The sequence below is a fragment of the Podarcis erhardii genome, assembly GCF_964252035.2.
Source record: "Podarcis erhardii genome assembly, chromosome: 10".
Taxonomy (NCBI): domain Eukaryota; kingdom Metazoa; phylum Chordata; class Lepidosauria; order Squamata; family Lacertidae; genus Podarcis; species Podarcis erhardii.
The window spans coordinates 2,027,998-2,270,220 of NC_138500.1; the positions used below are offsets into that span (position 1 = coordinate 2,027,998).

Here is a 242,223-nt window from a genome sequence, read left to right on the forward strand (position 1 = left end):
TACTTTCCCAAAAAAGCCTGAAGAACTACTGCTAGGTTTGATAGGAGAGGATATTAAGAAGATGGACCAAAGACTATATATGTACGCTACGACAGCAGCCAGAGTTTTGATAGCCCAAAAGTGGAAAACACAGGAGATACCGACTGTAAAGGAGTGGCAGACAAAGTTGGTCGAGGACGCGGAACTAGCAAAACTGACACATAGGATTCGCAGTCAGGAGGAAACAAAGTACCAAAAAGAATGGAGTAAATTTATGGTCTATATAAGTGAGAACTGTAGAAATTTGAAGATGTTAGCAGGACTGAAATAAATCTCATGTCATGGTTTAGTCTTTTACTAATGAAACTGTGAATTAAGGATTGGAATAAGAAAACCTGGGGAAGGGAAGGAGGGAAGTCAACTGGCTCTATGGAGCATAAAGTAAGATAGATGTAAAAAGACTTGATATATTTGTTTGTTGGTGTAGCAGGAACCCCCCCCCCCATCATTCAGTTTGTACAAACTTCACACACACTCACACTCACACACTACATACACTACGCTTCTGTTATAAGTTCATAGAAAATCAACCATACATCGGATTTGTACTGTTCCACTTTTATTTTACTCCATGAAGGAAGGACTACAAAATGGGGAAGGTTTGATACAGGGCAGCCATAATCCCTTCACCATCCCAGCACATCCACAGGAGCCCTGCCCAGTTGCTATGCCAACCCTGATGGTCCCAGACAGAAGACAATGAAGATCACAAAGAACTTGCATGTGGGAGTGGATTCAGCATGGACTGAAACAAAGGACAATGATCAGATCTTCCCTCAGGGGGCAGGAAACTGCAAACTCCCCTTTGTCTCCTGGAAGTGACTCATGGGGAGGGGGAGAGAAGGGAACCAGCCAGGTGACAGGACACTCAGGTGACCACCACAACTCCTCCCTCAACCCCTCCTTTCTGTAATGTATGCATGATGTTTCTGGGGGTGGGCTTGACCTAGAGGAGGGGAATTTCAAAAGTTTTTATAAGGTCTTGCACACCATTTTTCTGTGTCTTCCCTCTCACCTGCAAGTGAGGGGAGGACCCTGTTGCAACAGTTCAATAAAGGCCAAGCCTACAGGCTGCTGATTTGCTCCAATTTACTCTGGTTGGTGTCTTTACTTTTTGTCCAAGGGAGCCCTCAGATTTTTCCGGTAACATTGGTGTTGGTGTTGTATTTAAAATGAAAACTTAATAAAAAGCATATTTTTTTTTAAAAAAAGAGGCAGACAGGAATCAGTCTGGTGAAGAGACACAATTGTCTTCTGCTGCTGCTGTGACAAGCTCCCCTCCGGCTTGGTCTTCCAGAACCAGGAGAGGCATGAAGAGGGCGGAGGAGAGGTGGGCTCTCAGGAAGGCGTAGTCTCCAATTGCTTGGGGGAAATTGCCCTGGAGAGGAAGAGACTTGTGGGTAGACAGGGCTCTTCAGCCTCGGCAACTGACGACAGAGGGGGGAGAGGGGGCAGCTGGGGAAAAAACCAAACACATGTCAATTCCTGTTTGTTAATTTCACTCGCCACCAACAATAAAGAAACCTTTGTTAAAAAAAAAAACCCTTCCCCATCAATAAGCCTGCCAGAAATGCTGTGTAATTTATTTATTTTTTAATATAATTATTTATTATTTTTTTTATATAAATTTTTATTAAGATTTTAAAGGTTACAGAATACACACACACACACACACACCAATCAAAGAAGAAAAAGAAAAAAACCATACATATAGAAAAACATCATCAAAAAAGAAAAAAAGAAAAAACATAAGAAACAAGTCAAACCTTTAAACCACTTACTTACATTCACTTATTTCCTTGACCTCCTCACGCCTCCCATTTTTGTATTCTAATTCAATTAGATATTCCAGCAAATCCTTCCAACTTTGTTTTTATCCTAATAGTTTATCTTAATATACTATCATTTTACATTCTCTCTTTCACTAATTCATTTTTACTTAATCCTTTATACCTTTTCTGCTAAAACCACATAATTTTTCCCCCCAACATCTTTCTAACATTCCTTTATTTTGCAATATTTCTGAAGATAAACTTTAAATTTCTTCCACTCTTCTTCCGCCGACTCTTCTCCTTGGTCTCGGATTCTGCCAGTCATCTCAGCCAGTTCCATATAGTCCATCATTTTATTAGGTTTTTTTTTAACATATCATTTTCAACAGTAATTAAACATACTTTTACATCTTATTCAAAATTTTGACTTCCGTCAATCCTGTCTGAAAATTTTCCAATCTAATCTCTCAGTATGCATTTCTTATCTTCCCTATTACATTTCAAACTCATAACCAATATCTCCATCTTTTTCTACTTTGTAACACTTGGTATATTTCTCCTTACAAAACTAGCGTAATTTGTTGATTACAGTTGCTCTTCAAAGAATTCATATACTTCTCACAATCTTCTGTAAATCTCTGGTCCCTCAGGTTTCGATTCCTTCCTGTCATTTTGTTCAATTCTGCATAGTCCATTAATTTCGTCTGCAGTTCTTCTTTCGTTGGAATTTCTTCTTGTTTCCATTTCTGGGCTAATAATATTCTTGCCGCAGCGTAAAATGCTGTGCAATTTATTAGTTAATTGCTGTTAATTATTAACTGCCCTGGGACCCTGAAGGATGAAAGGTGATTTAAAGGTGAAGGTAATAAAAACAAAAGAATAATAATAAATCAACAGCAACAACAATTTATTTTGATATGAGGATAAGAAATTATTATTATTATTATTATTATTATTATTATCTAATTAATGGAATTTGAGTATAAATTTCACTTCAGAAATTGGCTCCTCGCAATTTCTTTTTAATTCTACCTCATTAATATTAAGCGCATAATAGTTAAACTGCAGGCCCTGACATATTAACATAAATTACCATATGCAAAACTATTTCCCCGCCCCTCGGAGGGGGCGTGGCTTCCTCGCGGGAAGTTTCCGGAGCGAAGCAGCGCCTGGAAAGACCGCCGCCGTCGGCCGCCCACCCTGATTGGCCTACAACTTCAGACCCGCCTCAGCATCTCGGCCGCTGATTGGTTCCCTGCGCCGGTGGAAGGGGGAGACCTCGCTTCCTGATTGGTTCCTTGCGTTTTGTTTTCGTGCGGCTCGCTTTGTGGGAAAGAGAGGGAGGAGGAGAAGAGAATCCCGCCCTGCTGATTGGCGGACGCGCAGGTGGCGCGACGCGGCTGCGCCGCCCGCGGCGTCACCCCGGCAACGGCCCAAGCCCTGCGCTACGGTTGGAGGGGCGCTGCGTCCGTCTAGGAGCTACCCGGGTTCTGATTGGACGAGAGGCGGGAGCTTGGAGGGAGCAACCCGGAAGCGCCGAGGGGGCAGAGACCAGGGCACTTCCGGTGCTGATGTGGCCGGAACCCGGAGAGGACGCGGGCCGAGGAGAAGAGCGGTGAGTCTGCTGCCGGGCCCGGCCAGGCAAGGCTAGGGAGCTCGGCCAGCCCTTGGGCTGCTCCTCCGGTGGGGGGGGGGAGGGAGGGAGGCGCGCAGGCAGAAGTTCCACCGGTGCAGCTCGACGGCCCTTGAACTTCGGCCTGCTGTGCGGCTGCTAAAATGGCATGGGGCGGCGGCGGCGGCGGCAGCTGCTTCTCCTCCTCCTCCTCTGTTGGAGGGAAGAAGGCAGAAGTCCAACAGGGTCAGCCTCAGGTCGTCAGCTGCTTCTCCTCCTCTGTTGGAGGGAAGAAGGCAGAAGTCCAACAGGGTCAGCCTCAGGTCGTCAGCTGCTTCTCCTCCTCCTCTGTTGAAGGGAAGGCGGCAGAAGTCCAACAGGGTCAGCCTCAGGTCGTCAGCTGCTTCTCCTCCTCCTCTTCTGTTGGAGGGAAGAAGGCAGAAGTCCAACAGGGTCAGCCTCAGGTCGTCAGCTGCTTCTCCTCCTCCTCTGTTGAAGGGAAGGCGGCAGAAGTCCAACAGGGTCAGCCTCAGGTCGTCAGCTGCTTCTCCTCCTCCTCTTCTGTTGGAGGGAAGAAGGCAGAAGTCCAACAGGGTCAGCCTCAGGTCGTCAGCTGCTTCTCCTCCTCCTCTGTTGAAGGGAAGGCGGCAGAAGTCCAACAGGGTCAGCCTCAGGTCGTCAGCTGATTCTCCTCCTCCTCTTCTGTTGGAGGGAAGAAGGCAGAAGTCCAACAGGGTCAGCCTCAGGTCGTCAGCTGCTTCTCCTCCTCCTCCTCTGTTGGAGGGAAGAAGGCAGAAGTCCAACAGGGTCAGCCTCAGGTCGTCAGCTGCTTCTCCTCCTCCTCCTCTGTTGGAGGGAAGAAGGCAGAAGTCCAACAGGGTCAGCCTCAGGTCGTCAGCTGCTTCTCCTCCTCCTCCTCTGTTGGAGGGAAGAAGGCAGAAGTCCAACAGGGTCAGCCTCAGGTCGTCAGCTGCTTCTCCTCCTCCTCCTCTGTTGGAGGGAAGAAGGCAGAAGTCCAACAGGGTCAGCCTCAGGTCGTCAGCTGCTTCTCCTCCTCTGTTGGAGGGAAGAAGGTAGAAGTCCAACAGGGTCAGCCTCAGGTCGTCAGCTGCTTCTCCTCCTCCTCCTCTGTTGGAGGGAAGAAGGCAGAAGTTCAACAGGGTCAGCCTCAGGTCGTCAGCTGCTTCTCCTCCTCCTCCTCTGTTGGAGGGAAGAAGGTAGAAGTCCAACAGGGTCAGCCTCAGGTCGTCAGCTGCTTCTCCTCCTCCTCTGTTGGAGGGAAGAAGGCAGAAGTCCAACAGGGTCAGCCTCAGGTCAGCCCAGGCATGGCTCAACCGGTAGAGCTCAAAAAACCGGGGTCGGAGTAGATGACCCTAGTGGTCCCTTCCAGCGCTACACTTCTGTAGACCTGTGGCATCCTCAGGCCAGCGTGGCTGCACCTGTTGAACCTCGGCTTGCTGAAGCTGGGAACGGAGGGGCAGGGCTGGGAAGCCGCTCTCTGGGGACCCCCCCACCCGGGAGCTGCCTTCTCAAAACGGCCCAGCCTGGCACGTCCCTTGCAGCAGATCCCTTCCTCTCTCCGGGCCAGGTTGCCATGAGCTCTGCATCCCTCTGCTCCTGTGTCTTTGACGGCGGCTTGATCACCCTTCTCTCTGCTCCGCTTGCAGGTGTCTGCCCATCAGGGCACAGGAGCGCCATTTGGGTCTCTGTTGCCTTGCAGGTGTTCTTTAAAGGCAGCCTCCTCTTCTCCGTCTCTGTCCCTTGGACTTCCCATAAGCCGGAAACTGTTGGCACCCTCCGCTTGCCTTGCAGCAAGGTTTACTACTACTACTACTAATAAAAAAAATATTATTTATAATCCTCTCATCTGGCTGGGTTTCCCCAGCCACTCTGGGCTGCTTCCAAGAAAATATTAAAATACAGTAGTCCATCAAACATTAAAAGCTTCCCTCAAGAGGGCTGCCTTCAGATGTCTTCTAAAAGTCTGGTAGTCGTTGTTCTAAGCAAGCTCTAGCTTAGGGCCCCACTCTCTTGGGGGCCCCCCCAAAATTAAAGAAAAACAACACCTGGATGTACATTTCCAAAATATAAGATAACAAATTAGTAAAATAACACCTACATACAGCAACAGTGTTTTGTGTTGTGTAGACTCCTATGATGCAAGTCATGGGCCCCGCCTGCTAGCCTGCTCCCCAAAATACCCCTGGTTTGCTCCTTTCTATATATAGGGTGCCTACATTCCGCATGGACTGGTTGCAGGGCCACATGTGCAAATGGCTTGAGACACCTACTGGGTCCATAAATGACCATATAGCACATATTCAACACAAAAAACAGCCACAATTTGTTGTGGACAACGGACAGCTGGATGTCTAAAGGGCCTCATTACCTTCAGTAGCTTAGGGCCTCATCAAACCAAAATCTGGCTCTGTCGCCACCCCTGCAGGTGCTCTTTAAAGGCAGCCTCCTCTTCTCAGGCTCTGCCCCTTCGAGTTCCCATAAGCTGGAAATTGTTGGTACCTCTGCTTGTCTTGCTGGTTCCAGTGCACCAATTCGACAGCTCTCATGTGACTTGGGGTTGCTTTCACACTGCATGGCATTAGCCTGGCTCTCAAGTAATGCACAAATGAGCAAATGTACTGGTTCCCTGAGAGCAGGTTACAGCATCCCTCCCTCACCTGGGGCTAAGCCAGGAGTGAAACTAGCCATGAGCTGTAACTGGGGTTTGCTCTTGGTTTACCACCCATGGTTCGTCTTAAGTCAAACCACAAAGCTGGGTTCACACATCATGCAGACCCAAACCACGGCTTAGCCTCTGATAGCGTTGCAGCAGCAGTACTAGGACCATCACTCCAGGAACCCGCACGTTTGCTTGCCTGCTCAAAGCCATGGCTTGGGTGAGCGTTATATGCAAACTGGGCAGCTACGTTTGAAACCAGGAAGTGGCTTAAATGTTCCTTAAGTTTGTAATCTTCCATTCTGTGCCAATGCAAACGAGGAGTGGGCTGTGGCCTCGGGTACTTTGGCAAGCTGGAATTAAGCAAGGCGTGTTTTGTTTTATTTACTTATAAAAATATAGAGCACTATTTCATTAAGAAAAAACTAAAAGCAGTTCACAACAGAAATAGCTAAAAACATGCGGTAAAAACGTACTAAAAAGTTAAAAACAGGCATCAGTTAACCAGTGTGGAAAGATGTATTCTTACTTATGCCATTTTTAAAAGGTGGGTTTTTGGGGGGAGGGTGGGTGTTATTGGGTTGTTTTTTTGATTATGTATATTGTGGTTTTATATTTTGATTTTATTCTGTGAACCACCCTGAGACCTCCGGGTATAGGACAGTGTATAAATTCAGTAGATAATAATAATACTTGCCTGCTGAATCTCTGTTAACAGAGTATTCCGCAATACTGGGTGGGTGACACTAAAAGGCATGATTTCTCATTATCAAGTGATCTTTCCTTGATAACAAGGCATAAACATTCTGGAAGAGCAGAAGCAGGTGCCTCGGGCTTATTACCTTAATTAACCTTCTGCAGAGGAGTTGCCCCAAGGAATCTGTTTGGGTTGCCACTCACCTGGCCTGATGAATCACCCTCGCTGCTTACTTGACTGAAGGGCTGCTTTGCAGAAGGCTCTGTGCTGGAAAACCACAGGTGTGCTGCCATGTGAGACAAAGAGGTATCTGATTCACCACCTCTAAGTGTAGCTTTCCTAGAGTGAAGTGCCGTAAAATGCAACATTTCCCAAGCATGCATTTGCTGTAATTCATACAACAGCCCAGTAAGGTTAGTCAGTATTATTATCCCCTTAATACAGGTAGCTGGGCAGTGATGTGGGGCAGAAAAGAAATCCCAGTGCTTGCTTTTTCTGTGGAAATTTTTCCAGTTTGTAAGTTCATTAGTAACAATCAATGGATGCTAATTTCAAATAAACATTAGACAAGTTTGGCAGTTTCAAGGTTTTGTAGTAAAAATGATGTGCTACGTTAGACCACTCTCTAGGGCAGGGGTAGGCAACCTAAGGCCCGGGGGTCAGATCTGGCCCAATCGCCTTCTAAATCCGGCCTGCGGACGGTCCGGGAATCAGCGTGTGTTTACATGAGTAGAATGTGTCCTTTTATTTAAAATGCATCTCTGGGTTATTTGTGGGGCATAGGAATTTGTTCATATTTCCCCCCCAAAATATAGTCTGGCGCACCACAAGGTCTGAGGGACAGTGGACTGGCCCATGGCTGAAAAAGGTTGCTGACCCCTGCTCTAGGGCTTCAGAACATTTCCTGGTGCAAATTTTACTCTATGCAAATCATTGTATTTTGCATAGGCAATTCTCTCCCTGCTTCCCGAAAACCCACATCAGGTTAGGTCCTGGGTTGCCCAAGGCGGCACTTGGTGAGTCATGGCAGACTTGGACCAGGGACCCGCTGATTCACAGCACAGTTTCTTGGCCACACTCATGCCAGTGAAGTCAAACAGAATTAACAGCTTCTGAGAAAGTGCTTGTTGCTCTCATGCTCAGCAGCCCCACCCAAAGCGCCCAAGGCAGTTGAGCAGGAAACTCTTATCGTCAATGTCCGGGTAGCCTTTTCTGACGTTCTGGCTGGTGTTTCAGTGTCCCCTCTGCTTCCAGCAAGTCAGTTGTGCGTATCTGACCTGGGCAAGAACACCATTTATTGGAAAGTCAGGAAACTGTTTTTATAAATAAAGGGTGAAGCAGCAGGAACAGGGAATCCCCTCCCTCCCACCGTTTAAAGGTACCTTGAAACGGCGGCGTTAGCTGGGGCCTTCCAATGCTGTTGGATTGCTGCTTCCATCACCCCTGGCCTTTCACAGTGGGTCTGATGGGAGTTAGATTCAGACAATGAAGGTTGTAAAACCTGTCAGGATGTTTGGTTTTGATTCTGCAGCACTTGAAATGTCCATGTTTTGACTGCTGTAGGGAAGCGGTGTGGGTGCTGAGAATGCAGGTGATGAGATCTGGGAATCTGTTCGCTCAGGGCCACTGCCTCTGCTCATCCTCCCTCTGCCTTGAGCAGTTTGGAGTTGCTATGGGGGTGCTTTCCCTTTCAGGGTTTCTTGGTTCTGGTGCAGCAAGTTCAGGCTTGAAAGTCCGTCTTTGGAACATCCCAAGCGTAGTGTGCATTCCTCACTCACACATTTCTGTTTTTAAAATAATTTGTGGCCCATGGTTTACCTGAAAGGATAAATAAAAGGATTTGATTCCTTTTTCAGCTTCTGCAAGCTTCCTAGCCTAGTTGCTTGGAGGTAACTCTGTAGGCTGCCAGGCAGGGGCCCATTTAGAAACCTGTGTGAAGAAAGGATCTAAGGAAATGTCCTTTACCCCATCTTCAGCTGTGAGGCACATTCCTGATTTCTGTAACCCAGTGAAGTGAATTTCCGGCTTCTGACCAAGGCAAACACTTGGCCTGAGGTGGGCGGGTTGTGTGTGTGTGTGTGTGTGTGTGTGTGTGTGTCATTCTGTTTCCACAGGGATGTTTCATCCTGGACAGCAGCAGATGGGGCTGTCCCTTATTCCATGCATGCTTGAGATGTCTGGAAGCTTGATTCTGTGCGTGGCCTTGGGCAATAAGCAAGTTCTTCCTTGCCTCTTTTGGCTTTTGCTACGACAGCATGGCGGAAGCACGTTCCCTGCGCAGCGACTAAACCTAGCCCCAAACCTTTCCCGTTTGTGTTTGTGCTGACATCCACTTTCTCCTCCTCCTTCTCTGTCCTGCAAGAGCTGGAGGCTCAAGATGCTGAGCCGCTTGTCGGGACTGGCCAACACTGTCCTGCAGGAGCTGTCAGGGGAAGGAGAGGCTGCGGAGGCTGCAGATCTGCCTGATGTAAGTAGCTTTTTCCCAGCCGAGGCCTGCTGCACAGTGGGTGTGGGGAAGGAAGGGTCTGCAGCATGCATGTGCTTCTCCCGAGTTGCCAGCTGGGCTAGGAGGTCCTGGCTGCACACAGGCAGCCGAAAACAAGGAGGGCATTTGTGCTCAAAGCCTGTGCCTTAAATTGTCTTGGAAACAGGCAGAAGACAGCATAAATACTGGTGATGAGATGCCTGCATTGTGGGGGATTGGACCAGATGACCCTTAAAGTCCCTTTCCATGCTACAGCTCTGTGATTCTATAATGACCTGCGCCATACACACTAATTCCGTGAGAAGATGAGCTGCCACCTTCTGCACTGGCTCCTGGCTCCTCCATAGAGACCGTGGGGCATTCATTAGTAGATAAGCCTCAGCTCCAAAGCCACCAGTCCGGAGGATCCCCACCCCCAGCTGTGTTTTCAGTCCTGCAGTCCAAGCAGTATCACACCATTTAGAGCAGCTTCACACATGCACGTTCACTGACTGCTTTCACACCCATTGTGTCCTTTAATTACCGATGGTCCACAGCTGAATACAGTGGTACCTCTGGATACGAACGGGATCCGTTCCGGAGCCCCGTTCGCATCCTGAAGTAAACGTAGCACGCGTCTGCGCATGTGCGGGTCATGTTTTGCCACTTCCGCGCATGCGCGTGATGTCATTTTTGAGTGTCTGCGCATGCGCGAGCAGCGAAACCCAGAAGTAACGTTCTCCATTACTTCTGGGTTGCCGCGGAGCGCAACCCGAAAATACTTAACCTGAAGCTACATCAGCCCGAGGTATGACTGTATGTGAATAGCGTCCTCTCAGAAGTGTGCCAATTGCGGCAGCCCACAAGTTCTGTCTGTGGTGCTTGGTTTGGGATGGCTCATTCATAGATGCCATCACCTGGCGACTGCTGCATGAAGTGGACATCTTTGTGTGAAGCAGCCCTTGATTTCTCAAAGCTGTTTCTGATTACTGCCCTCCGGGACTCTCAGGGCAAATCCACACCATACGTTTAAAACACGTCCAATGCACATTTAAGCCCATGACTACCTCCCCTCCCCACTGCCCAAAAATCCCAAGAACTGTAGTGTGTTAAGGGTGCTGGGCATCACAGCTTGGTGAGAGGGAACTATAATTCCCAGAGTTCTTTGGGGGAAGTCATGTGAAATGCCTATGGCAACATGAGAACAGGCCTTATCTGTGGTGGCTCCCCATTTGTGGAACGCTCTCCCCAGGAAGGCCCACCTGGCATCTTCATTACATATCCTTAAGTGCCAGGTGAAAACATTTCTCTTCAACCAGGCCTTTGGCTGATTAAAAGAGTGTATGGCTTTTTAAAAAATGTGTTTGGGTGGGGTTTTCTGGTATTATGTTATGTGTTTTGCGCTTTTATTCTGTAAACTGCCTTGTGATCTTTGGATGGAGGGCAGTATGTACATTTTATAAATAAAAAAAATAATAAGGTGCGGATCTTCCGCCGCCAGATGTTTAGTCCTAGGGATGAAGCCAGATGTTGGGTCCTTTGGCCATGGCGTTGTTACACAGAGTTCTTCTTGTTACCCCGCAGGGGCCGGTCCTGGAGCCCAGCCAGCAGAATGGGGAGGAGACGCCAGAGGACGTTCTGGAACGGCTGGGCCACATGGAGAGGCTGGTGGCGCAGCTGAAGGACCTGGTGCGTGAGAAGGATGCTCAGCTACAGCAGAAGGATGTCCTGCTACAGGTACCATTCCTCTGTGGGAGGCATCACTGCTCAACTCTTCCCTAACTGGGAACCTTTCGTCTGCTGCGACGCTTAAAATCGCAAAACCGAGATGGGGGTCAGGAGGCCATTGAGCCCAGCCTCTTGCCCCACTGCAGGGCCTTGGCTCATGTCAGCCTTTGAACATGCTGTCATTCCTGTATGTAAAAATTCCCTCCTCTAGGAAGAAAAGGAGGCTGCGGAAGCCAAGCTGCGGAAGCTGAAACTGCAGGCCAAAGCTAAGCTGGCATCTCAGAGCAAGCGCCTCGAGCAACTTTCAGAACAGGGAGCAGCATCTCTCGCAACGGACCCTCTTTCTTCCACAAAGGTGAGACTAGCCAGCCTCCTGGTCCAGAATGCTTATTCTGCTTTCTATATGGCACACCTTTTTATTTCTGGACCTCACCTGCCCTCTGTACTCTCAGAAGCCATTCTTTGCCCTGGGAAGTAGCTCAGCCACACAGCCGGTTGCTGAAACACTTTTGTCCCTATTCGCTGCTTGTGTCTCTTGTCTGCTAAGCCGCGGTGGACGCTAGTGAGCTGCATGGACCTGAGATCCTCCCACATTGCCATGAAGTCCTTGCTTAGGTCCCCTCTGGCTTCTGATGTGCCTCCCCAGGTACCTCTCAACAAACTCCTCTCCCCAGCAGTGAGAACTCGTAGCATGCCTCTTTTCACATCTAGAAAGCTTTAGCTACAAGATTAAATTACGAAGAGCCCAGGGAAAACCATGTTAGTGTCCTTTTTTAAAAAAATTTATATTATTAATTTTCCAATAAAAAACACCAAGTTAACATATCCAACTATAATCCAATTAAAACAAAAGCTAAAATAAAAAAAGGCCAAGTTATAATCCAAATTGTATTTGTTTATTTTTTGGGGCTCCGCATAGTCTGGACCTCTGAAGCACATCTTCAAATCTGCCTCTCCTCGTTGTTTCCATATCTTCCACATCCCGATTTTAACGCTTTAAAGTTCTCCGTCCCTGGCTCTACGATTCTCAATCATGTCAGATATCATATATCCTTTCAAAGCCATGTTTGTGTTCTAATGAAGCTAATGCGTTAAAAAATACTCAGAAGTGTTTGGCCAGTGGGTTGACCGAACCTCCTCTTTCCCAGTCAGAAGTATGCTGTTCACAGATCACTCCCTTTCAGTAACTTGCTGCCTCCTTTTCAGAGTGACCAAGGGATGCGTGATGAGCGGGAAGAGGAGACCAAGCTTCTGCAAAGGCGGTGTCAGGAGCTGCAGGAAGAGCTGGAGGCAAAAACAAGAAGTCTGGAGGAAGCACAGGCCCAGGTAGGGAGGAAACAACAACAACAACAACAATTATTTATACCCTGCCTATCTGGCTGGGTTTCCCTAGCAACTCTGGGTGGCTCCCAACAGAATATTAAAAACCACGATCAGACATCAAACATCAGGAGGAGATTGTGAAGGCTTTTTGTAATACAGTGGTACCTCAGGTTAAGAACTTAATTAGTTCCTGAGGTCCATTCTTAACCTGAAACTGCTCTTAACCTGAGGCACCACCTTAGCTAATGGGGCCTCCCGCTGCTGCTGCGCGATTTCTGTTCTCATCCTGAAGCAAAATTCTTAAGCAAAGGTACTATTTCTGGGTTAGCAGAGTCTGTAACCTGAAGCGTCTGTAACCTGAGGTACCACTGTATCTTAGTCGCTTCTTTTGGCATTCTGGGACTTGTTTGAGCAAGGGCAGAATTTGGAATTGCGGCATAGAGGTTAGAGAATTGGGCTAGGACCTAAGAGACCAGGGTTCAAATCCCATGAAGCTCACCGTGTTGCCTTGGGAGTCAGTCATTCCTCTCAGCCTAACCTACCTCACAGGGTTGTTGTGGTGGTTAAATGAGGAGGGAGAGAACCATGTACGCCACCTTGAGCTCCTTGCAGAAAAAGGTGAGATGTAAATGCAATAAATAAATAAATGGAACTCTCTGTACATTGAGTTGGGTCGTGGCCACCTCCTGCCACTGGCTTCTCGGCAGCTTATTCTGAGATGCGTTCAAAGGTAATGCCTCAGCGCATTGAACAGCACAGACATAAGGAGATACTTCTTCAAATGGCACATAGTTTAACTATTGAACTCCCATCTGCAGGAGGCGATGGTGGTCATCAACTTGGATGACTGTTGGAGAGGATTCGGCGATTCGAATCCCCGCGACGGGGTGAGCTCCTGTTGCTCGGTCCCTGCTCCTGCCAACCTAGCAGTTCAAAAGCATGTCAGAGTGCAAGTAGATAAATAGGTACCACTCCGGCGGGAAGGTAAATGGTGTTTCCATGCACTCTGGTTTCCATCACGGTGTCCCTTTGTGCCAGAAGTGGTTTAGTGATGCTGGCCACATGACCTGGAAAGCTGTCTGCGGACAAATGCCAGCTCCCTTGGCCTGAAAGCGGAAGAAGCACCACAACCCCAGAGTCATTCGCGACTGGACTTTACTGTCCAGGGGTCCTTTACCTTAACCTTAGGCCTCGTCAAAGTGCAAGTAGATAAATAGGTACCTCTCTGGCGGGAAGGTAAATGGCGTTTCCGTGCGCTGCTCTGGTTTGCCAGAAACGGCTTAGTCATGCTGGCCACATGACCAGCTCCCTCGGCCAATAAAGTGAGATGAGCGCTGCAACCCCAGAGTCGGCCACGACTGGGCCTAACGGTCAGGAGTCCCTTTACCTTTACTAGCTACAAAGGCTATGTTCACTATTGGAGGGAGTTAGCCTCTGAACGCCAGTTTCCGAGGGATCACAAGCGGGGAGGATAATTTTGTTGCCTGATAATTTTCAGGTCCTGTCTGTGGGCTTCCCATAGACAGGTTGCTGGACTCGATTTAAAATACTAATATGAGTTTCTTCGCTCCTTGAAAACCCTTTTTGATTCCCAAGGCACAGGGCATTCCTGCTAGCAGCTTTTAAACTTGTGTATTCTGTTGGCAGCTCAGCGCTCTGCAAGAGGAGGTTCAGAAGAAGGACTCTCTCCTCAAGGAACAGGCCCACCAGCACCAGGCTGAATTGCACCAGCTAGCCGCCCGTTCGGACCTGGAAGCGGAAATGCAGCAGGTGTGTTGGCAGAGGTTTGGGGGTGAGGGGTGAGATACGCGCTCCAATCTGGGCCAGTAAAAGGGATTGGAGGGCTCAGACAAGGAGAGCCAGAGACAAAGAAGTCCGCAGGTGAAAGGTCCGTGCTGTGATCTCTGGATTTGTGCCTCTGAGCCTGGCAAAACTCGTGTTCTCTCTGTCTCAGAACCTGCGGCTGTTGCAACGGAAGCTGGAGGAGCAGGAGGCAGCCTTGCTGGGGCGGACGCAGGTGGTGGAATTGTTGCAGCAGGAGCTGAACATTACTGAAGAGCAGAAACAGGTACTCACATTCAGGACGATAAGAGCTGGAAGGGGCCAGAAGCTTCCACTCCCTTTGCTGCAAAACAGGACTGACCCCCCATCAACTCTTCCCATCCTTTGGCTGTTGGCGGATGGTACCACTAAACCTGGAGCCCAGTGTGTGACAAGCTGTGTTGCAGCACGTTCTGGCCCAGGGGTCAGCAAACTTTTTCAGCAGAGGGCCGGTCCACTGTCCCTCAGACCTTGTGGGGGGGCCGGACTATTTTTTTTTGGGGGGGGGGAATGAACAAATTCCAATGCCCCACAAATAACCCAGAGATGCATTTTAAATAAAAGAAACACATTCTACGCATGTAAAAACACCAGGCAGGCCCCACGAATAACCCAGAGATGCATTTTAAATAAAAAGGCACATTCTACTCATGTAAAAACACCCTGATTCCCGGACCATCTGCGGGCCGGATTGAGAAGGCAATTGGGCCGGATCCGGCCCCCGGGCCTTAGTTTGTCTACCCATGTTCTAGCCAATTGTCCACAGAGCAAATACCGTATTTTCCGTGTATAACACTCCTATTTTTGGGGGAGGGGATTGAGCAGAGTTGTTGAGCTTTTTTGCAGGGGGGGGGGGACCGCCGCAACTCACTCTGCAGCCACCTCCATCGATCGTTTGAACGCACACCGCCAACAACCTGCATGCACACTAGATGCAACCGCAGCTGATTGCATACACACCTCGCCACAACCGTAAATAGAATGCACAATTACCACAGCCAATCATCAGCAGGCCTTGCCACAGCAACCAATCACACGCCCATTCGGCGCTGCCAGTCTCCTCCTCCTGGCTGCTGCCACCAATCGCACGTCCTCCCTCTGCTATCCGTGTATAAGACGGCCCACAATTTTTGCCTGTTGTTTCTAAGGAAAACCATCTTCTACACGGGAAAATACGGTAGTCACAGCATATCAGCATTTCAGGGAAGTCACATACATCAGCGTAAAGGAGGAGACTTCCCCCCTCCAGGGGGAGAATTCTCTATAGACTGTTCACAATGTCTCTGTGACATTCAATTCTGCAGTACAATACAATCGCATCTTACTACAGTGGTACCTCAGTTCTCAAACGTCTCCGTTGACGAATGTTTCGGAACCCGAATGCCAAAAACATGGTAGTAAATGCTTCCGTTTTTGAACGGCTTCTGCTGCGTGTTTTTCAATTTTCTCAGTGGAATTCGCCAGTTGCCCTTTGTGCCTCGGTTTTCGAACATTTCGGAAGTCGAACGGTCTTCTGAAATGGATAACGTTCTAGAACCGAGGTACCAATGTATTATTATTCAATTTGTATGCCACCCTCCGTCTGTAGGTCTCAGGGCAGTTCATAGCATAAAAATACAAGATGAAACACAAAATGCACAACAAGAAATTCACAAACCAATAACTCCCCTTCCACAAACATATTGAAAAGGATATAGGATGTCAAACAGCCAAAGGCCTGATTAAAGAGGAACTTCTTTGCCTGGAGCCTAAAGGTGCATAATGAAGGCAACAGCTGAACATCCTAGGGGAGAACATTCCACAAATGGGGAGCCATTGCAGAAAAGGCCCTGTTCTTGTGTTGCCAGCCTCCGGACCTCTCGAGGGGGAGGCACACGGAAAAGGTCTTCCCAGGGTTCTGTGCATGCACAAAAATCGCTTTGCACCCCTGAAAGGCGTGTGTTCTCCTTTTTTCTTCCCAAGGTCCTCTCGGAGAGACTCCAGAAGGTGGAGCAGGAGCTGGATTCCCTGCACAGCACCTCTGCTTCCGAGAGGCAGGAGTCCCAGAGCCTGGTGGAAAGGCTGGAACTGGAACTGGCAGAGCAGAAGCTGGCCTCCCACCACTCACAGGAAGAGGTGCAGCGACTCTCTCAGGAGCTCGCCCAAACGAGGGCGGACTGCGAGCGCCAGAGCCGAGATGCGGAGGAGAGACACGCGCGGGAAATGGCAGAGAAGAGCCAAGAGATTGCTGCGCTCCAAAGAGCAGAGCAGGATATGCGCTCCAGCTATGAGGCTCTGCAGTCGGAGAACGCCCACCTGCGGCAGAAGGCAGAGCGGCCACTGGAGCACTCCTCCAAGGATGGCTCTTTGGCACAGCAAGGTCAGGAAGCAGGCCTTTGTCTGCAGAGATCGAGGGGATTAATGGAAATAGGCCTGAATTCTTGAAAGGACAAATCCTGGAACCTTGGGAGGAGGGAGCAGTTTTTCCAGCTTTGCTTCTGTTCACTGTGTTGGAAAGATCAGTCCTAGATACAGTGGTACCTCTGGCTGCGAATGGGATCTGTTCCGGAGGCCCATTTGCAACATGAAAGGAATGCAAACCGCAGCAGTGCATCTGCGCATGCGAGGGTTGTGATTTACCGCTTCTGTGCATGCACATGATGTCATTTTGTGCGTCTGTGCGTGTGCAAGCAGCGAAACCCAGAAGTAACCCTTTCCGGTACTTCTGGGTCGCCATGGGGGCGTAACCTGAAAGAATGTAAAATGAGGTGGACGTAACATGAGATTTGACTGTATTTGTTCTTCTGTTGTTGTTTTTTTAAATTACATTTATAAACCACCTTTTCCTCTAAGGCGCTCAAGGTGGTGTACATGGTGCTAGGACCGTCCTACTCTCATGTAGGACCCTGGCAGAGACACATGCCCGACTGGCATGTTCTCTCCCTCCTGGTCGATCGGGAGCTTCAAAAGCCACCTTCAGCCTGAACATCACAGCGACCAAGAGGCATCAGCACACTTACAATCCTGCAGAGTATTTGCAGTTTGCGTAACAGAACTCAGTAGCACAGCATTTTGGCTAATCTGGGTTTATTTACATATAATACCCTCGGAGCATTCTGACTTAGCTCCTCCTCTTTCTCATCAGGCAGCAAAGAGAGAAAGAACAAAGGACAATAGTCCCACTTCACGGAACGCAGTAACATAAACGTCCTGTCTCCGTCACTTTCCACTATGTGGAATGAAAACGTACACCGTCATGTGATAGACAACAATCTCATGACTGCGAACACGGAGCAAGAATCCTAACACGTGGTTCACCTCCCCCCCCCCCATTTTATCCTAACAACAACCCTGTGAGGTGGGCCAGGTTGAGACACTGTGGCTGGCCCAAGGTCGCCAAGCAAATTTAATGGCCGAATGAGGATTCGAACCCTGGTCTCCCGGGACCTTGTCTGACAGTAGTTATGTTGTTCAAGGCTTGAGTTTGGCAGCATTTGGGGGGTTTGCTTGGGACGGCGGTGGTGCATTGGTTTGAGGAACAGGTCAGCTTGCAGACCCGCCATCCTGATTGCTGCGCCTTTTGGCAGCCTTTATTTCCAGGTTTTTGAAAGTGGGCCCAAGGGCAGCTCTCAGAATGGAAGCTTGTCCTCCTTTTACAGAGTGAAAGCTGAGTCCTAGTGACAACCACTCACTGACGGAAAAGCAAATTCCGCAAGTGTAGTGCAGGATGACACAGCCCTTTGTTGGTGCTGGCTCCGAAAAGGTGGCGCTGGCTCCAGATGTGGCTGGGAAACTAACCTTCCACGTTTGTTTCCCCAGGGGAGCTCCCAGAAAGGCCCAAGGAGTCTGACCATTCACAGCCCGAATCCAAATCACCTACAGCTCAGGAAGGAAAGCAGCTCTCTATGCCGAGCGAGGTAACTGCTTCCCCGAAGGCCCCAGTGAACCAGGGAGGGGGGCAGACCAGCCTGTTTCTGGCCCCCGCCAGCTGTGCATGTGTCCCTTCATCACTCCATTCCATCTATTTCCCACATCAATCTGTTAATTTGTGTTCTGTGTGTCTTTCTGCTCTCCAGCTGGCCACTGGAGAGGACGCAGCAGCTTTTGCAAGAAATGCCTGGCAAGATGAGCAGCACAAGACTCTAGAAGCTCTGCAAGCTGAAAATGGTACCTTTTGTCCTCTTCTTTCACCACTTTCCACCTTCTAAAACCTGTTTGTGATCTGCTTTCTCCAGCCAGGGCTGTGTGGCTTCCCCCCAGGAATCCCGTATAAATAGATTAAGATGAAGAGCAACTGCTAATGGTTCCAGGGGAAGGGAGAAGAGCTATGGGTTCAATGGGCTGGAGGAGGATGATACTGATAAATATACCACGCTTAATCCAAAGATCCCAGGGCGGTGTACAACATTAAGAACATACCTTACGTAGCAGAATAGTAAAAACATAGTACAGAGTAAAACAATACACAGCATATTAATAAAATAATCATCAAAACAGCTCCCCCCACCTATTCACAAGAAGACGAGTTTGGATTTGATATTCCGCCTTTCACTCCCTTTAAGGAGTCTCAAAGCGGCTCACATTCTCCTTTCCCTTCCTCCCCCACAACAAACACTCCATGAGGTGAGTGGGGCTGAGAGACTTCAGAGAAGTGTGACTGGCCCAAGGTCACCCAGCAGCTGCAGGTGGAGGAGCGGGGAAGCGAACCCGGTTCACCAGATTACGAGTCCACTGCTCTTAACCACTACACCACACTGGCTCCACAAGATACACCACAAGATAGATAGATAGATAGATAGATAGATAGATAGATAGATAGATAGATAAACTTTATTCGCATTAGCCAACAGCCATAGCAACATAAAACAAGCAATATATACAAATAAAAAGACCACAATGGGTAAAAAGGGCAATCAAATGACCAAGATTATCGTTCAGATAGTGGCCCTTAATCTCACTGCACCCTCGATAACCCTAGCAACCTTTGCTGTTGTCTGACCATTTTGATCTGATAAAAGAAAAAACAATGTGGCCGCAGATGGGCAGCCTGGGATCGTAAGTAAGAGTGAGGTGACGATCTCATTCCTCAGATCTTTGCAAAGGGGACAGGACAGGAGAACATGAGCCACTGTTTCCAGATGGGGCAGAGCCGTTTTTCAGTTGGAATCTTTTGGTATCTGCCCTCAAGTACGGCAGAGGGCATCACATCCAGTCTGGCCAGTGCGAAGGGATATTTTGGGATAGTTAATTTATACAAATATGGTGCCAGGGAATCAAAATGAGAAGGGGGGAAAAGGCATACCAAGGACAGCGTTTCTTTATAATCTCCCCCACCTTTAATAGGCAAGAGGTTATTTAAGGCCTGGGCAAAGAGGAATGTTTTTGCCTGACACCTAAAGACATGCAGTGACGGTGCCAGGCGAGCCTCCGTGGGAAGAGCATTCCACAACTGGGGAGCCACCACAGAAAAGGCCCCGTTCTTGTCTAACCCTCTCTTGGGAAGGTAGAAAATAGAGAAGGGCCTCGTATGATAAGACTGTGAGTTTTTGTCCAGCTTTCCAGCCCCTCTCCTTTCCAAGGGCCCAGGGTTGTGGGGTAGATGGCACCCTTAAAAAGAAACCAACCCCCAACAGTGTATTCAATGGAACACTCACTGAACCCAGTTAAAATTCCTGCCTGCTGGCTTGCGTGTGGCCAACCGAAAGCCGACCCAGTTCTTGAGTCCTGTGCTCCAACTTGGACTTCGCCTTTTGGATCAGGGCCTTCCAAGGTCTCTATGCACACACACATCTTTTGTGTGTGCTGATCTTGTACAGGGCTTGCACACAGCCGGGATAATTCAGAGTGTTCTTGGCAAAGATCTTGACACAGCTAGACTTCTGAGTGATTACGATAATCGTGTTTGTTGCAGCACAAGTGGGTGTTTGCGCTTGGAGGGGGCGGTACTGTTCTATTGTTAAGCTGGATGGGTTTTTAAGATTTCACATGCAGATGTGTGTGTTTTTAAGGCAACAGCTAAATAGACCCTTAACAACCTTGCAAGGGAGAGGCCCCCTGTTCTCCTGTGATCCGCCTCTTCAAAGCAAGTGGATTCTGCTAGTTGAGAATTCAGGAAGACAGGCTCAGCATCAGGCAGAGCACCCCAATTTGAGACTTTTTTATCTTCAGGGCCAAAGAGCAGATAATTTCATAGAAGTTTATGGAGTGATGTGTGGCATGGAGAGTACTAGGACTCAGGGACATCCTAGGAAGCTGAATTGGGACGTGGGTGGCGCTGTGGATTAAACCACAGAGCCTAGGACTTGCCGATCAGAAGGTCGGCGGTTCGAATCCCCACAACGGGGTGAGCTCCCGTTGCTCGGTCCCTGCTCCTGCCAACCCAGCAGTTCAAAAGCACGTCAAAGTGCAAGTAGATAGATAGGTACTGCTCCGGCAGGAAGGTGAATGGCGTTCCCGTGCGCTGCTCTGGTTCGCCAGAAGCGGCTTATTCCTGCTGGCCACATGACCTGGAAGCTGTACGCCGGCTCCCTCGGCCAATAAAGCGAGATGAGTGCTGCAACCCCAGAGTCGGCCACGACTGGACCTAACGGTCAGGGGTCCCTTTACCTTTAGGAAGCTGAATCTTTGAAGATTCGGGGCAGATAAAACCCCAACCCTTCTTCATAGTTAAACTATGGAACTTGTTCCAAAGTTGAAAGGGGATGGCCTCAACCTGGATGGCTTTAAACACAATGCAGACAAATTCATGAAGGCGATTATGCTAATAACCCAAGTCTCCTTTAAATTGCGCCATTTCCCTGAAATGCTCCCCTCCCAGTCTTCCCGTCCTCATCCTTTCCAGAGAGCCTCAATCCTGGTGAGATTTTACTTTCCCTTGAGAAATCGTCGCTCTTGAGAAGCGTGTCCCAGCGCCATCACCTCTTCCCGGACATCTTGTAACCCTCCTTTCTCTAGAGAGGATATGAGCTCTTGGCTTGGCCTGGCCTGGCCTGGCCTGATACCACTCCATTTACAGCTCTGACCCCAAACTCCGGCCTCCTTCCAGATCCCGCTTCCTCCTTGGCTGCTGCTTCTGATTAACACCTCTCCTCCCTCGTCTCCCTTTTCAGAGACCCTCCGCTCCAAAGTTGCCATGCTGGAAAAGAGGCTCGAATTCCCTGTGGTTTCGGCAGAGTCAAACCAGGTAACCTCCGAGCAAAAGTAGAATGGACGAAGAAGCCTTTCTAGTAGGCTAAGCACCTGGCCTTAGCTCCTACTAAGCTGCCCTCTTGGCTGCACCCAGCAATCCTCTTTGCTGGGTTATTATTAGGAGGCTTAATATGGGACACACAGAGAGAGAACGCTTAGGAATTTCACCTGGAGTTTTGCCCACCCTCTTAACTGGGCTTTCAGAGCACTGCTGTTGCGTCCTCAGAGGTGACCCTTCTCCCCTTACGTTTTATAATGATAATAAATAATAAATTTTTATTTATACCCCGCCCTTCCTGGTTCAGAAACCAGGCTCAGGGCGGCTAACAACAAATTTAAAACACTTAATTGATGCAACAAAAAACAGCATAAAATCCAGTATAAAATGTGAATAACAATAAATTCAGAATTCAGAAATCAATTTAGGGGGGAAATCCATCCAATAAACATTAGATGATCACCAGGGCTAGCTGGCTAAATTAGTCCTATTTGGGCCAGCGAAGAGACTGGGGAGAATTAGCTGTGGGATCCCAGAGCGGGTGATCTTCATAAAAAGGGGAGGGGAGGGAAGGAAGGGGAATAAAAGATCAGACTAAGATCAAATTGAAAGCCAGGCAGAATAGCTCTGTCTTACAGGCCCGATGGAAGGAGGTTAAATCCTGCACGGCCCTGGTCTCATGGGACAGAGCATTCCACCAGGTCGGAGCCATCACTGAGAAGGCCCTGGCCCTGGTGGAGGATAGTCTGACTTCCTTAGGGCCCAGGACCTCTAAACTATGGTTATTCATAGACCTTAAGGTCCTCTGCGGGGCAGACCAGGCATACATTTTGCATGTGCAGTGTATCTTTCATGCTCTCGGCTTTTTCTCTTGGCAAGCCGCTGCTGTTCCCTGGCCCCTCTGCAGCCAGACGGTTCTTCGGGAGAGCCAAAATGCACACCTGCTTCTAATTTCCACTGGCAAAGAACAGCTCTCCTTTTCACCTGTCGTGAACGAGAAACTCCTGTTGTATTCGCATTAACGACTTCTCATTTTTTTCTTGTAGCTCAGACATCATTTATATGTGTGTGTTTGTATATGTGTGTACACACCCACCCACCCACCCACCCACACCCCTATTTTTCCATATATACGACTAGGTTCTTTCCCTAAAAAATAATGTCAAAAATTAGTGGGCATCTTATACTCTGGGCCATCTGCCCCCATTTTCTTAAATCTGAGTCCCCCAAAATAGGGGGCGTCTTATACATGGGGGGGGGGTCTTATAGACGGAAAAATATGGTATGTTTATCATTGGCATTTGAAGGAACGCTAATCAAAATGACATCTTGGGGGTCTTTTTAGGAGCAAGTGTCCGACCAGTAGATTAAAGCGAACTATTATTATTTTGTTTCATAAAATTTATATTCCGCCTGATGGTTGGAAAAAACTCAAAGTGGTTTCCAAACAGACAATAGCCACAAATCTATGAAAGGAGTTCTGTAGAAATGACTGAGAGAGACGCAAAGATGTCTGAAAGTTATGCCAAGTGCGGCTTACTGTGCTGCAGTTGGGCTCCCCTGAACCCTGAATTCTGGCATCACAAACTTGCCTCTGCTGTCGGAGGAAGCCCAGCTCTTGAGGGTTACTTGCCTTGTGGAGGGGTCTGCTGAGGTTTCCCCCCAGCCTGGAGGGAAAATAAGTAGCCCTCTGCCCTGGGATTTTATTCCATTCATCTTTCCCTTCCTTCAAAGGCTTCAGGCTCAGCAGAGCAAAATATCCTCCTATCTGCAGGCGAGGGAGCCATGAGAGCGATGAGCCATTGGTCAGTGATGAGTCACAACAGTCCGGAAGGGCAGTACAAAGGCTTCTCGCGAGGAGCTTTGAGGGTGTGGCAAATGGTTGCTGCAGGAGGGGAACGAATCCACTAGGAAAAACAAAGCTGCGTTAAAAAGGGAGCACCAAGCTGAGGTTATGAGAATTCTTCATATACAGTCGGCTTGTCCCCTTGATGTGGGTTTTTCTGCAAGGGAGACAGTTTCTAGTGCTGAAGCCAGTCTGGTGGTTGGTAAAACTCGAGACCAGTTTACCTATGAGATCAGCTTACCCCACACATGCCTAGTCCTCTGCTTCAATCGGCAGAGCTGGCACTGTTACAAGTGCGACAAAAAACTCGATATTTTAGTAAGGCAGCACCTACACTTTGGAACTCCCTGCCGATTGATAGCCGGTAGCGCCGTCACCAAACTCTTTTTGGCGACTGCTAAAAGCATTGTTGTTTAGACAAGCCTGCTCAGATCTTTAGAAAGTAGATACGAATTTTAATCTGCTTTTAGTCCATGGTTATTTTGAAAGTTGAAATTTATTGTTCTTAATTTATTATTTCATTTTTTTTGTACAAGCTGCTTTGAGGTGTTTGGTAGTTGTTGTTTTTTTACAATCAAGCAGTATACAAATTTTATAAAATAAATAATAATAAAACGCTTCCCTTTCTCTTCTCTTTTTCCCCAGAAGGTCAGCTGTGCTGAAACAGGCGTTGAAATGCAATCTCAGGGGGCTTCGGGGCTGCCGTCTGGAGTTGATGACCCCTCCCCTGCGCCTGGCAGTAAGCATCTCGAAGCTGTGTGTTGCAGGCATTGAGGTGGGGAGGCACTTAGGGGACAGGTTGAGGGGCCTCGGGTGGCCTGCTCTCGCCTTCCCACAAGTGGGGAGCCACCGCAGAAAAGGCCTCGGGACCTCTCGCGGAGGGAGCACACGAAGAAGGGGATCAGAGGATGATGGCAGGGACTGAGTCAGTTCATATGGAGAGAGGGGATCCTTGACGTATTGCGGTCCTGAGCCGTTTAAGGCTTTGTAGGTCAAAACTGTCACTTTGAAAAATCAATAGCAATAATTTAAAACTTTCAAATAGTTGAAAGTGCCACAAAGCTGGCTTTTTCTGCAGCTGACTCTCTCCTGTGTTCTTTGGCTAGGTGTGCCTGACGGTCTGGGAAGCAACAGCGTTGAAGGCCTCTGCTCACCAGATGATCCTGTTGCCTTAGCTCAGGTAGGAACCAGAACCACCCCCCCGCCCCGCTTCCATCTCCTGGATTTGCTTTCTTGAATTATCTCTCTCTCTTTTTTTTTAACAAAAGCCCTGCAATACTTTCCCTCTCCCCTCCCTGTCCTTTTCCCCTTGTGTGTTGTGTTTGGTTAGCAAACCTGCAGGAAGGGACTGTCTTGTCTTGATTGTATGTAAGCCACCGTGGAAGCATTTCAGTCAACGAGCAGGGTACAAATGCTCAAAATATTATTATTATTGTTATTATTATTATTATTATTAATAATAATAAAGGCCCCCTGTCATCCCCGTGCTACAGTCATGGGGGGAGGTGGCAGAGATGGGAGCTCTGATTCCCTCTGCTGTGCTCATTCCTCAAACTTTGCCTTGCTGGAGAACTAAACTTCCCCTTTTCCTCATTTCAGCCCAGCCCAGAGGCCACGGACAACACCCCCCCTGGTGTCCTGGACTACCTTTCTTCAAAGAAACACAAAGATCTGTCCGTCTTGATGCTGGAGATGCAGGAGGCGCAGGAAGAGATTGCGTTCCTGAAGAGGCAGCTTCAGGTCCCTACCAGAGTTGAGCCTCCGCCACCAGGGGAGTCACAAGCCAGTGGCGGAGAAGAAGACGGGGTGGTCCTCATCCAGAGTGATTCGAGCAGCAGCTCGCTGGTCACTGTAGAAATTCAGGAGGAGTCCTCTCCTCTTCCGGAGACACTCTTGGGGGAGGACGACCTCTCCACAGAGGACAGAGAAGCAGCTAAGGAGCCTTCTCCAGCAAAGCAAGAACTGGAAAGGTTGCATCTTGAAATTGCCGGGCTGCATGCAAGCCAGCAGAAAGCAGAGGAGCTCCACAAGGGGGTCTTGGAAGAGAGAGACACAGAAATCAGGCTGCTCCAGCAGCTGGCAGAGGGTTCCTCTGGGGCCGTGGACACTCTCCGTGCCGAGAGGGATCAGCTCCTGTCCCAGCAGAAGGAGCTGGAGGAGCAGGTGAGGCGGCTGGAAGGGGACCTGGCTGACTCGGAGAAGCGGCAGCTCTCCAACCAGCAGAGCGGGGCGTCCCAGCTGGCCCTGCTGCAGGAGCAGCTCCAGAGCTTGCAGAACGAGGCCAAGTCCAAGGAGGTGAAAATTGCCGCTCTGCAGAAGGACCTGGATGAGACGCAGCGCCGTCTGGCGGAGCAGGACCTGCAGGGGAGGAGCCTGAGAGGCTGTCTTGAGGAGGGGGAGCAGGAAAGGCAGGCGCTGTCAGGACGGCTGCAGGAGGCCTCCACCAAGGTCGAGGAGCTGTCCCAGAGCCTCGCGTCGAAGGAGTCGGAGGCCGCCCGGCTGCAGGGGCTCCTCTTGGAGAGCGCTGCCGAGGTGGAGAGGCTGCGGCTGGACGTGGCGGAGCGGGAGCAGCGGATGGCGGAAATCAGCATGGGCATGTCAAGCCGGATGGTGCAGCTGAACGAGGAGAAGTTCATGCTGGGGAAGGAGCTGGCGAGCCTGACGGAACAGCTGAGTCTGGTGGCAGAAAGGAAGGAGATGAGAGAGCAGGGCGTGGGGACGGAGGACGAGGAGGAGAAGGTCCCTGAGCAGCTGGCGGAGAGATCTTCACCCACCAGTGAGGAGGTGGAAGCGTTGCGGAAGGAAAACGAGCTCGTCCGGAAGAAGCTGCAGGCGGCTCTTGTCAGCAGGAAGGAACTCCTGATGAAGGTCCACAAACTGGAGAAGGCACTGGAAGCGGGGAGCGGGGACCCTGCTGGATCTGGGGCCAGAGTCCCAGAGGCCCATAAGGATGGAGAGGAAGAGGAACCCCCCGAGAGCAGCGTAAGCACAGAAGGCAACGGGCGCCCTGCAAGGCGATGCAGGGCCGCTTCTCTGGGCCAGCTGGTTCCGGAAAAGGAGGCTGAGCTGCAGCGCATCTTGGGGGGAAAGGAGTCCGCTGTGCTTGCGCTGCAGGCTGTGGTCGGGGAGCTTCGGCAGAGTGTGCAGGAGAAGGACCTCCTCATCGGTGCGCTGCAAGCTGAGCTTGAGGGCCGCAGCTCAGCCCCCAAGAAACAGGCACCAGCCAGAGAGAGCATGGAGGTTTCCGCCATTCCTCCTGCTCTTCCTCCGTCAGACAGCGCTGCTGAACCCAGGCTGGAAGGATTGCCGAGGGGTGCTCTGGAGGAGAGGATCTGCGCTCTGGAGCAGGAGAGGGAGCAGCTGCAGAAGAAGCTCCAGGAAGCCCTGGCCTCCCGCAAAGACACCATCAAGAAGGCCCAGGAGAAGAACCGCCATCACCGCGAGCAGCTCAAGCAGCAGAAGGACGACTACGGTCTCCTGCAGGAGCAGTTTGAGCAGCAGAGCCGAGAGAAGGAGAAGCTGCAGGGTCAGCTCCAGGATCTGAGCCAGGCTCTGGAGAAGACCTCTCTCCCTCCTGAAGATCCGGCCCCTGGAAGCTCCATGGCGGCCGAAGATTTTGCAGCACTCAAGGCAGACCTTGAGAAGCTCAAGGCTGAGAAGGGGGAGCTGGAAGCCCAGGTCAGGCACCTGGAAGGGGAGCTCAGGAGCAAGTCTGAGGCAGCTCGGCAGCTCCAGGAGCAAGTCGGGCAGTTGGTAGCTGAGTTGGAAACAGTGAAGGAAGCCTGCCGCCAGGCCGAAAGCCGTGCAGCAAGCCTTGGGCGAGAGCTGGAGGAGAGCCAGGCCGAGGCTGCCAGGCAAGAGGGTCTGAGGCTCCACCAAGCAGCTTTAGAAGAGCAGAAGCAGCTGGCCAGCAAGGAAGAAATGGAACACCTCAATGCTCAGCTAGTGGACAAAAGCGAGTCTTTGCGTGGCCTGCAGGCGGTGCTGCAGGAGAGAGAGGAGGCCTTCAAGGCCCTGCAAGGACAGCTGGAGGAGGCCCAGAGCAAGGAGCGGTCCCAGCGCCTGGAGGCTGAAGCCCAGCAGAAGTCAGAAGCGGCGGCTGCCGAGGAGCAGTCCAAGAGCCAGCTGCAAAGGAAACTGCAGGCTGCACTCATCTCCAGGAAGGAGGTGCTGAAGGAGAGCAAGGCCCTGAAGGAGGAGCTGGCCGGCACCAAGGCTGCTCTGGAGAAGACGTCGCGCCTCCTCTCGGAGGCAGAGAGCCGAGCTTCCGAGCTGGAGAAGGAGAAGGAGGCCCTTGGGGAGAGGCTGGCAGCTCTCGGAGAGGAGCGGGAGAAGCTCATCACGGAAGTGGACAGAGCCCTGGTGGAGAACCAGAATGTCTCCAGCTCCTGCGAGAGCCTGAAGCTGGCCCTGGAGGGCCTGACCCAGGAGAAGGCCCGGCTGGAGGAGGAGGCGGACGCCTTGCGGCGCTCCCAAGCCCAGGAGCTCTCCGAGTGGCAGCGGAAGCACGCGGAGCTGCAGGCGGAATACGAGACCCTCCTGCAGTCGTACGAGAACGTCAGCGACGAGGCGGAGAGGATGCAGCGGGTGGTGGAGGGCGTCCGGCAGGAGAAGCAGGAACTCTTCCTCAAGCTGAAGGGAGTGGAGGCGGAGAAGAGGGAGGCGGATGCCCGCCTGCAGGGGGCTGAGCAGGAGATGGAGGGGATGCGGGAGAAGATGCGGAAGTTTGCCAAGTCCAAGCAGCAGAAGATCCTGGAGCTGGAGGAGGAGAACGAGCGGTTGAGGGCGGAGATCCATCCTGCGGACGGTTGCCCAGAAGGGGCAGGCAGCGACCTTCGAGAAGAGCTGGAGAGCTCCAGGCAGGACTGCAAATCCCTTTCCAGCCAGCTGGAGGTTCTCAAGGCTGAGAAGGACGCCCTGAACCAGCAGATCCAGGACTTGAGGCAGGCGCTGCAAAGCAAAGCACATGTGAAAGAGGAGGAGGTGGTGGCGGCAACGAAAAGTGAGGAAGTCACTTCCAGCTCCTTGGTGGAGCCCCTAGAGGCTCAGGTGGATTCAGGATCACGTTGGCAGCCTCCAGAAGCCACTCCCACACAGGAAGACGAAATCTGCAAAGCCAGCCCTCCTCGTGACGAAACAAACGGGTCCCTGCAGCAATTCACTGAACAAGTTGCAGACCTGGAGGAGAAGAGGCAGGTGACGGAGAAGGAGCTGAGCAGGGTCCGGAAGGATGTGGAGACCCTGAGCGAGGAGAAGAAAGTGCTGGAGGGACTGTTGGCTGCCAAAGGCCGGGAAGTGGAAGCTCTTCAGGAGAAGGTCCTCGAGATGGAGCAAGCTGGCCAGCAAACGGAGGAGCGGCTTGCCGGAGCCCTGAGGCTGAAGGAGGCCTTGGAGGCCGAGAAGGACGATCTGGAGGAGAGGCTCATGAACCAGCTGGCGGAGCTGAACGGGAGCATCGGGAACTACCAGCAGGACGTGGCGGACTTGCAGAGCAACAACCAGCAGCTCCTGAGCGAGGTGGAGAACCTTCGAGGGGCCTTGGACCGCTTGGAGGATGAGAAACGGCATCTCCTGCAGGAGAAGGCAGATGCAGAGAGGAAGAAAGAGCACGTGGAGAAGCTGAAAGGTGCCTGGAAGGGCGACAACGGCCGGGCACAGGTGAAGGAGCTCCAGGAGCTGCTGAGGGCGAAGCAGCAGGAGGTGAAGGAGCTGCAGAAAGGCTGCATTAAAAGCCAGGAGAAAAGCAGCAGCTTGGAGAAGACCATCAAGGCCCTGGAGTTCGTCCAGAGCGAGTTCCAGAAGGAGCTGGATGCCGCCAGGAAGAGCTTGGCCAAGGCCGAAGAGGACACCCAGAAGGCCCAAGCAGAGCTGGCCGCCTGCAGAGTCTCGCTGGATGATACCCAGAGCGAGGCGGCCAGAGTCTTGGCCGAGAGCCTGAAGGCCAGAGAGGAGCTCCAAGCGAGCAAAGCAGAGGTCCAAGCGCAGCTGAGGGCGAAGGAGAAGGCCCTCGAGAGGCGGCTGGAGCGGGAGAAGGACAAGCACTCGAAGGAGGCGAGGAACATGGAGGAGAGGCTGCAGGCCCTGCAGAGGGAGCAGGCCCGCTCGGAGGCGGCAGCGCGGGACCTGCGGGAATCCCTGCGCCAGAAGGACCAGGAGGCCAAGCAGCTGCAAGGCAACCTGAACCACACCTTGGCCCAGCTGGCTGCCTTCACCCGGAGCATGTCCTCCCTGCAGGACGACAGGGACCGCGTGATCGACGAGTCCAGGCAGTGGGAGAAGAAGTTCAGCGAGGCCATCGAGAAGAAGGAGCAGGAGGTGCGCGCCCGGGAGCAGGCCTGTGCCACCTTGGAAGAGCAGGTGAAGCAGATGGCAGCCCAGGTGGAGGACCTGCAGAGCCGCATCGCCAGGTAAAGAAGGGTGGCCCTGGGAGGAAGGGGGTGGCTGCCCCCTCCCCAAAAGACCCTGAGTGCACAGGGAAGGGTTGTGGTCCAGTGATTAGAGCTGTTCTTGGACCACAGCTCCCATCGTCCATAGCTAGCAGCACCACTGGTCAGAGATGATGGGAGTTGTAGTCCAACCACAGCTGTTACATTCATTGCCCCACATGTTGGCTTTATTCTAGGTCAGGGGTCGGCAACCTAAGGCCCAGGGGCCGGATCCGGCCTAATCACCTTCTCAATCCGGCCCGCGGACGGTCCGGGAATCAGCGTGTTTTTACATGAGCGGAATGTGTCCTTTTATTTAAAATGCATCTCTGGGTTATTTCTGGGGCATAGGAATTCGTTCATTTCCTCCCAAAATATAGTCCGGCCCCACACAAGGTCTGAGGGACAGTGGACCGGCCCCCTGCTGAAAAAGGTTGCTGACCCCTGCTCTAGTTTCATCCGGAGTTCATAGAGCAATAGCTGTAGAATTGGAAAGGACCCACAAGGGTAATCTAATTCCCTGCAACGCAGGAATATCAACTGAAGAATCCCTGACAGAAGGCCGTCCAAACTCTTTTTGAAAACCTCCAGGGAAGGAGAGCCCACCGCTTTTTGAGGGGGGGGGGATGTTTAGCTGGAATCTCCTTTCTTGTCACCTGAATCCATGGGTTCAGGTTCTACCTTCCGGGACAGCAGGAAACAAGCTTCCTCAAGCCCCTCTCTGTCTTCTCTTCTCCAGCCTAAACACCCCCAACTCCCTCAACCGTTCCTCATAAGGCTCAGTTTCCAGACCCTTCCATCTTCTGCACACCATCCAGCTTGGCCCCATGGAATTCGTTGGCTAGATTACTTTATGAATCTTCCGCTAGCCGTGGGATCCTGCCTGCTTTTGATGGGGAGTGAGGACAAAACAACAACAAACCTCTGGTTACGTGAAACATATTCAATAAACACGCAAGATGTAACCAGCTGTATGTTTGAAAAAATGATATATACTGTTTATTGTATTGAATTGTAGATTTCAACAGAAGTAGTTCATAAAGGTCAACGAAAAACATAGAAGACCCAGTGGATTAGTTCATTCTCTAATCAGTTATGCATATGTGAAAGTGTCTATTCCACCTGTCTGTTCATGGAGTCCAACGGTCCACACGAAAGGTTGTTGCAGTTCCACAGAATCCTTTCACAGAGTCTAAGACAAGGATTTTCGGAATATTAGTCTTGTTTTGCCGTCTTGGGCTTCATCAGTAGTACAGTGGTGCCCCGCAAGACGAATGCCTCGCAAGACGAAAAACCCGCTAGACGAAAGGGTTTCCCGTTTTTTGAGGCGCTTCGCAAGACGAATTTCCCTATTGGCTCGCTTCGCAAGACGAAAACGTCTTGCAAGTTTTTTCGCTTGCCCCCTCTTTTTCTAAGCCGCTAAGCCTTTAATAGCCGCTAGGCCGCTAATAGCGCTAATCCGCTAAGCCACTAATAGGGGTGCTTCGCAAGACGAAAAAACCGCAAGACGAAGAGACTCGCGGAATGAATTATTTTCGTCTCGCAAGGCACCACTGTACAAACTCTAGGTAATGCAAATACAATATCGTAATCTCACACATTTTTACAGCGAAAATAATATAAAAACCGTCAGCAACCGTACATACCATATATGATATCACAGGACAGTGGATCTTATAGCATAGTAGCAGCCGCTGTTGAAATCTACAATACAATGAATAGTATATATCATTTTTTCAAATGTACAGCTAGTTATGTCTTGTGTGTTTATTGATTAGGGAGTGAGGACAGGCAGAGGACTTTCCTGCTTTTTGTCTGATCCTGCCCTTCTCTGCTTTTGCAGCCTGGAACGCAGCAAATCGGCACAGGACTCCAGAGCCCAGAAGGAGCACCAGCGTCTCCTGGAGGAAGCCGAGTCGCTCCAGGAGGAGAAAAGGGGGCTGGTGATGCAGCTGGAGGAAGCCCAGCGGCTGCTCCGAGACTCCCAGGACCAGAGCCAGAAACAGGAAGCGCAGCTCCAGAGCCAGGGCGAGAAGCTGGCCGGCCTGCAGGACTCCTTCACGAAGTGCCTGGAGGAAGTGGACAGGCTGGCGGCCACGGCGAAAAGCCAAGAGGCCGACCTGCGAGAGAGCCGGCTGAGTCGGGAGCAGCTGGAGGCCGACCTACGGGCATCCAAGGACCTGACGGACAGGCTCCATGCGGAGATGAGCATCACGGACCAGAAGATCATCAGCCTGGTGGCCGCCAAGGAAGAGGCCGTTTCCTCCGCCGTGTCGGAGCTGCAGCGGCAGCACCAGGAGGAGCTGAAGGAGCTGGAGGCCAGGATCAGCCAGGCGGGAGAGGAGAGGGCAGCCTCGGAGGCCGAGAAGGTGAAAGCCCTGGAGAAGGTGGAGCAGCTGGGCAGGAATCTCCAGAGCACCCAGGAGGAGAGCAAGCGCCACAAGGCCCAGCTGGACTCCTTCACCAAGTCCATGTCCTCCCTGCAGGATGACCGGGAGCGGGTCCTGGGCGACTACCGCCAGCTGGAGCAGCGGCACCTGGCGGCCATCCTGGAGAAGGACCAGCTGATCCAAGAGGCGGCGGCTGAGAACAACCGGCTGAAGGGGGAACTGCGGAGCCTCCACAGCCGCGTGGACGACCTGCATGCCGAGAACGCCAAGCTGGACGCCGAGCTGGTGCGCTACCGCCAGGACCTGAACCAGCTGCTCTCCATCAAGGACAGCCAGCAGAAGCAGCTGCTGAAGACCCAGCTGGAGCGCATCCGGGCGCTGGAGGAACAGCTGCGGGATTCTGAGCGCGCGGCGGAGGCCCTGCGGCTGGAGAAGCGCAGCCTGGGGGAGCAGGCAGAGTTGCTTGCGGCCTCCCTCTCCCGGGCGCAGAGCGAGGTGGCGGCCCTGCGCGAGGACGGGCCCCTGCTGGAGCTGCAGGCGCAGCTGCTGGGCAAGGGGGAGGAAGCGGAGGAGCTGAACGGGCAGCTCTCGCTTGCCCGGAGGCAGGCGGCGGAGCTGGAGGAGGAGCTGGCCCTGCTCCGGCAGAGCACCAGCCGCAAGATGCAGGAGGCGGAAGCCCAGATGAAGGCAGAGCTCAAGAGCTTGCACCACAACGCCGGGCTGATGCGGAACGAGACGGAGACGGCGGAGGAGCGGGTGGCCGAGCTGGCCAAAGACCTCCTCGAGATGGAGCAGAGCCTCCTAGCTGTCACAGAGGAGAACCAGGACCTGAAGGCCCAAGTCCAGTCCTTTGGGAAAGCCATGAGCTCGCTCCAGGACAGCTGGGACGAGTGCAACGAAGAGCTCCGCACCATGGAGAAGAAGTATTTGGCAGACTTGGAAGAGCAGCGGTTGCTGGTTCAGAGCCTCCAGGAGGAGAAGGCTCGGTTCCAGGAGGAGCAGAAGAGCCTTGCGGAGCAGCGAGACACCTTGGCCTCTGAACTGGCCGCCCTCCGGAAGTTGACGGAAGAGAAAGGCCTCCTGGCACGACTAGAGAAGCTTGGCCACCAGCTCAAGGTCAAAGACGCCGAGGTGGTTCGCCTGGTCTCTGAGCTGGAGGGGGCCTCCGGCCAGGTCAAGTCCTTCTCCAAGGCCATGGCTAGCCTGCAGGGTGAGCGAGACCGACTGATGGGCGAGCTGGAGAAGGCCCGCAAAGTGGAGGAGGCCAAGCTGCAGTCGGCGAATGGCGGTTCTGTCAGCCTCGCCAAAGTGCCCAGCCTCAAGAAGGCCTTGTCTGCCCTGCAGGATGACCGGGACAGGCTGGTGAGTCCCTGGTTTTTGTCGCATGCTGCTCATTAACCCACCTTTCTCAAGGGTCTTCCTTGAAGCTGGGGATTCTCAGCACATCCCGCTGTCTAGAGTAAAGGTAAAGGGACCCCTGACCACTAGGTCCAGTCGTGGCCAGCATGACTAAGCCGCTTCTGGCGAACCAGAGCAGCGCACGGAAACGCCGTTTACCTTCCCACTGGAGTGGTACCTATTTATCTACTTGTACTTTGTGCTTTTGAACTGCTAGGTTGGCAGGAGCAGGGACCGAGCAACGGGAGCTCACCCCATCGTGGGGATTTGAACCGCTGACCTTCTGATCAGCAAGCCCTAGGCTCTGTGGTTTAGCTCACAGCGCCACCCAGCGCCAGAGTAGTGGATCCTAAAGTTTTTTGTTCCCCTTCTCCCTTGGTTCCGTAAACTCATCCCTAGTGCCACCCCCACCGTACCCTATAACATGCCTTATTCCGAATAGTGGTTTGCACCACCCACTAAGCAAAACAACAGAATAGAATTCAGAACAGTAACAGTTAATTGCACATTTATTATTATTTATGTCTTAACCTGGACGCGGGTGGCGCTGTGGGTAAAAGCCTCAGCGCCTAGGGCTTGCCGATCGAAAGGTCGGCGGTTCGAATCCCCGCGGAGGGGTGCGCTCCCGCTGCTCGGTCCCAGCGCCTGCCAACCTAGCAGTTCGAAAGCACCCCCGGGTGCAAGTAGATAAATAGGGACTGCTTACTTGCGGGAAGGTAAACGGCGTTTCTGTGTGCTGCGCTGGCTCGCCAGATGCAGCTTTGTCACGCTGGCCACGTGACCCGGAAGTGTCTGTGGACAGCGCTGGCCCCCGGCCTCTAGAGTGAGATGGGCGCACCAACCCCAGAGTCTGTCAAGACTGGCCCGCACGGGCAGGGGTACCTTTACCTTTACCTTATGTCTTAACCTGTATATTCAGGTACTTTTATAGCTCTGTTTAGAGTAGGTAATGTCTTGATAATATAAATGTTTTAAGTTTTTTGTATTAATCCAGCATATTTTCTTTTAGTTGTTGAATGATTCTGTGTACATTGTGGCAGCCTTTGGCTATGTGCAATAAAACTGACTGACTGACTGACTTTCCTTCTCTCCTGCCCAAGCTGGTGGAGCTGAAGAACCTCCAGCAGCAGTACCTGCAGGTTGGGGTGGACACAGCAGAGATCGCGCGCCTGAAGGCCCAGGTGGAAGAGCAGAAGCAAGAGTTGGAGCGTCTGAGGCAGGACGGGGCCTCTTGGCAGATGGAGCTCCACCAGCTCAGGTGAGTCCCTCCCTGTCACAGAGGCAGGGGGGAAGCTTAACGCTGGAAGTTTCAGCACAGAGCAAAGAAACGCCGCCTCCAAGCAGTGCATTCTTAAACTACGGAACTCCCTGCCGCTGGAGGCAGGGATGGCCACCAACCTGGTGTTGGGATGCATCCGGAGAGATGGGGGCATTTGGCAGGCCCCCAGCTGGCTCCAGCCACTGACCAGCAGCCGGGCAAACTCCGGAACAGCATCAATCAGCGACTTGAGCCTCCAATACAGTGGTGCCTCGCAAGACGAAAATAATCCGTTCCGTGAGTCTCTTCGTCTAGCGTTTTTTTTGTCTTGCGAAGCATCCCTATTAGCGGCTTAGCGGATTAGCGCTATTAGCAGCTTAGCGGCTTAGAAAAAGGGGGGGGGGGGGGGGAAAGACTAGCAAGACGTTTTCGTCTTGCAAAGCAAGCCCATAGGGAAATTCGTCTTGCGAAGCGCCTCAAAAAACGGAAAACCCTTTCGTCTAGCGGGTTTTTCGTCTTGCAAGGCATTCGTCTTGTGGGGCACCACTTTACATTCAGAAGCTGAGCACGCTCTTATCAGCAGAGTGAATAAATCTTCACAACGGAAGTGGCAGACAGAGACATGTGCAAGCATTATTTACAGGCGTTTATTCAGCATAGTCCAGGAACAAAGGAAAACATGCCTGCTTCCTTTCGTGTCCAACAAAAGAGCAATATAGCAAAAGCAATATACAATGGAAATTCCCAGCAGACTGTGCTGGAAGTAAACAGGCATGTGACACACAACAGGCATGCCTGTTCCTTTTAAGGTGGAACGGAACTATATCCCAACATCCTCCCCCTTTCCATGTAATTTGTAGTACCTGTGGTTCAACCCAATTGCAACCTCTGTACATAAACCTTAAGTTGTTTTCTGTTAACAACCGCAGACAATAGATCTGCAGGAATTTCATTTCCTGGCATGTAGAACACCTGAAGGAGTCCTTTCTGAATACACTCTCTTGCACGATGTAACGAGGTATAAAGCTTGGGTGCTGCCACGTTAAATGCCAGTTTCTTACAAAAGCAGAATGGGTATGATGTGGCCCTTTTTTATTTGTCCTGACTTTTGTCCAAATTGCACCCCGTGCTTCTCTCAGGTTGGTGCAGCAGGGGTTGCCATTATCCTCACAGCTGCCTTTGACTCGCGATCAAGCAGCGAGTTTCGGGGCTGGCCAAGGATTAGAATTCGGGCCTCTTCACATCCAACCCCAGCCTTCCACACCGGCTGCTGCGCACATTCATTTCTCTAGCAAATCTCCTCTGTCTGTAGCCTGGCCTTGGGGCGCCCTCCTTGACAGTTCCCCAGAGCTCTCTTGACTTCGGTGCAACAACTGCTGTGCCCAAACTCATCACGGCCTCACCAGGAAGCACCATGTGAGCTTTGGTGGGCAGGTCGCCCTTTCCCCCCACCTCACCATGTGCCGCCTCTGCAGTTCCTCTCTTGTGATGTCTTGCAGGGAGGAGAAAGCATCTTGGAAGCTGGAGGCCCCATCGGCCACGGGGCAGGAGCAGAGTTCCTTGCGGAGAGCAGTGCAGGAGGGAGAGAGAACTGGTGCACGAATCGTGGTGGAAGAGGAGCAGCGCCAGAGACAGGTGAGGCTGGGGGTGGTGTGGTGGGTGGGACTGACGTTGCAACGGGGCCCTTTGCCCAGGCCTTTTCCCAAACTGAGGTTACAAGAACATCAGGAAAAGCTTTCTTGAGAGTTGTTAGACAATCCTTCCTTGGAGGTTTATAAGCAGAGGTCGAATGACCACCTGTCATGTATGATCTAGTGGAGATTCCTGCATTTCAGGGGGTTGGACTTGGGTCCCTTCCAACATGACAATTTAACAACAACAACAACAACAACAATTTATTTATACCCTGCCTATCTGGCTGGGTTTCCCCAGCCACTCTGGGCAGCTCCCAATAGAATATTAAAAACACGATCAAACATTAAAAACTTCCCTAAACAGGGCTGCCTTCAGATGTCTTCTAAAAGTCAGATAGTGGTTCCTTGACATCTGATGTGAGGGCGTTCCTCAGTGTGGGTGCCACCACCGAGAAGACCCTCTACCTGGTTTTTATGCTTCCATGCCAGCCTGTTTCTTTCTTTTTAAAAAGATTTTATTGAAGTAAATCAAACAGGCAATAACCACACAAGGGTTACATTTGAGGGGTCCACATGCAAAGGCAAAATCAGGAAGACCCTCAAATGCTCCCCAAACACTGCTTGATTCTTCCTGCCTGCCCGGAGTGGGCTTTGCCTACTGGCCCTATAGGGAGGTTGTGAGAGTCCCGGGGCCCTCGTACGACCTTTCCGGAGCCTGGTAAGCCCTTCGGGTCCCTTCCAACACTCCACTTCCATCATTTCTGTACATCTAGGTCTTGGCCTAGGGACGTGGGTGGCGCTGTGGGTTAAACCACTGAGCCTAGGGCTTGCTGATCAGAAGGTCAGCGGTTTGAATCCCCACAACAGGGTGAGCTCCCATTGCTCGGTCTCTGCTCCTGCCAACCTAGAAGTTCGAAAGCATGTCAAAGTACAAGTAGATAAATAGGTACCACTGTGGCGGGAAGGTAGACGGCATTTCCATGCGCTGCTCTGGTTTGCCAGAAGCGGCTTAGTCATGCTGGCGACATGATCCGGAAGCTGTATGCCGGCTCCCTTGGCCAATAAAGTGAGATGAGCGCCGCAACCCCAGAGTTGGCCAATAAAGTGAGATGAGCGCCGCAACCCCAGAGTTGGCCACCTAATGGTCAGGGGTCCCTTTACCTTTACCTAGGTCTTGGCCGGGCTCTTGGGAGGCCCTGGCCCTTGGCTGTGCAGTTCCCCCAGGCCCAGCTGAGTGGCTGTGCACCAAGGGCTCAGGTGTTTGTCTCCCTGCAGGCTGCCCCAGGAGTCACCGGTTCCAGCAAGACTTTGCAGGGAGCTGTGTCTGGTCAAGAGGCTGATACCAACAGCCTCCAGGCCCAGCTGAGCAGCACTTTGAAGGAGCTGCACCAAAAAGAATTGCGGGTCCAGCAGCTGAACAGCAAGGTAAGAGGGAGGGCAAGGGGAGGGCAAGGGTCGGTGGGTGGGCTCCTCAGAATGTGCATATTATGCATCAGTGACGGTGAGGGAATTGTCCGTTGTTCAAAGTGGATCATCTCCAGTTCTTGTGCTTTCCCTCTCCTTACAGTTACCGCCTCTGCTCTCCCTGTGTCAAATGTGCTTCTTCCTCACAGAGGATTAAAGCCCTCTGGTTTGTTTCCACAGACAGGACAGCCAGAATAGAATAGAGTAGAGTAGAGTAGAATTTATTATTTATACCCCGCCCATCTGGCTGGGCCTCCCCAGCCACTCAGGGCGGCTTCCAGCAGAGCATTAAAATCCAGTGGTCTGTTAAACATTAAAAGCTTCCCTAAACAGGGCTGCCTTCAGATGTCTCCTAAAAGTCTGGTAGTTGTTCATCTCCTTGACATCTGGTGGGAGGGTGTTCCACAAGGCGGGCGCCACCACCGAGAAGGCCCTCTGTCTGGTTCCCTGTAACTTGGCTTCCCGCAGTGAGGGAGCCGCCAGAAGACCCTTGGCACTGGACCTCAGTGTCCTGGCTGAACGATGGGGGTGGAGATGCTCCTTCAGGTATACTGGCATAGCTGTCAACCTTCCCGTTTTTTTGCGGGAAATTCCCTTATTTCAGCGCCGTTTCCTGCTGCTTCCTGCTGCTATCCCAGATTGTTAGATATCCCACAGACTGTCCCCAGGACAGGTGAGGCTGCTGATCCCTTATTTTCAAATCTGAAAGCTGACAGCTATGTCTACTGGACTGAGGACCTTTAGGGCTTTAAAGCACCAACACTTTGAATTGTGCTCAGAAACGTCCTTGGAGAAATGATGGTCACTTGAGGAAGACATCTCAGCCCCTCTCTCCTCTCTCCAGCTCTCTCAGGTCTTCGAGGAGAAGAACTCTCTCTCTCTCCAGCTGCGGGGCAGCAGCCGCAATCTGCGCGAGAGCCACCAGCGCTACAACGAGGTCCTTGCCCGCTGCGAGGCCCTGGAGAATCAGCTGCGGGAGCTCCAGACCCCAGTGAAGGACTCGGTAAGGCTGAGACTCGCTGGGCTGCAGAGGCCGACTGAAACCGTGCCATTCTCAGCCTATGTGCAAATTCTGGTCCCCTCTCTCGGTTACATCTCCCTATCAGAGCACGTTTGTTTGCTTCAGGCCTGTAAGCCTGGCTGCCTCTGTCATGCAAGAATTGACTGAAACCTGGCCATGGTGGGGCGGCACTCTTCTGCGGGACCTGTGGCCTGTTCCGATCTGGCCTATGCCTTAATGTGTGCTTTCTGCCCTGCCCAGGGCTCCCTCCCAACAGACGCTGCTCCCGGAGCCCCCCAGGAAAGAAGTGAGCACCCCAGGGAGAGCTACACGCCCGAACTGCAGGAACTGCAGATGAGGTGAGTGCCAGTTTTGGAGCCGGGAGGTGGTGGTGGTGGTTGCTCACAACGACCCTGTGGGGTAGGTTAGGCTGAGAGCGGCAACGACTGCTGCCCCCAACACCCAAGGAGCTTCATGGTGGAGCAGGGATTCAAACCCTGGTCTCTTGGGCCCTAGTCCAGCTCTAACCACTGTGCCGCATGGCATAGGCCGTGCAGCTGTGATCAGGGAGAGCCTTGCTCCTCACCGCCCTTCTCTTTGCCGCAGGCTCTCAGAGGCCAGGCAGCAGCAGAGCAGTGCCAGGCAGGGCCTCTTACACCTGGAGGAGCTGCTGCAGGAGGAGCGGGACCAGCGCCTGGCAGCCGAGGAGGCCTTTGCCGCAGCCCAGGATCACATCCGCAGGTGAGTCACAGGCCTGGCTCCGGCTTCAATGACCAGGTTGTGTGTGTGTGTGTGTGTGTGTATCTATATATAGATATATAGATATATACATACATATACAGTGGACGCTGGGGTTGTGAACATGTTTCGTGTGGGATGCACGTTCACAACCCGCAGCGGCGTCTCGGCACACGTGTGGGCTGCGGTTCGGCGCTTCGGCGCATGCACAAAGCGCGATTTAGCGCTGCTGCGCATGCTCAACTGCCAAAACCCGGAGGTAACCCGTTCCAGTACTTCTGGGTTTTGGCGGGTCCGTAACCCGAAAAAACGCAACCTTTAGCATCTGTAACCCAAGGTATGACTGGTGTGTGCGCGCGTGTGTTTGTGTATACATATACATATACATATACATATACATATACATATACATATACATATACATATATACTATATTTTTCCATGTACAGTGGTGCCTTGCAAGACGAAAATAATCCGTTCCGCGAGTCTTCGTCTAGCGTTTTTTTTGTCTTGTGAAGCACCCCTATTAGCGGCTTAGCAGATTAGCGCTATTAGCGGCTTAGCGGCTATTAAAGGCTTAGCGGCTTAGAAAAAAGGGGGGGGAGCGAAAAAAAATCGCAAGACATTTTCTGATCTCCACCAATGAGCTGATTATACACACACACACACACACACACACACACACACACACACCCTCCCTCCCTCCCTTCCCGGTTCAAAAACTGAGCTCAGGGCGGCTAACAACAAATGTAAAACACTTAATTATAAAAGCAGCATAAAATATAGCATAAAAACATGAGTAACAATAAAATTCAAAAATCAATTTAGGGGAAATAAGTATTAACTAATTCCCAGGACTGGCTGGCTGAATTGGTCCTACTTGGGCCAGCGAGGAGGCCAGGGGAGAATTAGCTGTGGGGTCTCAGAGCGGGTGATCTTCATAATAGGGGAGGGGGAAGGAAGAGAAGGGAAATAAAAGATAAGGCTAAGTTCAAGTGGAAAGCCAGGTGGAATAGCTCTGTCTTACAGGCCCAACGGAAGGAGGTTAAATCCTGCCGGGCCCTGGTCTCATGGGACAGAGCATTCCACCAGGTCGGAGCCATCACTGAGAAGGCCCTGGCCCTCTTGGAGGATAGTCTGTCTTCCTTAGGGCCTGGGACCTCTAAACTATGGTTATTCATGGACCTTAAGGTCCTCTGCGGGGCAGACCAAGAGAGGTGGTCCCGTAGTTGGGGGGGCGGGGGCTGTGTGCAATTTTGGAGGCCACATTCACCGCTGAAGTAGCCCCAAGGAGTTGGCTCCTTTGGACTGAAAGAAGGTTAGCCACCCTTGGTCTGAGGGGTATAGCTGCTTGTTCAAGCATCTTGGCTGCCCATGGGCTGGCCTGCTGCCTGTTAACCATGGGGCACTAATCCACATCTCTCTCTCTCAATCTATCTCTCTCTCTCAATCTCTCTCTCTCTCTCTCTCTCCTCCCCCCCCCCAACCCTTGCAGGTTAGAATCGAGTGAGTGGGCCCACTCTTTGGACACCAGCATTGAAATACCCACCAGCCCTGAGCACGCCCTGCTTGTAGGTCCCAGAGACACCTCTTATAGCAAGGTAAGGCTCTTCCCAGCAGGTGAGGGCCCACCTGTCCTACAAGGGAGCCTCAGCTTCATACTCTCCCTCCACCCAGCCAGAGTGGCAAGCCAAGCTAGAATGATCTGCCATCAGTGGGCATCTTTAAGGCCAAGTCTGTCCACAATCCGCTTGGGTCATTTGAGCCTGAGAGTGTCCTTTCAACAGGCTGCCTTTCCAGTTACAAGCAGCATCTTCTGGTTCTCCCTGCTGCAGCAGACATCGCGTTACTGTTCATTTATATGCTGCCTTTAGCCGAAAAGCCTCCCGTCAAGAAATAAATGCATTCAAATACAGAATAATGCACACAATAGAAGTTCAACAGTAGTAAAACACGTCTACCAAAAGATGATGATGAATGTTCCCTACAAAAATGTTAAGACAAGAAGTGGCAAAAATGTTAAGACAAGAAGTGGCACCTTCGCTTTGTAAGGGTCCCATGCATCTGGGATAAGGCAGGGCAGGTGGGAAAACATTCCCACGATGACTCCAGCAGACTCTCCCCTGTAGCAATATACAGTCGTACCTTGGAAGTCGAAGGGAATTGTTAGGAGTCATTCTGCAAAGAAACAGAAAAGATGATTGTAACTTTAAGAACCTTTTCTGGGAGTTCTGGGTGTGGTTTTCTAGGCTGATTAGGTACAGCTGGTGATGAGTACAAAAGGAGGAGAAATTGCAGTTTGAATTTTGCCTGCAGAGAGAAAAACCCCCCACTAACAGGAAAACATTCCTGAAGTCCGTTCGACTTCCAAAACATTTGCAAACCAAAGTGCATCTTCCGATTGGCTGCAGGAAGCTCCTGCATAGAATAGAATAGAATTTATTATTTATACCCCACCCATCTGGCTGGGTTTCCCCAGCCACTCTGGGCAGCTTCTAACAAAGTATTAAAATACAGTGGTCTGTTAAACATTAAAAGCTTCCCTAAAAAGGGCTGCCTTCATATGTCTTCTAAAAGTCTGGTAGTTGTTTTTCTCTTTGACATCTGGTGGGAGGGCGTTCCACAGGGCGGTTGCTACTACCGAGAAGGCCCTCTGCCTGGTTCCCTGTAACTTGGCTTCTCAAAGTGAGGGAACCGCCAGAAGACCCTCGGTGCTGGACCTCAGTGTCCAGGCAGAAGGATGGAGGTGGAGACGCTCCTTCAGGTATACTTGATCGAGGCCGTTTAGGGCTTTAAAGGTCAGCACCAACACTTTGAATTGTGCCTGGAAACGTACTGCTGAAACCCTAGATGGGCCCATATTGCTGTCCTAGGCACCTGCCTCTCCTGTCGCCCTTCGCGATGGGACTTGCCTTGAGTTGAAGCCCCCCCTGCAGTAGACTTGCCCCATAACCTCTCCTCCCTCCTTGCTTTCTCCCCAGACTCGAGGGGGCGTGGGGCTGCGGCGCATCCTGCACTCGCTCTTCTGTTCCCGCCGGCGCCTGCCTCTCCTGGCAACTCTCTACCTCCTCACGGTCCACGTGCTCCTCCTCCTCTGCTTCACGGGCCACTTGTGAGAACAGCCCCCTGGAGCGGGGTGGGGCATGTGAGTTGTCCGGGTTGCTGCCGAGCCCCCGTCCCTGGAGGACCCTGCTGTCGGCGGATGAGAAGGCTGATTTGGGAGACTCCGGCACCTTGGGGAGGCTGGCTGGAGGCCGCAGGGAGTGTTGCAGAGAGCTCAGGGTGGCCCCCAGCCCGCGGAAGGGTGGGGCCAGCGGCCCTTGACTGGGCCACGCGTTGGTTTTGTTCGTGTTCTTCGAGGGAAGTGTTGGGGGGTGGCGGCGTTTACACGGTTCACTTTTGCACACTGAATTTGGGGTGAAGTCACTTCGCGTTTAACCTGGCGCCTTCCAGATCTGTTTTAGACTATGATTCTCACCAGCCCTCAGCAATGGAGGGGCTGAGACTTTGAAACATCTGGGGGGCACCAGGTTTCCAAAGTTCATTTGGGAGGGGAATACAAGCGGAAGTTGTGCATAAGGTTTCCCCCCCATTTTTAACAATGCTGCATTGGTTGTAATCTACAGGCGAAGGGAAGTCAGTCAGTGGAATCGCAGCCAACCGAGGGCCAGACCCGCTTTCTGTGCTGATTCCGCAGGTATTGGCAGAGCCTGATTCTGGGGAAGGGACCAAGGGGAACTCGATCAACTTCCAGATTGCCTTTTCTCTCTTTTATTTCTTCGTGCTCTGTGATTTTGGCACGGGGGGGGGGGGGCTGGAAAGGTGGCATCAAAAGGGACAGAAGCCCCAGGCGTAAATCTCTTTATCAGCTGCTCCACACCCAACAGAGGGAAAGAGAAGGGGGTGGAATGGCTTCAAGCTCACCAGTGAAGATAAATCAACTTGTCTGTGGCCGCCGAGCCCGTTTCCTACACCATGCAGAGGAGAGGAAATCAGGGTAGATGTGGGGGAGCAGAGTTATGAAACCCACCCCACAGCTTCCCGTTGGAGTGGGGCAGGATGTCCTAGCCCTGCTTGGTAGGGTGTTTTAACTGTTTCCATCGTGCACAGACATTTTGGGATAGATAGCTCTTCCCTTGCAGTTCAGGAGGCTGCTGGAAGCACCCTCTGTGGACCTCGAGCGGAGGCCCTGCCAGCCGTTTTTTGGGGATGCTCCCAGCGTGTGGTGTGTAGACTTCCCTTGTCTCTCTTCCTTTCAAATCCAGTCTTCTGATCCTCTTGGAATCCCATCCTTGTGCAATAAAGATTATTTTTTCGAGCGAGTCGTGTGAATGCTGTGATTTGGTCAGACTCTGTCCACTGTGGTTCTCGCATTCGACTCTGACACCCCTTTATTATAACTTTTCAACAGCAAGATTGGATGCACTCCAGAATTTGGCAGCTGAAGAGCAACAAAGATAAATTAGAAGTAATTTCATTGCGATACTTAATGTGAAATATACAATTGGCTCTAAATGCAAACATGGAAGCACATAAAAATTTTTGGGTGCGCTAGTATTAGAGAAAATGGGAATGTCGGGAAGAGCTGCTTTAGCTGAGCTTTCTAAGAATTTCAGGATAATAATAATAATAATAATAATAATAATAATAATAATAAATTATTTCATTTATACTCTGCCTTCCCCAGCCAAGACTGGGCTCAGGGCAGCTAACACCAAATATAAAAGCAATTACAATCTTTAAATACATCTTTAAAAAACAAGATTAAAATACAACATTAAAACATTAAAATGCAACCTCATTTCAGTAGAAACTCAATCAAAAACTCAATCAAAAACCCTGAGGACAGAAGCGTAAAGGGTATCAGAAGGCGAAACTAGGCACATCTCTAATGCGTTTGCTACATTTTATGAAAACATGCATATCTGATAACCCTGACCCTGAGAATATCGACAAATATTTTATTAAGACTCAAGATCACAGAGTGGTATTAAAAGAACCAATTTCAGCAATTGAAATAGAAGACGCTATTTTTAAAAAAAAACCAAAATTTGTGGGAGGAACCCCTGGCGTGGATGGATTGGGGGGTGAATTTTGTAAGTTCTTAAAAGAGCAACTTCTACCACAGCTGCATAAACCGTTGAACTTGGAGGGACTGTAATGGTTGTGCTGTTGAAGCCACACAAGACCGTGCTCGTTTGGGATCCTACCACCCCATAATTCTCATTAACACGGGACACGGAAGATTCGGGGCAGACAAATGAAAATCCTTCACAAAGCACGTAACCTGTGGAACTCCCTGCCACAGGAGGCAATGGCAACTACCAACCTAGATGGCTTTAGAAGAGAATTGGAGAAATTCAACAGCTTCTTGCCACGATGGCTGTGCTGTGTTCACTTGGAGGCAGCAATGCTTCTGAAAGCTAGTTGCTGGAAACCCCAGGAGAGGCGAGGGGTCTTGTGTTCGAATCCTGATTGCGGGCTTCCCCCAATGCATACCCTCCAATAGGCCCTAGAAGAAAACCAGGATGTGCATCTTTTGGGGCCGCGATCTCTCAGGGGCCAGGGGACTTGCGAGAGAGCACAGCCCCCCCAAAATGGGATGTCCCACTTCAATTGGGACAGCTGAGGGGTATGATAATGGGCATCTGGTAGACCACCGTGAGAACAAGATACTGGAATAGATGGCTAATTGGCCTGATTCAGCAGACTCTTGCGTTCCTGTTTACAGTCCTAACACTCGAGGGGGTCTGAAGATGATCTTTCTGGTGTTGAGGGCATTTCAGGTATTCTACATTGTGTGAGGAACTGTTCTCTTGGGTCTATTGCCATTCAGTTTTGCTGAGCTTTAACATGGGAAGAGGATGGGGAAACAACAACAATATTGTTATTGCTATTATTTACACTCCATCTGTCTGGCTGGGTTTCCCCAGCCACTCTGGGCGGCTCCCAACCGAATATTAAAAACACAATACAGTATTAAACATTAAAAACTTCCCTAAACAGGACTGCCTTCAGATGTCTTCCAAAAGTAAAATAGTTCTTTATCTCCTTGACATCTGATGGGAGGGCATTGATGATGATGATGATGATATATTATTTATATCCCGCTCATTGGCTGGGTTTCCCCAGCCACTCTGGGCGGCTTACAACAAAGTATTAAAATACAGTGGTCTGTTAAACATTAAAAGCTTCCATAAACAGGGCTGCCTTCAGATGTCTTCTAAAAGTCTGATAGTTTTTCTCTTTGACATCTGGTGGGAGGGTGTTCCACAGGGCGGGCGCCACCACTGAGAAGGCCCTCTGCCTGGTTCTCTGTAGCTTTGCTTCTCGCAGTGAGGGAACCGCCAGAAGGCCCTCGGCGCTGGACCTCAGTGTCTGGGCAGAACGATGGGGGTGGAGACGCTCCTTCAGGGATACTGGACCGAGGCCATTTAGGGCTTTCAAGGTCAGCACCAATACTTTGAATTGTGCTCGGAAACGTACTGGGAGCCAATGTAGGTCTTTCAAGACTGGTGTTGTGTGGTCTCAGCGGCCGCTCCCAGTCACCACAGGGCAGGCGCCACCACCGAAAAGGCCCTCTGCCTGGTTCCCTGTAACCTCACTTCTCGCAGGGAGGGAACCACCAGAAGGCCCTCGGAGCTGGACCTCAGTGTCCGGGCAGAACGATGGGTGAAAACGCACCCTCCCCGCTCTCCGTGATCTAAAAGCCTTGCGTTCAGAAGCCTTTCCTTCTATGGAAAGCAACGAGGCGCTTGCTTCCTCTCTGCACCCAGGGCTTGTGTTTGTGTGTGCGATGCAGCCCTGCTGGGGGTGGCCCTGCTGCGAAGCTTCTTCCTCCTGGCTCACAGGAAATGGAACAAGTTTTGTGCAGTTAAAACAGGAACTTGGGTGAGCTCAGCCTTGCAGCCGAAACCGAGGTCGAAGTCAGCGCAGAGGAGCAATCACAACGGGCTTCGGAAGTTATCTTTCCGAACCAAGGTACTGCTTTGGGGTGGGGGGAATTGTCAGGAAAGTTGCAATTGGGGGGGGGGGACTTGGGGAGGGAGGTGTCAGGCCCTGTTCTGGTCCCCCACCCCTCAATTCACACTGTGCATAGTTAGACTATGGAACTCTCTGCCACAGGAAGCAGCGGTGGCCACCAGCCCAGATGGCTTTGAAAGCGGATTTGACAAATTGATGGAGGGAGGGGAGGACTAGTGATGGCTACTGCCCACATGGCTCTGCTCTGGAAACCCCAAGAGGGGAGATCTGTTCTTGCGCACTGATCCTGCTTGCGAAGTTCCCCCTGGGACATCTGTTCAGCCACTGCAAGAACAGACGCTGGACCAAATAGGCCTGATCCAGCAGGATCTTCTTGGTAACTATTTCTCCCCTCCCCAGTGTGATAAGAAAAAACAACTGCTCCTTTTCCTTATGGGGTACCCAAGAGCCCGTATAGGGTCCTTATGTAGGTTCTCTATCGGTAGGAGAAAATAACAGGTCAAACAGAGAATATTGAGAAGCAAAGCAGCTGATCTTTATTAATCTGTTGCGACAGGGGCCCCCGCTCACCCCACGCAGGGAGGGAAAGGAGGAACCCAGAACACTGGTGTGCAAGCCCTTATATAGACTTTCGAAATTGCTTCCCCTGTAACTCAAGACCACCCCCCAAAAAACATCATATATGCATCACAGAAAGAGGTGGTCCCCAGCAGAAATTTGAGTGTGTTGCTTCTCTCTTGTCTGCCAGGATACCTGATAATTCCTTATTATCCGATTGCCTTTTCTGGGTAGCCTGGCCATTCCTTGGAGATGGTAAATACTTAGTTCCTGAATCTCTTACACACATTGAGAGAGTGTGCTCAGCTTAACAGATACTTGCCAGACCACATTTAAAGGGAGGTGTAAGCAGCCCCTACAGTCCAAAGACAATTGGAAAGCTTTTCCCATCTCCTTCCTCCTTGCAGAGAAATATTTGAGGTCAATTTGGGAGGGTCAAAATGGCTTCAGGATTGTTCTCCTGTACTATTTTAGAGACGTGGTTTATATACTTATGCATGTGTTTGCCTTGTACATTTATGAAGATTTCTCCCTTTACCTTTACTATATATATATATATATATATATATATATATATATATATATATATTAAAGGTAAAGGGGCCCCTGACCATTAGGTCCAGTCGTGGCCAACTTTGGGATTGCAGCGCTCATCTCGCTTTATTGGCCGAGGGAGCCGGCGTACAGCTTCCGGGTCATGTGGCCAGCATGACTAAGCCGCTTCTCGCGAACCAGAGCAGCGCACGGAAACGCTGTTTACCTTCCCGCTGGAGTGGTACCTATTTATCTACTTGCACTTTGACGTGCTTTTGAACTGCTAGGTGGGCAGGAGCAGGGACCGAGCAATGGGAGCTCACCCTGTCACGGGGATTCGAACTGCCAACCTTCTGATCGGCAAGTCCTAGGTTCTGTGGTTTAACCCACCCACCACCAGCGTCCATATATATATATATATATATATTTGCTTTCGTAGATTTTCACGGGTACAGGAATGCAGGTTTTGGTGTCCTCGGGTGTCTTCCCGTGTAAAAGTTGGGGTGTCTAGGTGTCTAGGAAACGTTTCGACGTTTCGAGACCTCGTCGAAACGTCGCCTAGACACCCCAACTTTTACACGGGAAGACACCCGAGGACACCAAAACCTGCATATATATATATATATATATATACACACTTTTTTATATATATATAAAATATATATATATAAAAGGTCTAAGGTCTTTTTTATATATATATAAAAAAGACCTTAGAATTCCTATAACACCAGATAGGGAGCTGCTGCCCAAGTTTGTAGCACCCAAATGGGCAGGATGAAGAAGCAACATCCTTTGCTCAGCTGGGTGTATTGGGAAGGAAATTTGCTCCACATTCTGGTGTGGCCAGAGATGGGGGACAGCCAAGCATTTTTGGTGCATTCCATTTTCTTTTCTTTTCACTTTTAATTTGTGTTCTGCCTCCTTTCCACATGACTATGCGCAAGGCCATTGACAAGCCGAAGGAACAACATGGACTGCACACCTTACAGCAACCTGATCTAATGTAATAATAATAATAATAATAATAATAATAATTTATACCCCGCCCATTGGCTGGGCTTCCCCAGCCACTCTGGACGGCTTCCAACAAAATTAAAATACTGTAATACATCAACCATTAAAAACTTCCCTAAGGGCCGCCTTCAGCCTTGTCATAATAAAAGTCACAATGATGTCATAATATCATGTCATAATAAAAGCATAACTTTAAACAACTTCCATCAAATAAATTAATAATCAATAATCCTTTAGAATATGAAAGTACACAATAAAATTAAATACCAGCAAATAAGAATTAAACAGGAATTCACTCTTAATGATTACTATAAACAATTTCTGAACTATGTCACCAGAATTTATGTAAAGGGGGAGGGTTGCCCCTCCAGTGGACATCATTCACACACACACACACACACACACACACACACAATCAACACAATCACTCCTGCTGCTTCTCAATATTCTCTGGTTGGCCTCTGTTATTTTTTCCTACCGATATGAAAAAGAAATAGACAAGAAGTTTAAAAGGCGGAAGAAAAATAAAGTTCAAAAGCTTAAGAACTTCCAATTCTTCATCTGACCTCTGTATATAAGCAATATTCACTTGATAGGGCAGAACTATTACTTATAATTTTTCTCCCTCTCTCCTCGAGATGTGGAAGTCTGTGGTGGGACACAATGTGTCCGTGAAGGTGGAGTCCCAAGGAGACGACTGGGACACAGACCCGGATTTTGTGGTGAGTTTCCTCCATTCCCCTGGGATTGCTGCTTTTGGGGGTTTCTTGGGCTCTGTCGCTTCTGCGTCTTCCGAAAAGAGCAGGCAGGAACCTGCAGAGCCTTGTGGGAGGGAGAGAAGTTCATCTCTCAGGAACTGACAGAGCATCAGGGCTCGGAGGAACTGACAAAAAATGGAAGGAACTGAGAAGGGGTTTCAGCTGCACCTGCCAGGGTTGGCGGCTCTATATCCATGTTAGGGGTGGAGAGAACCTCAGGCTTGGGGGATGAATGCACCCGATAGATCTCTCTACCTGCCTCCAGGACTTTCCTCCAGGTGACACCCCTTGCCAGCCCTGCTTAACCTGTTTGGAAAAGCATCCTTCAACTCTGATGGTGCTTCTTTCTTTCCTGGATGGAGGTTGTTTTATTTATTTATTTAAATATGTATGTTGTTGTTGTTTAGTCGTTTAGTCGTGTTCAACTCATTGTGACCCCCTGGGCCAGAGCACGCCAGGCACTCCTGTCTTCCACAGCCTCCTGCAGTTTGGTCAAACTCATGCTGGTAGCTTTGAGAACACTGTCCAACCATCTTGTCCTCTGTCGTCCCCTTCTCCTTGTGCCCTCCATCTTTTTGCTGACTGTATAAAGCTTCTCCCCCCTTCATGGATCACTGCCTTGCCATGGCGAAGGGGCTTGAATAACTCAGAGAAGCTATGAGCTATGCCGTGCAGGGCCACCCAAGATGGACAGGTCATAGTGGAGAGTTTTGACCAAACATGATCCACCTGGAGCAGGAACCGGCAAGCCACTCCAGTATCCCTGCCATGAAAACTCCATGGACAAAGACAACAGGCATATAAAAGTTATGACGGTGGAAGATGAGCCCCTCAGGTCGGAAGGTGTCCAACATGCTACTGAGGAAGAGCGGAGGACAAGTACAAGTAGATCCAGAGCTGATGAAGCGGCTGGGCCAACTCACTGAGCCCAGCTTCTGGCATCTCCTCTTTGTGGCATTCCCAAAGCAAAGGAAGGATTAGACTCTGATTAATAAAAGACACACAGAGGCTTGATCAGCAAGACTCTGGGAGGAGTGCATATAATAATAATTCCTGACCACCCTCCGGCCCAGGTCGTTTTATTCACAAAAGAACTTTTTACACAGTGTTCATAAGAACCAATCAAATTTCCTCTGAGCATTTCAAAACCCCCACATGGGACAAAGTTAAACTACAAAAACTCATTTAAACATGCATACTTCTGGGGTAATTAAAACAGGACTAAAAAGGAATACATTCAGCAACCCCGGAGGTCATAAACAAGGAATAAACATGATAGGAAGGATGGCAAGGAAAGATAGGTATCTTAATCACCTTCATGTGAAAAACTTATTTTCTGGCCCTAAGATTAACAAAATCAAGGAAGGGTACGTCAAAGAACTGCCTACTATCTTTTATGGCCTAGAATGCCTGGCAAGGCAACTGGCAACCGGCCTGAGTCCTAGAATGCTTATACGTGCTTGTCAGACAGAGAGAAATGGGCAGTAGAGGAAAAATGGCATAAATATAGAAGCTTGTGGGAACTGACCAGAAATTATTGTCAATGAATCAAACCCAGTCAGCACAATGAATTCATTGTGGACACAATGGCTTGATGCATATTTCATAGTTCCTCATAGTAATCCCATCTGTTGCCTTTGTCCATGGAGTTTCCTTGGCAGGGATACTGGAGTGGCTGGCCGGTTCCTGCACCAGGTGGATCACGTTTGGTCAAAACTCTCCACTATAACCTGTCCGTCTTGGGTGGCCCTGCACGGCATGGCTCATAGCTTCTCTGAGTTATTCAAGCCCCTTCGCCACGGCAAAGCAATGATCCATGAAGGATCTACCTTCTCAACAAAGGTCCGTATAGTTAAAGCCATGGTTTTCCCAGTAGTGATGTATGGAAGTGAGAGCTGGACCATAAAGAAGGCTGGTCGCCAAAGAATGGATACTTTTGAATTATGGTGCTGGAGGAGACTCTTGAGAGTCCCATGGACTGCAAGAAGATCAAACCTCTCCATTCTGAAGGAAATCAGCCCTGAGTGCTCACTGGAAGGACAGATCCTGAAGCTGAGGCTCCAATACTTTGGCCACCTCATGAGAAGAGAAGACTCCCTGGAAAAGACCCCGATGTTGGGAAAGATGGAGGGCACAAGGAGAAGGGGATGACAGAGGCGAGATGGATGGTTGGACAGCGTTCTTGAAGCTACCAGCATGAATTTGACCAAACTGCGGGAACAGTGAAAGACAGGAGTGCCTGGCGTGCTCTGGTCCAGGGGGTCACGAAGAGTCGGACACGACTAAATGACTAAACAACAACAACAAATCCCATCTGATCACTACACTCTTTCCAGTCTTCTCTCTCTTCTCCCTCTTCCTTGTCCCACACCCTGGGCTCTGAGCCTTCTTCCCCTGAGGGTTCACTGGCTGTTTCCTCCCCACATCCCTCTGCTTCCAACTAGTCTTGTGACACAGGATAACGCAGAAGGCTGTGGCAATAATGTCGATGGCAATTTAGATCCATGTGTGTCTCTCTTGCAGAACGACATCTCAGAGAAAGAGCAGAGGTGGGGGGCGAAAACCATTGAGGGGTCCGGCCGCGCAGAGCACATCGAGTGAGTTATTGTTTCCTTTTCTCCTGCCGGTTCAAACCTTGAGTAATGGCCCAGGTGGCTTGTTAAAGCCATGCGGGCACCAGAGAGAGCAGACCCAGCACTTTGCTGCTGGGGGGGGGGTGTTGGTGGGGGTGGCAGGCCTCGGAAGGAATGAAGGGAAGCAGCAAAGGCCTCGGGGGGGGGGGGGGTAATTCCAGCAATTATTTGTCTCCTAGTTCTGTGCATTGTTAAAAACGGGTGTTGAGGACATGAGATTTTGACATTTGTTGTTTTTTTTATTTTTTAAAATTAGTTTTACACAAAATTACACACAATAACTGTAACCATTCCAAAACATAAAAATAAAACAAGTTCTGTCGAACCTTCAGACCTCCTTCCCTCCCTCCATGAGTTCCAATTCTATTTTTAAAAAATCTTTTTTCTTTTTTCCTGCATCTTTTCCCTTTATCCATCTATTACAGGGGTCAGCAAACTTTTTCAGCAGGGGGCCGGTCCACTGTCCCTCAGACCTTGTGGGGGGCCGGACTATATTTTGCAAAAAAATTTTAAACAATGAATGAATTCCCATGCCCCACAAATAACCCAGAGATGCATTTTAAATAAAAGGACACAACACATTCTACTCATGTAAAAATATGCTGATTCCCGGACTGTCCGCGGGCCAGATTGAGAAGGCCCCTGAGCCTTAAGTTTCCCTACCCATGATCTGTTATATAAGCATAGTAACCAAAGTTCATTTCACTTTACAACTGTCATTGTATCCCAGCCAATGATTTTAACTGTCTACAGTGGTCCTTTATTATGAAGTTATTCCAATCTTTTAAAAATCTTTTAAAAATACTTGGTCTTCCTGTTTTCTGATCTTACTAGCCAGTCTTGCCATTTCTGCATATTCCATCAGCTTGGCATTTTGACATTTGAACAGAGTGGCTTCTTAAAAGCATCATGCACAGCCCTCCAAAAGGAGACGACAAAAAAAGGGGCATTGCATTGCTCTGTGTTGCTTCCAGCTGTATAATGCTGTGATTCTTAGGACACAGGTGGGCATAGAATTTGCAGATATTTATAAACCACAGAACCTAGGGTTTGCCGATCGGAAGGTCAGCGGTTCAAATCCCTGCGACGGGGTGAGCTCCCGTTGCTCGGTCCCTGTTCCTGCCAACCTAGCAGTTCGAAAGCACGTCAAAGTGCAAGTAGATAAATAGGTACCGCTCCGGCGGGAAGGTAAACGGCATTTCCGTGCACTGCTCTGGTTTTCCAGAAGCGGCTTAGTTGTGCTGGCCACATGACCTAGAAAAACTGTCTGTGGACAAACCCTGGCTCCCTCGGCCAGTAAAGCGAGATGAGCGCCACAACCCCAGAGTCATCCAGTCGCAGACAACTCTGGGCTTGCGGTGCTCATCTTGCTTTATTGGCCGAGGGAGCCGGCGTACAGCTTCTGGGTCATGTGGCCAGCAGGACTAAGCCGCTTCTGGCAAACCAGAGCAGCGCATGGAAATGCCGTCTACCTTCCCGCCACAGTGGTACCTATTTATCTACTTGTACTTTGACATGCTTTCGAACTGCTAGGTTGGCAGGAGCAGGGACCGAGCAACGGGAGCTCACCCCATCGTGGAGATTCAAACCGCCGACCTTCTGATAGGCAAGCCCTAGGCTCTGTGGTTTAGACCACAGCGTCACCCGCGTCGGGGTAACGAAGTGCAAAATCATGTCAGCTTTTGTTGACATGATTGGCAATAAGCATCAGAGACTGCATAGAGCTATCTAGGAAAAGCACGAGCTATGTGCACACAGACCTCGCCTTTTAAAACCAAAGTATTAAAAAGTCTATGATCGGAACTCATATTCCCTTTAACCATTTAACCCACAGCACAACCTGCGTCCCTTACCTTTACCTATATATTAAATATAAAATTAGATGCCAATTTAGAAATTATTGCTATTAACAGAACTACCATGCACTTCACCATAGTGAGGATTAGAATCATAGAATCATAGAATCATAGAATCCTAGAGTTGGAAGAGGCCACAAGGTCCATCCAGTCCAACCCCCTGCCAAGCAGGAAACACCATCAGAGCACTCCTGACATATGGTTGTCAAGCCTCTGCTTAAAGACCTGCAAAGAAGGAGACTCCACCACACTCCTTGGCAGCAAATTCCACTGTCGAACAGCTCTTACTGTCAGGAAGTTCTTCCTAATGTTTAGGTGGAATCTTTTTTAGATTAGATTAGACTCATGGTTGAAAGATCTGTCTTCCTGGCTCATGCTGCAAATTGATGATGGGCAACTTCCAGGCCCCTGAAGCAGCAGCAGCAGCAGCAGCAGCAAGAGTAGCTCTGGCTTTTGAGGGTTCTTCATCTTTCACATGGACAGAGACAAAACGGACAGCTGGGATTCCTGCATTGCAGGGGGTTGGACTAGATGACCCCTGTGGGTCCCTTCCAAGTCTACGATTCTATGATTCTGTGACTTTCAGTCAGAGTTTTCCTTCAGACAGAGGACTGTCCCCTGTCAAGATTGAGCAGACCCTCTGCAAACTGGGTCCCAGGAACCCAGGACCTCCCTGTTCTTGAACACGGGTGCAAGAATCTGCATGGGAGACTCTGCCCCCAGATGCAGCAGTGCCTCTGGGCTGTGATTTGAAGCGGTCCAGGAAGCGGCACCTTCTGCCCTCTCAGGGCCAGTTGCAGGAGCTGGGCTGGGGTTCCTGCCCTGCGTCACGTCACCTTCAGGGGTTGCCATGGCTGCGCCTGCTTCTTGCAGGAAAAGGAAGTGGTGTGCGTTCAGTGAGCAGCTTGCCAAATAAGGGCTTTTGCAGGTCAGCCACAAATAGAAGAGCCTCCCGGAGAAGAAGGGGACGCTAATAGATGCATTGGCTTGTTTGGGGTCCACCTGGCTGAAGAGATATCATTGACTTACGTTGCACCCAGCATCTATGTGCCAGTTTGGGGCAGTTTCTCCAACCATGTAGGAATGACATCTAACTCCTTGTGATTTGCAGTGACTGGTGGTTCCTTGTTCTGCCCTCAGAAATCTGACTGAGCAAATGGTTTCCTTCCTCTTTCTAAAAGATTTCTGTATTCTTAGTATTTACAGTGGACCCTCTGGATACGAACTTAATTCGTCCCGGTGGTCTGTACTGACCCCGAAAAGTCTGTATTCGGAGGCGCCGCTTCTGCGCATGCACACGGCGTGATAGAGCATTTCTGCGCGACTGCGAAGCACGCAGAGCGCTTCTGCGCATGCGCGAAGCACGCAGAGTGCTTTTGCGCATGCGTACGCGGCAAAACCCAGAGGTATACACAGCAGGTTAGGTCCCAGTTGCCACAAAGCTAATCCAGCTGTTTCTTTGGGGTTCAGTGCACCTGCTGCATGCTCAAAATTCTAGTGCCATTGCATGGAGCCAAGACGCAAGACCTTCCTTCAGTAGCATATATGAGGAACCTGTTGGACCAGGCCAGTGGCCCGTTTGTTCAGCATCCTGTCTCACAGTGGCTGACCGGATGCCCCAAGCAATGCCCACAAGCAGGATCTGAGCCCAAGTGCCCTCTGGTATTCAGAAGCATTGCTGCCTTCAAACATGGAGACAGAATAAAGCCATTGTGGTTAGGAGCCATGGATAGCCCTCTCCTCCTCCTCCTCTTTTATTTAATTTTTTTGGTATTTATTATTGATAACAATTTATTGATTTTCCAAAAATAACAATACAAAAAAAAGGGGGGGGGGGAGAGTTCAGAACCAAATTAAAGCATAAATTTTGATCGACTTCCCTCCACTCCCCCTCTTGGTTCCATTATAATATACTTGTTTATGCATGTCCATAAAACCTTATATACTTAACAATCCAATTTTAAAACAAAAAATTCCTTCCAGTAGCACCTTAAAGACCTTCCAGTAGCCTTAAAGACCTTCCAGCTAAAATTCCTTCCAGTAGCACCTTAAAGACCAACTAAGTTAGTTCTAGGTATGAGCTTTCGTGTGCATGCACACTTCTTCAGATACACACACAAAGTATCTGTGTATCTGAAGAAGTGTGCATGCACACAAAAGCTCATACCTAGAACTAACTTAGTTGGTCTTTAAGGTGCTACTGGAAGGAATTTTTTGTTTTTACTATGGCAGACCAACACGGCTACCTATCTGCAATTTTAAAACCTTCTTCATCTTATTACAAGTGACTTTAAAAAGTTTTACTAATGTCAAAGCTTTTAAAATATGCTTTAAACAATTGCCCTTTTTGTAATAATTGGTCCTGCATAGTTCCATATTTTTTTTTCTGGGTTTTGTCACGCCGTGCACATGTGCAGAAGTGGCACCTCTGGATACTGATTTTTTTGGGTTCACACAGAACCCTGGAATGAATGAAATTTGTATCCACAGGGTCCACTGTACTTTCTGTACCAAGAAATGCAAACTGACAAAGGGTCCTTTCCAACACGACAAATCTACGATTTTATAAATGCTTGTTAAATAGCCAACATCATTTAATCTCCCTGCTAACCTATCAGGGTGGAAGCTAGATAAATGGGCCACGCAGAAATGACCTCAGTTCTGCCTGCAGGTGGCTGCCCATTGAACGCAGTATTTCTAGAGATGGGAGGGGGGAGGAGTAGAGAAGGGAGCTGCCTTGAAATGGTCTCTGGGTTGGGGGCCATTCAGCCCTGCATCCTTTTTCAAACTCCGCCCTTTGTGCTTTGGCTCTGCAGCATCCACAAGCTCAGGAGCAAAGTGTCTGAGGAACATGAAGTTCTCAAGAAGAAGGAGTTGGAGGCAGCGCCCAAGGCGTCCTACGGTTACGGGGGCAAGTTTGGCACGGAGAAGGACCGCATGGACAAGGTGCAAAAGGGGGAGGGTGCTGTTCTTTGGATGCTGCCAAGGTTTCGGGTTTGTTTGTGTATTTTGTGTGTGTGTATCCAAGAAGCTAAGGGACGTGGGTGGCGCTGTGGTCTAAACTGCAGAGCCTAGGGCTTGCTGATCAGAAGGTCGGCGGTTTGAATCCCCGTGACGGGGTGAGCTCCCATTGCTTGGTCCCGGCTCCTGCCAACCTAGCTGTTCGAAAGCACACCAGTGCAAGTAGATAAATAGGTACCGCTCCAGCGGGAAGGTAAACGGCGTTTCCGTGCACTGCTCTGGTTCACCAGAAGTGGCTTAGTCATGCTGGCCACATGACCCAGAAGCTGTACGCCGGCTCCCTCAGCCAGTAAAGCGAGATGAGCGCCACAACCCCAGAGTCAGTCACGACTGGACCTAGCCGTCAGGGGTCCCTTTACCTTTATCCAAGAAGCAAGGGCCCATTTTTCACGGTAGTAAGCTGGACCCTCACCCTCACCTCTGTTTGATGTTTAAAATATTTATTTCTTAATTTGGGGCTCAAAAAATTAGGGGTCATCTTATACATAGAACAATATGGTATCTCCTCTTTGCAAGACAGCTTTGTCACGTCTGCAAGCGGGCAGTGTGGGGCTCGCTGACTGATGCTCACAACTCCCCCCTTTGGAGTTGTCATCATCATGACATCATCATGATGTCAGGTGATTAACATCGGGGGTCTCCTCCACCTGTCAAAGTAGTTTGCAGAGAGGGGTGGGGAGCTGACCAACCAAACAACCAGGGCACCCTTGGAATTATCTGCCCAGAATTATCTGGCAGGATTTGACACCACTCTTTCTTGATTTCCCAGAGTGCTCTGGGCCATGAGTATGTTGCGGAAGTGGGAATGCACTCGTCTCAGACAGATGCAGCCAAAGGCTTCGGAGGGAAGTATGGGGTGCAGAGGGACCGAGCAGACAAGGTGAGTGTTGAAGTCCCGTTGTGTTTACCTTTGATATCTGCTGCGAGGGCGTTCCACAGGGCGGGCACCACCACCAAGAAGGCGCGCTGCCTGGTTCCATGCAACTTGGCTTCTCGCAGTGAGGGAACCAGCAGAAGGCCCTCGGAGCTGGACCTCAGTGTCCGGGCAGAACAATGGGGGTGGAGACGCTCCTGCAGGTATACTGGACCAAGGCTGTGTAGGGCTTTCAAGGTCAGCACCAACACTTTGAATTGTGCTTGGAAATGTACTGGGAGCCAATTTAGGTCTTTCACGACTGGTGTTATGTGGTCTCGGCAGCCACTCCCAGTCCCCAGTCTAGCTGCCGCATTCTGGATTAGTTGCAGTTTCCGGGTCACCTTCAAAGGTAGCCCCACATAGAGCGCATTGCAGTAGTCCAAGCAGGAGATAACCAGAGCATGCACCACTCTGGCAAGACAGTCCGCGGGCAGGGAGGGTCTCATCCTGCATACCAGATGGAGCTGGCAAACAGCTGCCCTGGACACAGAATTGATCTGCACCTCCATAGACAGCTGTGAGTCCAAAATGACCCCCAGGCTGCACACTTGGTCCTTCAGGGGCACAGTTATCCCATTCAGGACCAGGGAGTCCCCCCCACCTGCCCAACCCTTGTCCCCCAACAACAACCCCAATCCATTAACCGTCATCTAACTGCGTCCAGACACTTTCCAGACATTTTATGATTCTTTGAATCTCATTCTGTGTCTCTGAAGCGCCCACCTCTAGGTTACTGCTAGGCTGAGTGATCGTGACACTGGCCTGCCCCACTCATAGCATGTTGATTGCAAGCTCTTGGGGGCAGAGAGCTTTCCTCTTCATTTCCTTGTGTTGTTCTCTGTGGGTCTTTATATGTAGCTATAACAACAACAACAACAACAACAGCTTTCCTCACCTTTGGTTCCCACAGTCGGCTCTCGGTTTTGAGTACAAGGGCGAAGTCGAGATGCACACCTCCCAGAAAGGTAAGATGGGAGAGATTCCTGCTGCTTCGTTTTATTCCCCCTTCCCCCCTTCATTTTTTCCCCCCAGAAAACATTGGAGAGCTGCATTATAAAATTTGGAGAAGTGTGATTTTCAAAAGGCGTTTGTGTTTTGGTTTGTTTGCTTCTTGGTTCAGGAGATGCGAACAGCCAAACAGATTCCTCCCCCCCCCCCCCAGCAGCCATCCCTCTGCCTCTCTCTCCATGTGCTCCAAGGCCTCTGGAGAGGGAAGGTGCATTTTGAGCATGTGGAGAAACACAGGGGACCACATTTGTCCATGGCTGTAGGGCAGGCTGGAGCATGACGATAGATGCACACAGAGCTATGCGCCAGAAGGCAGTGCAAAAGAATGTTGTCTCCTACTGGAGTTCAGCCCACCATGAAACGCAGAGAGCATTCTCTATTTTAAGCATTTGGTGCGCCACACTTTAGCCATAAAGACTTCCAGAACGTCTTACATACAGTCAGAACAAGACAGTCCCTACCTGCAGGCTCACAGTCTAAAAAAACACAACACATGAGGGGAAATGGTCACGGAGGGAAGAGGAAAACAAAAACCCAGTCACCAGTTTCCTTTTTTTCATTTTAAATTTTTATTACAAATTTCAACACAGTAATTTTAAAAAAATACATCCTCCACATTGTTTCCCCCCTCCATTTTCCCCTCCCCCTCCCCCCTAAACAGACCCCCCCCGACTTTCCTCAGCTCCCTTCTCTGGTTTCTCAACACATCTTTCTATCTGCATGTTATAAAATTGCAAAGATCCTCAAATTATCTATCTATGTTATATAATACAAAGTTTGTGAATGTTTATTCAAAACCTGATGGTTCAGTTCATTTTGTTGCTTCTTCAAATATTTCGTAAAAGGTTCCCTTTCATCTTTGAAGTCACAGTTATCCTTGTCACATAGGTTGTGTGTCAATTTTGCCAATTCCGCATAGTCCATCAGTTTTTCTTGCCAAAGTTCTTTCGTCGGGATTTCCTCATTCTTCCATCCTTGTGCTATTAAGACTCTTGCCGCCATTATCGCATACATAAAAATGTTTTTTAGTTTCTTTGGCAGGTCTTTTCCCACAATCCCTAATAAAAAAGCTTCAGGCTTTTTCACAAATGTTAAATGAAACATTTTCTTTAACTCATTATATATCATTTCCCAAAACATTTTAATTTTGCTACAATCAGCAAAATTTTGCTACAATTTTGCTACAATTTGCTACACATATGGTAAAAAGTCCCTTCTTTTTCCTTACATCTCCAACACACATTTGAGCCAGTTTTATACATTTTCCCTAATTGTACTGGTGCCCAGTCACCAGTTTCTAAACAGCTGTTCCTATAAGACGGTTGGACTGCGCCTTGCATGCCTCCTTCCAGCAACTCCTGGTGACGAACATATCACTCTGTTTTTCTTTTGACCACATCAACAAGGAGGAGAGGAGGGTCTTGTCATCTGGGGAGCCCAGGACTTGCCAACACAATGCCCAGGGTTGCACCTCAGGGAAGTGACTTTGGTCCTGCTAATGCAGCAGTTCGGCTTCACTCCCAGAGGTGCACTCCATTGCCTCTGGAGAGCTGAGCCTTCAGCAAAAGTGATGAAATGTGTTTTCTGCTTCCCATCTCTCTTCTTCTGAGGCATCCTGAGAGCCCCACGGTGGCCGCTGAGGGGAGAGGAGGCCTGATGGGGCTGGCCTGTTTCAGCAGAGCTGATGGAGGGAGTTCTGCTTCCCAGCTCCATCTCACTCATGCCACTTCCGCTGAGATGGCCCAGCTCTTGTGGGTTGGAGCTGTTTCTGTTGGATCAACCCATCACCATCTGATGGATGATTTAGAAGGATTGGATCCGGCACCGCTTTCGCTGTGCGTGTGTGCCAGTATCCGCACTTAGCAGTTACATCTCAACACAGATCCTTCCTTGGAAGCATCTTCTAGGTTGAAGGTACACACAGGAGGCAATTGTGCTGGGCCCGGGGGTTAACCCGAGCAACGTGGTCCAGGTCTGGTCCTGAATCCAAGGATTCCACGAGGAGTCAGTCCAACTGGGCCAAGGCAGGAAACCAGGATAGGTCAGGCACAGGGTAACAGACAGGTTGCAGCAATGTTGCTCCCGCAACCTGGGGCGGGGTCCGGCAGCCTTTTATCTCTGACAGGGTAATGGCTGGTCCTGATCCCCCGGCGACTCACCTCCCTGTTTCGCCCGAAGGTGAGCACTCCTCCTGCAAGTATTCAGGTCTCTCCTTCTCTCAGACCTCAGTCTCTGCAGCTCGGGAGACGTCGGTGGGTGACTAGACCCAGAGGCCGCCTCAGCCTCCCCTGACCCAACTGGTAGTGGAGCAGCTGTAAGTGATGGCCCAGCTGGAGGCAACGAGGTCATCCCCGCATCTGGAGCCAGGGCAGGTTTAGGCCCCTGACTCGGCCCAGCTGGTGCTTGTTGCAGGGGAACCTGTGCAGACTGGGGCTCTTCAGAATCAGGCCCCAGACTGGGTTCAGATGCCGCCTGAGGCAAAGGATCCGGTGCGGACTGAGACTCCTCTGGCTCCGAGTCTGGGCCCGAGTCCCAGGCCATCACAGCAATAAACACTCATGGATGCCATAAAGATTCAGTCAAGTGTAGAAGTTTACTTGACAGGCAAATATTGGTAGCAAATATATATAGTCATTCACCACTGCTGTGGTCAAGGCATGCTTAGAGTCCAACAAGAGTCTCTCTCTGCTTCTTTCACTGCAAGGAGCAAGCAAGAGACTCACAACAACTTACGACAAGTTACACAGAACCGTTGCTACCCTCTGTGCATGTCCAAAGAACAGTTCCCACAGAAAACGTCCTTGCATAGACAGAACAATCTCAGCCTTCTACTGCTTCTTAAAACTTCTTCTCTGTTTCTGGAACAAATGATTCACCCACACACAGAGAGAGAATATCCAACAGTGTCTGCAACTCTCTGAAATTCACCAGGTTTCACCTCCTTGCAGATTACGCTGTTGGCTTTGGGGGCAAGTATGGTGTGCAAAAGGACCGCCAAGACAAATCTGCCCTGAGCTGGTCGCACAAAGAGGAATCGAAACCCCACGAGTCCCAGACAGGTGGGTGTTGAATGCCTCCTGGTTCAGAGAATGATGTGGGTGGAGCCTTCACTGTGTTGTTTAGCCCAGCCTTCCCCAACTTGGTGAAGTCCAGGGATTGCTAAACTCCATCATCCCTGGCTCTTGGCCATGCAGGCTATGGGGAGTTGGGGTTGCAATTACATCTGGAGGACACCTGGCTGTGGAAGGCTGGAGTCCTGTGTTTGAGAAGGATATTGGCAAGCTGGAAGATGTCCAGAGGAGGGCGACCAGGATGGTTGAGGGTCTGGAAAGCCAGTCTGATGAGGAACGGTTGAGGGAGCTGGGTACATTTAGCCTGGAAAAGAGGAGGCTGAGAGATGGGAGTCAAAGATCTGAAGGGTTGTCCCATGGAAGATGGAGCAAGCTTGTTTTCTGCTGCTCCAGAGGACTCCCAAACCAATGCTTTCAAATGACAAGAAATGAGATTCTGTGGAACTTTAGGAAGAACTTTTTGACAGTAAGAGATTTTTGACAGTGGGACGGACCCTCCCTCAAAAGGTGGTGGATCATCCTACCTTGGAGGTTTTTAAACAGAGGTTGGATAGGTATCGGTCAAGACCACCTTAGCTGTGATTCCTGCATTGCAGGGGGTTGGAGATGACCCTTGAGAATAATAATAGTAATAATAGTAATAGTAATAATAATAATATTTATTATTATTATTATTATTATTATTTATACCCCACCCATATGGCTGGGTTTCCCCAGCCACCCTGGGCGGCTTCCAACCAAATATTAAAAACAATACAGCAATTAAAAACAATTTTATGATTCTCTGTTAACTATCCATAGCTCAGTTGTTGGGGAACAGAAGTTGCTAACCTCCAAACCACAGGCATGAAGTGCCCCCCCATGCACATTTCCTTCCCATCCCACTATTTTGGGCACCCCTTGAATCCCAGGTGAGGGAAACCGATGCTGTTGTGCCTTGGTGCTGCTTGTGAGCTTCCCAACTGGGGCCCCTGATTGGCCACCATGAGAACAATGGATCCAGCAGCCAAGATCTTCTGATGTGGTGCAGACCACGGAGCAATATGGGGTCAGCTCTTTCATCTTTCTGAAATTCACTCATCCCCCTTGCAGATTACGCCGTTGGCTTTGGGGGCAAGTACGGTGTGCAAAAAGACCGCCAAGACAAATCTGCCCTGAGCTGGTCACACAGGGAGGAATTGAAACCTCATGAGTCCCAGACAGGTGGGTGTTGAATGCCTCCCGGTTCAGAGAATGATGTGGGGTGGGGTGGGGTGGGGTGGGGTGGGGAGGGTGTTAAGCCCCTGGAAGAGGCTGTCAAATGTATAGAGCCCATCACGGAGATGGGCTTGCCTTTGCTGAAAGGCTCCTGTGGCTTGGTTTCTGGAGGGCCATTCATTTCCTCCCTTTCCCCCCTTCCCACATTGCAGATCATGCCAAGGGATTTGGGGGCCGCTATGGGGTGCAGAAGGACCGGGTGGACAAGGTAAGCAGAGCTCGCCCCTCCACTTTCCACCAAATGCCCTCTATGGGGCAAATAATCCATGCTGATAAGATCCTGTGAGCACCCATGATTGACCTTCTCAGAGTCTGGTTCTGGGAGGGAATGATGCGCAGCCTCTTACAGAAAGATCTCCCACATGGAGGTGAGGAACCTGTGTCATCTCTGTCCTGGCCAGCTGGGTGTACTGTGGACCTCTCTTTGCAGAGCGCTGCTGGTTTCAACGAGATGGAAGCTCCAACTTCTTCTTTTTTTAAAATAATATTTATTACTTTTAAAACTTACAAAAAAGAAAAAGGGAAGTGCTGGGTGAGATCCCATGGACAGTAATACTAAAAGGAAAGGGAGTTCATGATGGCTGGGAGTTTGTTAAGAGGGAGATAGTAAAAGCACAACTTCAGGCAATACCAATGAGACGGAAACATGGAAGGTGCCTAAAGAAGCCAGGGTGGCTATCTAAAGAACTTTTAACTGAGTTAAGATTAAAAAAGGATGTGTACAAAAAATGGAAAAGGGGGGAAACCACCAAAGAGGAATTCAAACAAATAGCCAGCACGTGTAGACACCAAGTCAGAAAAGCTAAAGCACAGAATGAACTCAGGCTTGCTAGAGAGGTTAAAAGCAACAAAAAAGGCTTTTATGGGTATGTTCGTAGCAAAAGGAAGAACAAAGAAACAGTGGGGTCACTCAGAGGAGAAGATGGTGAAATGCAAACAGGGGACACAGAAAGGGCTGAACTCCTCAATGCCTTCTTTGCCTCAGTCTTCTCCGATAAAGAAAACAATGCCCGACCTGAAGAATTTGGAGCAAATGATTCAGCAGAGGAAACACAGCCCAGAATAACTAAGGAGATAGTACAAGAATACTTGGCTAGTTTAGATGTATTCAAGTCTCCAGGGCCAGATGAACTGCATCCAAGAGTATTAAAAGAACTGGCAGATGTGATCTCAGAACCACTGGCAGTCATCTTCGAGAATTCCTGGAGAACAGGCGAAGTCCCGGCAGACTGGAGGAGGGCAAATGTTGTCCCTATTTTCAAAAAGGGGAAAAGAGAGGACCCAAATAATTACCGCCCAGTCAGTCTGACATCAATACCAGGGAAGATTCTGGAGCAGATCATTAAGCAAACAGTTTGTGAGCACCTAGAAAGGAATACTGTGATCACCAATAGTCAGCATGGATTTCTGAAAAATAAGTCGTGTCAGACTAACCTGATCTCGTTTTTTGACAGAATTACAAGCCTGGTAGATGGAGGGAACGCAGTGGATGTAGCCTACCTTGATTTCAGCAAGGCATTTGACAAGGTGCCCCATGATATTCTTGTAAAGAAGCTGGTAAAATGTGGTCTTGACTATGCTACCACTCAGTGGATTTGTAACTGGCTGACTGACCGAACCCAAAGGGTGCTCATCAATGGTTCCTCTTCATCCTGGAGAAGAGTGACTAGTGGGGTGCCACAGGGTTCTGTCTTGGGCCCGGTCTTATTCAACATCTTTATCAACGACTTGGATGATGGACTCAAGGGCATCCTGATCAAATTTGCAGATGACACCAAACTGGGAGGGGTGGCTAACACCCCAGAGGACAGGATCACACTTCAAAACGACCTTGACAGATTAGAGAACTGGGCCAAAACAAACAAGATGAATTTTAACAGGGAGAAATGTAAAGTATTGCACTTGGGCAAAAAAAATGAGAGGCACAAATACAAGATGGGTGACACCTGGCTTGAGAGCAGTACATGTGAAAAGGATCTAGGAGTCTTGGTTGACCACAAACTTGACATGAGCCAACAGTGTGACGCGGCAGCTAAAAAAGCCAATGCAATTCTGGGCTGCATCAATAGGAGTATTGCATCTAGATCAAGGGAAGTAATAGTGCCACTGTATTCTGCTCTGGTCAGACCTCACCTGGAGTACTGTGTCCAGTTCTGGGCACCACAGTTCAAGAAGGACACTGACAAACTGGAACATGTCCAGAGGAGGGCAACCAAAATGGTCAAAGGCCTGGAAACGATGCCTTATGAAGAACGGCTAAGGGAGCTGGGCATGTTTAGCCTGGAGAAGAGGAGGTTAAGGGGTGATATGATAGCCATGTTCAAATATATAAAAGGATGTCACATAGAAGAGGGAGAAAGGTTATTTTCTGCTGCTCCAGAGAAGCGGACACGGAGCAATGGTTCCAAACTACAAGAAAGAAGATTCCACCTAAACATTAGGAAGAACTTCCTGACAGTAAGAGCTGTTCGACAGTGGAATTTGCTGCCAAGGAGTGTGGTGGAGTCTCCTTCTTTGGAGGTCTTTAAGCGGAGGCTTGACAACCATATGTCAGGAGTGCTCTGATGGTGTTTCCTGCTTGGCAGGGGGTTGGACTCGATGGCCCTTGTGGTCTCTTCCAACTCTATGATTCTATGATTCTATGATTCTATGATTCTAAAAGACAAAAAAAAAAAAAAAACAAGAAAGGGAAAAAACAATACAATACAATATATAAGCAATACAAAACACAAGATTAACACATTGACCTAAACAAAACAAAACGAAAACAATTTAAAAACATACATCATGCCATTTCAGTACTCTATCTTTCATACCCTTGTTTCATCGACCTCCTCTCACCTCCCTTTTTGTATTCCCCTTCTATTAATTGTTTCAGCAATTCCTTTCCACCTTTCTCTATTTTCTGTCATATAAATATCTTTTTTATTTTACCCCTGTTTTCCATTAATACTATAATGCTTATTTATGCTTAACTCCTTATAACATTTCTACTAAAGCCATAAGATTTCATTCCAACATTTTTCTAACACTCAGTAATTTTACAATATTTCTATTTCTAAAAATAAACTTTAAACTTTTTCCAATCTTCTTCCACTATCTCTGTGGACCTCTCTTTGCAGAGCGCTGCTGGTTTCAACGAGATGGAAGCTCCAACTTCCTCGTATGAGAAGACAACGCCTGTGGAGGCCGGTAAGTCCTTTCCTAGGCCAACCTGTCAAGGTCAGTGAGTCGATGCCCACAATGATCCATGAGTGATGTTGGAAAAGCCCTAGGAATCGAGACCCCCTAGTTGCTGAAAGGAAGCTATTTGCACCAGAGCCTTAGCAAGCCTAGGGTAGGTGCCTCTAGGTGCCTCCTGCACTAAGGGCTCTAGACTGAGCCAGGGGGCTGGAGAAGGTGCCCCCCCAAGTCCCCCCAACTCCACAATCCACTATAAAGTCAAGTTGCATCATGCATGCATTTTGCTTCAGAGAATTCAGCCATACACGCTTGGCTGCAGCTCCGTTCTAGATCCATTCCAGCCTTTTTCTTCTGCCTTCATCTCTCTTTCTCTCTGCCTGCCTGCCTGCCTCCTCCTCCTCCTCCCATCGACAGGTTGCTCACATGTGGAAGAGTGAGGGGAGGCAGTGGAGACATTGTGGGGGGAGTTCCCCACGGGGCTTACACCCCCCCCCCACTTGCCAGCCAAGGTAAAGATAATTTTGGCTATGCTCGTGACCCTCAGAACCAACCCTCTGCATATGATGCAACTTGACGGCATATTTTGGAACGTTGTCGGTTGGTTCACTGTGCATTTATGCCCCCCCCCCAAGATAAAAAGGCAAAGGGGCCCCTGACCATTAGGTCCACTTGTGACCGACTCTGGGGTTGCAGCACTCATCTCGCTTTATTGGCCGAGGGAGCCGGCGTACAGCTTCCAGGTCATGTGGCCAGCATGACTAAGCCACTTCTGGCGAACCAGAGCAGCGCACGGAAACGCCGTTTACCTTCCTGCCAGAGCGGTACCTATTTATCTACTTGCACTTTGACAAGCTTTCGTACTGCTAGGTTGGCAGGAGCAGGGACCAAGCAACGGGAGCTCACCCTGTTGCGGGGATTCGAACCGCCGACCTTCTGATCGGCAAGTCCTAGGCTCTGTGGTTTAACCCACAGTGCCACCCGTGTCCCTGGTACAACTGTATAGCCTCATACAAAAGACAATACGCTTCGCTTTTGGAACCCCTAGATGGGCCCATGTTGCAGTCCTAGGCACCTGCCTCTCCTGTGGCCCTTCGCAACGGAAGTTGCCTTGAGTTGAAGCCACCCACAGCGCCACCCGCGTCCCTAGATATTGCATCCCCCAAGATATTGTAACCCAATTTTGCATGACGGTTCTTGAGATTAAGGAGCAGACTTGCTGCACTGACTTCAAAACTGCACTGATTTCTTGTGTCTCTTTGAATTCCTGTGCTGCGTTGGGTACCAGGCTGTTAGTTTTATAACAAACTGTGTTATGCAGTGGGTGGGTGGAGGGAGGCCCCCACAGCCAAGTCTTCACCCTGCCCCTTGTCATTGTCACCAGCTTCTGCTGGAGCAGGTAACCTGAGGCAGCGGTTCGAGAACATGGCCAAGTCAGCCGAGGAAGATAACCGGAAGAGGGCAGAGGAAGAGCGAGCGCGTCGCCAGGCCCGGGAGAAGCAGGAGCGCCAGGCAGCCCAGAAGCAGCTGCAGGAGCAGGAGGAACAACGAGAACAGGAACAGGAGGTGAGGCCGGAATTGGATAGATCTAAAGGATCTAATGATGTTTTCTTTAAGAGCGGGCGCACCACTGCCTCATTCAATTCCCCTGGGAATGTCCCGGTGCCAAGGGACAAATTGATGATATCCCCCAGGGGGGCCCGCACCTCGTCTGGACACGCTCTAATCAGCCAGGACGGGCACAGGTCAAGAGGACAGGTGGTGGGCTTTCCAGCTCGGAGGAGTCTGTCCACATCGGCTGGGGATATCAGATCAAAGTGGTTCAATACTGGACCCGAGGACATTCAAACTATATCCTTGTTCTTCCTGTGTATGGCAATTATTCTGTCCGTGTTGTTTCTTCCTGTCCTTGTGAAATATTATGTCTATCTTTTCCCAGTTGTTGCTGTTCTCCATCATGCCTTGGGCGGAGCTGTTATCCCATTTTAAACTCCTGCCTTTTATATGTTTCCAGCTTTTTGTATCTGACCTGATCTGTATAAGCTGCCTTGAGTCTACTCTCTGGGAAAAAGGCAGAAAAAACAGTATCATCATCATCATCATTATAGTTTTATTTTTATTTATTTTTATCCTTTCAGGAAACCCAGAGAACTGAGGAGCCAAGGAGCAAGGCTCCAGCCCCCAGACTCTCGCCAGGGCCCATGAAAGTGGGCAGAGAGGACATGGGCTTGCCCCCTGTGCCACCGCCAGCCCCTGAGCACCAGGTAAGGGCTCACTCGTGCCCAAGATGGCGATGCTTTGGGGAACACCAATGGAGAGGTGCCACCCAAGAGGTGTAGAGTGGCCAAGGGGGCTGGACAGTTCCTCTCAGCTTGTGGACTGACCTCCATGTCAGACGCTCGTCCTACACTCGAGTAGGACCCTAGCAGAGACACCTGCCCAATTGGCATGTTCTCTCCCTCCTGGTCAATTGTTCGGGAGCTTCAAAAGCTTTCTTCTGCCCGAACATCACAGCGACTAATGCCAACCGACACCGGCACACTTAGGGATCCGCAGAGTTTGCGCACCTTGCATGACAGACCTCAGCAACTCAGCATTTTGGCTAATCTACTTTATTTACATATAAACACACATGGCGCACTGCAACATGCAAACGAGATGAAATGTAAAGATGCAAAGTTTAATTTTGTAAACCATCAGATGGGAGGGAGGGAAGCCATTAGGCTCAGTTGATCCAAAGAGATAAAATAAGAGGGTATGATGTTACGTAATGTGATTATATGTAAAACCAATAAAAATCATAAAAAATACAGTGGTACCTCTGGATGTGAACAGGATCCGTTCCAGAGCCCCATTCACATCCAGAAGCGAATGCAACCCGCGTCCACGCGTTGCCGCTTCTGCGCATGCACGTGATGCCATTTTGAACAGCTCCCAACAAAATATTTAAAATACAAAAAACCCCAGACATTAAAAACTTAAACAGGGCTGCCTTCAGATGTCTTCTAAAAGTCTGGTAGTTGTTGTTCTCTTTGACATCTGATGGGAGGCTGTTCCACAGGGCAGGCGCCACCACCGAGAAGGCCCTCTGCCTGGTTCCCTGTAACCTCACTTCTTGGAGGGAGGGAACTGCCAGAAGGCCCTTGGAGCTGGACCTCCGTGTCCGGGCTGAACTATAGGGGTGGGCAGTGCTTTTTTCCTAAAAAAATGTTTAGCGGTCCTGTCATTTTCTTACTCATAATGAACTACTGCCCCTCAATAAGACCAAACTTAGACTGACAAAATGTTTAGGGTATGCATACCCCTGCATACCCCCAGGGAAAAGCACTGGGTGTGGGACTTCTGCATGCAGAGCATCTGTGCCTGCGCAAGTGGTGAAACCCAGAGGTAACGTGCTCCGTTACTTTCGGGTTGCCGCAGCGCGCAACCTGAAAATACTTATCCCGAAGCTGCTTCAACCCAGGGTATGACTGTAAACTTAGGTGAATCAGTTTGAACTGGCAGGGCTCTCATTTTGCTCTCCATATTCCCCATGCCCAGGCAGCGCCAGCGGAGGAAGAGGAAGAGGAACCGCCTCCAGCTCTTCCTCCACGGAGCCTGCTCTGGGGCGAGGGCCTTGCAGAGCCACCCAAGCCATCTTACGTGCCGCCACCACTGCCACCTGCAGACACGGAAAGCCAGGACTACGGCGGTGACTATGAGGAAGTGGGGGGGCCCTTGGACCACCAGGAGCCTCCCAGCTTGGATGAGGATTACGCCGATGGAGGAGACTACGAGGAGATGCCAGGTGGCCTTGATGGGGACGAAACCATCTACGACAATGCTCTGGACGCCGACCAGGAGGACTACGAGGAGATCCCAGATCAGGTTCCCAGCAACCGTGGAGGAGCGCCCTTGGCAGGTGAGAGAAAGGAAGGCATTCATAGCCCTACTGGGGGTGCCGCCATTGGGGATACTACTACTACTAGCAATAATAATAATAATAATAATAATAATAATAATAATAATAATGATGATGCAGTGGTACCTCTACTTACAAGGGACGTGGGTGGCACTGTGGGTTAAATCACAGAGCCTAGGGCTTGCCAGTCAGAAGGTCGATGGTTCGAATCCCTGCGACGGGGTGAGCTCCCGTTGCTCGGTCTCTGCTCCTGCCAACCTAGCAGTTTGAAAGCACAAAAGTGCAAGTAGATAAATAGGTACCGCTCTGGCGGGAAGGTAAACGGCGTTTCCATGTGCTGCTCTGGTTCGCCAGAAGCGGCTTAGTCCTGCTGGCCACATGACCCGGAAGCTGTACGCCGGCTCCCTCGGCCAGTAAAGAGAGATGAGCGCCGCAACCCCAGAGTCGGCCACGACTGGACCTAATGGTCAGGGGTCCCTTTACCTTTCCCTCTACTTACACACACACCTCTGTTTACGTATCCTTCAGGATACGCACATGACATTCCCAGAAGTATTTTTCTGGGTTTCTACCATGCCATGCGCATGCGCAGAACAGGCACTTTCGGTTGCGAAAACCTCAGGATCTGACTGGAGCTTTGGAACGGATCCTGTCTGCAACCGGAGGTACCACTGTAATAAATTATTTGTACCCTGCCATCTGGGTGGGTTTCCCCAGCCACTCTGGGCAGCTCCCAACAAAATATCAAAAATACAAAAAAAATCAGACATTAAAAACTTCCCTAAACAGGGCTGCCTTCAGGTGTCTTCTAAAAGTTATGCAGTTCTTTATCTCCCTAATATCTGGTGGGAGGGCGTTCCACAGGGTGGGCGCCACCACCGAGAAGGCCCTCTGCCTGGTTCCCTGTAACCTCACTTCTCGGAGGGAGGGAACCGCCAGAAGGCCCTCGGCGCTGGACCTCAGTGCTGAACGATGGGGGTGGGCAGTGCTTCCCCCACTAAAAAAAATGTTTAGCGGTCCTGTCCTTTTCCTACCATAATGAAATACTGCCCCTCAATAAGACCAAATATAGATTCACCAAATGTTAAGGAGTATGCGTACCCCTGCATACCCCCAGGGGAAAGCACTGGGGGTGGGACTTCTGCCAGCAGAGCAGGTGTTCTGCAGCTGAGCTATGGCTCTTCCCATGGATATTTGGTTGCTGCCCTTCATCCAAAGATCTCAGGGTGGTTGAACAAGGAAAAAAAGACAGAATAAAGCCTAAATCATAGAAAGAAGAACAAAACTAAACTATAACCTCACCTGTCCCACAAACACATTCAAAAGGCTGCAGAATATTAATCATTCAAAGGCTTGGTTGAAGAGGAACGTTATTTGCCTAGCATCTAAAGATAGGCAATGAAGGCGCCAGGCAACCCTCCCTGGGGAGAGCATTGCACAGATGGGGAGCCACTGAAGAGAAGGCCCCGTTCTCGTGTTGCCATCTCTGGACCTCTCGAGGAGGAGACACATGAAGGAGGCCCTCAGAAGATGATCTCAGGGAGATGAGCTTGATTTCTGTAGCTGGAGTCAGAGTGCTTCTGTTTAAAGGTTCATGTTTCAACTAAGAGTGAACGATACATACTTTTCACTTGCTCTCTCCTGCTTGTAAAGATTTTAAGATGCTTTTAAGGTGAAGGAGACAGAAGACTTATTTGTGAAATAACAGCTTTTTAGTAAGTTAGTGATGAAGTACAAAAGCCGTCTCTACAGATGGTGGGTTAAGGCATTCAAGTGCACTGTTGTAAAGGGTAAAGAAACTGCCTTTGTTATAGCTGCAATCTGCGCCTCCATGTAATATATGTTGCAATAATCTAACCTAGAGGATAGCAGTGCAGCTGAGGTGGACGGGAGGGCAAATGGAGGGCTGCCTTTGAATGCACCTGGCCAGGTAAGTGCCTGGGGTGTCCTTCCGTGCTTGTTGCAAGTTAACTTACCCCACCTTCTTCCCTTGCAGGAGCGAGCCAGGCAGGGCTGTGTGCTCGAGCCCTCTACGATTACCAGGGAGGTCAGTCAAATGTTTTGCATCCGTTTGGGGCTTGGGGTGTGAGGGTGTGAGGGTGGTGGGGATGGAGTTCTGGATAGATCACCCACAGCAGACACCATAGAATCACAGAATGGTAGAGTTGCAGGGGACCCCAGGGGCGTATCTAGTCCAGCCCCTTTTAATATTGTCATGGAGAGGTTGTTGAGAAGAGGAGATAAGTGGCTATATTATATTTGGGGAAGGGTTCCCTGGGGTTCAGAAAGGCAGGGGCAGGAGGAGTGGGGTCTCCCCCCCCCAATAAAATGTGCACACCACTTGATTGTCAGAAAACCTCAGAGCGGTTTGCAAATAAGGATACTAAACTTAACAGCTGACAGCAATAATTCCAGACATTCGAGATAACCATAGACTAAAAACAGGTTAAAACACACACCAACTTTCTAAGCAAAGGAGTCGGCTTGTCTGAACAGTTTTTAGCAGGCATACAGTGAAGGCACCTACCTGAGATCAATAGGCAGGGAGTTCCAAAGATAAATAAATGGGTATCATGCGATACCAGCAGCAGTGCCAGTTCTGCCAATCAACACAAGTGGTCATATGTGGGGCAAGGCGATCTCACAGGTAAACTGGGCTCTGTATATTAACAGTAACACCTTGAACCTGTCCTGATAGCAAATCGGCAACTCTGAGCGCAGGTGTTATATGCTGACAAGGCCTCGCGCCCATCAGCAATCGTGCTGCAGCATCCTGGATCAAGCGCAATGGAAGTCCCATGTGGAGCGCATTGCAGTAATCCAGCCTTGAAGTAAGCAAGGCACAAACTGCTGCAACCAGACTTTCCTGATGGAGGAATGGCTGCAGCTGCCAAGTGATGCATCACAGGCGTATATTATGGGTTGGCACCTGCAGGTCCTTGACCCCAAAAGAGCAAGCTTGGTGCATGTCCAGGAGCAAAACTACATGGGTTCTGGGTGGGCTTTGTACTTGGAAAGACTGGGGGGGAGGCGCCAGACTGATACAACGGAGAGACAATTGGTACAACCAAGACCCCCCCTTCTGTCTTCTTCTTCTCTGGCGGTCCCTCGTAGCCGAGTAAGATTGTCTTCCATAAACACGGTTTTAACAGTGAGTCCGTAAGTGACTGTGGAGCCCAATTCTGGATCCACACGTCCTTCCACAGTGGGGACATTGATTTCCAGGGGGGAGTTGATCACGCTGTGGATTTGCCAAGCGTGCCTTCCTCTTAGCACGTTTCTCCCTTGTGTCCTGAGTTCGAGTGTCTTCAAAGCTCATGACACCTTTGGTCAAGGCTGTATAATAATAATAATAATAATAATAATAATAATAATAATAATAATAATAATAATTTATTATTTATACTGCACCCATCTGGCTGGGCTTCCCCAGCCACTCTGGGCGGCTTCCAACAAAATATTAAAATACCGCAATACATCAAACATTAAACGCCTCCCTAAACAGAGCTGCCTTCAGATGTCTTCTAAAAGTCTGGTAGTTGTTCTTCTCTTTGACATCTGCTGGGAGGGTGTTCCACAGGGTGGGCGCCACCACCGAGAAGGCCCTCTGCCTGGTTCCCTCTAACCTCGCTTCTCGCAGGGAGGGAACTGGCAGAAGGCCCTCGGAGCTGGACCTCAGTGTCCGGGCAGAATGATGGAGGTGGAGACACTCCTTCAGGTCTACTGGGCCTTTGAGGCCATTTAGGGCTTTCAAGGTCAGCACCAACACTTTGAATTGTGCTCAGAAACGTATTGGGAGCCAATGTAGGTCTTTCAAGACCGGTGTTGTGTGGTATCGTCGGCTGCTCCCAGTCACCAGCACTCACGGGCTCCTGTTTCCCAATTGTTGGTATTTATACTACATTTTTAAAGATTTGCCTTGAGAGAGTCTTTATACCTCTTTTGTTGACCACCAGCATTACACTTTCCATTTTTAAGTTCAGTATAGAGTAGTTGCTTTGGAAGACGATTATCAGGCATCCGCACAACACGGCCAGTCCAACGAAGTTGATGTTGAAGAATCATTGCTTTGACACTTCTGTAACCCTGCTGTGGTACTCACACCGCTGCTCGGGAGAGGAGGGAATCCCAGCTGACTGACCCACCCTCTTTTCCCCTCCCCCTTTTTGTCAGATGGGGACGATGAGATTTCCTTCGACCCTGGAGACACCATCACGGACATCGAGCAAGTGGATGAGGGCTGGTGGCGTGGATCCTGCCGAGGCAGGCATGGCCTGTTCCCAGCCAATTATGTGGAGCTGCTGCCTTGAAGTTCTCTGTTGTAATGTGGAAACGCCGTGTGCCCCAGCCCCACTGTGCCCCCACCCCAGCATCCTTCTGTTTCACACCAATAGGCTCCAATCCAGCCCCGGAGTGGATAAGAGCGTGGCTTTCGCCTTGCAAGAATCTCCCAAATCATTGAAATATATATGTGCTTTTCCTTCCAAGTGCAGTTTCCGAATTTGCTCAGGCTGCCTCTGGGCTTGATGCATCCTTCCTGTTCTCTCTTTCTGAGGGAACCGCAGCTGCCTAATTCAGCTCTCCACCAAATCACAGGACTGTAGAGTTGGGAGGGACCCTGCGGTCATCTAGTCCAACCCCTTGCAGGAGGAATCATGGCTAAATAACCTCTTCTTGGAAACCTCTAGCAAAGGAGACCCCACCGCTAGATTGCTCGAAGCAATGCAATGATGCTCACATGAAAAGACGCAGCTGGAAGTTTGAAAATTCTGGGAGGGAGCCAGAGAAGTTCAAGGGCTGGAGAGGGTGTGCAAAACCTCAGATGCTGCATCACCGGATATTGTGTTAAAAAAATTAAAAAATTGTCCAGTAGCACCTCAGAGACCAACTAGGTTTGTTCTGGGTATAAGCTTTTGTGTGGATGCACACTTCTTCAGATACAAGAGGTCATGGAGAGGTTGTTGAGAAGAGGAGGTAAGTGGCTATATTATATTTGGGGGAGAGTTCCCTAGGGTTCAGAAAGGCAGGGGCAGGAGGAGTGGGGTCTTTTTAAAATTTTTATAAAATGTACATGCCACTTGATTGTCAGAAAACCTCAGAGCGGTTTGCAAAAAAGGATACTAAACTTATCAGTTGACAGCAATAATTCCAGACATTCGAGATAACCATAAACTAAAAATAGGTTAAAGCTCACACCAACTTTCTAAGCAAAGGGGTAGGCTTGTCTAAACAGTTTTTAGCAGGCATACAGTGAAGGCACCTACCTGAGATCAATAGGCAGGGAGTTCCAAAGATATATAAATGGGTATCATGCGATACCAGTAGCAGTGCCAGTTCTGCCAGTCTAACCTTCAGGTACCTGAAGAAGTCTCTATGCACACGAAAGCTTATACCCAGAACAAACTTAGTTGGTATCTTAAGGTGCTACTGGACAATTTTTTAAATTTTTTATTTCGACTGCATCAGACCAACACGGCTACCTACCTGCATCTGGATATTGTGTGTGTGCGATCGCACAGACACACACGCTTTGTAACGTAGGTGGAGGAGAAGCCCTTCTTATCTTTTTGTGTTGCTCATCTTGCAATGCTCTACCAGGGGGAAAACATGCATAACACATCATATGCAGTGTGCATAAAAGGATAAAAAATAGACTCTTGCATGTGGTGGATAGAATATGTCAGCCTTCCAGAGCTCTGCAGTCATTTCGGACTACAGTTCCATCAGCCCCATGCGGCTGTGATAGTTGGCACTAATGGGAGTTGTAGTTCAGAGCATCTGGAGGGCACGAGGTTGGGGGACGGGGGTGCTGTGAGTTGGCGCCTCTCCATTTCGGCAGGTACAGGCTTCAGAATTTGCCACAAAGCAGAATTAACTGCATGCTTTCAAAAGAGTCCTCAGGGTTCCTAAGAATACTCACCCACATTGATCCCTCAGCTATTAAAAATGAAGAGCTTCCATCACGCTCATTTCCGAAGGTCTCACGATCCCTACCTGGCTGTGGGCAGATGCACATTTTGCTTTTGGGTGGCCCTAAAACCTCCTTTAATTCTAGGGCATTGTTCATGTGCGACAGGCTTCCAAGAAGACCTGTTGCGTGGCTATTCCCTCCCCCCCACAAGTGTGATGAATAAAGACACAGGACACAAGTGTTTTAAGTTAATGGGCGAAAATGGCCACAACTTTATTGATTACAGGTAAGAGAGGTATTGGCTTTAGGCATTGGCCCCTAACTGACTATCCGGTCTAACCGGGAAGGGTTAAACACCAACAGGGGGAGCTACCCGAGATGCATATCCCTAGGCTCTCCCCGAGGGGTTACCGCTCGGGGGCGCGCTTTAGGCCCTAGCCTCCGTAGGTTTCGGACGAGGCGTCGCCCCTCGGAGTCCTTTAACAAACTACCCTTCAATCATTGGGGGAGGTGATGGCGCTCCTCCCCCCCGACCACATTTGCATGACAATACCCCGGCCAATGCCTACCGCCATAACCGAGGAAGTTGTGACAAATTGCTAAGAGGTAGGCGAAAAAACCAAGTGGCTCCCGAACCAGCCAATTAGCCAAATGGAAAAATTCCTACCTGGCCCCAAGCGGCGACCAGCCGAAGCCCAAAGCAAGGTCAATGGCAAACCTAAAGGGTGCGTGGGTGGGAAATCGCGCTCGCTGCAAGGAGAAAAGGGGCGAGCCGAGGGCTGCCCCGACCTTATGTGGCCTCTGGAAGGCCCGCCCCCGCCGCCAGCCGATTGGCTGGCGTGCAGGGGTGTGACTGAGGAAAATCCCTGATTCCCGCGAGGCTGACGCCAGCCCCGCGGGAGTGTGGGCGGGGTCGTGAGCCCGCAACCCCACCCTCTCTTGAAGATTGGTAGTGGCATTAGCCTGTAGGAAGGCAAGTTTTCTGATTCCATTAAACACACAAGCACACACGCACGCACACACATTGTTCACCATGCCTCCCCCTGGGGTCTCAGGGCCAGAAAGGAGATCTGGGGCAACCCAGTCAGATGGGCAGGGAATAAATAATGATCATCATCATAACCACCACCTCATCATAAAAGCCAAGCCAAAGAATCAAATCAAAGTTTACAGACACACCATATGTTTAAAGTGCATGGTTTGTCTCAAGGAATCCTGTAGTTTTTTAAGCTTGCTGGGGTGAGGGTCTGATATGTACAGTAAAAAACAACAACAATGGGTTGAGAAAGTTGTATTTCATGGGCTGTGGCTGGATGAGAGATGGCTAAGTGCCAGGGTGGTAGAGAGCAGTTGGGTAGAGACTAAACAACAAAGATGGCGTACATTTGGCTATTTAATGTATGAAAATGCTCTTGCAGACTCTTTGAAATAATTTTCATTTGATTTTGCAAGTGTAGAGTTATAACAATACCAAATACGTATCCATATTTAGAGATTTCTATGAATCTCCAGACTTTCCACCACTCCCTCCATAGGTCCTATTGTCAACATTTTCAACTGCATATTATTTCATCACCCTTATTTTATACCTCTCCATATTGTCCATAATATTAGTTGCATTGCAAGTATTATTAGAATCCTGCTAATGTTTTCATCTGCTTACAGTGGTCTCCTAAATAAATTATAAATTTCCCCAAAATTGAAGTTTTTATATTCTTGGTTCTTGAGCCTTCCCGTCAGTTTTGCCATTTTGGTGTACTCCAACAGCTTAGTTTGCCATTCTACTCTGGTAGGGAGTATAACTTCTTTCCATCTCTGGGCTAATAGCATCCGTGTGGCAGTCGTTGCATACATGAAAAGTCTTTTCTGCTCCTTTGGGATTTTGGTACAGACTCTGTCCAGTGATGCACTGCTAAGTAAAGTCGGATCGTTTGTGGTGTGAGCCTCCGTACTTGAACTCGCAAAGGGGAATTTCCCCAGGGGAGCTAGGCCCAAGAGGAATCCCTGTTAGTGAGGGAAACTAAAGCCCTTCTTCAAGCCCCCCCGAACCTTCCTCAGGGCTTCCTTCACCTCCTTGTTGCGGAGGCTGTAGATGACAGGATTCAACATGGGGATGATGATACAATAGAGAGTGGAGATCAGGGTGTCCACTTCCAAGGAGTAGCCTGCACTTGGGCGGTTGTAGTTCACATCGGCCATCCCAAAATAGATGATGACCACAACTATGTGGGCTGCACAAGTGGAGAAGGCCTTGTGCCTGCCGGTGTTAGAGCGGATCCGAAGGATGGCCGACAAAATGAAGATATAGGAGATGACCACCAGGAGGAAAGGGGCCATGCCCATAAAAACGTTTGCTATGTGAAGAGCCATCTCGTTGACATAGGTATCACTGCAGGCAATTTGCAGAAGAGGAGGGACATCGCAGAAGATGTGGTGGATCTGGTTGACCCCACAGAAGGCCAGGTTGGTGGAGAGCGCAGTGTGAATGGCAGAGTCTAAGAGTCCCCAGATCCAAGTAGCCGTGGCCAGAGGGACACACACTCTTCTGCTCATCAGGTGAGCATAGCGCAAGGGTTGACAAATGGCGGCATAGCGGTCGTAGGCCATGACGGCCAGCAGGGCACACTCGGACCCCGCAAAGGTCATCAGGAAGAACATCTGGGCCATGCATTGGTTGTAGGAAATGGTGTGCCTCTGGCGCAAGAAGTTTACCAGGATCTTGGGGACGGTGACGGACGAGTAGCAGACGTCCAAACAGGATAAATGGCTGAGGAAAAAGTACATGGGGCTGTGGAGGCGTGAATCCAGCTGGATCAGAGTGAAAATCATGGAGTTCCCCACCAGGGTGATGAGGTAGATGGTCAGAAAGAGGAGGAAGAAGAAGACCTGACCTTTGTGGACCCCAGAGAAACCCAGGAAGATGAATTCGGTCACCACCAGCGTCTGATTGCTGCTTCTCTCCATCAGGGTCAGCTCTGAGATGAGAACCAAGAAGGAAGTGAGATGAATGGGGGCAAAACCAGGATTCATAAATACATGCAGGTGGAATCTTTCCTTCTTTGTGGAGCAGCCAAGACCAAGAGCCCCAGCCCAGCTCTTAGGTTCTGGGCTTCCCAGTCAGAAAGGGCAGCTCCCAAAATGGTTGGGCAACACTTCTCTTCACTCCCACCCTGCATTTTTGATCCTAACAACTCACCTTGGCAGTAAGAGCAATTGGTGGTCAGGGTAACCTTGGAGGAGGTCTGGTCCTTGGGCAGGGGGCGGGGGATAACAGTTCCCTCAATGGAACACTCAGGATGAAACAGTGAAATCTGCTATGATTAAATGGGCACAAGATGTTGGACATAACATTATGATGGCTGACTGGGAACAGTTATGGACCACAGGTATGAAATTTACGGCATGTAATGCCTTAAGAGAGAATTTAATGAAAATGATCTACAGGTGGTACATGACACCATTCAAGCTTGCAAAAATATATCATTTGCCTGACAGTAAATGTTGGAAATGTAAAGAGACTGAAGGTACATTCTTTCACCTTTGGTGGACATGCCCAAGGATTAAGACCTTCTGGGAGATGATCTATAATGAAATGAAAAAGGTATTTAAATATACCTTCCTGAAGAAACCAGAGGCCTTTCTCCTGGGCATGGTCGGCCAATTGGTGCCAAAGAAGGATAGAACTTTATTTATGTATGCCACAACAGCAGCAAGAATACTTATTGCAAAGTACTGGAAGACACAAGATCTACCCACCCGGGAAGAATGGCAGATGAAGGTGATGGACTACATGGAACTGACAGAAATGACTGGCAGAATCCGAGACCAGGGAGAAGAGTCGGTGAAAGAAGATTGGAAGAAATTTAAAGTTTACTTACAGAAACATTGTAAAATTAAGGAATGTTAGAAGGATGCTGGAATGAAGTTATGTGGTTTTAGCAGAAATGTTATAAAGGATTAAGTAAAAATGGATTGTTAATTGGTGAAAGAAGAGAATGTAAAATTACAGTATATTAAGATAAATTATTAGGATAAAAACAAAGATGGAAAGGACTTGCTGAAATATCTAACTGAACTAGAATACAAAAAAAGGGAGGTGTGAGGAGGTCAAGGAAACAAGCAAATGAAAGATAAGCTATGGGAAGGTTTGATTTGTTTTTTAATTGTTTGTACTTTTCTGTGTTTTTTTGTTTTTACTCATTGTGATGTATTGTTTTGGGTTTTTTTGGCTTAATTTGGTGTTTTTTCTTTTTTCCTTTTGTAACCTTTAAAACTTGAATAAATATTATTTTTTTAAAAACAAACAGTTCCCTCAAGCCATTGGTTTACCATTTTTGCCATAAGTCCTCTGGGCAATGATGACCTCCCTCTGTACAGCATTGGGTGGGCACCAAGTCCTTTTTGCTGCTTGAACCTCCTGGCTGATGCAATGCAGGGCTCAGGTGTCCTGTGTTTACATACAAAGATTCTCCCTTTCTGTTACCATTTTCGGATCTGTTAGCATTTCTGTAGCAATCATTGAGCAGTCCGATAGGCTATGATTCTCAGAATTAAAGTACCGGTACTTAGCAAGAGCTTGTTCCGCTTTTTTTTTTTTTTTTTTTTTGTAGTAGTAGTAGAAATTGGGAGTTTCAAAAGATTCACTCCAGAAGCACCTCCATATAGAACAAAATCACTTGGTATACAAGAATGACTCCACAACTGTAATCGATCTTCTGAATGTACACACTGGGCACAGAAACACCACATGGCCTGAACCTAGATCAGTGGTTCCCAAAGTATTTTGGGGCTAGTACCCCCTTGGTTCCATAAACTCGTTCCTAGTTTATCCTACCCTATCGAAAGCAATATTCAGAATGGGACTTTGCATGATTTGCTAGAGAAGATAATAATGCAATAAGATTTGAAACAGTGACAACTACTTGCATGTTTATTCAAAATCCACTTAAAACTATTTAGTTTATTAAATTTAATTGACAAACTTGAACCAGTGATACCAGCTTCCCATAGTCTAATAGTCCTTTGCACCTGTAGTGAATGGTATGGTTTGCACTGGCCAAAAATATGGCTGAAAACACCACAAAATGGAAGCGATGTCTTTGAACTGTCAGTGAACTGATCACGAACTGTGTTGTATAAGTGCTAATGAAATGTGGAAAACATCTTGATGTTTGGGCAAAAACAGAGTGTGCTGGAACGGAACACCATAAGGAGGCTTGGTCCTGGGCTGTACACCTTTACAAAACATTCAGATAAGTTCAGAGTTGTGAGACGATACCAAGGACAAGGATGAGATGTCGTCAAGAGTAAGGATGTGAGATGCCAACAACAAGGAGTTGTGTAAGCATCAGGAGTTACCATGTATCAGATGAATAAACAAGGTGTATAACTATCAAAGCTCTCCAGCCTCAGGTGCGTGCCGGACATATGACAGCGCTGTCTTCTGCCACCGCGACTCTTACGGGATCTGATCAATCCAGTTGAAGAGTGGTGAGTATAGATGTGTGTGTGGTTGTGTGTGTGGTTGAGTGCATGTTCCCTGTCTTGTTATGTTTGTTAATCAATAAAACAATGCTGTAGAAAATCCAATATTCGTTGTCTGAGATTTACTTGTGCTTAGAGTGCAGTATTGGTCTCATTTATGCTAAACATCGAAACATTAAAAGGACCTATTGGTCACAACGCAACACAACGCAACGCAACACAACACAACACAACACAACACAACACAACACAACACAACACAACACAACACAACACAACAACACAACACAACACATCTCTGCTGCCCACTTGCCTCTTAGTGCCGCCTTTGGGAACCACTGACCATGATTGGAAGATGACCAAGAGAACCCTCTCACACCCCCTTCCCTTGTCCAAGTGCAACACAACAGCCCTGCAGTGCTGTCAGTGGGCCAGGCTCTTCAGTAGCTGCTGTTGCCAAGGTCTCACTTACTCCGGCAGTACTTTTTCGTGGTGGGGGAGTGGGGGTGTCTGTTGTAAATCTGCAGCCGATGAATAAGGCCGATGCATAAAACCACTCTGGACTAGGGATGGGCGCTGTGTGAATCTCAGGTTGCATTGAAAGGCAAACCTACCAAGAAACAGACACACTGCAAAATTCACTCCTCTCTGAATTTTGCAACCCAGTTCTCCAGTCAAGAAATGTATGTACTGGGTCTGAGTATGCATGCAAATACATACCTTAGTTCAGATAGCAAACCAACAGGCATTATGTTAGAGATGTGTATCTTGGGCAAAATCGCTATCAAATGTGAATATTAGGAGAACATTGCACTAAAATGCTGATGGACTCTCAAGAGGACATTAAAAAAGAAAGAAAAAAGATTCCCAAACTGATGTGGAAATGTATAGATCTGAATTTTAGATTGGAAAAATGAGAAATGGAGAGAAACCTGAAACTGACCCAAGGAAGGTGCTTAACACTGTGGGGAAAAAAGATGTCACAGGTTGGCTCTCCTGAATGTCAGCTGAACATTAGGCATCTTAGCTTATTTCTTCATTTTTCAAGTTGTTTTAAACATCATGCACTGTATTACACAGCAGCAGATAAGGAGTTTGCCTGGTTTTAAATGAACTGGTGCAGACAGACGAGTGATTCCTCCCCAGTCTACCCTCATGGCAAATAAAGAATTTCCTAAGTTTGGAGGTTATTTTGTGGGTCCCTTCATTTCTCTGCTCCTCACCTGGCAACTTCCTGCCGAATGAACTTGGATGACGGCTATGACAGCTGCTGCTCTGGGACAGGTGTGGAGACAGTTTCGGATGCTGGTGCTCCTTCCAGGTGAGCTGGTGAGGAGAGCCAGGCAGGAGGTAGTAGGTCAGAGAAGGTGAGGGGAATGAAGAGGATGGGTGGGTTGTAGGATCTCTACCTTTCCTCCTGTCAGAACGAGAGACACACCTGGCTGTCACTCATTTTCTGCCCAAAGAAAGGTCTCCATTTCCTGCTGGCCCAACCCACCGTCCTTCATGCATCCCCACATACCTTAAAACTTACCCAGTCTCCTGCCTGTGTCCTGTGGGCCCCAGTCTGGAAGGTAATATGGCTTTTATTGTTTGAGGAGCCCCTGGAGAACATGCATTTGCATCACAAGGAATGAAGATCAAGGAGTCCAGGGGGAAAAAATAATCTCCCCTTTTGCCCTGGGCTTCCTTTTTTCTGGCAGAAAACACTGGCATCAAGGGTATGGGGTGGAGCCCAAGGGGGTTGCAAACAGCCGTGTTCAAATGAAGCCCTTAGGGACAATTCAGTTTGCAATTAAGGCGATCCTTTCTAATTCACACTTTCTGGAACACAGGCTTTGAAATTTGCACTTGTCCAGATTTTGCAACAACAACAACAATATGCCACCTACCTAACTGGGTTGCCCCAGCCAATTTGGGCAGCTCCCAACAAAATATGAAAAACACAGTAAATGCAGTCAATTAATGTGTATAAAAATGCATGAAGTAGGAGAAAAGGTGTAGACAGAAAACCTAGACAGCATCTTAAAAAGCAGATCACCTTGCTGACAAAGGTCCGTATAGTTCAAGCTCCGGTTTTCCCAGTAGTGATGTATGGAAGTGAGAGCTGGACCATAAAGAAGGCTGATCGCCGAAGAATTGATGCTTTTGAATTCTGGTGCTGGAGGAGACTCTTGAGAGTCCCATGGACTGCAAGAAGATCAAACCTCTCCATTCTGAAGGAAATCAGCCCTGAGTGCTCATGGGAAGGACAGATCCTGAAGCTGAGATTCCAATACTTTGGCCACATCATGAGAAGAGAAGACTCCCTGGAAAAGACCCAGATGTTGGGAAAGATGGAGGGCACAAGGAGAAGGGGACGACAGAGGACGAGATGGTTGGTCAAGTGTTCTCGAAGCTACCAGCATGAGTTTGAGCAAACTGTGGGAGGCAGTGGAAGACATGAGGCATATTACTAATACTACTACGACTATTATTATTATTGCTGCAAAATCTGGACTAAATCTGGCGTGCTCCACTCCACAGGGTCACAAAGAGTCGGACACGACTAAATGATTAAACAGGAGAAAAGGTGTATTTATTGTTGTTGCTGCTGCTGCTGTTGAATTTATATACTGTCATATACCTGAAGGTCTGAGGAGGGTTCACAGAATATTTTAGGCGGAATCGTGTTGGGAAACGGCGTATATGAAACAAAATAACATTCAAAATTGACTTTACACTAAGATACCAGTGATTTTTCAAGAAGATTGAAAAACAACAACTACACAAACTAACGTGGAAACAAGGAGATCTGAAGTTAATAGCGAAAAATTGAAATATTTTCCATATTGTTCTCAAGGGACTAAACAGAAACAGGAGGACACAACAAGAACAGCCGTTATAGGATTTGGGGACAGTGTGAGGTTTGAGGCTATCTCCTTTTGTGACAGTGTGCCATGTTGAATTTGTCAGCTAAGCAGCTCTTCAGACTGGGAGACAATGCAGTTGCTGAACTGGGTGTTGGACACAAGACCCAGTGCAGAATCATGACCTAATTCTTTGGAATCTGTCTAGTAATGTATTGCTGAATTAAGTCTAACCAATGGGAATATGGTGTTAACCACTGTACTTTGACCCCCAAGGGAAATTTCCCCAAAGGCAGGAGACTCTGTTAGTGAGGGAGTTCAGAGCCCTTCTTCAAGCCCCCCAGAACCTTCCTCAGGGCTTCCTTCACCTCCTTGTTGCGGAGGCTGTAGATGACAGGATTCAACATGGGGATGATGATACAATAGAGAGTGGAGATCAGGGTGTCCACTTCCAAGGAGTAGCCTGCGCTCGGGCGGTTGTAGTTCACATTGGCCATCCCAAAATAGATGATGACCACAACTATGTGGGCAGCGCAAGTGGAGAAGGCTTTTCGCCTGCCGGTGTTAGAGCGGATCCGAAGGATGGCTGACAGAATGAAGATATAGGAGATGACCACCAGGAGGAAAGTCCCCAGGCTGACAAACACACTTGCTACATGAAGGGCCATCTCGTTGACGTAGGTGTCGCTGCAGGCGATTTGCAGAAGAGGAGGGGCATCGCAGAAGATGTGGTGGATCTGGTTGGCCCCACAGAAGGCCAGGTTGGTGGAGAGCACGGTGTGAATGGTGGAGGCCAGGAGGCCACAGGTCCAAGAAGCAGTAGCCAGAGGGACACAAACTCTTCTGCTCATCAGTTGAGCATAGCGCAAGGGTTGACAGATGGCGGCATAGCGGTCATAGGCCATGACAGCCAGTAGGGCGCACTCGGTTGCAGAAAATATCATCAGGAAGAACATCTGGACCATGCACTGGTTGTAGGAAATGGTGTGTCTCTGGTGCAAGAAGTTCACCAGGATCTTGGGGATGGTGACAGACGAGTAGCAGATATCTATGAAAGCTAAATGGCTGAGGAAAAAGTACATGGGGCTGTGGAGGCATGAATCCAGTTGGATCAGAATGAAGATCACCCCATTTCCCACCAGGGTGAAGAGGTAGATGGTTAGAAAGAGGAGGAAGAGGAAGGACTGACCCTTGTGGACCCCAGAGAAACCCAAGAAGATGAATTCGGTCACCACCAGCGTCCGATTGCTGCCTTCCATGGACTGCATCAAGGTCAACTCTGAGAAGAGAACCAGGAAGTGGGAGAGAGTTGGCAAAAGCTGTGTTGGTTATGTGGAATATTTCCTTACTTATGGAACAATCAAGACAAAAAGTCCCACACCAGTTCTTAGGGCAGGGCTTCCCAATCAGAAGGTGCAGCTGCCCAAATGGTTAGGTTACTCTGCACACACACGCAGAGAGAGCTCTCCCTTTTTGATGCTAACTACTATCCTTTGCAGTAGGAGCAATCGTTGATCCAGACATCACTGGAGGAGATTTGGTCTTAGGGGGCAGAAGTAATGCTGTACTGGGGAAACACTGAATGGAATACCCTGAACCGACCCCTTAAGCTATTCTTGTTGTAAGACAGTGGTGGCCAAACTTGGTCCTCCAGCTGTTTTGGGACTACAATTCCCATCATCCCTGACCACTGGCCCTGTTAGCTAGGGATGATGGGAGTTGTAGTCCCAAAACTGCTGGAAGGCCAAGTTTGGCCACCACTGTTGTAAGACCTCTGAGCAGTTGTGACCACACTCTGTAGAACTCTAGGGGGGCACCAAATACCTGTTTGCTGATTTGAACAAAGAATTTGCATCTCTCTCTCTCTCTCACACACACACACACACACACACACACACACACACACACACTGTATCTTTGCAGCGTTCATGCATCCAGCATGTGCATTTTGCTTCCAGAGTTGGATCTCTTAGCATCTTTGTAGCAATTATTGATCAGTCTGATAGGCTGCTATTCTCAGAATTAAAGTGCTTAGCTCAACTTGCTGCTGCTGTTGTATTTGGGAGATTTGGAAGAACACTTTCATATATAACGAAATCAACTGGACTGCAAAAATGACTCTACAACAGCCATTGATTTTCTGGATATATACATTAGACGCAGGAACAGCACATGGCCTGAACCTAGATCCATGTTTCCCAAAATTATTTGGGTCCCTGCTCCCTTGGTTCCATAACCACATCCCTGTTGTTGTTGTTGTTTAGTCATTTAGTCGTGTCTGACTCTTCGTGACCCCCTGGACCAGAGCACGCCAGGCAATCCTGTCTTCCACTGCCTCCCGCAGTTTGGTCAAACTCATTCTGATCCCCTAATAAAAAGCCTTATTCATAATAGCAGTCTGGATGAACTGCTAACCATGAAATTTGAACCAGTAACATTAGGATCGTGTGTCTAAATGTTCCATTGGACATTGTAGCACCACTTTTCTTTCTCAAACATTTATTCAAAATGTTTAATTCAGTTTATGAACTTGATCTGTCAGTGCCAGCTTTTCAATGTCTTTTTGTCGTTTACACCTACAGTGCCTTGCTGCTGGCCCTTGGCCTCTTAGCGCTCCTGGGAAATTCCCACCAGCCCTCTTGGAGAATCACTCACCTGGAGAATATCATCCTCCTCACTTAGCCATTCTGAGCACTGCAGCCTCAAAGATTCTAAGATCCTCAATTTGGCATCCACACAGACATTCCAGTTGTCACCTTAGGATAATTTATTAAAGAATAAAAAGTAGGGGGGAAGCAGGCAGAAGGTCAAAACAGAATGCAAAATAAACCAGTAGAAATAAAACCGGATGACTCCTAGCCTATCCACCACACTAGAGTCGTTCTAATTTACTCTCAAGTAAGCAGCAAGGATGGGCAGCTCCCCTGGCCATGGGGAGGGAGGAAAGCTGTAGGGGCATCTCAGCTTTTTAAAGTCTCCCCACACCCACACCCCGGGCCGGATTTAGGTTGGATGAGGCCCTAAGCAACTGAAGGTCATGGGGCCCTTGATATGTCCAGCTGTCCTTTGTCAACAACAAATGGTCCCTGTTTTTTGTGTTGAATATATGCTATATGGTAATTGATGGACCTAATAGGTATTTCAAGCCAATTGCACATAACAAAATATGTATTTTATGAAAGTAACTGTTGAACTGAAATACAATTCAGAAGAAGTATATTAATAGTGAAAGAAGAAGTATACTAATAGTGAAATAATCATTAAGCTCTAACTTAAAATGATTGGGGGCCCATGACTTACACCATAGGAGCCTACACAACACAAAACACTGTTGCTGTCTGTAGGTTTTATTTTATTTGTTTTTTATCTTCTATTTTGGAAATGTACATCCAACCCCTCTAAAAAATTTTTTGGGCCCCCAAGGGAGTGGGGCCCTAAGCCATAGCTTGTTTAGCTTATACATAAATCCAGCACTGTGGGATGCCAGAGCCAGTTGCTCAACACCCTCGTGTTGCTCAGTTAAGAATCTTAAGTTCCCCTTTTGCATTTGAAAAGAACAATGGAAAGATATGGGGGAGCTTGACTTAAAAGATGGGGGGGGAAGGCTTTCTTTGCGCAGGTGACCTCTGGCTAAAGTTCAGCTACCCTGGCCACTGATAGACTTCCCCTCCTCCTTTAATTTGTCTAAGCCCTATTAAAAGCTGATTAGGGCAAGGCTACCATGATATGTTGAGGCAGCTAAACCCTTCAGTGTTTTCTGCACTGTGAGACACACTACTTTTTGGTGGGCGGGGGAAATGTCTGTCCTGAATCTACAGCCCATGAGTAAGTCTGAAGCATAAAACCACTTTTGACTAGGGAGGGCATCAAATTCAGTTTACATTTAAAAACAGACTTAACTAATCTGCACTTTCTGAAACACTGGGGGGGGGGGAGGACCCTTCAAAATTTGCACTTCCACGAATTTTGCAATACAGTTCCACCCATTGGTTAGACTTAATTCAGGTCCCACAGTGGCTGAATGTGTGCGCAAATAGATACATTACTCAAACGCATGCATTATTTTAAGGGAAACTGATATGCAAATATCTGTATATTGCCTAAAATTGCCATCTGCTGGGTACTAAAATGCTGGTGAATTTTTTGTGAGTACTTGGGAAAATAAAATAAAATCCCCAAACTGATAATGGAGAACTAAGCTTAAGAGCGGAAAAAGGAGAAATCAAAACTGACACATCACCCAATCCTTACACTGGACACAATGATGTCAACTGAAGCAGTCTGCTTGCCACTTTGAGCATGTCAAAGCTCTGTCGTCTTGTATGGAACATTGAACAGCTTTGCGCCCAGCTGTCAATCAGCCAGCCCAGACGATTCCTTCATTTCCCTGCATGCTTTAACCATCATATACAATATTACGCAGTGGCGGATGTGACGTTTGCATGGTTTTAAGCAAACTGCTGCGTGCAGGTGAGCAATGCCTCCCTATCACCATTGCAAACCCAGCCTTTCCTGGGTTTGGAGGTGACTTTCCAGGTCCTTTAATTTCTCTGCTCCTCACCTGGCAACTTCTGGCCTGTGGAACTCAGCTGGCTGCTGCTGGGCTTGGAAGGATGTAGAGATACTTGGTTTCAGACGCTGACGTTTCTTCCATGTCCCCCATTTGAGGAGGACCAGGCAGGAGGACCTGGTGGCAAGAGAAGGGTGGATGGGTAGCAGAGTCTCCACCTTTTCTCTTGTCAGAACAAGGGATGGACCAGGCTGGGGCTCATCCTCAGCCCAAGGAGTGGTTCCAGTTTCTGGCTGACCCTCCTTGTCCTTCAGGCATCACCATACACCCTATAATTGGTCACAGTTCTGCCTGCGTCTTGTGACCCAAACTCCAGCAGGGAAGAGAGCTTTTATTGTGTGTTTGAGCAGCCCTTGAGGAGGGAAGGAATATCAGGGAGTGCAGGAAAAGACATCTCTTTCCCTTGGGTTTTCCCCTTGATAGAAAATGCTGGTGCCAAGGGTACAGATTAGATCTCAAGGGGATCAGGGAATAGCAGTGTTCAAATGAGGCTCTCAGGGAGGAGGGGCGGAGGAAATGAATTCAATCTGCATTTGATTCACACTTTCCAAAAAAACAGTACGAAGATCAAAACGCAGCCAGCATTTCAAATTTTTACTTCTCCAGATCATACAGGGCAGATATCCAGCACAAGTCATATTTGCAGAACTATACGGGCGAACGTAAAATATGGAGAAAAGGTTGCATTTAAAGGGGAAATGGTGTTTCAAAGAATGAATATATTAAGCAAGGCTGCATACAAGAATGTGTGTGTCAGGAGAACTTTGCACCAAGATGCTGATGAATTTTGGGGAAGACTTAACAAAATAAAGAAAACAGAAAAAGACATGGAAATGTGGATCCATGAAATTAAAAGAACTTAACTGTGGAAGAATGGGAATTTTTTGTTCTCAGAGGACTAAACTGAAAAAATAGGAAACAAGAACAACTGTTTCTGTCTTGGGTCCGGTCTTATTCAACATCTTTATCAACGACTTGGATGATGGACTCAAGGGCATCCTGATCAAATTTGCAGATGACACCAAACTGGGAGGGGTGGCTAACACCCCAGAGGACAGGATCACACTTCAAAACGACCTTGACAGATTAGAGAACTGGGCCAAAACAAACAAGATGAATTTTAACAGGGAGAAATGTATAAAAGATATTTATTAAAGTTTCAAAAAAAAAAAAAAAAAAAAGGTTACAGAATAAGAGAAAAAAGAAAAAGAAAAAGAAAAAATACAATGAAATAAAAACGGTTAAAAACAAATCAATCTTTTCATGTCTTGTCTTTCATTAACTTGTTTCCCTCACCTCCTCACACCTCCCTTTTTTTGTATTCCAGTTCAGTTAGTTAATTCAGCAAATCCTTTCCCTCCTTGTTTTTATCTTAATCCTTTACCTTGATGAATTATAACTTTGCATTCTCACCTAATAACAACCCATTTTTACATACTCCTTTATGACATTGCTGCTAAAACCACTTAACTTCATTCCGACATCATTCTAACATTCATTAATTTTGCAGTATTTATGTAAGTAGTCTTTAAATTTCCTGTAATTAATCTTAACATGTTCTAACCTTATTTTTTCTTCCCATTAACAATCTATCTGTACCTAATTCCTTATAACATTTCTGCCAAAGCCATATAACTTCATTCCACCATTTTTCTAAAGCTCATTAATTTTACAATATTTCTGTAAATAATCTTTAAATTTTTTCCAATCTTCTTCCACCGACTCTTCTCCCTCGTCTCGGATTCTGCCAGTCATTTCCGCCACTTCCATATAGTCCATGACCTTCACCTGCCATTCTTCCAGGGTGGGTAGATCTTGTGTCTTCCAATACTTTGCAATGAGTATTCTTGCTACTGTTGTAGCATACATAAAAAAAAGTTCTATCCTTCTTTAACACCAATTGGCCGACCATGCCCAAGAGAAAGGCCTCTGGTTTCTTCAGAAAGGTATATTTAAATACCTTTTTCGTTTCATTATAGATCATCTCCCAGAAAGCCTTAATCTTTGGGCATGTCCACCAGAGGTGAAAGAATGTACCTTCATTTTCTTTACATTTCCAACATTTATTATCGGGCAAATGATAGATTTTTGCAAGCTTGACTGGTGTCATGTACCACCTGTATATCATTTTCATTAACAGGGAGAAACGTAAAGCATCGCATTTGGGCAAAAAAAATGAGAGGCACAAATACAAGATGGGTGACACCTGGCTTGAGAGCAGTACATGTGAAAAGGATCTTGGTTGACCACAAACTTGACATGAGCCAACAGTGTGACGTGGTAGCTAAAAAAGCCAATGCAATTCTGGGCTGCATCAATAGGAGTATAGCATCTAGATCAAGGGAAGTAATAGTGCCACTGTATTCTGCTCTGGTCAGACCTCACCTGGAGTACTGTGTCCAGTTCTGGGCACCACAGTTCAAGAAGGACACTGACAAACTGGAACGTGTCCAGAGGAGGGCAACCAAAATGGTCAAAGGCCTGGAGACTTCCGGGTTGGCGCCATCGCCGAATGGCGGACTCCCTCCGAGCTCCGGAGGGAGCCTGCTCGGCAGGGGCTGGGTTCTACCGCGCCGGCGACGCGGGGACCCTCAAAAACCATGGGCGCTGAAACCCATGGGCATGGTGACTCGGCGGGCACCGTTTGCGCCCCCGACCCGCGAAGGAGCCTTTTTAAAGGCTACGGAGCGGGTGCCGGGGGGGTGTGGTGCTATGAGTCCTCTGCTTCCCCTACCGAGCGAAGCCGCATGCCATTTGGCGGAGAGCACTGGCTTCTTCCATTGAAAATTCGGATTAAAAAGAACAACCCGTGAGTAATTGGAAACTGGACTTAAAAAGGGGAAAAATTTTAAATTCGGAGCGAGCAGGGGAGGTGCAAAAAGGAAGTCAGTCTCCCCCCTGTCGTAGAGGATTTAAGGCAAAGGATTTAACAACTAAGATCGAGTGCTACCTTATTTTGATAAAGTCACTAATTTCACGGTGGAAAATTATAAGACTGGGCTGGAGGAGAAAAGTAGAACGTGAGCTAAAATGCACCCCCCCCGGGAACCGGGAGCGATCTACGCTGGGAGAGAAGAAACAGAGGCTTTGACAGCTGTCAAAGGAGCTGTCAAAGCTGAAGAATAAAAAGAGAACTTTGTTATGAGGACTTTGCCGGTTACATTTGTTACAAATTAGATATAAATTGTTTAAAACAAGGAATAACAAGTTACTTTGACTGTTGGGTGCGATCTGGGAGGAAACTGAGTTACTATAATCCCTCTAGAGAGGCTGTGGGACACTACAAGTATTGCTGGCATGGAATTTGAATTGGACTTTTTATCTCCTGGGAAACTGCAGAAATGGAACACTATTTTGTCTACAGAGGTCTCTACACTAAAGGAGACAATAGATTTATCTATTGAAGAATGGAAGGGACTTGACGTAAAGTTTTGTTCCTGAATAACAAAGCCTCTGTAGGGGATTTAGAAGCTTTTGGAATTGGAACATTTTTGCAGGAGAGCAGGAAAAGAAACTAGAGGAAAGTGAGGAGAGAGAATAATAAGAACAACATGAACAACAAGAATCGGACAAAGCTGGAAGTGGGAACATTCGGGACATCCAGATTTGAAAGGTCTAAAGAAACAAAATTGGAGTTTTTACTCTTAAATACAGAGATCTGGATGGAAAAAATGGACCTTTTTGAGATAGAGCTTTTCCAAGATTGGACGCTTGAAACTAAAGATGATCAAAAAGACGGCAAAGACTATTAAAAAGACGGCAAAGTGGACTTGTGAAGGATTTCGGCCTAGATGTGGGATCTCCAGGATGACGACAGGCATTGATGGACATTGGGGAACGCAACCGGGAAAGGGGGGAGGGAAATTTGGAATCCAAAGTGTGTTAAATTATATTTTATTCTTTGTTCTATTTTCTTTTATTTTAATCTGTTCTGCATATTAAAGAGGGGAACTCGTGGAAGGGAGCGGGGTCGATTTTAGGGGATGGAAAAACATTCTTAACATTGGGTTAACTATAATAAGTTTAAAATTTGGGGTAAGAACTTGCTGAATCTATTTGAAGGAATTGGAATACAAGAGGGGGTGGGGTGGGGAAGTCCTGGCAAGATGCTAATGAAAATAAGGTTATAAAATGGATGTTTTATTTCTTTTCTTTTTTCTGTTATATTTGAAAATGTTCAATAAATATTATTAAAAACAAAATGGTCAAAGGCCTGGAAACGATGCCTTATGAGGAACGGCTAAGGGAGCTGGGCATGTTTAGCCTGAAGAAGAGGAGGTTAAGGGGTGATATGATAGCCATGTTCAAATATATAAAAGGATGTCACATAGAGGGGGGAGAAAGGTTGTTTTCTGCTGCTCCAGAGAAGCGGACACGGAGCAATGGTTTCAAACTACAAGAAAGAAGATTCCACCTAAACATTAGGAAGGAGTGTGGTGGAGTCTCCTTCTTTGGAGGTCTTTAAGCAGAGGCTTGACAACCATATGTCAGGAGTGCTCTGATGGTGTTTCCTGCTTGGCAGGGGGTTGGACTCGATGGCCCTTGTGGTCTGTGGTTCAAGACAAACCCCCTTGTGACAGTGTGCCATGTTGAATTTGTCAGCTAAGCAGCTCTTCAGACTGGGAGACAATGCAGTTGCTGAACTGGGTGTTGGACACAAGACCCAGTGCAGAATCATGACCTAATTCTTTGGAATCTGTCTAGTAATGTATTGCTGAATTAAGTCTAACCAATGGGAATATGGTGTTAACCACTGTACTTTGACCCCCAAGGGAAATTTTCCCAAAGGCAGGAGACTCTGTTAGTGAGGGAGTTCAGAGCCCTTCTTCAAGCCCCCCAGAACCTTCCTCAGGGCTTCCTTCACCTCCTTGTTGCGGAGGCTGTAGATGACAGGATTCAACATGGGGATGATGATACAATAGAGAGTGGAGATCAGGGTGTCCACTTCCAAGGAGTAGCCTGCGCTCGGGCGGTTGTAGTTCACATTGGCCATCCCAAAATAGATGATGACCACAACTATGTGGGCAGCGCAAGTGGAGAAGGCTTTTCGCCTGCCGGTGTTAGAGCGGATCCGAAGGATGGCTGACAGAATGAAGATATAGGAGATGACCACCAGGAGGAAAGTCCCCAGGCTGACAAACACACTTGCTACATGAAGGGCCATCTCATTGACATAGGTGTCACTGCAGGCGATTTGCAGAAGAGGAGGGACATCACAGAAGATGTGGTGGATCTGGTTGGCCCCACAGAAGGTCAAGTTGGTGGAGAGCACGGTGTGTATAACAGAGTCCAAGAGGCCCCAGATCCAAGAAGTGGTAGCCAGAGGGACACACACTCTTCTGCTCATCAGGTGAGCATAGCGCAAGGGTTGACAAATGGCGGCATAGCGGTCGTAGGCCATGACGGCCAGCAGGGCACATTCAGTCCCTGCAAAGGTCATCAGGAGGAACATCTGGACCATGCATTGGTTGTAGGAAATGGTGTGTCTCTGGTGCCAGAAGTTTGCCAGAATCTTTGGGATGGTGACGGATGAGTAGCAGACGTCCAAGCAGGATAAATGGCTGAGGAAAAAGTACATGGGGCTGTGGAGGCGCGAATCCAGTTGGATCAAGGTGAAGATCACACCGTTTCCCACCAGGGTGAAGAGGTAGATGGTCAGAAAGAGCAGGGAGAGGAAGGACTGTCCCTCGTGGACCCCAGAGAAACCCAGGAAGATAAATTCGGTCACTTGTAGCGTCTGATTCCCGCTTTCCATGGCTCTGTTGTGGTCAGTTTTGAGTGGAGAACAAGAAAGAGAGAGAGAGAGAGAGAGAGAGAGAGAGAAAGAAAGAAAGAAAGAAAGAAAGAAAGAAAGAAAGAAAGGAAGGAAGGAAGGAAGGAAGGAAGGAAGGAAGGAAGGAAAGTGTGGGCAGGGAATGCAGATATGTGCATGGGACAGAGTATTTTTGTCCCTAAAGATCTCTCTGCTTTCATCATTTTCATAGCCTTAACAAGAGCACATTTATAAATTCATTTTATAAATTATGTGCACACACACACACAAAAAAAAGAGGATGTGTTACTGCCCCAGGCGGGGGCATATTTAACTTTTGGGGGTCTGCAACTGATGTAACAGCGAAGCATTTTGTCATAAGTTAAGCTGGCACAAAGAATCTGGTGCTAATAGAATTTAAGATACAGAAATAGGCAGCTGAGCCCGAACCTTGCTCTCTATTCCCTGCTTGGAGAGGGCGTCCCATTGATTTGGAAGACACATCAGTTTCTCTAGGAAGGAGGTCTTCTGCTTAACCTTTAGACCCATAAACTCATCTAATAGTTGAGTGGGAAGGGATTCTGAGGGTCATTTAGTTTAATGCAGGGATCTCGACTAAAGCATCCATAACTCTTCTATATTAAAACAAAACAAATTCCTTCCAGTAGCACCTTAAAGACCAACTAAGTCAGTTCTTGGTATGAGCTTTCGTGTGCATGCACACTTCTTCAGATACTTCTTCAGATACTTCTTCAGATGTGTATCTGAAGAAGTGTGCATGCACACGAAAGCTCATACCAAGAACTGACTTAGTTGGTCTTTAAGGTGCTACTGGAAGGAATTTGTTTTGTTTTGACTATGGCAGACCAACACGGCTACCTATCTGTAACTCTTCTATATTAGTTCATATTCTTTCTTAACAATAAAATTATATTATTTTGATCTCTTCCTGGTGGTTTTTTTTTGGGGGGTGTTGTTTTTATAGCTGGGATACCCTCCCACAAACTTACCTCTGTGAAGTAGGAAAGGTCTTCTTCAGAAAGAGGATTAAACCAGGAGCAGAGCAGTGAGAAAGATTGGGCACATCTACATTTATGTTCCTTCCATCAAACCACACCTGGAATACTCTGGGACCTTTCTAGTTGCCACACCTTTAAAAATAAGAGAGAGTTGGATTTCTAGAAAAGCAATTTAAGGGATTTCTGGAACTAGAGCAAGCATGGGAGGTAGGGATTGAAGCAGCACATGTTGGGATACTGCCAGGGAGACAAAGGCCATCACTGCCTCCACGTCGACTCCGGACGTCCATCGGCCTCCCGTAGATACAGTATCAGCAATTAGCGACACGAGCTCCAGAAAATAGCTTTCCACATTCCAGAACTGATGCACGCTCTACCAGCAGATAATGCACAGCGAAAGTTGCACTCAGGAGAGTATCATTTAGAATGTTTATTCAGCGTTGGTCAGAACAAAGAAAAAACATGACTGCCTGCTTCAGTCTGCTCAGGCACAGAGAGAGAGAGACAACAGCTCTATCAAAACAGAAACATCCTGTGAACAGGAAATACGCAGACTCTGTGACACAAACATCCTGCTCCCTTTTAAGGTGGAACGGAAATATCCTAACAGCACAGTGTATCAACTCAGCGCATGCCATTCAAAGAAAGATCTCACAAGGCATGCAGGTAAAATTTCTAAGGTTAAAAGGAAAAGATGCCATACGGGGGGGGGGGGGAGCTGATCAGGTATTCCATTTAAGATCAGAGTGAATAAAGCCAGACTTACCTCCTGGTACAATGATATCTTGGTTCTCAAACTTAATCCGTTCTGGAAGTCCATTCAAAAACCAAAGGATTCCAAAGCCAAGGCGCGCTTTCCCATACAAAGTAATGCAAAATGTTCCAGACTTTTAAAAACAACCCCTAAAACAGCAATTTAACATGATTTTTACTATTTAACGAGACCATGGATCCATAAAATGGAAGCAATAAACAATGTACTGCAGTCACGCAGTCCATCAGGAGCTGAACTGGGTTCCACATAGTCACAAAAACAAAACAAAAAAGAGCCACAAGAACATAAAATAAATAGCAAAAACAGACAGACTTCAGCGTAACACTCAAAACGGAAGTGTGGCAACTCTCATCTCTTGTGGGGGTGCAATTACTGCTAGTACCGTCCGTTAAGAGTTTGGGTGTAATCTTCGACACCTCCCTTTCCAAGGAGGCGCAGATTGCACCTACAACAAAGGTGGAATTTTTTCATCTCCACCAATCTAAGCCGTTGGCTCCTTACCTCTCTCACCCTGACCTAGCCACTGTGATCCACACGACGGTCACCTCCAGACTGGATTATTGTAACTCGCTCTACGTGGGGCTGCCCTTGAGACTGACCCAGAAACTCCAGCAGGTGCAGAATGCCGCGGCGAGACTCCTTACAGGGTCCTCATTGTGGGATCACATCCACTTGATGCTATACCAGCTGCACTGGCTCCTGGTAGGGTACAGGGTCAGGTTTAAGGTGCTGGTTTTAACCTTTAAAGTCCTATATGACCTGGGACCCTCGTACCTACGGTACCTCCTCTCCTGGTATGTCCCACGGAGGACCTTACGGTCTTCAAACAAAAACCTCTTGGAGGTCCCGGGCCACAACGAGGTTAGGCTGGCCTCAACCAGAGCCAGGGCTTTTTCAGCTGTGGCCCCGATCTGGTGGAACTCTCTGTCACAAGAGACTAGGGCCCTGCGGGACTTGACATCTTTCTGCAGGGCCTGCAAAACTGAGCTGTTCAATCAGGCCTTTGGCCAGGGCACAGCCTGACCCCCTCTTTCTGTAATCCTCATAGAACTCTAGCCCAATGGTTGCCACTAATTTGATTTGAACTGATTTTATAATGAATTGATTTTAGAATGCTGTATTATTTTACTGTTGTTAGCCGCTCTGAGCCCAGCTTCGGCTGGGGAGGGCGGGATATAAATAAAATTTATTATTATTATTAACGTGGCACTAAAGTCGAAACTGGAATCCCGGTATATGCTGACAGCTATGTTAGCATGGACAATCAGCAGACTGCAAAGCAACAAGTGCTGGCATTTGGAAAATGTTACATTAAAGAATGAAAATGTCACTTGGGACCTAGCAGACCTAGAGAACCTAGAGAATATTTCCATATCAATAATTCTGTAGAGTTGATGCAAACTACTATATGAAAGACTCTTGAGAGTCCCATGGACTGCAAGAAGATCCAACCTCTCCATTCTGAAGGAAATCAGCCCTGAGTGCTCACTGGAAGGACAGATCGTGAAGCTGAGGCTCCAAGACTTTGGCCACCTCATGAGAAGATAAGACTCCCTGGAAAAGACCCTGATGTTGGGAAAGATGGAGGGTGCAAGGAGAAGGGGAGGACAGAGGATGAGATGGTGGGACGGTGTTCTTGAAGCTACCAGCATGAGTTTGACCAAGCTGCGGGAGGCAGTGGAAGACAGGAGTGCCTGGCGTGCTCTGGTCCATGGGGTCACGAAGAGTCGGACACGACTAAATGACTAAACAACAACTATATGGGATGTTTCAAAGGCAGTAATGAGAGGTCAAATAATTTTAAAAGACTCATACTTGAAAAAATAAAACAAAGGGAGAAGGCATGCAACAATTAGAAAGAAAGGAAACACATAGCTATGTTCTTTACAAAAAATTATAGAAAGAAAATATGATCTCATAAACTGCACTCTAACAGAAAAAAGCTAAGATGTGTTAGACAGTGTATCTTCAATGAAAGAAACAAAGCTGGCAGATTGTGACCATATTTGTTTGTTTAAAAATAAATAGTAAAATAATTGGGTCCAACAACGAAAGACCAACGAGGATAACTCGATGGCCCTTGTGGTCTCTTCCAACTCTATGATTCTATGATTCTATGATTCTATGATAAACTGATAATAGGATCTGATAACGTCACAAGTGAATTTTAAAAATTGTATGAGAAATTGCATGCATCTGATTGTCCCAAAAATGATGCTATTGAAGCATTTAATGATGTCTAGCCCAATCTGATTCTGATAAGCACCAGCCTCCCATAATGATCTCTGAGCTCCACAGTATTGTCAGTGAGATTTTTTTAAAAATAGCCCCTGGACCAGAAGGCTTCACAGCCGATTATTGTAAGAAATTTGAACAAGTCTCCTGCCCATGTAGCTGTAATGTGTTCACTGTGTACATCCAGAAGTTCTCCCTTTTGCTAAGATTGTTCTGAGAACCGCAGCTGGTCAGACTACAGAGATGCCAAGAGATCCAGCAATAGTATAGAATAGAATCACAGAATCCTAGAGTTGGAAGAGACCACAAGGGCCATCGAGTCCAACCCCCTGCCAAGCAGGAAACACCATCAGAGCACTCCTGACATATGGTTGTCAAGCCTCTGCTTAAAGACCTCCAAAGAAGGAGACTCCACCACACTCCTTGGCAGCAAATTCCACTGTCAAACAGCTCTTACTGTCAGGAAGTTCTTCCTAATGTTTAGGTGGAATCTTCTTTCTTGTAGTTTGGATCCATTGCTCCGTGTCCGCTTCTCTGGAGCAGCAGAAAACAACCTTTCTCCCTCCTCTATGTGACATCCTTTTATATATTTGAACATGGCTATCATATCACCCCTTAACCTCCTCTTCTCCAGGCTAAACATGCCCAGCTCCCTTAGCCGTTCCTCATAAGGCATCGTTTCCAGGCCTTTGACCATTTTGGTTGCCCTCCTCTGGACACGTTCCAGTTTGTCCGTGTCCTTCTTGAACTGTGGTGCCCAGAACTGGACACAGTACTCCAGGTGAGGTCTGACCAGAGCAGAATACAGTGGCACTATTACTTCCCTTGATCTAGATGCTATACTCCTATTGATGCAGCCCAGAATTGCATTGGCTTTTTCTTTTTCTCATGACCCTCTCTCTGACCAGCCCTGCCGGATGAGATGTAAGGTCTGTCTAATTCAGAATCCTTCTCTTAGGGATGCCTAAAGAAGTCAGTCTTGGCCCATTGTTCCAAGAAATGGCCCGATGTGTTATGTACGTAGTTAAATATGTATTACGAGGGGGGTTTTTCTCTTTAAAGTTGCAGATTTCTGCAGAATGGGAGAGAATTATCAGTAGAAAATATGTGCAAATTGCAACCCCCTCCCTTTCACAAAGTGGTTCTCAGATTCTGCCAGAGAAGTTGACTATCAGAGCACATGAGCAGTAGCCCTCCAAAACAGATATTCCCCAGGGCCACATGACTAAAGTCTAGCTACCCTGGCTAATAGCCATTGATAGACTTTTGCTCCTCCCCATATCTGCCCAAGCCCAATTTAAAGCTTTTTAATGTAGGGGAATTACAGCATCTCCAAGCAGCCAAACCCAAAAATTTCTTATGCACCGTGAGAAGCTGTTATTTTGGAAGTGTGAAGCGTGGCGAGTGACTGTCCTGAATAAATAAATAAGGCTGATGCATAAAATCACTCTGGGCTTGGGATGGGGAGTGCATTAGATTTGCATTCAATGGCAAACACACCTCATTTGCACAGCTTCCAAGGTTCTGAAACAGCCACCCTTTGAAACCTGAATTTTGCAATACAGTTCTCCGGTCATGTAACACATGTAAAAATGCATTATACAGTGGTACCTTGGGTTAAGAACTTAATTCCTTCGGGAGGTCCGTTCTTAACCTGAAACCATTCTTAACCTGAGGTACCACTTTAGCTAATGGGCCCTCCGGCTGCCACTGCACCACCAACGCACGATTTCTATTCTCATCCTGAAGAAAAGTTCATAACCTGAGGTACTATTTCTGGGTTAGCGGAGTCTGTAACCTGAAGCGTCTGTAACCCGAGGTACCACTGTACTAGGAGAAATTGCTTTGCAAAATTGCAACAAACGAATACTCGTGTATATACTGTATTAGGAGAACTTTGCACTAAAATGCTGGTGAATTTTCGTGAGGCCTTAGCAAAGATTCCAAACTGCTGTTAAAATGTAGAAAAATGAACTTAAGAGTGGCGAAATGAGAAATGGAGCGGAACTGAAATTTGGAGATTTGCCCATCTTTGCTCTGGACAGAGCAAACCCAGCCCAAGCACATTGCTTAGGACTGTGAGAATTCCAAAGCTTTCCTGACCTGCACTGAAAAATGAATCATTTCGTTTTCAGTTTTAAACCAGCCAGCCTGGATTATTTCCCACTATGATTTCTGGTTTAAACCTCTGGAATGATGTTAGACAACCTCCAGTTAAAATTTTTTCCTGGTTTCAATCAAAGTGGTGCATGGAGACGAGCAATTCCTATCCTACCCCCATTGCAATTGAAACCTTTCCTGCGTCTGAGGGCTACTTCATGGGATCCCTTCATTTCCCTTCATTTCTCACCTGTCACCTTCCTGCTGCATAGATAATGGTGGGGCACCTGTTGCCCTTGGAAAGATGTGGAGAAAGTCAGTTTTAGATGCTGATGCTTCTTCCAGGTAACCCAGTGAGGAGAGTCAGGCAGGAGTTCTTCCCAAAAAAAGGTCCCCAGCTCTTCAAGCATCAATCACATGCCCTAAAACTAAGCTGCACCCTGCTTGTATTGTGTGGGTCCAACTCTGGCAGGAAATCAGGTTTATACTGAGTTCTTCAGCTGCCCCTGAAGAACACACATTTGCATCAGGAGAAAGAAAAATCAAGGAGTCCAGAAAAAGATTTCTCTTCTCTCTCTCCCCCCCCCCTCGGGTTTTTCTTTTAATTGGCAGAGAAGTTTGGAGTCGTGAGCGAAGGGTGGGGACCCAGGGGGTTGGGGAATACCAGTGTTCAAACCAGGCTCTTGGTTAGGGAAGGGGGAAGAAAATCTATTCAATCTCCATTTAATTTACACTTTCTGAAGCAATACGGGAATCAAAGCACAGCCCGCCTTTTCAATTTGCCCATCTCCAGATCTTGCAATGCAAATCTCCAGCCAAGTAAGGTGCAGAAAAAATGTCTGAAGTAGGGTAAAGCGTGGATAAAAGGGCATAAGTTGCTGAAAATAACATACAAAAAATGAGGAGCATTTTAGGGGGAATTGTGTGCGTGTTTTTAATAATGTTTTTAAAAGATACAGAGTATCAAAATAACTGTACAGGATAGCTTACAAAATACTAAAGGCACTTAATTTTAAAAAATAATATAATATAATACAGAATGATGCAATAAACAAACAAAAGGTCTGGATGGGGATGGGAAGGGTACTGATTAGGAGCTTAATTATACACACCTGAACAGTAAACAGAAAATCAAGAGTATTGTCTTGAGTTTATACGTTGGTGTACAATGCAGAAGTAAAGGTAAAGGTACCCCTGCCCGTACGGGCCAGTCTTGACAGACTCTAGGGTTGTGCGCCCATCTCACTCTAGAGGCCGGGGTCCAGCGCTGTCCGGAGACACTTCCGGGTCATGTGGCCAGCATGACATCGCTGCTCTGGCGAGCCAGAGCTGCGCACGGAAATGCCGTTTACCTTCCCTCTATAAAGCGGTCCCTATTTATCTACTTGCACTTGGGGGTGCTTTTGAACTGCTAGGTTGGCAGGCACTGGGACCGAACGACGGGAGCGCACCCCACCGCGGGGATTCGAACCGCTGACCTTTCGATCGGCAAGCCCTAGGCACTGAGGCTTTTACCCACAGCGCCACCCGCGTCCCTTTGTACAATGCAGAACATATAGTCAAATCTGCTTCGTTTAACGGTTAAAGTGTGTACGTAACTAAATAAAAATAAATAAATAAATAAATAAATAAATAAATAAATAAATAAATAAATAAATTTTTATTTATACCCCGCCCTTCCCGGTTCAGAAAACTGGGCTCAGGACGGCTAACAACAAATTTAAAACACTTAATTGATGCAACAAAAAACAGCATAAAATACAATATAAAACATGAGTAACAATAAATTCAGAATTCAAAAATCAATTTAGGGGGAAAATCCATCCAATAAACATTAGATGATCACCACGCTAGCTGGCTAAACTAGTCCTATGAGGATGAGGGAGGCATATGCTCGATTCATATTCTGTTTTAGCTGCAAGAACAAAGTTGTGCGAAAACATGTGTAACCACACACTGCAAGTAAAGTAAGATAACTGCTAGAAAAACTGATTCTAAAAGGGCAAACCTATTTTAATAACTGGTTGAAGTCTTCTTGTAATCTTTGTAATCTTTCAGTGTATCTGAGGAAGTGATTTGCATGCTACTTGCGTGTCAATAGTTTTGCACTTTGTACAACCCTCAGAGCACCTTTGGAACAGATGAGCAAAGAGGCCCTCTTGATAGAATAAGGAGCGGTGCTGCTAATGTACAGTTCAAATGATTATCTAGTGGTCTGATTTCCACACCATTTGTTAGTGAGGGGAATTATATCCCTTCTTCTGACCCCCCAAAACCTTCCTCAGGGCACCCTTCACCTCCTTGTTGCGGAGGCTGTAGATGAGGGGGTTCAGCATAGGGGTGATGATGCAGTAGAGTGTGGAGACCAGGGTGTCCACTTCCAAGGAGTAGCCTGCGCTTGGGCGGTTGTAGTTCACGTTGGCCATCCCAAAATAGATGATGACCACAACTATGTGGGCTGCGCAAGTGGAGAAGGCCTTGTGCCTGCCAGTGTTAGAGCGGATCCGAAGGATGGCCGACAAAATGAAGATATAGGAGATGACCACCAGGAGGAAAGGGCTGATCCCCACAAAAATGCTTGCTGCATGAAGGGCCATCTCGTTGACATAGGTGTTGCTGCAGGCGATTTTCAGCAGTGGTGGGACATCGCAGAAGATGTGGTGGATCTGGTTGGCCCCACAGAAGGCCAGGTTGGTGGAGAGCGCAGTGTGAATGGCAGAGTCCAAGAGGCCCCAGATCCAAGAAGTGGTAGCCAGAGGGACACACACTCTTCTGCTCATCAGGTGAGCATAGCGCAAGGGTTGACAAATGGCGGCATAGCGGTCGTAGGCCATGACGGCCAGCAGGGCGCACTCAGTCCCTGCAAAGGTCATCAGGAAGAACATCTGGGCCATGCACTGGTTGTAGGAAATGGTGTGTCTCTGGCGCAAGAAGTTTACCAGGATCTTGGGGATGGTGACAGATGAGTAGCAGACGTCCAAGCAGGATAAATGGCTGAGGAAAAAGTACATGGGGCTGTGGAGGCGTGAATCCAGCTGGATTAGGGTGAAGATCATGGAGTTTCCCACCAGGGTGAAGAGGTAGATGGTCAGAAAGAGCAGGAAGAAGAAGGACCGACCTTTTTGGACCCCAGAGAAACCCAGGAAGATGAATTCGGTCACCACCAGCGTCTGATTGCTGCCTTCCATGGTCTGCATCAAGGTCAACTCTGAGAAGAGAGCAGCAAGGAAGAGAGATAAATGCAGACAAAAGAAGCTTCCAGAACACACACATGTGAAATCATGGGCAGAGGTGGGTTTCTTTGTTTTTTAAAAGATTTTTGGCAGACGGTAACTGAAAGCATCAACATAACTGTATGGAACAACCTAACATTTGCAGAGCAAAACATCCTCTTGAATTATATACCCAGCACATGGAACCTTAGAAAAGGACAATTTGACTGGACTCTCTGTGCCCTTACCACAGCAAAAAGAGTGATGCTGATGAATTGGACTGGATTGAAGACTTGTACAAACTTAGAACATATGAACAACTTGCATATAAATGCAGAGTAAAGGGCTGAATGCCAGTACAGTCATACCTCATGTTACGTCTGCTTCATGTTACGTTCTTTCAGGTTACGTCCCACGGCAACCCGGAAGTACCGGAAAGGGTTACTTCTGGGTTTCGCCACTCACACATGCGCAGAAGCACAAAGTGACATCACGTGCATGTGCAGACGTGGCGAATCGCAACCCGCGTGTGCACAGATGCGCCGCTGCAGGTTGTGCTCTTTTCATGTTGGGAATAGACCTCTGGAATGGATTCCATTCGCAACCAGAGGTACCACTGTATTTACATTGTGAGGGAAAAGCAACCAAGTGGGGACCTCTTGAATCCACACATCTTCATCTTGACGTACAGCTCATATTTTCCTAGACAACTAGGATGCATTTGCAAACTGCAATCTTGGGAGAAAAGCAAACTGCATCTTGGGAGAAAAGCAATGCCAAACCTAGACAGCATCTTAAAAAACAGAGACATCACCTTGCCAACAAAGGTCCGTATAGTTAAAGCTATGGTTTTCCCAGTAGTGATGTATGGAAGTGAGAGCTAGACCATAAAGAAGGCTGATCGCCGAAGAATGGATGCTTTTGAATTATGGTGCTGGAGGAGACTCTTGAGAGTCCCGGTGGAAGAAGATTGGAAAAAAAAAAAAGTTTATTTACAGAAATATTGTAAAATTAAGGAATGTTAGAAGGATGTTGGAATGAAATAATGTGGTTTTAGCAGAAATGATATAAAGAATTAGATAAAAATTGATTTTTTAATTGGCGAAAGACGAGAATGTAAAATTACAGTATATTAAGATAGATTATTAGGGTAAAAACAAAGCTGGAAAGGATTTGCTGAAATATCTAATTGAACTAGAATACAAAAAAAGGGAGGTGTGAGGAGGTCAAGGAAGTAAGCAAAGGAAAGAAAGTTATGTAAAAGTTTGAGTTGGTTGTTTTTTTGTTTGTTTCCTGTCTGTATTTTTTCTGTATTTTTTGTTTGTTTTTTGTTCTTCTTTTGTGTGTGTCTTTTTTAACTTTCTTTTTGTAATCTTTTAAACTTAAAACCTGAATAAATATTATTAGTATTTTTTTTAAAAAAGAGAGAGTCCCATGGACTGCAAGAAGATCAAACCTCTCCATTCTGAAGGAAATCAGCCCTGAGTGCTCACTGGAAGGACAGATCCTGAAGCAGAGGCTCCAAGACTTTGGCCACCTCATGAGAAGAGAAGACTCCCTGGAAAAGACCCTGATGTTGGGAAAGATGGAGGGCACAAGGAGAAGGGGACGACAGAGGACGAGATGGTGGGACAGTGTTCTCGAAGCTACAAACATGAGTCTGACCAAACTGCGGGAGGCAGTGGAAGAAAGGAGTGCCTGGCGTGCTCTGCTCCAGGGGGTCACAAAGAGTCGGACACAACTAAACGACTAAACAACAACAACAGCATGATAGGTCTGTAGATGGGGGACTCTGCCTCCAACCACCTAACTGGGATTTACTATATAGGTTTCCTATATGAAAAAAGAACATTAATTGCAGGTTTGTTGAAAATCTTGTCTGAGACCACAATGGGGGAAACTTGGGGGAAACCTGTAAGGGTCATCATTTTAACGGAGGCCAAAAGAGACGGGTTTAGTAACTGCCTGAATTTGAAGTCTGATTTGAATTGGGAAATAAATATTTAGGATCCTCCATTCCAACCACATGGAATTCAGGAATCTCAGCTTAAACATCCCTGAACCATCCCTGAGGCCACCCAACCTCTGTTTAAAAGCCTCCAAAGTTGGAGAGTCCACTACCTTCTGAGAGAGTCCGTTCTGCTGTCTAACAGCTCTTGTCCTCATAGAGTTCTTCCTAATGTTAAGTCTGAATCTCTTGCCATTTGTCCTATCAAAAAATATTACTGAGCTATGTAGTTGGAGGGGGGGGGATTTGTTTAAATAAAAAGCAGATTACTGCAGAACAGAACAGAAATATTGGCAAAAAATATAGGAAATTAACAGATGGGCTCATCCCAAAGCAGTCAGCTGGATGACACCAAATAAGTTGAGCATTGGGACACTAAGGCAATAGTTCTGCCCAGCAGATGTTTTTCAGTGATATGTAACATTTCTCTAACTTTTAACTATCCTGGCTAATAGTCCCTGATATACTTTCCCTGCTTCTTTAATTGCATCTAAGCTCCTTTTTGCAGTTGTTTAAGGTAAAGCCATTCTGGCATTTTGAGGCAGCAAAGGCCATACATTGCTTATGCACTGTGAGAAGCAGCCCTTTGGGGGTGGGGGTGGCATCTGTTCTGAACCTACAGCTGATGAATAAGGCCGAACCATAAAACCACTCTGGGCTAGGGGTGCGGGAGATACTAAGATTCTGTTCCGCTCCCCCACTTTCCTTTTCCTTCTGTGATGGAACCCCTATTTGGGGACTTCCCTGGCTTTTTTCTGGCCCACGTAGGACCAGTCTGGATAGTTGGCCTTGGTGAAGATTTGACATTTGCTCCCCCCGAACAGTTTTTGATCTGGGCTTCCACTGAAATGAGGCTGCATTTTAAGTTGTACTTTAATCCTGTTTTTAAGTTGTATTTTAATCAATTGGTTTTATACCGGATGTTAGCCGCCCTGAGCCTGGTCTTGGCTGGGGAGGGTGGGGTATAAATACAATTTATTATTATTATTATTATTATTATTATTATTATTAGGCAAGCCTACTGAATCAGCTCTTTCTGAAACAGCATGCAAACTGAAATACAGCCACCCTTCACACTTCAATGCAGTTCCCCTGTCAAGTAATGTGTACAAAAATGTGTATACTGGGTCTGTGGACACGGGTACACACACACACACACACACACACACACACACACACACTGCAGATAACATGCAAACATGTGTTATACAGTGGTACCTCGGGTTACAGATGCTTCAGGTTACAGACTCTGCTAACCCAGAAATAGTGCTTCAGGTTAAGAACTTTGCTTCAGGATGAGAACAGAAATTGTGCTCCGGCAGTGCGGGGGCAGTGGGAGGCCCCATTAGCTAAAATGGTGCTTCAGGTTAAGAACAGTTTCAGGTTAAGAACGGACCTCTGGAATGAATTAAGTTCTTAACCAGAGGTACCACTGTATTGGGGAAAATTGCTTTGCAAAAAGGTGTACATTTGGCAAAACAAAACAAAAAAACCACACTAACTTTGCACTAAAATTGTTGTGGTTGTTAGAAATAGAATTTGTATACCACCACCCCCATATCTCAGGGTGGTTCACAGCATAAACGATTTGTCCATCCCTATTCTGGACACAGAGAATCCGACTCAAGCAGGTCGCTGAACACTCTGAACGCTTTGAAGCTTTCCTGTGCTGCGCAGAACATGGAATTGCTTTGTAGCCAGCTGTAAATCAGCCAGCCTGGATTATTTCCTCTTTTCCCATATTGATTCAAACATCCTGCCCAGTGTTAGACAATGCCCAGTTTGCATGCTTTTAAACAAACCAGTGCACGCAGACAAGCAATTCTTCCGCCGGACCCCATTGCAGATGGAACCTGCGCAGGTTCCCTTATGTTTCTGCTCCTCACCTGCCATCTTCCTGCTGAATGAACTCAAGTGATTGCTGCAGAGTCAGACAATTGGTGGGGAGAAAGTCAGATCCGGGTGCTGCTTCCAGGTGACCCAGGAGGAGAGCCAGACGGGAGGGACAGAGAAGGTGAAGAGCGACAGAAGGTGTTTGTGGATTTCAGGGTCCCCACCTTCCACCGTGCCAGGACTGGAGGCAAACCAGGCTCATGTTCTGCCTAAGAAAAGCTCTCCATTTCTGGCTGTGTTTCAGGCACCACCTCATCTCATAACACCTGGCTGTGTCTTGCCTATACAGTCTGTGGACCCAACTCTGGCAAGAAAGAAGGTTTTTATTGTTTGAGCAGCCCTGAAGAACATGCATTTGCAATGAAAGGAAGAGAGATCAAGAAGCCCAGGAAAAGACACCCCTCCCTCTGGGCTTTACGGTATTTTTCGCCTGGCAGAAAATGCTGATGGCAAGGGTATTGGGCAGCACCCAAGGGAGTCAGGGAATTGCAATGTTCAAATCAAAAAGGACTGGCTCTTATTTAAAAATGGGGAAGAAAGTCAGTTTAGCTTTCATTTAATTTCACCCTTTTCCATTTTTTTTTGGGGGGGTGTCAGATGGCAAAGGTGGTTGCTCACGAGTAACCAGGCAGAACTCCGACCTGTCTTTTACAGGTTTTATTTAGGTGCAAAACTATTTACAGTGCAGAACCCAAAGTTCATGTCTGCCTCAATCGCTAGCAGAATCCGGGAGTGCTTGTTTCCTGGACCTCCCCCAGCATAAAAGTCTCGTTATGCCCAGCCTTTTCCTTCCCTCTTTTTGCGCCTTAGACTTCTGCGCAGGGTGGGCGACGGAATGGGCGTGCTTCCCTCCTGGCCGGCTTGGCCAGGAGCGGTGCTGAGGCTCCCACCAGCATCCTCTGGTCCTTTCCCCTCTTCCCCAGTGGAGGTGGGGCTTTCCTCATCACTGGAAGAGGAACTGCTTTGCGAGATTTTCAGAGGCTCCCAGTAACACAACTGCCCCTCTGTTTCCTGCCCCTGTTCTGATGGCAGTTCCATGACAGGCGGGGATTCAGCTGTCCAGTCAGGGAATGCATACAAATATGCCTGGATAAGTAGGCATATGTTTCCAGAAAAGAGATGGAAAAAGCATTTCTTTAGTGAGAAGGAGAGCATAGGAGAAATTTGCATTAACATACTGGTGAATTTCCATGAAGACTTTAACAAAACAACAACCAACCACAATCTAATGTGGAAATGTGAAGAACTGAATTTAAGATTGAAAACTGAAACCAGAGGCCTTTCTCTTGGGTATGGTTAGCCATGTGGTGTTAAAGAAGGATAGAACTTTGTTTATGTATGCCACAACAGCAGCAAGGATCCTTATTGCAAAGTATTGGAAGACACCAGATCTACCCACCTTGGAAGAATGGCAGATGAAAATGACAGACTACATGGGACTGGCAGAGATGACGGGCAGAATCCGAGACCAGGAGAAAGAGACAGTGGAAGAAGAGTGGAAGAAATTTAAAGATTATCTTAAGAAATATTATAAAATTAATGAAGGCTAGAATGACATGGGTTGAAAAATAATATGGTGTTCAGAGATGTTGATTAAGAAAAGGAATGGAATTGATAAAAAAAAACTTTGGGAAATAAGGGAATGGATTTACTGATTGGATAATGAAAATAGAATACAGAACGGGGAGGTATGAGGAAGTCGGGGAAAATAGGTTGAAAAAATAAGGCTAGAAATTGTTGTTTTTTGTTTATGTATGTTTTTGTTGTTGTTGTTTGTATTTACATGTTGTTATTGGAAATCTTAATAAATATCATTTAAAAAAAATGAATTTAAGATTGAAAACTGAGAAACAGAGAGAAATCAAGAGTTTCTCTTGGGGAATAACTTTGTAGAGACTCCATCCAATGGCAGAGAAGGTTGTCTGTGCAGCAGCCAACCAGGGACCACGTGAGAAAAACCACTAGTCTTAATCTATTTATTTAAGAATTTTCCTACTGTGGTAGACTTTCAAAGCAGATTCTTACTCTATGAATCCCATTCAAGCAGAGAAGACCTTGGCAAGGAGATGTTGGCTGCCCAGAGGATCAGCTCAGGGAGGGCATGGACAGGCAGGTGGGCTCCTAGCAAGAGTGGAGAGGCACAATTTTTGTGCTCCCCTGGGCCTGGGCCTTTGGCGGAGACCAACCTGGGCAACCCTCAGGTACACCCCTGCGTTCAAGCATGGTACCCAAAACAGAAATAACCTGGCCTTCCTCCAGTGACGCTGGAGAGAGTTGCTTTCTTATGTTTTATCATGGGTGTTAGAATAAGTCAACAAATGGAAGAGTGCAGGGGCCACTTGTGCCTCCTCTCTTGTTGACCCACTGTTGATTGATTGATTGATTGATTGATTGATTGATCCCATCTTTTTATCCAAGGAGCTCAAGGCGGCCTACATGGGTGTCAGGCTTCAGGGAATTGGCTTCCTCCCCCGTGGCAGTAGATAAGCAGAACAAAGGAAAAGGAGTCTTCCTACCAGTGGGAAACTTTAATAACCACAGGGAGAGAACAAAGAACCCATCTCCTAGGAATGGCGGTGCTCCCAGTTAATGATCCCACCTCCTTACGTCCCTATTAATCTACATCACGTCTACGTCTTGTAATCTGAGTTTGTACCCTCTGTACTTTCTGTGCTTTCTGTTCTGACCCTTTCTGGGCTCTTCTTGACCTTGGGGAGAGCGGAGGAATGCTTTCCAGAGACAGTGAATCTGTTAACCCTCTCCCTCCCAGTGTTTTCTTCTCCTAGCTGTTCCCCATCCAGTATTTCCCAGCTTCTGCCTTCTGAACTATGCCACTTAATCTGCACATCCACCCCTGAAACGAGACACAACATGAAATGCAGATCCATACATTGAAATTTGCACCTCTACAAATGTTGCAATGCAGTTCTCCAGCCAATGAATGTGTGAAAAATGGATATACTAGAGTAAAATGTTCATAAAAATTCATGTACCAGTGAAAATAACACAGAAAGCATTAAGTTAGGGAAATCACAGAAATGTGCATATTAGGCAATCACATAGAGATATGTGTATATCTGCAAAGATTTGCACTAAATTCCTGATGAATTTTCAAGAAGACTTTTCACAAACTTGCAAACTGATGTGGAAATGTTGAGAACTGAAATTAAGATTGCCAAAGAAATGGAAACTCAGAGAATTGATCAAATTATTGCATAACAACTCTTTTAAGTCTTCAGCAAGACAGGTTGAGGGCACTAACTGCATGGTTAAATTCTAGTAACATGGAATACCCAGTTATCATCCAAGGCCGTTAGCCATCAAGGGTTTGACTATACAAGAAACCCCAAATATATTCACACATGACTAAACCAAAAAATAGATAAATAGCACTGTGGGTCTCAGTACTGGACCGGACTTGTTTGTTACTGATGCTGAGCACTGACATTTTTGAAAACATGAGTGTTTTAGACATGAGACCTGCAACAATAAAAATGTATATACTGATGGCAACTACATAGGGAAAATGAGCTCTTGTCAATTGATGGGCAAGAGATGTTGGTGATTTGTGCACCATATCAGGATTCCCAAGTTCCATTAAATATATATATATACATAAACTTTTCTGTGCCAGAGTTTGGAGTGTTATTTCTTTCTTTATTCATTCCTTCATTCACTCACTTACAAACAGTTCCACTCCCGCTGTTCCACCCAAAAGGCAAGATGGGGGAATTATTCAACACTTGTGCCACGAAGGGAGCAGGGCTGCCCTCTGTGGTGGCCATCATGGCCAGGCAAATGCCAGGGGTATGCCTTGGCTCTGGCAGGGCTACCCTGGCACCATCTGTGACGGATGGGTCTGCCTTGATCTCCATCCCACAGCTTGCTACCATGCAAGCATACCTGCAAGTCTTAAGAAGCCAGGAATCACTTCCTCCGGCTTTCCAGGAGCTTCCTCAGGGCTCCCTTGACCTCCTTGTTGCGGAGGCTGTAGATCAGGGGGTTCAGTGCAGGGGGGACAATGCAGTACATCGTGGAGATCAGAGTGTCTGTCTCTAAGGAGTAGCCCTGTCCAAATTGGTTGTAGTTAACCAACCCATTCCCAAAGTAAAGGGTGACCACGATCACGTGAGAGGCGCAAGTGGAAAGGGCTTTCTGCCTGCCAGCATTGGACGGGATCCGCAAGACAGAGGAGAGGATGTAGAAGTATGAGAGGCCAATAGCCAGGAAGGGGAGTAGTCCTATAAATACGCTGGCTACCTGAGTCGCCATGAAATTGATGTACAGGTCTTCACAGGCAATTTTCAACAACGGGGGGACGTCACAGAAAATGTGCCGGATCTGGTTGTGCCCACAGAAGTGCAAGTTGGAGCTCAGAGCAGTGTGAAAAGCGGAATGGAGGAAGCCCCAAACCCATGCGGTAGTGGCCAGCTGGGCGCAAGCCTTGGCGTTCATGAGGCCTGAGTAGTACAAAGGCCTGCAAATGGCGACGTAGCGATAATAAGCCATGGCAGCCAGCAGCACAGCTTCTGCCCCCGTGAAGGACATCAGGAAGAACATCTGGGCCATGCACTGATTGTAGGAGATGGTGTGTTGCTGGTATAAAAGATTCACCAGGATTTTGGGGACCGTGACAGATGAGAGGCAAATATCTAAGCATGACAGGTGGCTGAGGAAAAAGTACATGGGGCTGTGGAGATGGGAATCCAGCTGGATCAGGGTGAAGATCATGACATTACCAGTGATGGTCACCAAGTAGATGGCGAAATATGCCAAGAAGAGGTATCTCTGGCCATCTAGCATGCCGGAGAAACCCAGGAGGACAAATTCCATTACCTGCGTGGTCTGGTTGTTGGCTTCCATCGAGGATATGGAATTCACCTGCAAGGAAAGTAACCTGTACAAGAAATACATTTTGCCTATCCTTGGATTCAGCTGAGGATGCATAATCAGCAATGAGGAACACCAACTATCTTTTGCTGGTGCATTTCTGGGGATGGAGATAAATCTGATTCTGATTGCATTTAAAAGCTTGTCACTTTCCAGAACAGCACACAGACTGAAACACAGCCATTCTTTGCTCAAAATTCAACAGCCCTGCTCTCCAGCCAAGTAATGTGTACAAAAAATGAACAAATTCAGCATACAAATGCATATATTGGTGGAAACAGCATACAAAGGCAGGCTAAATGAAGGGAAATTGCATTGCAAAAGGTGTGCATTAGGCATAATGGCATACAAAAATATGTTTTAGGATAAATTCATTGTAAAATGTTGATAAATTCTCACAAGGACAATTTACAAACTGATGTGGGGAACTCAACTTAAGACTGGGAAGATGAGAAACTGAGAGACCCTGAATGTGACAGCGTCACCCATCCCTTTGCCGGTCCTTCAGGGGGAGCCTCCAGGCAGAGAGAGAGGGGCAGGTCAGCTGAAAGGCCACCGTCTTGCTTGTGGGTGTCTTTTCACATCTCAAATCAGCGGCACTTGCTAATGACTTCTGTTCTGTCAATAGGTTAAAAAACACACACACAGAGAGAGAACATGTAGAGGTTTGGCTTAATAAACTCTGAGAAAATGCATGAACCTCCTGATTTGATTTCAGTGCTCAAATATTTGAATTACTTAATGAATTGTCTAAAGGCAATAAAATAAAGAGTCGGGGAGAAAGAAACCACGAGATCCAACACACCTAAGTGTCAGAGACAATAACACAGTCTTGATGTCTGCCTGAATTCTAACCAGCTTGGCATGTTGCATGTTCATGTTTTTCCATCATCTGCAACTGAAAAAGCTGCAAGTATGGTAACTTACCTCCATCCTGTGTCCCACCACAGTTAGGGCTTTTAGCATGCCATTCATCCCTCCCTCAGTGAGGTCCAGCCACCCCACAGTATTCCTTAGGTTCAAACAAGTCTTTCACAACCCATTCCCACCCCCTTTGCAAAGCTTCGCCTCCTCACCAGGCCCCACAGGGAGACATCTCCTTTCTTGCCTTCTTGTTCCTTCCTTGAACCCAAGTCCTGTTGCTCCCTGTTAGGAAGGGCTAATGATGCCAAGACCAGTGGAGTGAAGACTTCTGACACTCATTTTCAGTGCAGAACATCTTCACTTAAGGTTGCTCAAGTACCTGCAGAGCTGCTCTGCCCTGGAGGAAGACCAGAGGTCTGACTCTGTAGAAGGTCGCTCTCAGCTCCAAACTTCCCCTACAGATCTTGCGCCTTCTCGTAATCTTCCTCAATGCCCACAGAACCTTCAGTAGTTCAGCATCATTGTCAGTCCATCTCAGGGCTTATTCCCAAGACTACCTGGCGAGGAGTTAACTAGGGGGCATTAGAAACGCCAGCTTTCCACCTAGCCCAGGTGAGCTGGTTGGGCACCTGCCACCACAAGCATCATCCCCATTTTCTGGAAGAAGGCTGCCAATGTTTCCTTTGGAGAGCCTGCAGCGGCTCCAAAGTTTCTGCAGTTGCGCGGGGACAGAAGTGTCTCGGCAGGTGAGGATATGTTGCGAGGCAGGGGCCCTGGGGATGCCCCTGCAGAGGAAATCTTCAGGGAGTGAGGCAGGAGAGGAAAACGCAAAGAACAGGTGCTACTGTGAGACTTTCAAGGAGGTGTGATGGAGCTGCAGAGAATGACATCAGAGGCAGAGAATGACATCATTCTCCCTATTTTCAAAGTCCAGTCCTGGGCTGCCCTGATTGTGTGGCCTAAATGACACCATCCACACGAGGGAGAGATCAGCACAGACTTTGGGGGAACTCAAGGTGTGCAGAAGTTAGTGGTGGAATCTCCTGCAAATCTCAAGCTTATCCACACTGGTTTTATTATTATATATATTACGATACACATAAAACACTCCAGGTTTCCAGTACATACAGCAATGCATATAACATTATGCATATAACATTTATGTATAACATACATAAAATTATGCAGCAGAAATATTGCATCACATGCTGTTGTTTAGTCATTTATTCGTGTCTGACTCTTCGTGACCCCCTGGACCAGAGCATGCCAGGCACTCCTGTCTTCCACTGCCTCCCTCATGCAGGTAGCTTTGAGAACACTATCCAACCATCTTGTCCTCCGTCGTCCCCTTCTCCTTGTGCCCTCCATCTTTCCCAACATCAGGGTCTTTTCCAGGGAGTCTTCTCTTCTCATGAGGTGGCCAAAGTATTGGCGCCTCAGCTTCAGGATCTGTCCTTCCACGGAGCACTCAGGGCTGATTTCCTTCAGAATGGAGAGGTCTGATCTTCTTGCAGTCCATGGGACTCTCAAGAGTCTCCTCCAGCACCAGAATTCAAAAGCATCCATTCTTTGGCGATCCGCCTTCTATTGCATCACATAGGATACTAAAATGCAGAGTTGGAGCAGACCCCATGGTCATCTAGTCCAGTCCCCTGCAATGCAGAAAGCATGGGGTTTATGGAACTCCTTTATACACATTTTACGTATATCCAGGGGTTGCTCCCCGCTCACTCCCTGCTCACCAATCGAAACCCCTGCCCTTGCCCCACTTCTGCCCAACACCCTAGTGCAGGGATTTCCAACAGGTCAATCCCCAGGAGGTTTTGGTAGATTGCTGCCGATCGCTGGGTCTTTTTCCTTGCCTTGGTAAAATTGAATCCAGCTCTGCCCCCTCACCCCACCCTCCATTGTTGCATGATCTGAAGAACTGCAGAACAGAAGACAGAGTTTATTCAGTGAGGCTGTTTGTTTCCCCAGCAACTTGTTAGTGAGTGGCTGATCCTTTTTCTCCCAAAAACCTTTTAAAATGGGGCTTTCCTCCTCCCTAAAAAAAGCTCAACATTTTTTTTAAAAAAAATTTTTTATTAACAATTTCAGCAAAACAAAATTTCAAAACATATCATATTCATTATTTGCCCCCCTTTCCCCCATCAAACCCTCCGCCCCAGAGACTTCCCTCAGCTCCTCTCTCTGATTTCTTAGCACATATTATTCTCTGCATGTTATACACTTGTACATATCCTTACATTATCTATCTATCATGTTATCAACTAATAAATTTGTGTATGTTTATTCAAACCCTGCCAGTCTTGATAGCACAAGGATGGAAGAATGAGGAAGTCCCAGCAAAAGAACAGAGGCAAGAAAAATTGATGACTTACGCAGAACTGGCTAAATTGACATACAAACTGCGAGACCAGGACAACTGCGACTTTAAGGAAGAAGGGGAGCTTTTTACAAATTATCTAAAAAGACAACAAAATGAACTGGACTCACTGGCAGAAAAAGCTCAACAACTTTGACCTGAACCTCTCTTGGGAGTTGGCCACCCCTGTCCTAGTGGATCCCCTCACAGCTTAGAGGCTCCTCTGAATAAAAGTTTGTAAAATAAAATGACTCCTCGTTGTCAATACCTGTTGTTGGACCCAGAAATATTACAGGTACTGCTCCCAAAATATTTGGGAACCACTGACATAGCAGTTTGGCATTCTCTCCACAAGAATGCAGTGAGTGCTCTGGTATCATGAACCTTCCATCTCTTGCTCAGCCTCTCTCCATATGCATAAAGCTGTAGAGAAAATGCACCCAGCCATATAGTGGAAGCAGAAAGTCCAGGGAAACCCTACTGTCTGAACCCAGCATGCCACACTCATCTGCATGTTGGAGAGATTTGGGCTTTTATGGGTTTTACTTTGGTGTTCTTTCATATTTCCATGTATTCACTTTTGACTTTGATAAACGTGCTTGGTAGATCAGGGGAATGCTGTGGACATAGTGTATCTTGATTTCAGTAAGGCTGAAGTCCCCCAAGAAGCAGGTAGAACGTGGGCTGGATGAGGTATCTGTTAGGTGGATTAGTAGCTGATTGCATGACCAAACCCAGAGAGTTCCTCGTCATCCCGGAGAAAAGTGATTAGTGGGGTACCGCAGGCTACTTTCCTGGGTCCACTGTTGTTCAAGGTCTTTATAAATGATTTGGATGAAGGAACTGAGAGGACGCTCATCCAATTTGCAGATGACACCAAGTTGGGAGGGGTAGCTAATGTCGCAGAGGACAGAACTGGATTTCAAGATGACCTTAGCAGATGGGGAACTGGGTCATAACTGAATGAAATTCAATAGGAGCAAATGCAAGGCAATTAAACAGGAAGAACCAGCTGCAAAAATACTCTATAGTCCTCTGGCCTTCTCCCTGTGATCATTCTCCCCCCATTCTGCACTCTGCTTGGGCTCATCCTTCTCCTGGCTCTGAGAGCCCCTGACCAGAAAGACTCTCCAATGATAACGTGTCAGCTGGTTCCCCTTCCACATTCCCCCCTTCTTCTAACACTCCCCAACTCTTCTGTTTACCTGTCTCTGAGCTGTAGCTTCCCTCAAACTCCTCAAAGCCCTGCTGAAATTCAATACTGCATTCCTCTCCTTCTGCAGCATCAGGAGAAGGGGTTGGTGGCCTCCACCATTCCATCTCCCCTAGCCCTCTTGAGTCCAATCCCTGATAGTGACTTTGTCTATAGTTTCTCCCTCTTCCTTAATTCCCACTCATCAATTTCACTGTTCCCAGCAGACATGTTCCAGTGCAGCCCTGCCCTACAGAGAACCAGAAATGAGATTCAAACTGTCCTCCGGCAGTTCAGAACCTTCCTCAGGGCATCCTTCACCTCCTTATTGCGGAGGCTGTAGATGAGGGGGTTCAGCATGGGGGTGACGACGCAATACATTGAAGAGAGCACTGTGTCTATCTCCAGAGAGTAGCCGGTGCTTGGGCGGTTGTAGTTTACGAATCCATTTCCGACGCAGAGGGTGACCACAACCAAGTGTGAGGCGCAGGTGGAGAAGGCTTTCTTCCTGCCAGTGTTGGAGTGAATCTTCAGAATGGAGGCCAAGATGTAGAAATAGGAGATGATGATGAAGAGGAAGGGAGCCAGGCCCACAAAGATGCTGGTGATGTGAGTGGCCAATTCATTGATGCTCGTATCACTGCAGGCGATTTTCAACAGTGGGGGCACATCGCAAAAGATTTGGGGAATCTGGTTGGCTCCACAGAAGCGAAGCTTGGAGGCCAGGGCAGCGTGAATCGCTGAGTCCAGGAAGCCCCAGACCCAGGAGGCCACAGCGAGATGGACGCACAGCCTGTTCCTCATGAGACGGCTGTAGTGCAATGGCTGGCAAATGGCGGCATAGCGGTCATAGGCCATGATGGCCAACAGGGCAGGCTCACTACCAAAAAAACCAATCAGAAAGAATGTTTGTGCCATGCACTGGTTGTAGGAAATGGTGTGACTCTGGCGCAGGAGGTTCGCCAGGATCTTTGGCACGACGACAGAAGAAACACAAATGTCCAAGCAAGACAGGTGACTGAGGAAAAAGTACATGGGGCTGTGAAGGCGCGAATCCAGCAGGACCACGATTAATATCATGAGGTTGCCCGTGACGATGGCCAAATAGGCAGCTAGGAAGACCAAGAAGAGGAAGACTTGGTCGCCTGGGGCTCTGGAGAGACCCAAGAAGATAAACTCCCCAACCTGTGTTTGATTCTCTGCGTCCATGAAGAAGGAAAGAGGGGGATCTGAGAAGAGAGAAAAGTGAAGTTGAGGGAAGCCCAGTAGCAGTCATCCTGTTATAAACAGATATCCGTCCCACCCAACGTTCTTTTTCATGTTTTCTAGGTAAATATAGAGCCATATCCATACCTTTAAAACACAGTTGGAGTGTTTTCTTGCTTTACAGAAACAATCTACAAAAATGCAAACGCAACATGCTGGCTAATCATTGTTAGTAAATATGGCAGAAGAAAGAATGGCAGAAGTTAAAGTGGAGTGGAGGGACAAAGGGACCAAAATTGTGGGTTTTAATAAAGGGAGAGGTTGAACAAAGCAGGCATGGAGAGACAATGAGGGGGATTTGTTTTTCAAAAGCAAACAAGTCTACAAGCAGAAATAGAGACTGGTAGAACACAGAACTGAACACCAGAAAACTCACACTACAGAGCCTTTTGAAGCTCCCTTTTCTCTGTACTCAACGCTTCTTTTGAATTGCCACCTCCCTTGGCAGGATTTAAAGAAAAAATTGCAATACAATTATAAAAGATAGAACTGGATACAATAAGTTTAATACTATTACACAAACATAATGGAAGCACGGGAAAGGGCAGAGGGGAGTAAGGGATTTGAGAAATCCCACATTTGGACGTTTTATTGAATTTGTAAACAGTATTGTAAGGTTTAATGTTTACTTTATTTGATGTGATATTTCTTATACTGAAAATTAATTTTAAAATTATAATAAATAAATTGCCACCTTTCCCCACATCACCCCCTGTTCACTCTACTCAAACTTTTGCCCTTGTTTGAAATCAACCCCCCCCACCCCCTCTGCTTTCCTCCATTCCTGTATTATTCTAACTTCTGGAATTATTTGAAAACACAATTCTGCATCCATGCATCCTTGATTTACTCAAACTTCTGCCATTGTTCAAAACAGTCACCTTTTCCCTGTTCAGCGCCTGTCTCTTCTCGGTGTACTCAGACGTCTCCCTCTCCCACTCCACAGCTGCCTCTTGTGAAAAAGGCGATGTGTGTGAGCCCAGCAAGTCTTCTTCAGTGCTCTGAGACCTCTGGCTAAAGTTTAGCTACCTTGGCCAGTAGCCATGGATAGACTTGTCCGCTTGCAATTTTAGTCGCAGTAAGTATTGATCTTTCCTATTCTAATTCCAGAGGGTTCTGGAAGCTTCTCTGTGTGAAAAAAACTGGTGTAAGCTGGAAGTTTCTAGCCGACATGTAAATTTCTATTTTGCCTACAGACAAGCAGAAGGTTCCTGATGTTTGGCCTTTTCCTTCAGAAAACTAGGAGTTCAGAACACTACTAGGATTTCTGAATACAACCAATTGTGAGGAGGCAGTTTGGGCAAAATCTCTTCTCCAAGATCTCTTCTTGAAGATCTCATGGTGACACCAGGGCCCATGTGAGCAAACTTCTCTGCTGCCTGCCTTGTGGGTTGCTGGCTGCCTTTCCTTGTAGGGGAGCAATTGTTACCTTGTGTGTTGACCATGGGGATATCTGTGCACAGAGAATCCTCAGAGAGGAAGGCTGCAGCTGCAGTGAATCAAAATGTCCCATGGGAGTAGGATTTTTTTGCAGGTATGCTAGAGCCAAGCACAATGGATGGTGTCCTTTAATTGGGGCACCCTTAATTGCTAATAGGGAGGGGACAGGAAGCCAGCAGTAACCTCAGAGCTATTAAGTCATGTTACGGAAAGTGTGTCCTCCTGGCGAGATTGAAATTCCCTTTGAGACTCCTTTTCAGAGCTCCTGTGTGGATGTTGTTAAGCCAGGTGAGAAAGCAAGGAAGGAAGAGCTATGGGGAAATTAAAATTCTGTCTCTCACCTGCCAGCCACCAGCGTTGTAGGCAGTTAGGACAAAGAGGAGGAGATCATCCTTGGTGAGAGACTCTAGTGACTGTGGCTAGTAAGAAGGTGGAAGCAGTAGCCAACGCAGGAGATGTGGAAGGGCACAGCTTTTGGGAGGCTGCCAGCTTCCTGGGCTGTGCCTGGACCAGAGAGGAAGAGAGTCTTCTTCCATGGAGGCAAACTCCCACTAGCAAGGAGCACTTTGTCCAAGGCCACATTATCCCTTATAGTCCCGGGAGGTCACTATGTTCTGCAGGAAAGGCTATCCTTGAAGTCCCTAAAATATCCAAAGCCTAGTCCATGGCAGTTTGGAGCAGTGCCTTCAGAGTGGCTGTCCCTGTTTTGTATAATAATAATAATAATAATAATAATAATAATAATAATAATAAAATTTATTATTTATACCCCAGCCATTCTGAGCAGTTCCCAACAGAATATTAAAATCACGATAAAACACCAAACATTATATACTTCCCTAAACAGGGCTACCTTCAGGTGTCTTCTAAAAGTCGTATAGTCGTTTATTTCCTTGACATCTGATGGAAGGGAGTTCCACAGAGTGGATGCCACTGCTGAGAAGGCCCTGCTGCTGGTTCAACATCCATGTTGAGATAGGGCAGATGCCCATTATTTGTATTTTCTGGAAACAACTGAAGATACTCTTATTCTGGCAAGCTTTTTCATGCAGTTGGCGTGAAATATTGCTCAGGGTGAAGGTTCGGTAGGCTTCCGTCGTGCATCTCTGCTCCTTTGGACCTCTGAGCACAGCACAGTAAAACACAGTGAATTGGCCTTCTGCCTTCTGTGTGTGCATAGTATGCATAAATCAAGATTCCACTCAGCTTCTTTATACGCTAGAAGCTTTATTTACAGCAGCAATAAATTCAGCCAGTGTCCGGAGAGAAAGACATCCTCCATCCCGGACAAAAACGAAAGTACAGACAGAACAAAGAAACAGATCCCGGATGTAGATCTCTCTGCCCCTCAGAGGTAGGACGATGGAACTGAGCTGGTTAACCCTGTAAGCTCTGGTTCCCCTCACACCCCCTCTCGTCCTGTGCTGCGGGGGACTTGTAAGTATCACCACTTACCCCAAAACCAAACCTTCACACAACTCCCCACAACGCTAGAAGCGCAAAGGTTTTGTGAACCCATCTGCTAAGTTCCTTTGGCTTGGACGGTACTGCAACTTCACCAAGCCTGTTTGAACACTCTGACACACATTCTGGAAACGTATGTCCCGGTGTTTGGTTCTGGCCTTAGACTGCCCAGACTCTGCCAACTTCAGACAGGGTTGATTGTCCTCCCAAACAGTGATGGGCAAGCAACACTCCCGGCAGATTTCCTGAACCAGACACCTGTAGAACTCCGGTTTCTGGCACAACATTGACAGTGAGCTGAGCACAGCTTCAGTAGAGGACAGTGCAATGAGACTCTGCTTCTGGGACTTCCACCCAACTGAATATTCCCCAAACTTTATTACCATTCCAGATACAGACTTCCTGTCGTCCAGATTCGCCCAGTCGCTATCTGTCCAACACATGAGCTTGGTGTCACCTGTAGCTGACAGTTTGAGCAGGACGTCTTTGGTATCCTGCAGGTATCTTAGCACCCGCTTAATACCATTCCAGGCATTTACACTGGGTTTTGTAGCTTCCTGGCTAAGCAGATTGGTAGCAAAAGCAATGTCCAGCCTGCTCCACTGGGAAAGATACAACAGACTACCCAGAGCTGACTGAAAGATCTCAGCATTCTCAAACTCAACGCGTTCTCCTAGCTGACTGTCTTTCACGTAGCTTGTCTCCATGGGTGTCCTAACCCCTGCACAATCAGACATTCTTAAATTCTTGAGCAACTGCTTAATCTTGCCTTTCTGACTGAGCAAGAAGCTTCCATCTTCAGACCTGTCTATCTGTACCCCTAGGTAGACCTTCACTGCACCCAGGTTCTTGAGTTGAAAACGTTTTCCAAGCTCTTTGGCAAACTTCTGACCTGTTTGTCTGCCCTTGAGACATGAATTATGTCATCTACAAACACCAAGACCAGTTCTTGTGACTCTCCTGACCCTTTTGGGTACAGGCAGCTGTCAGCAAGACTCTTCTTGAAACCTAACTACTCTAAGGCTTCATTCAGACGCAAGTTCCAAGTCCTGGCTGACTGTTTCAGCCTGTAAATTGACTTGTGAAATTTCCACACAGCATCCAGCCTTCAAACCCTGGAGGAGGAAGCATGTACCCTCCTGGAGGTCTGAGTTCAAATAGGCCACATCCACATCAAAGTGATGCACCTGAAAACCTCTTTGTGCAGCAATAACTAAAAGCATGCACAGAGTTTCACTCCTGGAAGTGGGAGCATATACCTCAGTGTAATGCAGCCCCTTCCGTTGTGTGAAACCTCTGGCTACTAGCCTAGCCTTGTATTGTGGTTCCCCTGTTGCTGTGGGTTTAAGACAATAAACCCAGTGACCGCTCATGGCCTGCTTGCCCGCCGGCAGCATCTTGAGGGAGAACACACCCAGAGACTCCATTGAGCCTATCTCCTTCATTGCCTCATGCCATTTCCTGGCTTCTTCCTGAGGCAGTTTCTGAACATCCTTAAAACTCTCAGGTTCACATCGAGCCATACTGACCCACACGTTTGTGACTGCAAACCTGTCTGGAGGTTTACCTTTAGTTGTGTGAGCGGAACATCTCAGCACTACTTCAGGTACCCCCTCTGACCCGCTAGGGCCAGTCAGAACTCCTTGCTGTCAGAGAATTCCCCCTCTGACTTACTGTGCCTTCTGGACTTCTCAGCTGGACCTGTAGGTGAGGAAGGAGCACTTCTCTGTTCAAGCTTCACAGCTTTAGGAGAAGCTCTTCCCTGTTCCTGCTCTGGGTCAGGACTCTGTGTCTCAGCAGCAGGTTCAGCCTCTACCTCTTCTTCATCAGCAAAATCAAGCTGTGCTGGACCCGGGGGAAAGGTACCGTGAGCGTAGTCTGAGTCCACACGAGGAGGGGCGAGGTCCGAGGCGGAGAGCCGGGCGGGGAACAGGAACGCTGGAACAGGAGGCCGAGCAGGGAACAGGAACACCGGAAGGTCAGGAACAGGAGGCCGAGCAGGGAACAGGAGCACCGGATGGTCAGGAACAGGAGGCCAAGCAGGGATCAGGAACACAGGAAGGTCCAAAGCCAACAACGACGTTGCTCCCGCAACCTGGGACCGGGCTGCCTGACCTTTATCTTCTTCTAAGGCCGGGGGCGGTCCCGGCCCCCAGAAGCCCCGCCTCTCTTGGCCTTAAGGCGAGCACTCCTCCTGGGAGACACCAGTTCCCTTCGCCTCTCTGCCCTAAGCCTCTGCAGATCAGGAGAGGCCGAAGGGTTACTGGGCCCCGGGGGAGGCTCACCTGTAGCCACTGAGTCTTCCAGCACCTCTGGGGCCTGAATGATTTCACCTGGTGCCTGCTCTTGAGTTTCCTCAGCAACTATGCCTTGCCCCAGTTCAGCCGGCCCTGAAGGCGGGGACTCCTGCGCCGGCTGGGATTCCTCCGGATCACTCTCAGACTCGGAATCCCAGGCCATCACACCATCCCCCCTCCCAGGCCCCCCCTCACTTGAGGGCCCGGACCCGGCTTGCTGGGGTACGCTGCATGAAACTCCCGGATGCAGGCAGGTGCGTGGACGTTGACCGCTGGTTCCCAGGAACGGTCCTCTGGCCCATACCCCTTCCAGTCAATGAGATACTGCAGCCGTCCCCTGTGGTATCGGGAGTCCAGAATGCGTTCCACCTCGTACTCAGGCTCTCCCTGCACCAAGACTGGCTGCGGTCGGGGACGGTCCGGGTGGAACTCGTCGGGTGGGGCCATCGGACTCAGAAGGGACCTGTGGAATACCGGGTGAACCTTCAGGTTTGCTGGCAACCGGAGACGGAATGCCACAGGCGAGACCTGGTCCACGATACGAAACGGGCCGGTGAACCGGGCGTCCAGCTTCCGCGAAGGTCGAGAAGGGTGGAGGTGGCGAGTGGAAAGCCATACCAAGTCACCGATGTGAAGTTCCGGCCCCACCTGGCGGTGGCGGTCGGCCTGGACCTTGTACGCCTCCTTGGCCTGGTGCAGCTGCTCCATCAACAGCTGTTGCTGGGACTGGAGCTCCTGAAGCCACTCTGTCACCGCAGGGACCGTAGATGCCGGCAGCACATCCGGAAACAACCGTGGATGAAGGCCATAACTGGCTTGGAACGGGGTCTGCTGGGTGGACGCATTCACCGCGTTGTTATAAGCGAACTCCGCCAATGCTAGGTGGTCGACCCAGTCGTCCTGCTGGTAGCTGCAGTAACACCGGAGGTACTGTTCCAGTACCGCGTTCGCCCGTTCCGTCTGGCCATCAGTCTGTGGGTGGTAAGCAGATGAGAGACAGACCTCTGTTCCGAGGGCCTGGTGCAAAGCACGCCAAAACCGGGACGTGAACTGAACGCCGCGGTCGGATACTACACGCTCAGGTAGGCCATGCAGGCGGAAGACATGCTGAAGGTACAGCTGCGCGGTTTCCTTAGCTGAGGGTATGGATGGGCAGGGGGCACAGTGCACCATCTTCGTGAAGTGGTCGGAGAAAACTAGAAGGCAGGTGCAGCCACGAGACGGGGGTAACTCCACTACAAAGTCTAGAGAAACTGTGTGCCAAGGACGTGGTGGAACCGGCAACGGCTGAAGGAGGCCGGGGGGTCGCCCGGTAGGCCCCTTGGCCCGCCTGCAGACGTCACAACCAGCGACGTAGCGAGCCACGTCAGCCTTCAAACGGGGCCACCAAAACTCACGGCTTACCAGATGGGTGGTCCGATACCGCCCAAAGTGCCCCGCCGCTGGAGCGTCATGGGTCATCCGGAGAACCTCAGCCCGCAGCGGCCCTGGTGGGATGTATAGGCGCCCGTAGTGCAGCAGAAGACCCTGATGCGAGACCAGCCCTGGATACTGAGGGCATGATCCTTCGGCCAGTTCCCGGAGTCGTTCCTGGGCCCAAGCGTCGACCCGCTGCTGTTCCCGCACCCGAGCCTGCAGTGGCTCGACCTCCTGGGTGGCCAGGAACGCAGCTGGTGGTAGGATCGTGGTGGGTGCTGCTTGCTGAACCGTGTCTGCGTTGTCTTCAGGTTTCCGGGACAGGGCATCCGCCTTCTGGTTTTGGGAGCTAGGGATGTAGCGGATCCGGAACTGGAACCGGGAAAAGAACAACGCCCACCGGATCTGCCTTTGGTTCAGCTTACGGGTGGTCTGGAGGTATTCCAGGTTCCGGTGGTCGGTTCTCACCTCCACCGGGTGTCTTGCTCCTTCAAGATGGTGGCGCCAAACCTCAAAGGCCACCTTGATGGCCAGCAGTTCCCGCTCCCACACGGTATAGTTACGCTCCGCTGGAAGGAGCTGGCGGGAATAGAAGGCGCAGGGTAAGAGTGGCGCTTCCGGTCCGTGCTGCTGAGACAAGACGGCACCGAGAGCCGTACTGGAGGCGTCAGTCTCTACCACAAAGGGTCGAGAAGGATCCGGATGTTGCAAGATTGGCGCTCTCTGGAAACAGGCCTTCAACCCTTGAAATGCCTCCTCCGCCTCCTTGTCCCAGGAAAACGGCGTCTTGGGCCGCAGAAGCCGGGTCAACGGGGTGGTGCGGTGAGCATAATCCGCAATGAAGGTCCGGTAATAGTTGGCGAACCCCAGGAAACGCTGTAGGTCCTTGCGGTTCCGAGGTGCCGCCCATTCTCGAACCGCTGCCACCTTCCCAGGATCCATTTGCACCCCACCTGGTGAGAGTCGATGACCCAGGAAGTCCACTGACTGCTGATGGAACTCGCACTTGCTGAGCTTTGCATACAGACGATGCTCGCGCAAGCGCTGCAGCACGGTCCGGACATGGCCCTCGTGGCACGCCGGGTCACGGGAGTAAACCAGAATGTCATCCAAGTACACCACCACGTACTTGTCTAGCAAGTCCTGGAACACGTGGTTGATGTACCGTTGGAACACAGCAGGCGCGTTGCACAAACCAAAGGGCATAACCAGGTATTCAAACTGTCCGTACCGGGTCCCGAATGCTGTCTTCCACTCATCCCCGGCGCGGATCCGAATCAAATTGTAGGCTCCCCGGAGGTCTAGCTTGGTGAACACCTGCGCCCCTTGCACCCGCTCCAGTAACTCCGAAATAAGGGGCAAGGGGTACCGGTCCGGGATGGTAATTTTGTTCAGGGCCCGGTAATCATGGCAAAGGCGGAGCTCCCCACATTTCTTTTTAACAAAGAGCACTGGCGCAGCAGTGGGCGAGGTAGAGGGTCTAATGAACCCACGCTCCAGGTTCTTGCGCAAGAAGTCCTGCAAAGCCTCGCGCTCTGGCTCTGTTAACGAGTATAAGCGACTCACCGGTAGAGGCGCTCCGGGCTGGAGGTCTATGCCGCAGTCAAAGGACCGATGCGGCGGCAGCTGGTCTGCCCCCCGTTCCTCGAACACGTCGTGATAGTCCCGGTACTCAGCGGGGAGCGTCGCAGCCGCCTCCTCAGTGGGCGCAGCTGCTAGCATCTCAGTCTCAGCAGGAGAATTGGGGTCTGGGAAGTGTACAGTCCGTTTGACCCAGTCAATCTGCACATTGTGAGCCTCTAGCCAGTCCATCCCAAGCACTAGGGGAAACCGGGGCATGGAGGCAATATCCAGAGTTCGCATCTCACGGTGCTGCTGGAGGCACAGGACCAGGGGCTGGGTCTCTTGAGTGACGGAGCCCGAACGCAGTGGCCGTCCGTCGATTGCCTCCACCTGTACCGGTTCTGGCTTGTTCCGAAGTGGCACCCGATGCTGGGCAGCAAAAGCAGCGTCCATATAAGAGCGGGTTGCCCCTGAATCCACCAGAGCATGGGTAAGAATCCATGGCCCTCCTGGAGGGTATAGATGTACCGGAACCATAAGGTGTTGTAATTCAATTGGTGCGGCCCCATTCTGTGCTGTTTGGGACCCCCGGTAGCTAGGGCCATCAGCTACTGGGGTTGGCGGTTTCCCTGCGGCTGGCGTTTCTCTGGACAAGACCGAGCGAAGTGTCCACTTCCGCCACAGTAAAGACAGAGATTTCCCTCCCGACGCCGCGCCTTCTCTGCAGGGGAAAGGCGTGGCCGCACTGCCCCGAGCTGCATAGGCTCCTCCGTTAAATCAGTTGTGACCGTGGGGCTGCTGGAAAAAGCTGGTGCCGTGAACTGGAAGTGTCGGCGACCCCGGGCCTGACGACGATCCTCCAACCGATCGTCTATTTGTAGACACCGTTGAATGAGAGTGTCTAGCGTGGTGGGGCGTTCCATTGTGGCCAACTGGTCCAGTACCTCATCTGAAAGCCCCTCGAGATACTGGTCCCGCAGTGCCGAATCATTCCAGGTCAAGTCCTGTGCCAGCAGCCGAAACTCCGTGGTATATGCGGCCACCGTGGACTTGCCCTGTTTCAAACGCCGAATCGCCCGGTTGGCTTGACTCCCTTTCTGGGGATTGCCGAACGCGGCCTCCAAATGATTGCAAAACCCCGTATAGTCTGCCAGCAAGGGGGAGTCTTGCCTGAGTAGCGGCAACGCCCACTTGGCCGCCTGGTCCTTTAACAAACTAATCAAAAAGTGCACCTTGGTGCGGTCGTCAGGAAAGTTCCGGGCTCGCCCCTGAATATACAGCTTGGCCTGGGCCAGGAACATGGGAAAGCTGGCCGGGGCTCCATCAAATTTCTCAGGCAAAGCCACTGGGTACTTGCCAGGAGCCGGGGCGTCGGCCCCAGGAGCCAGTAGGGCTTCCAAGCGTTGCTGAAGTGCTACAACCGCGTCACTGAGCTGCTGCACGGTGTGAGTCAAGGTCTGGTTCCTCTGGGCCAAATCCACCAGTGCCGCCGCCTGGTCAGCCATGGCCTCTGGCTCTTCCCGAACGCACCCCTACGAAGGGGGAGTGCGGGTGTCGGCGGGAGCAAACTGTGCTGGACCCGGGGGAAAGGTACCGTGAGCGTAGTCTGAGTCCACACGAGGAGGGGCGAGGTCCGAGGCGGAGAGCCGGGCGGGGAACAGGAACGCTGGAACAGGAGGCCGAGCAGGGAACAGGAACACCGGAAGGTCAGGAACAGGAGGCCGAGCAGGGAACAGGAACACCGGAAGGTCAGGAACAGGAGGCCGAGCAGGGAACAGGAGCACCGGATGGTCAGGAACAGGAGGCCAAGCAGGGATCAGGAACACAGGAAGGTCCAAAGCCAACAACGACGTTGCTCCCGCAACCTGGGACCGGGCTGCCTGACCTTTATCTTCTTCTAAGGCCGGGGGCAGTCCCGGCCCCCAGAAGCCCCGCCTCTCTTGGCCTTAAGGCGAGCACTCCTCCTGGGAGACACCAGTTCCCTTCGCCTCTCTGCCCTAAGCCTCTGCAGATCAGGAGAGGCCGAAGGGTTACTGGGCCCCGGGGGAGGCTCACCTGTAGCCACTGAGTCTTCCAGCACCTCTGGGGCCTGAATGATTTCACCTGGTGCCTGCTCTTGAGTTTCCTCAGCAACTATGCCTTGCCCCAGTTCAGCCGGCCCTGAAGGCGGGGACTCCTGCGCCGGCTGGGATTCCTCCGGATCACTCTCAGACTCGGAATCCCAGGCCATCACACAAGCAGACTCCCTGAAAGAATGTCAGGGTTCCCATGTATACGGGTCCACCTGCTCTGTTCACAGAACTCAGCGCCTCTGCTGATTAGAACCCTGGACTGATTGTCATTTGGATAGGCAAATCTCCACCCCTTGATCTCTGGCTCATACCCACAGAAAATCATCTTTTGGGACCTAGGGCCACCTTTTCTGCGCTTGGCCTTTGGCACAAGGACCCAAGCCTTGCAGCCAAACACATGGAAGAAATGAACCTTGGGCTTCTTGCTGTGGAGCAGAAAATAGGGTGTGTCCCCTACAATAGAACAGAAAGAATGATTCAAAGTGAACGAAGCATTCCGCCATGCTTCCCCCCAAAACCTCTGGGGGAGCCCAGCATCAAAAAGCAAAGTTGCAGACATCTCCTGAAGCATTCTGTTCCTGCATTCTGCAACACCATTCTGTTGGGGACTGTGCACGACAGTCAACCTATGGCGTTTCCCCTTCTGGCAGAAGAAACTCTGGTGAACTCCCCACCATGATCAGTCTGAAAGCTCTTAACACGCAATGAGTATTGCAACTCAACTGCTGTTATTCTGTCTCTCACTATCGATGCAGCCTCACTCTTGTGTTTGATTGTAAAAAAACAGCCATTTCGTGAAAAATCATCCACCTGAGAAAGAGCAAAATTGATGAACATGATGCAACCCTCTCTTTATGGGAATTACAGAGAAAGGAGAAGAATTTAAAACTTAGATTGGTTCCTGAGAGTGAGGGCGACAACCTTGTGGGATTCCTTAAAAACAACTTTGCAGAATTTTGGCATGAGGAATGGGGAGAAGGAGAAGGAGTTGAGATTGAAATAACAACAGCCTTTCGGCTAGGTAGGAGGCAGACAAAGAAACCAAGGGACTGTTTAATCACATTGGGATCCAAGGAACAGAGAGATAAAATATTGAATCTACACTACCAAAAAGCCTTGGTGATCCAAAATTCTCAGGTACAGATTTTTAAAGATATCCCTAAATACATTTTGGAGGTGAGAACCCTCTTTAAAGAATTGGTTGATCTGCTCAAGAAAAACGCCATTCCTTTTAGATGGGAATTTCCACAGGGTTTGTCCTTTAACTTCAAAGGAAAGAAGATCAAAATAAGAACAATCCAAGATAAAGAACAGTTTTTGGGGAGAAGACTTGCAGAAAGACCGGGAAGACTTGCAGAAAGGAACTGTAGACGAGGAAGAACCAACTGATATTGCTAATCTGTCATTTGGACTTTTGTTACCACCATCAGAAGAAGAACAGAAACTTGGAGCAGTTGGAGGAACAGGTACTTAATAACAAAATGTCTCTGCAACTTCTTAGCTGGAACTGTAACGGTTTGAACCTTCCCCGAAAAAGACGCCAAGTCTTTCATATTTTGAAGAGAGAGCAGTTAGACTTAATATGCTTACAAGAAACCCATATTGTCAGGACACACAGGAAATTATTGATAAATAAGAGACTGGGACAGGAATTTATCTCATCAGACAAAGTGAAGAAAAGAGGAGTGGTGATCTATGCAAAAGAAAAATTGGCTCCAAAAATGATATTTAAAGATGAACAAGGAAGATACCTGGCAATTGAAATACAAATTCAAGGAGAAAAAATTCTGATAGTCGGAGTTTATGCACCAAATGAAGGGAAGGCTGAATTTTTTAAGAAGTTGCATGAGACCTTAATGGACTTTCTGGATTATAAAAAATCGTATTGATGGGAGATATGAATGGAGTCGTCTCCACAAACATGGATAAAGCACAGAGACAAGTGATTTCAAAGGAGGGGAGACTACCAAAGACTTTTTTTGAAATGACTGAAACTATGGACTTGATTGATATCTGGAGAACAAGGAACCCTCTTGAAAGAGAGGGAACCTTCTTTTCTGAAGCAAAAATGACATGGACAAGAATTGACCAAATTTGGATTACTAGCAGCCTGGCGCCAAGAACCAAAAAAATAGAAATCTGCCCAAAAACCTGCTCCGACCATAACGCTGTAAAGATGGAGATGAAATTAACAACAACTGGATCCTTCAGATGGAGAATGAATGACACCCTATTTAAAGATGAAGAGATTTATAAAAAGGCCCAAAAAACATTGAAAGATTATTTTGAGATAAATTTGAGAACAGACGTGGAGAAAAGAACAATTTGGGACGCTAGCAAAGCCGTGATGCGAGGTTTCCTAATTCAACAGAACTCTATAAAAAGGAAAAGACAAAATGAGAGGAAAGGAAAAATTTTAGGAAAAATGAAAGAAGGAGAAAAGAAATTGAGGTCCAAACCAAAGTCCCAAGAGATCTTGAGAGAGATAAAGTATTATCAGACGCAATACATGGAATTGATGAATCAAGAAATAGAATGGAAAATAAAGCAAATGAGACAAAAAACATTTGAATCTGCAGATAAATGTCATGGCAATTAAAAAAGAGGCAGAAACTGAATACAGTGACCAGCTTAGAGATGGAGGGAAAGACCATCTACAAACCCAATGAGATAAGTAATTGTTTTCAAAGCTTTTTTAGGAAATTATATGCACAAGGGCCAGTAAACGAACAGGAAATTGAAGAATTCCTTAGAAACTACGGATTACCAAAAATTTCAGAACAGAATAAAAGGATCCTGAATGAGAAAATAACAGAACAAGAGATAGAGGGGGCCATCCAGAATATGCAACTGGGAAAATCACCAGGACCAGACGGCTTGACCGCCAGTTACTACAAGAAGCTGAAGGATTGGTTAATACAACCTCTAAAGGAAGTTTGCAATGAAATTATGGAGGGGGCAAAGGCACCTGAATCGTGGAAAGAGGCTTTCATCTCACTTATACCGAAATCAGAGACTGAAAAAAACCAGGTTAAAAACTACCGCCCTATATCTTTACTCAATGTGGATTATAAAATTTTTGCAGACATTTTGGCAAAAAGATTGAAGCAAGTGTTACTAGGGGAGATTCATAAGGACCAAACTGGCTTTCTCCCAGGGAGACATATGTCAGACAATGTGAGGAACATTATCAATATTTTGGAGCTGTTAGAAGTTGACATTAATAGAAAGGCTGTTTTGATTTTTGTGGATGCGGAGAAAGCCTTTGACAACATTTGTTGGAGCTTTATGAAAAATAATCTCCAAGGGATGGGGGTAGGCCAAGGTTTTGAAAACGGTATAGGTGCAATATATTCGGAACAAAAAGCAAAGTTAATTGTAAATAATGTGGTAACGGAAGAAATACCTATAGAAAAAGGTACACGACAGGGTTGCCCAATATCTCCTCTACTTTTTATATCAGTCCTGGAGGTTTTGTTAAATATGATTAGAAGGGACCAGTTGGTTAAAGGAGTTCAGGTCGGAGCCAGACATTATAAACTAAGAGTATTTGCAGATGACCTAGTTTTGACTTTACAACAGCCAAACATTAGTACCAAAAGAGTGTTGGAATTAATTGAAATATTTGGTCAAGTAGCAGGATTTAAATTGAATAAACAGAAAACAAAGGTTTTGGAGAAAAATTTAACAATGGAAGAAAGAGAGAGGTTTCAGAGTGAAACAGGTTTGGAAATAACGAAAAAAGTGAAATACCTGGGGGTAAATTTAACATCTAAGAATCTGAATTTATTTAAAGACAATTATGAAAAATGTTGGTCAGAAGTAAAGAAAGATCTAGAAACATGGTCAAGGTTGAAATTGTCCTTGTTAGGTCGAATTGCTACTATTAAGATGAATGTATTGCCTAGAATGCTTTTTTTGTTTCAGAACTTACAAATTCTGGACAAGATGGATTGTTTCAAGAGGTGGCAGAAAGATATTACCATTGATTCAGGACTTTGGTCGGGTGGCGGGATTTAAATTAAACAAACAGAAAACCAAGGTGCTGGGAAAAAATTTGACAGACATAGAGTCAGAACGGTTTCAGAGAGAAACAGAACTAACTATGGTTAAAAAGGTAAAGTACCTAGGGGTAAACATAACAGCAAAAAACCTGAGTCTATTCAAGGATAACTATGAAAAATGTTGGTCTGAAATTAAGAGAGACTTGGATAGTTGGACAAAATTGAAGCTTTCTTTGTTAGGCCGAATTGCTGCTATTAAGATGAATGTATTGCCAAAAATGTTGTTTTTGTTTCAAACATTACAGATTGTGGACAAAACGGAGTGCTTCCGGAAGTGGCAGAAAGATATATCTAAATTTGTCTGGCAGGGCAAAAAGCCCAGAATTAAGTTTAAGATATTAACAGATGCGAAAGAAAGAGGGGGCTTTGCCCTGCCGGACTTAAAGTTGTATTATGAAGCCGCAGCTTTCTGCTGGCTAAAAGACTGGCTACTTCTCGAAGACACTGACGTACTGGACCTGGAAGGTTTTAACAATGCTTTTGGTTGGCATGCATATTTATGGTATGACAAAGTTAAGATCAATAAGGCCTTTAAGAACCATATTGTCAGGAAAGCAGTGTTTAATGTCTGGACAAAATATAAAGACTTATTGGAAAATAAAACCCCAAGGTGGCTTTCACCTCTGGAGGCTAAGGCCCGAAAAAGACCCAATATGGAGGCCAAATGGCCAAAATATTGGGAAATATTAGAAAAAGATGGAGACAATTGGAAATTGCAGAGTTTGGAGAAAATGAAGGATAAGGTGCGAGACTGGTTACATTATGCTCAGATTAAAGAAGTTTTTAAAAATGACAAAAAGTTAGGGTTCCAGGTGGAGAAATCGAAGTTAGAAACAGAATTGTTAGAACCAAAGACCAAGGTACTATCTAGAATGTATAACTTGCTGCTAAAATGGAATACACAAGACGAAATGGTTAAATCGGCTATGATAAAATGGGCACAGGACATTGGGCATAACATTATGTTTGAGGACTGGGAAAGGTTGTGGACCACTGGGCTGAACTTCACCGCATGTAATGCTCTGAAGGAAAATGTAATGAAAATGATATATAGATGGTACATGACCCCAGTTAAACTTGCCAAAATATACCATTCGTCTGATAATAAATGTTGGAAATGTAAAGAAAATGAAGGAACATTCTTTCACCTCTGGTGGACATGCCCTAAGGTGAAGGTCTTCTGGGAAATGATATATAATGAGCTGAAAAAGGTATTTAAGTATACCTTCACTAAGAAACCAGAGGCCTTCCTTCTGGGTATTGTCGGCCAGAAGGTGTTAAAGAAGGACCGAACATTTTTTATGTATGCAACAACGGCAGCAAGGATTCTCATCGCAAAAAATTGGAAAACTCAAGATCTACCCACACTGGAAGAGTGGCAGATGCAGCTGATGGACGAGATGACTGGCAGAATCCGTGATCTGGGAGAAGAGAAGATGGAGGAAGACTGGGAGAAATTCAAGATGTATTTACAAAAACATTGTAATTTGGTTGAATGTTAAGAAGGATGCTAGATTATAAAAAATTGGCCACCACTAAATTAGATTTAAATTTGATGATAAGTGAGACTAAAGAAAATATAAAATTTTTTGGAAGAAGTGCTAGATTATATTTGAATGAGTGGACATGAGATTGTAAATAAGTTGATAATTTGTTTGGAAAAAATTTTTAACGATGTAAATGGGAGCGGGAGACGTGAGGGAGTCCAAAGAAGTGATGAAATTGTTGTGATAGAAGTAAGATCGTTTATTATTTGTGCATTTATATTTAAAAACTTTAATAAATATTTTTTTTTAAAAAAAGAAAGATATATCAAAATTTGTCTGGCAGGGCAAAAAGCCCAGAATTAAGTTTAAGATTTTAACTGATGCAAAGGATAGAGGGGGATTTGCCCTGCCGGACTTAAGATTATACTATGAAGCAGCAGCTTTCTGCTGGCTGAAAGACTGGCTACTTCTTGAGAACACAGACATCTTAGATTTGGAAGGATATGACAATTGTTTTGGTTGGCATGCATACTTATGGTATAACAAGGCAATGGTGTACAAAGGTTTTAAAAACCATACTGTTAGAAAAGCATTATATAATGTTTGGAGCAGATACAAAGATCTACTGGAAACTAAAACTCCCAGGTGGTTGTCACCAATGGAAGCCAAGGGGGTGAAAAAACTTAATATGGATTCTAAATGGCCAAAATATTGTGAAATCTTAGAATATGAAGGTGAAAGGGTAAAGCTTCAGAGTTACGAAAAACTAAAGTCCAAAGTTCGAGATTGGCTGCATTACTATCAGATAAATGAGACATTTAAAGAGGACAGGAAAATAGGATTTCAGAAGGAGAGGTCAAAGTTAGAAACAGAACTGTTAGAACCCAATACTAAGAATCTGTCAAGAATGTATAATTTGCTGCTTAAATGGAATACACAGGAGGAAACGGTGAAATCAGCTATGATTAAATGGGCACAGGATATCGGTCATGACATTATGTTTGCTGACTGGGAACAGTTATGGACCACTGGTGTTAAGTTTACGGCATGTAATGCCTTAAAAGAAAATATAATGAAAATGATCTACAGGTGGTACATGACCCCAGTCAAGCTTGCAAAAATTTACCATTTGCCCAATAATAAATGTTGGAAATGTAATGAGAATGAAGGTACCTTTTATCACCTATGGTGGACCTGCCCGAGGGTGAAAGCATTCTGGGAAATGATCTATAATGAAATTAAGAAAGTCCTTAAATGGACATTTACTAAGAAACCAGAGGTTTTTCTCCTGGGCATGGTTGGCCAATTGGTGCCAAAGAAGGATAGGACTTTCTTTATGTATGCTACTACTGCAGCAAGAATTCTTCTGGCAAAGTATTGGAAGATGCAAGAACTACCTACTCTTGAAGAATGGCAGACAAAGGTGATTGACTTCATGGGACTGGCAGAGATGACCGGCAGAATTCGTGACCAGGGGAAAGAGGCAGTGGAAGAAGACTGGAAGAAATTTAAAATATATCTTAAAAACTGTTGTAAAATTGAGGAGTGTTAAGATGTCAAGGGGTAAGAAGCAGAGAATTACAGCTGTAATTAACAAATTTATGGGAATTTAATGAAGGGAACTAAATGGATAAATTGACTAAAGGGTTGCTAAAAATTTTTAAAATAAGGATGCAGCGAAAGGGAGGTAAGGGGAAGTCGATTGAAAGAAGTTACAAGAGAATAAGATTATGAATTTATTTATGTTTGATTTGTTTATGTTTGTTTGTATTTTGTGATGTGTTTGTTTTTTAATTATGTGTTTTAAAAACTGAATAAAAATTATTATAAAAAAAAAGAGAAAGAGCAAAATTGGCCCCACCCAGACTGGCCACTGGCATAGGGCCACACAAATCTGCGTGCACCAGTTCAAAGGGTTTGGGGGTTACCCTGTCAGACCTAGGATAAGAACACTTTTTCACTTTTGCCTGTTTACAGGCCCTGCAATCAAGAAATTTGGCACATGACTTCATTTTGCACCCCTCAGTGCACTCTGAGATCTTCTTCATGTATCCCCAGTTCATGTGACCCATTCTTCTGTGCCAAAGATGGTGGCACGCATCATGGACTGGAATGTTGGCACATTGAGCTTGTGCTGCCTCAGTGGCACTCGGACCCACAAGAGAGGTTTGTAGCGCAAACAGCCTATCTTTGCATTCCACACTGATCAGCTGTCACCCACCCCTGGAAATGAGACATGTTATTCTCAAAACAAACTCTGAAACCATCAACAACAAGAGCAGAAATAGATAACAAACAGCAGGACAATTTGGGGAAAACGTAAGCCTCAATCGACTCCTGTAAGAAAGAACAAGACAGTGAGCCAGACATAGTCAAAGCACATTTGCTTCCATCTGCAAGGCAAACTCCCCCCCAGATTTTACAGAGGTGTAGTTACACAAAAAACCACCAGAGAGCACTAGGTGGTGTGATGCTCCACTGTCAATCACAAAGGTCAGCACGTTGCCCTGGTCACAGTCATTGATTGTTGCCATGGAAGCTGCCAAGTGCCTTTGCTCCAAACCATCTCTGCCAGTTCCCCTTTTTCTCGGCTTCCCATGCTTTGCAGATGTGCTAGTCTGGTGGTTGCCATGGGAGATGACCTTGAATCCTTCTGGTGCCTCTACCGGACAGTCTCTCACAAGATGGGAGGGGGACCTGCATCTGTAGCAACGTCTCGAAGCAAAAGCTTTCACAGTGTCTCCACTCCTCCCTGCATCCCCACTCTTGGATGCAGGACAGCCTGGGCCTGCTCGAACCCCTGCTCTCTGTCTACGGGCCTCTTCATCACATAGCCTCCCCGAGACAAAGAAGCAGCTCCCAGAAATGTGGCCCTCAGCTCCCGCTGTCGTTTCACAAATCCTCTCCGGCACCTGCCAAGCAGGCTGAGCCATCTTGAGACCCTCAAGGTGGTGCAACAGCAAAGTGTCCACGTTAGCCCTCAGCATACACAGCACCCACTGATCTCTCTTCAGAGCAGCCTCCACGTCTGCTGCAGCAGCTCCGTTTGCAGCCTGGATCAGTGGGGCTTGTGTGCAGTGCCAGAGCCCTTTGGCCAGAAGCCATGCCCTCATTCTTCTGGACCAGTACTCCCAATTCTGCCCATTGAGCCTTTCAAATGGGACATTAAAGGTCTCCTGAAGCTCTGCCATCTCCTCCCCCGGACATTAGTACTCACGCTAGCCGGCTTCAAGGGGATGCTTCCTTCAGCAAGATCCTTTCTTCCCAGTGAGCACTCTGCCTTGCCTTAAAAGGCACGCAACATAGCAGAAGCTCCAGCTGGATTTCTCTGTGGCTCTTTAAGGACACAGGCACAGCGCAGGCTTCGCAGAAAGCTCTCTTGCCTTTGGAGCGTGACTAGTCCATAACCTGTAAATATTGCTCAGGGTGAAGGTTCGGTAGGCTTCCGTCGTGTATCTCTGCTCCTTTGGACCTCTGAGCACAGCACAGTAAAACACAGTGAATTGGCCTTCTGCCTTCTGTGTGTGCATAGTATGCATAAATCAAGATTCCACTCAGTTTCTTTATACGCTAGAAGCTTTATTTACAGCAGCAATAAATTCAGGCAGTTTCCAGAGAGACAGGCATCCTCCGTCCCAGACAAAAATGGAAGTACTGACAGAACAAAGAAACAAATCCCGGATGTAGATCTCTCCGCCCCTCAAAGACAGGACGATGGAACTGAGCTGTTTAACCCTGTAAGCTCTGGTTCCCTGCACAGTTGGGGAAGGGTCCCACAGATTTACACTTGCTCATGAACCTACCAATCCCATCTCTTCCCACCCACACAACTCACCACAACAGAGTTCAAGATTTGGCTTAACTCAGCATCCAAGCACAATGCACAAGCACTGGTGGTTTTGTTCATGTATTTGTTTTTTATTGACAATATTTATTTGCCACCCAACAACAACATTTTCTGGGTCACTTACATATTTATTATTTATACCCCAGCCATTCTGGGCAGCGCCCAAAAGAATAATAAAAGCATGATAAAACATCAAACATTATAAACTTCCCTAAATAGGGCTACCTTCAAGTGTCTTCTAAAAGTCAGATAGTCGTTTATTTCCTTGACATCTAATGGGAGGGCATTCCACAGGATGGGTGCCACTACTAAGAAGGCCCTGCTGCTGGTACAACATCCATGTTGAGATAGGGCAGATGCCCACTATTTGTATTTTCTGGAAACAACTGAAGATACTCTTCTTCTGGCAAGTTTCTTCACGAACTTGGGGAAGGGTCCCACAGATTTATACGTGTTCATGAACCTACCAATCCCACCTCTTTCCACCCACCCAACTCACCGCAACAGAGTACAGTGGTAGCTCGCAAGACGAATGCCTCGAAAGACGAAAAACTCACAAAACGAAAGAGTTTTTCGTTTTTTGAGTTGCTTCACAAGACGGATTTCCCTATGGGCTAGCTTCGCAAGATGAAAATGTCTTGCAAGTTTGTTTCCTTTGTCTTGCAAGTTTGTTTCCTTTTTCTTAAAACCGTGCATTCACTTCGAGGAGCAACTCATAGCACGCGGTGTGGTAGCCTTTTTTGAGGTTTTTGAAGACTTTGGTGATCTTTGAAGCTTTCCCAAAGTCCGTGCTTCGCAAGACAAAAAAATCGCAAGATGAAAAAACTCGTGGAACGAATTAATTTTGTCTTGCGAGGCACCACTGTACAAGATTTGGCTTAACTCAGCATCCAAGCACAATGCACAAGCACTTTTTTTGTTTGTGTATTTGTGTATTTGTTTTTTATTGACAATATTTATTTGCCACCTAACAGCAACATTTTCTTGGTCACTTACATTAAAAAGAAACACAGATGTGAGCAAAAAAATATAAAGCGTTAGTCATAACAAAAGCTGTCAGCGGCAACAGAAAATAAATGAAGATTTTAAAATGTATTTTCCAAGTTTCTCTGGGGGAACAAAATGGCTTTATATATTTATATTAGCTGGCCCCAAAGGCCACATGGTGGAGATGAGGGTGTCAACCTCCAAGGAGTAGCCTGCTCTGGGGTGGTTGTAGTTCACCAATTCACTTCCAAAGTAGAGGACGACCACTATCATGTGGGAGAAGGTCTTGCGCTGCCCCGGTGTTGCAGCAGATCCGCGAGATGGAAGCCAAGATGTAGACATAGGAGATGACGACTACCAGGAATGGGCCCCGGCCCATAAAGATGGTGGTTATGTGAACGGCAATTTTGCTGATGCGCTTGTTCCAGCAGGCAATTTTCAGCCGTGGTGGGAGGTTGCAGAAGATGTGGTGGATCTGGAAGGCCCCATAGAAGTGTAAATTGGAGGCCAAGGCTATGTGGACCACTGAGTCCGGGAAGACCACGACCCAGACGATGGTGGCTAGCTGCATGCACACACCCGTGCTCATGAGGTATGTGTAATGCAAAGGCTGGCAAATGGCGGCATAGCGATTGTATGCCATGGTGGCAAACAGCCAGCACTCAGAACCCAAGAAAGCCAACAGGAAGAACCAGGCACGGGTGGTAGGAGATGGTGTGGTGGTGTGGCGGAGGAGGTTGGCCAAAATGCTGGGGACTGTGATGGAGGAGTAGCAAACGTCCATGCAAGACAAATGGCTGTGGAAGAAGTACATGGGGCTATGAAGGTGGGGATCCAGGAGGATCAAGCCGACTATGGTGAGGTTCCCCAACAGGGTAGATCACCAAGCAGATCACCAAGAACACCAGGAACAGGTAGGTCTGACCATGCATGATCCCGGAGAAACCCAGAAGAACAAACTCCGTCACCTGGGTCCAGTTGCTGCTGCCAGCCATGGGAAATGTGGAGATTATCTGTAGAGAAAGAAGGATGGCGTTTGAGGGAAAGGCTGCCAGGCAGAAAAGGGAAACCGAGGAAGTTCCTGAATTGTGGGGAGGTGAAGTAGAAGACCCTTTGGGTCCCTTACAACTCGACAGTTCTGTGATTCTATGATTGTAAGTGGTCTTCTAAGACCATTGATCCATTTAATTCAGTGTTGTTGTTGTTGATTAAACTTCTTAGTCTCTTGTCACCCAAATGTCTCCAAGTGACTTATGGCAAAGGAAAATTATACAATACATAATACCATGTGGAGAAGGGGGGGGAGTCATATTATATATTGATATTTCACTTAAAATTCTATTGGAGGGGAGGGGAAACCAGCCATATAAACAGGACGAGCATCTCCACCTCCATCGTTCCACCCAGACACTGAGGTCCAGCGCTGAGGGCCTTATGGTGGTTCTCTCTCTGTGAGAAGCCAAATTACAGGGAACCAGGCAGAGGACCTTCTCGGTAGTGGCACCTGCCCTGTGGAATGCCCTCCCACCAGACGTCAGAGAAAATAGCTACCAGACTTTTAGAAGACACTGTGGTATAGAGCAGCAGAAATGAGAGTCAAACTATCTTCCGGCAGTTCAGAACCTTCCTCAGTGCTTCCTTCACCTCCTTATTGCGGAGGCTGTAGATGAGGGGGTTCAGCATGGGGGTGACGATGCAGAACATCGCTGAGATCAGTGTGTCTATCTCCAGAGAGTAGCCGGTGCTGGGGCGGTTGTAGTTCACCAATTCATTTCCGACGCAGAGGGTGACCACAACCAAGTGTGAGGCACAAGTGGAGAAGGCTTTCTTCCTGCCAGTGTTGGAGTGAATCCTCAGAATGGAGGCCAAGATGTAGAAATAAGAGAAGATGATGAAGAGAAAGGGAGCCAGGCCCACAAAGATGCTGGTGATGTGAGTGGCCAATTCATTGATGCTCGTATCACTGCAGGCAATTTTCAACAGTGGGGGCACATCGCAAAAGATTTGGGGAATCTGGTTGGCTCCACAGAAGCGAAGCTTGGAGGCCAGGGCAGCGTGAATCGCTGAGTCCAGGAAGCCCCAGACCCAGGAGGCCACAGCGAGATGGACGCACAGCCTGTGCCTCATGAGACGGCTGTAGTGCAATGGCTGGCAAATGGCAGCATAGCGGTCATAGGCCATGATGGCTAACAGGGCAGGCTCACATCCAAAAAACCCGACCAGAAAGAATGTTTGTGCCATGCACTGGTTGTAGGAAATGGTGTGACTCTGGTGCAGGAGGTTCATCAGGATCTTTGGCATGACGACAGATGAACCACAAATGTCCAAGCAAGACAGGTGACTGAGGAAAAAGTACATGGGGCTGTGAAGGCGCGAATCCATCAGGACCACGATTAATATCATGAGGTTGCCCGTGACGATGGCCAGATAGGCAGCTAGGAACACCAAGAAGAGGGGAGCTTGGTTGCGTGGGGCTCTGGAGAGGCCCAAGAGGATAAACTCTTCTACCTGTGTTTGATTTTCTGCATCTATGAGGAAGGAAAGAGGAGGGTCTGAGAAGAGAGAAAAGTGACATTGAAGGAAGCCTAATAGTAGTCATCCTGTTATAAACAGATATCTGTCCCACCAACATTCTTTTTCATGTTTTCTAGGTAAATATAGAGCCAGATCCATACCTTTAAAACACAGTTGGGAGACTTCCGGTTGGTCGCCCGGTAATGGCAGTCAGGAGCTCTTTCGGCTGAAAGAGCCCCAGCACATTGAAGCAAGGGGAGACCACGAGAGCATTGTGGTTTCCCAAAAAAAACCTCAGGTCGGGCATTCTGAGGACCTGGAGATCCAGCGGGTGCCTTTTTGTGACTCCCCTGCTCCCCAGTAAACTCGTAAGAGCTCCGAGAGCGAGCGGGGTCGGAGACGCGGCACAGCGGAAAAGACTGCTTCCTTCACTGTACGAAGCTCCGAGACTGGCAATTGTGAGCAGCCAATTTCTTCTTTTAAAAAAGGACTTAAAATTCAAAACTGTTAGTAAAGCGAAAGTCTTAATTTGAATATTTGATCAGTGAAAAAAGGGGCTTAAAAATGGAGGTCGGTCCCTTTTGTTGGAAGAAACTGGAATCGGTGTGCAAAGACAGAAGCCTAAACAGAAAAAAGAACTTTGAAACTTTGCAGGCTTTTCTTCAAATGAAGGAAAAGGAATCCCACTTAAGATTGAGGGGGATCTGGATGAAGAGAAACTCAGGGAATCTTTGACGGATTTTTTCATGGCATGGTGGGACTTGAAAAAGGGAGAATTTGAATCATGGATAGAAAAAGCCTATAGATTTGGGGCTAAAAAGGACACAAAAATAACTTATGACTGCATTTAAGACCAAGGAACAAAGAGATATTATTCTGGGACACCACTATAAAAAAGGCCTTAAAATACAGGACAAATCTATTGTGCTCTTCAAAGAAGTTCCTCGGCAATTCCTCAGCTTGAGATCGAATTACACAGAATTGACAAACGTCCTGAGAAAGAAAAGCATCTTTTTTAGGTGGGAATTCCCAGAGGGCCTGTCTTTCAGATTTGAAGGAAGAAAGCAAAGGATTAAGACTGTGGGAGAGAAGGACAGATTTCTGCAGAAGTACGCTGTGGAATTGGGACTGCAAAGCCCACAGGTGTCAGGGGCAGAAATGGCATCCCCTTAATTCAACATTATGGCTTTGAGAATTTATTCTTGGAACGTAAATGGTTTAAACTCTCCTCAAAGAAGGAGACAGGTTTATCATGAGCTGGAAAAACAGAATTTGGATATAATTTGTTTACAGGAAACACACATCACAAGATTACATAGAAAAATTCTAATAAATAAAAGATCTGGACAAGAATTTATTTCTTCGGATAAAGATAAAAAAAGAGGAGTGGTTTTCTATATAAAAGAAAAATGGAATCCAAAATTGATTTTTAAAGATGAGGAGGGAAGACACATAGCAGTGGAAATTACCACACAGGGCGAAAAATATTTGTTATTAGGAATCTATGGACCTAATGATGGCAAAGCAGAATTCTTTAAGAATTTGGAAACAAGCCTTCTGGAATACTTGGACTATAAACTAATTTTAATGGGTGATTTGAATGGAGTGGCATCTACTTTGATGGATAGGACTCAGAGACAAAAGATTTCGAACAAGACTACCCAAGACTTTCTTTGATATAACTGATAAATTTGATCTGTCAGACATATGGAGAGTCAGAAATCCAACTGAAAAAGACTTCACTTTTTTCTCAGATGCAAACTAATCATTTTTGAGACTTGACTACCTATGGTTATCCAGAGACTTGGTTCCCAAGGTACTAAAAACTGAAATTTGCCCTAAAACTTGCTCTGACCACAGTGCAGTTTCTGTGCAACTGAAGATGTTTGTAGAGGGCTCCTTCAGATGGAGAATGAATGATGATTTGTTGAGAAGTACTTTGATTGTAACTAAAGCCCAAAAACCCCTAAAGGATTATGTAATGGTTGTAAGGGGGTTACTTGTGCGTAAATTGCCTTCGGTTTAGTTTGATTGCTTGCCCAACCATGCTTAGGCTCACAGCTCGCCCTCCGTGACCTGTTAGTCACTTGCAGAATCCGTCAGTGGGCGTTTCTTGAACCTCTTCCAGCATAAAAGCTGTTTGACGCCAAGTCTCCGCCTATGTTCCCTGTGCGGAACTCGTCTGCGCAAGTAAGGGGAAGGCTGGGGCGTGCCAGCGCTCTCTCCACTAGTTTCTGGTGAAGGGTCTCGGAGCCCTGTCACCAATTCCTCCATCTCCCTCTCTTCTCTACCTCTCCGGCATCGCTCTGGAGCCCTGCCTCCGCCTCTCGCTCTGATGTCAGTTCCCTGACAGATTATTTTGAACTTAATATGAACCAAGGAACGGAAACAAGGGTTATTTGGGATGCCAGCAAAGCAGTAATGACAGGATTCCTTATCCGGCAAAATTCAATTAGGAAAAAGATACAAAATGAGCAAAAAGATAAAATTTTGGATCAACTAAAAGAGAAAGAGAAGAAGCTCAGAGGAAATCCAAAAAAATTGCAGCTACAAAAGGAAATTAAAGCTCTTCAGATTCAATATTCACAGATTATAAACCAAGAAATGAATGGAAATTAAAGAGGATGAGACAAAGGAACTTTGAATTGGCAAACAAATGTGGGAAACTTTTAGCCTGGCAAATGAAACAAATGAAAAGAGGCAAAAGCAAAGTACTATCACAAATATCGTAACAGAAGGAAAATTTGTGGAGAACCCTGCTGGCATAAGAAAATGTTTTTATAAATACTACAAGAAACTGTACAAAAAGGATAAAGAGGACCAGGTGAAAATTGAGCAATTTATTCAAATTAATGGTTTGCAGAAGATTGCAGAGGATAAAAAGATCCTACTAAATGGGTCAATTACAAGACAGGAAGTGGAACATGCAATAAATTTAATGCAATTTGGCAAGGCACCAGGACCAGATGGTCTATCAGCAAAATATTATAAGACACTGAAGGACTGGCTTATCCAACCCATGGTAGAAATATGTAATCTGATTCTATGAGGGGGCAAAGCACCTGAAACCTGGAACGAAGCTTATATTACTCTGATTCCCAAACAGGACTAAGATAGATCCAGTGCCAAGAACTATAGACCAATCTCCTTACTCCTTACTTAATGTGGATTATAAAATTTTTGCAAATATATTAGCTAACAGGCTTAAGAAGGTTTTATCTGAATATATACACAAGGACCAGGCAGGATTTCTGCCTGGAAGACATATGAAAGATAATATTAGGAATTAGGTATCTGAAGAAGTGTGCATGCACACGAAAGCTCATACCAAGAACTGACTTAGTTGGTCTTTAAGGTGCTACTGGAAGGAATTTGTTTTGTTTTGATTAGGAATGTGGTTGACATTCTGGAAAAGTTGGAAGCAAGAAAGAATTGTAAAGCAATGTTAATGTTTATTGATGCAGAGAAAGCCTTTGACAACGTATCTTGGAGTTGTATGTTAAATAAGTTAGAAAGTATGGGGGTTGGCCAATATTTTTAAAATGGTATTAAAGCGATCTATCAGGAACAAAAAAGCTAAAATCATTGTGAATAATGTGGTATCGGAGGAAATGAGAATTGAAAAGGGAACCAGGCCAGGGTGGTTCCACTTTCCCCTCTGCTGTTTATTTCAGTCCTGGAGGTCCTGCTAAGTATGATTAGAAAAGATGAACAAATTAAGGGTATAACAGTAGGCTCCAAACAATATAAATTAAAAGCCTTTGCGGATGATCTAGTACTGACATTACAAGATTCAGACTCCAGTGCAGTAAAAGCACTGGAGTTGATACAGAAATTTGGGCAGGTAGCGTGATTTAAGTTAAATAAGAGCAAAACCAAAGTATTGGAGGAAAAACTAGGTAATGATGAAAGAAAACTACCAGAAGAAATGACGGGCCTGGATTTTGTTAGAAAAATTTAGTATCTGGATATAAACCTGTCTGGGAAAAAAATGAATTTATACAAAGATAATTATGAGAAATTATGGAATGAGATAAAATGGGATTGAAAGATTTGGTCAAATTTGAAACTGTCACTAATGGGCCGAATTTCAGTGGTTAAGATGAATGTATTGCCAAAGATGTTATTTTTGTTTCAAGCCCTCCCAATCATAGACAATGTGAAATATTTTAAAGAATGGCAGAAAGCTTTATCTAGATTTATCTGGCAGGGAGAAAATCCCAGAATCAAATATAAACTACCGTATTTTTCGCTCTATAACACGCACCCGACCATAACACGCACATAGTTTTTAGAGGAGGCATGCCACCCATAGGCATTCCCTCCATAACACGCACAGACATTTCCCCTTACTTTCTAGGAGGAAAAAAGTGAGTGTTATGGTACAAAAAATACGGTACTTTCAGACTCCAAAGAAAGAGGGGGATTCTCCCTGCCAGATCTGAAAATTTATTTTGAGGCAGCTGCTTTTTGCGAGATTAAAGACTGGATAAAATTAGAAGACACTGATGTTTTATATTTAGAGGGTTTCGATAACTTGTTTGGATGGCATGCATATTTATGGTATGATAAAGTAAAGGCCCATAATGCTTTCAAAAATCATGCAATTAGGAAATCTCTGTATAATGTGTGGATAAAATATAAATATCTTTTAGAAAGGAAGACGCCCAGATGGCTTTCACCGATGGAGGTGAAGGCCCAGAAAAAAATAAATATGGATATCAAGTGGTTGAGGTATTCAGATTTACTATTAGAGGAGAAAGAGAGTTATAAATTAAAACCATTTGATCAAGTTAAGGACAAGATAAATTGGTTACATTACCATCAGATTAATGAATTGTATAAATTAGATAAGAAAATGGTTTTGCTTCTGAAAAATCTAAGTTGGAGTTGTTGGATTCCAAAGTAAAAAAATTGTCTAATATGTATAATTTACTGCTGGAGTGGCATACAAAAGACGAACAAGTTAAATCAATAATGATAGATTGGGCAAGAGATGTAGGACATAATATAATGTTTGAAGACTGGGAAAGATTGTGGAAGAAAGGGGTCAGGTTCACTGCATGAACAATATTAAAGGAAAATATTAGGAAAATCATGTATAGATGGTACTTAACTCCTGTAAAATTAGCCAAGATGTATCATAATAGTGATAATCTCTGTTGGAAATGTAAAGAAAAAGAAGGTACCTTTTTCATATGTGGTGGACCTGCCCCAAGGTGAAAGACTTCTGGGAGAAGATTTATAATGAACTGAAAAAAATGTTGAAATATACATTTATTAAGAAACCAGAGGCCTTTCTTCTTGGAATAACAGGTTTGGAACTGCCCAAGAAAGGTGTTAAATTATTTTTGTATGCCACAACTGCTGCTCAAATTTTATTAGCTAAGAACTGGAAAACACAAGAAGTACCAAGAGTGGAAGATTGGCAGATGAAGATGATGGACTTTACGGAGCTAGCTGACTTGACTGGAAGAGTCTGCGACCAGAAGGAGGAGGACTACCAGGAAGAATGGATGAAATCGCTCAGATTCAGAAGGAGGTAGACTCCACCGTGGGAGCAGGGCCAGGGCGGGAGAGTGCTAGAGTTCTGTCTGGTCCTGTTACATGGGATCAATTCCAATCTGTTACCTCCGAGGATGTGGACAGGCTGCTTGGACGAGTGAAACCGACCACCTGTCTCCTTGATCCTTGCCCATCCTGGCTGATAAAAGCGAGCCGGGAAGGGCTGGGCGATGGGCTCTGCGGGGTGGTGAACGCTTCCCTCTGTGAGGGAGCCTTCCCAGACCCGCTGAAAGAGGCGGTCATTAAACCGCTTCTTAAAAAAACATCTTTAGACCCGGCCAATTTGGCCAACTATCGCCCAGTCTCAAATCTGCCATTCTTGGGCAAGGTGATTGAGCGGGTGGTTGCTGAACAACTCCAAGCACGCCTGGAGGAAACGGACCATTTGGATCCCTTCCAATCGGGATTCAGGCCTCACCATGGGACTGAAACTGCCTTGGTCGCGCTGGTTGATGATCTCCGGCGGGCTAGGGACAAAGGTGAGAGCTGTTTCCTAGTTCTGCTGGATCTCTCAGCGGCCTTTGACACCATCGACCATAACATCCTTCTGGACCGTCTAGAGGGGCTGGGAGCTGGGGGCACTGTCATACAGTGGTTCCGCTCCTTCCTCCTGGGCCGTGTCCAGAAGGTGGTGGTGGGGGGTGAGTGTTCAGACCCCTGGGCTCTCACTTGTGGGGTGCCTCAGGGTTCTGTCCTCTCCCCCATGCTTTTTAATATCTATATGAAGCCGCTGGGAGAGATCATCAGGGGGTTTGGACTGGGTGTTCATCAGTATGCAGATGACACCCAGCTCTACCTCTCCTTTAAATCAGAACCAGTGAAGGCGGTGAAGGTCCTGTGTGAGTGCCTGGAAGCGGTTGGAGGTTGGATGGCGGCTAACAGATTGAGGTTGAATCCTGACAAGACAGAAGTACTGTTTTTGGGGGACAGGAGGCGGGCAGGTGTGGAGGATTCCCTGGTCCTGAATGGGGTAACTGTGCCCCTGAAGGACCAGGTGCGCAGCCTGGGAGTCATTTTGGACTCACAGCTGTCCATGGAGGCGCAGATTAACTCTGTGTCCAGGGCAGCTATCTACCAGCTCCACCTGGTACGCAGGCTAAGACCCTACCTCCCCGCGGACTGTCTCGCCAGAGTGGTGCATGCTCTAGTTATCTCACGCTTGGACTACTGCAATGCGCTCTACGTGGGGCTACCTTTGAAGGTGACCCGGAAACTGCAATTAATCCAGAATGCGGCAGCTAGACTGGTGACTGGGAGTGGCCACCGGGACCACATAACACCGGTTCTGAGAGATCTGCATTGGCTCCCAGTACGTTTCCGAGCACAATTCAAAGTGTTGGTGCTGACCTTTAAAGCCCTAAACGGCCTCGGTCCTGTATACCTGAAGGAGCGTCTCCACCCCCATCGTTCAGCCCGGACACTGAGATCCAGCGCCGAGGGCCTTCTGGCGGTTCCCTCATTGCGAGAAGTGAGGTTACAGGGAACCAGACAGAGGGCCTTCTCGGTAGTGGCGCCCGCCCTGTGGAACGCCCTCCCATCAGATGTCAAAGAGATAAAGAATTACCTGACGTTCAGAAGACATCTTAAGGCAGCCCTGTTCAGGGATGTTTTTAATATGTAATGCTGTATTGTTTTTAATACTGATTGGGAGCCGCCCAGAGTGGCTGGGGAAACTCAGCCAGATGGGCGGGGTATAAATAATAAATTATTATTATTATTATTATTATTAAATTTAAAGACTATTTAGTTAAACATGTTAAATATACTTAATTGGAAAGCTTGCAATTACCAGATAGGCTTAGGATTTAAATATGTAATGTGATGAACTAATATGTTTAAAGTTGAATGGTTAAGAAAGAAAGATGTTAAGTGATTAAGTTAAATTTTTAAGAATTTAGGTTTTGGAAAACCGTTAAAATGATATACACTGAAATTCAACCAGGGGGATACGAGGAAGTCACTTAACAATGTTATGAAGTTTGGTTTACTTATGGTGGAGATGCATGTTTTGTCTGTCTGTCTGTCTGTCTGTTTGTTTGTTTTTTAAAACAAATTCTGCAAAAATTAATAATTTTTTTTGAAAAAAATAAAAATAAAACACAGTTGGAGTGCATGGTTTCTTGCTTTACAGAAACAATCTACAAAAATGCAAACACAACCCACTGGCTAATAACTGTTAGTAAATAAGGCAGAAGAAAGAATGGCAGAAGTTAAAGAGGAGTGGAGAGAGAAAGGGACCAAAATTGTGGGTTTTAATAATGGCAGAGGTTTGAAGAAAGCACGCATGGAGAGACACTGAGGGGGTTTTGTTTTTCAAAAGCAAACAAGTCAATTTCTACAAGCAGAAATAGAGACTGGTAGAACACAGAACTGAACACCAAGAAACATTTGCAATATGATTATAAAAGATACAATTGGATACAATAAGATTAATACCATTAGCCTGACATGCATGAATTTATGATGAAATAATGGAACCCTGGGAAGGGGCAGAGGCAAGTAAGGGATTTGAGAAATCCCACATTTGGATGTTTTATTGAATGTGTAAACAGTATTGTAAGGTTTTTAATTTCTTTTATTTTTTTAATGTTTACTTTATCTGAGGTGATATTTCTTATATTGAAAATTTATAAATAAATGAATGAATAAATAAATTGTGACCTCTCCCCACATCACCCCCTGTTCACTCTACTCAAACTTTTGCCCTTGTTTGAAATCACCACCCCACCCCCTCTGCTTTCCTCCATTCCTGTATTATTCTAACTTCTGGAATTATTTGAAAACACAATTCTGCATCCGTGCATCCTTGATTTACTCAAACTTCTGCCATTGTTCAAAACGGTCACCTTTTCCCTGTTCAGCGCCTGTCTCTTCTCGGTGTACTCAGACGTCTCCCTCTCCCACTCCACAGCTGCCTCTTGTGAAAAAGGCAATGTGTGTGAGCCCAGCAAGTCTTCTTCAGTGCTCTGAGACCTCTGGCTAAAGTTTAGCTACCTCGGCCAGTAGCCATGGATAGACTTGTCCGCTTGCAATTTTAGTCGCAGTAAGTATTGATCTTTCCTATTCTAATTCCAGAGGGTTCTGGAAGCTTCTCTGTGTGATGCAAGCTGGTGCAAGCTGGAAGTTTCTAGCCAACAAGTAAGTTTCTATTCTGCCTGGAAACAAGCAGAACGTTCCTGATGTTTGGCCTTTTCCTTCAGAAAACTAGGAGTTCAGAACACTACTAGGATTTCTGAATACAACCAGTTGTGAGGAGGCAGCTTGGGCAAAATCTCTTCTCCAAGATCTCTTCTTGAAGATTTCATGGTGACACCAGGGCCCATGTGAGCAAACTTCTCTGCTGCCTGCCTTGTGGGTTGCTGGCTGCCTTTCCTTGTAGGGGAGCAATTGTTACCTTGTGTGTTGACCATGGGGATATCTGTGCACAGAGAATCCACAGAGAGGAAGGCTGCAGCTGCAGTGAATCAAAATGTCCCATGGGAGTAGGATTTTTTTGCAGGTATGCTAGAGCCAAGCACAATGGATGGTGTCCTTTAATTGGGGCACCCTTAATTGCTAATAGGGAGGGGACAGGAAGCCAGCAGTAACCTCAGAGCTATTAAGTCATGTTACGGAAAGTGTGTCCTCCTGGCGAGATTGAAATTCCCTTTGAGACTCCTTTTCAGAGCTCCTGTGTGGATGTTGTTAAGCCAGGTGAGAAAGCAAGGAAGGAAGAGCTATGGGGAAATTAAAATTCTGTCTCTCACCTGCCAGCCACCAGCGTTGTAGGCAGTTAGGACAAAGAGGAGGAGATCATCCTTGGTGAGAGACTCTAGTGACTGTGGCTAGTAAGAAGGTGGAAGCAGTAGCCAACGCAGGAGATGTGGAAGGGCACAGCTTTTGGGAGGCTGCCAGCTTCCTGGGCTGTGCCTGGACCAGAGAGGAAGAGAGTCTTCTTCCATGGAGGCAAACTCCCACTAGCAAGGAGCACTTTGTCCAAGGCCACATTATCCCTTATGTCCCGGGAGGTCACTATGTTCTGCAGGAAAGGCTATCCTTGAAGTCCCTAAAATATCCAAAGCCTAGTCCATGGCAGTTTGGAGCAGTGCCTTCAGAGTGGCTGTTTTGTATAATAATAATAATAATAATAATAATAATAATAATAATAATAAATTTATTATTTATACCCCAGCCATTCTGAGCAGTTCCCAACAGAATATTAAAATCACGATAAAACATCAAACATTATAAACTTCCCTAAACAGGGCTACCTTCAGGTGTCTTCTAAAAGTCGTATAGTCGTTTATTTCCTTGACATCTGATGGAAGGGAGTTCCACAGAGTGGATGCCACTGCTGAGAAGGCCCTGCTGCTGGTTCAACATCCATGTTGAGATAGGGCAGATGCCCATTATTTGTATTTTCTGGAAACAACTGAAGATACTCTTATTCTGGCAAGCTTTTTCATGCAGTTGGCGTGAAATATTGCTCAGGGTGAAGGTTCGGTAGGCTTCCGTCGTGCATCTCTGCTCCTTTGGACCTCTGAGCACAGCACAGTAAAACACAGTGAATTGGCCTTCTGCCTTCTGTGTGTGCATCGTATGCATAAATCAAGATTCCACTCAGCTTCTTTATACGCTAGAAGCTTTATTTACAGCAGCAATAAATTCAGCCAGTGTCCAGAGAGAAAGACATCCTCCATCCCGGACAAAAACGAAAGTACAGACAGAACAAAGAAACAGATCCCGGATGTAGATCTCTCCGCCCCTCAGAGGTAGGACGATGGAACTGAGCTGGTTAACCCTGTAAGCTCTGGTTCCCCTCACACCCCCTCTCGTCCTGTGCTGCGGGGGACTTGTAAGTATCACCACTTACCCCAAAACCAAACCTTCACACAACTCCCCACAACGCTAGAAGCGCAAAGGTTTTGTGAACCCATCTGCTAAGTTCCTTTGGCTTGGACGGTACTGCAACTTCACCAAGCCTGTTTGAACACTCTGACACACATTCTGGAAACGTATGTCCCGTGTTTGGTTCTGGCCTTAGACTGCCCAGACTCTGCCAACTTCAGACAGGGTTGATTGTCCTCCCAAACAGTGATGGGCAAGCAACACTCCCGGCAGATTTCCTGAACCAGACACCTGTAGAACTCCGGTTTCTGGCACAACTCTGACAGTGAGCTGAGCACAGCTTCAGTAGAGGACAGTGCAATGAGACTCTGCTTCTGGGACTTCCACCCAACTGAATATTCCCCAAACTTTATTACCATTCCAGATACAGACTTCCTGTCGTCCAGATTCGCCCAGTCGCTATCTGTCCAACACATGAGCTTGGTGTCACCTGTAGCTGACAGTTTGAGCAGGACGTCTTTGGTATCCTGCAGGTATCTTAGCACCCGCTTAATACCATTCCAGGCATTTACACTGGGTTTTGTAGCTTCCTGGCTAAGCAGATTGGTAGCAAAAGCAATGTCCAGCCTGCTCCACTGGGAAAGATACAACAGACTACCCAGAGCTGACTGAAAGATCTCAGCATTCTCAAACTCAACGCGTTCTCCTAGCTGACTGTCTTTCACGTAGCTTGTCTCCATGGGTGTCCTAACCCCTGCACAATCAGACATTCTTAAATTCTTGAGCAACTGCTTAATCTTGCCTTTCTGACTGAGCAAGAAGCTTCCATCTTCAGACCTGTCTATCTGTACCCCTAGGTAGACCTTCACTGCACCCAGGTTCTTGAGTTGAAAACGTTTTCCAAGCTCTTTGGCAAACTTCTGACCTGTTTGTCTGCCCTTGAGACATGAATTATGTCATCTACAAACACCAAGACCAGTTCTTGTGACTCTCCTGACCCTTTTGGGTACAGGCAGCTGTCAGCAAGACTCTTCTTGAAACCTAACTACTCTAAGGCTTCATTCAGACGCAAGTTCCAAGTCCTGGCTGACTGTTTCAGCCTGTAAATTGACTTGTGAAATTTCCACACAGCATCCAGCCTTCAAACCCTGGAGGAGGAAGCATGTACAGATCCTCCTGGAGGTCTGAGTTCAAATAGGCCACATCCACATCAAAGTGATGCACCTGAAAACCTCTTTGTGCAGCAATAACTAAAAGCATGCACAGAGTTTCACTCCTGGAAGTGGGAGCATATACCTCAGTGTAATGCAGCCCCTTCCACTGTGTGAAACCTCTGGCTACTAGCCTAGCCTTGTATTGTGGTTCCCCTGTTGCTGTGGGTTTAAGACGATAAACCCAGTAACTGCTCACGGCCTGCTTGCCCGCCGGCAGCATCTTGAGGGAGAACACACCCAGAGACTCCATTGAGCCTATCTCCTGCATTGCCTCATGCCATTTCCTGGCTTCTTCCTGAGGCAGTTTCTGAACATCCTTAAAACTCTCAGGTTCACATCGAGCCATACTGACCCACACGTTTGTGACTGCAAACCTGTCTGGAGGTTTACCTTTAGTTGTGTGAGCGGAACATCTCAGCACTACTTCAGGTACCCCCTCTGACCCGCTAGGGCCAGTCAGAACTCCTTGCTGTCAGAGAATTCCCCCTCTGACTTACTGTGCCTTCTGGACTTCTCAGCTGGACCTGTAGGTGAGGAAGGAGCACTTCTCTGTTCAAGCTTCACAGCTTTAGGAGAAGCTCTTCCCTGTTCCTGCTCTGGGTCAGGACTCTGTGTCTCAGCAGCAGGTTCAGCCTCTACCTCTTCTTCATCAGCAAAATCAAGCAGACTCCCTGAAAGAATGTCAGGGTTCCCATGTATACGGGTCCACCTGCTCTGTTCACAGAACTCAGCACCTCTGCTGATTAGAACCCTGGACTGATTGTCATTTGGATAGGCAAATCTCCACCCCTTGATCTCTGGCTCATACCCACAGAAAATCATCTTTTGGGACCTAGGGCCACCTTTTCTGCGCTTGGCCTTTGGCACAAGGACCCAAGCCTTGCAGCCAAACACATGGAAGAAATGAACCTTGGGCTTCTTGCTGTGGAGCAGAAAATAGGGTGTGTCCCCTACAATAGAACAGAAAGAATGATTCAAAGTGAACGAAGCATTCCGCCATGCTTCCCCCCAAAACCTCTGGGGGAGCCCAGCACCAAAAAGCAAAGTTGCAGACATCTCCTGAAGCATTCTGTTCCTGCATTCTGCAACACCATTCTGTTGGGGACTGTGCACGACAGTCAACCTATGGCGTTTCCCCTTCTGGCAGAAGAAACTCTGGTGAACTCCCCACCGTGATCAGTCTGAAAGCTCTTAACACGCAATGAGTATTGCAACTCAACTGCTGTTATTCAGTCTCTCACTATCGATGCAGCCTCACTCTTGTGTTTGATTGTAAAAAAACAGCCATTTCGTGAAAAATCATCCACCTGAGAAAGAGCAAAATTGATGAACATGATGCAACCCTCTCTTTATGGGAATTACAGAGAAAGGAGAAGAATTTAAAACTTAGATTGGTTCCTGAGAGTGAGGGCGACAACCTTGTGGGATTCCTTAAAAACAACTTTGCAGAATTTTGGCATGAGGAATGGGGAGAAGGAGAAGGAGTTGAGATTGAAATAACAACAGCCTTTCGGCTAGGTAGGAGGCAGACAAAGAAACCAAGGGACTGTTTAATCACATTGGGATCCAAGGAACAGAGAGATAAAATATTGAATCTACACTACCAAAAAGCCTTGGTGATCCAAAATTCTCAGGTACAGATTTTTAAAGATATCCCTAAATACATTTTGGAGGTGAGAACCCTCTTTAAAGAATTGGTTGATCTGCTCAAGAAAAACGCCATTCCTTTTAGATGGGAATTTCCACAGGGTTTGTCCTTTAACTTCAAAGGAAAGAAGATCAAAATAAGAACAATCCAAGATAAAGAACAGTTTTTGGGGAGAAGACTTGCAGAAAGACCGGGAAGACTTGCAGAAAGGAACTGTAGACGAGGAAGAACCAACTGATATTGCTAATCTGTCATTTGGACTTTTGTTACCACCATCAGAAGAAGAACAGAAACTTGGAGCAGTTGGAGGAACAGGTACTTAATAACAAAATGTCTCTGCAACTTCTTAGCTGGAACTGTAACGGTTTGAACCTTCCCCGAAAAAGACGCCAAGTCTTTCATATTTTGAAGAGAGAGCAGTTAGACTTAATATGCTTACAAGAAACCCATATTGTCAGGACACACAGGAAATTATTGATAAATAAGAGACTGGGACAGGAATTTATCTCATCAGACAAAGTGAAGAAAAGAGGAGTGGTGATCTATGCAAAAGAAAAATTGGCTCCAAAAATGATATTTAAAGATGAACAAGGAAGATACCTGGCAATTGAAATACAAATTCAAGGAGAAAAAATTCTGATAGTCGGAGTTTATGCACCAAATGAAGGGAAGGCTGAATTTTTTAAGAAGTTGCATGAGACCTTAATGGACTTTCTGGATTATAAAATCGTATTGATGGGAGATATGAATGGAGTCGTCTCCACAAACATGGATAAAGCACAGAGACAAGTGATTTCAAAGGAGGGGAGACTACCAAAGACTTTTTTTGAAATGACTGAAACTATGGACTTGATTGATATCTGGAGAACAAGGAACCCTCTTGAAAGAGAGGGAACCTTCTTTTCTGAAGCAAAAATGACATGGACAAGAATTGACCAAATTTGGATTACTAGCAGCCTGGCGCCAAGAACCAAAAAAATAGAAATCTGCCCAAAAACCTGCTCCGACCATAACGCTGTAAAGATGGAGATGAAATTAACAACAACTGGATCCTTCAGATGGAGAATGAATGACACCCTATTTAAAGATGAAGAGATTTATAAAAAGGCCCAAAAAACATTGAAAGATTATTTTGAGATAAATTTGAGAACAGACGTGGAGAAAAGAACAATTTGGGACGCTAGCAAAGCCGTGATGCGAGGTTTCCTAATTCAACAGAACTCTATAAAAAGGAAAAGACAAAATGAGAGGAAAGGAAAAATTTTAGGAAAAATGAAAGAAGGAGAAAAGAAATTGAGGTCCAAACCAAAGTCCCAAGAGATCTTGAGAGAGATAAAGTATTATCAGACGCAATACATGGAATTGATGAATCAAGAAATAGAATGGAAAATAAAGCAAATGAGACAAAAAACATTTGAATCTGCAGATAAATGTCATGGCAATTAAAAAAGAGGCAGAAACTGAATACAGTGACCAGCTTAGAGATGGAGGGAAAGACCATCTACAAACCCAATGAGATAAGTAATTGTTTTCAAAGCTTTTTTAGGAAATTATATGCACAAGGGCCAGTAAACGAACAGGAAATTGAAGAATTCCTTAGAAACTACGGATTACCAAAAATTTCAGAACAGAATAAAAGGATCCTGAATGAGAAAATAACAGAACAAGAGATAGAGGGGGCCATCCAGAATATGCAACTGGGAAAATCACCAGGACCAGACGGCTTGACCGCCAGTTACTACAAGAAGCTGAAGGATTGGTTAATACAACCTCTAAAGGAAGTTTGCAATGAAATTATGGAGGGGGCAAAGGCACCTGAATCGTGGAAAGAGGCTTTCATCTCACTTATACCGAAATCAGAGACTGAAAAAAACCAGGTTAAAAACTACCGCCCTATATCTTTACTCAATGTGGATTATAAAATTTTTGCAGACATTTTGGCAAAAAGATTGAAGCGAGTGTTACTAGGGGAGATTCATAAGGATCAAACTGGCTTTCTCCCAGGGAGACATATGTCAGACAATGTGAGGAACATTATCGATATTTTGGAGCTGTTAGAAGTTGACATTAATAGAAAGGCTGTTTTGATTTTTGTGGATGCGGAGAAAGCCTTTGACAACATTTGTTGGAGCTTTATGAAAAAGAATCTCCAAGGGATGGGGGTAGGCCAAGGTTTTGAAAACGGTATAGGTGCAATATATTCGGAACAAAAAGCAAAGTTAATTGTAAATAATGTGGTAACGGAAGAAATACCTATAGAAAAAGGTACACGACAGGGTTGCCCAATATCTCCTCTACTTTTTATATCAGTCCTGGAGGTTTTGTTAAATATGATTAGAAAGGACCAGTTGGTTAAAGGAGTTCAGGTTGGAGCCAGACATTATAAACTAAGAGTATTTGCAGATGACCTAGTTTTGACTTTACAACAGCCAAACATTAGTACCAAAAGAGTGTTGGAATTAATTGAAATATTTGGTCAAGTAGCAGGATTTAAATTGAATAAACAGAAAACAAAGGTTTTGGAGAAAAATTTAACAATGGAAGAAAGAGAGAGGTTTCAGAGTGAAACAGGTTTGGAAATAACGAAAAAAGTGAAATACCTGGGGGTAAATTTAACATCTAAGAATCTGAATTTATTTAAAGACAATTATGAAAAATGTTGGTCAGAAGTAAAGAAAGATCTAGAAACATGGTCAAGGTTGAAATTGTCCTTGTTAGGTCGAATTGCTACTATTAAGATGAATGTATTGCCTAGAATGCTTTTTTTGTTTCAGAACTTACAAATTCTGGACAAGATGGATTGTTTCAAGAGGTGGCAGAAAGATATATCAAAATTTGTCTGGCAGGGCAAAAAGCCCAGAATTAAGTTTAAGATTTTAACTGATGCAAAGGATAGAGGGGGATTTGCCCTGCCGGACTTAAGATTATACTATGAAGCAGCAGCTTTCTGCTGGCTGAAAGACTGGCTACTTCTTGAGAACACAGACATCTTAGATTTGGAAGGATATGACAATTGTTTTGGTTGGCATGCATACTTATGGTATAACAAGGCAATGGTGTACAAAGGTTTTAAAAACCATACTGTTAGAAAAGCATTATATAATGTTTGGAGCAGATACAAAGATCTACTGGAAACTAAAACTCCCAGGTGGTTGTCACCAATGGAAGCCAAGGGGGTGAAAAAACTTAATATGGATTCTAAATGGCCAAAATATTGTGAAATCTTAGAATATGAAGGTGAAAGGGTAAAGCTTCAGAGTTACGAAAAACTAAAGTCCAAAGTTCGAGATTGGCTGCATTACTATCAGATAAATGAGACATTTAAAGAGGACAGGAAAATAGGATTTCAGAAGGAGAGGTCAAAGTTAGAAACGGAACTGTTAGAACCCAATACTAAGAATCTGTCAAGAATGTATAATTTGCTGCTTAAATGGAATACACAGGAGGAAACGGTGAAATCAGCTATGATTAAATGGGCACAGGATATCGGTCATGACATTATGTTTGCTGACTGGGAACAGTTATGGACCACTGGTGTTAAGTTTACGGCATGTAATGCCTTAAAAGAAAATATAATGAAAATGATCTACAGGTGGTACATGACCCCCAGTCAAGCTTGCAAAAATTTACCATTTGCCCAATAATAAATGTTGGAAATGTAATGAGAATGAAGGTACCTTTTATCACCTATGGTGGACCTGCCCGAGGGTGAAAGCATTCTGGGAAATGATCTATAATGAAATTAAGAAAGTCCTTAAATGGACATTTACTAAGAAACCAGAGGTTTTTCTCCTGGGCATGGTTGGCCAATTGGTGCCAAAGAAGGATAGGACTTTCTTTATGTATGCTACTACTGCAGCAAGAATTCTTCTGGCAAAGTATTGGAAGATGCAAGAACTACCTACTCTTGAAGAATGGCAGACAAAGGTGATTGACTTCATGGGACTGGCAGAGATGACCGGCAGAATTCGTGACCAGGGGAAAGAGGCAGTGGAAGAAGACTGGAAGAAATTTAAAATATATCTTAAAAACTGTTGTAAAATTGAGGAGTGTTAAGATGTCAAGGGGTAAGAAGCAGAGAATTACAGCTGTAATTAACAAATTTATGGGAATTTAATGAAGGGAACTAAATGGATAAATTGACTAAAGGGTTGCTAAAAATTTTTAAAATAAGGATGCAGCGAAAGGGAGGTAAGGGGAAGTCGATTGAAAGAAGTTACAAGAAAATAAGATTATGAATTTATTTATGTTTGATTTGTTTATGTTTGTTTGTATTTTGTGATGTGCTTGTTTTTTAATTATGTGTTTTAAAAACTGAATAAAAATTATTATAAAAAAAAGAGAGAGAAAGAGCAAAATTGGCCCCACCCAGACTGGCCACTGGCATAGGGCCACACAAATCTGCGTGCACCAGTTCAAAGGGTTTGGGGGTTACCCTGTCAGACCTAGGATAAGAACACTTTTTCACTTTTGCCTGTTTACAGGCCCTGCAATCAAGAATTTTGGCACATGACTTCATTTTGCACCCCTCAGTGCACTCTGGGATCTTCTTCATGTATCTCCAGTTCATGTGACCCATTCTTCTGTGCCAAAGATGGTGGCACGCATCATGGACTGGAATGTTGGCACATTGAACTTGTGCTGCCTCAGTGGCACTCGGACCCACAAGAGAGGTTTGTAGCGCAAACAGCCTATCTTTGCATTCCACACTGATCAGCTGTCACCCACCCCTGGAAATGAGACATGTTATTCTCAAAACAAACTCTGAAACCATCAACAACAAGAGCAGAAATAGATAACAAACAGCAGGACAATTTGGGGAAAACGTAAGCCTCAATCGACTCCTGTAAGAAAGAACAAGACAGTGAGCCAGACATAGTCAAAGCACATTTGCTTCCATCTGCAAGGCAAACTCCCCCCCAGATTTTACAGAGGTGTAGTTACACAAAAAACCACCAGAGAGCACTAGGTGGTGTGATGCTCCACTGTCAATCACAAAGGTCAGCACATTGCCCTGGTCACAGTCCTTGATTGTTGCCATGGAAGCTGCCAAGTGCCTTTGCTCCAAACCATCTCTGCCAGTTCCCCTTTTTCTCGGCTTCCCATGCTTTGCAGATGTGCTAATCTGGTGGTTGCCATGGGAGATGACCTTGAATCCTTCTGGTGCCTCTACCGGACAGTCTCTCACAAGATGGGAGGGGGACCTGCATCTGTAGCAACGTCTCGAAGCAAAAGCTTTCACAGTGTCTCCACTCCTCCCTGCATCCCCACTCTTGGATGCAGGACAGCCTGGGCCTGCTCGAACCCCTGCTCTCTGTCTACGGGCCTCTTCATCACATAGCCTCCCCGAGACAAAGAAGCAGCTCCCAGAAATGTGGCCCTCAGCTCCCGCTGTCGTTTCACAAATCCTCTCCGGCACCTGCCAAGCAGGCTGAGCCATCTTGAGACCCTCAAGGTGGTGCAACAGCAAAGTGTCCACGTTAGCCCTCAGCATACACAGCACCCACTGATCTCTCTTCAGAGCAGCCTCCACGTCTGCTGCAGCAGCTCCGTTTGCAGCCTGGATCAGTGGGGCTTGTGTGCAGTGCCAGAGCCCTTTGGCCAGAAGCCATGCCCTCATTCTTCTGGACCAGTACTCCCAATTCTGCCCATTGAGCCTTTCAAATGGGACATTAAAGGTCTCCTGAAGCTCTGCCATCTCCTCCCCCGGACATTAGTACTCACGCTAGCCGGCTTCAAGGGGATGCTTCCTTCAGCAAGATCCTTTCTTCCCAGTGAGCACTCTGCCTTGCCTTAAAAGGCACGCAGCATAGCAGAAGCTCCAGCTGGATTTCTCTGTGGCTCTTTAAGGACACAGGCACAGCGCAGGCTTCGCAGAAAGCTCTCTTGCCTTTGGAGCGTGACTAGTCCATAACCTGTAAATATTGCTCAGGGTGAAGGTCCGGCAGGCTTCCGTCGTGTATCTCTGCTCCTTTGGACCTCTGAGCACAGCACAGTAAAACACAGTGAATTGGCCTTCTGCCTTCTGTGTGTGCATAGTATGCATAAATCAAGATTCCACTCAGTTTCTTTATACGCTAGAAGCTTTATTTACAGCAGCAATAAATTCAGGCAGTTTCCAGAGAGACAGGCATCCTCCGTCCCAGACAAAAATGGAAGTACTGACAGAACAAAGAAACAAATCCCGGATGTAGATCTCTCCGCCCCTCAAAGACAGGACGATGGAACTGAGCTGTTTAACCCTGTAAGCTCTGGTTCCCTGCACAGTTGGGGAAGGGTCCCACAGATTTACACTTGCTCATGAACCTACCAATCCCATCTCTTCCCACCCACACAACTCACCGCAACAGAGTTCAAGATTTGGCTTAACTCAGCATCCAAGCACAATGCACAAGCACTGGTGGTTTTGTTCATGTATTTGTTTTTTATTGACAATATTTATTTGCCACCCAACAACAACATTTTCTGGGTCACTTACATATTTATTATTTATACCCCAGCCATTCTGGGCAGCGCCCAAAAGAATAATAAAAGCATGATAAAACATCAAACATTATAAACTTCCCTAAATAGGGCTACCTTCAAGTGTCTTCTAAAAGTCAGATAGTCGTTTATTTCCTTGACATCTAATGGGAGGGCATTCCACAGGATGGGTGCCACTACTAAGAAGGCCCTGCTGCTGGTACAACATCCATGTTGAGATAGGGCAGATGCCCACTATTTGTATTTTCTGGAAACAACTGAAGATACTCTTCTTCTGGCAAGTTTCTTCACGAACTTGGGGAAGGGTCCCACAGATTTATACGTGTTCATGAACCTACCAATCCCACCTCTTTCCACCCACCCAACTCACCGCAACAGAGTACAGTGGTAGCTCGCAAGACGAATGCCTCGAAAGATGAAAAACTCACAAAACGAAATAGTTTTTTGTTTTTTGAGTTGCTTCACAAGACGGATTTCCCTATGGGCTAGCTTCGCAAGACGAAAATGTCTTGCAAGTTTGTTTCCTTTGTCTTGCAAGTTTGTTTCCTTTTTCTTAAAACCGTGCATTCACTTCGAGGAGCAACTCATAGCACGCGGTGTGGTAGCCTTTTTTGAGGTTTTTGAAGACTTTGGTGATCTTTGAAGCTTTCCCAAAGTCCGTGCTTCGCAAGACAAAAAAATCGCAAGATGAAAAAACTCGTGGAACGAATTAATTTTGTCTTGCGAGGCACCACTGTACAAGATTTGGCTTAACTCAGCATCCAAGCACAATGCACAAGCACTTTTTTTGTTTGTGTATTTGTGTATTTGTTTTTTATTGACAATATTTATTTGCCACCCAACAGCAACATTTTCTGGGTCACTTACATTAAAAAGAAACACAGATGTGAGCAACAAAATATAAAGCTTTAGTCATAACAAAAGCTGTCAGCGGCAACAGAAAATAAATGAAGATTTTAAAATGTATTTTCCAAGTTTCTCTGGGGGAACAAAATGGCTTTATATATTTATATTAGCTGGCCCCAAAGGCCACATGGTGGAGATGAGGGTGTCAACCTCCAAGGAGTAGCCTGCTCTGGGGTGGTTGTAGTTCACCAATTCACTTCCAAAGTAGAGGACGACCACTATCATGTGGGAGAAGGTCTTGCGCTGCCCCGGTGTTGCAGCAGATCCGCGAGATGGAAGCCAAGATGTAGACATAGGAGATGACGACTACCAGGAATGGGCCCCGGCCCATAAAGATGGTGGTTATGTGAACGGCAATTTTGCTGATGCGCTTGTTCCAGCAGGCAATTTTCAGCCGTGGTGGGAGGTTGCAGAAGATGTGGTGGATCTGGAAGGCCCCATAGAAGTGTAAATTGGAGGCCAAGGCTATGTGGACCACTGAGTCCGGGAAGACCACGACCCAGACGATGGTGGCTAGCTGCACGCACACACGCGGGCTCATGAGGTATGAGAAATGCAAAGGCTGGAAAATGGCGGCATAGCGATTGTATGCCATGGTGGCAAACAGCCAGCACTCAGAACCCAAGAAAGCCAACAGGAAGAACCAGGCACGGGTGGTAGGAGATGGTGTGGTGGTGGCGGCGGAGGAGGTTGGCCAAAATGCTGGGGACTGTGATGGAGGAGTAGCAAACGTCCATGCAAGACAAATGGCTGTGGAAGAAGTACATGGGGCTATGAAGGTGGGGATGCAGCAGGATCAAGCCGACTATGGTGAGGTTCCCCAACAGGGTAGATCACCAAGCAGATCACCAAGAACACCAGGAACAGGTAGGTCTGACCATGCATGATCCCGGAGAAACCCAGAAGAACAAACTCCGTCACCTGGGTCCAGTTGCTGCTGCCAGCCATGGGAAATGTGGAGATTATCTGTAGAGAAAGAAGGATGGCGTTTGAGGGAAAGGCTGCCAGGCAGAAAAGGGAAACCGAGGAAGTTCCTGAATTGTGGGGAGGTGAAGTAGAAGACCCTTTGGGTCCCTTACAACTCGACAGTTCTGTGATTCTATGATTGTAAGTGGTCTTCTAAGACCATTGATCCATTTAATTCAGTGTTGTTGTTGTTGATTAAACTTCTTAGTCTCTTGTCACCCAAATGTCTCCAAGTGACTTATGGCAAAGGAAAATTATACAATACATAATACCATGTGGAGAAGGGGGGGGGAGTCATATTATATATTGATATTTCACTTAAAATTCTATTGGAGGGGAGGGGAAACCAGCCATATAAACAGGACGAGCATCTCCACCTCCATCGTTCCACCCAGACACTGAGGTCCAGCGCTGAGGGCCTTATGGTGGTTCTCTCTCTGTGAGAAGCCAAATTACAGGGAACCAGGCAGAGGACCTTCTCGGTAGTGGCACCTGCCCTGTGGAATGCCCTCCCACCAGACGTCAGAGAAAATAGCTACCAGACTTTTAGAAGACACTGTGGTATAGAGCAGCAGAAATGAGATTCAAACTATCTTCCGGCAGTTCAGAACCTTCCTCAGTGCTTCCTTCACCTCCTTATTGCGGAGGCTGTAGATGAGGGGGTTCAGCATGGGGGTGACGATGCAGAACATCGCTGAGATCAGTGTGTCTATCTCCAGAGAGTAGCCGGTGCTGGGGCGGTTGTAGTTCACCAATTCATTTCCGACGCAGAGGGTGACCACAACCAAGTGTGAGGCACAAGTGGAGAAGGCTTTCTTCCTGCCAGTGTTGGAGTGAATCCTCAGAATGGAGGCCAAGATGTAGAAATAAGAGAAGATGATGAAGAGAAAGGGAGCCAGGCCCACAAAGATGCTGGTGATGTGAGTGGCCAATTCATTGATGCTCGTATCACTGCAGGCGATTTTCAACAGTGGGGGCACATCGCAAAAGATTTGGGGAATCTGGTTGGCTCCACAGAAGCGAAGCTTGGAGGCCAGGGCAGCGTGAATCGCTGAGTCCAGGAAGCCCCAGACCCAGGAGGCCACAGCGAGATGGACGCACAGCCTGTGCCTCATGAGACGGCTGTAGTGCAATGGCTGGCAAATGGCAGCATAGCGGTCATAGGCCATGATGGCTAACAGGGCAGGCTCACATCCAAAAAACCCGACCAGAAAGAATGTTTGTGCCATGCACTGGTTGTAGGAAATGGTGTGACTCTGGTGCAGGAGGTTCATCAGGATCTTTGGCATGACGACAGATGAACCACAAATGTCCAAGCAAGACAGGTGACTGAGGAAAAAGTACATGGGGCTGTGAAGGCGCGAATCCATCAGGACCACGATTAATATCATGAGGTTGCCCGTGACGATGGCCAGATAGGCAGCTAGGAACACCAAGAAGAGGGGAGCTTGGTTGCGTGGGGCTCTGGAGAGGCCCAAGAGGATAAACTCTTCTACCTGTGTTTGATTTTCTGCATCTATGAGGAAGGAAAGAGGAGGGTCTGAGAAGAGAGAAAAGTGACATTGAAGGAAGCCTAATAGTAGTCATCCTGTTATAAACAGATATCTGTCCCACCAACATTCTTTTTCATGTTTTCTAGGTAAATATAGAGCCAGATCCATACCTTTAAAACACAGTTGGGAGACTTCCGGTTGGTCGCCCGGTAATGGCAGTCAGGAGCTCTTTCGGCTGAAAGAGCCCCAGCACATTGAAGCAAGGGGAGACCACGAGAGCATTGTGGTTTCCCAAAAAAAACCTCAGGTCGGGCATTCTGAGGACCTGGAGATCCAGCGGGTGCCTTTTTGTGACTCCCCTGCTCCCCAGTAAACTCGTAAGAGCTCCGAGAGCGAGCAGGGTCGGAGACGCGGCACAGCGGAAAAGACTGCTTCCTTCACTGTACGAAGCTCCGAGACTGGCAATTGTGAGCAGCCAATTTCTTCTTTTAAAAAAGGACTTAAAATTCAAAACTGTTAGTAAAGCGAAAGTCTTAATTTGAATATTTGATCAGTGAAAAAAGGGGCTTAAAAATGGAGGTCGGTCCCTTTTGTTGGAAGAAACTGGAATCGGTGTGCAAAGACAGAAGCCTAAACAGAAAAAAGAACTTTGAAACTTTGCAGGCTTTTCTTCAAATGAAGGAAAAGGAATCCCACTTAAGATTGAGGGGGATCTGGATGAAGAGAAACTCAGGGAATCTTTGACGGATTTTTTCATGGCATGGTGGGACTTGAAAAAGGGAGAATTTGAATCATGGATAGAAAAAGCCTATAGATTTGGGGCTAAAAAGGACACAAAAATAACTTATGACTGCATTTAAGACCAAGGAACAAAGAGATATTATTCTGGGACACCACTATAAAAAAGGCCTTAAAATACAGGACAAATCTATTGTGCTCTTCAAAGAAGTTCCTCGGCAATTCCTCAGCTTGAGATCGAATTACACAGAATTGACAAACGTCCTGAGAAGGAAAAGCATCTTTTTTAGGTGGGAATTCCCAGAGGGCCTGTCTTTCAGATTTGAAGGAAGAAAGCAAAGGATTAAGACTGTGGGAGAGAAGGACAGATTTCTGCAGAAGTACGCTGTGGAATTGGGACTGCAAAGCCCACAGGTGTCAGGGGCAGAAATGGCATCCCCTTAATTCAACATTATGGCTTTGAGAATTTATTCTTGGAACGTAAATGGTTTAAACTCTCCTCAAAGAAGGAGACAGGTTTATCATGAGCTGGAAAAACAGAATTTGGATATAATTTGTTTACAGGAAACACACATCACAAGATTACATAGAAAAATTCTAATAAATAAAAGATCTGGACAAGAATTTATTTCTTCGGATAAAGATAAAAAAAGAGGAGTGGTTTTCTATATAAAAGAAAAATGGAATCCAAAATTGATTTTTAAAGATGAGGAGGGAAGACACATAGCAGTGGAAATTACCACACAGGGCGAAAAATATTTGTTATTAGGAATCTATGGACCTAATGATGGCAAAGCAGAATTCTTTAAGAATTTGGAAACAAGCCTTCTGGAATACTTGGACTATAAACTAATTTTAATGGGTGATTTGAATGGAGTGGCATCTACTTTGATGGATAGGACTCAGAGACAAAAGATTTCGAACAAGACTACCCAAGACTTTCTTTGATATAACTGATAAATTTGATCTGTCAGACATATGGAGAGTCAGAAATCCAACTGAAAAAGACTTCACTTTTTTCTCAGATGCAAACTAATCATTTTTGAGACTTGACTACCTATGGTTATCCAGAGACTTGGTTCCCAAGGTACTAAAAACTGAAATTTGCCCTAAAACTTGCTCTGACCACAGTGCAGTTTCTGTGCAACTGAAGATGTTTGTAGAGGGCTCCTTCAGATGGAGAATGAATGATGATTTGTTGAGAAGTACTTTGATTGTAACTAAAGCCCAAAAACCCCTAAAGGATTATGTAATGGTTGTAAGGGGGTTACTTGTGCGTAAATTGCCTTCGGTTTAGTTTGATTGCTTGCCCAACCATGCTTAGGCTCACAGCTCGCCCTCCGTGACCTGTTAGTCACTTGCAGAATCCGTCAGTGGGCGTTTCTTGAACCTCTTCCAGCATAAAAGCTGTTTGACGCCAAGTCTCCGCCTATGTTCCCTGTGCGGAACTCGTCTGCGCAAGTAAGGGGAAGGCTGGGGCGTGCCAGCGCTCTCTCCACTAGTTTCTGGTGAAGGGTCTCGGAGCCCTGTCACCAATTCCTCCATCTCCCTCTCTTGTCTACCTCTCCGGCATCGCTCTGGAGCCCTGCCTCTGCCTCTCGCTCTGATGTCAGTTCCCTGACAGATTATTTTGAACTTAATATGAACCAAGGAACGGAAACAAGGGTTATTTGGGATGCCAGCAAAGCAGTAATGACAGGATTCCTTATCCGGCAAAATTCAATTAGGAAAAAGATACAAAATGAGCAAAAAGATAAAATTTTGGATCAACTAAAAGAGAAAGAGAAGAAGCTCAGAGGAAATCCAAAAAAATTGCAGCTACAAAAGGAAATTAAAGCTCTTCAGATTCAATATTCACAGATTATAAACCAAGAAATGAATGGAAATTAAAGAGGATGAGACAAAGGAACTTTGAATTGGCAAACAAATGTGGGAAACTTTTAGCCTGGCAAATGAAACAAATGAAAAGAGGCAAAAGCAAAGTACTATCACAAATATCGTAACAGAAGGAAAATTTGTGGAGAACCCTGCTGGCATAAGAAAATGTTTTTATAAATACTACAAGAAACTGTACAAAAAGGATAAAGAGGACCAGGTGAAAATTGAGCAATTTATTCAAATTAATGGTTTGCAGAAGATTGCAGAGGATAAAAAGATCCTACTAAATGGGTCAATTACAAGACAGGAAGTGGAACATGCAATAAATTTAATGCAATTTGGCAAGGCACCAGGACCAGATGGTCTATCAGCAAAATATTATAAGACACTGAAGGACTGGCTTATCCAACCCATGGTAGAAATATGTAATCTGATTCTATGAGGGGGCAAAGCACCTGAAACCTGGAAGGAAGCTTATATTACTCTGATTCCCAAACAGGACTAAGATAGATCCAGTGCCAAGAACTATAGACCAATCTCCTTACTCCTTACTTAATGTGGATTATAAAATTTTTGCAAATATATTAGCTAACAGGCTTAAGAAGGTTTTATCTGAATATATACACAAGGACCAGGCAGGATTTCTGCCTGGAAGACATATGAAAGATAATATTAGGAATTAGGTATCTGAAGAAGTGTGCATGCACACGAAAGCTCATACCAAGAACTGACTTAGTTGGTCTTTAAGGTGCTACTGGAAGGAATTTGTTTTGTTTTGATTAGGAATGTGGTTGACATTCTGGAAAAGTTGGAAGCAAGAAAGAATTGTAAAGCAATGTTAATGTTTATTGATGCAGAGAAAGCCTTTGACAACGTATCTTGGAGTTGTATGTTAAATAAGTTAGAAAGTATGGGGGTTGGCCAATATTTTTAAAATGGTATTAAAGCGATCTATCAGGAACAAAAAAGCTAAAATCATTGTGAATAATGTGGTATCGGAGGAAATGAGAATTGAAAAGGGAACCAGGCCAGGGTGGTTCCACTTTCCCCTCTGCTGTTTATTTCAGTCCTGGAGGTCCTGCTAAGTATGATTAGAAAAGATGAACAAATTAAGGGTATAACAGTAGGCTCCAAACAATATAAATTAAAAGCCTTTGCGGATGATCTAGTACTGACATTACAAGATTCAGACTCCAGTGCAGTAAAAGCACTGGAGTTGATACAGAAATTTGGGCAGGTAGCGTGATTTAAGTTAAATAAGAGCAAAACCAAAGTATTGGAGGAAAAACTAGGTAATGATGAAAGAAAACTACCAGAAGAAATGACGGGCCTGGATTTTGTTAGAAAAATTTAGTATCTGGATATAAACCTGTCTGGGAAAAAATTGAATTTATACAAAGATAATTATGAGAAATTATGGAATGAGATAAAATGGGATTGAAAGATTTGGTCAAATTTGAAACTGTCACTAATGGGCCGAATTTCAGTGGTTAAGATGAATGTATTGCCAAAGATGTTATTTTTGTTTCAAGCCCTCCCAATCATAGACAATGTGAAATATTTTAAAGAATGGCAGAAAGCTTTATCTAGATTTATCTGGCAGGGAGAAAATCCCAGAATCAAATATAAACTACCGTATTTTTCGCTCTATAACACGCACCCGACCATAACACGCACATAGTTTTTAGAGGAGGAAAATCCGTAGGCATGCCACCCATAGGCATTCCCTCCATAACACGCACAGACATTTCCCCTTACTTTCTAGGAGGAAAAAAGTGAGTGTTATGGTGCAAAAAATACGGTACTTTCAGACTCCAAAGAAAGAGGGGGATTCTCCCTGCCAGATCTGAAAATTTATTTTGAGGCAGCTGCTTTTTGCGAGATTAAAGACTGGATAAAATTAGAAGACACTGATGTTTTATATTTAGAGGGTTTCGATAACTTGTTTGGATGGCATGCATATTTATGGTATGATAAAGTAAAGGCCCATAATGCTTTCAAAAATCATGCAATTAGGAAATCTCTGTATAATGTGTGGATAAAATATAAATATCTTTTAGAAAGGAAGACGCCCAGATGGCTTTCACCGATGGAGGTGAAGGCCCAGAAAAAAATAAATATGGATATCAAGTGGTTGAGGTATTCAGATTTACTATTAGAGGAGAAAGAGAGTTATAAATTAAAACCATTTGATCAAGTTAAGGACAAGATAAATTGGTTACATTACCATCAGATTAATGAATTGTATAAATTAGATAAGAAAATGGTTTTGCTTCTGAAAAATCTAAGTTGGAGTTGTTGGATTCCAAAGTAAAAAAATTGTCTAATATGTATAATTTACTGCTGGAGTGGCATACAAAAGACGAACAAGTTAAATCAATAATGATAGATTGGGCAAGAGATGTAGGACATAATATAATGTTTGAAGACTGGGAAAGATTGTGGAAGAAAGGGGTCAGGTTCACTGCATGAACAATATTAAAGGAAAATATTAGGAAAATCATGTATAGATGGTACTTAACTCCTGTAAAATTAGCCAAGATGTATCATAATAGTGATAATCTCTGTTGGAAATGTAAAGAAAAAGAAGGTACCTTTTTCATATGTGGTGGACCTGCCCCAAGGTGAAAGACTTCTGGGAGAAGATTTATAATGAACTGAAAAAAATGTTGAAATATACATTTATTAAGAAACCAGAGGCCTTTCTTCTTGGAATAACAGGTTTGGAACTGCCCAAGAAAGGTGTTAAATTATTTTTGTATGCCACAACTGCTGCTCAAATTTTATTAGCTAAGAACTGGAAAACACAAGAAGTACCAAGAGTGGAAGATTGGCAGATGAAGATGATGGACTTTACGGAGCTAGCTGACTTGACTGGAAGAGTCTGCGACCAGAAGGAGGAGGACTACCAGGAAGAATGGATGAAATCGCTCAGATTCAGAAGGAGGTAGACTCCACCGTGGGAGCAGGGCCAGGGCGGGAGAGTGCTAGAGTTCTGTCTGGTCCTGTTACATGGGATCAATTCCAATCTGTTACCTCCGAGGATGTGGACAGGCTGCTTGGACGAGTGAAACCGACCACCTGTCTCCTTGATCCTTGCCCATCCTGGCTGATAAAAGCGAGCCGGGAAGGGCTGGGCGATGGGCTCTGCGGGGTGGTGAACGCTTCCCTCTGTGAGGGAGCCTTCCCAGACCCGCTGAAAGAGGCGGTCATTAAACCGCTTCTTAAAAAAACATCTTTAGACCCGGCCAATTTGGCCAACTATCGCCCAGTCTCAAATCTGCCATTCTTGGGCAAGGTGATTGAGCGGGTGGTTGCTGAACAACTCCAAGCACGCCTGGAGGAAACGGACCATTTGGATCCCTTCCAATCGGGATTCAGGCCTCACCATGGGACTGAAACTGCCTTGGTCGCGCTGGTTGATGATCTCCGGCGGGCTAGGGACAAAGGTGAGAGCTGTTTCCTAGTTCTGCTGGATCTCTCAGCGGCCTTTGACACCATCGACCATAACATCCTTCTGGACCGTCTAGAGGGGCTGGGAGCTGGGGGCACTGTTATACAGTGGTTCCGCTCCTTCCTCCTGGGCCGTGTCCAGAAGGTGGTGGTGGGGGGTGAGTGTTCAGACCCCTGGGCTCTCACTTGTGGGGTGCCTCAGGGTTCTGTCCTCTCCCCCATGCTTTTTAATATCTATATGAAGCCGCTGGGAGAGATCATCAGGGGGTTTGGACTGGGTGTTCATCAGTATGCAGATGACACCCAGCTCTACCTCTCCTTTAAATCAGAACCAGTGAAGGCGGTGAAGGTCCTGTGTGAGTGCCTGGAAGCGGTTGGAGGTTGGATGGCGGCTAACAGATTGAGGTTGAATCCTGACAAGACAGAAGTACTGTTTTTGGGGGACAGGAGGCGGGCAGGTGTGGAGGATTCCCTGGTCCTGAATGGGGTAACTGTGCCCCTGAAGGACCAGGTGCGCAGCCTGGGAGTCATTTTGGACTCACAGCTGTCCATGGAGGCGCAGATTAACTCTGTGTCCAGGGCAGCTATCTACCAGCTCCACCTGGTACGCAGGCTAAGACCCTACCTCCCCGCGGACTGTCTCGCCAGAGTGGTGCATGCTCTAGTTATCTCACGCTTGGACTACTGCAATGCGCTCTACGTGGGGCTACCTTTGAAGGTGACCCGGAAACTGCAATTAATCCAGAATGCGGCAGCTAGACTGGTGACTGGGAGTGGCCACCGGGACCACATAACACCGGTTCTGAGAGATCTGCATTGGCTCCCAGTACGTTTCCGAGCACAATTCAAAGTGTTGGTGCTGACCTTTAAAGCCCTAAACGGCCTCGGTCCTGTATACCTGAAGGAGCGTCTCCACCCCCATCGTTCAGCCCGGACACTGAGATCCAGCGCCGAGGGCCTTCTGGCGGTTCCCTCATTGCGAGAAGTGAGGTTACAGGGAACCAGGCAGAGGGCCTTCTCGGTAGTGGCGCCCGCCCTGTGGAACGCCCTCCCATCAGATGTCAAAGAGATAAAGAATTACCTGACGTTCAGAAGACATCTTAAGGCAGCCCTGTTCAGGGATGTTTTTAATATGTAATGCTGTATTGTTTTTAATACTGATTGGGAGCCGCCCAGAGTGGCTGGGGAAACTCAGCCAGATGGGCGGGGTATAAATAATAAATTATTATTATTATTATTATTAAATTTAAAGACTATTTAGTTAAACATGTTTATTTAAACATGTTAAATATACTTAATTGGAAAGCTTGCAATTACCAGATAGGCTTAGGATTTAAATATGTAATGTGATGAACTAATATGTTTAAAGTTGAATGGTTAAGAAAGAAAGATGTTAAGTGATTAAGTTAAATTTTTAAGAATTTAGGTTTTGGAAAACCGTTAAAATGATATACACTGAAATTCAACCAGGGGGATACGAGGAAGTCACTTAACAATGTTATGAAGTTTGGTTTACTTATGGTGGAGATGCATGTTTTGTCTGTCTGTCTGTCTGTCTGTTTGTTTGTTTTTTAAAACAAATTCTGCAAAAATTAATAATTTTTTTTGAAAAAAATAAAAATAAAACACAGTTGGAGTGCATGGTTTCTTGCTTTACAGAAACAATCTACAAAAATGCAAACACAACCCACTGGCTAATAACTGTTAGTAAATAAGGCAGAAGAAAGAATGGCAGAAGTTAAAGAGGAGTGGAGAGAGAAAGGGACCAAAATTGTGGGTTTTAATAATGGCAGAGGTTTGAAGAAAGCACGCATGGAGAGACACTGAGGGGGTTTTGTTTTTCAAAATCAAACAAGTCAATTTCTACAAGCAGAAATAGAGACTGGTAGAACACAGAACTTAACACCAAGAAACATTTGCAATATCATTATAAAAGATACAATTGGATACAATAAGATTAATACCATTAGCCTGACATGCATGAATTTATGATGAAATAATGGAACCCTGGGAAGGGGCAGAGGCAAGTAAGGGATTTGAGAAATCCCACATTTGGATGTTTTATTGAATGTGTAAACAGTATTGTAAGGTTTTTAATTTCTTTTATTTTTTTAATGTTTACTTTATCTGAGGTGATATTTCTTATATTGAAAATTTATAAATAAATGAATGAATAAATAAATTGTGACCTCTCCCCACATCACCCCCTGTTCACTCTACTCAAACTTTTGCCCTTGTTTGAAATCACCACCCCACCCCCTCTGCTTTCCTCCATTCCTGTATTATTCTAACTTCTGGAATTATTTGAAAACACAATCCTTGATTTACTCAAACTTCTGCCATTGTTCAAAACAGTCACCTTTTCCCTGTTCAGCGCCTGTCTCTTCTCGGTGTACTCAGACGTCTCCCTCTCCCACTCCACAGCTGCCTCTTGTGAGAAAGGCGATGTGTGTGAGCCCAGCAAGTCTTCTTCAGTGCTCTGAGACCTCTGGCTAAAGTTTAGCTACCTCGGCCAGTAGCCATGGATAGACTTGTCCGCTTGCATTCTTGGGTGCAGTAAGTATTGATCTTTCCTATTCTAATTCCAGAGGGTTCTGGAAGCTTCTCTGTGTGATGCAAGCTGGTGCAAGCTGGAAGTTTCTAGCTGACATGTAAGTTTCTATTCAAGTTTCTATTTTGCCTAGAGACAAGCAGAAGGTTCATGATGTTTGGGTTATTCCTTCAGAGAAGCTGAGTACAGCTGGCTTAAACTGGTCCTCTTATCTCTTCCTGTCAAGGTCATGCTGACTAGAAAGAGCCTGGGTTTCACTTCTATCTCTCTTTCCTTTTGGTGTGGTGTTCTGTACATAGTATGCTTAGTGTTAAGGTTTTTGTCTTATAAATTATTGTAAATTTAAGTTAAGTCTGCTGCAAGTGGATTTCTTATGGACAGTGTAATCCTGATTGTATTGGATTTGTGACCATTATCCTCATTTTCCTTCAATAGCAGTAAAGCTCTGCTGGATGAAATATTAATTGGATCTGGTCTATTTTTTGGGAATCCTGCAAAGTGTTTAAGTTTTTACTCAGCTAACTATTGATCTGTTCTGGACTAATATGAATAGAATTCATGACAGTCTTCTCCCTTCATTGTCTAAGTGCCTTATCAAGCTCTTTGAAGGAGACCCATCTGCACCGCCAGAAAACTCATTTCACACCTTGAATGTTCCTGCATTCTCCTGTGAGGGGCATGACTTTCCTACAGTTCTGCTGGCATCTCTCATGTAGCCTTGTCTTGGGTGTGGTGCTGTGGTCTAAACCACTGAGCCTCGTGGGCTTGCCGATCAGAAGGTTGGCGGTTTGAATCCTCGTGATGGAGTGAGCTCCCATTGCTCTGTCCCAGTTCCTGCCAACCTAGCAGTTTGAAAGCACACCAGTGCAACCAGATAAAATAGGTACCACTGTGGCAGGAAGGTAAACGGCTTTTCTGTGCACTCTGGTTTCCGTCATGGTGTCCCATTGCACCAGAAGTGGTTTAGTCCTGCTGGCCACATGACCCAGAAAACTGTCTGTGGACAAACACCATCTCCCTTGGCCTGAAAGTGAGATGAGTGACTCAATCCCATATTCACCTTTGACTGGACTCAACCATCCAGGGGTCCTTTACCTTTACCTTTTTTTACCTGCCTCTACACCTTACTTGTATTTAAGCATGCCACATTCTCCTTGCCCCTCCAGGCATCATTGTCTATATGTTCCTTTTGCTGCTTATTTCCAGGGCTCTCAGTCTCTCCTGCCTCTTGCCCTGGGGAATTATCCACAACTCAGTGTAACTTCCTCCTTAGTAGGAGTGCCAGACTGAGTTTTCAGGAGTGGAGGGGTGAGGGTTCTGAATGTACAGCCAATGAATAAGGTTGAGACATAAAATCACTCTGGGCTAGGGTTGGGCGGTATGGTATTCAATTCAGCTCACATTTAAAGGGAAACCTACCCAATTTGCACTTGCTGAAACAATATGGAAATCAAAACTCAGGCACTGGTTGAAATTCACACTTCTCTGAATTTTGCAATGTAGTTCTCCATTCAAGTAGCGTGTACAAAATGCATATCCTGGGGTTAAGTGAGCATATAAATACACATCATGGTGCAAATAACATAGAGAGAGAGGGGGTATATTGCAGGGAATTTCTTTGCAAAAACAAAAATGTATATATTGGGAGAACTTTGCACAAAAATGCTGATGAGTCTTCATGTGGGGTTGAAGGAAATGATTCTTAAACTGCTGTGCAAAAATGAGAAATTTAGAGATTTGCCCAGCCCTACTCTGGACAGAGTGAATCCAACCAAAGCAGGTTGCTTAACACCGTGAGCATTTCTAAGTTTTGCTTTCCTGCATGGAAGATTGCATCGCTTTGTGGCCAGCTCTAAATCAGACAGCGTGCACAATTAACCCATTTCCCAGATTGCTTTCTCCCTTTCTTTTTTCTTTGATTCATTAAACCACCCTGCACTGTGTTAGACAACAGCAGGTTAAAATCTGCATGGTTTTCAACAAACTGGTACCTACAGATGAGCGATTCCTCCTTCAATCCCCATTGCAAATGAAACCTTTCTTGGGTCTGGGGGCCAATTCATGGGTCCCTTCCTTTCTCTGCTCCTCACCTGGCATCTTCCTGCCGAATGAACTCAGAGGGAAGCTGTGGCTGCTCCTGGAAGGCTGTAGTGTAGAGAGCGTTGGTTTCAGATGCTGCTTCCAGGTCACCCAGCGAGGAGAGCCAGGCAGAAGGATCCTTGGGCCAGAGATGGAAGAAGGAGAGAGGGAGAATAGGAGGGTTTTAAGGTCTCCACCTTTCCCCCCTCAGGAGAGGAGGGAGGCAAGGCTTGGACTCATCTTCTGCCCAAAGAAAGGTCCCAAGTTACGGCTGGCCTCCCCACCAGAGACCCTCAAACATGGCTGTGTCCTCCTGCATCCTGTGGGTCCAGCTCTGTTAGGAAAGAGGGCTGTTCTTGAGTGTTTGAGGAGCCCCTGAACGATGTGAATTTGCGTCACAAGGAAGAAAGATGAAGCAGCCCAGGGAAAGACATCTCTCCCCCGGGTTTTTTTTTTGTCTTGGTAGAAAACCTTGGTGCCAAGGGTGCAGGGTGGGACCCGAGGGGGTCAGGGAATAGCTACCATATTTTTCACTCCATAAGGTGCACCTGACAAAAAGACACACCTAGTTTTGAGAGGAGAAAAACAAGAAAAAAAAATATTCTGATCAAAACAGTGGATGTATGATTTTTGTGGTTCATGCTGTGGCCACAGACATGTGATCTGACTGTGAGTTTGGGGTAGCCCAATGCAAAAATCCTGAGAATCCACATGGATCCATGCTTTGTAACCACGTTTTTGAGCCATTGCGGCCCCAGGCAACAGTGGGTGCGTGATTTTTTTGGTGCAGGCTGTAGTGATGGACATGCTATGTGATCTGATGGTGAGCTTGGGGTGACCCAATGCAAAAATCCTGAGGATCCATGTGGATCCGTGCTTTGTAACCACGTTTTAAGTGGGGAGGGAAGGAAAAACACTGAAGGGACAAGGAGCACGCGTGGACTGTGTGGAGAAGGAGCTTTTCAGCTCGCTGAGCCGGGGAGGGAGAGAGGGAAAGAGAGCATGGTTGCTTTAAAGGAGCCAACTGGACAGGAGCCGCTTACACTCGTATAAGCGTCTCCTCTCCTGCTTGGTTGCTTCAAAGTGAGTGATGGAGGAGGGAAGGAAGGGGAACCATGGATCCTCTGCTGGCGACTGCAGCAGATTCCCCCGCCATTGGAAGGCATTTGCTCCATAAGACGCACAGACATTTCCCTTACTTTTTAGGAGAAAAAAAAGTGCGTCCTATGGAGCGAAAAATACGGCATATTCAAAGCAGAAAAGGGTGAATCTTAGAGCAGGGGAGAAATTCAAGTCAGCTTGCATTTAAATCCACACCTCCCCAATTTTGCAATGCAGCTTTCCCACCAAATCATGTGTGCAGAAAATGAAGGGACTGGGGCAAAGGATGGAATGTGTTGCCCAAAATGACATACAAGAAAAGTGCTATTTTAGGGAATACGGTCTTGCAAAAATGGGCATATTAAGCAAAACCGCACACCATACTGTGTATATTAGGTGTACTGAAATAATGGTGAATTGGGGGGGGGGACTTTTTTAAGAGTCACAACGTGATTAAAGAGTCATTACAGGGTGTGTGAGAGAACGTAGACGAGCCGCTTTAGAACTTTGGTTGCTTCCAGACTGCTGCTACTTTGGGGAGAGGAGATCGAGTGACGCATCAGCATATTCAGGTTGTACGTTTAAACTTTGTTTGAGAAACACCCCAGGAATCAATTTTTGGGAATGAGGTAAGGGATAAGGAAATGAGCTGGGAAATGTGGGATAGCCGTTTCTTGAGACAACATCAGTTAGCAATTTTTGAATGCTTTACATAGGTTCTGATTTTATTTTTAATTGTATTTTTTCATCACAGAACAATTTGTTGGGAGGGAAGGGCAGGATATGCACTTAATAAAATATATAAATGCCATATCACTGCAAACCAACCCAAAGGAACGTTCGATCCATAGCCAGTGTCAGCCAATCTCCCCACAGTGTTTTGTGCAAATAAATCAGGATCAGGGCTCAGAAAAGGGGAATGGAAATGCCCCAAGTTCGAAAAAGGCACAGAACAGTGAGTCCCAAAGTGGGTGATATTGAGCCTTGTGGAGGGTCAGTGGGATTTCCTAGGGGGCTGACAAAAGGCAAGGGAGGGGCGGGCGGACCTGGAGGTGTAAACAGCTATCAGACTTTGAAAAACTGGCATCACTACATCAGATCCAGCAATTCTGTTGAATTACTTAAATAACCTTAATTGACTTGGGAATAAATTTAACTAGCCAAGGAAGACTAACCCAACAGGTCAAAGAGTGCTGGAATAGATGTTTGTATAATGAAGAGTAGGCTGTAAATCTTAAATAATCTAAAGCGGGGGGGGGGGGATTCCATGCAAAATTATATATGGAAACAAATACATATATCTTGCCAGATACATGAACATGTTAAGAGGTCATCAACCTCCACAGGCTGTGTGTGTATATATATAATTTTTATTGGTTTTACATATAATCACATTACGTAACAAGGTACCCTCTTATTTTATCTCTTTGGCTTAACTGAGCCTAATGACTTCCTCCCGTCTGATGGTTTACAAACTTTAAACTTTGCATCTTTACATTTCACTTCATTTCCTATCCTAGTTATATCATTACCTAAAATATTATATTACTCAACCTGAATAGGCAGCAATTTCATCTTACAAATCTTTAGATAATCCTGCCAGTGATGCTAATTGCTTACAGTTGTCTTTCAAATATAATATAAATTTATTCCAGTTTTTTTTTTTTTTTTTTTTTTGAATGCTTGGTCTCGCTGGTTCCGGATTCTCCCTCCCAGTTTTGCCAGTTGCACAAAGTCCATCTTTTTCATCTGCCACTCTTCTTTTGTTGCTAACTCCTGTTGTTTCCATCTTTGGGCTAACAAAATCCATACCGCAGTTGTTGCACATAAGAACAATTTTTTTGTTGCATATAAGAACAAATTTTTTATCTTGTCTCGATAGCTCTCTACCCACTATACCCAATAAGAAAGCTTCTGGTTTTTTAACAAAAGTGTTTTTAAACATTTTCTTTAGCTCATTATATATCAAGCTCCACAGTTGGCATGGCCCCCTATTGGCAGCCACGTCAACTGCAGCAAGGTCTTTCATCTCTCAAAGAATTTATAAAGGAGTGGAGTCAGTTATAAAAACTTCATGGTTTTAAGATGTCACCATCCAAACACTTTGCTTGGAGGCATGTTGGATGAGCCTTGGATTAGGAGAAAGCAAGGCCTTCTTGGTAGTGGCACCCACCCTGTGGAACGCCCTCCCATCAGATCTCAAACAGAAAAACAACTACCTGACATTTAGAAGACACTGTGGTATAGAGCAGCAGAAATGAGATTCAAACTGTCCTCCGGCAGTTCAGAACCTTCCTCAGGGCTTCCTTCACTTCCTTGTTGCGGAGGCTGTAGATGAGGGGGTTCAGCATGGGGGTGACGATGCAGTACATTGTGGAGATCAGGGTGTCTATCTCTAGAGAGTAGCCGGTGCTGGGGCGGTTGTAGTTCACCAATTCATTTCTGACGCAGAGGGTGACCACAACCAAGTGTGAGGCGCAAGTGGAGAAGGCTTTCTTCCTGCCAGTGCTGGAGCGAATCTTCAGAATGGAGGCCAAGATGTAGAAATAGGAGAAGATGATGAAGAGCAAGGGACCCAGGCCTACAAACATGCTGGTGATGTGAGTGGCCAATTCATTGATGCTCGTATCACTGCAGGCGATTTTCAACAGTGGGGGCACATCACAAAAGATTTGGGGAATCTGGTTGGCTCCACAGAAGCGAAGCTTGGAGGCCAAGGCAGTGTGAATCGCTGAGTCCAGGAAGCCCCAGACCCAGGAGGCCAAAGCGAGATGGATGCACAGCCTGTTCCTCATGAGACGGCTGTAGTGCAATGGCTGGCAAATGGCGGCATAGCGGTCATAGGCCATGATGGCCAACAGGGCAGGCTCACAGCCAGCAAAGCCAATCAGAAAGAAAGCTTGTGCCAGGCACTGGTTGTAGGAGATGGTGTGACTCTGGCGCAGGAAGTTCACCAGGATCTTTGGCACAACAACAGAAGAAACACAAATGTCCAAGCAAGACAGGTGACTGAGGAAAAAGTACATGGGGCTGTGAAGGCGCGAATCCATCAGGACCACAATTAATATCATGAGGTTGCCTGTGAGAATGGCCAAATAGGCAGCTAGGAAGACCAAGAAGAGGGGAGCTTGGTCGCTCGGGGCTCTGGAGAGGCCCAAGAAGATAAACTCTTGTACCTGCGTTTGATTCTCTGTGTCCATGAAGAAGGAAAGAGGAGGATCTGAGAAGAGAGAACAAAACAAATTCCTTCCAGTAGCACCTTAAAGACCAACTAAGTCAGTTCTTGGTATGAGCTTTCGTGTGCATGCACACTTCTTCAGATACACTGAGAAGAGAGGAAAGATCTGAGAAGAGAGGAAAGTGAAGTTGAGGGAAGCCCTGCTATAAACAGATATCTGTCCCACCAGGAGTCTTTTGCATGCTTTCTAGGTAAATACAGAACCAGATCCATACCTTTAAAAGACAGTTGGAGTGCGTGGTTTCTTGCTTTACAGAAACAATGGCAGAAGTTAAAGTGGAGTGGAGGGAGAAAGGTACCAAAATTGTTTTTTTTTAATAATGGCAGAGGTTTGAAAAAAGCAGGCATGGAGAGACACTGAGGGGGTTTCTTTTAACAAAAGCAAGCCAGCAAATTTCTACAAGCAGAAATAGAGACTGGTAGAACACAGAACTTAACACCAGAAAACTCGCAGCACAGAACATTTCAAAGCTCCCTTTTCTCTGTACTCAACCTGTCATTTTAATTGCCACCTCCCTTGGCAGGATTTTAAGAAGCATAATATCACTCTGGGCTAGGATTGGGGGGGGGCATGGTATTAGATCTGGCTCACATTTAAGGGAAAACCCACCTAATTTGCACTTGCTGAAACAATATGGAAATCAAAACTCAGGCACTAGTTGAAATTCACACTTCTCTGAATTTTGCAATGTAGTTCTCCATTCCAGTAACGTGTACAAAATGCATATCCTGGGGTTAAGTGAGCATATAAATACACATCACGGTGCAAATAACATAGAGAGAGGGGGGTTATATTGCAGGGAATTTCTTTGTAAAAACCTGCATATTAGGTAAAATTGCAAAACAAAAATGTATATATTGGGAGAACTTTGCACCAAAATGCTGATGAATCTTCATGTGGCATTGAAGGAAATGATTCTCAAACTGCTGTGCAAATATGAGAAATCGAGAGATTTTCCCATCCTTACTATGGACAGAGTGAATCCAACCCAAGCAGGTTGCTCAGCACCGTGAATATTTCGAAGCTTTGCTGTCCAGCATGGAAGATTGCATGGCTTTGTGGCCAGCTGTAAATCAGACAGCCTGCACAATTAACCCATTTCCCAGATTGCTTTCTCCCTTTTTCTTTGATTCATTAAACCACCCTGCACAATGTTAGACTACAGCCAGTTTAAAATCTGCATGGTTTTCAACAAACTGGTGCCTACAGATGAGCGATTCCTGCCTCAATCCCCATTGCAAACGAAACCTTTCTTGGGTCTGGGGGCCAATTCAGGGGTCCCTTCTTTTCTCCGCTCCTCACCTGGCATCTTCCTGCCGAATGAACTCAGAGGGAAGCTGTGGCTGCTCCTGGAAGGCTGTAGAGAGCGTTGGTTTCAGATGCTGCTCCTGCTTCCAGGTCACCCAGCGAGGAGAGCCAGGCAGAAGGATCCCCGGGCCAGAGATGGAAGAAGGAGAGAGAGAGAGAATAGGAGGGTTTTAAGGTCTCCACCTTTCCCCCCTCAGGAGAGGAGGGAGGCAAGGCTTGGACTCATCTTCTGCCCAAAGAAAGGTCCCAAGTTACGGCTGGCCTCCCCACCAGGGACCCTCAAACATGGCTGTGTCCTCCTGCAGCCTGAGGGTCCAGCTCTATCAGGAAGGAGGGCTGTTCTTGAGTGTTTGAGGAGCCCCTGAACGATGTGAATTTGCGTCACAAGGAGGAAAGATGAAGCAGCCTAGGGAAAGACATCTCTCCCCCGGGTTTTTTTTTGTCTTGGTAGAAAACCTTGGTGCCAAGGGTGCAGGGTGGGACCCGAGGGGGTCAGGGAATAGCTATGTTCAAAGTAGAAATGGTTGAATCTTAGAGCAGGGGAGAAATTCACGTCAGCTTACATTTAAATCCACACCTCCCCAAATTTTGCAATGCAGCTTTCCAGCCAAATCATGAGATCCAGCAATTCTGTTGGATTACTTAAATAATTGACTTGGGAATAAATTTAACCAGCTGAGACAGGGTAACCCAACAGGTCAAAGAGTGCTGGAATAGATGTTTGAATAATGAAGAGTAGGCTGTAAATCTTAAATAATCTAAAGGGGGGGCGGGGAATTCCATGCAAAATTATATATGGAAATAAATACAGTGGTACCTTGGGTTAAGTACTTAACCCAATTTGTTCCGGAGGTCTGTTCTGAACCTGAAACTGTTCTTAACCTGAAGCATCACTTTAGCTAATGGGGCCTCCTGCTGCAACCGTGCCGCCGGAGCACAATTTCTGTTCTCATCCTGAAGGAGAGTTCTGAACCCAAGGTACTATTTCTGGGTTAGCGGAGTCTGTAACCTGAAGTGTATGTAACCTGAAGCGTATGTAACCTGAGGTACCAGTGTACATATATCTTGCCATATACATGAACATGTAAGAGGCCATCAAGCGCCACAGTTGGCATGGTCCTCTATTGGCAGCCACGCTAACTGCAGCAAGGTGTTTTATCTCTCAAAGAATTTATAAAAGAGTGAATCCAGTTCAGTTATAAAAACTTCATGGTTTTAAGATGTCACCATTCAAACACCTTGCTTGGAGGCATGTTGGATGAGCCTCGGATTAGGAGAAAGCAAGTTTTCTACATTCCTACATTGACTCCCAGGACGTTTCCGAGCACAATTCAAAGTGTTGGTGCTGACCTTTAAAGCCCTAAACGGGCTCGGTCCAGTATACCTGAAGGAGCGTCTCCACCCCCATCGTTCTGCCCGGGCGCTGAGGTCCAGCGCCGAGGGCCTTCTGTTTTTTTTTTTTTTAAATAATTTTTATTAATTTTCATAGAACAAAAAAACAACAACACACAAATAAACAAACAATACATGACTTCCCCATGCCTCCCCTTCACTGCACCCCTGTTTCAAAATTTTTTTAGCAATCCTTCATTCCTTTTCAAAATTTGATTTCCCTCCATATTTTCTTAACTTGAATATTTACAGCTATAGTTCTCTGTTTCTTAACCCTTAACATTTTATCAGTCCGAAATTTTGCAACAGTTCTTAAGATATAATTTAAATTTTTTCCAGTCCTCTTCCACTGTCTCCCTCCTCTGATCACGGATTCTGCCGGTCATCTCTGCCAGTCCCATGAATTCAGTCACCTTCGTCTGCCATTCTTCCAGAGTAGGTAATTCTTGCATCTTCCAATACTTTGCCAGGAGAATTCTTGCTGCTGTAGTTGCGTACATAAAAAAGGTCTTATCTTTCTTTGGTACCAATTGGCCGACCATGCCCAAGAGAAAAGCCTCCGGTTTCTTTACAAATGTCCACTTAAGGACTTTCTTAATTTCATTATAGATCATTTCCCAGTAGGCTTTAACCTTTGGGCAGGTCCACCAAAGATGATAAAAAGTTCCTTCACATTCGTTACATTTCCAGCATTTATTACTGGGCAAATGATATATCTTTGCAAGCTTGACTGGAGTCATGTACCATCTATAGATCATTTTCATTATGTTTTCTTTCAAGGCACTACATGCCGTAAATTTAAGGCCTGTGGTCCATAACTGTTCCCAGTCAGCAAACATGATTTCATGACCTAAATCTTGTGCCCATTTAATCATAGCTGATTTAACTGTTTCATCCTGTGTATTCCATTTCAGCAACAAGTTATACATTTTAGACAAGTTCTTAGTATTGGTCTCTAACAATTCTGTTTCCAATTTTGACCTCTCTTTCTGAAATCCTAGTTTCTTGTCCTGCTTAAAAGTCTCATTTATCTGATAGTAATGTAACCAGTCTCGAACTTTGGATTTTAATTTCTCAAAGCTCTGTAATTTAACTTTTTCACCATCATATTCTATAATTTCACTGTATTTTGGCCAATTAGAATCCATGTTAAGTTTTTTTACCGCTCTAGCTTCCATTGGTGACAACCATCTGGGTGTTTTATTTTCCAACAAATCCTTATATCGAATCCAAACATTATATAAAGCTTTCCTGACAATGTGATTTTTAAAGCCTTTATAGATCTTTGCCTTGTCATACCATAAGTATGCATGCCAGCCAAAATTGTTATCATACCCTTCCAAATCTAAAATATCTGTGTCTTCAAGAAGTAGCCATTGCTTCAACCAGCAAAAAGCTGCTGCTTCATAATAAAGTCTTAAGTCCGGCAGCGCAAAACCCCCCCTATCTTTTGCATCAGTTAAAATCTTAAATTTTATTCTGGGTTTTTTGCCCTGCCAGACAAATTTAGATATATCTTTCTGCCACTTCTTGAAACAATCCATCTTATCTATAATTTGCAGTGTCTGGAACAAAAACAACAATCTCGGCAATACATTCATCTTAATAACAGCAATTCGGCCTAACAAGGATAATCTCAATCTAGACCATATGTCAAAATCTTTCTTCACTTCCAACCAGCATTTCTCATAATTGTCTTTAAACAGATTCATATTTTTAGATGTTAGATTCACCCCTAGATATTTCACCTTTTTTGTTATCTCCAAACCAGTTTCCCTTTGGAAACTATCTTTTTCCCCCATCGTTAGATTTTTTTCCAATACCTTTGTCTTTTGTTTATTTAATTTAAAACCAGCCACCTGACCAAATATTTCAATTAACTCTAAAACTCTTTTTGTGCTGCCTTCTGGCTGTTGTAAAGTCAAAACTAGGTCGTCTGCAAATGCTCTTAACTTATATTGTTTAGCTCCAAGGTGTATTCCTTCAACCAGCTGGTCCCTTCTAATCATATTCAACAACACCTCCAGGACCGATATAAACAATAGAGGGGATATTGGGCAACCCTGTCGTGTCCCTTTTTCTATTGGGATTTCATCCATGACTACACCATTCACAATTAATTTAGCTTTTTACTCTGAATATATTGCACCTATACCGTTTTCAAAGTTTTGGCCTACCCCCATCCCATGGAGATTCCTCTTCATAAAACTCCAAGAGATATTGTCAAAGGCTTTCTCCGCGTCCACGAAAATTAAGACTGCTTTTCTATTTATATCAGTCTCCAGTAGTTCCAAAATATCTATAATATTCCTTACATTATCTGACATATGTCTCCCTGGGAGAAAGCCTGTTTGATCTTTATGAATCTCCTCTAACAACACTTTTTTAAATCTTTTTGCTAAAATGTCTGCAAAAATTTTGTAATCCACATTTAAGAGTGATATAGGGCAGTAGTTCTTAACTTGATGTTTCTCAGTTTCTGTCTTCGGTATAAGTGAGATGAATGCTTCTTTCCACGATTCGGGAGCCTTTTTCCCCTCCAAAATTTGGTTACACACTTCTTTCAATGGTTGTGTTAGCCATTCCTTCATTGCTTTATAATATCTCGCCGTCAGTCCATCTGCCCTGGTGATTTTCCTAATTGCATATTCTGGATGGCACCCTCAATTTCCTGGTTCGTAATTTTTTCATTTAAACTCCTTTTATTTTTTTCCGAGATCTTTGATAGTCCAAATTTTTTAGTAAATTCTTCTATCTCTTGTTCATCTTTCGGCCCTTGTGCATATAATTTCTTAAAGAAACTTTGAAAACAATTACTGATTTCATTTGGTTTATTTATAAATTTTCCCTCTACTTCAAGGGACGTCACAGTGTTCAGCTTTTGTCTCTTTTTCAGTTGCCATGACAGCAATTTCCCACATTTGTCAGCTGATTCAAAAGTTTTTTGTCTCATTTGTTTTATTTTCCATTCTATTTCTTGATTCATCAGTTCCATGTATTGGGTCTGGTAGTATTTTATTTCTCTTAAAATCTCCTGAGATTTTGGTTTTGACCTCAGTTTCTTCTCTCCTTCTTTCATCTGATTCCAAATTTTTTCTTTCTTCTCATTCTGTTGTTTCCTTTTTATCGAGTTTTGTTGAGTTAGAAAACCACGCATGACAGCCTTACTTGCGTCCCATATTCTTCTTCTTTCCAGATCTGTTCCTAGATTTATTTCAAAGCAATCTTTCAAAGTCTTTTGGGCCTTTTTTAAGATTGCTTCATCTCTGAAAAGGGTGTCATTCATTCTCCATCTAAAAGTTCCAGCTGTTGTCAATTTCATTTCCATCTTTACTGCATTATGATCAGAGCAAGTTTTTGGGCAGATTTCTGTATTTTTAACCCTTGGTGCCAGATTGCTAGAAATCCATATTTGGTCAATCCTGGTCCATGTCATTTTTGCTTCAGAGAAGAAGGTCCCCTCTCTTTCCAGAGGGTTCCTTGTTCTCCAAATGTCAATCAGGTCCATTGTGTCAGTCAGTTCAAAAAAAGTCTTTGGTAGTCTCCCATCCTTAGAGATTACTTGTCTTTGAGCTTTATCCATGTTTGTGGAGACGACTCCATTCATATCGCCCATCATTATAATTTTATAGTCCATAAAATCCGTTAATGTCTCATGCAACTTCTTGAAAAACTCAGCCTTCCCCTCATTAGGTGCATAAATACCTACGATCAAAATTTTTTCTCCTTGCATTTGAATTTCCACTGCCAGAAATCTTCCTTGTTCATCCTTAAAAATCATTTTTGGTTCCCATTTTTCCTTGACATAGATCACCACTCCTCTTTTCTTAACTTTATCTGAGGAAATAAATTCCAGTCCTAATCTTTTGTTTGTCAAAAGTTTTCTATGTATTCTGGCAATATGAGTTTCTTGCAAACATATTATGTCTAATTGCTCTTTCTTTAATATATGAAACACTTGAGTCCTTTTTCGGGGATGGTTAAGACCATTGCAGTTCCAACTCAGAAGTTGCAGAGACATTTTTGTTACTGGGTGTCTTTTCCACCAACCGCTCCAAGTTCTTGTTCCTGATCAGTCGGTGCTGGAGTCAGTCCAAATGATAAGTTTGCAATATCCGGTATTTCCCTCTCACTCACGGTTCCTTTCTGAAAGTCCTCAAAATTTCTCTCCAGAAAATGTTCCTTGTCTTGGATTGTTTTTATTTTAATTTTCTTCCCTTTAAAGTTAAAGGACAACCCTTGTGGGAACTCCCATCTGAATGGAGTGTTGTTTTGTTTCAGCAAATCCACTAAATCTTTAAATTGAGTCCTCACCTCCAAAAAATATTTAGGAATATCTTTGTAAATCTGTATTTGAGAATTCTTAATAATCAATGCCTTCTGGAAATGTAGGTTCAATATTTTATCTCTTTCTTCCTTGGATCTTAAGGTGATTAAACAATCCCTTGGTTTCTTGCCTTGCTTCCTGCCAATCCGGAAGGCTGTAGTTATTACAAATTCATCTTCTTCTCCTTCTAATTCATCAGTCCAAAATTCTTGAAATTTATCTGTGAGAAATTCCCCAAGGTTGCCCTCTTCCTCCTCTGGTACCAGTCTCAATTTCAGATTCTTACCTTTCCTCTCCAATTCCATAAGAGCTAAAGTTGCATCATGTTCATGTACCTTCTTTGCAATAGGTACAAATTTTCCCTTGGTTTCCTCGGCAGTAATTTTAGCAGTCTCAGCTATTTTCCTTGTTTCCGTGCTTTCTTGTATTAAACGATTTATAGACTCTGTGTTAGACGATATTGTCGTTGTGTTCAAGTCCAGTCTTGTTGTTAATTCTGTCAATTTCTTGGAGTTCTCTGTAGATTGCTTAGTGAGTACTTCTAAAGATTGGTTTATTTTGAGCAGTGCCTGTGTCATAGAATCCATTGATGCTGTTGTTACTTTTTCTTGTCCAGCTGCTGCTCCTGATATAGAGCTTCTTTTCTGAGCCTGCTTTTGAGCTTGCTTTGTTTTGCTTCTTGTTGATATTTCATCCAGTGGCGTGCTCATAACTCAAGGTCGTTCTCACAGGAAAGTTGCAAGTGGAAAATCCCAGTACTTTGCCTCAGTACTGCAGTCTCTCTTTTAATCCTCTAGAGGGGGAAATTGTATCCAAGCAGGAATAACAAAGAAACAGGGAAGCAAGTAGCCATACAATGTCCCAAAGGAAATAAAATCCAACCCAAAGTCCTACTTTGTTGCCATTTAAAAATCTGGGTCTGCCAAGTAAAGTCCCGTTATTATGTTTCAAATATAGTCTTACTTTGTATCCATAGTCCTCTCTTTTTGACAGTTCGTTTCTAGGCGCTCACCGCTCAGGCAGCCTGATCAAAGGTATCGGCAGCGGAGAGTTTCCCGTTCACAGCTTACTTCTTCTAGCGGGTTAAATTGAGCCAATTTTTCCTTCCCCCCTACTCCCGCTCCGTGGGGGGAAGGTCCTTTCAATGTCGGGGTTTAGCAAAGTTCAAACAAAACGTTCCGTTTAAATACAGCTAGCTCTTTTCATTGCTGCGTTGATCGTGCAGTTCCGGGAGGCTGACTTCCTTAATTTTTGCCTTTCCCGTTTTCAGCCGAATCTTCTTAAAAATAGTCCCTTTCAAATATTTTGTAATTCCTACTCACAGGTTTTGTTGCCAATCGGTAATTTCAGGAAGGAATCGGCGCTCTCCGTCAATGGCGACGCGGCTTCGCTCCGCGAGCTGGGTTACGATCCTCAGCACCGCACTCACACCCGATGCCGCTCCGGAGCCTTTAAAAAGACTCCTTCGCAATACCGGGGGGTGCAAAGGTGCCCACCGAATCTCCTTGTTCACAGGCTTCAGCGCCTGTGATTTTAGGGGTCCCCCGCTCGCCGTAGCGGGTCAGACCCGAACTCGTGGAGCAGTCCTGCCTCGGAGCTCGAGGCAAAGACCGCCATTAAGACGCTGGCGCCGACCGGAAGTCCTCTTCTGAAGGTTCCCTCATTGCGAGAAGCAAAGCTACAGGGAACCAGGCAGAGGGCCTTCTCGGTAGTGGCGCCCGCCCTGTGGAACGCCCTCCCATGAGATGTCAAAGCGATAAACAACTATCTGACATTCAGAAGACATCTTAAGGCAGCCCTGTTCAGGGAAGTTTTTAACGTGTGATATTTTACTGTATTTTTGGTTTCCATGGAAGCCGCCCAGAGTGGCTGGGGAGGCCCAGCCAGATGGGCGGGGTATAAATAATAAATTATTATTATTATTATTATTATTATTATTATTATTATTATTATTATTATTTCTCACTAAGCAAACCCCACCTCTCCTTCTTCCCCACTCTCTCCAACCTGAAATGTTTGCTTTGGTAGGAGTGAACTTCAATGATTGATGTAGCAGCTACAATGTGGACCCTGACAGCTGGTGCGGGGACATTCAATTGGGGAATCTGCTGTTGCTTCCAGGAGATCCCGTGAGGAAAGCCAGGTGGGAGGATCCCAGGGCCAGAGTGTCGGCATGCAGAGGGCCGGATGGCCAGCTGGCTAGCCCCGGCTGGGCCGTCTTCTTCCAGCTATCCCGCTGCGGAGACCATCACCTCTGCCCCGACATAAATCAGCGACCCGGGCTTCTGAGCCAGGGCACACTATCAGCAGATCGAACTGCGCACACAGAATAGGCCTGAGGCTTGTGGAAGCATACTACAACTACAGATTTATTAAGCGTAAATCAGGACAAAGAAACGTATCGTCTCTCTCTCATGTTGTCTCAGAGAGAACAGCTAAAAGCAAAAGCTATACACACAACGGAAGTTCCCAGCGAGCTGTGCTGAAATGTAAACAGACATGTGACACCCAACAATTCCACACGTCTGCTCCTTAAGGTGGAATGGAAATGTCAACTGCTGCTTCCAGGTGGTGGGAGAATCCCAGGGCCAGAGAAGGTGGGCGGGGAGTAGAGAGGGTGGTTGTGTTGCAAGGCCCACCTTGTCAGGAGAAAATACAGACCGGTCCTGGCACTCATGTTGCAAGGGGTTGCACTAGATGATTCTTGCAGCGCCTTCCCACTCTATGAGTCTGCCCAAAGAAAGGTCCCAGGTTATGGCTGCCCCTCTGTGCTAAAAGTATTGTCATATCCCCTAAGGAAAAAAGATGAAAAAGCCCAGAAAAAGTCATCTCCCCCCCCCCAAGCAGAAGAGGTTGGAGGCAAGGTTGTAGGGTGGGGCCTGTTAAGTATAACTGGTTTAATTGACACAGAAATGGGAAATACCTGTGTTTTAATGAAGGTTTAAAATGGCTAAATGGCTAAATATGTCTTGCTAACATGGGGTTTCTCCACAGTAGTTTTTTAAGGGACTCTAAGCTCCTAAATGTGCTAATAATTACCTGTTGGTTGTTTTACTCTAAACTGTGTGTAACCTTTGATCATGTGATGAGGCTATGGAGTTGCAAATCCGCCATCTTGAAAGCACGTGGTTGTTTCTATGACTGCCACAGAGAATTAAAAGGACATAAATGGGTCTCCAAGAGCTGCACAGTCTAACGCCAATGGAGGCTGGAATGCAGGCTGCAGGGGAGAAACACAGTTTGGATTTTTGGAATCATGTTGTATCTCTAAGATGTTTCATGGGACAAAGCATTGCTGGCTGAAATCACTATTGCTGAAATTTACATAGAAAGGGAAGCCTAGAGCAACCCTAGCAATTCCTATTGGCTTGACGCCACAGAGCCATCAAAGCTGCCCTCTGCTGCCACCTGCTGGAGTCTCCAAAAACACACCTTTTTCCTATCATCTCCCTATGTTCTATCTCTCAAAGAACTAACAAAAGAATGGAGCCAGTGGAAAAAATGTTCCTGGTTTCAAGATGCTACCATTGCCCCACTCCAAACACTGTAACCGGAGAAATGTTAGATGAGATTTCTTAGCCTTGGGCTGGAAGCAAATGAGTTGTCTCCCTAAGCAAAGCCCACCTCTCCTTCCTCTCTCTCTTACCACCCTGACATTCCAGTCATGCCTTGGAAGGTGTTATCCACCCATAATAATAAGGAAAGTCTATCTCATTGGCTTTGTCAGTGTCTATACTTTCTCCCTCTTCATTAATTCCCACTCATCAATTTCGCTGTTCCAAGCAGACATGTTCCAACGAGACCCTGCAATATAGACAGCCAGAAATGAGATTCAAACTGTCCCCCTGCAATTCAGAACCTTCCTCAGGGCTTCCTTCACCTCCTTATTGCGGAGGCTGTAGATGAGGGGGTTCAGCATGGGGGTGACGATGCAGAACATCGCGGAGATCAGTGTGTCTATCTCCAGAGAGTAGCCGGTGCTTGGGCGGTTGTAGTTTAGGAACCCGTTTCCGACGCAGAGGGTGACCACAACCAAGTGTGAGGCGCAAGTGGAGAAGGCTTTCTTCCTGCCAGTGTTGGAGTGAATCCTCAGAATGGAGGCCAAGATGTAGAAATAGGAGAAGATGATGAAGAGGAAGGGACCCAGGCCCACAAAGATGCTGGTGATGTGAGTGGCCAATTCATTGATGCTCGTATCACTGCAGGTGATCTTCAACAGCGGCGGCACATCGCAAAAGATTTGGGGAATCTGGTTGGCTCCACAGAAGCGAAGCTTGGAGGCCAAGGCAGCGTGAATCCCTGAGTCCAGGAAGCCCCAGACCCAGGAGGCCAAAGCGAGATGGATGCACAGCCTGTTCCTCATGAGACGGCTGTAGTGCAATGGCTGGCAAATGGCGGCATAGCGGTCATAGGCCATGACGGCTAACAGGGCAGGCTCACACCCAGCAAAGCCAATAAGAAAGAAAGCTTGTGCCAGGCACTGGTTGTAGGAGATGGTGTGACTCTGGCGCAGGAGGTTCACCAGGATCTTTGGCACAACAACAGAAGAAACACAAATGTCCAAGCAAGACAGGTGACTGAGGAAGAAGTACATGGGGCTGTGAAGGCGCGAATCCATCAGGACCACGATTAATATCATGAGGTTGCCCGTGATGATGGCCAAATAGGCAGCTAGGAAGACCAAGAAGAGGAAGACTTGGTCGCCTGGGGCTCTGGAGAGACCCAAGAAGATAAACTCCCCAACCTGTGTTTGATTCTCTGTGTCCATGAAGAAGGAAAGAGGGGGATCTGAGGAGAGATAAATGCGGCGTTGAGGGAAGTTAAAAGGCTTCAGGGGTCGCTCTGCTATAGAAAGATATCTGTACTATCAAGTTCAATTCAGAATAAGATTCCCCCCCCCCATTCTCATTTGCTTTCCCCAGAGTTTATTTCATTTTTTATTATTATTAATTTTTATTGATTTTCAACACAAGTTAAAAACAAAATACAAAACGACGCACACATATGAACCAACAGAAACAAAAAAGAAACAAAAAGAATAAAAAAAAGAAAAAAGAAAACACAAATAAACGCATACATATATCAAATTACATTAAGGACTTCCCTCCATCACGGTTTGAGCTCTATTTTAACCTTATCTCCCTGCGGTTTCTTTTTACCGTCTGTATCAATACCTCTCAGGCTTTATATTGTACCTACTGTAATTTTAATATTTCCTATATTTTTTTCTATATATGTAAAGAATTTATTCCAATCAGTAATAAATTTAACATTTTTCTGATGCCTGATCTTCTGTGTCATCCTTGCTAGCTCTATATACTCAAATAATTTGGATTGCCATTCTCTAGTAGTTGGGATATTGGGGGTTTTCCAGTTTTGCGCTAAAAGTAACCTGGCCGCTGCCGTTGCGTATTGGAACATGGTTTGGTCTTCTCGTCTTATCTCCTCCCCGACCATTCCTAAGAGGAAAGCTTCAGGTTTTTTAGGGAAGGTGTATTTCAATATTTTTTTAGTTCATCATAAATAAGTCCCCAAAACCTTTTCACTTCTCCACAGGTCCACCACATGAGAAAGAGGGCGACCCCAGAGTTTATTTCAAAAATAATACCAAGAGGCAACTATACATTCTTTTCCCCTTATCTCCTCAAATGCACCATTTTGGTAAAACCCTAAATCCACATGTCTCTTATCTCCAACCAAAACAAGGAGGTGCATTCGGGTTGCCTTGAACTATCCCGGTGTCCTTTACGAAGTCTAAAACTTAGGGGTGAGGATGGGGGGAAAGAGGGGTGACTCTGATATTGTCCTGGGCCAGGAGTCAGCTTCACCTGCTGAACAGCAGCCTGGAGGGGGAGATGGAAGAGTGACTCCACCAGCACCTGATCAGCCTTCCAGGTCACAGAGGAGAAGGCACTGATGAGAACCAGCCGGCTTCAGCCTTCTTAGGTAGAACTTCCAGCAGCACTTAGATCTGGCATAGGCAAACTCCTGCCCTCCAGATGTCTGGGATTACAATTCCCATCATCCCTGACCACTGGTCCTGTTAGCTAGGGATGATGGGAATTGTAGTCCCAAACATCTGGAGGGCCGGAGTTTGTCTATGCCTGACGTAGATGCTGGAAGCAGTGCCTTTGGTTCCTGGCCATACTTTGCTGCTTCTTGCTCTCTGTCTGGACTCTTGGCTTCATGGTCATCCCTGACCTCTGGCTCACCTGACTATGTTGATTGCTGTTTGCCCGACCCTCAGAACAGACTTGACTTTGTATGCCAAGCATAACTCAGAGACTCTTCTGGTTTTATTTTTTATTTTTGGCCACACACTCCACCAAGCTCTACATGCCGTTGTCTGGCAACAGGAGTATGACAGATATCAATTAGACAATTTCAACTCCCACTGATTTCAGTGGAATAATTAAACATGCCAATCTTTCACTAGAAAGTTCAGTACGATCCCCTGTGTGAATGGACTCAGTGGCAAAACTCAATAAAAAAGATTTTTTTTAAAAAAAAAATACCACATTGACACCGGTGGCTTAAAGCTCTATTATACTTGTTTTGTTAATGAGTAGTTGCATATGCTTAGCTGCTAACTATGAATTTAAAAAGAGCAAATAGATGGAAGGATGCTGCAGGGACCAGGAGGGGCTTGTTTGCTGGTGCCCCCACCAACTACCACTCTCTGGGTGGTCATCTGGGAGTCCCCATGGCTCCAAAGTCCAGCCCGAGCTGCACATCTGACTCTGGCTGGCAGCAGCTCTCAGGGATGGGCACAGAGGCGAGCACTTTCCCCCTGCCTGGTACCCAAGATGCTTTAAATTGGAGATGTGCAAAAGGTTGACCCAAGGACCTTCTGCTTGCAATGCAGCTGCTCTGGCAATGATCTCCAGTCCCTCTTCCACTTCTCTCTCCCTTCTCATTTCATGGTAACACATTCCTTGCATTGCCCTCAATCAAAAAAGACTCCAGTCTTTTGGAAGGTGGGTAAATGACAACCAGGCAACTCACCGTTTCTTGCTAACTAGTTAGCTGCTGACGGCTGGCCAACTCTGGATTCCTTCTCCTCCTCACCTTGGGAAATGGAGACCTTGAACTTCAGTTTACCGTGGGAAGAAGATACGTTAAGGCCCTAATTTCCCACCACTAGGAGTTCTGAATACAACCAGTTGTGAGGAGGCCACTTGGGCAAAATCTCTTCTCCAAATGCGACACCAGGAAAGGGCCTTGAAGATCTCATGGTGACACCAGGGCCCGTGTGAGCAAACTTCTCTGCTGCCTGCCTTGTGGGTTGCTGGCTGCCTTTCCTTGTAGGGGAGCAATTGTTACCTTGTGTGTTGACCATGGGGATATCTGTGCACAGAGAATCCACAGAGAGGAAGGCTGCAGCTGCAGTGAATCAAAATGTCCCATGGGGGTAGGATTTTTTTGCAGGTATGCTAGAGCCAAGCACAATGGATGGTGTCCTTTAATTGGGGCACCCTTAACTGCTAATAGAGAGGGGGCAGGAGGCCAGCAGTAACCTCAGAGCTATTAAGTCATGTTACGGAAAGTGTGTCCTCCTGGCGAGATTGAAATTCCCTTTGAGACTCATTTTCACCATTGGAGCTCCTGTGTGGATGCTGTTAATCCAGGTGAGAAAGCAAGGAAGGAAGAGCTATGGGGAAATTAAAATTCTGTCTCTCACCTGCCAGCCACCAACGTTGTAGGCAGATAGGACAAAGAGTGGGAGACCCTGACATGCACTCTAGGGACCATGGCTAGTAAGAAGGTGGAAGCAGTAGCCAACGCAGGACGTGTGGAAGGGCACAGCTTTTGGGCGGCTGCCAGCTTCCTGGACTATGCCTGGACCAGAGAGGAAGAGAGTCTTCTTCCATGGAGGACGTCCAGACATTAAGGGCTCTGCCAGACATTAAGGGCTCTGCCAAGTTTGTTTACTCCTTCACTGGAGGGTAGGACTAAACCCATGGCTTCAAGTTGCAAGAAAGGAGATTCTGACTCAACATCAGGAAGAGCTTTCTGATGACAAGAACTGCTTAACAGTGGAACGGTCTCCCTTGGGAGGTGGTGGGCTCTCCTTCCTTGGAGGTTTCTAAGCAGAGGTTGGATGGCCATCTGTCATGGATGCTTTCGCTGAGATTCCTGCATTGCAGAGGGGTGGACTAGAGGACCCTTGGGGTCCCTTCCAACTCTATGGTTCTGTGCTTCTGTGTGAGGCTACTCTCAAGGCTGCTCTGGAGGCTGCCGGTTGCAGCAGCTAAGCAGCTTGTGGGGGCAAACTCCCACCAGCAAGGAACACTTTGTCTGAGGCCACCTTATCCCTGATAGTCCCAGAGGCTATCATTGAAGTCCCTGAAATATCCAAAGCTTAGTCCATGGCAGTTTGGAGCAGTCCTTCAGAGTGGCTGCTCCTGTTTTGTGTAGTAAGAATTGTTGTTGTTGTTGTTGTTGTTGTTATTTACACCCCAGCCATTCTGGGCAGCTCCCAACAGAATATTAAAAGCACAATAAAACATCAAACATTATAAACTACCCTAAACAGGGCTACCTTCAGGTGTCTTCTAAAAGTCAGATAGTCATTTATTTTCTTGACCTCTGATGGGAGGGTGTTCCACAGGGCGGGCGCCACCACTGACAAGGCCCTGCTGCTGGTACAACATCCGTGTTCATTTGGGGCAGATGCCCCTTATTTGTATTTTTTGGAAACAGCTGGAGATACTCTTCTTCTGGCAAGCTTCTTCACGCAGTTGGGGAAGGGTCCCACAGATTTACACTTGCTCATGAACCTACCAATCCTACCTCTTCCCACCCACCCAACTCACCACAACAGAGTTCAAGATTTGGCTTAACTCAGCATCCAAGCACAATGCACAAGCACTGGTGGTTTTGTTCGTGTATTTGTTTTTTATTGACAATATTTATTTGCCACCCAACAGCAACATTTTCTGGGTCACTTACATTAAAAAGAAACACAGCTGTGAGCAACAAAATATAAAGCTTTAGTCATAACAAAAGTTGTCAGCGGCAACGGAAAATAAATGAAGATTTTAAAATGAAGAGTATTTTCCAAGACTCTCTGGGGAAATAAAATGGGTTTATCTATTTATATTAGCTGGCCCCAAAGGCCTGATGAGTATCTTTTGTCTAGAACAATTTCAAATAAAACCCAAGTTTTCTTGGACTAACTCCCTCTCTGCCCACACGCTTCTCTCTCCCCTGCTGCCCTTCCTGTTTGTCTCCTTCCACTAAGGAGTTAACCAAGGAGTCTGGAAGGCTGGTAGCCTAGTGAGAACCACAGACTGAGAGAATCCAGCCCCTCCTTTCATGACCTGTTTTGGGGCCACTGGGCTTTGCCGGGAAGACGGCTGGCGCCATCTCCTCCCCCCCCCCCCGACCTGCGTTCTCACTGCTTGCGAGAGGAAGTGCAGAACTTCCTCTGGCTTTCCAGAACCTTCCTCAGGGCGCCCTTCACCTCCTTGTTTCGGAGGCTGTAGATGAGGGGGTTCAGCATAGGGGTGATGATGCAATACATTGTGGAAAGTAGGGTGTCTATCTCCAGAGAGTAACCTGCGCTGGGGCGGTAGTAGTTCACCAGTCCATTTCCGAAGTAGAGGACAACCACTATCATGTGGGAGGTGCAGGTGGAGAAGGCCTTGCGCCGCCCGGTGTTGGAGCGGATCCGCAAGATGGAAGCCAAGATGTAGATGTAGGAGATGACAACTACCAGGAATGGGCTCAGGCCCACAAAGATGGTGGCTACCTGAATGACAATTTCGTTGAGGCTCTTGTTCCCGCAGGCGATTTTCAGCAGCGGCGGGAGGTCACAGAAGATGTGGTGGATCTGGAAGGCCCCGCAGAAGTGTAAATTGGAGGCCAAGGCTGCATGGACCACTGAGTCCAAGAACCCTGAGACCCAGATGGTGGTGGCTAGCTGCACGCACACACGCGGGCTCATGAGATGTGAGTAACGCAAAGGCTGGCAAATGGCGGCATAGCGATCGTATGCCATGGCGGCCAACAGCCAGCACTCAGAACCTGAGAAAGCCATCAGGAAGAACATTTGGACCAGGCACGGGTGGTAGGAGATGGTGTGGCGGCGGCGGAGGAGGTTGGCTAAAATACTGGGGACTGTGACGGAGGAGTAGCAAACATCCATGCAAGACAAATGGCTGAGGAAGAAGTACATGGGGCTATGAAGGTGGGGATCCAGGAGGATCAAGCTGACTATGGTGAGGTTCCCCAACAGGGTGACCAAGTAGATCACCAAGAACACCAGGAACAGGTACGTCTGACCATGCGTGATCCCGGAGAAGCCAAGAAGAACAAACTCCGCCACCTGGGTCCAGTTGCTGCTGCCAGCCATGGGAAATGCGGAGATTATCTGTAGAGAAAGAAGGATGGCGTTTGAGGGAAAGGCTGCCAGGCAGAAAAGGGAAACCGAGGAAGTTCCTGAATTGTGGGGAGGTGAAGTAGAAGACCCTTGGAGGACCCTATACAATGCTGCAGTTCTGTGATTCTATGATTGTAAGTGGTCTTCTACCCACTCAGACCATTGATCCATTAAATTCAGTGTTGTTGTTGATTAAACTTCTTAGTCTCTTGTCACCCGAAGGTCTCCAAGTGGCTTATGGCAAAGGAAAATTATACAATACATAATACCATGTGGAGAAGGGGGGGGGAGTCATATTATATATTGATATTTCACTTAAAATTCTATTGGAGGGGAGGGGAAACCAGCCATATAAACAGGAGGAGCGTCTCCACCCCCATCGTTCAGCGCGGACACTGGGGTCCAGCTCCAAGGGCCTTCTGGCAGTTCCCTTCCTGCAAGAAGCAAAGTTACAGGGAACCACGCAGAGGACTTTCTCGGTAGTGGCGCCCTCCCTGTGGAATGCCCTCCCAACAGATGCCAAAGAGAAGAACAACTACCAGACTTTTAGAAGACATCTGAAGGCAGCCCTGTTTAAGGAAGCTTTTAATGTTTGATGCACTATTGTGTTTTAATTTTTTGTTGGAGGCTGCCCAGAGTGGCTGGGGAAACCCAGCCAGATGGGCGGGGTATAAATAAATTATTATTATTATTATTATTATTATTATTATTATTATTATTATTTCCCTGACCACATGCAAATAATAAACTAAGTAACACTCTGACCCACTAATAAGCAAATGAACCTCCATCTCCCCATAGTCCAAAAATCATTCACATCAAACTAATGGTTTTTCTCCTTTAACCTCCCCACCCAATAGTCTGGTGTCAAGGCCAGCTGTTACAAATCAGTGGTGGGTGGGTTAGGGTTCTCCAGGGATGGTTGGACGTCTCTCTCCTCTCCCTTCAAGGGGGAACGGGAACAACCCTGCTTGGGTGAATCAGGGGTGCTGTTGGAGACATCCCCAACTGGCTGGTGGCCGTGACATTTCCTCTCCACTCCCAGAATTCTCATCTCTATTCTTCAGCACCTGCCTTGGTCAGGAAAGGAAGGAGGAGAGGAGCCTGGAATGACAAGCACCACAAGCAAGCTGATGTCTCCTCCTCTTTCTTGGAAGAGGCAACACAATGAACCTTTTGTTCTGCTTTGAGGATGTGGGGAAGCCAATGGGATATGGTGGTTAGAGTGTTCTGACTAGGACTGAAGACATAATCATAGAATTGGGGAGTTGAAATGGACCTCAAGGGAGAGAGCAGGGAATCTGTGTCCTGGAGAACGGAGGACTGGGAGGAGGTCTGAGAGCCTTGGAAGGTGGAGCAAACTTGTTTTCTGCTGCTCCAGAGGGGAGGATCCAAATTACAGTAAGCCCACAACTTATGGGCATTTAACTTGTGCGCATTAGGCTTTATGCACATGACCCAAAATCACAAAAATAAATGGAAAGGGTATGGAAAGGAGGGGGTAGGTGCCCAGGGAACAAATGACTTTGGCAATTCCACTAGCTATTGGTCGCAGTGTGTTTTGACCATATGCAATTTTGGCTTCTGGTGCAATTCCCAGACTGTAAGCTCCCTCACATGGGCTCTGAGCTTTCTGTAGAAGAAAGGAGATTCGAAATAAACATTGTGAATAATTATTTGACAGTAAAAGCCATTCAATAGTGGAAGGGAACTCTCTCAGAAGGTGGTGGACTCCCCTTCCTTGGAGGTTTTTAAGCAGAGGTTGGATGGCCATCTGTCATGGATGCTTTAGCTGAGAGTCCTGCATTGCAGGGGGCTAGACTAGATGACTTTTGCAGGGCTGTTCCATGATGCTGTGACACTTCTAGTTGGAAGAGACTGGAAATCAGGTGGGGGCAGCAAGATGATCTCTTGAGGTGTGCTGTCTGCTGAAGAAAGAGGGCTTGTTCGCCTCCACTATATTTGCTGATAAAGCAAATGTTTCAGAGACCAGAGCACAGGTCTGAGTCAGTGTAAGGCAGCTTCATGTAGTCTTATATGTTCCACAGCTACTATGTTATGGCATGGAGATGGTAACTCCATGGTAGTTTCTCTCTCCAGTAACCTCCCATTCCAAGGAAAGTCAACCGTAAGTGAACATTGCACTCCAAAATATCTCACTGCTCAGGGATTGGGATGGGAAGCACAGAATTATAAACTCCTTTGTGCATTGAAAAGTGTGGATTGGATAAGATTTGGGGGAGGGGCGGTGGTGGTGGGGAGAAGCCTCTTGCTGTGTCAGCTCCATATATAGGTAAAGGGTAAAGGGACCCTCACCGTTAGGTTCAGTCGTGGGGTTGCGGCGCTCATCTCGCTTTACTGGCCAAGGGAGCCAGCGTACAGCTTCTGGGTCATGTGGCCAGCATGACTAAGCCGTTTCTGGCGAACCAGAGCAGGGCACGGAAATGCTGTTTACCTTTCCGCCGGAGCGGTACCTATTTATCTACTTGCACTGGCGTGCTTTCAAACTGCTAGGTTGGCAGGAGCAGGGACCGAGCAACAGGAGCTCACCCTGTCGCGGGGATTGGAACCGCCGACCTTCTGATCAGCAAGTCCTAGGCTCTGTGGTTTAACTCACAGCACCACCCACATCCCTAGCCCAATATATATTGTCCCATAAATGAATTTATTATTTATTGCATTTATAACCCACCTTTTTCTGCAACATTCAGAGAAGTGCAAATTTCGGCGGCTAGCAGAGTTCTTGTTCTCGTATCATTTCAGCAAGTGTGAATGGGGCAGATTCGCGTTCAAATGCAGACCAGACTGAATTGCTTCCCCATCCCCAGTCCTCTCTGTGTCCTGTGAAGCTACTAACCTGGAGCCCCCCCCAATGGGAGCCCAGTGAGGCTGGGCGCTTGCTCCTGCCCTCGTCAGGATGCTCAGCTCCAGGTCGTCCTTCCCCTTCAACCTCGGGCTTCTTCTGCACCAGCCTTTCCCTGCACCTGCCTGCTCCACCTTCACAGGGCCAGAGCACACTGGCATCTGAGTGGCAAGAGAGGGCCTGCCATCGGGGCTCTGGAAGGGAGATCCCTGCTTCCCACGAATGAGCCAGGTGTCTCCCTCTGCATTGCATACAACTAGCGGAGCCCTGGCAGGGAGAGAGGAGTTATGCCCAGGCGGGACCCAGGGGATGCTCTTGTTGCAACTGCAACACGCAAGTTAACAAGGAGGGTTGGGAAAAGAAAGCCACTCTCCCCGGGGATTTTCTGGAAGCCAAGAGGAATGGAGCAATGGGAGTCCCATTGGAAGAATTGCTCAGTGGCTAGATGTTGATTTACACACTTGATGTATTCCTACCCCACCTTTTAATTCAAAGAATGCATAAAGGGTATATGGAATGTTGGATGTGTCATTGAAAATTCTACTCAATACTGATCCAGGGTAGATTCCAATGTATAGTTAGCCGAGTAAAAACTTGAACACGTTGCAGGATTCCCCGAAAATAGACCAGAGGCCATTAATATTTCATTCAGAAGAGCTTTACTGCTACTGAAGGTAAATGAGCATCATGGTCACAAAGCCCAAACATTCAGGATTGGCACTGACCATAAGGAATCCAGTTGCAGCAGACTTAACTTAAACTTAGAACAACTTAGAATAAGTCTAAACCTTAACAATATGTACAGAACACCACACCATACAGAAAGAGAGACCGAAAGAGAGAAAAGTGAAACCCAGGCTCCTTCTGGCCTTATTATTATAGTCGGCATGATAAGACTTTGGCCACCTCATGAGAAGAGAAGACTCCCTGGAAAAGACCCTGATGTTGGGAAAGATGGAGGGCACAAGGAGAAGGGGACGAGAGAGGACGAGATGGTTGGACAGTGTTCTCGAAGCTGCAAACATGAGTTTGACCAAACTGCGGGAGGCAGTGGAAGACAGAAATGCCTGGCGTGCTCTGGTCCAGGGGGTCATGAAGAGTCGGACATGACTAAACGACTAAACAACAAATAAACCTGAAAAGCATAAATAAAATTTTAAAACAAAAACAACAAATATATTTACATGGGGCTGAAATCTAAACAAGTGGACACTCACTGTAAAGACCCATTTATCCAGCTACCAGAAGAAAAATGTCTTTGTTTCCCCCCCGCTCCGGAAATGCAGATAGCGGGCTCCTATCTTGACAGAAACGCTGTTCCACAGAACAGGGGCAGCCCCACTACAACCCCTTCACCTTTGAGTTCCTGTTCTTAGGTCTCCCAAAGTTTGTTTCTACTTCTCTGTCACGACTGCTGTGGCCCAAGCTGTGAAAAGAAACAGGCCTATGAAAACAGGAGAACATGTAAGGAAATTAGCATATATTGGCTCCTACAGAGCCAATTGTTCATGAAGAACCCTTCAATGTAAATAAATACAGCAATCTACAGTTTAGAGTCTCTGGTTGGAATAATGAGTTTTGACGGGTCTCACCAGTTGCCTGCAGTTCTCTGAATATGGGAACTATAGGCACTTGTGGTGGGCATGCCCAAAGGTGGCATATTTGGGGGGAACAAGTGCTTAATGATGTAAGTAAAATTAACCATCAGCATGTCAGCAAGTCTTCAGAACTTGTGTTACTCAATCCGTATTTCAGGAAGTGGGTTTCTCTGTGGTCTTAGAGGATTACAGTGGTGCCTCGCAAGACGAAATTAATTCGTTCCGCGAGTCTCTTCGTCTTGCGGTTTTTTCGTCTTGCGAAGCACGGCTATTAGCGGCTTAGTGGCTATTAGCGGCTTAGCGGCTTAGAAAAAGGGGGGGAAAGGGGGGGAAACTCACAAGAACTCGCCCGATGTTTCGTCTTGCAAAGCAAGCCCATAGGGAAATTCGTCTTGCGAAGCACCTCAAAAGAGGGAAAACTCTTTCGTCTAGCGAGTTTTTCGTCTTGCGAGGCATTCGTCATGCGGGGCACCACTGTACCTTGAACTCACTAAGGGCAATGGCAGGGTCAGAGGAGAACAGAGATGCCTTGGTCAAAGTCCACCTCTCACTTCCTCTGTGTAGAAGCGTATTCGTTCTTCTGCCCCCCCAGAACCTTCTTCAGGGCTTCTTTCACCTCCTTGTTGCGGAGGCTGTAGATGAGGGGGTTCAGCATAGGGGTGATGATGCAGTAGAGTGTGGAGATCAGGGTGTCAACCTCCAAGGAGTAGCCTGAGCTCGGGCGGTTGTAGTTCACGTTGGCCATGCCAAAGTAGAGGGTGACAACGATCATGTGAGCAGCGCAGGTGGAGAAGGCCTTGTGCCTGCCAGTATTCGAGCGAATCTGCAAGATGGCGGAGAGGATGTAGACATACGAGAGGAGGATGAGCAAGAAGGGACTCAGGCCCATGAAGATGCTGGCCAAATGGAGCGTGATCTCGTTGACGTAGGTGTCGCTGCAGGCAATCTTCAGGAGAGGCGGGACATCACAGAAGATGTGGTCAATCTGGTTGGCCCCACAGAAGGACAAGTGGGTGGCCAGAGTGGTGTGGATGGCCGAGTCCAGGAAGCCCCAGATCCAAGAAGCAATGGCCAGCGGGATTCGCACCTGGCTGCTCATCAGGCTGCTGTAATGCAGAGGCTGGCAAATGGCGGCATAGCGGTCGTAGGCCATGACGGCCAGCAGGGCACACTCGGAGCCTGCAAAGGTCATCAGGAAGAACATCTGGGTCATGCACTGGTTGTAGGAAATGGTGTGCCTCTGGCGCAGAAAGTTGGTCAGGATCTTGGGGACGGTGACGGTTGAGTAGCAGACGTCCAAGCAGGATAAATGGCAAAGGAAAAAGTACATGGGGCTGTGGAGGCGTGAATCCAGCTGGATCAAGGTGACTATTGTGGTATTTCCAAGAACAGTGACCAAGTAAATTGCTAGGAACAAGACAAAGAGGTAAATCTGGCCATGTGGGACGCCTGAGAAGCCCAGGAAGATGAACTCCTTCACCTGGGTCTGATTCCTGACCTCCATGGGAAAGTTAATCTGTGTAGAGAAGGAGAAACAAGAAGTGTGGAAGCAACAGGATGGAGGTTTCTTGCTCACAAAGAGGTAGGGATTGAGTGTCACCTCCTGCACTTGCTCTTATCATGGCAATTATTTTGTATTTATTGGATTTCTTATTCATCCATCACCAGGAGAAGTAAAAAGACAACATGGAGGGTTGCCTGTTTAGTGCTGTCCCAACGTCTAATGGAGAAAAGCAAGGGTTTTTTTTGTTGTTGTTGTTTTCAGGAGGCTTATTATTTATTCAAGATTTTCTTGTTGTACAGAAGTATGTGTAATGTCTCTCGTATTTTTTCCATGTAACATTTTTGCAAATCAGTTTCATTTGTTGAGACATTAAGGGGGGAAAGGGCTGAAGGGGGGGAAGATGGGTAGGGGTGGGGTCGGGTGGCGATGTTTCCATTTTGCTTAATATATGTAGGGTTTGGTGTCAGAGTTGCTCATGCTGTTCGCTTGTGTTCCTTTGGTGGTGAGAGAGGTTGGGGTTGGCCTAGGGTGTGGTTGTTTGTTTGTGATTGGCTGTGGTGATCTTTGTTTTCGTGTGTGAGTGGGGTGGGTGGGTGTTTTGGATCAGGTTAGCCATATTGATTTGTATGCTGTTGGTGGATTATTGTCGTTGTCTTGTTGGGCTGTGTATGTGATAAAGGGGAGCCATACCGGTGTAAAGGCGTCTTCTTCTGTTTGTCCCCGTGTCAGTTTCAGTTTATTGGTTAATTTTTCTAGTAGGGATGTTTCCCATACTATTTGGTACCATTGGTCCATGCTTAATCCTGACAGGTCTCTCTAGTGTCTGGTTATGGTGTTTCTGGCGAGAAAAGCAAGGTTGTACATACAACTCCCTTGTTACAACAGCTCTGTTGCCTAGCACTCTGTTTCTGGGCACAATCCAAAGTGCCGGTAATGATTCATAAACCCCCAAACATCTTAGCCCTAGACTATCTGAAGGGCTGCAATGTCCCATATGAACCTGCCCAGGCTCTGAGATCTTTGGGGTATTCCCTTGGTCAGACACACTTGGTAGGGACATGGAGAGTGCGGCATAGTCCAAAGTTAGTGGAAGTACAACCACTGCTGTCCCGCAACCCACCTCACAACCCCACACTTCCCAGAGATGTCCTGCTGGTCCCAGATATGAAGATCAGACATATCTGATCTTCAGAATCCTGCTTTTCCCCACGAATCAGAATCCTGCTTTTCCCCACGAATACAACAATGCAGTTGTTGACTAATAGCAATGGGGGGTGATCCCCAGGGAAAATATACAAGGCGGTCATGTTACACAAAGCATAGCTATATCCCTCTCTCAATTAACATGCACACTACTTCAGCAAACCTTCCTTTCAGAAAGGCCCATAGGTTGGACATCTGCCACAAGCTCCACTGGGCTGGCAGGCAGCAATAGCTTGAATCTGCAGGAATACCCCAGTGTCTCCTTCCTTTGTTCCTCATTCTTCTTCTTCTTTTAAGTACATAAGAATCTAAGAAGAGCCTGCTGGATGAAGCCAACAGCCCATCCAGTCCAGTATGCTGTCTTCACAGTGGTCCACCAGATGCCCCAATGGGAAACCACAAGCAAGATCCAAGCAGAATAGCAACACCCCACTTCTTGTGGTTTCCAGCAACTGAGATTCAGCAGCATTGCTGCCTCTGACTGTGGAGGCAGAACATAGCCATGGTGGCTAGCAGCCTTCCAAGAGCCCTCTCCTCCATCAATTTGACAAGGATATTGAAAAGCTAGGAGGTTTGCAGAGGAGGGCGACCAAGACGATCAAGGGTCTGGAAACTGAGCCGTGTGCAGAACTGTTGAGGGAGTTGGGGGTGTTTAGCCTGGAGGAGAGGTGCTATGGAACCCATCTTCAAATATCTGAAGAGGCGTCTCATGGAGGATGGAGCAAACTTGTTTCCACCTGCTCCAGAAGAACCAATGGATTCATACAGCAAGAAAGAAGATTCCAACTAAATATTAGGAAGACTCTTTGGGCAGTGAGAGCTGCGTGAGAGTGGAATGGACTCTCTCAAAATAATGAGAATAATAATAATAATTATTTTTTACTTATACCCCGCCCATCTGGCTGGGCGTCCCCAGCCACTTTAGGCGGCTTCCAACAGGAGATTAAAAATACGTTAAAACATCAGTCATTTAAAAACTTCCCTGAACAGGGCTGCCTTCAGATGTCTTCTAAACATCAGATAGTTGTTTATTCCTTTGACATCTGGTGGGAGGGCGTTCCACAGGGTGGGCGCCACCACCAAGAAAGCCCTCTGCCTGGTTCCCTGTAACCTCACTTCTTGCAGGGAGGGAACCGCCAGAAGGCCCTCGGAGCTGGACCTCAGTGTCCGGATTGAACAATGGGGGTGGAGACCCTCCTTCAGGTCTACTGGACCGAGGTCATTTAGGGCTTTAAAGGTCAGCAGCAACACTTTGAATTGTGCCCAGAAATGTACTGGGAGCCAATGTAGTCTTTCAGGACCAGTGTTATGTGGTCTCGGCAGCCACTCCCAGTCCCCAGTCTAGCTGCCGCATTCAGAAGGTGGTGGACTCTCCTTTGCTGGAGATTTTCCAACAGAGGTTGGTCATGGACATTTTAGCTGTGATTCCTGTATTTCAGGGGGTTGGACTAGATGACCCTTGGATCCCTTCTAACCCTTAAATCTTCTTCCACATCAGCCTGCTTGCTCCCTTAGAGCTGCTGGAAGAAAGGGGGGGGGCTCTTCCTCATGTCCCACCTGCATTTGAACATGGAAGGATGTGAGGGAGGGGCCTTCTCTGCAATCACAACTTGATTGTGGGACATCTTGCGCAGAAGAGTCAGTCATCCCAACCCCCTTATCCTTTTCATAGCTTAACATCTATTTATGTCAGCAAGGATTTGCCTAGACTGGTTAAAGCTCTTATGCTGGAGAACGCTTCTTTGAGCTCTTTTCATCTACTGTGCCTGTCTGTACTTTTCATTTTGCTGTTTTAGCTGACATTTTGTTATTGTTGCCTTTGTGGGATGTGGAATGAATGGGGGACTGGACCGGACACAATTTTAGAAAAGAATAAATAACGAATTGCATAAAGCAAATGATGTACACAACTTTTGGAACTCCTCTCAAATGCAAATATTTTGGAAACCTGTTGAGGCTAGTATTTCTGATATGTTAGGACATCATATCCCATTAGAAGCCAAAATATTTCTACTGCGTTACCCCAGGATGTTACCCCAGAAAATGATCGAGAAATAGTAATCAGCATTATAACAGCTGCAAAGATTGTGATGGCTAAAAATGAGGGGCATGGGAATGGTTTAGGGGGAAACCTAGCATATAGTAACAATGATTAAATTAGCATAAATCAACCTAATAGATTTTTGGGGAAATTGATATGTTTTGGAATGTTTTGGAACAGTAAGTTTACTGATAAAAGCCTTATGCTGCTTTCAACCTATTTTAATGGTGTGAATATTTCTTTATGGATATATTGGTTTGCTTTACTGAATCTTAATTAAAAAATAAAAAAGAAGAAAGAGGAAATAGTCAAATAGTGTTTCTGTTCAAGATAAGATGTTATTTGCAATGAACAATACATTTACCATGTCACGACTAGAGGCAGAGGTAAGAAAAACGTGGACTGGAAAAAGGTTCAGATGCAGGATGTATTTCTAAGGCAGGGTCTCCAGCTGTTGTTGGACTACAATTCCCATCATCCCTAGCTAGCTGGAGCAGTGGTCAGGGATGATGGGAGTTGTAGTCAAAAAAATGGCTGGAGACCTAAGTTTGGGAAACCTTGCTCCGAGGCAGCCTTCATCCACTTCCATCATTGCCTCCATCACTTCCATGTTGTTTCCTAGTTCTGCTGGATCTCTCAGCGGCGTTTGATACCATCGACCATAACATCCTTCTGGACCGTCTAGAGGGGCTGGGAGCTGGGAGCACTGTTATACAGTGATTTCGCTCCTTCCTCCTGGGCCGTGTTCAGAAAGTGGTGGTGGGGGATGAGTGTTCAGACCCCTGGGCCCTCACTTGTGGGGTGCCTCAGGGTTCTGTCCTCTCCCCCATGCTTTTTAACACCTATATGAAGCCGCTGGGAGAGATCATCAGGGGGTTTGGACTGGGTGTCCATCAATATGCGGATGATACCCAGCTCTACCTCTCTTTCAAATCAGAACCAGTGAAGGCGGTGAAGGTCCTGTGTGAGTGTCTGGAAGCTGTTGGAGGGTGGATGGTGGCTAATGGATTGAGGTTGAATCCTGACAAGACAGAAGTACTGTTTTTGGGGGACAGGGGGCGGGCTGGTGTGGAGGACTCCCTGGTCCTGAATAGGGTAACTGTGCCCCTGAAGGACCAGGTGCGCAGCCTGGGAGTCATTTTGGACTCACAGCTGTCCATGGAGGCGCAGGTCAATTCTGTATCCAGGGCAGCTGTCTACCAACTCCACCTGGTACGCAGGCTGAGACCCTACCTGCCCACAGACTGTCTCGCCAGAGTGGTGCATGCTCTAGTTATCTCCCGCTTGGACTACTGCAATGCACTCTACGTGGGGCTACCTTTGAAGGTGACTCGGAAACTACAACTAATCCAGAATGCAGCAGCTAGACTGGTGACTGGGGGCGGCTGCCGGGACCACATAACACCGGTCTTGAAAGACCTACATTGGCTCCCAGTACGTTTCCGAGCACAATTCAAAGTGCTGGTGTTGACCTTTAAAGCCCTAAACGGCCTCGGTCCAGTATACCTGAAGGAGCGTCTCCACCCCCATCGTTCTGCCCGGACGCTGAGGTCCAGCGCCGAGGGCCTTCTGGCGGTTCCCTCATTGCGAGAAGTAAGGTTACAGGGAACCAGGCAGAGGGCCTTCTCGGTAGTGGCGCCTGCCCTGTGGAATGCCCTCCCATCAGATGTCAAAGCGATAAATAACTACCTGACATTCAGAAGACATCTTAAGGCAGCCCTGTTCAGGGAAGTTTTTAATCTGTGATATTTTAGTGTATTTTTGGTTTTTATGGAAGCCGCCCAGAGTGGCTGGGGAAACCCAGCCAGATGGGCAGGGTACAAATAATAAATTATTATTATTATTATTATTATTATTATTATTATTATTATTACATCATCCCTAGCTAACAGGACCAGTAGTCAGGGATGATGTGAGTTGTAGTCCCAAACATCTGGAGGGTGCTAAATGGATGAAGGCTGCTTCCAGGGCATCTCCAGACTATTGCTCTTTTGCAGGAGGGATTAAAGCACCGACCCTGAATTTAAATCTGTGCAATTAAAGTGGATTAAAGCACTTGATTGCCCCAGCACAACTCATCCACTTTAAGGAAGATTATAAAGAAATTCTATCCTTGGTATGCCCCCCCCCCAGTTTGATTTCCTGGCACCATATTTGTATAAATTAACCATCCCAAAATATAGACGTGCCTTCACACTGGCCAGATTGGATGTGATGCCCTCTGCCGTACTTGAGGGCAGATACCAAAAGATTCCAACTGAAAAACGGCTCTGCCCCATCTGGAAACAGTGGCTCATGTTCTCCTGTCCTGTCCCCTTTGCAAAGATCTGAGGAATGAGATCGTCACCTCACTCTTACTTACGATCCCAGGCTGCCCATCTGCGGCCACATTGTTCTTTCTTTTATCAGATCAAAATGATCAGACAACAGCAAAGGTTGCTAGGTTTATCAAGGGTGCAGCGAGATTAAGGGCCACTATCTAAACGATAATCTTGGTCATTTGATTGCCCTTTTTACCCATTGTGGTCTTTTTATTTGTATATATTGCTTGTTTTATGTTGCAGTAAAGGTAAAGGGACCCCTGACCAATAGGTCCAGTCATGGCCAACTCAGCGGTTTCAACGCTCATCTCGCTTTATTGGCCGAGGGAGCCGGCGTACAGCTTCCGGGTCATGTGGCCAGCATGACTAAGCCGCTTCTGGCGAGCCAGAGCAGCACACGGAAATGCCGTTTACCTTCCCGCCGGAGCGGTACCTATTTATCTACTTGCACTTTTGACATGCTTTTGAACTGCTAGGTTGGCAGGAGCAGGGACCGAGCAAAGGGAGCTCACCCCATCGTGGGGATTCTAACTGCTGACCTTCTGATCGGCAGGTCCTAGGCTCTGTGGCTTAACCCACAGCGCCACCCGTGTCCCTTATGTTGCCATGGCCGTTGGCTAAAGCGAATAAAGTTTATCTTATCTTTAAAGAAGAAGCTGAGGTTTGGAAACCGATAGGGCAGTACAGAGCGGGGGAAAGGAGGGGAATGAGTGTCTAACAGGAAGATGCATAAACACTCAGCAGGGAAGTCAGGGCGAATGAGCATTGCCATGCCAACGCCCTGCTAAAGCAAACCAGAACAAACGCTCCATAAAGACCAGCATATAATCTGACCTCTGCATATGCTTTTCTGCAGCCAAAGTAGGATGAACACACAATAAACAGCTTGTCTGGAGAAAACCCTTGATCAAAGATGTGCCCTCCGGGTGTTGCTGGACTATAAACTCCCATCAGAAGGGACGGCTGGATCAGGCCAATGGCGTTCAGAAGCACTGCTCCCTGCAACTGTGGAGGCAGCGCTTAGGCATCCTGGCTAGCAATCATTAGGAACCCTCTCCTCCCTGAATTTGTCTAATCCTCTTTGAAAGCCATCCAAGGATCCGCTTAGATCAGTGCCAGATTTACATATAAGCTAAACAAGCTATAGCTTAGGCGCCCCCTCTCTTAAAAAAATTTAAAGGAAAAAAACACCTGGATGTACATTTCCAAAATATAAAGGCAAATAAAATAAAACCTACATACAGCAACAGTGTTTTGTGTTGTGTAGGCTCCTATGATGTAAGTCATGGGCCCGGCCTGCTAGCCTGCTCCCTAAAATATCACACATTTCAATATATATATATAGGGTGCCTACATTCTGCATGGACTGCAAGAAGATCAAACGTATCCATTCTGAAGGAAATCAGCCCTGAGTGCTCACAGGAAGGACAGATCCTGAAGCTGAGGCTCCAAGATTTTGGCCACCTCATGAGAAGAGAAGACTCCCTGAAAAAGACCCTGATGTTGGGAAAGATGGAGGGCACAAGGAGAAGGGGACGACAGAGGACGAGATGGTTGGATAGTGTTCTCGAAGCGACCAGCATGAGTTTGACCAAACTGTGGGATGCAGTGGAAGACAGGAGTGCCTGGCGTGCTCTGGTCCAGGGGGGCATAAAGAGTCGGACAGGACAAAACAACTAAACAACAACAAAATTCTGCATGGACTTGTTGCATGGCCACATGTGCAAATGGCTTTAGATACCTATTAGGTCCATCAATTACCATATAGCATACATTCATCACAAAAAACTGTGACCATTTGTTGTTGACAAAGGATAGCTGGAGATATCAAGGGCCCCAGTACCTTCAGTAGCTTAGGGTCTCATCAAACCTAAATCCGGCCCTGGCTTAGATCCTTCAGTTGTGTGCGCACAAAGACTTCCCCATTGCAAATGACACTTAAGAGGTGAGAACAGCATCCCAGCTTTCCCTAAGACTCCTGGCCAGAAGTTCACCTCAGCAGCCCCCTATCGCTGCCCTCGTCTTACCTGCACAAGGTCAGGAATCGGGTCCTGTGCTCCCTGAGCTGTGAAGCTGCTAAGAGCTGGAGCAGATATTTCATGCTTTGTGTGGCCCAGGGGAAACATGCTCCCATTGCCAGCGGAGGTGAGAAATCTGGGGAAACGCACACAGCCCAGTGGAATTGATGTCAGCGGGACCCATCACAAAGTAGACGAAGTTCTCCAGAAGATTTCATCATCCCTTATCCTCCTTAACAGATTTATTACCCAGCCTTCTCCAGAAGGCCCCAGTGAGGGCTTCAGCAATATAAAATACAGCATTAAGAACAGTTCAAAATAAATTAAAGCAAATAGGAACATAGGAAGAGCCAACTGGATCAGGCCAATGGCCCATCTAGTCCAGCATTCTATTCTCACAATGACCAGCCAGATGCCTCTTCTGGAAAATCAGGGAGCAGAACATGAGTACATGAGCACTGTCTTCTCCTCTGGTTTCCAGAAACTGGTGTTCAGAAGTAGTACGGCCTCCAACTTGTATGACAACCAGCCTCATATAACCAACATGCTTAAGTCTAATTAGTGCATGAAGGGGTTAATACCATAGAGTAAGCTGTCCTGCCAGGCTTAGCTCTGTCCACTTCCCCTCATCTGGGGAGGAACCTGGTAATCAAGTTGTTGTTCTCCTTCAGTGTATCTGAGAAGCTCAATGTGTGAGGAGGTCTGAGCTGGTTCCTCCAGTTTACATCTCTCTCTCTCTCCAACCACTCTTGAGTTCCTATGCTCATCATTTAGGAACTGCCATCATTTTGTAGAAAAACCATTTTTTTACTGCCTGTGTGACTTTTCTGGCTGATGTATGTAAAAGCACAGGAACCTGACCTTTTAAGAGTTAGTAAGTAAATCATTTTTTAAACATACCAAACGTGTGCTCTTTTCCTATGCTGGGGGAAGAGGGAAGTTGTGGAACTCACTTGGCCCTAAAATATGGAAGAGCATATCAGGTATGGTTTATTGAATTAACTCTTTTGCTCCTTAGAATTAAGGCCTGTGGGTGCACTTTAAAAATAAATAAAATGAAGACTTTTTGAAAACCAAGTTAACGTAACAGCCCAGTAAGAAATATTTAATAATTTGTATATTTAAACAAATCTAGGCAGCATCTTAAAAAGCGGAGACATCCCCTTGCCAACAAAGGTCCGCATAGTAAAAGCTCTGGTTTTCCCAGTAGTGAGATATGGAAGTGAGAGCTGGACCATCAAGAAGGCTCATCGCCGAAGAATTGATGCTTTTGAATTATGGCGCTGGAGGAGACTCTTGGGAGTCCCATGGACTGCAAGAAGATCAAACCTATCCATTCTGAAGGAAATCAGCCCTGAGTGCTCACTGGAAGGACAGATCCTGAAGCTGAGGCTCCAAGACTTTGGCCACCTCATGAGAAGAGAAGACCCTGATGTTGGGAAAGATGGAGGGCACAAGGAGAAGGGGACGACAGAGGGCGAGATGGTGGGACAGTGTTCTTGAAGCTACCAGCATGAGTTTGACCAAACTGAGGGAGGCAGTGGAAGACAGGAGTGCCTGGCGTGCTCTGGTCCAGGGGGTCACGAAGAGTTGGACACGACTAAACAACAACAACAACAACAACAACAACAACAACAACAACAACAACAATTTAATTTCATAATCAGGGATTTTGCTGCTTTAGTCCTTCTTGTAAACTGCTTTGAGCTTCCATTGCATTCCCAGGGTGGATAAAGATAAAAATACAGATTACCATGGTCAGGGCTCAGTATCTCTATTAGATACATTTTTAATTGGCCAGCCAAAGGACTTCCATGTGGGCTTTACAATAAAATACAAACCCTAATGATTTCACTTCCCATCCCTTGTTTAACTCTCTTTTGATTCTAGTAGATGACATCACCTCCACTGCTAGTCACAAGAGCATATGGTGCTGCCATTATAGATGAGTTCAAAGGCTCACCTAGCCTAGTTTCCTTTCCAAAAGTGCCCATTTACCCTATTGTGAAATTGATCGATCGATTGATCAATCAATCAATCAATGCTTATAAATACATAGGTGCGTCTTTCAGGCACAAGATTTCTGGTGATGTGAACCTCCAATGCCTAACAGAGAAAGAATGTTGCATTCCCCCTGAAGCTGATTCTGCACCAGAAATTAACATTTTCATTAAAAATAAATAACATAAATGTGATTTTGCTTTGCTAGAGGCAACGTCCTTTGACTTCCACAATCTGGATCAGGCCAGTGACCCAACTAGTTCAGCATCTTGCTCTCAGTCACCAACACGGTGCCCCAAAGGAGCAGGATTTGGCCACAACAGCACCCTCCCATCCGGCAGCTTCCAGAAACTGGTAAGACTCATAGAAGGATAGTGTTGGAAGGGGCCACGAGAGTCATCTAGTCCAACCCCCGGCAATGCAGGAATCTTTTGTTCAATGTGGGTTTGCTCAAACCCATGACCCTGAGATTAAAAGTCTCGTGCTCTACCAACTGAGCTAGGAGGATTGCAAGCTAGCCCTTTGTGGCATAGGGCCCTCGTATTTATGGGACCGCCTCTCCTGGTCTGCCCCACAGAGGACCTTAAGGTCCATGAACAACCATAGTTTAGAGGTCCCAGGCCCTAAGGAAGTCAGACTATCCTCCACCAGGGCCAGGGCCTTCCCAGTGATGGCTCCGACCTGGTGGAATGCTCTGTCCCATGAGACCAGGGCCCTGCAGGATTTAACCTCCTTCCGCAGGGCCTGTAAGACAGAGCTATTCCGCCTGGCTTTCAACTTGAACTTAGCCTGATCTTTTATTTCCCTTCCTTCCCTCCCCCCCCCCTCTTTTTATGAAGATTACCAGTTCTAATCCACAGCTAATTCTCCCCTGGTCTCCTCGCTGGCCCAAAGAGGACAAATTTAGCCAGCTAGACCTGGTGATCATCTAATGTTTATTGGCTGGATTTCCCCCCTAAATTGATTTTTGAATTCTGAATTTATTGTTATTCATGTTTTATACTGTATTTTAGGCTGTTTTTTTGTTGCATCAATCAAGTGTTTTAAATCTGTTGTTAGCCGCCCTGAGCCTGGTTTTCTGAACCGGGAAGGGTGGGTTATAAATAAAAATTTATTAATTATTATTTATTATTATAGTAGCCATTGATAGCTCTCTCATCCATGAATTAGTCTAATCCCCTTTGAAAGCCAGCTAGGCCTTCAAAAAGTGCCATACTTTAACTGGGTGCTGTGTTTAAGCAGAGGTTGCGTAGCTATCTGTCATGGCTGAGATTCCTGCATTTAAGGGGGCTGGACTAGATGACTCTCGGGTTCCCTTCCAACTCTGCGATTCTATGATAAAGGACTTTCTTGTACTGAAGGACTGAGTCAGGACATTGTCAAACGAAGCAGCAAACCCCAGCACGTGAATCATAGAATCATAGAATCATAGAGTTGGAAGAGACCACAAGGGCCATCGAGTCCAACCCCCTGCCAAGCAGGAAACACCACCAGAGCACTCCTGACATATGGTTGTCAAGCCTCTGCTTAAAGACCTCCAAAGAAGGAGACTCCACCACACTCCTTGGCAGCAAATTCCACTGTCGAACAGCTCTTACTGTCAGGAAGTTCTTCCTAATGTTTAGGTGGAATCTTCTTTCTTGTAGTTTGGATCCATTGCTCCGTGTCGGCTTCTCTGGAGCAGCAGAAAACAACCTTTCTCCCTCCTCTATGTGACATCCTTTTATATATTGGAACATGGCTATCATATCACCCCTTAACCTCCTCTTCTCCAGGCTAAACATGCCCAGCTCCCTTAGCCGTTCCTCATAAGGCATCGTTTCCAGGCCTTTGACCATTTTGGTTGCCCTCCTCTGGACACGTTCCAGTTTGTCAGTGTCCTTCTTGAACTGTGGTGCCCAGAACTGGACACAGTACTCCAGGTGAGGTCTGACCAGAGCAGAATACAGTGGCACTATTACTTCCCTTGATCTACATGCTATACTCCTATTGATGCAGCCCAGAATTGCATTGGCTTTTTTCGCTGCCGCGTCACATGGTTGGCTCATGTCAAGTTTGCGGTCAACCAGTGAGAAGCTTTCTTGACACCCCCGACTCCAAATAGTCCAGGTGTTATTGCATCGAACAATTCAAGCAATGAGTTCAACATTTGCAAATCAACCAGAAGAGTTTGCTGAACACCTTCGTTCTAAAAGTTCTTCCCCGGTGTCATTAACTGGTTATTCTAAATAGCAGTTTAATAGCTTTGGTTTCAGCACGGAATTTCCCATCGCTGAATCTCTCCCCTCGGGACCTGCACCCAAAAGCCGGGAGGTGTCTCTATGGGGCAGATCACTGGGGTGCGCTTATGGGGAGGAGCTGGCATCGCCGCCGGGGGTTCGTTAGCCAGGATATTTTTCCATAACAATCAAACGAGAGGCCAAGGGAGCCATTAAAAGTTTGCTTGCCAGAGACAGGCTGCACCGCTGTGCCTCTGTTCGGTTGCGCCCTCATCAGAATCACCCTTTGATGAGAGATGCAATTAATTTCATCATTTTCATCTTGCAACTGTTTGAAGTTACATTATTGCTCCCGTCGGTCATTCAGTTCACTCCCCACGGAGCAGAAATCACAGCAGGGCGTTCAGGAGACTGTAGCGCGTTCATTATTAAACCCCCTTGTGACCCACATCAGTGCTGACATAATTGAGTTGTGCACCCTTGTTTCAAGTGATGAAATGTCATTTGCTTTTTATTACTTTTCACCCTGGAACTTCCAGATTTCTGACATGACCCCGAAATCTCCATCAGCTTCTGGCAGATGCCATTCGAATTCATCCAGGCTGCCTTTCTCAGCAGCCCCGGGCCAAGCAGAATGGTTGTATTGCAGAACCATAATAGCCAAGTGTTTGAAAACCATGGTTTTTGCAGCCCTAAGCAGTTAAAATCAGGGAGACATTTAATTCTGAATCTTTCTGAGCCCACCTTACACGTCAGTAACTTTCATGGATGGATGGAGGCTAACGGATTGAGGTTGAATCCTGACAAGACAGAAGTACTGTTCTTGGGGGACAGGGGGCGGGCGGGTGTGGGGGATTCCCTGGTCCTGAATGGTGTAACTGTGCCCCTGAAGGACCAGGTGCGCAGCCTGGGAGCCATTTTGGACTCCCAGGTGTCCATGAAGGCGCAGGTTAATTCTGTATCCAGGACAGCTGTTTATCAGCTCCATCTGGTATGCAGGATGAGACCCTCCCTGCCCGCAGACTGTCTCGCCAGAGTGGTGCATGCTCTGCTTATCTCCCGCTTGGACTACTGCCATGCACTCTACGTGGGGCTAACTTTGAAGGTGACCTGGAAACTACAACTAATCCAGAATGCAGCAGCTAGACTGGTGACTGGGAGTGGCCGCCGAGACCACATAACTCTGGTCTTGAAAGAACTACATTGGCTCCCAGTACATTTCTGAGCACAATTCAAAGTGTTGGTGCTGACCTTGAAAGCCCTAAACGGCCTCAGTCCAGTAGACCTGAAGGAGCGTCTCCTCTCCCATCATTCAGCCCGGACACTGAGGTCCAGCGCCGAGGGCCTTCTGGTGGTTCCCTCCCTGCAAGAAGCCAAGTTACAGGGAACCAGGCAGAGGGCCTTCTCGGTGGTGGCACCCGCCCTGTGAAATGCCCTCCCACCAGATGTCAAAGAGAACAACAACTACCAGACTTTTAGAAGACATCTGAAGGCAGCCCTGTTTAGGGAAGCTTTTAATGTTTGATGTATTACAGTATTTTAATATTTTGTTGGAAGCTGCCCGGAGTGGCTGGGGAAACCCAGCCAGATGGGTGGGCTATAAACAAACAAACAAACAAACAAACAAACAAAATTATTCATTAAGAACATAAGAGCATGCTGGATCAGGCCAGTGGCCCATCTTCTCCAGCATCCTATTCTTCTCACAGTGGACAAACAGATGCCTATCATGGGAAGCAAGAACTCTCCCCTCCTGCGGTTTCCAGCCTCCTGCTGTGGGGCAGAGCAGAGCCATTGTGGCTTGTACCCATTGATTGTCCTCTCCCGCTTCTCTCTGAATTTGTCCAGTTCTCTTTTAAAGCCATCCAAGTTGGTGACCACCACCGCCTCCTGCTGCAGTGAGTTCCGCAGTTTGACGATGTGCTGCTTTTACCTCTCCTGAATCTTCCAACATTCAGCTTTGTTGGGTGTCCAGGAGTTCTGGTGTTAGGAGAGAGGGAGAAGGGCTTTTTCTCCATTCGCTTTCTCCTTAATTCATCCATAACACTGGGGAACATTTTTTTTTTTTTCATTTTCTGTTGCATGAGATTTTTCAACTGTTCTTATATGTTCTTTCAATGCTAGTTTCAAATCTGAAATCAATTTTCGTGTACATGCTATAGTTATCTTTAATTTTTCGACTTTTGCCGATATGTCATATTTACACTGGGGATAAGTGGACACTGACACGTTGATCTACCCTAACCACATGGTAATTATTGTTTTGGAAACTTAATTTTTCTTTATTTTTATAGTTTTGTAACTTAAATATTTGTATTTTTCAGATCGGACCATGGCTTCTTCAAGCAGACAAAAATGTGTAAACAAGGGAATACATTTTTTTGCATACCTCCAACTGTTCCTAGATAAACATGTCATTTTCAATGCTATACACGTCATGTTCAATGCTATATAAGTCATTTACATTTATACTCATATTGTACTATTTTGCCTATGTGTTTAATAAAATATTGAATACTTGCATTGTGAAAAACAAAGATTCTGGTGAAAAGTGAAAAACATGAATTGCAAAAAAAAACTAGGGCTTACAGAACAAAAACCAACTTCAGATCTGAAATCAGCACGTCGAAATTAGGTTAGAACTGCAGGTGTCAATGCAACAATTTTTTTGTTTCCCAGTGTAAACTGAAAGGTACCTAAATCAAAGCACTCTGGGATTCACTTCTTACAAGACGTAGCAGAGGCCACCAACTTGGTCCGCTTTGAAAGAGGATGAGGCAGCTTCACAAGGGAAAGGTTTTATCAGCACTTACTAATCACAGTTGGAGAGTTATGCATAGGAGGGGAGAGGGCTCTTGTTGTCAGATCCTGTCGTAGGCTTCTGACAGGCATCTGTTAAGCCTCTGCGAGAACAGAATGCTGCCCTAGATGGGTAATAATAATACCAATACTACTACTAATACTTTATTCCCTGTGCATCTGGCTGGGCTTCCCCAGCCACTCTGGGCGGCTCTCCACAGAATATTAATAATAATAACAATAAAAGCAATAAAATATCAAACATTAAAAACTTCCCTGAACAGGGCTGCCTTCAGATGTCTTCAAAAAGTCAGATAGTTTTAATTACGCCAGTAGGACTACAAGAAGTTTTGTAAGGAGAAATATATGAAAGGTTACAAAGTAGAAAAAGAATGGAGATATCGGCTATGAGACTTAAATGTAATAGGGAAAGTAAGAAATTTATACTAAGAGATTAGATTGGAAAATTTTCAGACGAGATTGATGGAAGTCAAAAATTGTATAAGATGTAAAAGTATGTTTAATTACTGTGGAAAATGATATGTTAAAAAACTTATAAAAAAATTATATAGGAAAAAAAAGTCAGGTTGTTTTATTTCCTTGACATCTGGTGGGAGGGCGTTTCACAGGGCGGGCGCCACCACCAAGAAGGCCCTCTGCCTGGTTCCCTGTAACTTGGCTTCTCACAGGGAGGGAACTGCCAGAAGGCTCTCGGAGCTGGACCTCAGTGTCTGGGCTGAACGACGGGGGTTGAGACGCTCCTTCAGGGATACTGATCCAACAGGATCTTCTTATACTTTTATCTCTCCATTTGTGTCCAAGCCGCTTCCACTTAACCTGGTTGCCAGCAGGACTTTCTAAGCGTTGTGCCCCAGCCTCACCCCCGACAGCAGCAAGACTGCCTGCGATTCAGCTCCTGAGTTTGTTTCCAGAGTTGGTTCTCTACCATGGAAAGCAAAAAGGAAAGTGCGTCTGGGCATGTGCAGAGGATCTGCCTTTATCTTCACCAAGAAATGACAGGAAGCCGACACACGTTCTGGATCAAAAGTTGAGTTTATTGCTATTAGGAATCATGCTTTTCAGACAACCTTGAATCAAGGCACCTCTCCCTTTGGCAATGAAACCCTGATGACGCACTCCACCCCTCCCTTGCCCAGTAAACGTTACTGGGAATTTGTGGGTCACAGTGAAGATGGCACGTGGGCATGGGTACATAGTTTGGCACAGAGCTGTGGAAATGGAAGTTGCAACCAAGAGAAAAGGCATGCTTAAGTCAATAAGCAGAGATGTCACCTTGCAGACAAAAGTCCATATAGTTAAAGCTCTGGTTTTCCCAGTAGTGATGTATGGAAGTGAGAGCCGGACCATGAAGAAGGCTGATCACCGAAGAATGGATGCTTTTGAATTCTGGTGCTGGAGGAGACTCTTGAGAGTCCCATGGACTGCAAGAAGATCAAACCTCTCCATTCTTAAGGAAATCAGTGCTCACTGAGTGCTCACTGGAAGGACAGATCGTGAAGCTGAGGTTCCAATACTTTGGCCACCTCCTGAGAAGAGAAGAGTCCCTGGAAAAGACCTTGATGTTGGGAAAGATGGAGGGCACAAGGAGAAGGGGACGACAGAGGACGAGATGGTTGGACAGTGTTCTCGAAGCTACCAGCATGAGTCTGACCAAACTGCGGGAGGCAGTGGAAGACAGGAGTGCCTGGTGTGCTCTGGTCCAGGGGGTCACGAAGAGGCGGACACGACTAAACAACTCAACAACAACAAAGTCAATAAGAAATTTAGACCCCCATATAATGGGCATCCTTGAACCCAGCCTGGGTCTGGCACAGCCTGGCAGATGTCTGCTCTTATCCAGGGGGGAGACGTACACATCTCAGCAGCCATCCCTGAGTAAGCGGCGACACGTTTAGTGCTGGTGCTCATTTTGGGGAAGAGAGAAGGAGACCCCCGTCTCCAGAGCAGAATCCCTGCATCCGTTCTGGCAGTGTCTCCCGTGCAAAGCGTCCTTCAGTCTGCCTCTGCCCAGCCATCTCTGGGCACGTGGTGAGGGATTGCCTTGGTGCCACAGCCAACCTCCCTCTCCCGCAGCTGAGGCTCTTCCTGCTGGTACCACCGCTCTTCATTGAAATCTGGGAAGAAGAAGGCGATTTCCCTGCTGGCTGATGCTGCCGAATCTGCAAGGGAGGGGGGAAATGTGAGCGAGTGTGGGGCCAGGCTGATCTTTGGAGCGGAATTTGAAATCAGCTGGCTGCATCGGCAGCCGGTAAAAATCCCATTTCGATTTCAAGGTGTTGGAAATCACTGGCTGGCTGAATTGGTCCTACTTGGGCCAGCGAGGAGACCAGGGGAGAATTACCTGTGGGATCCCAGAGCGGGGAATCTTCATAAGAAGGGGAGAGGGAGGGAAGGAAGGGGAATAAAAGATCAGGCTAAGTTCAAATTGAAAGCCAGGTGGAATAGCTCTGTCTTACAGACCCTACGGAAGGAGGTTAAATCCTGCAGGGCCCTGGTCTCATGGGACAGAGCGTTCCACCAGGTCGGAGCCATCACTGAGAAGGCCCTGGCCCTGGTGGAGGATAGTCTGACTTCCTTAGGGCCTGGGACCTCTAAACTATTATTCATGGACCTTAAGGTCCTCTGTGGGGCAGACCAGGAGAGTCCCACCCCCTGCAACACAGGAATCTTATGGTGGATTCCAAAGGATCCCTTGGTACAACCCCTCTCCCTTGGCTACGACGATTCCTTAGCCCTCTTTTGCTGGGCTCAGTCTTCGGGGCTCCTTTGCAAAGGAATCTTTTACAGGTTGCTTGGAGAGCTTGTCCAAAGTTCTCCTGCTCCCCATTTCCTGTCCCTCCCGGACTCACCTGAGCCGTGGACGGTGTTCCGAGTGTCCGTGAGGCCGAACGACCCACGGATGGACTCTGGGTCTGTGTGCTGGGCACGGAAAACCTTGGTGGGACCCATCAGAGACCTCCAGAGCGGGATGGCTTCCTCGTGGGCAAGGATGTATGTCCTCATGGGGCCGCTGGAAGGGAGGAGAGAGAAGGCGCAAGGAAGGTCAGGGGGTCACGTCTCACGGATCTTGCAAGCAACCGGACTGGTGGCCAACTGGCTTCCATGCACAAGTCAAAAGCACAGGCGATAAACCTTAAAAGCCCTAGTTGGCCTTGGCTCAGGAAATCTCCCTCCCTGTGTTCAAAACTGGCCAGGCGCCAGTTGCCTTTTGCGACTGGCACAGGTCCAATTGCAACCAAGTGGAGATCTCTGGTTGGCAGGCTGTCGACTGGGGAAAGCAAAACGTCACTTAAGAGAAGGCGCAGAAATATTTTCCTTGACGCTTGAAATAGTTTTAGTCTGCATGTAACAGATATAACAGGAAAGGCGTAAAGGTGAAGAATATGTAGAAAGGACAATAAGGTGAATCGGAAGTCAAAAGTGTGTGTGATGTTACGCGATGTGTTGTTAGTTAATGTTTAGTTGTAATTGAGGTACTGTCTTTGTCTGTATTGTTATATGTAAATTGTTTTGCAATAAAGTTATAAAAAAAGGATGAATGCTGTGTCTCTGGAGATTCAACACGGGAGCAGTGTACTGATGGAGTGTCTAATTCAGGGGTCAGCAAACTTTTCCAGCAGGGGGCCGGTCCACTGTCCCTCAGACCTTGTGGGGGGGGCGACTATATTTTGAAGGGGGGGGAATGAATGAATTCCTATACCCCACAAACAACCCAGAGATGCGTTTTAAATAAAAGGACACATTCTACTCATGTAAAAACACGCTGATTCCTGTACCGTCCGTGGGCCAGAATGAGAAGGCGATTGGGCCGGATCTGGCCCACAGACGTTAGGTTGCCTACCCATGGTTTAATTTCTCTCTGTCTATGCTCAAGCTGTATATTTGCTAAGCATTTTAATGTGAGAAAGAAAGAAAGAAAGAAAGAAAGAAAGAAAGAAAGAAAGAAAGAAAGAAAGAAAGAAAGAAAGTTTTAGTCTGGGTTGTTTTGTTTGATGATTCCATAGATAGAATTGCAGAGTTAGAAGGGACCCAGGCATGTCCAAAGCCTGTTTTGGGGGCCTAATCCAGCCCAGTCAGTTTAATCTGCCCCCTGTGGAAGTTTATTTCCTGGAGTAAAATCCTAAGAAAGCCTCAACAACTTGAATCCTAAAAAAAGGCTAACCACTTTGGTTGGCCCTTTGGTCGGCCCTCACAGCCCTTTACTTCATCAAATCTGGCCCTCTTTGAAAAAAGTTTGGACACCACTTCTAGCCCACCCCCCCCCCCCCAGCAATGCAGGAAGATGCAGCTGTCCCATATGGGAATCGAACCTGCAAATTTGGGATTATCAGACCATGTTTTACCCGACTGAGTTATCCAGATGTTGCAAACCACGTTGAAATTTGTTCGTTAACGGCAAACCAAGCTGGTGGACTGTGGTGAAATGGCAAAGCTGACTGGAAAACTCAGGAACCGAGAGGACAAAAACTTTATAAAAGAATGGGGGGAATTTACAACTTTTTAAAGAGACCGCTGTAAGCAGATGGAAACATTGGCAGGATTTTGATTTCACTTGTAGTGTAATAATTACCATGGAAAACATGGAATGATATAATAGTTACAGAGTTTGGAGAAGATGCAGTTTTAAATGATTTAAAAGGGACTCCAGGGAAGGAGGGGGAGAAATCCTGAGACTCAGGGGAATCTCTTTATATGGATATGTAATTGAATTTTTTTAATATAATTTTGCGTTGTAAAAACCAAATAAAAATGATTTCAAAAAAAGAGAGATTTGTTCTTTAAAATATAAAGTGGTATAGAAATGGAAATAATAATAATAATAATAATAATGATAATTGTAGTAGTAGTAATATTAATAATAATAATAATAATAATAATAATAATAATAATAATAAATTAGGGCACCAACCTGGCATCATCCAGATGTTTTAAACTACAACTCCCACCAGCCCCCATTATGTCTTATGTGTTTTGTATTTTATTACACAATTTTTGTTTCCTTGAAAAATCTCAATTAATTAAAAGATATATATATGCTGCGGACATACCTGGCCATGAATTCCACCAGCCTCTGGTAGAAGAAACGCCCTGAAAAAGAGATTGAGAGCCCTGAGACAAATGCACGCTTCTGGGAGAGGTCTTGAGAGAGCCCTTCCCGGGAGTTATTGCCGTCCTTTCCCTATGCACACCAGAGTTGGACTCCAACTCCCATCTGCCCCAGCCAGGGCTGATGGGATCTGTAGTCCCAGAGGCCAGAAGGACCACTGGGGGTTCTCCACCTGCGCTGTGTATAAACTACAAGAGCCTTCCTGTCTCGTGTGACTTCCAAGCCATCTCTTGAAGGACACCAGGGCCCTGGGCACAGACTCTTAGAGAAGGGCCCCAGGTCAGAACGCCTGCCTTTAATGAAGAAGGTCTCAAATCCAATCTCCAGGTAAGGTCGCGAGAGACTCCATCGTCCAGCCAGGACACCGAGGTCCAGCGCTGAGGGCCTTTTGTCAGTTCCCTCCCTGCGAGAAGCGAAGTTACAGGGAACCAGGCAGAGGGCCTTCTCGGTGGTGGCACCTGCCCTGTGGAACACCCTCCCACCAGATGCCAAAGAGAACAACAACTACCAGACGTTCAGAAGACATCTGAAGGCAGGCCTGTTCAGGGGAGTTTGATTCTATTTTTAATATTCTGTTGGGAGTTGCCCAGAGTGGCTGGGGAAACCCAGCCAGATGGGTAGGGTATAAATAATAAATTATTACTACTATTATTATTATTATTCCTACCTAAAACCCTGGCATGTAAATGCTGCCAGTGAGGGTTGGCAGCTTTGCGTGAGATGCTCTGATGGTCTGACTCAGCAGCGCCGGGTTTATGTATAAGCTAAACAAACCATAGCTTAAGGCCTCACTCTCTTGGGGCCCCCAAAAAATTGAAAGGAAAAAAACCTGGATGTACATTTCCAAAATATAAAATGAAAAACCAGTAAGTATAAAACCTACTGTCAGGGAACTGCCATCGGAGCCAGAGGGAGAGGGAGGGCTCCAGAGGGATTCCGGAGAGCATACCGGGAGGGAAGCAGCCCATCTTCTGGGTAAGGAAATCAGCGTAACACCAGTGGAGAAGGGGGGCAGATGGGGGAATCAGCGAGGTGGCTCCATGACTCCTCGCCGGAGACCAGCGGGGAGAGCACGGGTCCTCCGCTGCCCACACCCTCCCTGCGCAGAAGGCTTCCGTGCAGGGGGAGTAGGTGGAGACTAGGCGTCAAAGAGCTTCTTTGCTGGAAGAAGTTCAAGAAACACCCACTGACGGATTCTGCCAGCGATTGAGACAGCCACGGGCGAGTGGCTGTCCGGACAGAAAGGGTTCACCCAGGTAACTCAGCCAAGCGTGGCGCCGATTTACACATGAGCAACCCCTAGAACCATTACCCCTACATACAACAAGAGTGTTTTGTTTTGTTTGTGTTGTGTAGGCTCCTAGGATGCAAGTCATGGGCCCTGCCTGCTCACCTGCTCCCTAAAATATCCTTGGTTTGCTCCTTTCTATATATAGGTTGCCTACATTCTGCATGGACTAGTTGCATGGAGACATGTGCAAATGGCTTGAGATACCTATTAGGTCCATCAATGACCATATAGCATATATTCAACACAAAAAACAGCGGCAATTTGTTGTCGACAAAGGACAGCTGGACATATCAAGGGCCCTTCAGTAGCTTAGGGCCTCATCGAACTGAAATCTGGCCCTTGGACTCAATACAGTGGTGCCCCGCAAGACGAATGCCTCGCAAGACGAAAAACTCGCTAGACGAAAGGGTTTTCCATTTTCTGAGGTGCTTCGCAAGACGAATTTCCCTATGGGCTTGCTTCGCAAGACGAAAACGTCTTGCGGATTTGCTTCCTTTTTCGTAAAACCGTTAATACCCGGGCAATCCGCACTCTGCAAGACGGAAAAATCGCAAGACGAAGCAACTCGCGGAACGAATTAATTTCGTCTTGCGAGGCACCACTGTAAAAGCCAGCTTCCTAGGCTCCACACGAAAAGTTTCACATCTACCCCAGACAAGACACAGTTCCTACTTGGATGCATTAATTCCATGTAGGATACTTCTCGTAACTTGTATGAAGGACACCGCGCATGATGGGCAGGAGGCAAGACCATGCGAGCTCGTAAGTTGTTCTAAACTATGTTCAAGACCACAGAATCACAGAACTGTAGAGTTTAACGGGACCCACGAGGGTCATCTAGTCCAACCCCCTGCAATGCATGAGTCTCAACTAAATCATCCCTAACAGATGGCCATCCAACCTCTGCTTGAAAACCTCCATGGAAGGAGAGCCCACAAGATTGCATTTCAATGTTGTAGCCTGCCCTGAGACCTTTGGGTGCGGGGCGGGTGATTGATCATAATAACAGAACCACAGAGGTGGATTATTAAATGTGTTAATACGGGTAGAAGTTATAAACACTGCAGCTGTTGAGTGAATTACTATTACGATTGTAATACAACTGGTTTTAAACGCAGTGTAAGGTAGTCTGTATGGGAGTATATTGTATTTAGTTATGGGGTATCAGAGTTTTTAGGGGGTTAACCAGGCTGGGATAGCTGGGATAATAGGAGGCTTGCTGGTTTTTGAATGTCTGATGTAAATTTTTTTTCAATTTCGTTGTTCTGTATAGGACAATGACATTAAAGATTATTGTATCATATCACTTTGGAAGCAGAATAAAAAAACAAAAAAACAAAAAAACCTGTAATTCTAGCATGCGGGGGACGGGGGGACGGACCAAAATGATACAACTGGATATTTGATTAATTGATATTTGATTTGGTATTGTGATTTGACATGGATATAATGAGGTATCTCTTGGATTCTTCTCATTGGAAACTATTAAAAAGTATTGTTTTTTAAAAAATAAAACCATAGAGGTGGAAGGGACCCAAAGATTCATCTAGTCCAACCACCTGCAGTGCAAATATCACTAATAATAATAATAATAATAATAATAATAATATTTCTTTGTGTACCTGCAGTGGGCTCCTAACTTGCCCCCCTAGCTGCATGGACCAGTGGGTAACTGCCATGAGTTGCATCTGTCATGGGTGTGTGAGCTGACATTCCTGCATTGCAAAGGGTTGGACTACAGGACCTTTGGTGGTCCCTTCCAATTCTATGATTCTAAGTAAGGAAACAGCTTCCATGTTTCCCCTGGATTAGAGCCATCTAAGTGCCCCTTCCTGGATTCTCTGCTGACCCCACTTACTTCCTGGACTTAGCAATGGGGTTATTTTTTTTGGGGGGGGGGTCCTGACCTGAGTGTTCTTGGTAGAACTTCTGGCTCTCCTGCCTGCTCCACGTCACATCCTTGCTCCTGACGATCAATAACCGGTTGTCCAGGATGGTATGGTGCACAGCCTGGGAAGAGAAGAGGACGAGTCGCTCTGAAGCCAACGCTACAGACAAGGAGACGGACAGGAGGGGTAGTGGGGAGACTTTTTGCAGCCTTGGGAGCCAGGTTCGAATCTAGTGGCCACAACCTTGAGCGTATCTCATGGCAAAGCTCTCTGGAACATAGCTGTCAACTTACAGATTTGAAAATAAGGGACCAGCAGCCTCAGAAATAAAGGATCAGCAGCCAAAATAAGGGATTTTCAGAGCACAGGTAGGTTCAACTTCTCAGCCCCTCCGAGCCAAAAGCAGAAAGCCCAGCCAGCAGCCAAACAAAGCCTCAAGCGGTGGTTCCCACAGCGCAGCAACCCGGTAAAGGGGACGCAGCAAGGAAAACCACCGTCACCTCTCCGCTGGGAAGCGCTGAGCAAAGGCGAGTCCCCAGGCAACGCGGCCGATTTTATTGGCACAAGGCATGCAAGCTCCACCCCCCAGTCGTTCTGAGACTCCTTATTGGGTGAGCAACGCAGCCAAGCAACACAGTTGGAGCCTCCCTCCTCCCTGGCTGGCAGGGAGGGAGGGAGAGGAGCTGCTTCCTTTGAAACCCAGCAAATTTAAGGGACATCATCAATAAGGGACAGCAGTGGGACACGGCGCTGGGATAAGGGACTGTCCCGTCAAATAAGGGACAGTTGGCAGCTATGCTCTGGAACTGCTCCATAAGCAGCCCCCAAGGGAAAGACACAAAGGGCAAATTGCCCCTCTAGGTCTCTCCTTCGGGGTGTGGCGACTGTGAAATATTGGAGGCCTCCCCACCCACCCCAACTGTCACTGCTGAATATGTGGACCAACGACACGCAACAGCTTCTGACATGGTTGTGAACTGCAGCTGGGATTTCAACAGCCCAGCAATGGAAAACCTTGTGGGGAAATCGACATTTAATTTGTTTTATTCTGGATTGTTTTGTTTGATGTTTTAATGTAAACCTCTTTGAGATTTTTTTCTTTAAAACATATAGCAGTACAGTGGTACCTCGGGTTACAGACGCTTCAGGTTACAGACTCCGCTAACCCAGAAATAATACCTCGGGTTAAGAACTTTGCTTCAGGATGAGAACAGAAATTGTGCGTGGCAGCGGGAGGCCCCTTAGCTAAAGTGGTGCTTCAGGTTAAGAACAGTTTCGGGTTAAGAACGGACCTCCGGAACGAATTAAGTACTTAACCCGAGGTACCACTGTATAGAAATGAATAATAATAATAATAATAATAATAATAATAATTTATTACTACACGCTGTTCTTCTTAGCTTAGCTCCAACTCTCGGGCCCTGGAGTCTCAGCCTGGCACTCCTGAGAGCCCGGCGCCCGGGTGCCTCACACTCCTGGCGCCTATGGTTAAGACGGCCCTGCTAATAGGCCTTCAAAGTAGACCCCCTCTGATTGGAAAGTCAGCGGTTCGAATCCCCACGACGGGGTGAGCTCCCGTTGCTCGGTCCCTGCTCCTGCCAACCTAGCAGTTCGAAAGCACACCCAAAAGTGCGAGTAGATAAATAGGTACCACTGTGGCGGGAAGGTAAACGGCGTTTCCATGCACTCTGTCACGGTGTCCCGTTGCTCCAGAAGCAGTTTAGTCCTGCTGGCCACATGACCTGGAAAGCCATCTGCGGACGAACACTGGCTCCCTCGGCCTGAAAGGGAGATGAGTGCAGCAACCCCAGAGTCGCCTTTGACTGGACTTAACCGTCCAGGGGTCCTTTACCTTTACGCTGTGTTCATGTCCTACTTGTGGGTTTCGCTTTGGGGCATTTGGGCGGTCACTGTGTGAACAGGAAGCTGGATGAGCCATTGGCCTGATCCTGCAGGATCTTCTTACCTTCTTTGGTCCTTACCTCGAGGAAGAGAGGGTGAGCCACGGCATCAGGCTTGATGATGGCAAGGGTGAGTTGCAGGACCTGCCGTGGAGCACGCAGAACGGCCCTCATCCTGCTCACAGGTTCCCCCTGCCCTGGGTGGGGATGGCGGGTGCTCTGTCTGTCTCGTGGTGGCCCGTCCCCAAAGCATCAGCCTGGCAATACAAAGTCAGGTCAGTGAGGTGCAGTGGTTAGAGAGTGTCCAAATTTGATGACTTTGAGACCGGGACTTGGGTCAAGAAGAGATTAAAACTGTGAGGGCTCTCGGACTTGGAAGAGGAGGGGAAAAAGAGAAGAACAAAATAAGAGACTGTTGGAACTACCAGAGGAACTTAGAAGAACAACAGTCAAGAGTGGAAATTTTGAAAGACGTCCTGAAATACCTTTTGGATCTTAGATTTAACTACGGAGATTTGGTTGCCCTGTCGAGAAGGAATAAAATCATCTTTAGGTGGGAGTTTCCCCGAGATCTACTCTTTAGCCTCAAAGGAAGGAAAATGAAAATAAGATCAGTGGAAGACAAAGTAAAGTTCATGTATAAATATGAAGAAGACTCGCAGAAGGGACTTGGAAAAGAGTTAAGAGCATCGGACAGAAGATCACCAGGTTGATGGACTATAGGGAATTGGCGGATATGACTGGCAGAATCCGGGACCAGGGAGAAGAGTCGGTGGAAGAAGATTGGAAAAAGTTTAAAGACTATTTATTAAAATATTGTAAAATTAATGAGTGTTAGAAAAATGTTGGAAAGGAGCTAAATGGCTTTAGTAGAAATGTTACAAGGAATTAAGTACAAATAGATTATTAGAGTATTAAAGGGAAAATAAAGTTAAAATATGTTAAGACAATTATATATTAAAGGGAAAAATAAGGTTAGAATATGTTAAGATAAATTACAGGACAGAAAACAGAGGAAGATGGAAAGGAATTGCTGAAACAGTTAATTAAAGTGGAATACAAAAAGGGAGGTGTGAGGAGGTTGTTGAAACAAGTAAATGAAAGTTAAGATACTGAACTTATTAGATGTGTTTTAAATTGTGTTTGTTTGGTTTTGTTAACTTAATGTTTGGGGGTTGGGGTTGTGTGGTGTTTTTGTTTTTGCATTGTATTGTTTTGTTTTGTTTAATTTTTTGTCTTTCTTTTGCAGTCTTTAAAATGTTAATAAATATTATTTTAAAAAGAGAGATAGAGAGTGTCCGGCTAGGCCCTGGGAGACCAGGGTTCGAATGCCCGGCCAGCCATGAAGTTCAATGGGCGACCTCGGGCCAGTCACTGCCTCTCCAGCCTACCTCAAAGGGTTGTGGGGATTGGGGAGACCCGTGTGTGCCACTTTGAGCTCCTTGGAGGGAAAGGTGGGATATAAAGACAAAAAAATGCAAATAAAAAAATGCTCTACCAGGCTAGGTTAAAGATTCCTGAATTACCGTATTTTTCGCTCTATAAGACGCACCAGACCACAAGACGCACCTAGTTTTTGGAGGAGGAAAATAAGAAAAAAAATATTCTGAATCTCAGAAGCCAGAACAGCAGGAGGGATCATTGCGCAGTGAAAGCTGTTCAGGCTTCTGGGATAGCTGTGCAGCCTGCATTCGCTCCATAAGACGCACACACATTTCCCCTTACTTTTTAGGAGGGAAAAAGTGAGTCTTATAGAGCAAAAAATACGGTAATATACAAGGAGCTGTTGAAAGGATGAAAACAAGGGAGCGTATTAGGGGCACCCTATGTTCCTTGAAGGTGTGGGAATTAGATATTGAGGCAGATGGAGGTCACTCAGTGCCATCCGTATATGCAAAATGTCTGGTTCATTTATATGAAACCTTTATTCTAAGTAATGATGGGACTCACAGCGGACGGAGAATGCTTTTAGTTTTGTAAATCTTTATTATTTGTAAAAGTATTCTTTGTAGGAGCTAACACTTTATTATCCCTTTGTGATTTTATGCTGTGAACTACCCTGAGACCTGTGGTTATAGGGCAATATAATAATAATAATAATAATAATAATAATAATAATAATAATAATACTACTACAGTGGTACCTCGGGTTACATACGCTTCAGGTTACAGACTCCGCTAAGCCAGAAATAGTGCCTTGGGTTAAGAACTTTGCTTCAGGATGAGAACAGAAATCGCGCGGCAGCAGCGGGAGGCCCTGTTAGCTAAAGTGATACCTCAGGTTAAGAACAGTTTCAGGTTCAGAACGGACCTCCGGAAGGAATTAAGTTCTTAACCCGAGGTACCATTGTAATGGTAATATTTTTTGCAATGTTGGTGGCAAGCAGGTCAATAGTGGGTGGGGGACCCTACATTGCAAGAAATATTACCCTTCTCTTAAAATTGTATGTATTGAGTTCCTACATTTTGTACAAAGTACATCAAAGTAAAGCAAGCAAAACAATAACAACAAATTATATTATTATTATTATTATTATTATTATTATTATTATTATTATTATTATTATTAAATATAAAAAGCAATCGTGCACAGAGATGGGCAGTGCTGCTCCAGATATTGTGGGGCGCAGAGGGGTCACCCAGCATATATAAAAGCATAATGAAACATTAAACTTTAAAAAAAACCCACACAAACACCAAAACACTTCCAATACAGATTTGCTTTTAAATGCTTCTGAAGGCTGTTGTTGCTGTTGTTTGAATTTGTCTACTGCCCTGTACCTGCAGGGAGGTTCACTAATCCCCTTGGCATCTGGTGGGAGGGCGCCAGAAGAAGAAAGGAAGGAACAGGAAGAAAGGAAGGAAGGAAGGAAGGAAGGAAGGAAGGAAGGAAGGAGGAAGGAAGGAAGGAGGAAGGAAGGAAGGAGAGAGAGTAAGTGGAGTGGGGTGGGAAGGGAAGGATGGAAGGGTGGCTGGGAGGATGGAAAGAAGAAGGGACGGGAAGGGACGAAGCAAGAAGGGAAGGGAAAGGGAAGGGAAGGGAAGGGAAGGAAGAAGGGATGGATGGATGGATGGATGGATGGAAGGAAGGAAGGAGAGGAAGAGGGGTGGGAAGGGAAGGATGGAAGGGAGGATGGAAAGAAGAAGGGAAAGGAAAGGGAAGAAACGAAGGAAGAAGGGAAGGGGAAGGGAAGGAAGAAGGGATGGATGGATGGATGGATGGGAGAGAGAGAGAGAGAGAGAGAGAGAGAGAGAAAGTGGAGTGGGGTGGGAAGGTAAGGATGGAAGGGTGGCTGGGAGGATGGAAAGAAGAAGGGACAGGAAGGAACGAAGCAAGAAGGGAAGGGAAAGGGAAGGGAACGGAAAGAAGAAGGGAAGGAAGGAAGGAAGGAAGGAAAGAGGGAGAGGAAGAGGGGTGGGAAGGGGAAGGAAGGAAGGAGAGGAAGGAAAGAGGGAGAGGGAGAGGGGTGGGAAGGGAAGGGAAGGATGGAAGGGAGGATGGAAAGAAGAAGGGAAAGGAAAGGGAAGAAACGAAGGAAGAAGGGAAGGGGAAGGGAAGGAAGAAGGGATGGATGGATGGAAGGAGAGAGAGAGAGAGAGAGAGAGAGAGTGTAAGTGGAGTGGGGTGGGAAGGGAAGGATGGAAGGGAGGATGGAAAGAAGAAGGGAAAGGAAAGGGAAGAAACGAAGGGAAGGGGAAGGAAAGGAAGAAGGGATGGAAGGAAGGAAAGATGGATGGATGGAAGGAAGGAAGAAGGGAAAGAAGGCAGAGGGCTTTCCCCCTCCGCTCTGAAGCCAAGCCAGGGGGTGGGGGCCCCCAATTCCTGCCCCCCCTCGTGAGGGGGGGTGAGGGAGGGGGGTGTCTGTGCTTTCGAGGGAGGGGGCGGGGAGAGGTCTCTTGGGGGGCGAGAGGAAGAGGAGGAGGGGGGGGGAATGGGGAGGGAGGGAGGGAGGGAGGAGGCCTCATCCTGCTCCGGTACCTGCCTCTCCCCGGCGGCGGCGGCGGCGGCGTCTCCCTCCTCCTTCCCTCCTTCCCTCCCTCCTTCCTTCCTCCCTCTCTCCTCCTCTTCCTCCTCCCTCCTTCCCTCCTCGGTCTCCGTGGCGACGCGGCGCTCCGTCTCTCCCTCCTCCTCCTCCGCCTCCTCCGGCGAGGCCTACCTTCCGCGCGGGGCGCCCCGGCCTCGCGTAGCCTCTCTGCCCGGCGAGGCGGCGCCTGGGCGGGGAAGGGGGCCAGGAAGGCGCCTCCCTCTTCCTTGGGGGCTCCGAGAGGTGCGGGAAGGTCCACTCCGCTTTGCCCACTTGGGGGGGGGCTGGGGGGGGCACAGAGGCACCGGCCTTGGGGGGGGGGGCTGTTTCGCTTTGCAAGGGGGGCAGGATGGGGGGGGCTGCTGCTTTATGGTCCCCTCGCCTTAGGAGGTGGGGAGATTACCCCCCCCCCAGGTTGGGGGGGTGTCTCTGCTGGTCCCCTATGGGCAGGGGGGCTGCCCCGATAGAGGCAGGCAAAGGGGGGGGTGCAAAGAGATAATAATAATAATAATAATAATAATAATAATAATAATAATAATAATAATAATGGGGTGCAGCACAGCCAGGAAAGATGCCTGGTTTTGGGCGGGGGGCTCGTTCTGGTGCCAGGTGGGCTCTGCATGCCTGTTCCTGTGATGCACAGGTGGTCCTGACTGGTGGTGGTGCCAGCAATTTATAATAATAAATTATAAATAAATTATAAATAAATTATAAATAAATTATAAATAAAATAATAAATATAAACTCCGTCCTCTCCCCCATGCTTTTTAACATCTATATGAAGCCGCTGGGAGAGATCATCAGGGGGTTTGGACTGGGTGTCCATCAATATGCAGATGATACCCAGCTCTACCTCTCTTTCAAATCAGAACCAGTGAAGGCGGTGAAGGTCCTGTGTGAGTGCCTGGAGGCGGTTGGAGGATGGATGGCGGCTAATGGATTGAGGTTGAATCCTGACAAGACAGAAGTACTGTTTTTGGGGGACAGGGGGCGGGCTGGTGTGGAGGACTCCCTGGTCCTGAATGGGGTAACTGTGCCCCTGAAGGACCAGGTGCGCAGCCTGGGAGTCATTTTGGACTCACAGCTGTCCATGGAGGCGCAGGTCAATTCTGTATCCAGGGCAGCTGTCTACCAACTCCACCTGGTACGCAGGCTGAGACCCTACCTGCCCGCGGACTGTCTCGCCAGAGTGGTGCATGCTCTAGTTATCTCCCGCTTGGACTACTGCAATGCGCTCTACGTGGGGCTACCTTTGAAGGTGACTCGTAAACTACAACTAATCCAGAATGCGGCAGCTAGACTGGTGACTGGGGGCAGCCGCCGAGACCACATAACACCGGTCTTGAAAGACCTACATTGGCTCCCAGTACGTTTCCGAGCACAATTCAAAGTGCTGGTGTTGACCTTTAAATCCCTAAACGGCCTCGGCCCAGTATACCTGAAGGAGCGTCTCCACCCCCATCGTTCTGCCCGGACGCTGAGGTCCAGCGCCGAGGGCCTTCTGGCGGTTCCCTCATTACGAGAAGCAAAGCTACAGGGAACCAGGCAGAGGGCCTTCTCGGTAGTGGCACCCGCCTTGTGGAACGCCCTCCCATCAGATGTCAAAGCGATAAATAACTACCTGACATTCAGAAGACATCTTAAGGCAGCCCTGTTCAGGGAAGTTTTTAATCTGTGATATTTTAGTGTATTTCTGGTTTTTATGGAAGCCGCCCAGAGTGGCTGGGGAAACCCAGCCAGATGGGCGGGGTACAAATAATAAATTATTATTATTATTATTATTATAATAATAATGGGGTGCAGCACAGCCAGGAAAGATGCCTGGTTTTTTTGGGGGGGGGCTCACTCTGGTGCCAGGTGGGCTCTGCATGCCTGTTCCTGTGATGCACAGGTGGTCCTGACTGGTGGTGGTGCCAGCGATCAATAATAATAATAATAATAATAATAATAATAATAATAATAATGGGGTTCAGCACAGCCAGGAAAGATGCCTGGTTTTGGGCGGGGGCTCGTTCTGGTGCCAGGTGGGCTCTGCATGCCTGTTCCTGTGATGCACAGGTGGTCCTGACTGGTGGTGGTGCCAGCGATTAATAATAATAATAATAATAATAATAATAATAATAATAATAATAATAATAATGGGGTGCAGCACAGCCAGGAAAGATGCCTGGTTTTTTTTGGGGGGGGGGCTAATTCTGGTGCCAGGTGGGCTCTGCATGCCTGTGTCTGTGATACACAAGTGGTCCTGACTGGTGGTGGTGCCAGCGATTAATAATAATAATAATAATAATAATAATAATAATAATAATGGGGTTCAGCACAGCCAGGAAAGATGCCTGGTTTTGGGCGGGGGGCTCGTTCTGGTGCCAGGTGGGCTCTGCATGCCTGTTCCTGTGATGCACAAGTGGTCCTGACTGGTGGTGGTGCCAGCGATCAATAATAATAATAATAATAATAATAATAATAATAATAATAATGGGGTGCAGCACAGCCAGGAAAGATGCCTGGTTTTTTTGGGGGGGGGGCTAATTCTGGTGCCAGGTGGGCTCTGCATGCCTGTGTCTGTGATACACAAGTGGTCCTGACTGGTGGTGGTGCCAGCGATTAATAATAATAATAATAATAATAATAATAATAGGGTGCGGCACAGCCAGGAAAGATGCCTGGTTTTGGGCGGGGGGCTCGTTCTGGTGCCAGGTGGGCTCTGCATGCCTGTTCCTGTGATGCACAGGTGGTCCTGACTGGTGGTGGTGCCAGCGATCAATAATAATAATAATAATAATAATAATAATAATAATAATAATAATAATGGGGTGCAGCACAGCCAGGAAAGATGCCTGGTTTGGGGCGGGGGGCTCGTTCTGGTGCCAGGTGGGCTCTGCATGCCTGGGATGCACAGGTGGTCCTGACTGGTGGTGGTGCCAGCGATCAATAATAATAATAATAATAATAATAATAATAATGGGGTGCAGCACAGCCAGGAAAGATGCCTGGTTTGGGGCGGGGGGCTCGTTCTGGTGCCAGGTGGGCTCTGCATGCCTGTGTCTGTGATACACAAGTGGTCCTGACTGGTGGTGGTGCCAGCGATCAATAATAATAATAATAATAATAATAATAATAATAATAATAATAATGGGGTGCAGCACAGCCAGGAAAGATGCCTGGTTTTGGGCGGGGGGCTCGTTCTCGTGCCAGGTGGGCTCTGCATGCCTGTGTCTGTGATACACAAGTGGTCCTGACTGGTGGTGGTGCCAGCGATTATTATTATTATTATTATTATTAATAATAGGGTGCAGCACAGCCAGGAAAGATGCCTGGTTCGGGAGGCACATGCACTGGTGGTCCTGACTGGTGGTGGTGCCAGCGATCAATAATAATAATTGCCAGGAAAGATGCCTGGTTGGGGGGGGGGCTCATTCTGGTGCCAGGTGGGCTCTGCATGCCTGGGATGCACTGGTGGTCCTGACTGGTGGTGGTGCCAGCGATCAATAATAATAATAATCAGTGCTTTTTTCTGGGGGGACGCAGGGGTACGGATACCCCTAAACATTTTGTGAATCTTAGTTTTGCCTCATTGACGGGCATTATTTCAATATGAGTCGGAAAATGAGAGTACCCCTAAACATTTTTTTTAAAGAAAAAAAGCACTGATACTACTACTAGTACTACTAATTTACAGTATTTATACTCCGCCCATCTGGCCGGGTTTTCCCAGCCACTTTAACAGAATTAAAGGCACAATAAAGCATTAAAAACTTCTCAAAACAGCATCAGGCTTGGTCGTGGGACCCCTAGATGCTAATAGTAATAGTAATAATAATGTTGTTATTTGTATCCCCACCCATCTGACGGTTTATTTTTATCTATTTATTGAATTTATATGCCGTCCTATACCTGGGGGTCTCGGGTCAGTTCACAAAAAAGATCAACATAAAAACCACAATATATAAGATCAAAATAAAAACAATCTGATAACACGCCCCCCGCCAAAGAAGCCACATTTTAAAAGGGCTTAGGAGGGGGTTGCGTCAGCCACTCTGCCCTAGCAGGTTCCAGCAAATATAAAAACAATAAAAGGGCTGCCATTTGACATTGGGTCTGCACCAGTGACAGGCTTGCAAAATTAAATCTGCTATAAATGCAGTAATATCATTTATGCAATTTTATTATTATTGTGTCTGTGTGTGTGTGTTTATGATTGATTGTAAATTGCCTCCAGACTTTCTTAGTGGGAAAAGCCGTGGGAAACCTAATCAATTTAATTTGTTTCCCTTTTGTGCCATGTCTTTTAGATTGCAAAGGCTGTTTGTCTATTGCTCTTAGTAAGCTGCGATTTTCTTTAATTTCATTATCAATTAATATTGCCATTTCAAATAAAAAAATAGAGTCTAAATTGCTTCGAGGCTTTACGGTAAAACCTAACCCTGACTGGAGTATTTGGCATCCCCTTTGCCCTGTGGCAAGCTCCAGTCTGGGCAGGGAAAAGACTCCATGGGTCAGCAAACTTTTTCAGTGGGGGGCCGGTCCACTGTCCTTTGGACCTTGTGGGGGGCCAGACTATATTTTGAAAAAAAGAACGAATTCCTATGCCCCACAAATAAGCCAGAGATGCATTTTAAATAAAGGGACACATTCCACTCATGTAAAAACACGCTGATTCTTGGACTATCTGCGGGCCGGATTGAGAAGGCGATTGGGCCGGATCCGGCCCCCGGGCCTTAGTTTGCCTACCCATGGAAAAGATGTTTGCCAGGTACCAGGCCTAACAGGATGCAGAGTTCCACCATTGTCCCTCTGGCCTTACAGGTGTCGTGCTGATCCTGCCAAAGCCCGATGGCCGAGGTGATGGCCGATGGAGACGCCAGTCTGGAGCTGGATCAGGAGAAATACGACGCTGATGAGAACGTGAAGATTATCTGCCTTGGGGACAGCGCCGTGGGGAAGTCCAAGTGAGTGGCCGAGAAAAAGTCCCATAGGATGTCTGGCTTATCTGACTATTCCCGCCCGGAGGTTCTGCGCTTTGCTTCGGTCGCTGACGTTTCCATTTCCTTTACAGAGGTTTTCTTTGGACGGGCAGGATAGATATATGGCACCCTCTCTGTGTTTTGGAGAGGGCCGGATTTAGGTTTGATGAGGCCCTAAGCTCCTGAAGGTAATAGGGCCCTTTCTGGGTCCGGCTGTCCTTTACCAACAACAAATTGTCGCTGTTTTTTGTGTGTGGAATATATGCTATGTGGTCATTTATGGACCTCATAGGTATCTAAAGCCATTTGCACATCACAAAATATGTATTTTATCAAAGTAATTGTTGAACTGAAATACAATTAAGAAGTAGTACAGTGGTACCTTCACTTGTGGACAGGATCCGTTCCGGAGCTCTGGTTGGATCCCGAGGTTTCCGCAACCGGAGGGACCGCTTCTGCACATGCGCGCACGGCGAAACCCGGAAAAATACTTCTGGGTTTGCAGCATCTGCATCCTGAAGGATACACAATTGGAGGTGTGCATATCCAGAGGTACCACTGTATATAAATATATAAATACAGTGGTGCCCCGCAAGACAAATGCCTCGCAAGACGGAAAACCCGCTAGACGAAAGGGTTTTCCGTTTTGGAGGTGCTTTGCAAAACGAATTTCCTATGGGCTTGCTTCGCAAGACGAAAATGTCTTGCGAGTTCCTGCGGTTTTTCCCCCCTCCCCCCTTTTTCTAAGTCGCTAAGCCGCTTATCAGCTGATCCGCTAAGCCTCTAAGCCGCTTATCAGCTGATCCGCTAAGCCGCTAATGGGCTTGCTTCACAAGACGAAAAAACCACAAGACGAAGAGACTTGCGGAACGGATTCTTTTCGTCTTGCGAGGCACCACTGTAGTGAAATACAATTAAGAAGAAGTATATTAAACCAGTGATATTTTAGGGAGCAGGCTAGCAAGCGGAGCCCATTACTTGCTTCATAGGAGCCTACACAACACAAAACACTTGCTACATGTAGGTTTTATTTTATTGGTTTTTCATCTTCTGTTTTGGAAGTGTACATCCAGGGTTTTTCCCTTTAATTTTTTGGGGGCCTCCCAAGAGAGAGGGGCCCTAAGCTATAGCTTGTTTAGCTTATACAGTGGTGCCCCGCAAGACGAACGCCTCGCAAGACAGAAAACCCGCTAGACGAAAGGGTTTTCCGTTTTGGAGGCGCTTTGCAAAACGAATTTCCCTATGGGCTTGCTTCGCAAGACGAAAATGTCTTGCGAGTTCCTGCGGGGTTTTTTCCCTTTTTTCCCCCTTTTCCTAAGCCCTAAGCCGCTTATCAGCTGATCCGCTAAAAGCCGCTAGACCGCTAATAGCGCTAATCCGTTAAGCTGTCAATGGGCTTGCTTCGCAAGACGAAAAAACCGCTAGACGAAGAGACTCGCGGAACGGATTAATTTCGTCTTGCGAGGCACCACTGTACGTAAATCCAGCACTGGTATTGGACTACAACTCCCATTGGCCCCAGAGGTAGAGCATAGGCATTGTGGCAAGTAGCCACAGAGTCCTTATTCTCTGACTCAACTCAGAATGGAGGATGCAGAGTCTGGCCAAAAAAGCCCTTTTATCTTTACACCTCTGTGATTTTTCTGAACGGGCCCGTTCCTCCCGAGGCTTCTGTTTCCTTCTCTTTCAGGTTAATGGAACGCTTTCTCCTGGATGGGTTGTATCCTTTGAGATCTTGCAAACTTACACAAGCTGCAGCCCAGAAAGGGGGGGGGGTGTCAGCGGCATTTAATTCCTTTGCTTGTTTGAGATTAAAACTCCCTTGCACTCACAGCAACGGCTCTTACTGGTTAGAGCAGTTCCCATACTTGGGCCTCCAGCTGCTTTATGGACTACAACTCCCATCATCCTTTGCTAGCAGGACCAGTCGTCGGGGAGGATGGGAATGGAATTGTAGTCCCAAAACAGCTGGAGACCCAAGTTTGGGAAAGCCTGGGTTAGAGCGCGATGCTGATAATGCCAAGGTTGCAGGCTGGATCCCCATATGGGAGAGCTGCGTAAATCCTGCATTGCAGAGGGTTGGACTTGATGACCCCCAGGGTCCCTTCTACAATTCTGTCTGCAGCTTATCCGTTTTTGCATACTGTATACACCCCCCCCCCACACACATACATGCACCATGCAGAACCCCCTCGCCTGAGTAATAGGTGTATAATGTAAGCTTCTCTTATATTAATTAATGAAGTATTAGGTGTTTTGGGGGGGACACTTTTCTTTGATAGGGAGCGGAAATGGTTTAAATACCTAATAGTTATTTTACTTATAATATTTTTCTTAAACCAGGCCTTTGGCTGATTAATATTCTACAGCCTTTTCTTTTATCCTGTATTTATTCTGTGAACTGCCCTGAAATCTTTTGGTGTAGAGCGGTAGATAAATAAAATAAATAAGCAATAAAAGGGCAGGGAGGTGTCCTGGAATGCAGCTGACTGCTGCATCCATTGCTTAATGGTGAAATGATGGCCGTCTGATATCAAGTTACCCTGGCGCGCCCGCGGTTAGATTTAAAAAACGGTGTCATCGCTTGAAAAGGCGCCTTGACTCGCACCCGCAGCAAGCCTCAACAGCTCTCCACCTTCGCCCTGACACTCTACAAGCATACAGCCACCGTGGATGGCAAGACGATCCTCGTGGGTGAGAGCCTTGCTGGGCAGGGCATCTTTGGGCCCCGTGGGACTCGGGAACTGGGGTCTCTTCCACTCCCTTTTGGAGTGGCACCAGCTCTGGATCAGGAAACCACCTAGTGGATTCATGCAAAATTTAGTGGGGTAGTAGGAGAGCTGGGGGGAAAAATGGCATGTGGCAACCAGTATGCCCCTTGGGATTCGTACATGGGTAAAGGTAAAGGGACCCCTGACCATTAGGTCCAGTCGTGGCCAACTCTGGGGTTGCGGCGTTCATCTCGCTTTATTGGCCAAGGGAGCTGGCGTACAGCTTCCGGGTCATGTGGCCAGCATGACTAAGCCGCTTCTGGCGAACCAGAGCAGCGCACGGAAACGCCGTTTACCTTCCCACCAGAGTGGTACCTATTTATCTACTTGCACTTTGACGTGGTTTCGAACTGCTAGGTGGGCAGGAGCTAGGACCGAGCAACGGAAGCTCACCCCATCACAGGGATTTAAACCGCCCACCTTTTGATCGGCAAGTCCTAGGCTCTGTGGTTTAACCCACAGCGCCACCCGCATTTAGACAAGTCTAAAAAGCTTGGGACACAAATGTTCATGGTCCTCTAGCAGCTATGGTGGCTCATTTATGATGTATTTAGCATAATAATAATATAATAATAATAATTTATTACTTATACCCCGCCCATCTGGCTGGGTTTCCCCAGTCACTCTGGGCGGCTTCCAACAGAAGATTAAAAATACGTTAAAACATCAGTCATTAAAAAACTTCCCTGAACAGGGCTGCCTTCAGATGTCTTCTAAATGTCAGGTAGTTGTTTATTCCTTTGACATCTGGTGGGAGGGCGTTCCACAGGGCAGGTGCCACCACTGAGAAGGCCCTCTACCTGGTTCCCTGTAATCTCACTTCTCTCAGGGAGGGAACTGTCAGAAGGCCCTCGGAGCTGGACCTTGGTGTCCGGGAAAAACAATTGGGGTGGAGACGCTCCTTCAGGTATACTGGGCTGAGGCCGTTTAGTGTTTTCAAGGTCAGCACCAACCCTTTGAATTGTGCTCAGAAACGTACTAGGAGCTAATGTAGGTCTTTCAGGACCGGTGTTATATGGTCTTGGTGGCCACTTCCAGTCACCAGTCTAGCTGCCGCATTCTGGATTAGTTGTAGTTTCCGGGTCAGCTTCAAAGGTAGCCCCACATAGAGCGCAATGCAGTAGTCCAAGCAGGAGATAACCAGAGCATGCCCCACTTTGGTGAGTCAGTCTGTGGGCAGGGAGGGTCTCATCCTGCGTACCAGATGGAGCTGGTAGGCAGCTGCTCTGGACACAGAACTGATCTGCCCCTCTATGGACACCTGGGAGACCAAAATGACTCCCAGGCTGCGCACCTGGTCCTTCAGGGGCACAGTTGCCTCATTGAGGACCAGGGAGCCCCCCCCCCACCTGCCTGCCCCCTATCTCCCCAAAACAGTACTTCTGTCTTGTCAGGATTCAACCTCAATCTGTTAGCCACCATCCATCCTCCAACTGCCTCCAGGCACTCACAGAGGACCTTCACTGCCTTTACTGGTTCTGATTTGAAAGAGAGGTAGAGCTGGGTATCATCTGCATACCGATGAACACCCAGATCCAAACCCTCAGATGATCTCTCCCAGCGGCTTCATATAGATGTTAAAAACCCAGGTATTTAGAAAGTTGATGCAAGTTTTAATATGTTTTTAGCCTGTTGTTATTTTCATTTTTCAAAAGTCTCAAATTATCCTTAACTTCTCTTGTTGATAAGTTTTTTGCAAGCCACTTTGAGGTTTGTTTTATAATCAAGCAGTGCATAATTTTTTATGAAATACATAATAAGAGGAGGAAACCCTGAGCAAGTTTTTTTTTTTGGGGGGGGGGAGCACAGAAAGCAAAGCAGGTAAGAGAAAAAGTTTCACACCCAGTGAGTTTTGGTTTACTCAGGCTCTTCACCAGGGAGTAAATACAGAAGTTCAGTAAGATATTAATTTTTCTTTGCCTCTTCTTTCCCCCACCCCCACCCCACCCAGTAGTGGGTTACCGGGGGGGGGGGCTAGCTGGGGTCAGGAAAATATAAGTCAGGCAGATCACAGGACAGGGTCTGTTTTCCTGTTGCCCTAGGCCATGGAGGAAGATCTTCTACATCCTTCACCTGCTATGCTCTCAAGAAGCATTCTCTGACCAGAGTGTGCTTGTATCTAGAGCAGCCTTTCTCAGCCTATGGGTCCCCAGATGTTGTTAAACTACAACTCCCATCACCCCTAGCTGGCAAGGCCAGAGCTCAGGGATGATGGGAGTTGTAGTCCAACAACATCTGGGGACCCACAGGTTGAGAACCGCTGATCTAGAGATTTATTCCTTTATTTATTCATTTGCACACCACCAGATCATCATCAGAGGGATTTCCGGTTTCCAAGAAACGTAAAGCGATAGAATTATCACGAAGCAACCTCAACTTAACTTTAGAAGTTAAGATAGGCTGGGAGCAGATTAAACCCTGCATCAACTTTCTAAACCCCTGGGTAAGCTAGAAGTG

At 46.8% G+C, this 242,223-nt stretch overlaps 14 protein-coding genes, 2 long non-coding RNA genes and 1 pseudogene across 19 annotated transcripts; 3 read left to right on the forward strand and 14 right to left on the reverse strand.

Annotated features, from left to right (window-relative positions):
• Window positions 1-3,307: 3,307 nt before the first annotated feature.
• On the forward strand, window positions 3,308-74,765 carry GOLGB1 (golgin B1). Of its 2 annotated transcripts, XM_081879563.1 has the most exons (36): window positions 3,308-3,426; window positions 9,160-9,264; window positions 10,846-10,998; window positions 11,201-11,344; window positions 12,196-12,315; window positions 13,960-14,082; window positions 14,267-14,380; window positions 16,096-16,492; window positions 17,932-18,029; window positions 18,189-18,279; window positions 21,222-21,295; window positions 23,790-23,883; window positions 24,251-24,324; window positions 24,744-29,551; window positions 31,413-33,321; window positions 34,458-34,615; window positions 36,115-36,250; window positions 37,525-37,674; window positions 38,558-38,716; window positions 38,975-39,072; window positions 39,320-39,454; window positions 40,947-41,052; window positions 49,180-49,263; window positions 51,823-51,896; window positions 56,605-56,734; window positions 57,579-57,689; window positions 58,636-58,690; window positions 61,682-61,792; window positions 62,897-63,007; window positions 63,214-63,269; window positions 66,184-66,253; window positions 67,626-67,807; window positions 68,380-68,505; window positions 69,782-70,142; window positions 72,139-72,189; window positions 74,316-74,765. In XM_081879563.1, the coding sequence occupies exons 2-36, from the start codon at window positions 9,175-9,177 to the stop codon at window positions 74,450-74,452; spliced, it is 10,890 nt and encodes a 3,629-aa protein (XP_081735689.1). In that variant the 5' UTR covers window positions 3,308-3,426; window positions 9,160-9,174; the 3' UTR covers window positions 74,453-74,765. The 2 variants fall into 2 exon arrangements, with proteins under 2 accessions (XP_081735689.1, XP_081735688.1); XM_081879562.1 differs by lacking the exons at window positions 49,180-49,263; window positions 51,823-51,896; window positions 56,605-56,734; ... (9 more) ...; window positions 72,139-72,189; window positions 74,316-74,765 and adding an exon at window positions 42,433-43,769 and having other exon boundaries at window positions 3,309-3,426.
• On the reverse strand, window positions 6,741-80,037 carry LOC309352075. Its single transcript, XR_014161088.1, has 2 exons — window positions 79,806-80,037; window positions 6,741-6,797 (listed from the first exon to the last, which is right to left on the reverse strand). It is a non-coding gene; the product is annotated as an uncharacterized lncRNA (long non-coding RNA).
• LOC309351075 lies at window positions 75,802-77,752 on the forward strand. The gene is made up of 2 exons (XR_014160684.1): window positions 75,802-76,239; window positions 77,016-77,752. It is a non-coding gene; the product is annotated as an uncharacterized lncRNA (long non-coding RNA).
• On the reverse strand, window positions 77,802-79,277 carry LOC309351139 (olfactory receptor 5T7-like). The gene has a single exon (XM_081878517.1). The coding sequence runs from the start codon at window positions 79,081-79,083 to the stop codon at window positions 78,061-78,063; it is 1,023 nt and encodes a 340-aa protein (XP_081734643.1). The 5' UTR covers window positions 79,084-79,277; the 3' UTR covers window positions 77,802-78,060.
• A 4,654-nt stretch (window positions 80,038-84,691) lies between the features above and the next one.
• On the reverse strand, window positions 84,692-85,645 carry LOC309351623 (olfactory receptor 5V1-like; the record flags this gene model as incomplete). Its single annotated transcript, XM_081879414.1, has 1 exon — window positions 84,692-85,645. One exon carries the CDS (start codon window positions 85,643-85,645, stop codon window positions 84,692-84,694), a length of 954 nt encoding a protein of 317 aa, XP_081735540.1.
• Window positions 85,646-93,757: 8,112 nt separating this feature from the next.
• Window positions 93,758-94,711, reverse strand: LOC309351624 (olfactory receptor 5T7-like; the record flags this gene model as incomplete). Its single annotated transcript, XM_081879415.1, has 1 exon — window positions 93,758-94,711. One exon carries the CDS (start codon window positions 94,709-94,711, stop codon window positions 93,758-93,760), a length of 954 nt encoding a protein of 317 aa, XP_081735541.1.
• Window positions 94,712-103,071: 8,360 nt separating this feature from the next.
• Window positions 103,072-104,053, reverse strand: LOC309351642 (olfactory receptor 5V1-like; the record flags this gene model as incomplete). Its single annotated transcript, XM_081879430.1, has 1 exon — window positions 103,072-104,053. The coding sequence occupies exon 1, from the start codon at window positions 104,032-104,034 to the stop codon at window positions 103,072-103,074; it is 963 nt and encodes a 320-aa protein (XP_081735556.1). The 5' UTR covers window positions 104,035-104,053.
• A 7,824-nt stretch (window positions 104,054-111,877) lies between these two features.
• LOC309351575 (olfactory receptor 5V1-like) lies at window positions 111,878-112,813 on the reverse strand (the record flags this gene model as incomplete). The annotated part of the gene is made up of 1 exon (XM_081879337.1): window positions 111,878-112,813. One exon carries the CDS (start codon window positions 112,811-112,813, stop codon window positions 111,878-111,880), a length of 936 nt encoding a protein of 311 aa, XP_081735463.1.
• A 4,721-nt stretch (window positions 112,814-117,534) lies between these two features.
• LOC309351573 (olfactory receptor 5V1-like) lies at window positions 117,535-118,470 on the reverse strand (the record flags this gene model as incomplete). The annotated part of the gene is made up of 1 exon (XM_081879335.1): window positions 117,535-118,470. The coding sequence occupies one exon, from the start codon at window positions 118,468-118,470 to the stop codon at window positions 117,535-117,537; it is 936 nt and encodes a 311-aa protein (XP_081735461.1).
• A 22,290-nt stretch (window positions 118,471-140,760) lies between these two features.
• LOC309351643 (olfactory receptor 1f45-like) lies at window positions 140,761-141,985 on the reverse strand (the record flags this gene model as incomplete). The annotated part of the gene is made up of 2 exons (XM_081879431.1): window positions 140,761-141,692; window positions 141,862-141,985. 2 exons carry the CDS (start codon window positions 141,983-141,985, stop codon window positions 140,761-140,763), a joined length of 1,056 nt encoding a protein of 351 aa, XP_081735557.1.
• A 21,261-nt stretch (window positions 141,986-163,246) lies between these two features.
• Window positions 163,247-165,096, reverse strand: LOC309351644 (olfactory receptor 1f45-like; the record flags this gene model as incomplete). The annotated part of the gene is made up of 3 exons (XM_081879432.1): window positions 163,247-163,287; window positions 163,827-164,827; window positions 164,973-165,096. The coding sequence occupies 2 exons, from the start codon at window positions 165,094-165,096 to the stop codon at window positions 163,872-163,874; spliced, it is 1,080 nt and encodes a 359-aa protein (XP_081735558.1). The 3' UTR covers window positions 163,247-163,287; window positions 163,827-163,871.
• A 13,748-nt stretch (window positions 165,097-178,844) lies between these two features.
• Window positions 178,845-179,780, reverse strand: LOC309351949 (olfactory receptor 5V1-like; the record flags this gene model as incomplete). The annotated part of the gene is made up of 1 exon (XM_081880171.1): window positions 178,845-179,780. One exon carries the CDS (start codon window positions 179,778-179,780, stop codon window positions 178,845-178,847), a length of 936 nt encoding a protein of 311 aa, XP_081736297.1.
• A 10,898-nt stretch (window positions 179,781-190,678) lies between these two features.
• On the reverse strand, window positions 190,679-191,614 carry LOC309351948 (olfactory receptor 5V1-like; the record flags this gene model as incomplete). The annotated part of the gene is made up of 1 exon (XM_081880170.1): window positions 190,679-191,614. One exon carries the CDS (start codon window positions 191,612-191,614, stop codon window positions 190,679-190,681), a length of 936 nt encoding a protein of 311 aa, XP_081736296.1.
• Window positions 191,615-196,243: 4,629 nt separating this feature from the next.
• Window positions 196,244-197,203, reverse strand: LOC309351645 (olfactory receptor 5V1-like; the record flags this gene model as incomplete). Its single annotated transcript, XM_081879433.1, has 1 exon — window positions 196,244-197,203. The coding sequence occupies one exon, from the start codon at window positions 197,201-197,203 to the stop codon at window positions 196,244-196,246; it is 960 nt and encodes a 319-aa protein (XP_081735559.1).
• Window positions 197,204-202,174: 4,971 nt separating this feature from the next.
• Window positions 202,175-211,167, reverse strand: LOC309351924 (olfactory receptor 5T7-like). Its single transcript, XM_081880128.1, has 2 exons — window positions 210,788-211,167; window positions 202,175-203,207 (listed from the first exon to the last, which is right to left on the reverse strand). The coding sequence occupies exons 1-2, from the start codon at window positions 210,884-210,886 to the stop codon at window positions 202,239-202,241; spliced, it is 1,068 nt and encodes a 355-aa protein (XP_081736254.1). The 5' UTR covers window positions 210,887-211,167; the 3' UTR covers window positions 202,175-202,238.
• A 7,660-nt stretch (window positions 211,168-218,827) lies between these two features.
• NME6 (NME/NM23 nucleoside diphosphate kinase 6) lies at window positions 218,828-232,128 on the reverse strand. 2 transcript variants are annotated; one of them, XM_081880239.1, is made up of 6 exons: window positions 231,986-232,128; window positions 228,088-228,263; window positions 226,124-226,226; window positions 222,867-222,906; window positions 220,668-220,828; window positions 218,828-219,977 (listed from the first exon to the last, which is right to left on the reverse strand). In XM_081880239.1, exons 2-6 carry the CDS (start codon window positions 228,178-228,180, stop codon window positions 219,811-219,813), a joined length of 564 nt encoding a protein of 187 aa, XP_081736365.1. In that variant the 5' UTR covers window positions 228,181-228,263; window positions 231,986-232,128; the 3' UTR covers window positions 218,828-219,810. The 2 variants fall into 2 exon arrangements, with proteins under 2 accessions (XP_081736365.1, XP_081736366.1); XM_081880240.1 differs by lacking the exons at window positions 228,088-228,263; window positions 231,986-232,128 and adding an exon at window positions 227,958-228,081.
• A 7-nt stretch (window positions 232,129-232,135) lies between these two features.
• LOC309351646 (rab-like protein 2A pseudogene) lies at window positions 232,136-239,799 on the forward strand (annotated as a pseudogene). The gene is made up of 4 exons (XR_014161550.1): window positions 232,136-232,274; window positions 236,838-236,980; window positions 238,686-238,715; window positions 239,610-239,799. The product of XR_014161550.1 is annotated as a rab-like protein 2A pseudogene (transcript).
• The last annotated feature ends 2,424 nt before the right edge of the window (window positions 239,800-242,223 follow it).

Bases quoted from the DNA above. Each gene is read 5' to 3' on its own strand.
- GOLGB1 (XM_081879563.1), top strand. From the start codon at position 9,175: ATGCTGAGCCGCTTGTCGGGACTGGCCAACACTGTCCTGCAGGAGCTG. The intron at 18,030-18,188 runs GTAACTGCTTCC...TCTGCTCTCCAG, and splicing joins AGCTCTCTATGCCGAGCGAG to CTGGCCACTGGAGAGGACGC. The intron at 24,325-24,743 runs GTAGGAACCAGA...TCCTCATTTCAG, and splicing joins ATCCTGTTGCCTTAGCTCAG to CCCAGCCCAGAGGCCACGGA.
- LOC309351139 (XM_081878517.1), bottom strand. From the start codon at position 79,083: ATGAATCCTGGTTTTGCCCCCATTCATCTCACTTCCTTCTTGGTTCTC.
- LOC309351924 (XM_081880128.1), bottom strand. From the start codon at position 210,886: ATGTTTCCCCTGGGCCACACAAAGCATGAAATATCTGCTCCAGCTCTT. The intron at 203,208-210,787 runs GTAAGACGAGGG...TTCTCTACACAG, and splicing joins CGATTCCTGACCTTGTGCAG to ATTAACTTTCCCATGGAGGT.
- NME6 (XM_081880239.1), bottom strand. From the start codon at position 228,180: ATGAGGGCCGTTCTGCGTGCTCCACGGCAGGTCCTGCAACTCACCCTT. The intron at 226,227-228,087 runs GTAAGGACCAAA...TTCTCTTCCCAG, and splicing joins CTCACCCTCTCTTCCTCGAG to GCTGTGCACCATACCATCCT. The intron at 219,978-220,667 runs GTGAGTCCGGGA...CCTCCCTTGCAG, and splicing joins GAACACCGTCCACGGCTCAG to ATTCGGCAGCATCAGCCAGC.